Source organism: Oncorhynchus clarkii, chromosome 32 (assembly GCF_045791955.1).
Source record: "Oncorhynchus clarkii lewisi isolate Uvic-CL-2024 chromosome 32, UVic_Ocla_1.0, whole genome shotgun sequence".
NCBI lineage: Eukaryota > Metazoa > Chordata > Actinopteri > Salmoniformes > Salmonidae > Oncorhynchus > Oncorhynchus clarkii.
The window spans coordinates 16,210,519-16,478,060 of record NC_092178.1 but is presented as its reverse complement, the minus strand read 5'-3'; the positions used below and the strand labels follow the sequence as shown (position 1 = coordinate 16,478,060).

Genomic DNA, 267,542 nt, shown 5'->3' with positions numbered 1-267,542 from the left:
GCATAACATGTCAAGACTTGATGGCAGATTATCCTCGTGAAAGAACCATCACTGCCATTTTATAATGCCTTATTATCCTAATGTTATTTAAAGGCTTGGCTCAGATACAGTTCCAACAAACATTTCCTCAGAAAGATCTCTTGTGTACTGCTATCATTTTCATATAGTGTCTGCGAGAATTTAAGAATTTAGATTGTACTTTGATTTCAACTGAAAAAGTAAATCTGGGGTGGGGGGGGGCGGCTGTGTGTAGGTGGGTGGGGGGTCGGTGATGGGAGTCTGAAGTATGTATGGAAATATACCCCCCCGCCTAACCCAATCCAAGTCCACCCTAGCCAATCATCATTAGCATTACAAAGCACACAATGCAGACAATGTATTCTCAACCAATAACTGTAAATGTGGCATTTTAGCATCATCATTGTCTGCTTTAAATTAGCACTGAGAACCATCGCCCAGATTGAATACATTCGAATGCATACTCGTTATTGGACTGCAAAATAGCCAATTAAATTCCTCCGTTGTGTGGGGTCAGTAAGCACAGACACACACTTATGCAAACACATGCACACACGCAAGCACACACACACACCCATAACCCTGCTAGGAGCGATTGTAACTTTGAAACCTGGATAATTGTCACACAATACTGTCCAAAGTCAAAAGTAAAAATACTCTACAAAGATGAAGCGTAAGCACAGGGCATATACGCTTGGGCTTCTCCTATCTTTAAATCTATGAATGTTAATTTCATTATTCATCAGCATTCCTCTTTTCTACTTCCATACGTTTGCTGTTCTATTACTATAGATTCAGGCATAACACAGAGGTCAAGGTGTAATAACACAGAGGTAAAGCTGTTATAACACAGAGGAAAAAGTGTTATAACATGGAGGTAAAGGTGATATAACAGAGAGATAAATGTGTTATAACGCATAGGAAAAGGTGTTATAACACATTGGTAAAGGTGTTATAACAAAGAGGTAAATGTGTTATAACATAGAGATACATGTGTTATAACGTAGAGGTAAAGGTGTTATAACACAGAGATAATTTTGTTATGACACAGAGTTAAAGGTGTTATAACACAGAGATACATGTGTTATAACACAAAGGAAAATATTTTATAACAGAGGTAAAGGTGTTATAACACAGAGATACATGTGTTATAACACAGAGGTTAATGTTTTATGACACAGAGATAAATGTGTTATAACATAGAGGTAAAGGTGTTATAACACAGAGTTCAAGGTGTAATAACACAGAGGTAAAGCTGTTATAACATAGATGAAAATGTGTTACAATAGAGCTAAATGTGTTATAACACAGAGTTAAAAGTGTTATAACATGGAGGTAAAGGTGATATAACACTGAGATAAATGTGTTATAACTCATAGGAAAAGGTGTTATAACAAAGAGGTAAATGTGTTCTAACACAGGAAAAGGTGATATAACAGAGGAAAAGGTGTTATAACACACAGATAAATTTGTTATGACACAGAGTTAAAGGTGTTATAACACAGAGATGCATGTGTTATAACATAGAGGAAAATGTGTTATAACAGAGATGAATGTGTTATAATACAGCGGTCAATGTGTTAACACAGAGGTAAAGGTGTTATAACACAGACATAAATGTGTTATAACACAAAGGAAAATGTTTTATAACAGAGGTCAAGATGTAATAACACAGAGGTAAAGGTGTTATAACACAGAGGTAAAGGTGTTATAACACAGAGGTTAATGTTTTATGACGCAGAGATAAATGTGTTATAAGACAGAGTAAAAGGTTTCATAAGACAGAGATACATGTGTTATAACATAGAGGAAAATGTGATATAACACAGAAGGATAGGTGTTATAACACAGAGGTAAAGGTGTTATAACACAGAGGTAAAGGTTCTATAACACAGAGGTAAAGGTGTTATAACACAGAGGTAAAGGTGTTATAACACAGAGGTAAAGGTGTTATAACACAGAGGTAAAGGTTCTATAACACAGAGGTAAAGGTGTTATAACACAGAGGTAAAGGTGTTATAACACAGAGGTAAAGGTTCTATAACACAGAGGTAAAGGTGTTATAACACAGAGGTATAGAACAACAGTAATGGTGGAACATGAACCGATAAACAAAGCCAGTGGTTTATATGCTCCTTGAGTTTTGTCCCCCTCAACTTCTCTGTTCTCTCCTCAGGATGAAGAAGAATAAAAAAAAAAGCCTGTTTTGCAGCTTTACCGCCACGTTAATCATCCCTTGTTGAAACGTTTAAATACACCCACATTACAGTTGAAACACAACACCAGTCGAAGCGAATACCTTTGTACCAGTATACCACAGAATCTGTCATGACAGTTTCAAGCGCAATACGTGGAATGTAGTTTGTTAACCAAACCCACCCTTTTGGGAATTTACAAGTCTCTTGTTTTTCAGACGAGACCACTGTCATTGCCCTGAATGCCACCATATGACAACGTTTGGCAAGAGAATTTGACAGTTATGAATAAGACATGTAATTGGCAGCCTTTTAGCAGCCTGAAAGCTGTGGGGTTAAGACAGTTTGTCTCTTTAACCCGAGGCTTAGCATGGATAAAGTGATAACATAAGCCTGGCTGGAGAGATAAAGTAGAACAGTAGACCTCTTGGTTGGACACTTCCCAGTTGCTGATGTTTTGATCATGGCTCCTGCACTCTGTTGAGGTAAACTAGACATCTACTGTTGGGTCTCAGGTCAATGACCTTTAAGCATTGGTACTTTTCTGATTGTCTAATTCTACATGTACAGTGTATAACATCTTTAGATATGCTGTACCTCAAATTGGTTCATTTCAAAAAGAGAGTATGACGAATTTGAGAGGATCCGAGCATGGCTGGGGAGATTTGGACAGTCCAGTCTTTCTTAATCCACAGAGAAGATCACTGTTATAAACCCTGCATAAAATCAGGAGACAATGCTAGGTTGTTTTCTGTGTTGGCTTGATTTTCCCTTTTTTTCAAGTCAAACTGAAGACCAGAGAGCAGCCAGCTAGTAAAGCCTTCCCTTCCCCAGCCCAGGCCCCTCAAAACAAGCCTCTTTCTGTTGGGAATCTCCATGGAAACCAAGCAACTAACTTGAGGAGGGATATAAAACCTGCTCTTTGAGGGACTGAAGGAACACCTGCCACCTCTACAGATGGGGGTCAAAATAGACTGACACACTGCCACCTCATAATGAACAGAGGGTTGTGTAACATTTAAATGAGTCCCCGTCCCGAACATCTGCTCATCGTCAATTACTTATTCACTGATAACTCCTATTTTATCTGTTAAAACAGACCCAATCTTTACTGGAAATTACTTGATGCAATAGTGTAGTCATTTATGAGTATTGGTTCAGATTGCAGATCGGTTAAAATGACAGTAATAACTGATATGGACTGTTCATCATTCTAAGATTGAAGATGTTAGGTGCTTAATTGATTAGGGAATCTGCATCACATCTTGAAGTCCGAGAGCTCTGAAGATATTTGGTTGTGTGGCCGTTAGTTTGTACATAACATGGGTTCCATTGAAATCCAGCAACTGCATGTTTCTGGTAGCGACACCACACTATCCTCTGGCTGTTACTGTCAAAGCAAAAAGCTGCTGTTGGACATGCATAGCCTGAACAACCTTAATTAACACCTGCAGAATAGCCCCGCGGTTTTTATTTTACTGCTTTCATTGTTACTGTTTTTTCTTTTTTAAACTGCATTATTGGTTAAGGGCTTGTCAGTAAGCATTTCACTGTGAGGTCTACCTACACCTGTTGTATTCGGTGTAAGTGACAAATAACATCTGATTTGAGAACCACAACATAAATAAAATAAAAGTACTGTTAACCACACCAACATTACTGGGATTGTTAGCCACTCCGTCTTTTTGTAACCCTGCTTTTTAGGGCTAATTGCCCTGACTTTCCAGAGTTCAGGGGTCAAACAGTTTGCCAACAAGCATTAGGGCAGAAATTCAATCAACTGTTCAGCTTTTGCGATTCAAAGGAATCTCCTTCAAGTGTTACAATGACTATAAACAAATCTTGTCCACCACCACTATCACTATCAATACAGTGAGTCCCTCACATTTCACCTATTGTATTTCCGCTTACCCTCACCCATTCACACCCCAAACATCAAAGGCCCTATCAACAAGAACACGTGGCATGCAGGGGTCATCCATCCAGCCACCCAGCCTCATTTTAGCTTACACTGCCGGAGGCAATATGCTCTGGGATGCATCCCAAATGCTACTCTATTCCCTTTAAAGTGCACTATATTAATTTCACCAGGGGTCAAAGGGATCTATATAGAGCATAGGGTACCAGTCTTCCATGTTCCTCCCCAGGACTCCCCAGCCCTTCCCAATCCTCCCCAGCCCTCCCCACTTCTCACAACTCCATTCATGTGTGAAAGTGACGGCTGCTCCTCACATTCCTCTGAAAATTAACCAGCAGGCCAGAAAAAGGGACAAATAACAATTGAGAGATTTGTTAATATAAGGTGTGGAGTGTAGAGTAATCTCGGCACCAAGCACCAAATCAGCTACCTACACTCTTAGAAAAAATAAGTGTAGAAGAACCCTTTTTGGTACCGGGTAGAACCCATTTGAGTTCCATGTAGAACACTTTACACACAGTGTTCTACATGTTCTACATGGTACCCAAAATAATTATACCTGGAACCAAAAAAGGGTTCTACTTGGAACCAAAAAGGCTTGTCCTATGGGGATAGCCGAAGATGTCACACTCTGACCATGATTTGCATTGTTTGTTTCTATGTTTTGTTTGGTCAGGGTGTGATAGGAGTGGGCATTCTATGTTGTATGTCTAGTTTGTCTATTTCTATGTGTTTTGTCCTGATATGGTTCTCAATCAGTGGCAGGTGTTTGTCGTTGTCTCTGATTGGGAACCATATTTTGGTAGCCTGTGTTGTATTGTAGTTTGTGGGTTATTGTCTATGTGTAGTTGCCTGTGTCTGCACTTTGTTTAAGTGTTCTTCGTCATTCAATAAAAGATTGGATTCACACCACGCTGCGCTTTGGTCTAGTCCATACGACGATCGTGACAGAAGAACCCTTTTGGAACCCTTTTTTCTAAGAGTGTATGTTAAGGCAGTAAAGACAGTTGCTGTTTCTGTAAGGGTGATATGTTGGTATAGTAAGATGATTTATTTATTTAATTTAAAAGGTTATGCAACACCCAATTCCACTGTGTGAATTTCACCCGTGCACTCAATAACTGATTGTGCCACCTTCAGCTGCAATGACTTCTACCAAATGCTTCCTGAAGCTGTTGATCAGTCTCTCACATCGCTGTGGAGGAATTTCAGCCCACTCTTGCATGCAGAACTGCTTTAGCAACATTTATGGGGTTTCATTAATGAACTGCTCGTTTCAAGTCTTGCCATACCGTCTCAATTGGGATTAGGTCTGGACTTTGACTAGGCTATACCAAAACTTCAAATTTGTTGCTTTTTAGCCACTTTCATGTCGACTTGATTGTGTGTTTGGGATCATCTTGCTGCATGACCCAGCTGCACTTCAGCTTCAGCTCACAGATGGATGGCCTGAACTTCTCCTGTAGAATTCTCCAATACAGAGCATAATTAATGGTTCCTTCTATTAAGGCAAGTCGTGCATGTACTGGGGCAGCAAAGCATCCCCAAACCATCACACTATCACCAGCATGCTTGACTGTTGGTATGAGGTTCTTTCTGTGGAATGCAGTGTTTGATTTTTGCCAAGTGTAATGGGACCCATCTCATCTAAAAAGTTGACTCAAGTTTGCCAAAAAGCACCTGGATGATCATCAAGATTCTTGGAAGAATGTTCTATGGACAGGTGATTGAAAAGTATAACTTTGTTTATGAAGTAAATTAAATAAATATGTAATTGTTGTGTTATTTGTTCCCTCAGGTTCCCTTTATCTAATATTAGGTTTTGGTTGAAGATCTGATAACATTTTGTATCAAAAATATGCAAAAGTAGAGAAAATTAGGAAGGGGCAAATATTTTTTCACACTACTGTAGTTGATTTCACAACTAATTATTTGATTGGTGTCATTCACATAAAAATAGATAGGACAACAAGGAAGTTGTGTTGGGCACTCTTTTCAATTGAATGTTGGATCAATATGGATGTTATACGTTTCTGAGTCTAATCTGCTAGTTTGAATCCAGGGCTCAGTTTAAGAACAGTATAACAGGGACTTTTCTTCAACATTATCATTACAAGAAAAACAAGCAGCTTCTTTTTCTCAGAGCGCAACCCAACACATGAAAGTTATCAAGATGGGTTGCATGGCAACCCTTTGTTGTTCTGACATACTGTGAAAGTATTGGTAAGAAAAACATCACCTCGTCATTGTCAACTCACCCTAAAGTAAATGCTATGTCACTGTCTGTGGCAACCGTTTTAAAGTGAACGTGTTTCATATTAACAAACATTGTCCAATTGTAAAAGTCATCAATGAATGCTGGCATGTTACTTTATATTAGTGGTAAAGGTGTAAAAGGTCATATTGTCTTTCCGGAGAAAAGGGACTTTGATTGGTCTTGAAAGGCACCGCCATCATTGCTTGGAATCTCAGGCTCATTCATTTGCCATTCATTGAGGAGCTGGTATATTATTTTACCTGGGAATGATTATACAGCACCTGTAATCAGTCTACTGCTAGTCCTGTTTGACTAGCCTGTTCCCACATCTCTATGTGCTTTAGCCAACTCCTCAGATAATCAATGTCATACAATATATCCATGCTGTATATACTGTTTGGCATGGCAACAATTGTCGGAGGGGTTAGCTAAAGGTACATACTGAAATAGCACCAGGCCAGTGGTGTGAGACAGCTCAATCATAGACATTCTCTTCAGAAGCTTTCCCCTTGAGGTCTAAGGGCCCGGGCTGGATTTCTACTAAGCTAACATATGGAATTGTTTTAAGATAGTCATACCAAGGATCATTTAGCTATTTGACCCCTGTAGGTATACTTTTTAAAATAAAAACAATTTATTTGATGAAACATTGAAGTTGGCCTTACTGCTACACACATTGAATAACAGATTATTACATGGAAAAACAGATAGTAAAAAATACATTGAAAGGAAGATTGTTTTGAAGTGTCTGTCCTATAGCTGAGATATATAATAAAGCTCAGGAAATTAATAATAAAATGTTTACAGTGGAATTCCCAGTATACCTTTGAAGTGGAAATGCGCTAATCACTTCCATACATTTTTTCCAGCCTGGTATCAGGTTACCTTCAGATGAATCTCCTGACACTTGTGGGGGCCATAGAGCAAAAGGGGGGGGCCATAATAGTTTGTCTGACAAACACAGCTGTAGCTCTGCCACCTTCCACCGCAGATGCGGAAGACCAACATCGGTAGATGTGGTGGATTGAGACGCAGCCCATGCAAAGAAACAGATATCTCCAGCTTAAAGATAGAATCCTTAATTGAAACATTAACAAAGTGGCCACCCCACATCTGTATTGGTAAAAAGGTGAGGGATGAGCCTGGAGAAATGTAGCCACTCAAATTCATAGACAGAGCTATCCATGAAATTTACATTTTTGTCACACCCTGATCTGTTTCACCTGTCCTCGTTATTGTCTCCACCCCCTCCAGGTGTTGCTTGTTTTCCCCAGTGTATTTATCCCTGTGTTTCCTGTCTCTCTGTACCAGTGTATTTATCCCTGTGTTTTCTGTCTCTCTGTGCCAGTGTATTTATCCCTGTGTTTCCTGTCTCTCTGTGCCAGCTTGTCTTGTTTTCCCCAGTGTATTTATCCCTGTGTTTCCTGTCTCTCTGTGCCAGTGTATTTATCCCTGTGTTTTCTGTCTCTCTGTGCCAGTGTATTTATCCCTGTGTTTCCTGTCTCTCTGTGCCAGCTTGTCTTGTTTTCCCCAGTGTATTTATCCCTGTGTTTCCTGTCTCTCTGTGCCAGTGTATTTATCCCTGTGTTTCCTGTCTCTCTGTGCCAGTGTATTTATCCCTGTGTTTCCTGTCTCTCTGTGCCAGCTTGTCTTGTTTTCCCCAGTGTATTTATCCCTGTGTTTCCTGTCTCTCTGTACCAGTGTATTTATCCCTGTGTTTCCTGTCTCTCTGTGCCAGTTTGTCTTGTTTACCTCTGTGTATTTATCCCTGTGTTTCCTGTCTCTCTGTGCCAGTGTATTTATCCCTGTGTTTCCTGTCTCTCTGTGCCAGTGTATTTATCCCTGTGTTTCCTGTCTCTCTGTGCCAGCTTGTCTTGTTTTCCCCAGTGTATTTATCCCTGTGTTTCCTGTCTCTCTGTACCAGTGTATTTATCCCTGTGTTTCCTGTCTCTCTGTGCCAGTTTGTCGTGTTTTCCCCAGTGTATTTATCCCTGTGTTTCCTGTCTCTCTGTACCAGTGTATTTATCCCTATTTATCCCATATTCGTCTTGAATGTACAAGCCTACCAGCGGTTTTCCCGTTTTCCTGCCTTTTCTCCTTTTTCTAGTCCTCCTGGTTTTGACCCTTGCCTGTTTCTGGACTCTGTACCCGCTGCCTGACCATTCTGCCTGCCCTGACCTCGAACCTGCCTGCCTTGACCTCGAACCTGCCTGCCCTGACCTGAAACCTGCCTGCCACTCTGTACCTCCTGGACTATGTTCTGGTTATGACCTTTTGCCTGTCCATGACCATTCTCTTGCCTATTCCCTTTGGATTTATTAAACATCTTAAACTCCAACCATCTGCCTCCTGTGTCTGCATTTGTGTCTCATCTAGTGTCATGATAATTTTAACCATGTTTTCAGGTTATACAGTATTTGTTTACATTGGAGTAAAACACGCTTATATTTGAGGTTCTGATGGGCTACAACAGTGGAACTAAACTCATTAGGCATTTAAGTTATATTCTTCAAGAATCATTGGGTATACATTTATTTATCCAAAAATGGATGTAGCAAGTAAGGTTCTAGTTTTAAACAGACAGATTGGTGAATATTTGAATATGTAATTAGATCAGAGAGGAGTGGACATCAACTCCAGGTGGAAGAACTCTGTAAAGGCTAGATTTCAGTTAGCATGGTGGTTGTGTTGTGTGTACTGCGTAGGCCTACAGTGTGTGTGTGTTTGCATGTGTTCACGCACGTATATGCGTCTGTCAATCTGTCTGTGTGTCTCCAGTGTGTGTGTGTGTTGGTAGAGAGACCAAACCAATCCCATCTGTAACGGATCTCGTCCTCTTCTGAGGAGGAGTAGGTAGAAGGATCGGAGGACCAATGCACAGCGTGGTAAGTGTCCATAATGTTTAATCAAAACACAACAGAACACTGGAACAAAACAATAAACGTGAATAAACAAAACAGTCCCGTGTGGAAACAAGCACTGACACGGAAAACAAACACCCACAACTCAAAAGGGAAACCAGGCTACCTAAGTATGATTCTCAATCAGGAACAACGATTGACAGCTGCCTCTGATTGAGAACCATACTAGGCCGAACACAGAAATCTCAAATTATAGAAAAACGAACATAGACACCCACCCAACTCACGCCCTGACCATACTAAAGCAAAGACATAAAGGAACTAAGGTCAGAACGTGACAGTACCCCCCCCCCCCCCCCCCCAAAGGTGCGGACTCCGGCCACAAAACCTAAACCTATAGGGGAGGGTCTGGGTGGGTGTCTGTCTGCGGTGACGGCTCTGGCGCGGGACGTGGACCCCACTCCACCATAGTCTTTGTCCGCCTCATCCGCCTCCGTGGCCTCTTTCGAGCGGCGACCCTCAGACTGGGGACCCCAGTAATGGGTCCCGAATGGACGGGAGACTCCGGCAGCGCCGGACAGGCGGGAGACTCCGGCAGCGCCGGACAGGCGGGAGCACCTGTAGGGAGGAGACAGAGAGACAGCCTGGTGCGGGGGGCTGCCACCGCAGGGCTGGTGCGTGGAGGTGGCACCGGATAGACCGGACCGTGAAGGCGCACTGGAGCTCTTGAGCACCGAGCCTGCCCAACCTTACCTGGTTGAATGCTCCCCGTAGCCAGGCCAGTGCGGCGAGGTGGAATAGCCCGCAGTGGGCTGTGCAGGCGAACCGGGGACACCATGCGTAAGGCTGGTGCCATGTACACCGGCCCGAGGAGACGCACTGGAGATCAGATGCGCTGAGCCGGCTTCATGACACCTGGCTCGATGCCCACTCTAGCCCGGCCGATACGAGGTGCTGCAAAGTACCGCACCGGGCTATGCACACGCACCGGGGACACCGTGCGCCTCACGGCATAACACGGTGCCTGCCCAGTCCCTCTCGCTCTCCGGTAAGCGCGGGAAGTTGGCGCAGGTCTCCTACCTGACTTCGCCACACTCCCCGTGTGCCCCCACCCAATATTTCTGGGGCTGCCTCTCGGGCTTCCAGCCGCGCTGCCGTGCTGCCTCCTCATAACGCCGCCTCTCGACTTTCGCTGCCTCTAGCTCTGCCTTGGGGCAGTGATATTCTCCCGGCTGTGCCCATGGTCCCTTGCCATCCGGAATCTCCTCCCAAGTCCAGTTCTCCAAGTATCGCTGCCTCTCGTCACCACGCTGCTTGGTCCTTTGGTGGTGGGTGTTTCTGTAACGAATCTCGTCCTCCTCTTCTGAGGAGGAGTAGCGAGAAGGATCGGAGGACCAATGGCAGCGTGGTAAGTGTCAATAATGTTTAATCAAAACACAACAGAACACTGGAACAAAACAATAAACGTGAATAAACGAAACAGTCCCGTGTGGTAACAAGCACTGACACGGAAGACAAACACCCACAACTCAAAAGGGAAACCAGGCTACCTAAGTATGATTCTCAATCAGGGACAACGATTGACAGCTGCCTCTGATTGAGAACCATACTAGGCGAACACAGAAATCCCAAATTATAGGAAAACGAACATAGACAACCCACCCAACTCACGCCCTGACCATACTAAAACAAAGACATAACAAAGGAACTAAGGTCAGAACGTGACACCATCTGGCTTGTCTTGCTGAATAGTTTGGTGACAGAGCAGTTAGGCCTAAGCCAAATGACTTCTGGCTGTCTCAGGGTGCATCCAAAATGGCACCCTATTCGCTGTATAGTGCCCTGTGGGTCCTGGTCAAAAGTAGTGCACTATGTAAGGAATAGGGTGCAATTGAGGATGCAGCCTTCGGTCTGGCGGATGGCTAATGCTCAAATCTGTATGGGCCACTGTATAGCTGGAAAAACCTTCCTTTGTATTTCATCATCCCAGTGAAAACTTGGCCTGGACCCCCGGTGTGTTTCCCAACAACATGTTTCTTTCACTGTCGGGCCCTGTCCGCTGAGGAGACCAGGGGAGAGCCACGTGAGGGAGACCTGAGCTACAGTATGTGTCTGTGTCTGTGTGGGTGGATGGGTGTGTGTGTGGGTGGGTGGGTGGGTGGATGGATGTGTGTGTGGGTGGGTGGGTGGGTGGAAGTGTGGACATATGTTTGTAAACATCCTGTAAATATTTGTGGCTTTTTCTGTTGTTTTCTATTTTAATATGTGATTTTGTCAATGTAATTTTCCTGCTGCAAAATCAATTGCCTCTTGAGGACATTCAAGTTTTCTGAATCTGAATGCAATTTGTGTGTCTACATGTGTGTACGTGTGTGTGTAATTCTGTGTTTCTGTGTGTTTCTCTGAATGCATTTTAAACTGTATTCTGTAGGTGTATGTACATGTATACACTCCATCAGTAGGGCTGCACTAATGACTTGCTTGTAACAGCACATGTAGAGGACAACAAACAACACTGTTGACACGGCCTATTTTCCTCACACCCCACTGTTGACACGGCCTATTTTCCTCACACCCCACTGTTGACACAGCCTATTTTCCTCACACCCCACTGTTGACACGGCCTGTTTTCCTCACACCCCACTGTTGCTGTATGACATTACATCAGTGGGGGGGTGTGAGGGGTTGTGTGTGTGAGTCAACGTATGTGTGTATGTATGTGTGTGGGAGTGTGTTACAGAATCTGTAGTACGTAGTGGCCGCCCGATAGAGTGTGTCTCTCTAAGGAGATAGATGTGATCAAGGCTGGGGCCCACCACCTGTTGAACAGTAGAATGTCTTGTTTCTTTATCTCTGTCTTTAAACAGGAACTAGCTCATCCTTTCTGACTGCGTACATTGCCAGCGCAGGGACAACGCCAGATGTTCACCAAATCAGTGTGTGAGTGTTCACTATTACGTCAAGTGTTATGATAAGTGGAGGGGTCCTGTCTACATACAACCCAGCCACAGCTCCAGTTTCCAGGGAGTAAACATTAGGACCCTCCATGGTGTGCTGCATCAACAGACAGGAGGCCAAGCAGCTAGTGATGTTGCATAACAGGAAGTGGATCCACATCTAACATATTTCACAGGAGTAGAGAATATAGAATAGCATATGACAAGAAAGGAAACTGGGAGCATTTAAACATTATGTAAAGTGACTGGGTAATTTCTTGTCTTTTTAGGGAAGCAAAAGCTAGAGTGCTCCTCTCTGAACAGAGCTGTTGTAGCATTGGCCAAACCAGACAGAATTCACTCAGTAGCACATAGAGTTGGTTCTGTCCTCTTCACTCCTCTCAGAGCCCCTGTGAAGTTTAAGATGTTTACACACGTTTCACAGTCATTTCTGCCTTCACAGCCCTATAGTCAGGTCACGAGATAAAGTACTGCCTTCACAGCCTTATAGTCAGGTCACGAGATAAAGTACTGCCTTCACAGCCTTATAGTCAGGTCACGAGATAAAGTACTGCCTCCACAGCCTTATAGTCAGGTCACGAGATAAAGTACTGACTTCACAGCCTTATAGTCAGGTCACAAGATAAAGTTCTGCCTTCACAGCCTTATAGTCAGGTCACGAGATAAAGTACTGCCTTGTGAGAGATAGATTTTGAGAAACAGGTCAGCATATCTAGGATGACAATTTCTAAGTAATAGTGTAGGAAAAGTGATTATTCCTCCATGTGTGGGATGAAAACCATGACATTATGATTTGAAGGGTTTATTGGAATTAGAATATGATCATTGACTGTACATACTGTAAAAGGCCACTTCGCCAGACATCACGGTCCTGATAACATGCCGTAGTTATGCATATTTCTGACGGACATTGCTAGATGTGAGAAAACCAAGCTGAGACTCAGCAGTGTGATTCAGAACAGAAGAGGATCTGAGCTAGTTGGGAGCAGGATTTTACATCCTCTACTTCCTGTCATTGGCCCGGTCGTGGGTCACATGTTGAGTGCGTGGGCGAGATAGCTGAGTGAAAGTGGAATGCGTTAAAGAGGCGAGTGCAGACGCCACTGCTGCGGCACACTAACCCTGTATTAACACGGACATGCACACACCCACAAACACACTTACTCACACACACACGCACACACATGTAGTCACGAAGACATATGCATACATGAATGCACGCGCACACACACACACACACACACACACACACACACACCACACACACACACACATGCCATGTCTTGCATCGGGTGTCCAGCACTCAACTCTTGCACACTGTAATACATCACCACTTGATGAATGAAAGTATGCCCCCCAATCAAAGGCTAGCGTAGAAACAGTGTGCCGCCCAATTCCTCTAGCATAGAAACAGCCAAGTGCTCCCTCTCCCTCTCTGTTCCACTGCTTCTCTCTTAAAGTCTACTGTATCTCTCTATGTATACCTTGGGTTTAGCTTGCTCTAATGTGTTTGTGCCAGACCATGTGGAAAGCACCTAAACACTTTAAGGGTGTAATCGAAATCAAGACATCCTCTTACAGAAAGCCTCTAACATCCACTATATATACAATGTTTGTGGACACTCCTTCAAATGAGTGGATTTGGCTATGTCTGCCTCACCCGATGCTGACAGGTGTATAACATCGAGCACACAGTCATACATCCTCCATAGGCAAACAATAGCAGTAGAATGGCCCTACTGAAAAGCTCAGTGACTTACAATATGGCACCATCATTTAAAAAAACAAATGTATTTTTTTATTTAACTAAGCAAGTCAGTTAAGAACAAATTCTTATTTACAATGACAGCCTACACCGGCCGAACCCAGACGACACTGGGACAATTGTGTTCCGCCCTATGGGACTCCCAATCACAGCCAGACCACATGCATTAGACTACTGCGCCACTCGGGTCAGTACGCCAAATTTCTGCCCGGGCTAGAGCTGCCCCGGTCAACTGTAAGAGATGTTATTGTGTTATTAGTAGCACGTAAAAATCATCTGTCCTCGGCAACACTCACTACTGAGTTCCAAAGCGCATTTCAAAGCAACGTCAGCACAATAACTGTTTATCGGGAGCTTCAGGAAATGTGTTTCCAGCAGCCACACACAAGCCTAAGATCACCATGTCCAAGGCCAGTGAGTCAGCTAGTGTGGTCTAAAGTTAGCCGCCATTGAACTCTGGAGCAGTGGAAACGCGTTCTCTGGAGTGATGAATCACACTTCCCCAACTGGCAGTTCGACAGAATAATCAGGTATTGGGTCATGCCAGGAGAACGTTACCTGCCCGATTGCATAGCGTCAACTGTAAAGTTTGGTGGAGGAGGAATTATGGTCTAGGGCTGTTTTTCATGGTTCAGGCTAGGTCCCTTAGTTCCAGTGAAGGGAAATCTTAATGCAACAGCAGACAATGACATTCTAGACAATTCTGTGCTTCCAATTTTGTGGCAACAGTTTGGGGAAGGCCCTTTCCTTTTTCAGCATGACAATGCCCCCTTGCACCATGCGAGGTCCATACAGAAACGGTTTGTCGAGATCGGTGTGGAAGAACTTGACTGGCCTGCACAGAGCCCTGACCTCAACACCACTGAACACCTTTGGGATGAATTTGAACGCAGACTGCGAGCCAGGTCAAATCTCCCAACATCAGTGCCCAACCTCACTAATGCTCTTGTTGCTGAATGGAAGCAAGTCCCCGCAGCAATGTTCCAACATCTAGTGGAAAGCCTTCCCAAAAGAGTGGAAGCTGTTATAGCAGCAAAGGGGGAGACCAACTCCATATTAATGCCCATGATTTTGGAATGAGATGTTCGACGAGCAGGTGTCCACATAATTTTAGTCATGTAATGTATCTGTGAGAAACAACCTCTTCCCTTTTCTTCAGACAGTGAAAGAACCAGAGAGATCAAGTGTGTGTGTATGTGTGTGTGTGTGTGTGTGTGTGTGTGTGTGTGTGTGTGTGTGTGTGTGTGTGTGTGTGAGAGAAAGAGCTCTTCTCGTCTCATGACCACTTTTACACATGACAGAGAGGTGTCTGTCCACCTCTACCCCAGAACGGAGGGATAGGAGGCAGGACTATAAACTGTTTCCGCTCTGACACTTCATCTGACAAGGGCTCTACTATAACAGTCAACTCTTACAAGACTCCTGCTAGGATTTTTAGATGGAGAGAGAAAGGGAGAGTGTGCCTGTGTGTGCGTGTGAGTTTGTGTTAGTCTGTGTCCATGAGAATTTACCGTGAAATGCTTACTTATGAATCCTTTCCCAGCAATGCAGAGTTAAAAAGTAAGAACATTTTTTCAAATTAAAAAATAATATAGTAACACAATAAAATGACAATAACCATCCACTAAATACATTTAAACTACATTTTTCACAATTCCTGACATTTAATCCTAGTAAAAATTCCCTGTCTTAGGTCAGTTAGGATCACCACTTGTCACGTTCTGACCTTTATTTCCTTTGTTTTATATTTATTTAGTATGGTCAGGGCGTGAGTTGGGGTGGGCAGTCTATGTTTGTTTTTCTATGATTTGGGTATTTCTATGTTTCGGCCTAGTATGGTTCTCAATCAGAGGCAGGTGCCATTAGTTGTCTCTGATTGAGAATCATACTTAGGTAGCCTGGGTTTCACTGTGTGTGGGGGGGTGATTGTTCCTGTCTTTGTGGCACCAGATAGGACTGTTTCGGTTTTTTCACATTTCTTGTTTTGTAGATTGTTATATTTTCATCTTTATTAAAGATGTACAAAACTAACCACGCTGCATTTTGGTCCGCCTCTCTTTCACCAGAAGAAAACCGTTACAGAATCACCCACCCCAACAGGACCAAGCGGCGTGGTAACCGGGCAGCAGGAGAAGCAACAGAGGCAGCAGGAGCAGCAGCAGTGGGAGAGGCTGCACTATTTGGAGAAATGGACTTGGGAGGAGATCCTAGACGGGAATGGACCCTGGGCAGAGGCAGGGGAATATTGCCGCCCCAAAGCTGAGCTGGAGGCAGCGAAACCAGAGAGGCGGCATTATGAGGAGCTAGCACGGCAGAGCGGATGGAAGCCCGAGAGTCAGCCCCAAAGGGGGCACACAGGAAGTGTGGCGAAGCCAGGTAGGAGACCTGCGCCAACTTCCTGTGCTTACCGGGGGGAGAGAGAGACCGGGAAGGCACCGTGTTATGCTGTGGAGCGCACGGTGTCCCCAGTGCGGGTGCATAGCCCGGTGCGGTACATACCAGCTCCGCGTATCGGCCGGGCTAGAGTGGGCATCGAGCCAAGTGCCATGAAGCCGGCTCTACGCATCTGGTCTCCAGTGCGTCTCCTTGGGCCAGCTTACATGGCACCAGCCTTGCGCTTGGTGTCCCTGGTTCGCCTGCATAGCCCAGTGCGGGCTATTCCACCTCGCCGCACTGGCAGGGTGACCGGGAGCATTCAACCAGGTAAGGTTGGGCAGGCTCGGTGCTCAAGAGCTCCAGTGCGCCTGCACGGTCCGGTCTATCCGGTACCACCTCCACGCACCAGCCCTCCGGTGGCAGCCCCCCGCACCAGGCTGTCTCTCCGTCTCATCCCTACAGGTGCTCCCGCCTGTCCAGTGCTGCCGGAGTCTCCCGCCTGTCCAGCGCTGCTAGAGCCTTCTTCCTCTCCAGCGCAGCCGGAGTCTCCCGCCTGTTCGGCGCTGCCAGAGCTCCCGCCCCTCAGTCCAGAGGCGCTAGAGCCCCTTAGCCCAAAGGCGCCAGAGCTACTCAGTCCAGCGCTGCCAGAGCCTTCCTCTCCAGCGTTGCCGGAGCTTCCCGTCTGCCCAGCGCCATCAGAGTCGACAGTCTGCCCAGAGCCATCTGAGCTACCCGTCTGCCCAGCGCCGCCAGTGCCGCCAGTCTGCCCAGCGCCGCCAGTGCCGCCAGTCTGCCCAGCGCCGCCAGTGCCGCCAGTCTGCCCAGCGCCGCCTGAGCCACCCGTTGGCCCAGCGCCGGCAGTGCTGCCAGTCTGCCCAGCGCCATCTGAGTCGCCAGTCTGCCCAGCGCCATCTGAGCTACCCGTCTGCCCAGTGCCGTCAGTCTGCAAGGCGCCGCCAGTCTGCCCAGCGCCGCCAGTGCCGCCAGTCTGCCCAGCGCCGCCTGAGCCACCCGTTGGCCCAGCGCCGCCAGTGCTGCCAGTCTGCCCAGCGCCATCTGAGCTACCCGTCTGCCCAGCGCCATCAGAGTCGCCAGTCTGCCCAGCGCCATCTGAGCTACCCGTCTGCCCAGTGCCGCCAGTCTGCAAGGCACCGCCAGTCTGCCCAGCGCCGCCAGTGCCGCCAGTCTGCCCAGCGCCGCCAGTCTGCCCTGCGCCGCCAGTGCCGCCAGTCTGCCCTGCGCCGCCAGTGCCGCCAGTCTGCCAGGGGCCGCCAGTGCCGCCAGTCTGCCAGGGGCCGCCAGTGCCGCCAGTCTGCCAGTGCCGCCAGTCTGCCAGGGGCCGCCAGTCTGCCAGGGGCCGCCAGTCTGCCAGGTGCCGCCAGTCTGCCAGTCGCCGCCTGTGCCGCCAGTCTGCCAGGGGCCGCCAGTGCCGCCAGTCTGCCAGGGGCCGCCAGTCTGCCAGGGGCCGCCAGTCTGCCAGGGGCCGCCAGTGCCGCCAGTCTGCCAGGGGCCGCCAGTGCTGTCAGTCGTCGCCAGTCTGCCAGGGGCCGCCAGTGCCGCCAGTCTGCCAGGGGCCGGCAGTCTGCCAGGGGCCGCCAGTGCCGTCAGTCGCCGCCAGTCTGCCAGGGGCCGCCAGTGCCGCCAGTCTGCCAGGGGCCGGCAGTGCCCGCCAGGTGCCGCCAGTCAGCCAGGGGCCGTCGCCAGTGCCGCCAGTCAGCCAGGGGCCGCCCAGAGGCGCCCGAGCTGCCGCCCCTTTGTCCCGAGCTGCCGCCCCTCTGTCCAGTGGGGTCATTTAGAACGGTCGCCGTGGTTAGGAGGCCACGGAGGCGGACAATAAGGCGGACTAAGACTATGGTGAAGTGGGGTCCGCGTCCCGCGCCAGAGCCGCCACCGCGGACAGACGCCCACCCAGACCCTCCCCTATTAGGTTAAGGTTTTGCGGCCGGAATCCGCACCTTTGGGGGGGGGGGGGGGGGGGGGGGGGGGGGGGGGGGGGGGTGTAGTACTGTCACGTTCTGACACGTTCTGACCTTTATTTCCTTTGTTTTGTCATTATTTAGTATGGTCAGGGCGTGAGTTGGGGTGGGCAGTCTATGTTTGTTTTTCTATGATTTGGGTATTTCTATGTTTCGGCCTAGTATGGTTCTCAATCAGAGGCAGGTGTCATTAGTTGTCTCTGATTGAGAATCATACTTAGGTAGCCTGGGTTTCACTGTGTGTGGGGGGGGGTGATAGGACTGTTTTGTATTTTCACGTTTCTTGTTTTTGTTAGTTTGTTCATGTGAAGTGCTTTATTAAACATGAATCAAAATAACCACGCTGCGCTTTGGTCCGCCTCTCCTTCAAGTCAAGAAAACCGTTACACCACTTTATTTTAAGAATGTGAAATGCCAGAATAATATTTGGGTTATTTATTTCAGCTTTTATTTCTTTCATCAAATCCCAGTGGGTCAGACGTTTACATACACTCAATTAGTATTTGGTGGCACTGCCTTTAAATTGTTTAATTAACTTGCGTCAAACGTTTCGGGTAGCCTTCCACAAGCTTCCCACAATAAATTGGGTGAATTTTGGCCCAATCCACCTGACAGAGCTGGTGTAACTGAGTCAGGTTTGTAGGCCTCCTTGCTCGCACATGCTTTTTCAGTTCTGCCCACACATTTTCTATAGGATTGAGGTCAGGGCTTTGTGATGGCCACTCCAATACCTTGACTTTGTTGTCCTTTTTTGCCACAACTTTGGAAGTATGCTTGGGGTCATTGTCCATTTGGAAGACCCATTTGCCACCAAGTTTTAACTGCCTGACTGATGTCTTGAGATGTTGCTTCAATATATCCACATAATTTACCATCCTTGTGATGCCATCTATTTTGTGAAGTGCACCAGTCCTTCCTGCAGCAAAGTACCCCCACAACATGATGCTGCCACCCCCGTGCTTCACGGTTGGGATAGTGCTCTTCGGCTTGCAAGCCTCCCCCTTTTTCACCCAAACATAACGATGGTCATTATGGCCAAACAATTCTATTTTTGTTTCATTAGACCAGTGGACATTTCTCCAAAAAGTACAATCTTTGTCCCCATGTGCAGTTGCAAACCGTAGTCGGACTGTTTTAAGGCTGTTTTGGGGCAGTGGCTTCTTCCTTGCTGATTGGCCTTTCAGTTTATGTAGATATAGGACTCGTTTTACTGTGGATATGGATACTTTGTACCTGTTTCCTCCAACATCTTCACAAGGACCTTTGCTGTTGTTTTGGAATTGATTTGCACTTTTCACACCAAAGTACGTTCATCTCTAGGAGACAGAACGCATCTCCTTCCTGAGCGGTATGATGGCTGAATGGTCCCATGGTGTTTAGACTTGGTAACTATTGTTTGTACAGATGAATGTGATACCTTCAGGCATTTGGAAATTTCTCCCAAGGATGAACCTGCTATTTTTATTCTGTGGTCTTGGCTGATTTCTTTTGATTTTTCTATGATATCAAGCAAAGAGGCACTTGGTTTGTAGGTAGGGCTTGAAATACATCGGCAGGTACACCTCCAATTGACTCAAAAGATGTCAATTAGCCTGTCAGAAGCTTCTAAAGCCATGACATAATTTTCGGGAATTTTCCAAGCTGTTTAAAGGCACAGTCAATTTAGTGTTTGTAAACTTCTGACCCACTGGAATTGTGACACAGTGAATTATAAGTGAAATAAGCTGTCTGTAAGCAATTGTTGGACAAATGACTTGTGTCATGCACAAAGTAGATGTCCTAACTGACTTGCCAAAACTATAGTTTGTGAACAAGAAATTTGTGGAGTGGTTGAAAAACGAGTTTTAATGACTCCAATCTAAGTGTATGTAAACTTCAGACCTCAACTGTACGTTTGTCAGGAAACGACACGTGCGATGGGGCTTGGTTATCTCTAGAAACCATATTTAATTTGGCTGCTTTAGTTTACAGGAGGATCTGTGCAGAACACGACTGACGCCTGTCACACTGATGATGAGGCCTCACTGTAACGACTTCTCCAGAGGCGCAGAGTCTAACCCATGGAAATAGAAATACTAGAATGTGGTTTGAGGGCCTTTTTCCTGTTCTAGTAATTATATTTCTATCGCCTAGCCTTGCCTTCCTCCACACAAGGCTCAGGGGCCTCTAACTCTGTCTTCTCTCCTTCCAGAGTGACCTTGATGTGGGATTGTGTGCTGCCTGCGTCTGGACCTTGAGCTGAGTCGCTGCAGCTGGAGCTGTAGGCCAAGACTATCAGTCTGTCTGTTTCTGTAGCTCAGTTGGTAGAGCATGCTGCTTGCAAAGCTAGGATAGTGGGTTGGATTCTCGGGACCACCCATATGTAAAACAACTGTAAGTCACTTTGGATAAAAACATAATTTATTATACAATGTACAGTGCCTTGCGAAAGTATTCGGCCCCCTTGAACTTTGCAAACTTTTGCCACATTTCAGGCTTCAAACATAAAGATATAAAACTGTATTTTTTTGTGAAGAATCAACAACTTTAAACTTCTTCACAACAGCATCTCGGACCTGCCTGGTGTGTTCCTTGTTCTTCATGATGCTCTCTGCGCTTTTAACGGACCTCTGAGACTATCACAGTGCAGGTGCATTTATACGGAGACTTGATTACACACAGGTGGATTGTATTTATCATCATTAGTCATTTAGGTCAACATTGGATCATTCAGAGATCCTCACTGAACTTCTGGAGAGAGTTTGCTGCACTGAAAGTAAAGGGGCTGAATAATTTTGCACGCCCAATTTTTCAGTTTTTGATTTGTTAAAAAAGTTTGAAATATCCAATAAATGTCGTTCCACTTCATGATTGTGTCCCACTTGTTGTTGATTCTTCACAAAAAAATACAGTTTTATATCTTTATGTTTAAATTCTGAAATGTGGCAAAAGGTGGCAAAGTTCAAGGGGGCCGAATACTTTCGCAAGGCACTGTAAAACCAGGTAGCTATAGCTCCATCTTTACTCTCCATGTCCTCATTTAAAACCAGGTAGCTATAGCTCCATCTTTACTCTCCTTGTCCTTCATGCCTTCAGAAAGAATTCATACCCCTTGAGTTTTTCCACATTTTGTTGTGTTACAGCCTGAATTCAAAATGGATTGTCTTTCTGAGTAAGTCTCTAAGAGCTTGCACACCTGGATTGTACAATATTTACACATTATTCATTTTAAAATTCTTCAAGCTCAGTCAAGTTGGTTGTTGATCATTGCTAGACAGGCACTTTCAAGTCTTGCCATAGATTTTCAAGGCGATTTAAGTCAAAATTATAACTAGGCCTCTCAGGAACATTCGATGTTGTCTTGGTAAGCATCTCCATTGTATATTTGGCCTTGTGTTTTCGGTTATTTTCCAACTGAAAGGTGAATTTGTCTCCCAGTGTCTGTTGGAAAGCAGACTGAACCAGGTTATCTAACAGGATTTTACCTGTGCTTAGATCTATTCCATTTATTTTTATCCCCCAAAACTCTGTAGTCCTTGCCGATGACAAGCATGCCCATAACATGATGCGGCCACCACCATGCTTGAAAATATGAAGAGTGGTACTCGGTGATGTGTTGTGTTGGATTTGCCCCAAACATAATGCTTTGTATTCAGGATAAAGTTTTTTTTTTTTTACAAATTTCTTGCAGTTTTACTTACAGTTGAAGTTGGACATTTACGTACAGTTAGGTTGGAGTCATTAAAACTCTATTTTCAACCACTCCACAAATTTCTTGTTGACAAACTATAGTTTTGGCCGGTCGGTTAGGACATCTACTTTGTGCATGACACAAGTCATTTGTCCAACAATTGCTTATTTCACTTATAATTCACTGTGTCACAATTCCAATGGGTCAGAAGTTTACAAACACTAAGTTGACTGTGCCTTTAAACAGCTTGGAAAATTCCAGAAAACTATGTCATGGCTTTAGAAGCTTCTGAGAGGCTAATTGACATCATTTGAGTCAATTGGAGGTGTACCCGTGGATGTATTTCAAGGCCTACCTACAAACTCAGTGCCTCTTTACTTGACATCATGGGAAAATCAAAAGAAATCAGCCAAGTCCTCCGGAATAAGATTGTAGACCTCCACAAGTCTGGTTCAACCTTGGGAGCACATTTCAAATGCCTGAAGGTACCACGGTCATCTGTGCAAACAATAGTATGCAAGTCTAAACACCATGGGACCACGCAGCCATCATACTGCTCAGGAAGGAGATGCATTCTTTCTCCTAGAGATGAACGTACTTTGGTGTGAAAAGTGCAAAATCAATCCCAGAAGGTATTGGAGTGGCCATCACAAAGCCCTGACCTCAATCCTATAGAAAATGTGTGGGCAGAACTGAAAAAGCGTGTGTGAGCAAGGAGGCCTACAAACCTGACTCAGTTACACCAGCTCTGTCAGGTGGAATGGACCAAAATCCACACAACTTATTTTGGGAAGCTTTTGGAAGGCTACCCGAAACGTTTGACCCAAGTTAAACAATTTAAAGGCAATTCTACCAAATACTAATTGAGTGTTTGTAAACGCCTGACCCACTGGGAATGTGATGAAAGAAATAAAATGATTCTGACATTTCACATTCTTACAATAAAGTGGTGATCCTAACTGACCAAAGACAGGGAATTTTTACTAGGATTAAATGTCAGAAATTGTGAAAAAACAGTCTTTTAATGTATTTGGCTAAGGTGTATGTAAACTTCAGACTTCAACAGTAAGTGCTTTATTGCAACCAGGATGAATGTTTTCAAATATGTTTTATTCTGTACAAGCTTCCTTCTTTTCACTCTGTCATTTAGGTTAGTATTGTGGGGTAACTACAATGTGGTTGATCCATCCTAAGTTTTCTCCTATCACAGCTATTAAACTCTGTAACGGTTTAAAAAAAGTCACCATTGTTCTCATGGTGAAATCATGGTGAAATCCCTGAGCGATTTCCTTCCTCTCTGGCAACTGAGTTAGGAAGGAAGCCTGTATCTTTGTAGTGGGTGTTTTGATACACAATCCAAAGTGAGAGGCTAGGATGAGAGGCTGTGTCTGGGAGGCTGGGAGACTGTGGGTGGGTGGCTGGGGTTGAGAGTCTAGAGCTGGGATGCTGGGATGGGAGGCTGGGACTGGGAGGCTGGGTCTGGGAGGCTGAGGCTGGGAGGCTGGGATTGGAGGCTGGGGCTGGGAGGCTGGAGCTGGGAGGCTGAGGGTGGTAGGTTGGGGCTGGGAGGCTGGGGCTGGGAGGCTGAGGGTAGGAGGCTGGGGTGGGAGGCTGAGGGTGGGAGGATGGGACGGGAGGCTGGGGCTGGGAGGCTGGGGGTGGAAAAAGTGGCACAGGGAGAGCATGCAGAGTGCCCGTGTAACAGGGTTGGTTATGTTTCCACTTGCCTCTAAAGAAAGGTGTATTTATTGTTCAAACATTCTTATTGGTAGGTTCAACTCTGATGACAATAAGGTGTGTTGTGATTGGCCCCGCTTGCAGATAGGGGGAGATCGCGAACGTCAGATCTTCCCTGTATGAAAATGTGATGCAAGGGGTAGGTCAAGTTCTGAATACTGTTTTCTATTTTCTATTTTACAATGTGTACAAGTTTGCTGTACGTTACTGATTTATACATGTGTGGGTTTATGGTACCTGTTAGGGATTGAGGGGCTTTCTGGGATGTGTTTTGGCATATGATTGCTGTAAATAAGCGTGTTTGTTAGCATACACTGATGTAATGGTCACATAAGCCCACTGCTAACACAGTTGTCTTCATGCTACAGATTTAGCCATCGACAGCCATCAATATCATTAAGCCCTGCACAACTAACGTGCTGTTTCCTATTTAACAACAGGTATTTACACATGTTATATTTTGTATTGTATTTTTGTATTTTGTTCACACTGTATGAAAATGTGATGCAAGGGATTTTGCCATCGACAGCTATCAATGTCGTTAAGCCCTGCACAATAAGGTTCTGTTTCCTATTTAACAACAGCAACAGAAATAAATTATGCTCAACTGGGACCACTGGCTGATGTGATTTATTTGGACAAAACACAACGCAATGAGAGTACGATTTACATCTGTTACACCCGCATCAGTAGAACTGTGCGTGTGTGCATGTGTGTGTGTGTGTGTGTGTGTGTGTGTGTGTGTGTGTGTGTGTGTGTGCGTGTGTGTGTGTGTGTGTACTAGGAAGGCAACATAAGCACCGGGGGCATCCCAGCACTTCCCCCCAACTGTCTCAGCCCTCAGGCCTAGCTTAGCTTCCTGTGGTGAGACAGACCTACAGTAGCCAGACCAGATACCCCACACTGAAACACTGCTTATGAAACACTTAGGCTGAGTCACAAATGGCACCCTACAGTATTCCCTATATAGTAAACTACTTTTAACCAGGGCCCATAGGGATTTGGTTAAAATAAATAGACTATGTATGGAATAATGTGCCATTTGAGACTGTGTGATCATAGCCCAACCTCTGGGTAAAAACCCTCGCAGTAGAAGTCTACAAGTTTTCATAAAGAGTAGGAGTGCTGATTTAGGATCATTTTTGTCTTTTATATCACAATGAATAAGATTACATGGACAGGGGGGGGACTGATCCTAGATCAGCAGTCCTACTCTGAGATGCTTGATACATCCAGCAATTGTATCTATTCAGGTCTAATGGAAAAGGCAAAGAATGTATCAACGTAAACAATATACAGTTTCTTCTATATGAATTCAAAACTTGATTTACTTCTGTAAACATAGTGTCAGTCCTCAAGGACTTTAGCTGGAGAATAACGATACAATGTCTCCATCTAGAGGGTCATACAACACTTGCAGGCGCACTGGGGAAAGAGGCTGTTGTATTTGTAGAGGAAGGAGCATACCATTACAACATTCCTAGAATAGACCAATCAGCCCAACACATTATCAATGCTTGTTATTTTTATATTTACTGACGATTTTGAGAAACAAAGTTGGACAACTAGCATTACACTGGGATGATCTCTATGTATCTGTGGCTTCCAATTTGGGTCTTCATTAATTAGCTTCTATGAATGTAAAGAGATAGTATAGCTAATAAAATGAATGATTTGCTTGTTTGTCTTTCTGTTGCTCAACATTTTTATGAATGGGTCACAAATCACTAAGAACATTTCACTACATTCACTACACTACATTCAGTTGTCACAATAGCGCCTACACTTAGCAACTCCATGGTGTGACACAATGACACTGTCTGTAAAAAATGTCATTTTTTGGGACAATGTCATGTGGTCTCTCTCTCTCTCTCTCTCTCTCCTGCTCTCTCTCTCTCTCTCTCTCTCTCTCTCTCTCTCTCTCCCCCTGTGTGTGTGTGTGTGTGTGTGTGTGTGTGTGTGTGTGTGTGTGTATCACTCCTTTGATATTTCAGAGTGTATAAATGTCTGCCTATGAGTCTGCCTGTAACAGTATGTGTCTGTTGGCTATAAATACTTATTTTGAGCATCCTTCTGCATTGTCGTCCCCTGTCTATATTCACAACCTAAATGACATTCTCAACCATTACCACTGCAGCTCCCTCTCTCTCTGTGTCTCTAAGCCTGTATCTAAGCTAACAGCCACATGTGTCTTTTACTAGCACTGATTTAGCTGTTAGCCGGTTTTACTTGCAATGACTATGATATGTGGTTTTCTTACTTACTTTATTAAGTGCTAAGTGACTAAAATGTAATGCCTGTATTTCACTGAGCCTGAGGACCACAGTGGAGGGTGGAGGCCAAGTGTTTCCTGTGCCTGCCAGGTGTATGCTACCTCTCCACACTCAAGTCACGTGGGAGGGGCCTGGGCTGCTGGCTGGCTGGCTCCTCTTATTTCCCTGGCAAATGTTGTCACCACCAGTTCAGTTCCCCTCCCTCCCTCATACCTCCCTCCCTTACTGTCACAGTCTCTTTCCAGAGCAGACTACTAACTCATCAGAGGATATAAGATACACCAATGGAGGGCCTTGGAAGAAGGACCTTTATCGCTCTGTGCCTCTACACTGCACTACTTACTCTCTCAGGTAAGAGGAAGAAGAACCATACACGTCTAGTGTCACTGTGGTCACCTTGTTGGGGATACCAGTGCAGTGGAAAGCTGAAGAGCGGGGATCTTTAGTGGTGTGTCTGAGTATTGGTAATGTCGGATGAAACAGTTGTGGTTCATTTTGTTATCTGGGCATACCTGGTGATTGGTCCATTGCTGACATCTCAGCAATGTTAATTGAATGTCATTTCAAGAGAAATTCATTAAATGTTTTGAAAGTACAACTAAAAGTAAGGGCCCACATGAACATTGCCCATTATCTTTCATTGGTTTAATCATGATCGAGCCATTAGACTGTATTTGATTTGATCAGTTATTACACGCATAATAGAATGGTACTGTTTAACCCTTGTGTAGTCTTAACATTCTGTATACTCCCCTTGTGTAGTCTTAACATTCTGTATACTCCCCTTGTGTAGTCTTAACATTCTGTATATTCCCCTTGTGTAGTCTTAACATTCTGTATACTCCCCTTGTGTAGTCTTAACATTCTGTATACTCCCCTTGTGTAGTCTTAACATTCTGTGTACTCCCCTTGTGTAGTCTTAACATTCTGTGTACTCCCCTTGTGTAGTCTTAACATTCTGTATACTCCCCTTGTGTAGTCTTAACATTCTGTATACACTTTGTACCCTAGTGGTGTACAGCTGTCATGGAAATATGAACAAAGGCGATGTTTCACTTTTTGTAATATTGGGGTCTCTCTAGGAAAAGACACCAAAATTTAAGTTAAAAAAATATCATTTAGACATTTTCTCTGCTTTTAAACATAGTGGCGGGTCATTTTAACCCGTAAGACAACACAAGGATTAATCATAGTGTAAAAGCACAGGAATACTCTTATGCATGTGTGTTCATGCATGTCAGTATTGGTCCGTGTTGAGTCTATGGAAATCAGACATCTACGTAAACATATCTGACCAAATTACACGTGATTTCAGTTCTGGGTTAACTGAGATTAATTCTATGGTGGTTGACTAAGTTGTTGCTACGTTGTTATGTCACATTGCAGTAGCTACCAATATTTATGATCTGATTCCCATGTTTCATATACTTTATGCTGGCTTTTAATGGTTGTAACAAGGGTTTTTCAGTCAGACTTTAGACAGTCAGAAGATGGAGGAAAGACACCTGGAAAGAGATAATCAACCATGCCTCTGCTGACTCAGCTTGTCACGAGATGGGACCAGAAATAGGACCGGGCATTTCTATCACACTGATCCATTTCTTTCCTGAAGTCTCCCAAAATGGCATTTATTTTTCACTCTAGGCCCCCGTTATTTGCCAAATAATTATTATGATGGGTCAGTCCATCTTGCATTTGGCAGTATTGCCCTATGGCCAATCCTTCCCTGCTGATGATAATAGATGTCCAACAAATCTCACATGACTAGATAAGCTCACCACCGATGTCCTAACACAACAATGGAGCTCACTTCTAAGAATGTGTTTGTATTGGAGCTCACTTCTAAGAATGTGTTCGTATTGGAGCTCACTTCTAAGAATGTGTTCGTATTGGAGCTCACTTCTAAGAATGTGTTTGTATTGGAGCTCACTTCTAAGAATGTGTTCGTATTGGAGCTCACTTCTAAGAATGTGTTCGTATTGGAGCTCACTTCTAAGAATGTGTTCGTATTGGAGCTCACTTCTAAGAATGTGTTCGTATTGGAGCTCACTTCTAAGAATGTGTTCGTATTGGAGCTCACTTCTAAGAATGTGTTCGTATTGGAGCTCACTTCTAAGAATGTGTTCGTATTGGAGCTCACTTCTAAGAATGTGTTCGTATTGGAGCTCACTTCTAAGAATGTGTTCGTATTGGAGCTCACTTCTAAGAATGTGTTCGTATTGGAGCTCACTTCTAAGAATGTGTTCGTATTGGAGCTCACTTCTAAGAATGTGTTCCTATCGGAGCTCACTTCTAAGAATGTGTTCGTATCGGAGCTCACTTCTAAGAATGTGTTCGTATTGGAGCTCACTTCTAAGAATGTGTTTGTATTCACTTGAGGGGTCTTGTTTATGTAATCAAGGAAGCAGGAGGGGACACTTGAGGGTGGTGCATCAGTAGCATTCAGCTGGCCAATGGTGCTGGTGGCCTTTATTTGGGGTCAACAGGCGGAGTGTGTGTGTTAATAATTATGTGTTTATAAGTGTGTGTGTGTGTGTGTGTGTGTACGTGCGTGCGTGCATGTGTGTGTGACAGTGAAGACATCCCCTCACCTTCTCAGAGTCCATTGCCTCAGTTATCTCCACTGTCACTGTCTCTTATCACCACAACAATCCCAGGCTTGTTTAGTGACAACAGTGGCAGCAGTGGGTTCAGCACACTGTCCTGCTTATTTAATAGACCTTCCCTGGCCTTATGCTGGAATACACAGCCCTGCTGATGGCCTAGCTAGCAGGCCACTTGGAGTGTGACATGGATGGGGGTAGGCCGTTTGTATTATTTAGGACATAACACCAGGCACACGGTTCATCTATTGTGATGAACAACAGTGGCAGTCAGCAGGGCCTGGACGTCCCCCGGGGGAACTGGGCTGACTGGGGAGGATGGAGGGAGAGAGAGAGAGGGAGGAGGGATTGGAGGAGCGGGATGGAAGATGGAAGAGGAAGATGGAGGGAGGGAGGAAAGAGGGGGGATGCTTGGATAGAGAGAGAGGTAGGAGGAGGAGGGAGAGGGTGGGAAGATGGAAGGCGAGAGGGGAGAGGATGCAGGGAGAGAGAGAGGCAGAAGAAGGGAGAGGGGGAGGGAAATAGAACATAGAGGGCATTGAAAAAGAAAGGGAGAGAAAGTGATAGGGGAGCGGGGAGAGCGAGAGAGAAAGAGGTAGAAAGAGAAGGTGTGGGGGGTTTAACCTGTGGACAGCCAACCTGCCTGCTGTTGTTTAATCTGAGCTGGCAACACAACACACACATCACCTACTCCTTCTTAATTCTAATCCTAATTTAGCCGTTGAACATCAGTGTACAATTCTCAGCGGCTAAATCATACAGCTCAAAGATGTTTGCTTTAATACCTGTTAGTAGTAATATGATAGGCTTGTCAATGTCTCACAATTACTTATGAATTGGGTTTCAGGACAGAGGTCTGGATAAAGTAAACGGAATGAATGAATAAATAGCATGACACAGATGTGTCAATCATGTAACCATAAGATGATATCGCAGACTCTTTCTGCTTTACGAAGCTCAGCAGGAGGAGGAGTCTGCACGTGGTGTAAAAAAGACTGCTATGGCTTTCAATTTCATGTTCATGAAAAGCTCATGCATTTGTACGTGTGTTCAGGGACTGTATTTATAAAGCATCTCGGAGTGCTGTAAGAGTCCTGATCTAGGTAGTAGGAGTCCTGATCTAGGTAGTAGGAGTTCTGATCTAGGTAGTAGGAGTCCTGATCTAGGTAGTAGGAGTCCTGATCTAGGTCGTAGGAGTCCTGATCTAGGTAGTAGGAGTCCTGATCTAGGTAGTAGGAGTCCTGATCTAGGTCGTAGGAGTCCTGATCTAGGTAGTAGGAGTCCTGATCTAGGTCGTAGGAGTCCTGATCTAGGTAGTAGGAGTCCTGATCTAGGTAGCAGGAGTCCTGATCTAGGTAGTAGGAGTCCTGATCTAGGTAGTAGGAGTCCTGATCTAGGTCGTAGGAGTCCTGATCTAGGTAGTAGGAGTCCTGATCTAGGTTGTAGGAGTCCTGATCTAGGTCGTAGGAGTCCTGATCTAGGTAGCAGGAGTCCTGATCTAGGTCGTAGGAGTCCTGATCTAGGTAGTAGGAGTCCTGATCTAGGTAGTAGGAATGCTGATCTAGGTAGTAGGAGTGCTGATCTAGGTAGTAGGAGTCCTGATCTAGGTAGTAGGAGTCCTGATCTAGGTAGTAGGAGTTCTGATCTAGGTAGTAGGAGTCCTGATCTAGGTAGTAGGAGTGCTGATCTATGTAGCAGGAGTTCTGATCTAGGTAGTAGGAGTCCTGATCTAGGTAGTAGGAGTCCTGATCTAGATAGTAGGAGTGCTGATCTAGGTAGTAAGAGTCCTGATCTAGGTAGTAGGAGTGCTGATCTAGGTCGTAGGAGTCCTGATCTAGGTAGTAGGAGTCCTGATCTAGGTTGTAGGAGTCCTGATCTAGGTCGTAGGAGTCCTGATCTAGGTAGTAGGAGTCCTGATCTAGGTCGTAGGAGTCCTGATCTAGGTAGTAGGAGTCCTGATCTAGGTAGTAGGAGTCCTGATCTAGGTAGTAGGAGTCCTGATCTAGGTAGTAGGAGTCCTGATCTAGGTCGTAGGAGTCCTGATCTAGGTAGTAGGAGTCCTGATCTAGGTTGTAGGAGTCCTGATCTAGGTCGTAGGAGTCCTGATCTAGGTAGCAGGAGTCCTGATCTAGGTCGTAGGAGTCCTGATCTAGGTAGTAGGAGTCCTGATCTAGGTAGTAGGAATGCTGGTCTAGGTAGTAGGAGTGCTGATCTAGGTAGTAGGAGTCCTGATCTAGGTAGTAGGAGTCCTGATCTAGGTAGTAGGAGTTCTGATCTAGGTAGTAGGAGTCCTGATCTAGGTAGTAGGAGTGCTGATCTAGGTAGCAGGAGTCCTGATCTAGGTAGTAGGAGTCCTGATCTAGGTAGTAGGAGTCCTGATCTAGATAGTAGGAGTGCTGATCTAGGTAGTAAGAGTCCTGATCTAGGTAGTAGGAGTGCTGATCTAGGTAGTAGGAGTGCTGATCTAGGTAATGCTCTGTCTCACCCCTTCCTCCCCTCCTCTATAATGCTCGGTCTCATCCCTTCCTCCCCTACTCTATAATGCTCTCTCTCACCCCTTCCCTCCCTCCTCTAATCATGCTCTGTCTCATCCCTTCCCTCCTCTATAATGCTCTGTCTCATCCCTTCCTTCCCTCCTCTAATCATGCTCTATCTCATCCCTTCCCTCCTCTATAATGCTCTGTCTCATCCCTTCCCTCCTCTATAATGCTCTGTTTCATCCCTTCCCTCCTCTATACTGTTCTGTCTCACCCCTTCCCTCCTCTATAATGTTCTGTCTCATCCCTTCCCTCTTCTATAATGTTCTGTCTCATCCCTTCCCTCTTCTATAATGCTCTCTCACCCCTTCCTCCCCTCCTCTATAATGCTCTGTCTCACCCCTTCCTTCCCTCTTCTATAATGCTCTCTCTCACCACTTCCCTCCCTCCTCTAATCATGCTCTGTCTCATCCCTTCCCTCCTCTATAATGCTCTGTCTCATCCCTTCCTTCCCTCCTCTAATCATGCTCTGTCTCATCCCTTCCCTCCTCTATAATGTTCTGTCTCACCCCTTCCCTCCTCTATAATGTTCTGTCTCATCCCTTCCTCCCCTCCTCTATAATGTTCTGTCTCACCCCTTCCTTCCCTCTTCTATAATGCTCTCTCTCACCCCTTCCCTCCCTCCTCTAATCATGCTCTGTCTCATCCCTTCCCTCCTCTATAATGCTCTGTCTCATCCCTTCCTTCCCTCCTCTAATCATGCTCTGTCTCATCCCTTCCCTCCTCTATAATGTTCTGTCTCACCCCTTCCCTCCTCTATAATGTTCTGTCTCATCCCTTCCTCCCCTCCTCTATAATGTTCTGTCTCACCCCTTCCTTCCCTCCTCTATAATGTTCTGTCTCACCCCTTCCCCCCCTCCTCTATAATGCTCTGTCTCATCCCTTCCCTCCTCTATAATGCTCTGTTTCATCCCTTCCCTCCTCTATAATGCTCTGTCTCATCCATTCCCTCCTCTATAATGTTCTGTCTCATCCCTTCCCTCCTCTATAATGTTCTGTCTCATCCCTTCCTCCCCTCCTCTATAATGTTCTGTCTCACCCCTTCCTCCCATCCTCTATAATGCTCTGTCTCACCCCTTCCTTCCCTCCTCTATAATGTTCTGTCTCACCCCTTCCCCCCCTCCTCTATAATGCTCGGTCTCATCCCTTCCTCCCCTACTCTATAATGCTCTCTCACCCCTTCCCTCCCTCCTCTAATCATGCTCTGTCTCATCCCTTCTCTCCTCTATAATGCTCTGTCTCATCCCTTCCTTCCCTCCTTTAATCATGCTCTGTCTCATCCCTTCCCTCCTCTATAATGCTCTGTCTCATCCCTTCCCTCCTCTATAATGCTCTGTCTCATCCCTTCCTCCCCTCCTCTATAATGTTCTGTCTCATCCCTTCCCTCTTCTATAATGCTCTGCCTCACCCCTTCCTCCTCTCCTCTATAATGCTCTGTCTCACCCCTTCCTCCCCTCCTCTATAATGCTCTGTCTCACCCCTTCCTCCCCTCTTCTATAATGCTCTGGCTCACCCCTTCCTCCCCTCCTCTATAATGCTCTGTCTCATCCCTTCCTTCCCTCCATCCTCAGAAGTAAACTCAGAGATCGTCCATATTCCGTCCGTGCTCCATGGCGTCAAAGGGAAGTCCCTCCTCCTCTCCGTGGAGACTTACTTCCGATTGGAGGACGTTGAGATCCAGGGCAGCTGGTACCAGACCCGGCCGGGGGGCCCCAAAACCCTGCTGGTGACCTTCCACAACCACACAGCCATCATGCTGGCCTCCATGAGACACAGGAAGCGCTACTTTTTCCAGCCCCCCAACGCCTCTCTCCTGATCCCCAGGCTGGACGAGGCGGCGGAGGGGGACTATCATCTGGACCTGGACATTCACTTCCCCCAGAGACAGGAGCTCATCAGGGCCGAGAGGACCGTCCACGTCACCGTCGATGGTGAGTTAGTGGACACCAGAGAAACTTATCTGTCAGACTGTATTTATTACAGACAGATTTATTAAAGCAATATAAATACATACATATTAAGAGGGTAAGAAATATATTTATTTTAGCCTTTTAAAGTCACTTCAAATCAAATTGTATTCGTCACACGCGCTGAATACAACTGGTGTAACAAGGCTGTATACAGGGGGTACAGAGTCAACGTGTGTTAGTGGATTAGAGTGCGTTATGGCATTCATGATGTCATAATGTGTAGTGCTCTAATATACTGTATGTACTCATTCAGTAACTAGGTTCATTCAGTAACTAGGTTCATTCAGTAACTAGGTTCCTTCAAAAACTAGGTTCCTTCAGAAACTAGGTTCCTACAGTAACTAGGTTAATTAAGTAACTATGTTCCTACAGTAACTAGGTTAATTAAGTAACTAGGTTCCTACAGTAACTAGGTTAATTAAGTAACTAGGTTCCTACAGTAACTAGGTTCATTCAGTAACTAGGTTCATTCAGTAACTAGGTTCATTCAGTAACTAGGTTCCTACAGTAACTAGGTTAATTAAGTAACTAGGTTCCTTCAGTAACTAGGTTCCTACAGTAACTAGGTTCCTACAGTAACTAGGTTCCTTCAGTAACTAGGTTCCTACAGTAACTAGGTTCCTACAGTAACTAGGTTCCTTCAGTAACTAGCTTCCTACAGTAACTAGGTTAATTAAGTAACTTGAAAGATATGTACTTTTGTTGCTTGCTTGGCTGCGCTTAATATGTGCCTATCATCATCTTACTGTTTCGTCTCTCCCCTTCTCCAGTACCTGTGTCCACTCCAGTTATCCAGAAGACACCATCTTCTACAGTTGTTGAGGACAAGGAGAACGTGACATGGACCTGTAGGGTGGAAAACGGAACCAGGGTTCAGTACCAGTGGCTGAGGAACAACATACCCCTAGATGTTAGTGCTCGTCATCAGTTTTCCCAGGACAACTCTACTCTGGTGATAAATCCTGTGAGGAAGAAGGACATTGGACAGTACCGCTGCCTGGCCAGGAACCACATCAGCCAGAGACAGAGCCACACCCTGGACCTCAGTGTCTTCTGTAAGTTCTGTCTATAACAGCACATTACTGTAGTTCTGTCTATAACAGCACATTACTGTAGTTCTGTCTATAACAGCACATTACTGTAGTTCTGTCTATTACTGCACGTTACTGTAGTTCTGTCTATAACAGCACATTACTGTGGTTCTGTCTATAACAGAACATCGCTGTAGATCTGTCTATAACAGCACATTACTGTAGTTCTGTCTATAACAGAACATTACTGTAGTTCTGTCCATAACAGAACATTACTGTAGTTCTGTCTATAACAGAACATTACTGTAGTTCTGTCTATAACAGGACATCGCTGTAGGTCTGTCTATAAAACAGAACATTACTGTAGTTCTGTCTATAACAGCACATTACTGTAGTTCTGTCTATAACAGAACATTACTGTAGTTCTGTCTATAACAGCACATTACTGTAGTTCTTTGTATTACTGCACGTTATACATGACATTTTTGGTCATTTAGCAGATACTCTTATCCAGAGCGACTTACAGGAGCAATTAGGGTTCAGTGCCATGCTCAAGGGCACAGCAACAGATTTGTTTCACCTAGTCGGCTCTGGGATTCAAACTAGCAACCTTTCAATTACCTGCCCAACAGTCTTAACCACTAGGCTACTTGCCACCACTATAAAAATGTTGTACAAATGTCTCAGACATACAACTACTTCACAGACAACTACGTCTCATACAACTACGTCTCATAAAACTACTTCACAGACAACTACGTCTCATAAAACTACGTCTCATACAACATGGGTCACAATAGAACATCATGTTTGCTATTCATGAGCTAGTCAATGCAGAATACATGTCAAAATGAATAAACAAGAGCCTGGGGAAAGAACTTAATGACTCAACTTCCCGCACTGTATTTTCCACATTTTACAGAAGTATAAATACTTCCATCCTCCTGGCCTTCTATGAGTAATACCAGTATGGAAATTCAAACCATAAGAGAGCTCAGTGAGGTCTGAAAACAGAAGTGACTGAAATTTGCATGGGAGTCTGACAGAGGCCCACTGTTCTGTGGCAATACTATCATGTCAGTACTGCAGTATCGCTATCGGGCCTCCGTTAGGTTAAGGAAACCAGGTTGGTTGTGGCAGGTTTGGAGGTTAGCCGACGTGGAAGGATACTGTTGACATATGTTCAGACATTAACCCATTCTACAGTTGAAAACAAGACAACAAATGTTGTAATAGGACAATTTGCAGTCCAATTATGCTAAATGCATTTGCTAATGGTTGTATGTTGAGATGCAGTCAGAGGGAAGAGATTTAATAGATGGAACTTCTTTATCTTAACATCTTATCTTTTTTAGATAAATATATTTTATTTAGGATTTTAGACAATAGACCATAGACAAAGGATAACAGACAACTGAACATTTCACAGACAGGGATCCACTAAAGTGGTGCAGCTGTCTAAGGCACTGTATCTCAGTGCTTGAGGCATCATTGCAGACACCCTGGTTCAAATCCAGGCTGTATCATTGGGAATCCCATAGGGTGGTGTGCAATTGGCCCAGCGTCGTCTGGATTTGGCTGGTGTAGGCCGTCATTGTAAATAAGAACTCTTAACTGACTTGACTAGTTAAATATTGGTGGTGCTTCAGAGATGGTTGTCCTTCTGGTTCTCCCCCATCTCCACAAAGTAACTCTGGAGCTCTGTCAGAGTGACCATCGGGTTCTTCGTCAAGGCCCTTCTTCCCTGATTGCTCAGTTTGGCTGGGCGGGCAGCTCTAGGAAGAGTCTTGGTGGTTCCAAACTTCTTCAATTTAAGAATGATGGAGGCCACTGTTCTTGGTGACCTTCAATGCTGCAGAAATGGGTTGGTACCCTTTCCCAGATCTGCGCCTCGTCACAATCCTGTCTCAGAGCTCTACTGACAATTCCTTTGACCTCATGGCTTGGTTTTTGCTTTGACTTGCACTGTCAACTGTGGGACCTTATATAGACAGATGTGTGCCCTTCCAAATCATGTCCAATCAATTGAATTTACCACAGGTAGACTCCAATCAAGTTGTAGAAACATCTCAATGATGATCAATGGAAACAGGATGCACCTGAGCTCAATTTTCTAGTCTCATAGCAAAAAGTCTGAGTAATTATGTAAATAAGGTATTTCTGTTTTTATATTTTGAATACATTTGCAAAACTTGTTTTTGCTTTGTCGTTATGCGGTATAGTGTGTAGATTGCTGAGGATTTTCATTTATTTACTCCATTTTAGAATAAGGCTGTAGCGTAACAAAATGTGGAAAAGGTCAAGGGATCTGAATACTTTTTGAAGGCACTGTATGTCTTGTAACCTGATTTGTAGTGGTGAAGAGCCCAATGCTGCCTCACAATAGGATGACATGTTTGGTCATTTACTGACATTCTGAATATATATGTATCTTTTTAGAATTATAATTTTTTTACCCCTTTTTCTCCCCAATTTCGTGGTATCCTATTGGTAGTTACAGTCTTGTCCCATCGCGGCAACTCCCGTACGGAGGGGCGAAGGTCGAGAGCCATGTGTCCTCCGTAACATGACCCTGCCAAGCCGCACTGCTTCTTGAGACACTGTTCGCTCAATCCAGAAGCCAGCCGCACCATTGTGTCGGAGGAAACACTGTACAATTGGTGAAGGCGTCAGCGTGCATGCACCTGGCCCGCCACAGGAGTCGCTAGAGTGCGATGGGACAAGGACATCCTGGCTGGCCAATCTCTCCCCTAACCCGGATGCCACTGTGCCGATTGTGCGCCGCCTCATGGGTCTCCTGGTCGCGGCCAGATGCACACAGCCCGGGATCGAACCCGGGTCTGTGGTGACGCCTCAAGCACTGTAATGCAGTGCCTCAGACTGCTGCGTCATTTAGGAGGCCCTGACATTCTGAATTATTGCTAATAAAACAATTTATCCTAGCTGCCAAAGGATCCTAGCTTTCCACAGTCCCAATAGAGCTTGAAGTTGATCATAAAACTATGTTCCCAGAGGGCCGGTTTGTGACAATATGAACCACTCTAATATCTCCCAGATGGCCCCTACAACCTGGCTGTGAAGTCTGACCATGGTCTGCGAACTGGGGAGGTCTTCACAGTGAACCCTGGTGAGCTGGTGTTCTTCGACTGCCAGGCCGACTCCAACCCTCCCAACAGCTGTATGTGGATCTCTAAGACCAACAACGCCACTGAAGTCATCACTGTGGGACTGCGCCTGGAGGTCACCTCCTACAAGCTGGCCCAGGCCGAGGAGTTCCTGTGCAGGGCGTTTAACAATGTGACCCAGAAGCAGGACGAGACCCAGTTCACCCTGGTGGTGGCCAGCCTGGGGACAGGTGGGTAGAGCTGGCCTGGGGTGCTGGAGGGAGCGTAGGAGGGACTGGGAACACACACACACAGCCCTGGGGTGCTGGCATAGCGTAGGTGGAACTGGGAATCAGGTCTGAGTACACACTGTGCACATTATCATGCCATAAGGTACCAAGGTGAAGACCTATATTTGTAACCTACGTAGTTTATAAAGTATGACTTTTCGAAATATGAGCAGCAACCTTGCTTGCTGAGAGTCCAAAGTAAAGGTACATTTAGAAGAGAGTCAGTTAATCCACCCACACAAGGTGAATCATAAATATTGTGTTTCTCCTTAGTTGCCAAGTACCGGTCACTCTGGCCTGTGTAAAAGTCCACTGGCTCTATGGGAGAGTAAACAGAGAAAAATAACAGCTGGTCTCATTGTTGACCATGTTTTACTGCATGTGTGGAGTTTCTATGTGTAGGTGGTTTCAGTCTCCAAATTAAAAAAGATACACATAATCTTGGCTACTGTATAGCAAATAACGCTGTAAATATATATATCCTATTAAGAATGATCTAAAATGTCGATGGACAAACTAAACACACTAACTGTCCACCAGGTCTGGGTTGACAGGTTTCCTCTCACCTTGGACTTCTCAAATTTGTACAATTTAGTCACTAAACCACCAGGGCCGGTTTCCCAGTCCCAGATTATGCCTATTCCGTGACTAACAACCATTTTTAATAGATATTCTCCATTGAAAGAGCTTCTTAGTCCAGGACTGTGCTTAATCTGTGTCTGGGAAACCGGCTCTGATTAAAGTTTTGAAATTTGACTCTGACTGTAACAATACTAACTTTATTTATAGTGTGTTTTTCAATGGCAGGTCAACAAAGTGCTTCTCAAAATTAATAAAAGGACTACAGAAGATACAGAGACAGAAAAATTGAGAAGGAAAACAAAATAGCTATATAAAATCATACATTAGAAGATAGTTTTAGAAAAGTGGATTTTGAGGAGCAGTTTTAAAAGAGGCACTGATTCTGCAAGAGTTTATGGTTGTTCTCTTTCATCTGTAGGAAAGGAGAGATATGTCCAGGAGAGCAGATCATTCTCTCCTCTGGCTGCCATCACTCTGTCCTGTCTGTTCATTAGCTGTATGTTACTGGTCTACTTCAGAAGAAGCTGTCATCATCCCAAGAGAGGTAAATGTTATGGTTATCTTCATAATGACTTAGGGTGATAGCAGCAACTGTAAACACAGTAGAAACTAGACACTACTGTAGGCACTAGACACTACTGTAGGCACTAGACACTATTGTAGAAACTAGACACTACAGTAGACACTAGACACTACTGTGAAACCCAGCCTTAAACCCCAAACAGCAAGCAATGCAGGTGTAGAAGCACGGTGGCTAGGAAAAACTCCCTAGAAAGGCCAGAACCTAGGAAGAAACCTAGAGAGGAACCAGGCTATGAGGGGTGGCCAGTCCTCTTCTGGCTGTGCCGGGTGGAGATTATAACAGAACATGGCCAAGATGTTCAAATGTTCATAGATGACCAGCAGGGTCAAAAAACAATAATCACAGTGGTTGTAGAGGGTACAACAGGTCAGCACCTCGGGAGTAAATGTCAGTTGGCTTTTCATAGCCGATCATTCAGCGCATCTCTACCACTCTTGCTGTCTCTAGAGAGTTGAAAACAGCAGGTCTGGGACAGGTAGCACGTCCGGTGAACAGGTCAGGGTTCCATAGCTGCAGGCAGAACAGTTGAAACTGGAGCAGCAGCACGGCCAGGTGGACTGGGGACAGCAAGGTGTCATTAGGCCAGGTAGTCCTGAGACATGGTCCTAGGGCTATCCATCAGAAAGACGGATAGAAAGAAAGCAAGAAAGAAAGAAGAGAAAGAAAGAGAAATAGAGAGAAAAAGAGAGAGAGAATTAGAGAGAGCATACTTAAATAGACACTACCGTAGACACTAGACACTACCGTAGACACTATAGTAGACACTAGACACTACTGTAGACACTAGACATTACCGTAGACACTACAGTAGACACGAGACACTACCGTAGACACTAGACACTACCGTAGACACTAGACACTACCGTAGACACTAGACACTAAAGTAGACACTACAGTAGAACCTAGGCACCACTGTAGACACTAGACACTATTGTAAATACTAGACAATGTAGTAGACACAAGACATTACAATAGATACTAGACCTTACTGTAGACACTAGACATTACTGTAAACACTAGACACTATAGTAGACACTAGACACTACAGTAGACACTAGACACTACTGTAGACACTACAGACACTACAGTAGACACTTGACACTGCAGTAGACACTATGCACTACCTACTGTAGACACTATACACTACGGTAGACACTACAGTAGACACTAGACACTACAGTAGACACTGCTGTAGATACTAGACACTAGACACTACAGTAGACACTAGACACTACTGTAGACACTATACACTACAATAGACACTACAGTAGACAAGAGACACTACAGTAGACACTACTGTAGATACTAGACTCTAGACACTACAGTAGACACTAGACACTACTGTAGACACTATACACTACAATAGACACTACAGTAGACAAGAGACACTACAGTAGACACTACTCTAGATACTATACACTAGACACTACAGTAGACACTAGACAATATAGTAGACACTACAGTAGACACTAGACACTACAGTAGACACTAAACACTACTGTAGACACTAGACACTACATTAGACACTAGATTTGGAAGTTTGTTAACTGTACAGTACATGCCAATCATCTGCCAATGTTGCAGTATGTCAAACTCAAACAGCATCTGTGGAAAAAATGACATGTTTTTCTGAGGAAAGGCATTCAACTTAAAAAAGCCTGAAATCTTGCCTGTAGGGTAAAATACAAATAGTTGTTGTTATTATTAAAACCTCTACTATTCCTTTTACAGTTCTCATGAACATCTATAACAGGTAAGACCATTACTGATCAGTGCTTACACATGAATAAAGATAACCTTTGTCTAGGTAGCCTACCTACAGTAAATGGGTTTAATTAAAATGACTTTGCCTCTCCCATGCAGACCTTTGACAGAACAGAGACGCCCACACCGTTCGGGTCAGTTTCCCCTCTGCACCTGCAATGTTTACCTCATACCCTCTCGTTCCTGCCTGTTGTTAGGCAGTGTCGTGTACATAGCTCTAGACAAACAATACTCCTCATAAACCCTTCACTAACATAGAACAATACAGTCATCATACTTGTTTGTCTTATGCAGGCGTATTAGCCCATGAACTCGGTTGCTGATCTCTTCAAGTTTCAGTTGGATCTGTTTGTGCTTTAGTGAACTGAGTTCAATACATTTAACTATGGTGGGGCGGTATTCAGTTTCCCCCAAACCAAAAGTGACATGTCCTAAATAAAATAACCTACTAGGAAGGAACAAGAAACAGGAAGTAAATAGAGAGGACACTACATTGACACCAAAAAGTCTCTCAGGTGAACTACATTTTACTTGCAGGTCATGAGGATGCAACGGAAGACTTTGGCATCTATGAGTTTGTCTCTATACCTGGGAAAATGGAATCTACACAGGTATGTTGTATGTCTTGCAACAATGCAGCTTGGTACAGTAGGCCTAGTTTTCTGTAGGAACATCTCTTTGATATTGCAGTGAGCCTCATTAATTAATGAGCCCACACTAGGCTACCTAGCGTGTGACAGGGAACCTAGCGATTAAGAGCGTTGGGCTAGTAACCAAAAATTTGCTGGTTCGAAACCACGAGCTGACTAGGCAAGGCACTTAACCCTAACTACTCCTGTAAATCTCTAGGGATAAGAGTGTCTGCTAAATGATTCAAATGTGAATGTGCAACCTCCTCATAAGGTTAACTGTATTGGAGGAATGCTTAACGTGTTTCCCTTTCACACATGTGACCCGGGTTCTACTCCTACTCCCTCCATTTGCTATAACATATAGTGTCCCTGAATGTGTTGTTTGTTTTCCTTTCCCAGGCATCCAACAGATCTCTGGCACACCTAGAGTCTGTCCAGGATTTGCATACCACCATCTATGATGTCATCAGGCACATCCCTGAAACTCCCACGCTGGCTACCCAGAGTCTGCTGGGAAAGCAGTGTGAAGGTTAACCAGAGTATCCCAAATTGCATCCTAAATTGAACTCTATTTCCCTATATAAGAATATATACAGTATATATATATATATATATATATATATATATATTCAGAGTTTCGCAGCGGTCTAAGGCACTGCATCTCAGTGCTAGAGGCGACACTACAGACCCTGGTTCGATCCCGGGCTGTATCACAACCGGCTGTGATCGGGAGTCCCATTGGGGAGGGTTTGGCCGGGGTAGGCCGTCATTGTAAAATAATAATTTGTTCTTATCCTACTTGCCTAGTTAAATAAAGATAAAATAAAAATCCAAACATGTATGCACTACTAGGGGCAGCAAGTAGTACACTATTTAGTGACGCCTGTTAAGAGCATTGGGCCAATAACTGAAAGGTTGCTGGGTTGAATCCCCAAGCTAAATAATCTGCAATGTGCCATTGAGCAAGGCCTCTGGCACAGTTTCAACATCCTACTTAAAATGTTCTAATAATTATTTAAATTTAAAGAACAAGAGCTCAAAAATATTTTTGTTCTCTCTTCAAATTGTATATTTATTCAATGTGCTCTTTCAAGCTGCCTCTGGAAGTGGGCAAGAATATTTGGATGAAGGAATTATCACATTGCATGTGAGATACTGTCTGATGGAGGTGTTGTATAACATTATTTTTCAGCATGTAAATACAACATCTGCTCTACACTGTACTTAATTTATTGTTTTGTTTTGAAAGAAATTACATTTTATTTGAGTGAATATGTTATGAGTCCTATCCTCCTGTCTTTTTCTAAACGTAGCTATTTTGTTGATCTTGACATTGCCAAGTACACTCCACCGCAGTGTGAAATGTCAGATGTGTTGTTGCCTGTCTGCAGAGTATTGTACAGTTTCCACTTACAGATATGCACTTTTTGTATTTGAATAAAGATTTATAACAATTTGACTAGCTTGATTCAATAATGAACTATATGATAAATGTTTTCTGCCTCCCATAACGTCTTAAATGAATAACTTTAGTGATGTGAGATGTGTTGTGAACGGTTGTCCGTTATTCTGGTGGTGAATGCAGCGCTATTTAGTTGTGTCACTGGTCTGATCAGGTCTCGTCTGTTCTAGTTTGTTCTGGTCTGTTCTGGTTTGGTGAGAAAGAGGGAACGACAGAAGGAGAGTTCAGCGTGTGGTACTGTGCCTTCCACCTGCTCCTGCTGACTTCTAGTCACGAATAGTCTGTGTATGTGTGTGTGGGAGGGAGGTTGAGTGGCGAGTGAGTGAGTGAATCTTAATTTAGATGCGTGACTCGAGCAAAAACAGACCAACTGCAAGAATACCATCAGCTGTGTCAAATGTGTTAGTTTATACCCAAAATATGCTGGAGAGTTGGTCCTAGATAAAACTGATACTACTTTCCTTATTGTGGAAACACTGGGAGGATTTACATTTTGAGCCTGACCGTGGGCAAAATATTGACCAAATGCATTCAGCATTTAGAGTGTATTTTATGATGTCGGCTCCTGGAAGGGAGACCATCTGTCTCTCTCTATGTTTTACGGGAGGATCCACTCTATTCAGCTGCATGAGAAACAACACTGGTGCCTGGAGGCAGCACCTCTCCACGCCTTCATTTGACAGGGAAATAGCCAGTGGTGTCATTAAGCAGGAGCAGGAACTAGACTAGGTTACTCCCTGTGTTGTTTTAAACCAGGCTGTACTCCACCAGGTAGTAGGCCCAGTGTTTGGTGCTTGAGATGACACCATCTTTAGTATATGAAACAAAACCATTTGGGATGAAGTTAATTAAATAGCAATGTATGATGTGCTATAATACCCCCCTCAAGTAACCCCATGATTTTTTAAACATTAGGGTTCCTCGCTATGCACATAGCAATTCAATTACTATTCTATTTAATTCATTGTAGGAAGATGGGCTACATGATCAACAATTTTCTGCATTATGTGATAGGCCACACACACACACACACACACACACACACACACACACACACACACACACACACACACACACACACACACACACACACACACACACACCTATTTTTTGCCTTTTGACAAGTGCCTCTTTCCATAGGACGGGACCATATCACTTACAGTAGTAGAGTATCCCACTACTGCCATCTATTGTTCTCAGATGAAGTTGCAGGAGACACCTTGAACTAAAACCTATATACCTGCTTTACAATTTTGAAAAATAAAACCACAGGAAAGGGGAAGGGAGATACCTAGTCAGTTGTCCAACTGAACGTATTCAACTGAAATGTGTCTTCCGCATTTAACCCAATCCATCTGAATCAGAGAGGTGCGGGGGGCTGCCATAATCGACATCCACATCTTCGATGCCCGGGGAACAGGAATGGAGACATGATTGTATAAGTGGCTTTCATAAATTTAAATGGCCTGATTCCAATAAAGGGTTTATTACATTTATATTTTTTATGAATCTGTGGGTAGCATTAACTTTAACTCTGCTGGGACTACATTCAATAAACAACGCAATAGAAATGTTTTGGGGACAAACATTTCATCTGTAAAGGACAAGTGGAACATTTTTTAAAAAATGGACAAAACTACATATTTTACTGTTTTTGACAACATGAGGTAAAAACAGGAACATGCTGTTTTAAATTGCCACACGTCACGCTTTGTAGTTTTCACTAGTTACCACAGCAACAAAGTTAAAATGGGGTATATTATAAAAATTTATTAAAACAAAAATGTTCTTTTTGGTCTTAATTTAATGTTAGGGTTAGGCATAAGGTTAGCGGTGTGGTTAATGTTAGGGTTAAGGTTAGGTTTTAAATCCCATTTTAAGAAGATACATGCTAGAATTAGGCGGGATGTATGACTTTGTGGCTGTGGTAACTAGTGACGATCGCTTTGCAGTACCCATTGAACTACACTTCCCAAATATAACAAATAATCACATGATAGATAAATAACATGGCCTCTCTCTCAGAGAGCCGGAGCTGAATCGTTGACAGTAACTTTCTAAAATTAACCAATTATCTTTTGGACAAAACAATTATTTCACGATGCAAAAGATAAAGTCACTTATGGCCCGGCAGGTAAGTCCCCGAAGTTTCACCTGTCGATCGCATCGCACTGGCTGTAGGCAGCATGCTAGCCAGGTAACGTTAGTTAGCTACTAGTAGCTGACAGTTGACATCTGATCCGATAACAATGTGCATTATAACGATGATCTTGGTCAATGTAAAAAAACAGAACAAGATCTCAGTTTAGATGGATATTATATATTGCTTTCTCATCGAAAGAGGAAACGCGATAGCTGGCTCGCTACCAATCTGCATTCGTGCTCAGACGTTTCATTAGCCAGCAGCAATGAGAGGGCAAAACAACGGATAGGGAAGTGGGCAGATATGGAAGTTCTCACCTTGTAATGTTAGCGTGCTAGTACCCAGCATAACGTTACAAGGCCTATCGTTTACAGACATTCTTGAGATCTGTATCTTGTTACTCAATAGCTAGCTACAATGTATTCAGAAAGTATTCAGACACCTTGACTTTTTCCACATGTTGTTACGTTACAGCCTTATTCTAAAATGCAATGTACACGCAATAACCCACAATGTACACGCAATAACCCACAATAACAAAACGAAAACAGGTTTTTAGAAATGTATTGAGACCCTTTGCTATGAGACTCGAAATTGAGTTCAGGTACATCATGTTTCCATTGATCAACCTTGAAATGTTTCTACAAATAAAGGACTCTCAGACCATGAGAAACAAGATTTTCTGGTCTGATGAAACCAAGATTGAACTCTTTGGACTGAATGCCAAGTGTCATGTCTGGAGGAAACCTGGCACCATCCCTACGGTGAAGCATGGTGGCGGCAGCATTATGCTGTGGGGATGTTTTTCAGCAGCAGGGACTGGGAGACTAGTCAGGATCGTGGGAAAGATGAACAGGGCAAAGTACAGAGAGAACCTTGATGCAAACCTGCTCCAGAGCGCTCAGGACCTCAGACTGGGGCGAAGGTTCACCTTCCAACAGGACAATGACCCTAAGAACACAGACAAGACAGCACAGGAGTGGCTTCGGGACATGTATCTGAATGTCCTTGAGTGGCCCGGACTTGAACCCGATCAAACATCTCTGGAGAAACCTGAAAATAGCTGTGCAGCGATGCTCCCCATCCAACCTGACAGGACTTGAGAGGATCTGCCGAGAAGAATGAGAGAAACCTCCCAAATACAGATGTGCCAAGCTTGTAGCTTCATACCTAGACTCAATGCTGTAATCGCTGGCAAAGGTGCTTCAACAAAGTACTGAGTAAAGGGTCTGATACTTTAAATGTGATATTTCAGTAAGTTGTTTTGCAAATGTATTAAAAATATAAACTGTTTTTGCTTTGGCATTATGGGGTATTGTGTGTAGGTTGATGAGGAAAAAAACAATTTAATCAATTTTAGGATAAGATTCTAACGTAACACAATGTGGAGAAAGTCAAGGGGTCTGAATACTTTCCGAATGCACTGTATGTGCAGCGTCATATGCTGTAGCAATGTGTCAGTCTGGTATACACATCATAAACACCTACACCACACAGAGACTGTCTGTAGCAGCTCACCACTGACTTCAGCCAAGGGTCATTTTGTCCATTGATTACTGCACGTAGTATACAGTTAGCTAAAACCTGCCTGTTGTAAAATACCAACTTCATCCTTATTGTTGATGACAGGGCCTGAAAAGCCCACAGGAGAGCATTGCAGACCTCAGCCCAGTGGAGGACTTCAGGATCCCAAGCAAGGTAAGCTCTCTTCAGAGATGTAGTATAATACCATTTCTATGAAGTTTGATTTAGTGGTTGTCTCTGATGCTATTTAATTTCACTGCATTCAGACAGTTATTGTTAACCAATGAGCACTAAACCAGAGTTCTCCCACCCTGTTCTTGGAGCGCTACCATCATGTAGGTTTTCACTCCAACCTGAATCTAGCATGCCTGATTCCTAATAAGTAGTTGGCTGATGAGCTGAATCAGGTTAGTTGTTAGTTAGTACAATTGTGTAAAATATACAGCGTTCCTTCCGGTTACCCACAAGTGAAACAGTTTCAGATTATTCAGATACTGCCTAAACCAACTAGCTCCCCCCTGTGTGTTAACGAGGCCTATTTCCAATAGACTGTTTAATTTCCTGTACATTTCTACATTAAATCATAATTAGTTCCCCCAACTGTAATTATTAGCATTTTCATTCGTCTGTGTAGCCTAGCCCTGTATCTTGTTGATACCCCAGGACTGAATGACATACAGTATGAGTGTTGCTCTGTGTCATAGCACATCCTTTGAATGAACAGCTTAGGTTTTGAGACCACTGAAAAGAGGTAGGCTATTACATTTCTGTCTTCGATTTAGCCAGAGTCTCCTCCTGACTGAAGGCAATTTGGTAAGAAACACTTTAGTAGTCACATTCTTTATGTAGTCACTGTATTTCAGCCTGACGTTACATTCACATTGCCTTATCTAGTCTCTCTAGTCATTCAGGGGCTGTTAAAATCATTATTCTGCATCACACGACAAAGAAGCCAATTGTTGGAAAGATCGAAGTTGGTCATTCACCAAACGACACTCCTCACGTCAAGGATAACAATCCAGATAATGCCTAGCTGTACTGCAGAGACACTATTGCAGCAGTTTGGATGGGAGAGTGAGCCATTGCTTAGAAAAAGCAACCAGTCACAGTTAGCCATGAGGGGCTACATTTGTCATTAGCCACTAGTTCTGAGTGCAAATTCAATTTGTAAAGAGTGTTTCTCAGCGATTAAGAAAATGCCCTGTTTATAATGTTAGTCACTCTTTGGGAGACCTACAAGCCACTCTCCTTGACGTCTCTGTGTATTTTTGACCTTCTATGAGCGCCAGCTGAATAGAACTTGGAATGGGACCAACCCCATTATCCACCATGCAGGGTGATTCAAGAAGACGTTTCATTTCCTCTGTTCCAAGCCTGTTATTGACGGCCACAGCTTTTTTTTCTCCTACCTGTGTGGGCAGCAGACTCAAAGTCTGAAAGTTGACTGCTGACCTCTCCCATTTTGGCTGTCAAGGTTTAGGCCGAGCCGACGTGGAAGATGTCACACTGACGTGGAAGATGTCACACTGAACAAAGGCAATGACAGGGTGTGTCCAAAATGGCACCCTATTCCTTTTATAGTGCCACATTTTTAACCATATTTACAGAGTCATTTTTTATTATGTATTTATTTTTCCCGTTTGTTATTTTTTATTTAGCTTTTCGTGTCAAATATTCATTCCATTTTAAATAAATTAAAGTAACATTTTGTTTGTCACATGCTTTGTAGACAACAGGTGTAGACTAACAGTGAAATGCTTACTTATGGGTCCTTTTCAACAATGCAGAGTTAGATGGTCAAATAAATAAATAATTGAAATGGTGACACGAGGAAAGAATACACAGTGAATAACAAATAAAAATGAGTATAAATACCATGACTATATATAGGGAGTAGAAAATAACATGGTTATATATAGTAAGTACCAGTACCGAGTCTATTTGCAGGGGTAAGAGGTAATTGAGGCACAGTAGATATACTGTACATATAGGTAGGGATAAAGTGACTAGGCAACAGGATATATAATAGACAGTGTGTGTGTGTGTGTGTGTGTGTGTGTGTGTGTGTGTGTGTGTGTGTGTGTGTGTGTGTGTGTGTGTGTGTGTGTGTGTGTGTGTGTGTGTGTGTGTGTGTGTGTGTGTGTGTGTGTGTGTAATGCTGTAGATGTAGTGGAGAGGTTTTTTTCTCCACCTCCCATCATCCTAAACACACTTGCTCGTGATACGATTGCATAGAAAGAAAACTACACCTTATCACCTGCTTGAAGAAAGTGTTTTATCATCTTATTCTTGAGTTTTGTTGAAGGGTAGAGGATGACCGCACTGAAAGAGATTATAGCTGGGACAATACCAGTGTCGCGTTACTTGTTAGTGTCATGGTAAGAACCTAACGCAAAGCGGACTAATTTTGGAAACAAACATATTTTTAAAAGCAATTACAATACAGACAATGAGCATTGAGCACAATGTGACTAATACAATTTGATTTGATGTTTGTAAGTGTTTGTAATGGGCTGATTGGTTGGCTATTTGAGTCAGTAAAGGGGGCTTAGGTAGCGGAATGACCCTCCAAGCCTGGGGCCACACTTGAAAATATGGCAAATAGGAGTGGCAATATTGTACGCTGTTATCCTCAGTAATTTTCCATCCAAGTTGTCAGACCCCGGTGGCTTGTGATTGTTGATAGACAACAATCAATTTTCACCTCCTCCACACTCACTTTACGCAATTCAAAATTACAATGCTTGTCTTTCATAATTTGGTCAGATAAACTTGGATGTGTAGTGTCAGCGTTTTGTTGCTGTCATGCCTAAGTTTGCCATTTTCTATTTATTTTTTAAGTAGTTTCAGTTGGTTTTGTGATGAATGAGCCATCTGATTCTTTTAAGGATGGAGATGAGTTTGCCCTTTTCTCCTAAAATGTCATTTTTAGGTGCTCCAAAGCTTTTTACTGTCCTCCTTTGTCATTTATCGTTGTTTCATAGTGTAGTTTCTTCTTTTTTTTCAGTGTAGTCACATGATTTCTCAATATGTTCTCCAATGGGTTGTGCAGCTAGACTTATGCCTGAGTACTTTTTATTTTCTCTGGTTCTCATTCTATCTATCTTGACCTTTAATGAGTTTGGACAGATGTGATACAAGGAGCAGAGAGAGAAAAGCGGTTCCTATTTTTACTTTCTACCTCCTATCCACACACCATCAAACCAAGTGGGGTGGGGGGGTCAAACTAGAGTCATACAGGCTGTGGTTCAAACCATACTATTCACATAGCACAAACTGGTTTGGGTGTGGTTCAAACCATACTATTCATATATGGTACCTGTCAAAAGTTTGGACACCTACTAAATTCAAGGGTTTTTCTTTATTTGTACTATTTTTCTTCATTGTAGAATAATAGTGACGGCATCAACAAACACTATGCAATAACACATGGAATCATGTAGTAACCAAAAAGGTTTTAAACAAATCAAAAAATATTTTAGATTCTTCAAAGTAGCCACCCTTTGCCTTGATGACAGCTTTGCACACTCTTGGCATTCGCTCAACCAGCTTCACCTGGAATACTTTTCTGACAGTCTTGAAGGATTTCCCACGTATACTGTGTACTTGTTGGCTGCTTTTCCTTCACTCTGCGGTCCGACTCATCCCAAACCATCTCAATTGGGTTGAGGTTGGGTGATTGTGGAGGCCAGGTCATCTGATACAGCACTCCATCACTCTCCTTGGTCAAATAGCCCTTACACAGCCTGGAATTCCTGTTGAAAAACAAATGATAGTCCCGCTAAGCACAAACCAGATGGGATGGCGTATCGCTGCAGAATGATGTGGTTGTGTGCTGGTAACTGTAATGAACTTATCCTCTGCAGCAGAGGTAACTCTGGGTCTTCCATTCCTGTCTCGGTCCTCATTGAGAGCCAGTTTCATCATAGCGGTTTTTGCGACTGGACTTTAAGAAGCGTTCAAAGTTCTTTACATTTTCCACATTGATTGACCTTCATGTCTTAAACTAATGATGGACTGTTGTTTCTCTTTGCTTATTTGAGCTGTACTTGCCATAATATGGACATAGTCCTATTTGGTAAAAGACCATCTTCTGTATACCTCCCTTGTCATAACACAACTGATTGGCTCAAACGCATTAAGGAAAGACATTTCACATTAACTTTTAACAATGCACAACTGTTAATTGAAAGGCATTCCAGGTGACTTGCTCATGAAGCTGGTTGAGAGAATGCCAAGAGTGTGCAAAGCTGTCAAGGCAACGGGTGGCTACTTTGAAGAATTTCAAATATAAAACATGATTCAATTTTTTAAATATATAATTTTGATGTTAATTATTATTTTTTTTTTTTACAATTTATTTGGTTACTACATAATTCCATTTGGGTTATTTCATAGTTTTGTCTTCACTATTGTTTAACAATGTAGAAAATAGTGAAATTTAGGAAAAACCCTTGAATGACTAAGTGTGTCTAAACTTTTGACTGGTACTGTAGCTCAAAGTTGTTTGGCTGTGGTTCAAACCATTCATCCTCCAGATATCTTTTCTAGTTCTGCTGTGTTTGGTTGACGCATGCTGCCATCCGATGTACACCCAGATAAGTCAGAGAATGGTCGATGGGCGGGTCTTAATTCATTTATCCAGAAGACTGCCATCATAGGATTCATGTAACCTTGCAAGGCTGTACAAGGCTGTTTCTGCTCTTTTGACAACTCATTTGGAATACAGACATATACTCATTCCTTAAAAGGAGGCAAGCTCTTTGTCCCTGACAGATAAGTGTTGTTGTAGGTGCCTCTCTTTGTAGCCCTGAGATACTTTTCTCTCTTTCCTCTTTAGGGGCCCTTTATTTGTACAAACCACATTTCATTTAGTTCTCTGACTAATCAAATCAAATCAAATTTATTTATATAGCCCTTCGTACATCAGCTGATATCTCAAAGTGCTGTACAGAAACCCAGCCTAAAACCCCAAACAGCAAGCAATGCAGGTGTAGAAGCACGGTGGCTAGGAAAAACTCCCTAGAAAGGCCAAAACCTAGGAAGAAACCTAGAGAGGAACCAGGCTATGTGGGGTGGCCAGTCCTCTTCTGGCTGTGCCGGGTGGAGATTATAACAAAACATGGTCAAGATGTTCAAATGTTCATAAATGACCAGCATGGTCGAATAATAATAAGGCAGAATAAGGGGCGCCAACCCAGACAGGATGACCACATCAGTGACTCAACCCACTCAGGTGACACACCCCCTCCAGGGACGGCATGAGAGAGCCCCAGTAAGCCAGTGACTCAGCCCCTGTAATAGGGTTAGAGGCAGAGAATCCCAGTGGAAAGAGGGGAACCGGCCAGGCAGAGACAGCAAGGGCGGTTCGTTGCCTCTAACAGCAGATCACATATGCTAGAATTCCTTTGATATATATTTTTTTACAGTCAATCTTTTCTTCCCTAGTACATTTTAAGAGGCTTTTGTGGGCACTTAATAATTCAGACATTTAATCAAGTCTCCACAGTCCCTTGAAGCGACAGATGTTGCAATCATTACAATTCACTTCTTTCAAGCCCACTGTGTGTCCTAATAATCTCTCTTAAGTGTACACTCGTTCACTACTCAGTGTAAATGCATCAAATTGGTGATGGCATATTACCATACACCATTAATTTCCTTTCAAATTCATGAAGGGAAGTGAACAATTGCACACTTCAGGAGTAAGGAGAGATAATTAGGATGTACCCTCTAGTGGTGCGTGGGTCAGCTGTTTGTTCACCCCACCAGCCCGCAATTTCTAATACCCACCCGCAACCGCCGGACTAGACACTGCGTGTACAAAACATTAGGAACACCTTCGTAATATTGGCCTCAATTTGTGGGGGCATGGACTCTACAAGGTGTTAAGTGTTCCACAGGAATCCCGGCCCATGTTGACTCTAAATTGGCTGGATGTCCATTGGGTGGTAGACCATTCTTGATACACACAGGAAACTGTTGAGCATGAGAAACCCAGCAGCGTTGTATTTCTTGACACAAACAGGTCCACCTGGCACCTACTACCACACCACGTTCAAAGGCATTTATAGAATTTTCATTTCCCATTCACCCTGTGAATGGCACACATACACAATCCATGTCTTAAGGCTTAAAACTCCTTCTTTAACTCGTCGCTTCCCCTTCATCTACACTGATTGAAGTGGATTTCACAGGTGACATCAATAAGGGATAATAGCTTTCACCTGGATTCACCTGCTCAGTCTGTCATAATGTTTTGTACATTCAGTGTTCAGAACCCGTTACTGACCGGTGTATAAAATCAAACACCGGAGCAGAAGGCAGACGTTTTACGTGCCCCCAACCAATTGTTTTCTTTGTTCGTTTATCTGCATTTAACTTTTTTTACTCTTTTTGCACATAATGTTGCCGCTACCGTTTCTTATGACAAAAAATAACTTATAGACATCGGGACTGCGATTACTCACCACGGACTAGCAGAATCCTTTTTCTTCTTTCACGACTCTAACGAGCCCGAGGTGGAGGATATACAGCTCCCTCGGGAACAGGCCCCAAACCCAGTTATCTACGTGAAGAGGAGGCGAAGAAAGAGAGGCCGGAGGTCAGGCTGCCTTCTGAGGAGTCGGAGGCAATCAAATAAATCCCCACTCCCCTCAATTCTGCTAGCAAACATGCAATCTTTGGACAATAAAATGGACGAGTTACTGCGAAGATTAAACTACCAACAGGACATTAAAAATGGTAACATCTTATGCTTCACGGAGTCATGGCTGAACAATGACAATATCAACATACAGCTGGCTTGGTTATACATTGTACCGGCAGGATAGAACAGCAGCGTCTGGTAAGACAAGGGGCGGTGGTCTATGTATTTTTGTAAACAACAGCTGGTGCACGATATCTAAGGAAGTCTTGAGCTATTGCTCGCCTGAGGTAGAGTTTCTCATGATAAGCTGCAGACCACACTACCTACCAAGAGAGTTTTCATCTATATTCCTTGATGCTGTTTTACATACCACCACAGTCAGAGGCTGGCACTAAGATAGCATTGAATGAGCTGTATTCCGCCATAAGCAAACAAGAAAATGCTCACCCAGAGGCGGTGCTCCTAGTACCTGAGGACTTTAATGCAGGGAAACTTAAAACAGTTTTACCAAATTTCTATCAGCATGTTAAATGTGCAACCAGAGGGAAAAGAACTCTGGACCACCTATACCTCACACAGAGATGCATACAAAGCTCTCCCTCACCCTCCATTTGGCAAATCTGACCATAATTCCATCCTCCTGATTCCTGCTTGCAAGAAAAAATTAAAGCAGGAAGCACCAGTGACTAGATCAATAAAAAAGTGGTCAGATGAAGCAGATGCTAAACTACAGGACTGTTTTGCTAACACAGACTGGAACATGTTCTGGGATTCCTCCGATGGCATTGAGGAGTACACCACATCAGTCATTGGGTAGGTAACAACACATCCTCTTCTCTGATCCTCAACACAGGCGCCCCCCAGGGGTGCGTGATCAGCCCCCTCCTGTACTCCCTGTTCACTCATGACTGCACGGCCAGGCACTACTCCAACACCATCATTAAGTTTGCCGATGACACAAAAGTGGTAGGCCTGATCGCCGACAACAATGAGACAGCCTATAGGGAGGAAGTCAGAGACCTGGCCGGGTGGTGCAAGGACAACAACCTTTCCCTCAACGTGATCAAGACAAAGGAGATAATTGTGGACTACAGGAAAAAGAGGAATGAACACGCCCCCATTCTCATCGACGGGGCTGCAGTGGAGCAGGTTGAGCGCTTCAAGTTCCTTGGTGTCCACATCACCAACAAGCTAACATGGTCCAAGCACACCATGACCGCCGTGAAGCGGGCACGACAAAACCTATTCCCCCTCAAGAGACTGAAAAGCATGGCATGGGTCCTCAGATCCTCAAACGGTTATACAGCTGCACCATCGAGATCATCCTGACTGGTTGCATCACTGCCTGGTATGGCAACTGCTCGGCCTCCGACCACAAGGCACTACAGAGGGTAGTGCGAACGGCCCAGTACGTCACTTCCTGCCATTCAGGACTTCTGTACCAAGCGGTGTCAGAGGAAGGCCCTAAAATTTGTCAAGCACTCCAGCCACCCTAGTCATAGACTTATCTCTTCTACCATACCGCAAGCGATACCGGAGCGCCAAGTCTAGGTTCAAGATGCTTCTAAACATCTTCTACCCCCAAGCCATAAGACTCTTGAAAGGCTTGCAAAATGTCTACCAAGACTATTTGCATTGCCTCCCCCCTTCTCCACACCACTGCCACTCTTTGTGAGAGCTCAGTGACTTTCAACGTGGCACCGCCATAGGTTGCCACCTTTCCAACAAGTCAGTTCGTGAAATTTCCACACTGCTAGAGCTGCCCCTGTCAGCTGTAATTGCTGTTATTGTGAAGTGGAAACGTCTAGGAGCAACATTGGCTCAGCCGCAAAGTGGTAGGCCACACAAGCTCACAACGGGAACGCCGCGTACTGAAGCCGTCTGTCCTAGGTTGCCCTACTCAGTTCAAAAACTGCCTCTGGAAGCAACGTCAGCACAAGAACTGTTCTTCGGGAGATTCATGAAATTGGTTTCTGTGGCCGAGCAGCCGCACACAAGTCTAAGGTCACCATGTGCAATGCCAAGCATCGGCTGGAGTGGTGTAATACTCACTCCCATTGGACTCTGGAGCAGTGGAAACGCATTCTCTAGAGTGATGAATTACGCTTCACCATCTGGCAGTCCGACGGACAAATCTGGGTTTGGCGGATGCCAGGAGAACGTGACCTGCCCCAATGGATAGTGCAAACTGTAAAGTTTGGTGGAGGAGGGGAATAATGGTCTGGGCCTGTATTTTATGGTTTGGGCTAGTGCTACAGCATAAAATACCTACTGCAAATGCTACAGCATTAAATTACATTCTAGACAATTCTGTGCTTCCAACTTTGTGGCAACAGTTTGGGGAAGGCCTTTTCCTGTTTCAGCATGACAATGCCCCTGAGCACAAAGCAAGGAACATACAGAAATGGTTTGTCAGGATTGGTGTGGAAGAACTTGTCAGGGCTCTGTGCAGCCCAGTCATCAACACCATCAAACACTTTTGGGATGAATTGGAACACGGACTAATCGCCAAACAGCAGTGCCCGACCTCACAAATGCTCTTTTCGCTGAATGGAGTCCCCGCAGCAATGTTCCAACATCTAGTGGAAAGCCTTCCCAGAAGAGTGGAGGCTGTTATAGCAGCAAAGTGGGGACCAACTCTATATTAATGCCAATGATTTTGGAATGAGATGTTCGGTGAGCACGTGTCCACATACTTTTGGTCATGTATTGTACATCTCAACCTAGCAAAAAAAGAAACATCCTCTCACTGTCAACTGCGTTTATTTTCAGCAAACTTAACATGTGTAAATATTTGTTTGAACATGAGATTCAACAACTGAGAGCCAAACCGAACAAGTTCCACAGACATGTGACTAACAGTAATTAAATAATGTGTCCCTGAACAAAGGGGGGGTCAAAATCAAAAGTAACAGCCAGTATCTGGTGTGGCCACCAGCTGCATTAAGTACTGTAGTGCATCTCCTCCTCATGGACTGCACCAGATTTGCCAGTTCTTGCTGTGGGGTGTTACCCCATTCTTCTACCAAGGAACCTGCAAGTTCCTAGACATTTCTGGGGGGGAATGGCCCTTACCATCCGATCCAACAGACCCCAGACGTGCTCATTGAGATCTGGGCTCTTCGCTGGCCATGGCAGAACTCTGACATTCCTGTCTTTCAGGAAATCACACACAGAATGAGCAGTATTGTTGGTGGCATTATCATGCTAGAGGGTCATGTCAGGATGAGCCTGCAGGAACGGTACCACATGAGGGAGGAGGATGTCTTCCCTGTAACACACAGCATTGAAATTGCCTTCAATGTCAACAAGCTCAGTCGAATGATGCTGTGAGATACCACCCCAGACCATGACGGACCCTCCACCTCCAAATCGATCCTGCTCCAGAGTACAGGCCTCGTGTAATGCTCATTCATTCAACAATAAACGCGAATCCGACCATCATCCCTGCTGAGACAAAACCGCAACTCGTCAGTGAAGAGCACTTTTTGCCAGCCCTGTCTGGTCCAGCGACGGTGGGTTTGTGCCCATAGGCGACGTTGTTGCCGGTGATGTCTGGTGATGACCTGCCTTTACCACCGGCCTACAAGCCCTCAGTCCAGCCTCTCTCAGCCTATTACGGACAGTCTGAGTACTGATAGAGGATTCCTGGTGTAACTCGGGCAGTTGTTGTTGCCATCCTGTACCTGTCTCACAGGTGTGATGTTCGGATGTACTGATCCTGTGCAGGTGTTGTTACACGTGGTCTGCCACCACGAGGACGATCAGCTGCCCGTCCTGTCTCCCTGTAGCACTGTTTTAGGCGTCCCACAGTATGGACATTGCAATGTACAGTGGGGCAAAAAAGTATTTAGTCAGCCACCAATTGTGCAAGTTCTCCCACTTAAAAAGAGGAGAGAGGCCTGTAATGTTCATCATAGGTACACTTCAACTATGACAGACAATTAGAAAATCACATTGTAGGATTTTTTTATGAATTTATTTGCAAATTATGGTGGAAAATAAGTATTTGGTCAATAACAAAAGTGTATCTCAATACTTTGTTATATACCCTTTGTTGGCAATGACAGAGGTCAAACGTTTTCTGTAAGTCTTCACAAGGTTTTCACACACTGTTGCTGGTATTTTGGCCCATTCCTCCATGCAGATCTCCTCTAGAGCAGTGATGTTTTGGGGCTGTTGCTGGGCAACAGAGACTTTCAACTGCCTCCAAAGATTTTCTATGGGGTTGAGATCTGGAGATTGGCTAGGCCACTCCAGGACCTTGAAATGCTTCTTACGAAGCCACTCCTTCGTTGCCCGGGTGGTGTGTTTGGGATCATTGTCATGCTGAAAGACCCAGCCACGTTTCATTTTCAATGGCCTTGCTGATGGAAGGAGGTTTTCAATCAAAATATCACGATACATGGCCCCATTCATTCTTTCCTTTACACGGATCAGTCGTCCTGGTCCCTTTGCAGAAAAACAGCCCCAAAGCATGTTTCCACCCCCATGCTTCACAGTAAGTATGGTGTTCATTGGATGCAACTCAGCATTCTTTGTCCTCCAAACACAACGAGTTGAGTTTTTACCAAAAAGTTATATTTTGGTTTCATCTGACCATATGACATTTTCCCAATCTTCTTCTGGATCATCCAAATGCTCTCTAGCAAACTTCAGACGGGCCTGGACATGTACTGGCTTAAGCAGGGGGACACGTCTGGCACTGCAGGATTTGAGTCCCTGGCGGCATAGTGTGTTACTGATGGTAGGTTTTGTTACTTTGGTCCCAGCTCTCTGCAGGTCATTCACTAGGTCCCCCCGTGTGGTTCTGGGATTTTTGCTCACCGTTCTTGTGATCATTTTGACCCCACGGGGTGAGATCTTGCGTGGAGCCCCAGATCGAGGGAGATTATCAGTGGTCTTGTATGTCTTCCATTTCCTAATGATTGCTCCCACAGTTGATTTCTTCAAACCAAGCTGCTTACCAATTGCAGATTCAGTCTTCCCAGCCTGGTGCAGGTCTACAATTTTGTTTCTGGTGTCCTTTGACAGCTCTTTGGTCTTGGCCATAGTGTAGTTTGGAGTGTGACTGTTTGAGGTTGTGGACAGGTGTCTTTTATACTGATAACAAGTTCAAACAGGTGCCATTAATACAGGTAACGAGTGGAGGACAGAGGAGCCTCTTAAAGAAGAAGTTACAGGTCTGTGAGAGCCAGAAATCTTGCTTGTTTGTAGGTGACCAAATACTTATTTTCCACCATAATTTGCAAATAAATTCATAAAAAATCCTACAATGTGATTTTCTGGATTTTTTTTCTCATTTTGTCTGTCATAGTTGAAGTGTACCTATGATGAAAATGACAGGCCTCTCTCATCTTTTTAAGTGGGAGAACTTGCACAATTGGTGGCTGATTAAATACTTTTTTGCCCTGGCCACATCTGCAGTCCTCATGCCTCTTTGCAGCAGTTCTGATTTCAGTTCTGCTTGGATGCATATTTTATGTGGTTGAAATACTATGAGCTTTTATGATGCTGATAAAGACAGCACCTCTATAGACGGTATCTAACTGCACATTCACATTCTCTCAAGATGCTGAAAGAAAGAAATCATGTTTCTCCACTCTTGTTCCTGAGTAAGAATGTAGCCTACAATTGGTGTATCATTTTACTGTAATAGTTAGTATTAAGGTTGTGTGAGAGGTTATAGACCTCCAGTCAGTGTCCAGATTTCAGTTTCCGTTTAACCCATCTGAACAGTAGGCTACAGTTCCCTTCATGTGTCATAAGCCTGTTTTGAAGTCCCTGTCTTGTGACTGTCAAATGTATATAGCACCTTAATTATCACAAAACACAGCCGGCACTGCTATCATCCTCATTTTTCACTTTCACCTAATATTTTCAGAACGTTACTTTTCTGGCCCTCCCTTCTCTTTATTTTCAACTCTCCATTTGGCAGCTTTTCTATGATTTAATTCAATTTCGACATTGTCTGGATCATCATGAACTTTATCTACCGGTTCCCTAAAGCATTTGGCGATTGGCATGTAGGCTATTTGGTGCGTGTACAGTTATAAGCCCTGAAGCTTAGTAAGTAAACCTAATGCCAGAAATGTAGCCAATAGATATAAATTGCACAAGAATTTTATACATTTATGTATTTTTTAATGGTATTGTTTTCTCTTCATTCAACCTGCCCGCCACCCACCCGCCCTTCATCCACACTATTTAATGACCCTAAACCCACACGCCCTGCGTATTTAACCACCAGGACTGCGAGTCAATCCGTGAATCTATAGTACTGACTGTTCCATGTAGGTTAGTCCTCTGATCCACCACTAGGTGTCCCTCTGGCATCATGTACTGCAGAGCTGAACGTCTTCACCATTTACCTCACCATCAAACTGACCAGGTGTCCCTCTGCCATGGTGTACTGCAGAGCTGAACGTCTTCACCATTTACCTCACCATTAAACTGACCAGGTGTCCCTCTGCCATGGTGTACTGCAGAGCTGAACGTCTTCACCATTTACCTCACCATCAAACTGACCAGGTGTCCCTCTGCCATGGTGTACTGCAGAGCTGAACGTCTTCACCATTTACCTCACCATCAAACTGACCAGGTGTCCCTCTGCCATGGTGTACTGCAGAGCTGAACGTCTTCACCATTTACCTCACCATCAAACTGACCAGGTGTCCCTCTGCCATGGTGCACTGCAGACCTGAACGTCTTTACCATTTACCTCACCATCAAACTGACCAGGTGTCCCTCTGCCATGGTGTACTGCAGAGCTGAACGTCTTCACCATTTACCTCACCATCAAACTGACCAGGTGTCCCTCTGCCATGGTGTACTGCAGAGCTGAACGTCTTCACCATTTACCTCACCATCAAACTGACCAGGTGTCCCTCTACCATGGTGTACTGCAGAGCTGAACGTCTTCACCATTTACCTCACCATCAAACTGACCAGGTGTCCCTCTGGCATCGTGTTCACCTGGCTTCTGACACTCACCAAGAAGGAACCCCTTTGTCTTCTGTTGGATTTTCTCTCTGCATTCAATGACGACTTCAGCCGAACAGCCTTTGGTTCTTTGATAAGGCTCATTAAACAGCCTACTATTAGGTGCAAATGGCTTTTGAATTTTTGTTTTTGCCCATATTGAGAAGGAGGAACGGCACGATGATGAGACTTTTTAATTTGGACGGAGGAGGATCATTGTTTCATTTGAATCCATCAACGTGAACGTGATCAAAGCATGATGATAGTTGTTAGATGTCTCTGCTCTGCAGGGTTTAGGGATAGGCTAATGTTTAGGTTGTGTTTGTGCCTGTGAAGCAGAGTGGAGAGAAGAGATGCTTGGAACCCTGAAATGAGTCATTCACCTATTTTATTGTCTTGAATATATTTTTAAAGTCATGGTGAGAGAGTGGGACAAACAGAAAGAGGAAAAGGCAGAGTTCAAAGAAGGGCACTATCAATTTGGGCTACCTGAGAGATGAATCACTTCTGGTCTTTTTCTTATTTTCTCTTTACCAGTATCCCTCCCTCCGTAATTTCCCACCCACCATCTCACTAAGGATGCTGAGCTTCAACGCTCCGCTCACCCACACACCCGCTGTGGTCACCCTACCCGTTCTCAGATGTGTCAGACCTGCGCAGCACGCCTTCAAAACACGTACCAGGACGGGACGATACCAGGATCGCAATATTTTTTTTCAATGGCAAAAAATGAGAACACGAAGCAGACCTCCCTGTTTGGTCCTTTAAAAACCTGCTGTATGTAAAATATTGTGTGCTATAACTAAATAACTAAATGTGACTCGATGACAACATAATGATGTTTGTTTCCAACATGGCTGTTTTCCTAAAGAAATTAAAATCCGCTTCGTGAGTATGGAAACAATACACGAGTATGTGATACTGGTATAGTCCCGGCCGCGCGCGCACGCACGCATGCACGGGTAGTACTCATTCCTCTGTAATTTGCCTTTGATTTGTCTTTAATTTGTATTTATTATGGATCCCCAAAAGCAGTTATACAATTTTAAATACATTACAATACATTCACAAATTTCACCACGCCTCTGATTCCTCTCTAATTCGCCTCTCATTCCTCTCTATTTTGCCTCTTTCTTCTGCTTCCCATCTGCTTCTTCTGTGATTCGCCTCTGATCCTTATGGTATTCGCCTCTGATCCCTCTCTGATTCCTCTGTAATTCACCCCTGATTCCCTTGTAATTCACCTCTAATTCACTCTTGATTCCCTTGTAATTCACCTCTAATTCACCCCTGATTCCCTTGTAATTCACCTCTAATTCACCTCTGATTCCCTTGTAATTCACCTCTAATTCACTCTTGATTCCCTTGTAATTCACCTCTAATTCACTCTTGATTCCCTTGTAATTCACCTCTAATTCACCCCTGATTCCCTTGTAATTCACCTCTAATTCACCCCTGATTCCCTTGTAATTCACCTCTAATTCACTCTTGATTCCCTTGTAATTCACCTCTAATTCACCCCTGATTCCCTTGTAATTCACCTCTAATTCACCCCTGATTCCCTTGTAATTCACCTCTAATTCACTCTTGATTACCTTGTAATTCGGCTCTAATTTGCCTCTGGTTCCTCACGTTTACTGGAAAAATCTGGTTTTGTTGCTATTTTCTCAACTAGGCAGGTGTTTTGATATTCAGTGCCTGAGATATAGGCCCATCTGCCACACCCTATCTCTCTGGCATGGTCAAATGGATGCTGTGAAGGTTATTGAAGAATATCCTAGCATCTTTCTTCCTCCATCAGTCCTTTTGCCGGCAATTGGGATGATTTACCCCCATTCGTCCTGGATACGTTTCAGCCTATTTCATAGCTCAATTGCTTTACTATAATGCCTTATCCGTGTGTTGCACAGGCTTTGCCCTCTCAAGTTGGCCGGTGTATCAAAGAGAGGATTGACTGAGAGCGGTATCTATTGATAAGTGCCTATATTCAGGCTCATTAGGGGTCTGTGAAGAGTTCTCTCCGGGGAAACAGCCAGACAGGCTTAAATAATCTGTGGACTTCAGGAGCGATAAACCCAATGGACAGGCTCTGTTTCCTAGAGATATTCTGGAGAGCTGTGTTTTTTCTCAGAGCCTCTGTTTCCTCCCTTCCCACGAGGGTGTCCCAGCAACCGGGTGCTTTGTAGTCTTACTGACCTAACTGATGCAGTAATTTGTCTTTCTGACCTCTCTCTGGTATCTCAGGAGGAGATGAGGGAGATGAGGGAGCAGCCCATCGACCCCCAGGCGGAGCAGGAGATCATTAACAGCATCCAGGAGGTCTACTACTCCAACGACTCCTTTGACATGGTGCAGCACGAGCTGGAGGTGAGTCAGTTAGTTAGGCCCACTGTTCACTACAGACCCAGAGGACACAACAAGCTGGAGGTGAGTTAGTTAGTTAGGCCCACTGTTCACTAGAGACCCAGAGGACACAACAAGCTGGAGGTGAGTCAGTCAGTTAGTTAGGCCCACTGTTCACTAGAGACCCGGAGGACACAACAAGCTGGAGGTGAGTCAGTCAGTCAGTCAGTTAGTTAGTTAGTTAGGCCCAGAGGACACAACAAGCTGGAGGTGAGTCAGTTAGTTAGGCCCACTGTTCACTACAGACCCAGAGGACACAACCCGCTGGAGGTGAGTTAGTTAGTTAGGCCCACTGTTTACTACAGACCCAGAGGACACAACAAGCTGGAGGTGAGTCAGTCAGTTAGTTAGTTAGGCCCACTGTTCACCACAGACCCAGAGGACACAACAAGCTGGAGGTGTGTCAGTCAGTTAGTTAGTTAGTTAGGCCCACTGTTCACTACAGACCCAGAGGACACAACAAGCTGGAGGTGAGTCAGTTAGTTAGGCCCACTGTTCACTACAGACCCAGAGGACACAACAAGCTGAAGGTGAGTCAGTCAGTTAGTTAGTTAGGCCCACTGTTCACTACAGACCCAGAGGACACAACCCGCTGGAGGTGAGTTAGTTAGGCCCACTGTTTACTACAGACCCAGAGGACACAACAAGCTGGAGTAGAGTCAGTCAGTTAGTTAGGCCCACTGTTCACTAGAGACCCAGAGGACACAACAAGCTGGAGGTGAGTGAGTCAGTCAGTTAGTTAGTTAGGCCCACTGTTCACTACAGACACAGAGGACACAACACGCTGGAGGTGAGTTAGTTAGTTAGGCCCACTGTTTACTACAGACCCAGAGGACACAACAAGCTGGAGGTGAGTCAGTCAGTTAGTTAGTTAGGCCCACTGTTCACCACAGACCCAGAGGACACAACAAGCTGGAGGTGTGTCAGTCAGTTAGTTAGTTAGTTAGGCCCACTGTTCACTACAGACCCAGAGGACACAACAAGCTGGAGGTGAGTCAGTTAGTTAGGCCCACTGTTCACTACAGACCCAGAGGACACAACAAGCTGAAGGTGAGTCAGTCAGTTAGTTAGTTAGGCCCACTGTTCACTACAGACCCAGAGGACACAACCCGCTGGAGGTGAGTTAGTTAGGCCCACTGTTTACTACAGACCCAGAGGACACAACAAGCTGGAGTAGAGTCAGTCAGTTAGTTAGGCCCACTGTTCACTAGAGACCCAGAGGACACAACAAGCTGGAGGTGAGTGAGTCAGTCAGTTAGTTAGTTAGGCCCACTGTTCACTACAGACACAGAGGACACAACACGCTGGAGGTGAGTTAGTTAGTTAGGCCCACTCTTTACTACAGACCCAGAGGACACAACAAGCTGGAGGTGAGTTAGTTAGTTAGGCCCACTCTTTACTACAGACCCAGAGGACACAACAAGCTGGAGGTGAGTTAGTTAGTTAGGCCCACTCTTTACTACAGACCCAGAGGACACAACAAGCTGGAGGTGAGTGAGTCAGTCAGTTAGTTAGTTAGGCCCACTGTTCACTACAGACCCAGAGGACACAACAAGCTGGAGGTGAGTGAGTCAGTCAGTTAGTTAGTTAGGCCCACTGTTCACTACAGACACAGAGGACACAACACGCTGGAGGTGAGTTAGTTAGTTAGGCCCACTCTTTACTACAGACCCAGAGGACACAACAAGCTGGAGGTGAGTTAGTTAGTTAGGCCCACTCTTTACTACAGACCCAGAGGACACAACACGCTGGAGGTGAGTTAGTTAGTTAGTTAGGCCCACTCTTTACTACAGACCCAGAGGACACAACAAGCTGGAGGTGAGTTAGTTAGTTAGGTCTACAGTACAGTGTATGCTGCAGCCTTAACAAAACACTACATAAAGAGAGATCTAAGACCACAGCATGATAGCAACACAAGATGACAACAACATGGTAGCAACACATCATGGCAGCAGCACAACATGGTAGCAGCACAACACATGGTACAAACATTATTGGGCACAGACAACAGCACAAAGGGCCAGAAGATAGAGACAACAATACATCACGCGAAGCAGCCACAAGTCTCAGTAAGAGTGTAAATGATTGAGTCTTTGAATGAAGAGATTGAGATAAAACTGTCCAGTTTGAGTGTTTGTTGCAGCTCGTTCCAGTCGCTAGCTGCAGCGAACTGAAAAGACGATCGACCCAGGGATGTGTGGGGACCTTTAACAGAATGTGACTGACAGAACGGGTGATGTATGTGGAGGATTAGGGCTACAATAGATATCTCAGATAGGGGGGAGTGAGGCCTACGAGGGTTTTATAAATAAGCATCAACCAGTGGGTCTTGCGACGGGTATACAGTGCCTTGCGAAAGTATTCGGCCCCCTTGAACTTTGCGACCTTTTGCCACATTTCAGGCTTCAAACATAAAGATATAAAACTGTATTTTTTTGTGAAGAATCAACAACAAGTGGGACACAATCATGAAGTGGAACGACATTTATTGGATATTTCAAACTTTTTTAACAAATCAAAAACTTAAAAATTGGGCGTGCAAAATTATTCAGCCCCTTAAGTTAATACTTTGTAGCGCCACCTTTTGCTGCGATTACAGCTGTAAGTCGCTTGGGGTATGTCTATCAGTTTTGCACATCGAGAGACTGAATTTTTTTCCCATTCCTCCTTGCAAAACAGCTCGAGCTCAGTGAGGTTGGATGGAGAGCATTTGTGAACAGCAGTTTTCAGTTCTTTCCACAGATTCTCGATTGGATTCAGGTCTGGACTTTGACTTGGCCATTCTAACACCTGGATATGTTCATTTTTGAACCATTCCATTGTAGATTTTGCTTTATGTTTTGGATCATTGTCTTGTTGGAAGACAAATCTCCGTCCCAGTCTCAGGTCTTTTGCAGACTCCATCAGGGTTTCTTCCAGAATGGTCCTGTATTTGGCTCTATCCATCTTCCCATCAATTTGAACCATCTTCCCTGTCCCTGCTGAAGAAAAGCAGGCCCAAACCATGATGCTGCCACCACCATGTTTGACAGTGGGGATGGTGTGTTCAGTGTGATGAGCTGTGTTGCTTTTACGCCAAACATAACGTTTTGCATTGTTGCCAAAAAGTTCAATTTTGGTTTCATCTGACCAGAGCACCTTCTTCCACATGTTTGGTGTGTCTCCCAGGTGGCTTTTGGCAAACATTAAACAACACTTTTTATGGATATCTTTAAGAAATGTCTTTCTTCTTGCCACTCTTCCATAAAGGCCAGATTTGTGCAATATACGACTGATTGTTGTCCAATGGACAGAGTCTCCCACCTCAGCTGTAGATCTCTGCAGTTCATCCAGAGTGATCATGGGCCTCTTGGCTGCATCTCTGATCAGTCTTCTCCTTGTATGAGCTGAAAGTTTAGAGGGACGGCCAGGTCTTGGTAGATTTGCAGTGGTCTGATACTCCTTCCATTTCAATATTATCGCTTGCACAGTGCTCCTTGGGATGTTTAAAGCTTGGGAAATCTTTTTGTATCCAAATCCGGCTTTAAACTTCTTCACAACAGTATCTCGGACCTGCCTGGTGTGTTCCTTGTTCTTCATGATGCTCTCTGCGCTTTTAACGGACCTCTGAGACTATCACAGTGCAGGTGCATTTATACGGAGACTTGATTACACACAGGTGGATTGTATTTATCATCATTAGTCATTTAGGTCAACATTGGATCATTCAGAGATCCTCACTGAACTTCTGGAGAGAGTTTGCTGCACTGAAAGTAAAGGGGCTGAATAATTTTGCACGCCCAATTTTTCAGTTTTTGATTTGTTAAAAAAAGTTTGAAATATCCAATAAATGTCGTTCCACTTCATGATTGTGTCCCACTTGTTGTTGATTCTTCACAAAAAAATACAGTTTTATATCTTTATGTTTGAAGCCTCAAATGTGGCAAAAGATCCCAAAGTTCAAGGGGGCCGAATACTTTCGCAAGGCACTGTATAGAGATGACCAGTTTACAGAGGAGTATAGAGTGTAATGATGTTTCCTATAAGGAGCATTGGTGGCAAATCTGATGGCAGAATGGTAAAGAACATCTAGTCGCTCGAGAGCGCCCTTATCTGCCTATCTATAAATGGCTTCTCTGTAATCTAGCCTGGGTAGGATAGTCATCTGAATCAGGGTTAGTTTGGCAGCTGGGGTGAAAGAGGAGCGATTGCAATAGAGGAAACCAAGACTAGATTTAACTTTAGCCTGCGGCTTTGATATGTGTTGAGAGGAGGACAGTGTGCCATCTAGCCATACTCCCAAGTACTTGTATGATGTGACTACCTTTAGCTCTAAACCCTCAGCAACAAGGGATAAAAACAGCAACAAGGGAATTTCTACCCACTCTCCCCTTTGTTGCTGTTATTGTCACTGAGACAATATGTGAAGGACCTTCTTTCCACGCTCTTAAAAACTATAAGCTATTCTGTCTTTTATGATCTTATTATTTTACATGTTCCATTTAATTCTAAATCAACGCTTGTATCTGGAGCTATATTTGTCTGTGCAGTTCAATAAATCCTAGTTTTGTTTCGATGACTATCACCTCTTAGCCCATATACCAAGACACCCCACCAGCATACTAAAGCCTTAACCACCACAGGAAGAGTGAGGCATATGCCATATAACAGGCTTGGACCTCCCATAACAGTCCGATCATCATTTACACTATACATTGTACAATATAGTACCAAACAGTGCAATCAGCAGGGTCTACACTGACTAGTTAGTGACTTGGTCTACACTGACTAGTTACAGTGACTTGGGCCTCAGTGGGGTCTACACTGACTACTTACAGTGACTTTGTCTACACTGACTAGTTACAGTGACTTGGTCTACACTGACTAGTTACAGTGACTTGGTCTACACTGACTAGTTACAGTGACTTGGTCTACACTGACTAGTTACAGTGACTTGGTCTACACTGACTAGTTACAGTGACTTGGTCTACACTGACTAGTTACAGTGACTTGGTCTACACTGACTAGTTACAGTGACTTGGTCTACACTGACTAGTTACAGTGACTTGGTCTACACTGACTAGTTACAGTGACTTGGTCTACACTGACTAGTTACAGTGACTTGGTCTACACTGACTAGTTACAGTGACTTGGTCTACACTGACTAGTTACAGTGACTTGGTCTACACTGACTAGTTACAGTGACTAGTTACAGTGACTTGGTCTACACTGACTAGTTACACTGACTAGTTACAGTGACTTGGTCTACACTGACTAGTTACAGTGACTTGGTCTACACTGACTAGTTACAGTGACTTGGTCTACACCGACTAGTTACAGTGACTTGGTCTACACCGACTAGTTACAGTGACTTGGTCTACACTGACTAGTTACAGTGACTTGGTCTACACTGACTAGTTACAGTGACTTGGTCTACACTGACTAGTTACAGTGACTTGGTCTACACTGACTAGTTACACTGACTAGTTACAGTGACTTGGTCTACACTGACTAGTTACAGTGACTTGGTCTACACTGACTAGTTACAGTGACTTGGTCTACACTGACTAGTTACAGTGACTTGGTCTACACTGACTAGTTACAGTGACTTGGTCTACACTGACTAGTTACAGTGACTTGGTCTACACTGACTAGTTACAGTGACTTGGTCTACACTGACTAGTTACAGTGACTTGGTCTACACTGACTAGTTACAGTGACTTGGTCTACACTGACTAGTTACAGTGACTTGGTCTACACTGACTAGTTACAGTGACTTGGTCTACACTGACTAGTTACAGTGACTTGGGGTCTACACTGACTAGTTACAGTGACTTGGGGTCCACACTGACTAGTTACAGTGACTTGGGGTCCACACTGACTAGTTACAGTGACTTGGGGTCCACACTGACTAGTTACAGTGACTTGGGGTCCACACTGACTAGTTACAGTGACTTGGGGTCCACACTGACTAGTTACAGTGACTTGGGGTCCACAATGACTAGTTACAGTGACTTGGGGTCCACAATGACTAGTTACAGTGACTTGGGGCCTCCCTACCTACACCTCCCTCCCCCTGGTTCCCTTGTTATGTGGGACACCTCTCCCCCCTGGTTCCCTTGTTATGTGGGACACCTCTCCCCCCTGGTTCCCTTGTTATGTGGGACACCTCTCCCCCCTGGTTCTTTTGTTATGTGGGACACCTCTCCCCCCTGGTTCCTTTGTTATGTGGGACACCTCTCCCCCCTGGTTCCCTTGTTATGTGGGACACCTCTCCCCCCTGGTTCCCTTGTTATGTGGGACACCTCTCCCCCCTGGCTCCCTTGTTATGTGGGACACCTCTCCCCCCCTGGTTCCCTTGTTATGTGGGACACCTCTCCCCCCCTGGTTCCCTTGTTATGTGGGACACCTCTCCCCCCCCGGTTCCCTTGTTATGTGGGACATCTCTCCCCCCTGGTTCCCTTGTTGTGGGACACCTCTCCCCCCTTGACGGGTGTATCTACTCTAGCATCACTGTGGCGTCTTCTCCTGCTCGCACACCGATGACTTCTAGATTGATGGATTAAACACTCGTGGAGGAAGGGTGGGAAATCTCATTAGATTTAGCAGTGTCTCAAGAACAACAACCTTCCAGATTACAAAATGAGACTTTCAGCCAAGTGGAAAGCAATTACCCATCATCCTCAGTGCTTAGTTTTTTGCTGCCGTCTTTCCTCTTGTTCGTTCTTCACCAATTAAGTAGTGCTCCTCCATTTTAATTTACTATACGTCTAAGCATGTGTGCTATACAATTCTGCCACTTTTTCTTCTCTTTGTAAATGATGAAGACCGTGGAGGCTCTTTTGAAAAATGGTACTTAAGCAAGCTAGAGCTGATGCTGAAGAAACTCCAAAGAATTAAGATTAGCTTCTAAAAGAAACAAATGAAATGAAATCCTGCCCGGCTCTAAGCTGCTGGCATTTGGATTTCAGTTCGGTGTCCATGATAAGCAATCTTTTGATTTATTTTCTGGCAGGTGGTTCACTCCACACACCAAAGCGTTCCACAGAATGGCTTTATCTTCGAAGAAGTTATTGGTGTGGGCATTCTCATTGTATTGTAACAATGCTTTTATTGTGTGTTTTTATGATAGAAACTCCCACCTGAGCTGAACTTGCAGGAGCTGGAGGAGTACAGAGACAAGCTGAAGAGACAACAAGCAGCGGTAAGTGAAGGAAATGACATGAGCAGCACTGGGTCACTCACTCCCACAGATACTTCTCCCTGATTGGTAATAGCTATTCCATTTATACTGTATCCGTGCACTTCCAAGGCCAACATAACATTGTACGACAACGTCTTTAGTGTTCAAAACAAGGACTTAAATAGTTCAGTACAGTATATTGCTCTGCAACACCTGAATACAGAGAACATAGAACTGCAAAATCACCAATTTGATATCATTTCTGTTAACCCTGAGCTTATTGCTTCAGCCTGGGCATGCACACACCTGTATTGCACAGTGGAGAAGTGCAGTCCCAGGTGGATATTGGCATGTTATATTCAGCAAGACTGCTTTACACCGCTATAGATACACTGTGATTAATAGTTAGTCACTGGTAGGGTTTCTGCTGCAGGCCCAAAGTATTATTAGTAATTATAAACTGGGTGGGTCAAGACCTGAATGCTGATTGGCTTACAGCCGTGGTATATCAGACCGTATACCACGGGTATGACAAAACATTTATTTTTTACCTCTAATTACGTTGCTAACCAGTTTATAATAGCAATAAGGCATCTTGGGGGTTTGCCAATATACCACGACTAAGGTCTGTGTCCAGGAACTGCGATGCATGTGCATAATTTTAATTTTAATTTAACTGGTCACGTCAGTTAAGAACAAATTCTTATTTACAATGACATCGTAGGAACAATGCCTTGTTTGGGGGCAGAACGACAGATTTTTACCTTGTCAGCTCTGGGATTTGATCTAGCAACTTTTCGGTTACTGGCCCAACACTCTAACCACTAGGCTACCTGCCACTCCAAGAAGAACAGTGGTATATTGGCCGTATATTGCCTTATTGCTTAAAAAGAGCATCAGCACTATAGAGGTTCTCTGCAGGTCACCCAGGCCTGGAGGGCAGAGAGCTAGCCAGCAGAGGAACTATATCGGAATCCTTTTAGAAATATGCAACCCATATTCTCCCTCGATCCTCCTTCTCTTCCTGCATCCTCCTTTCCTCCCTGCCTCATCTTTCCCTCTGTACCTTCCTCGTCTCCATGAATGTGCTTACAATTGGCTCATTCATCCCCCTCCTCTCCCCTGTAACTATTCCCCAGGTCATTGCTGTAAATGAGAACGTGTTCTCAGTCAACTTACCTGGTAAAATAAATAATTCTCTACACTTCCCCCGAAGTGTGCACTTGCATACTCCCTGTCATAGATTTAACAATGTAGGAAACTCTCTCAATAAATGCTTACACCAATCCAATGCTTTTAAATTCATGATGTGGAGTGTGCAGCTGCACACTTTGGAAGAAGGGTAGAACATCTGGATCCTTCCCCTCTTCCTTCTTTCTCATCCTTCACTGTGACTCCCTCCCTAGCCTCCTTCTCCTGCTCTGCATTGTCTCACACAGCAGAGCTGTTTATTCAGGGAGCGGGGCAGGGCCAGAGCCATGATCCCTAGCGGTGGTAGGATGAAAGATGGAGGCCTCTGTGGACAGAACACTGACTGTCTGACAGAGCTCTTCAACAGAGCAGACAGCTGGCTGCCAGCCTTAGACCCCTAGGGGTCAATACCAGGACCAGAGGACCAGGGGCCTTATCAAGTCTTCTGCCTTACCCAGGCTGTGAATGACTAACCCGGCCTCAGATCACCTCGCCCCCACCCCTTAGGATGGAGATCATCGTATGCTGAATTCCAAGTCATCCCCTAGTTAAGCAAACGACCCCTAGACACTTCCTGTAGGTATGTACGGTAATAGCTCTATCTTGTCCTCTGATTGGTACGGTGGAATTTTCACTGTATTGCTTACACACCTATCCGATCCTTTCAAACAAATGAATAGGAGAAGGATGGTTTCTCCTCCATCACATATTCATAGCTTTGGATATACACTGTGCCACATTGTGTACATGCATAATGACCTTCCCTATAGGATCTGAACTCTCTCTCTCTCTCTGATAACTACCTATTGAGAGGGCCTCTCCATCCCTATGTGCTGATATGAAATTGAATATTTCCCTCGCTGAGGCAGAGGAGTAGATACTGTACTGTAGATAGGAGTGGTGCATCGATACATTCTATAGAACTTCTCCCTTAAATGAGTTCCATCCAAAACAAATGGGTGATTCCCCCCCCCCCCCCCCCCCCAGTCTGGCAGAAGCTGTTGTAGAGAATGGCTGCTATATAGGGAGGTGGTGGAGGTTAGCTGTGTAATTGGCAGCTTTGACACATCGTTGGCTGAGGCTCATCTCTCAGTTAATTACTTGTCTGCTGTATGATTGTCATCCACTTTAGAGATGCCAGGGGCTCTGCTCTGACTGTAAGAGTGGGAAGTCTCTATTTAACTTCTAGGATTCCTACTATGTTGTCACTATGTTTCACCATAGGGGTGGTGCCAGGTTTTCTCCAAATGTGGCGCTTGGCATTTAGGCCAAATAGTTACATTTTGGTTTCATCAGACCAGAGAAACTTGTTTCTCATGGTTCGAGTCCTTTAGGTGCCTTTTGGCAAACTCCAAGCGGGCTGTCGTGTCTTTTACTGAGCAGTGGCTTCCGTCTGGCCACTCTACCATAAAGTGCTGCAGAGATGGTTGTCCTTCTGGAAGGTTCTCCCATCTTCACAGAGGAGCTCTGTCAGTGACCATTGGTTTCTTGGTCACCTCCCTGACCAAAGCCCTTCTCCCCCGATTGCTCAGTTTGGCCGGGCAGACAGTTCTAGGAAGAGTCTTGGTGGTTCTTGGTGTGTATTGATCCAGGTGTATTAGGAGGAGGAAGGGGCCAGCGGTGTGTATTGATCCAGGTGTATTAGGAGGAGGGAGGGGCCGGCGGTGTGTATTGATCCAGGTGTATTAGGAGGAGGAAGGGGCCAGCGGTGTGTATTGATCCAGGTGTATTAGGAGGAGGGAGGGGCCGGCGGTGTGTATTGATCCAGGTGTATTAGGAGGAGGAAGGGGCCGGCGGTGTGTATTGATCCAGGTGTATTAGGAGGAGGAAGGGGCCGGCGGTATGTATTGATCCAGGTGTATTAGGAGGAGGAAGGGGCCAGCGGTGTGTATTGGTCCAGCTCACTCATTGATATTGACCAGGACTCTTCCTGGGTTTCATGCTCCGGGTGTGTCCTAAATGACATCCTATTCTCTGCACAGGACACTACTTTTGGGGAATAGGCTATGATATTATCCACCATATAGTCCAGGGGCACTCAACTCTTACATATGAGGTCACCTAGTGTCCCAGGTCTAAATCAGTCCCCGATTAGAGGGGAACAATAGCTGGCTTCCAGGTCCAGAGTTGAGTTTGAAGGATTTGGGTGATATTATTCTATTTGGGATGTAGACAGTCTAATTGGCCACCGTGTTTACTTAGCTGCTTGATATACAGTATATCACCATTGTCTGTCTCCCCTTAACAAACTATTGAATCCTAATTTGGTGCAGTACTGGTAAAGTAGGCTGGCTAAGAAATCACTAGGGCTGGTGTTGTGCCATTTAGGTAATAAGAGAAATAGGACTTATCCACTTCACTCTCTGCCTCTCTGACACACTTAGCATCACAGACCTCAGATGGAACTCTCAAATCCTCAAAGAATGGATTTAGTACATGAGACAAATCAACATTTAGTTTTATTCAGGCAGTAAGGAAATGAGATGGGGAGACAGGCAGGTAGGATAAATAATGGAAAGGGTGGACATTGAGTCCTGGTCTCCAATTGCGGTGGGTAGTTGTATGTGACAATTACCGCTGAGTGTTACCACTACGGCTCTGCATGAAATCAACATGTTCCTCAAATTAGTTGACATAGAAACGTCTCACTCAGTGTATGATTGAGAAATGTTAGGATGCTGCAGTGGTATAGGCTAACGGGTATAGGCTAACGGGTATAGGCTAACGGGTATAGGCTAACTTAACTCCCACTATTTCTGTCCAGCTTCATGGTCTCAACCTTTGGGCTACAAACCGTGGGTGATGACTGGTTGATTGTCTTTCTGAATTCGATGTGATTGGCTGTTGGCTTTTAGACCCCTAACTGCAGCTGGTGAAGAACACTTACAGTAGGCTGCGTCCAAAATGGCACCCTACGCCATATGTAGTGAACTACTTTTGATCAGGACCCATAGGGCTCTGGTCTAAAGTAGTGCACACTATATAGTGAATAGGGTGCCATTTATTACTGCTACCCAGTAGTCTTTGCTGATTGACAGCTCTAAGCTAAAATACATGGGGCGTGAGGCCAGAAAATTGGGCTATTAACTCCGCTCTGCATCCCAGTCAATTATATGTGAATTATACCTCGCTGTTGGGCTCTGTCAGATCACAGGTGATGGGCAGGCTAATCTGTGTGGTGGTGTGGGATCCTGCAGGTGATTGGGTCTTTTCCACACTGCTGCTTTTTGGTGATATGGACGTGTTTTTTGAATGAATTGTCTCTGTACCAGTGATGAGCCCTTTCTCTGGATCCTAAATGGGACTGGTGTTGTGCTATAAGTGAAGTGACCCCTCACACTGAACCACTGCTATGCGTCTAAATATTTTGCTGTGTCATCTGTTATTTTAATTTAGGAGCACCTAATTTAGGAGCTTGAGCTGATATATTGATGCTCAGTACACAGCTCCACAGTGAGGGGGAGCTAATATATTGATGTACGGAGGATAAACTCCTGACACAGAATGAATTTCCCAAGCATGTACACACGCATGTACGCATCTTACAAACAGTCATCTTTGCGTTAGGTGTGGTTTCTATTTTTATTTATTTATTTTTTAAATATGGTTGATTTCAGAGGCTATCCCCTCCAACTCTCCATCTCACATTCATTATTTCACTCGTTCACTCACCCTCTCGCTCTCTCTCGCACGGGCACACATACACACAGTTGAGCAAGTGAGCGTAGCAGCTGAACATCTGCTCACACATACACACAGTTAGGCAAGCGAGTGTAGCAGCTGAACAGTCCGACCATCTGTTCTGTTCAGGGCTCCAGTTAGCTCTGTTCAGGACTCCCTTACCCAACCCCCCCCTCCGTACATCAATATATTAGCTCCCCCTCACTGTGGAGCTGTGTACTGAGCATCAATATATCAGCTCCCCCTCACTGTGGAGCTGTGTACTGAGCATCAATATATCAGCTCCCCCTCACTGTCGAGCTGTGTACTGAGCGTCAATATATCAGCTCCCCCTCACTGTGGAGCTGTGTACTGAGCATCAATATATCAGCTCCCCCTCACTGTCGAGCTGTGTACTGAGCGTCAATATATCAGCTCCCCCTCACTGTGGAGCTGTGTACTGAGCATCAATATATTAGCTCCCCCTCACTGTGGAGCTGTGTACTGAGCATCAATATATCAGCTCCCCCTCACTGTGGAGCCGTGTACTGAGCATCAATATGGCTGGAACATTACGTTCCTAGCTCTGTGTGTGTGTTATCCCCACTACAGCCTTGCCCTAAATGTGTTATAAGTCAGATGCTATCCACAACGTACTAGGTTATGTGTAGCTAGGTGGCAAGTCAGTCCCTTGTGTATTTATTGTGAGTATGTCGTGTTGTGTAGGTGCACAAACATGGTTTCTTCTACTGAGTAAAATACCGCATGCTGTGTGAGAGGGTTGGCATGATTTAGTCCAGGGTTAAATTAACACAACCTGGTAGTTAACACAACCTGGTAGTTATTTCTACAACCTGGTAGTTAACCCAACCTGGTAGTTATTTCTACAACCTGGTAGTTAACCCAACCTGGTAGTTATTTCTACAACCTGGTAGTTATTTCTACAACCTGGTAGTTATTTCTACAACCTGGTAGTTATTTCTACAACCTGGTAGTTATTTCTACAACCTGGTAGTTATTTCTACAACCTGGTAGTTAACACAACCTGGTAGTTATTTCTACAACCTGGTAGTTATTTCTACAACCTGGTAGTTATTTCTACAACCTGGTAGTTATTTCTACAACCTGGTAGTTATTTCTACAACCTGGTAGTTATTTCTACAACCTGGTAGTTAACCCAACCTGGTAGTTATTTCTGCAACCTGGTAGTTATTTCTTATTCCATTTCATCAATGCAACATTGACCTTTTGCTTCTCAGAAAACACCAATGAAGACTATGATACACACACTATTTGAATAATGGCAATGTTACATTCAGTACAGCACATACTGTACCACACACAATAGGCTATTCTTAAGTAGCTAGTAGTAAAGTATAGATTTAATTCAGTCTTGTAGTAAAGTGAAGGCTAATTCAGTCTCGTAGTAAAGTGAAGGCTAATTCAATCTAGTAGTAAAGTGTAGGCTAATTCAATCTAGTAGTAAAGTGTAGGCTAATTCAGTCTTGTAGTAAAGTGTAGGCTAGTTCAATCTAGTAGTAAAGTGTAGGCTAGTTCAGTCTCGTAGTAAAGTGTAGGCTAATTCAATCTAGTAGTAAAGTGTAGGCTAGTTCAGTCTCGTAGTAAAGTGAAGGCTAATTCAGTCTCGTAGTAAAGTGAAGGCTAATTCAGTCTCGTAGTAAAGTGTAGGCTAATTCAATCTAGTAGTAAAGTGTAGGCTAATTCAATCTAGTAGTAAAGTGAAGGCTAATTCAGTCTCGTAGTAAAGTGTAGGCTAATTCAATCTAGTAGTAAAGTGTAGGCTAATTCAATCTAGTAGTAAAGTGTAGGCTAATTCAATCTAGTAGTAAAGTGTAGGCTAATTCAGTCTCGTAGTAAAGTGTAGGCTAATTCAGTCTCGTAGTAAAGTGAAGGCTAATTCATTCTCGTAGTAAAGTGTAGGCTAGTTCAGTCTCGTAGTAAAGTGTAGGCTAATTCAGTCTTGTAGTAAAGTGTAGCCTAATTCAGTCTCGTAGTAAAGTGTAGGCTAGTTCAGTCTCGTAGTAAAGTGTAGGCTAATTCAGTCTTGTAGTAAAGTGTAGCCTAATTCAATCTAGTAGTAAAGTGTAGGCTAATTCAGTCTCGGTTTGATCAATAATACAGATATTCCACATTGTGAGAATCCTCTTGGTTAAAGACTTATGTTATTGATAGACACCAAAGCCCTCTATTATTTCTCCCTGCTCTACCATAGTACGATAACCATGTCTCTCAAGTGGGGTGGCATTTACAAGCGTCTGACTGGGTTATTTTTTTTTGTGTCCTCGCTCTGTAGGTTTCCAAAAAAGTTGCCGATCTTATCCTGGAAAAACAGCCGTCCTACGTTAAGGTATGCTTTCTTCATTCTTTTTCCTTCCTCCTTTCCTTACACTGTATACATTTTCAAAGTCTCACTCAAACTCTTCCGCTGTTTATTTTTCGCTGATTGATATCAACTCACAATCAGTCATGCCAAAGGAGGTAATGTGGAATATACCGGCATTACCATTACTGGGCGGCAGGTAGCCTAGTGGTTAGAGCGTTGGGCCAGTAACCGAAAGGTTGCTGGTTAAATAAAAAAATATATACGACATACGATATACGACTGCATTTGCCTTTTAGACAGGTTGGTTGTTTAGCAACAAAAACATGCTCAACTATAGGGCAAAACTGACAGTTGGCTGACAACATGTAAACTATATTTCATCTCCAATTTTTATTGAAAACATAAAGTTGCACTTCTTCTCTCTCAAATACAATCAGTTGTTGGTTAGATAGTAAATTTGAGCCATAGACGTGACATCAGTCAAATCGCCTCAAAACAAGGCATGGTATCAAGAACAAGGTAAAACGAACTGAAACGAGCCACCTACGATTCCCAACAAGGCATCGTTTTCCTAACGTTCTCAGCCAGCCCATCTTAGTAAAACATGACTCAACGTAGAGGATGACTGTCAGTGACTGCTACTGAAGACCATCTCAAGCTATACATCTAATCAGGGCCGGTTGGCTGACATTGTTCGTCGTGACTTGTGGATGTGCGAGTGAGTAAGTGTGTATCCCCTCGCTAAAGCAATCAGTTCTTTTGTGTTTGGTTCAAAGCCTCAGCCAAGGACAGGAGGGAGGTGAGAGGGAGGGAGAAGTCTGAAAAAGCGTGTGTAGTTGGGCGTCTGTATCCCCATGCTCCTCTTAGTGGGAGCTCTTTCAGATGTGTACGAGGTGTTCACGGTCGGACAGGAAACAACTTTGATCAGGCCAACTGGGGATTCATACCTGTCAGGCCGTGCACCACAGCTGAATGGTTTAGTTAGTATTAGGGCTGACCCCATTTAGTTGATTGTTTGGTCAATAAGCTGTTGGTCGACCAAGATTTTTAGTCGAGCAGTAGCAAAAAAAAATACTAATAATTATGGTTTACAAGACACCGGTCTGATTGGCGCCTGTCTGAGTGGACTGATGCATTGTGGAGGCCTTGGCAATGGCACAGTCTATCAGTCTAAGACGTGCTACTGAAATTGTATATGGTTATATTACATAGGAACAATGGTGCAACACAATAAAAATAATATTATTTTATAACGGATGCGCTTTCTCCCGCGTCGGATAGTGGTTGCTGTCCGCGGTTCTGAAACAGATCAGTGCGCTGTTGAATTGAAGCCTTTTCCTAGACCATGTTGCTATGTGCATAATAGCAAAGTTAACCAGCATATTGGTGTTGAGAACAATATGGTAGAGGCAGCAGCAGAATGAGGAGATGAGAAAACAGCCCTTGTCTTATTGTCTAAGAAAATTGAGGAGAGAGGAAACCCCAACATAATTATGTCTATAATCAACAGCCTAACTGTTAAATGTGCCTGGCTTTAAATCATCAGTATATTTACAGAAATAAGATATCCTGCTTCTTTTGAGTGTTTAATAGCCTACTGATTCCATGAGCACCAAGCCTTGAGCTTAATCTTTGCTATGCTGCAATAAAGGCTTTATACTTTATTTATGTTAGACCAGCCTCACTGGTTTTATTTATATATTTTTTGTGTTTACATTGTTCCAAATTGTCAGAAAAAATTATATTTATAAAAATAACCCTCATTATTCCTTGATCTCCTTCTTGTTATTATTAAGATCATCTTTATAATAATAATAAGTCATGTCATTATCAGTAGGCTTAGTATAGCAGCCTTCTAAACTCAGCGAAACACCAGCAAAACACCAAATTCCACGTCAACAGTGAGGAGGCGACTCTGGGATGCTTGCCTTCTAGGCAGAGTTCCTCTGTCCAGTGTCTGTTCTTTTGCCCATCTTAATCTTTTATTTTTATTTGCCAGTCTGAGATATGTCTTGTTCGTTGCAACTCTACCTAGAAGGCCAGCATCCCAGAGTCGCCTCTTCACTGTTGATGTTGATAGTGGTGTATTGTGGGTCCTATTTAATGGAGCTGCCAGTTGAGGACTTGTGAGGCAGGTACTATTTAATGAAGCTGCCAGTTGAGGACTTGTGAGGCAGGTACTATTTAATGAAGCTGCCAGTTGAGGACTTGTGAGGCACTCTAATGTACTTGTCCTCTTGCTCAGTTGTGCACCGGGGCCTGCCAATCCTATTTTCTATTCTGGTTATAGCCAGTTTGCTCTGTTCTGTGAAGGGAATTGTACACAGCGTTGTACGAGATCTTCAATTTCTTGCCATTTTCTCGCATGGAATAGCCTTCATTTCTCAGAACAAGAATAGACTGACGAGTTTCAGAAGAAAGGTCTTTGTTTCTGGACATTTTGAGCCTGTAATAAAACCCACAAATGCTGATGCTCCAGATACTCAACTAGTTTACAGAAGGCCAGTTTTATTGCTTCTTTAATCAGGACAACAGTTTTCAGCTGTGTTAACATAATTGCTAAATAGTTTTCTAGTGATTAATTAGCCTTTTAAAATGATACACTTGGATTAGCTAACAAAACGTGCCGTTGGAACACAGGAGTGATGGTTGCTGATAATGGGCCTCTGTACGCCTAGGTAGATATTCCATAAAAAATCTGCCGTTTCCAGCTACAATCGTTATTTGGTTGGTTTCTCAAATGATTGCCTCGCCTTGTTCACCAACTACTTCTCTGATAGAGTTCAGTGTGTCAAATCGGAGGGTCTGCTGTCCGGACCTCTGGCAGTCTCTATGGGGGTGCCACAGGGTTCAATTCTTGGACCGACTCTCTTCTCTGTCTTGCTGCTGGTGAGTCTCTGATCCACCTCTACGCAGACGACACCATTCTGTATACTTCTGGCCCTTATTTGGACACTGTGTTAACAACCCTCCAGGCAAGCTTCAATGCCATACAACTCTCCTTCCGTGGCCTCCAATTGCTCTTAAATACAAGTAAAACTAAATGCATGCTCTTCAACCGATCGCTACTTGCACCTGCCCGCCTGTCCAACATCACTACTCTGGACGGCTCTGACTTAGAATACGTGGACAACTACAAATACCTAGGTGTCTGGTTACTGTAAACTCTCCCTCCAGACTCACATTAAGCATCGCCAATCATTAAATTAAATCTAGAATTGGCTTCCTATTTCACAACAAAGCATCCTTCACTCATGCTGCCAAACATACCCTTGTAAAACTGACCATCCTACCAATCCTCGACTTTGGCGATGTCATTTACAAAATAGGCTCCAATACCCTACTCAACAAATTGGATGCAGTCTATCACAGTGCAATCCGTTTTGTCACCAAAACCCCATATACTGCTCTCGTTGGCTGGCCCTCGCTTCATACTCGTCGCCAAACCCACTGGCTCCATGTCATCTACAAGACCCTGCTAGGTAAAGTCCCCCCTTATCTCAGCTCGCTGGTCACCATAGCATCTCCCACCTGTAGCACACGCTCCAGCAGGTATATCTCTCTAGTCACCCCCAAAACCAATTCTTTCTTTGGCCGCCTCTCCTTCCAGTTCTCTGCTGCCAATGACTGGAACAAACTACAAAAATCTCTGAAACTGGAAACACTTATCTCCCTCACTAGCTTTAAGCACCAACTGTCAGAGCAGCTCACAGTTTACTGCACCTGTACATAGCCCACCTTTAATTTAGCCCAAACAACTACCTCTTTCCCTGCTGTATTTAACTTATTTATTTATTTTGCTCCTTTGCACCCCATTATTTTTATTTCTAATTTGCACATTCTTCCATTGCAAATCTACCATTCCAGTGTTTTACTTGCTATATTGTATTTACTTTGCCACCATGGCCTTTTTTTCCTTTACCTCCCTTATCTCACCTCATTTGCTCACATCGCATATAGACTTGTTTATACTGTATTATTGACTGTATGTTTGTTTTACTCCATGTGTAACTCTGTGTCGTTGTATGTGTCGAAATGCTTTGCTTTATCTTGGCCAGGTCGCAATTGTAAATGAGAACTTGTTCTCAACTTGCCTACCTGGTTAAATAAAGGTGAAATAAATGCACAACATTAACAATGTCTACACTGTATTTCTGATAAAGTTATTTTAATGGACAAAAAATTCACTTTTCTTTCAAAAACCAGGACATTTCTAAGTGACCCCAAACTTTTGAACGGTAGTGGATATAGCCTAGCTATGCTATAAATAAGCAAAAAGGCCCGAGGGGTTTGAGGTATATGGCTAATATACCATGACTAAGGGCTGGTCTTATGCATGTCGCAGTGTGGAGTACCTGGATACAGCCCTTAGTTGTGGTATATTGGTCATATACCGCAAACCCCTAGGTGCCTTACTGCAATTAAACTGGTTACCAATGTACAGTAATTACAATGCATTCGGAACGTATTCAGACCCCTTCACTTTTTCCACATTTTCTAAAATGGATTAAATAGTTATTTTCCCCTCATCAATCTGCACACAATACCCCATAATGACAAAACCCTGAAACATCACATTTGTATAAGTATTGAGACCCTTTAGACCCTGCACCTTTGGTAGCGATTACAGCCTTCATGGGTATGATGCTTGGCACACCTGTATTTGGGGAGTTTCTCCCATTCTTCTCTGCAAATAATCTCGAGCTCTGTCAGGTTGGATGGGGAGTGTCGCTGCAAAGCTATTTTCGGGTCTCCAGAGATGTTCGACCGGGTTCATGTCCGGCCTCTGGCTGGGCCACTCAAGGACATTCAAAGACTTGTCCCGAAGCCACTCCTGCGTTGTTTTGGCTGTGTGCTTAGGGTCGTTGACCTGTTGGAAGGTGTTGCTTCACCCCAGAGGTCCTGAGCGCTCTGGAGCAGGTTTTCATCAACGATCTCTCTGTACTTTTCTCTGTTAATCTTTCCCTTGTTTCCTGACTAGTCTCCCAGTCCCTACCGCTGAAAAACATCCTCACAGCATGATGCTGCCACCATGCTTCACTGGTATTGGCCTGGTGAAGAGCGGTGCCTGGTTTTCTCCAGATGTGATGCTTGGCATTCAGGCCAAAGAGTTTAATCTTGGTTTCATCAGACCAGAGAATTCTGTTTCTCATGTTCAGTTTTTAGGTGCCTTTTGGCAAACTCCAAGCGGGCTGTCATGTGCCTTTTACTGAGTAGTGTTTTCCATCTGGCCACTCTACCATAAAGGCCTGATTGGTGGAGTGCTGCAGAGATGGTTGTCCTTCTGGAAGATTATCCCATCTCCACAGAGGAACTCTGGAGCTCTGTCAGTGGCCATCTTGGTCTCCTCCCTTGGTCTCCTCCCTGACCAAAGCCCTTCTCCCCCGTTTGCTCAGGTTGGCTGGTCGTCCAGCTCTAGGAAAGAGTCTTGGTGGTTCCAAACTTCTTCCATTTAAGAAGGATGGAGGTCACTGTGCTCTTGGGGACTTTCAATTCTGCAGAAATGTTTTGGTACCTTTCCCCAAATCTGTACCTATAAACAATCCTGTCTCGGAGCTCTACAGACAATTCCTTCGACCTCATGGCTTGGTTTTTGCTCTGACATGCACTGTCAACTGTGGGACAGGTGTGTGCATTTCCAAATCATGTCCAATCAATAGAATTTACCACAGCTGGACTCCAAGTTGTAGAAACATCTCAAGGATGATCAGTGGAAACAGGATGCACCTGAGCTCAATTTCGAGTCTCATAGTAAAGGGTCTGAGTACTTAGGTAAATACGGTATTTCAGTTTTTTTATTTTAATAATTATGCAAAAATGTCTAAACCAGTTTTCTTCTTTGTCATTATGTGGTATTGTATGTAGATTGCTGATGATTTTAAAAAGTATTTTAATCAATTTTAGAATAAGGCTGTAACGTATCAAAATGTGGAAAAAGTAATTTTGTCATTTTATCTGGTGAAGTGTATTACACAATTTCTAGATTGTTGAAAGTTTCCAAGAATACAGCGGTCTCCATCATTGGAAAATTGAAAACATAGGGAACTACCCAGACTGTGCAACCGGCCAAGAAAGACCTTGGTCAGGTAGGTAACCAAGAACCCAATGACCACTCTGACAGAACTACACAGTTCATTGGCTGAAATGGTTGAACCTGCCAGAAGGACAACAGTCTCTACAGCACTTCAGCAATTTGGGCTTCATGGGAGAGTAGCCAGACAGAACCCACTCCTGAGAAAAAGGCGCATGACGTGAAAGACTCAGAGAGCATAAGATAAAAAAGATGTGGTCTGATTTAAACTAATTTTACTCTGGTCTGAATGTGAAGCGCAATGCAAAGTGCAATGTCCTGGAGAAAGACAGGCACAGCTCATCATTGAATGGAGCCAAATCCTTGATGAGAACCTGCTTCAGAGTGCAAACGACCTTAGACTGGGGTTAAGATTTACATCCCCAACAAGACAATGATTCCAAGCATACAGCCAAAGCAACGCTTGAATGGCTTGAGAACTAATGGGGAAGTCCTTGACTGGCCCAGCCAAACCCCAGACTTGAATATCACTGTAAATCCGTGGGAAGACTTGAAGATTGCTGTTCACTGCCTCTCCCCATGTAACTTAACAGAGCTTGAGAAAATCTTCCAGGAATAATGGGAGAAAATCCCCAAATCCAGATGTGCAAAGCTGACACAGACATACCCAAGACGACTCAAAGCTGTAATCTCCGCCAAAGGTACTTCAATGTGAATACTTATGTAAATAAAGATATTTCTGACATTGATTTTCAAGAAATGTGCTAACATTTGTTCATTGGCCTAGCTATGCTATAATATATAGTTTGTATGGCTATATATAGCCTAGCTATCCTAAAATATTATATGGTTATTATATAGATTCTATGGCTATATATACTCTAGCTATGCTATTATATTATATACTTGTATGGCTGTTTATAGCCTAGCTATGCTATAATATTATATAGGTGTTATATAGTTTGTATAGCGATTATGTAGCCTAGCCTAGCTATGCTATAATATTATACAGGTATTATATATTGTTTGTATGGCGCTATACAGCCTACCTATGACATAATATTATATAGGTATTATATTGTTTGTGTGGCGATATGTAGTCTAGCTATAATATTTAGGTATATCGTTTGTATGGCGATATGTAGTATAGGTATTATATTATATAATTTGTATATTGATATGTAGTCTAGCTATAATATTATATAGGTATTATATTATATAATTTGTGTAGTGGTATGTAGTCTAGCTATAATATTAAGGTATTATGTCATGTGTATGGCGATAGGTAGTATAGGTATTATATAATTTATATGGCGATATGTAGTATAGGTATTATATTATGTAATTTGCATAGCGATATGTAGTCTAGCCATGTTATATTATGTAGGTATTATATATTGTTTGTATGGCGATATGTAGTCTAGCTATGCGTGATAGTAAGTAATGAGATATAGTCTAGATGTAGATGAATGGCATGTGGTGAGAGCTGTTTGACCCCCCCACTGTCCTGCTGCTGTAGCTTGTCCTGAGTGGATTCTGCTCTTCCCCCTGTGGGGATAGCCAGTCGCAAAGGTCAGGGTCGTGGTTAGGCCGACACACCGGACACCTGCAGTCACACTGAAGCAGCGGGTGCCACATTTATCATGACCGGTACTGCCAGCCCATTCACCCGTGGTGTGTTCTGTGTGTTTCAGCCTCTCCAGTCAATACTGAATCAACAGTGTGATGTTAGGGGATCCATGGTAACTGTCAGTTTTAAGTCTCAGGCTAAGGAAAGATTGCTTGACGTGTCATTTCTCCCTCCTAGTCACCCTTTGAGAGTGGCTAGGAGGTCTGTTAAAGCCGTGAGGTGTTGGCTGAACCTTATCCTCGGCTCCAGATGTGATGGAGCCATCACAGCTTGATATATAGTTGAAAGACCGGGATTGGTGATGTAAAATGGGAGCTGCCCTAACGCAATGCTTATCGGCCAACTTAAAACAGAAGCCCTATAATTGAGTGGCCAAACTAGCCAATGTCTGAGAGAGCGGGAGATTGTCAGGGAGAAAGAGATTGGTACCAGAGTCATAGCCTGTATCCTAATGAATTACCCCCCCCCCCCCCCCCCCCGATACGTTGTCAGGTAATACAATGCTGACAAAGGAATGAAATGGACTTGGACAGTTGTTTTTCATTATTTTTCGGTGCGAGCACTTACCCGCCATAGATGTTGCTATTAGTGCTTTGTCTTCCCTGTTGGTGCAGTGGCCCTCACCAACAGGCTATCGTGCTCATGGGGAGTAATAGACTTTGCATTGAGTCGGTCACTGCACCTTCCATCAATGACCTGTAATACTAATAACTGCCCTATACTGCATTAGCACTATGTACACCTCTGAACAGCACTATGTGCTCTATTCCTCCCTCTTCATCTATAGATACAGGTAACTGACAATAATGTTAACTGTTGAGTAGTTGAGGGATACAAAGTGTATTAAAAGCAGGTGCTTACACCGGTGTGGTCCGGAGTTGATTAAGCAATTAACATCCCATCATGCTTAGGGTCATAAATAAAATAAATGGTTTTATGTTTACTGTATTTATGTTGTGTGTGTTGACTGTGTCTGTATTCTGTCTGTAGATTGTCTACTGCTGGCAGCACCTGTGTAAATGTAATTGGCCAAAAAAGTGTGATTTTTGGTAAACTGAGCAGCTAGCTACTTGGAACTGTAATTAAACATGATCTCGCGCCCTTCTTGGAGGGTAGATTGGAGAACGGAGTGTGTATGTGTGTGCTGTTTTTGATTGCAGACACATTTTTGTGAGCAGTCACATTTCCCCCCACAACCATTTATTTGAATGGGACAGGATCCAGGGCAATGTGTAGTTAGTGTGTTGGGGGTGGTGGCATACACGAATATAGAACAGTTACTATGTCCAAACATCTCAGAGGATGACCTTCATGTCTCCTGAATGTCGCCAAAAATGTCTCAAACGGCCCACCCGGCGTGATAAATTCTATGAGAAACAGTGACCTACACTCTGAATGACCTAAAATGGTGAATCCCGTATTGGTCTTTCACAGTCAGTCCAACCCAAGCTGTACTGTGCAGTAGCCTAATAGTAGGCTTACTATTGAACCGTAAGTTAGGCTTTTAAGTGAGTATTTATTTTTTATCAAGTCTTCGCTCTGTCACAATTTTTATATAAAAACAACAAAAACGTTCTAACTCAACAACAATGGTTGAACCACATCAGGAGACCATTTTTGAGGTCTGGGAAAATCTAAGAAATTACTTTTTTACCCTTTTAATTCAAGTGTGCAGACACCTAGCTCTGTTGTTTGGTTAGCTGTTTCTGTCACATGAGTTGGAGATTTCAAAAGAAATGACCTCTGGATTGACGCATATATTCATGATATCATTCTGACAGGTTGGGCTACTTTGTAGCTAGTAAACATTTAATAGAGAAGGTTGTTGGGAAAGCCTTTCCATTTACCAGAAGACGGTTAGGTCTATCATTAGCATCACTATATTGTTCCTGTTCCTTAATTGTTTGAAACCTGGACGTTTTACTTCCTATTATGAAGCGTGTCTTAGCTTGCTTCAAAGCAGCCTATAGCCAAAATCCCACCATAGGCCAACTGCCGTGTGCACATTGCTGTGCCTAAAATGTGAAGAAATAATCAAATTGTAACCTGAACATTCTGACCTGTTCCATCTCTTAATTGATACGGCGTGTACTTCCACCACACTACTTTGATACATATCAGTGGGGATGCGGTGTGTACCTGGGTATATCCTCCACTACACCACTGGGATGCAGTTCACCACTTTAGAAGTACAGCCGAATGGTGAACAGCCCGTCGAGTGTCATTTTCTTCCCATCAAATCTCATTTTCCATTTCCACCCAGGTCCTGGGTCGCTTGAGAAATGTATTATTGCCCCAGTCATCCTTGGGGATGACTTCTACCTATATCATAGTATTCGGAGGGGTTGAATTGGCCTTTTGCACCACTGTGTTTTTAGAAGCTACAGTATCTGCTTGGGGCAGTTAGAGCGTTGGGCCAGTAACTGAAAGGTTGCTAGGTCAAATCCCAGAGCTGACAAGGTAAAAATCGGTCATTCTGCCCCTGAACAAGGCAGTTAACCCACTGTTCCTAGGCCGTCATTGTAAATTAGAATTTGTTCTTAACTGACTTGCCTAGTTAAACAAAGGTTTTATTTGATTTATTTAACATCTGCTGCTGTGGTTGTCAGCTCGCTAACAGACAGGTTTACTCCTGGGAGGATGGGAGATAGGGAAGAGGTCATGTGTTAATCCCCAGGCTGCTGTGTGTGTCTCTGTCTCTGTAACCCGATGGGGATGTTCTATCAGATCTGCTGGATCAGCTAGATAGATGTGTCTCCAAACAGAGGTATAAATGGTTAGAAAGATGTGTAAACTCTATAGTAGAGACCCCTTGCCGTGTGTCTCAGCCATTCTAGCGGAAAGGGCTGTGAACGGACCGGGTGTTGGGCTACAGCTTCCATTTGCTCAGTCAGGAAGTACATTTTAGGTGTGTGTGATAGGTTTCTGGTGTTTTTCTGTATTCAGCTTGCATTCCACACACACTGCTTCTTTCACAGACACAAATTATACCACTGAAAATCCAATTGTCATGCTAGGAAGTTTTCTGATGATTCATTGGACTTAAGGCCTTAACCTTGTCTGCCATTGGGGTACAGGCGAGACCCGAGAGCTGTAGCTAGCTTCAGGTTTTACAATGGGATTTCGGGCCACTGGCCTGGGTATTAGCGAGAAACTTGGCTTACTGGTCGGTCTCACTAATGATGCGACTGTGCCGCGGTGAGTCACTAGTTCTTCATTCTCAGTGACTCAGCAGAGCTGCCACTAGGCCACTCCGCCCTTTGGGCAAGGGCACGTCCAAGGACACTATTTGTTCAGCATTACTAATGCATGTTGTTTAACTTGCTCTGAAAATACTACATTCATACTGTTCAACTACAGCAACTATATTGCTCATCATGTAAGGCCTACTATACTGCATAAGGGTTATTTGACCTTGTACACATTTGCAGCTAAAAGCTGAATCACAGTACAAAAAGAAAAGGTTTAGACGGGTTGAAAATGAAGTGTCTAGTCAGCCTCAGAGGCTGATTCTGCTGGCAACACGGATCTGCATTATGTTTGATGGTGTATGGTCATTCAGTTGATATGGGAGAGGTTAGTTTGGGTACAGCCTGAGTCGTGACCACTTTGCATGTAGCAGTAGGCCTTATGTCCCTCACTTCATGAGGTTAACAGCATCCATGCCCTTAAACTAGGAGTTGTTTGTGACTTGTTTTATATCAACTGATCAAGCCAGCCAGGAGGCTATTCTCTATCCAGTTTGAATGGGATTGTTTGTTTAGACGTCTGTTCTGACGTAAGAGCCGTTTCTCTGTTTGCCCCTCTTTATCTACTGCGCTGAATCAATTTTCCACCTCGTATTCCCTCACCAAATAGTTGTTTTTAACATGACAGTATTCTTTGTACTTACATTGATGTACATTCTGTAAAACTTGAATAAAAATACATACACACAAAAAAAAACATGACAGTGTGTGTTGTCTTTCTCCGACGGCTGCCTCTTTGAGGCTTTGACCAGACCCAATAATGTTTGCCTAAGATAAGGTTAGTTAGCGTGCGCTCTCACCTCAAGGCGATGACAGCTGGCTCTTCAAAAAACAAGTCAGAATATCACTATTCTGTGAATCCACAGTAGCTGAGGGCATGTTTGTTCTTTGAGAGGTTGTTGTTGGGTTGGCCTTTTCCATGTAAAACCACTCATTTCCTCTTTCCATTACAGAACTCTTCCATTTCTCTCTGAATGTTTGTGTTTTTCATATTATGACACACTTATGCACAAACACACACTTTAGGGTTGATAAGCCTTTGCCAGTGAGGCACTGGTACTGAATAGAGACAATGGATGGAGGAGAATGCGGTGTGGTGTTTTCTCATGGGTCACAGTGGGGTGTGCAAGAGAAACAGAAGAACGTTTCGTACCCTGTGTGGGGGAATGATTCTCCCTGATTCACCCCATTAGTGCCAGATGGGGCTCACAGGAAACTGGAGCAGATGAGAGACAATTCAACTGACTTTAAAAGTTACAGTAACCCTTTATTATACACAGTCCTATTCCAGCTAGCGTTCAACTCAATTGTTATCTTCTGTACTGTACCGTAACATTTTACCATGTGCAGAGTGGACTGTTAAAGAAAGAGTAACTTTGGTCACTCAATGTGAATGGATCTCTTGTTTTCCGCAGGAGTTGGAGAGGGTGACGTCATTACAAACCAATCTACAGCTGGCTGCAGTGATTTGCACCAATGCTAGGAGGTAAGTACTCAGATGTGACCCACCCTCCCTCTCAAAGCTAGTTCTCTTCCATTGGGGATGCTTGGGGTTGAATATTCCTCTCAGCATTGAGCCTGCTAATTAATATCATTCCCACTGTGCACATGTACAACAAGTTTACCTGTACTTCAGTTCAGTCAGAGTTGCGAAGCATTTTGAGACTACTCCAACAGAACTGTGCCAGGATGGTAAATGTTTCATGATGTCACTTCCTGGTTCCAGGCAGCTGAGTATTTCAAAGGAGGACTTCACCGAGGCCAGCCTGGGGCTCCTAGCCAATCAGAGGAGGAGACACCTGCTCACAGGGCTGCTGAAGTCACTGAGGACCATCAAGACCCTGGTAACTGTCCAAGTCACCTTGTTGCTTTAAATCCTGATACAGACATATGGATATCTACATGCAACACAATTCAGTTGTGGGATGTTACTTATTTCCTAATTGAGGCTCAACATTTAGGTTGTGGTTCTTGATAATGATGATCATTCTTAAAGGGATACTTAGGGATTTTGTCAATGAGGCCCTTCATTAGACTCTGAGGAAGTAGATACATTTGTGTATACCATTTTTATGTCTCTGTCCAGTATGAAGGAAGTTAGGTAGTTGGTGAGCCAATGCTAACTAACGTTAGCATAATCTTAACAAGACCTCGTCATTTCGCTAACGCTAGTTAGCAGTTGTGCTAGTTAACAACTTACTTCAAACTGCACACAGAGACATAAAAATAGTATCCACGAGTTCATCTGACTCTGAGTAAGTAGATAAAGGGCCAATTGCCAAAATCCAGAAGTATTCCTTTAACTGTTTTGCTTGTTGTTTTACAGCAAAGGACTGATGTTCGACTCAGTGAGATGCTGGAGGTAAGAGACTCACGGACGGGTGCTCTATGAAGCTGAGTTTAGATGAAGCTTGGTTATTAAATCCAGATCGTCATGAATCCCTGAATCCCATTTGTAATGGCAGACCATCCTAGACTCATTCCTGCTGCTGTCACCATAGCCATAGATTTCAGTAGATTGTAAGGCTAGCGACAGATATACAAATGAGAAGTATTTAGTTGTAGCCCATAGGATCGAAAGAGCTGACGCTCTGAGTTATCCCACCAAGACCAAGCTACATACAGTAGTAACAGTAGTGGTTACCAAACTTTTTTTTCACTCTGGCCTACTTCAAAACAATATGTTTGTGTACTCTTGTATACACCAAAATATGTACTAATCAGGAAGTTAGCCCTAGTCTTTAACCAACCAAATTATGTTTGACAGAGTTTGTTTAATGCCTGATATTCTCGTTTTTAGTTTGTCTCTCTCTCTGTCCTGTAGGAGGAGGACTATCCTGGTGCCATCCAGTTGTGTCTGGAATGTCAGAAGGCTGCCAGCACATTCAAACACTACAGCTGCATAAGGTATGTTAAGATTCCAACTACTACAGCACATTCAAACACTACAGCTGCATAAGGTATGTTAAGATTCCAACTACTACAGCACATTCAAACACTACAGCTGCATAAGGTATGTTAAGATTCCAACTACTACAGCACATTCAAACACTACAGCTGCATAAGGTATGTTAAGATTCCAACTACTACAGCACATTCAAACACTACAGCTGCATAAGGTATGTTAAGATTCCAACTACTACAGCACATTCAAACACTACAGCTGCATAAGGTATGTTAAGATTCCAACTACTACAGCACATTCAAACACTATAGCTGCATAAGGTATGTTAAGATTCCAACTACTACAGCACATTCAAACACTACAGCTGCATAAGGTATGTTAAGATTCCAACTACTACAGCACATTCAAACACTATAGCTGCATAAGGTATGTTAAGATTCCAACTACTACAGCACATTCAAACACTATAGCTGCATAAGGTATGTTAAGATTCCAACTACTACAGCACATTCAAACACTACAGCTGCATAAGGTATGTTAAGATTCCAACTACTACAGCACATTCAAACACTACAGCTGCATAAGGTATGTTAAGATTCCAACTACTACAGCACATTCAAACACTACAGCTGCATAAGGTATGTTAAGATTCCAACTACTACAGCACATTCAAACACTACAGCTGCATAAGGTATGTTAAGATTCCAACTACTACAGCACATTCAAACACTACAGCTGCATAAGGTATGTTAAGATTCCAACTACTACAGCACATTCAAACACTACAGCTGCATAAGGTATGTTAAGATTCCAACTACTACAGCACATTCAAACACTACAGCTGCATAAGGTATGTTAAGATTCCAACTACTACAGCACATTCAAACACTACAGCTGCATAAGGTATGTTAAGATTCCAACTACTACAGCACATTCAAACACTATAGCTGCATAAGGTATGTTAAGATTCCAACTACTACAGCACATTCAAACACTACAGCTGCATAAGGTATGTTAAGATTCCAACTACTACAGCACATTCAAACACTACAGCTGCATAAGGTATGTTAAGATTCCAACTACTACAGCACATTCAAACACTACAGCTGCATAAGGTATGTTAAGATTCCAACTACTACAGCACATTCAAACACTACAGCTGCATAAGGTATGTTAAGATTCCAACTACTACAGCACATTCAAACACTATAGCTGCATAAGGTATGTTAAGATTCCAACTACTACAGCACATTCAAACACTACAGCTGCATAAGGTATGTTAAGATTCCAACTACTACAGCACATTCAAACACTATAGCTGCATAAGGTATGTTAAGATTCCAACTACTACAGCACATTCAAACACTACAGCTGCATAAGGTATGTTAAGATTCCAACTACTACAGCACATTCAAACACTACAGCTGCATAAGGTATGTTAAGATTCCAACTACTACAGCACATTCAAACACTATAGCTGCATAAGGTATGTTAAGATTCCAACTACTACAGCACATTCAAACACTACAGCTGCATAAGGTATGTTAAGATTCCAACTACTACAGCACATTCAAACACTATAGCTGCATAAGGTATGTTAAGATTCCAACTACTACAGCACATTCAAACACTACAGCTGCATAAGGTATGTTAAGATTCCAACTACTACAGCACATTCAAACACTACAGCTGCATAAGGTATGTTAAGATTCCAACTACTACAGCACATTCAAACACTACAGCTGCATAAGGTATGTTAAGATTCCAACTACTACAGCACATTCAAACACTACAGCTGCATAAGGTATGTTAAGATTCCAACTACTACAGCACATTCAAACACTACAGCTGCATAAGGTATGTTAAGATTCCAACTACTACAGCACATTCAAACACTATAGCTGCATAAGGTATGTTAAGATTCCAACTACTACAGCACATTCAAACACTATAGCTGCATAAGGTATGTTAAGATTCCAACTACTACAGCACATTCAAACACTACAGCTGCATAAGGTATGTTAAGATTCCAACTACTACAGCACATTCAAACACTACAGCTGCATAAGGTATGTTAAGATTCCAACTACTACAGCACATTCAAACACTACAGCTGCATAAGGTATGTTAAGATTCCAACTACTACAGCACATTCAAACACTATAGCTGCATAAGGTATGTTAAGATTCCAACTACTACAGCACATTCAAACACTACAGCTGCATAAGGTATGTTAAGATTCCAACTACTACAGCACATTCAAACACTACAGCTGCATAAGGTATGTTAAGATTCCAACTACTACAGCACATTCAAACACTACAGCTGCATAAGGTATGTTAAGATTCCAACTACTACAGCACATTCAAACACTACAGCTGCATAAGGTATGTTAAGATTCCAACTACTACAGCACATTCAAACACTACAGCTGCATAAGGTATGTTAAGATTCCAACTACTACAGCACATTCAAACACTACAGCTGCATAAGGTATGTTAAGATTCCAACTACTACAGCACATTCAAACACTACAGCTGCATAAGGTATGTTAAGATTCCAACTACTACAGCACATTCAAACACTACAGCTGCATAAGGTATGTTAAGATTCCAACTACTACAGCACATTCAAACACTACAGCTGCATAAGGTATGTTAAGATTCCAACTACTACAGCACATTCAAACACTACAGCTGCATAAGGTATGTTAAGATTCCAACTACTACAGCACATTCAAACACTACAGCTGCATAAGGTATGTTAAGATTCCAACTACTACAGCACATTCAAACACTACAGCTGCATAAGGTATGTTAAGATTCCAACTACTACAGCACATTCAAACACTACAGCTGCATAAGGTATGTTAAGATTCCAACTACTACAGCACATTCAAACACTACAGCTGCATAAGGTATGTTAAGATTCCAACTACTACAGCACATTCAAACACTACAGCTGCATAAGGTATGTTAAGATTCCAACTACTACAGCACATTCAAACACTACAGCTGCATAAGGTATGTTAAGATTCCAACTACTACAGCACATTCAAACACTACAGCTGCATAAGGTATGTTAAGATTCCAACTACTCAAATCAAATTCAATCTGTCACATGCGCTGAATACAGTGAAATGCTTACTTACAAACCTTTAACCAACAATGCAGAAAATACAAAAAAAAAGTAAGAGATAATAATTAAAGAGCAGCAGTAAAATAACAATAGTGGGGCTATATACAGAGGGTACCGGTACAGAGTCAATGTGGAGGCTATGTACAGGGGGTACCGGTACAGAGTCAATGTGGAGGCTATATACAGGGGGTACCGGTACAGAGTCAATGTGGAGGCTATATACAGGCGGTACCGGTACAGAGTCAATGTGGAGGCTATATACAGGGGGTACCGGTACAGCGTTAATGTGGAGGCTATATACAGGGGGTACCGGTACAGAGTCAATGTGGAGGCTATGTACAGGGGGTACCGGTACAGAGTCAATGTGGAGGCTATATACAGGGGGTACCGGTACAGAGTCAATGTGGAGGCTATATACAGGGGGTACCGGTACAGAGTCAATGTGGAGGCTGTATACAGGGGGTACCGGTACAGAGTCAATGTGGAGGCTATATACAGGGGGTACCGGTACAGAGTCAATGTGGAGGCTATATACAGGTGGTACCGGTACAGAGTCAATGTGGAGGCTATATACAGGCGGTACCGGTACAGAGTCAATCTGGAGGCTATATACAGGGGGTACCGGTACAGCGTTAATGTGGAGGCTATATACAGGGGGTACCGGTACAGAGTCAATGTGGAGGCTATATACAGGGGTGTCGAGGTAATATGTACATGTAGGTAGAGTTATTAAAGTGACTGCATTGCTAGTAACAGAGAGTAGAAGGGAGGGGGGGGTGGCAATGCATTGGACCTAGACTTGGCACTCCGGTACCGCTTGCCGTGCGGTAGCAGAGAGAACAGTCTATGTCTAGGGTGGCTGGAGTGTTTGACAATTAGGGCCTTCCTCTGACACCGCCTGAATTAGGCACTTTCCTGCATTTGACATTTGTGAGATGCAGGCTGGGTACTTCTATGTGTGTTCAGATGAGCACTCCGTCAACATTAACAGGACAGAGAAGCCAGGCATATGCTCATTGCTCACATGGAGCTCGTAAATGAGGGTAAGAAATAAACCTAAACTTGTTTCTCACAAGTGTAGCAGGTTGTGAACCCTGCAACAACGTTTCCACGCCGAGAATGAGAACGGTAAATTACTGTAATTAGTACATGCATTAACAGAAATTAATGTAACCAAATGACAGGGATTGACTGTTTTACAAACAGTCGGCTACCACGTGGGCATTCATAAAAGTGCATTGTGGGCCGACACTGTATAGCCTAGGCTACTATTCTACTTTGCAAGGCGGCATATCGGCCAGGACTGAGCATGATCAGTGTTGATTAGTCTGTAAATTAAGAAAATATTCAAATTATACCATGCCAGGTTGGCGAGGATTTGACACAACATTAGCGCATTATAGGCCTGAGAGTCAGAACAACCTTGTTGAATAATTGAGTCAGACACATCCAACTTTTTTTTTTAAAGAAAACCAATTAATTTATATACTACCAAGCAATGAAAACATGCATTGAATAAAAGAAAGTCCAAACATAAAAACATTTTTTTACTGACGTGCCACAGCCTATAGCGCTCATTGATGCTTTTAAAAGGTTTATGGTTGCTACTCAGAGAAAGTGCTGGAATTAAAGGAGCTTCCAACAGAATTTAACTGTACAGGCTTTTAACTGTGGATTATAAATTCCACCCCTTTTTCCATCCCAAAACCTTTGTGTTTTACGGACAGTAAATGGACATTTGCTAATGGGTTCAAACCGTCTCATATTGTGGGCTTTAAAACCATTAGTGTGATAATGTATGTTTTGTCATGTACTGAAGACCTACCAGACAGACGGACGGACAGGGTTCGTGTTCAGACTTGTGAAAAAGCATGGTTAGGGTACTTAATGACCGTTTTACCAGGGCCAGACTCATCTCCCCCTCTCTCCCCTCTCCCCCCTTTCTCCCCCTTTCCAGTGTGCGTTGGTGTGCAACAACAATAAAGCAGTGGTATTTGAATTAGCGACAGACTGCTGTGTGTGATCAGCAAGGTTGCACGTACCAGCAGATGAAACTGGTGGTACTACCATCAATCGATAAGCCACGGACATAGATAATGGCCTGTCATTATATAATTAGGCTATCCCCTGTGGGTTTGGGCATTAGCATGCATTCTCACTGTTTTTCGCTCTCTTTAATACCCTATCTGTCATTGTCTCTCACTCTCTCATCCTCTTTCTTTCTATCTCTCATTCCCTCATCTCTTTCTCTCTTTCTTATTCAGAAACTATCCTACCGATCCTTGACTTCGGCGATGTCATTTACAAAATAGGCCCCAGCACTCTACTCAGCAAACTGGATGTAGTCTATCACAGTGCCATCCGTTTTGTCACCAAAACCCCATATACTACCCACCACTGCGACCTGTATGCTCTCATTGGCTGGAACTCGCTTCATATTCGTCGCCAAACCCATTGTTTCCAGGTCATCTACAAGTCTTTGCTAGGTAAAGCACCGCCTTATCTCAGCTCACTGGTCACCATAGCAACACCCACCCGTAGCACGCCCTCCAGCAGGTACAGTGCCTTGCGAAAGTATTCGGCCCCCTTGAACTTTGCTACCTTTTGCCACATTTCAGGCTTCAAACATAAAGATATAAAACTGTATTTTTTTGTGAAGAATCAACAACAAGTGGGACACAATCATGAAGTGGAACGACATTTATTGGATATTTCAAACTTTTTTAACAAATCAAAAACTGAAAAATTGGGCGTGCAAAATTATTCAGCCCCCTTAAGTTAATACTTTGTAGCGCCACCTTTTTCTGCGATTACAGCTGTAAGTCGCTTGGGGTATGTCTCTATCAGTTTTGCACATCGAGAGACTGACATTTTTTCCCATTCCTCCTTGCAAAACAGCTCGAGCTCAGTGAGGTTGGATGGAGAGCATTTGTGAACAGCAGTGTTCAGTTCTTTCCACAGATTCTCGATTGGATTCAGGTCTGGACTTTGACTTGGCCATTCTAACACCTGGATATGTTTTTTTTTTTAACCATTCCATTGTAGATTTTGCTTTATGTTTTGGATCATTGTCTTGTTGGAAGACAAATCTCCGTCCCAGTCTCAGGTCTTTTGCAGACTCCATCAGGTTTTCTTCCAGAATGGTCCTGTATTTGGCTCCATCCATCTTCCCATCAATTTGAACCATCTTCCCTGTCCCTGCTGAAGAAAAGCAGGCCCAAACCATGATGCTGCCACCACCATGTTTGACAGTGTTCAGGATGGTGTGTTCAGGGTGATGAGCTGTGTTGCTTTTACGCCAAACATAACGTTTTGCATTGTTGCCAAAAAGTTCAATTTTGGTTTCATCTGACCAGAGCACCTTCTTCCACATGTTTGGTGTGTCTCCCAGGTGGCTTGTGGCAAACTTTAAACAACACTTTTTATGGATATCTTTAAGAAATGGCTTTCTTCTTGCCACTCTTCCATAGAGGCCAGATTTGTGCAATATACGACTGATTGTTGTCCTATGGACAGAGTCTCCCACCTCAGCTGTAGATCTCTGCAGTTCATCCAGAGTGATCATGGGCCTCTTGGCTGCATCTCTGATCAGTCTTCTCCTTGTATGAGCTGAAAGTTTAGAGGGACGGCCAGGTCTTGGTAGATTTGCAGTGGTCTGATACTCCTTCCATTTCAATATTATCGCTTGCACAGTGCTCCTTGGGATGTTTAAAGCTTGGGAAATCTTTTTGTATCCAAATCCAGCTTTAAACTTCTTCACAACAGTATCTCGGACCTGCCTGGTGTGTTCCTTGTTCTTCATGATGCTCTCTGCGCTTTTAACGGACCTCTGAGACTATCACAGTGCAGGTGCATTTATACGGAGACTTGATTACACACAGGTGGATTGTATTTATCATCATTAGTCATTTAGGTCAACATTGGATCATTCAGAGATCCTCACTGAACTTCTGGAGAGAGTTTGCTGCACTGAAAGTAAAGGGGCTGAATAATTTTGCACGCCCAATTTTTTTTTTTTGTTAAAAAAGTTTGAAATATCCAATAAATGTCGTTCCACTTCATGATTGTGTCCCAATCATCATGATTCTTCACAAAAAAATACAGTTTTATATCTATATATTTAAAGCTTGAAATGTGGCAAAAGGTCGCAAAGTTCAAGGGGGCCGAATACTTTCGCAAGGCACTGTATATTTCATTGGTCATCCCCAAAGCCAACACTTCCTTTAGCTGCCTTTCCTTCCAGTTCTCTGCTGCCAATGACTGGAACGAATTGCGAAAATCTCTGAAGATAGAGTCTTATCTCCTTCTCTAACTTTAAGCATCAGCTGTCGGAGCAGGTTACTGGTCATTGTACCTGTACACAGCCAATCTGTAATTAGCCCATCCAACTACCTCATCCCCATAGTATTACTTACCCTCTTGCTCTTTTGCACCCCAGTATCTCTACTTGCACATTATCATCTGCACATCAATCACTCCAGTATTAATGCAAATTGTAATTATTTTCACCTCTAGGGCCTACTTATTGCCTACCTCCCTACTCTTCTACATTTGCACACACTGTACATAGATTTTTCTATTTTTTTTATTCTATTTTTCTTTTCTGTTATTGACTGTGTTTGTTTATGTGTAACTCGGTGTTGTTTTTTTTCACACTGCTTTGCTTAATCTTGGCCATGTCGCAGTTGTAAATGAGAACTTGTTCTCAACTGGCTTACCTGGTTAAATAAAGTTGAAAAAAAATATCCCCCTCTTTATTATTCACCCTCTTATTCCCCCCCTCTCTCTTTCTTATTCCCCCCCTCTCTTTCTTATTCCCCCTCTCTCTCTTTCTTATTCCCCCCCTCTCTCTTTCTTATTCCCCCCTTTCTCTTTCTTATTCCCCCCTTTCTCTTTCTTATTCCCCTCTCTCTCTTTCTTATTCCCCCCCTCTCTCTTTCTTATTCCCCCCCTCTCTCTTTCTTATTCCCCCCTTTCTCTTTCTTATTCCCCCCTCTCTCTTTCTTATTCCCCCCTCTCTCTTTCTTATTCCCCCCCTCTCTCTTTCTTATTCCCCCCTCTCTCTTTCTTATTCCCCCCCTCTTTCTTTCTTATTCCCCCCCCCTTTCTTTCTTATTGTCCCCTCTCTCTCTCTTATTCTCATCTTTCTTATTGTCCCCCCTCTTTCTTATTCCACCTCCCTTTCTTATTCCCCCTCTTTCTTTCTTAATCCTCCTCTTTCTTAATCCCCCTTTCTTATTCCCCCCTCTCTCTTTCTTATTCCCCTTCTCTCTCTTTCTTATTCAACCTCCCTTTCTTATTTCCCCTCTTTCTTTCTTATTCCCTCTTTCTTTCTTATTCCCCGTCTTTCTTATTCCACTTCCCTTTCTCTTTCTTATTCCCCCTCTCTTTCTTTTTTATTCTCCCTTTCTTTGATGCTTGCCTCTATGCCAGTCAACGATTTACAGAGCTCTCTTCCTCCTCTTCTAGTTACTGACTGGCGTGGTCAGTCTCTCATTTTATCAGCCTTCAACTAGCCATATCTGTTCAGCCAGATATCTCCTTCTCTGTCCTGCTCTGTGTGAGGGATTCACTCTCTGCCAGCTCATGGAAGCCACCTTCCCCAGTCTGTTTATCATGCCCCCTCTCCCCCCTCCTCTCCCACTCATTAATTATCCTCCATTGTTGAGTTGTGTGTGGCAGTGCTTCCGCTAGGAAGATTTGGCACCAGACAAGTGACCTGGAAGATTGTAATTTATCGAACATTTGACCGGTCATCCATATGAATTGGGTGCGTCATCAATAATATTGCCATCAATAAACAATGGATAATGAGCCACATTTACATGTCCTTTAAAAACAGCCTATAACCAATTACATCGAAACACAAGGATAGTGTTTTGTATTGCATATGCAAAACTTTAGCCAATTCATTGGTTTTTACTTTCCTGAAACAATCCTTTTCCATGGTTCAACTGTTGCGGAATTGAGCACTAAATGCATCAGGGCGTTGAATGCATGGGCCTATAGGCTTAAGAGTCCACTGTATGATGTTATTTGAAAATATGTCTAAAGGAAAAAGCTAATGCCTAGAGAGCGATGCCGGCATCATGCTACAACACCGACATGCTTCTCTTTCAGACAGGCTACTGTGTCTGCTATATAGATATACAGGAGGGGAAATCATTCATTTTCGTGATCTTTTTTTATCTTCCGTTTAAAAAAATTAAGATAAGCATTATATTGTTAGATTATAGGGAGCACACAATTAAAAAGGCAGATTGAACTTAATTTAGACAATAAATTGTTATCAACAGAAGGAAACAAAACACGTGTTTGCATATTTAAAGAACTGGTTTGGATGAATAAATAGGTCTACAATAATAATGATATACAAGAATAATAATTATAAAACAAATTATTTATAAATCCCACCCGAATAACGAGTTGCAGAGTAGCCTACATTTGTGACCGACCGGCTCGATTCGGTCTTATGTAGCAAAATTTGAAACTGTTTTTTTTTTTTACATTGGATAAAAACAGAAAATTGTATATCATACACAAAAGTTGAGGAACAATGGGGAAAGTCATTCTGCTTTGAAATTTGATAAACTTGTAAACCCATTTTTTTTTTTTTAAATGTCCCTTGAATGTTTTGGTACACCTACTGGAGAGCTTTATCTACACTCATTCAGCATCGTTCACACCCTCTTAAGCCTTAACCCCACCCATCTCCTTAAGGATTCACATGTCTTTAAGAAAAAGTATAAACACAAAAACGACAGGTTGCATGACATCAGTAGCCTGGTGGTCCAAAATAGCAAAACTGGTGTATTTTAACACCAATAAACCCATCCGTTTAAACATGTATTTAGTATATGTCAATCTCGCAAACCAGGCAACTAAAAGCTACTTTCTCAACAATGTTTTGGTTAATTTTTTGCTCGTTAGCTGGCTAGCCAGTTCAAATAATGACCATGTCATATAGCTGACAACGTCTTTAGCTAATTTGTTTTCATTATTACAGGAAAATAAACTCACAACAAAATTATTATTTACAAGTTAATGCAAGCTAATTACATAAAGTAACTTATGGTTGTGAGTGTAACGAAATAAAAGCAGGGCATTCTGGAACTTGGACACTCTCGTTGGACTAACGTTATATCCTAATTTGACTTTGGTGCAGGTTCTTCACATTACCGTCTCTAGTAAACACACACTATATCAAATAAGATTAAAGTTTATTTGTCACATGAAAAGGATACAGAAGGTGTAAACTGTACAGTGAAATGGTTACTTGCATAGTGGATCTGCATATTTGCAATCAAACACCTGAATTTTCTCCTTCTCCTTAGCTATCATACTCTGCTTCCACCGGGCATTCCACAGATTTCAAAACTCGGTCCTCCAGAAAGTGGAGAGCATTAGCAATACTTTGTGATATCTTTAAAAAAAAAGAAAGGCATCTCTTGGCATGTCCAGTCCATCCATTATCTCAGCCAATCATGGCAAACAGGAAGGTTCCTGTCTTTTTCTGTGGAATAACCAACTAGGCTTGTAAATGGCATACATGTTTGTTATTAAGGCACATGAAAGTTCACATGTTCCCAAAGGCATTTCTGCCAAAAACCTAATTTTGATTGAAATGAATATGTTCAAATGCCTCTCCTGTGAAGTAGTGACGCATGACATACTCCTAGTATTATGAAACAAGTCATATTTGGCCTTGCCAACATTATCACCTTTGCCCAGTATAATATTAAAGCTTGTCCATTAGCAGGACATTCCTGTTGTAGGCTTTTCACCATAGGCATACTTTTACTTTAATTTACTTCAATGGAAAAAGGTCTCCATTTTTGCAATCAACAGTAGCCCAAGGCCTCTCTCTCCGCTGCAGCATTCACATAAGGCAGCGCGCAAGTAGTTAGGGGTTCTGAAGCACAAAATCAGGATGTGTGATAAGCAGCCCCGGAAAATTTGGCAGGCCACAATTTAATTTGTCAGCATTTAATTTATTTAATCTGCCAAAAGCTGGCAATTACCGGCTAACGGAAACCCTGGTGTGTGTGTGTGTGTGTGTGTGTTCGGGAGGTATTTATTTGAAATGCAGAGCCCCTTCAGTTCACACATTTGTCCTGATTGGTGGGCAGGCTGACTGGAGAGTTGCCTCCTCTTCTTAAGTAGTTAAGAGCAATTTCCTCCCTCTTTCCCCTCCTTCCTTTTCACCCCTCAGTGGAGGGATATGTTTGAGAGAAGCCCCTGGATGTGCGAGCAGGATTTATCCAGGCTAGAGCTGAGGGGATTTGAGTGTCAGAAAGTAAGGGGTCAGGGAACCAACCTTTCTCTTCCCTCTCTGACCCCTTCTAAGGCCGTCCATAGGAGAGTCTTCAACTCACTGACCGACCCCCACTGCCAATCTTCAAACACAACTGATATCCCGAAGGACAACAGAAAGAGAGCGAGAGGTTCAGACATCTACATACTCTGAGGGAGTGGCGGGGTCACTGTTGTCACTGCATGTATTTCTAAGATGCTATAGTTAGGGCATATGACATGGTATATAACAGAGTTCCTCATACTACCGTCTACTCTTAATAAAGGGGAATGACGATAAAACGGAATCTATGGCATTGGATGATGTAGGACTGAGAACATGTTGAAAGAGGATGGTGTGTGTAGCTGAGAAATGTTTCTGAGAGCCAATTATCCCACTTCCTTTGATATCCTAGACAGTTTTACTCTAACATGTTGTAGGGGTGAGAGGGGTAGCAGTACTCTAAAATGTGTTAGGGGTCAGAGGGTTAGCGGTACTCTAACATGTTGTAGGGTTCAGAGGGTTAGCGGTACTCTAACATGTTGTAGGGTTCAGAGGGTTAGTCGTACTCTAACATGTTGTAGGGTTCAGAGGGTTAGCGGTACTCTAACATGTTGTAGGGGTGAGAGGGTTGGCAGTACTCTAACATGTTGTAGGGTCAGAGGGTTAGCGGTACTCTAACATGTTGTAGGGTTCAGAGGGTTAGCGGTACTCTAACATGTTGTAGGGTTCAGAGGGTTAGCGGTACTCTAACATGTTGTAGGGGTCAGAGGGTTAGCGGTACTCTAACATGTTGTAGTGGTCAGAGGGTTAGCGGTACTCTAACATGTTGTAGGGGTGAGAGAGAGGGAGCAGCTCCCCTTTTTGTCTATTGATTATAGCCATCCACGTCAGATGGCATTTTCCCATCATCCCCTGACCTGCAGAAGACCACGAAATGGAAAGCCTGTGTGCGACCGCCTGGACAGTAAAGTCGTCTATCTGTGTCCCAAATGACACTCTGTTCCCTATATAGTGCACTACTTTTAACCTGGGCACTCTGAAGAGTTGTAATGTTATTTGCTATCAGCCCTGGTGAAACGTTGTGCACTATAAAGATAATGGGTGTCTATTTGGGATACATCCTATCAACTCTAATCCTGACCAGCTAGATCCCAGCTTTCCCTGGGGATGTATTTGTTTCTGGGGACACTTATTTTGGTGTACTACAGGTTAGGGCCTGGAGATCAGGAGTGCAGCAGGGATCAATAGAGATTAGAGATGCTCCAGAGCTCAGGGGAGCTGCTCTCCTCCACTCTGTCTTCCTGCCTGCGCCGCTGCCTAATGAGCGCAAATGTTTCTGGATTTGGATGGCTGCCAGCTCTAAACACCACAGCAGATTCTCCCTCCACCCCTCTCTTAGCCACAGCTCTCTGGAGAGAATCTAAGAGTTCCCATTTAAATGAGCTTCTGAAAAATGATACTGTTCATGAAAGTCTAATTTCACCTTTTTGCTGACTACCTCCCAAGGCTGGTACCAACTGATTTAAATGTTTAATTTTCCAGAGTTGAGGACGAGGCATTAGGGGGGATGGACGTTGATGAGCTGGCAATCTGCAGTGTCAACCACCTTACCCCTGTCCCCTTGCCCCGGTCGTTCAGTCCGTTCAACTGTAGAATCAATTTAATTAAAACAGGACATTCCAAGGCTTTGAGGTCACAGGGCCAGACTGTCTGACCTTTGATCCCGAGAGTCCTTCCTAAACCAACCCTGACCTCTCCTACTACACTATATATACAAAAGTATGTCGACACCCCTTCAAATTAGAGGATTTGGCTATTTCAGCCACACCCGTTGCTGACAGGTGTATACAATGGAGCACCCAGCAATGCAATCTCCATAGACAAACATTGGCAGTAGAATGGTCCGTAGTGAAGAGCACAGTGACTTTCAATGTGGCACCCCCATAGGATGCCATCTTTCCAACAAGTCAGTTCGTCAAATGTTTGCCCTGCTAGAGCAGCCCCGGTCAACTGTAAGTGCTGTTATTGTGAAGTGGAAACATCTAGGAGCAACAACAGCTCAGCCGCAATGGGTTAGGCCACACAAGCTCACAGAACGGGACCGCCAAGTGTCGAAACGAGTGGCACGTAAACATTGTCTGTCCTTGGTTGCAACACTCACTACCGAGTTCCAAAACGCCTCTGGAAGCAACGTCAGCACAATAACTGTTTGTCGGGAGCTTCATGAAATGGGTTTCTGTGGCTGAGCATCTGCACATAAGCCTAGGATCACCATGCGCAATGCCAAGCGTCGGCTGGAGTGGTGTAAAGCTCACCAACATTGGACTCTGGAGCAGTGGAACACGTTCTTTGGCGTGATGAATCACACTTCACCATGTCATATACAAAAAATGATCTACTTCCTCGACGGTGATCGGTCAACTTTACTCTTTTTGGCTTTGGCCTACCATTTAAACAAACTTTAATCTTTTGACCCTCGCTATTGCGGCCCAGTTGATTGGATGGGGTGATGCTCCCTCTTCTGTCTGCTGTAGTCTACGATCTGCTCCTTAGTTTTTGGGATATTGAGGGAGAGGTTATTTTCCTGGCACCACTCTGCCTGGGCTCTAACCTCCTCACCTGTAGGCTGTCTCATTGTTGGCCACCCGCTGTCGTGTCGTCAACAAACTTGATGATTGAGTTGACACATGACGTGTCCAAGCTGTTTCACACAAACACATCACGATGACCTTGTCATGTAATGGAACATAACATGTCACTTCTCCAGCAGACAGTCATCTGTGTTCTGACATTTGCAGCCGTGACACAGACATCTCCATTTGTCAGATTCAACGGACACATTTCAGAGCTAGAATATATTATTTCATTCCCTCAAACTCAACTCTGGACCTCGAAGCCAGTTCCACTGCTTTTTTTTTGTCATTGTTCCCCTCTAACCAGGGACTGATTTTAGACCTGGGACACCAGGTGGGTGCAAGTAGAACAGAATAGAATACCAGCAGGCTCCGGGTCAGAGTTGAATACACCTGCTTTAGTTCATATCCTAAGCAGCCTTCCAAGGAAGTTGACAGGAAGGCTGCAGACGCCAGAACACAGACAATGCCTCCATTTGAATGCTTGTCATCTTCTATGCTGTCCATAGTATAGCCGTCTGAACCACCACGCTTTCCCATGTCAAATAGTTCCTTGTTCTGAGAAAGGTCAGAGAATATAGAACCTACACATCCAGATATGTATATCTGGGTAATTGCTTTCTCTATTTTTCATCTTCTAATGTCAGATGGGGACTAAGCCCTCCAATCAGATTCTTACGATCCAGACACAATGGACTACTGAGGTGCTGGATACCCTAGTTTGGGTAGACAAACAAAAAAAGATGACAGTCACAGGTTTATGGTCTAGTTACATTCTAGTGGCTTAAGCCTGGACAGTTAAACTAGACAGACAAAAGGACTGCCAGTTCAGACTGTCTCACTCTGCTCTCCTAATAGCATTGTTGGACTGTTATTTGGGACGCGAGAGTTATGTGGTTGATGTGTTAGTGGCATTGGGGAACGGAGTCTCTCATCTTGTCAATGAGTTCATTATGCATATGAGGAGAATTAAAAACACCCCTGAGTCTCTCTCTCTCCCCCTCCCTGCCTGCCTGCCTGCCTCCCTTTTGCTTCGCGCTCCATGTTAAGATGCTCTTCAATTACAGTATTCCCACTGACATCCTTGCCTTCTGTGTGTCCTTCCAACCCACCATAGGCGCCAACAGCCTGCCTGTGTCCCCTTCTGTTACGCTTTTCCCACAGCTCCTCTCCAACATATTACCAATGTTAATTGAAAAGGGCCCCTCCCCCTTTCATGCCCACAGCGCCTGTCGAGGTAGAGGGATTTAGTTGAGTTTCTTTCTTCTCCTTTTTAATGCATTCCGTCTGATCATTAAAGTGGGGCAGCACACAGCAGGGGGTTGGTGCGTTCCTCCCTAGTCCCTACTCCCCCCTGTCAGTAGAGGTTTACTCAGAGAGAGAAGCAGTACACTTCATGTTAATTAGCCCTCAGTGAGAGAGATAAAATGTGAGAGACTGGATAAAACCATAGGAACAGAAATACTAGAATGGACTAAACATTGACTTGAATTGGAATGTCCATTCTAGTCATTTCTAATTCTATGATGAAAACAGCTGTACAGGGTCTCCTCTGCTTGCCCTGTCTCTGACACTACTGTGGCTGAAGTCTCTGCCTGCCCTGTCTCTGCCACTACCATGGCTTAAGTCTCTGCCTGCCCTGTCTCTGACACTACCATGGCTGAAGTCTCTGCCACTACCATGGCTGAAGTCTCTGCCTGCCCTGTCTCTGCCACTACCATGGCTGAAGTCTCTGCCACTACCATGGCTGAAGTCTCTGCCTGCCCTGTCTCTGACACTACCATGGCTGAAGTCTCTGCCTGCCCTGTCTCTGACACTACCATGGCTGAAGTCTCTGCCTGCCCTGTCTCTGACACTACCATGGCTGAAGTCTCTGCCTGCCCTGTCTCTGACACTACCGTGGCTGAAGTCTCTGCCTGCCCTGTCTCTGACACTACTGTGGCTGAAGTCTCTGCCAGGGTACAGTCGGGAAAGGCACTTAAATATTTTGTCTTGCACACATGCACAATCTGTGTCTCAAGGCTTGAAAATCCTTCTTTAACCCGTCTCCTCCCCTTCATCCACACGGAGCGCCAAGTCTGGGACCAAAAGGTTCCTGAACAGCTTCTACCGCGAAGCCATAAGACGCTGAACAGTTAATTAAATGGCTACCTGGACTTTCTGCTTTTCACCGCCTACCTACAGTTGAAGTCGGAAGTTTACATACACCTTAGCCAAATACATTTAAACTCAGTTTTTCACAATTCCTGACATTTAATCCAAGTAAAAATTCCCTGTCTTAGGTCAGTTAGGATCACCACTTTATTTTAACAATGTTAAATGTCATAATAATATTAGAGAGAATGATTTATTTCAGCTTTTATTTCTTTCATCACATTCCTAGTTGGTCACACGTTTACATACACTCAATTAGTATTTGGTAGCATTGCCTTTAAATTGTTTAACTTAGGTCAAACATTTCATGTAGCCTTCCACAAGCTTCCCACAATAAGTTGGGTGTATTTTGGCCCATTCCTCCTGAGGTTTGCAGGCCTCCTTGCTTGCACATGCTTTTTCAGTTCTGCCCACAAATGTTCTATGGGACTGAGGTCAGGCTTTGTGATGGCCACTGTGGCTTTGTGATGGCCAGTCCAATACCTTGACTTTGTTGTCCTTAAGCCATTTTGCCACAACTTTGGCAGTATGCTTGGGGTCATTGTCCATTTGGAAGACCCATTTGCGACCAAGCTTTAACTTCCTGACTGATGTCTTGAGATGTTGCTTCAATGTAGCCACATAATTTTCCTTCCTTGTGAAGCCATCTATTTTGTGAAGTGCACCAGTCCCTCCTGCAGCAATGCACCCCCACAACATGATGCTCCCACCCCCATGCTTCACGGTTGGGATGGTGTTATTCGGCTTGCAAGCATCTCTCTTTTTCTAAAACTATAGTTTAACATGAAATTTGTGGAGTGGTTGAAAAACAAGTTTTAATGACAACCTAAGTGTATGTAAACTTGCGACTTCAAATGTACTTGTACATACCTCAATCAATCACCCCAGTACACTGACTCGGTACTCGTAGTCCTACCTGTAGTCCTTGTATATAGCCTGTATATAGCCTTGATGTTTTATTGTGTTACTATTTTATTTGTATCTATTTGTTAATTTTCATACTTTTAACTGCATTGTTGGGAAAGTGCTCGTAAGTAAGCATTTCACTGTAAAGTCTGCACTTGTTGTATTCGGCGCGTGTGACAAATAACATTTTGATTGAAGTGGATTTAACAGGTTACGTCAATAAGGGACCATAGCTGTCACCCGGATTCACCTGGTCAGTCTTTGTCATGGAAAGAGCAGGTGTTCCTAATGTTTTGTACACTCAGTGTACAGTAGATTCAGTTTGTTCTTTGATGTTGCCAACACCGTCCTCTAATCAACTAAGACTTTGAAACAACTGCAAGACAGCAACCTATAAAGACTAGATCCAGCATTCAGCACAATGTTCTTTGTATCAGAAATGGCAAATCGAACTGAGAAAGTTCAGCACTTTGAGTACAGCCACACGCAGTTGTTCAAGGTGTTGCCTTTCACTAGGGAAATGATAATGGGTCAGGAAACACCATTTGTGAAATACCGTGTTGCTTTGTACAAAACGGACAATGGCTTTTTTTTCCCGTCTCTGTGTGTTAGAGTATGGTGACGACGTGTTTCTGCAGGTCAGGATGAGTGATACCTTAGAGTTCTAGGTCACTGATGGAGGCCAAGTGAAACCTTGTCTCGTGTCTAGGTGATCAGCAGGGAACTGACCTAACAATGTCCTTTCATTCACAGTGAGTTGAATTCCAAGCTACAAGACACTCTGGAGCAAATAGAGGTACGGAGGAGCTTTTTTCCCTTGTTTCTTCTTTTTCTTTTAAAAAGAGAGGAAATCCACTCTACCTTTTAGTGTTCCGCTTTCATTAAGACCGTTGAGAACCAGATGGAGATATGGAGACACAGGAGCATGGCTAGAGACGGGGATTGAACCATGGTCTCCGGTGCATGGTAGCCACACATAGGTTTACTAACTATTTCTATTGGTTAAGAACACTGCGATTTATCATACATCTCAAAGGTTGTTTGACACTGAACATATTAAATATGAACATCACCTTCCCTGTAATTGTTTAAATGCCTACAGTTAAACGAGAGACTTAGTGTTTTATCTTAACATTGACCGTTTTCTGTTTTTCCTGCTACATATTAACATATTTAAAAAGCCATTCCCACATCCACGCTTAGGGAGGTTCATTACCTGGATGCCATGTGAATGTGTGACACCACCACCAGCACAGAAAGCGGTGTCTTGGTCTCTAAACTGATCCGCTGTGTGGCTCTGGTGGTCGAATGGTGGATGGTGGGTGCTGCTGGAGAGATGTAATTGGGAGGTAGCCAGTCTGGCGTGAAGCCCTTCCTGCTAGCTTCGGTGAATCTGCAACACGTTTTCTCATCATGCTCTTTAATCCTGCTTTCTCTACCAAAAAGCGCAGGTGTCTATGGAAATGCAATGCAGAAATCTGAATGAAGCAATTTGTATGTTCATTTGCATACACATTTATAATTAAAGTATTTGGTAGGAAAGAAATGATAAAATCTACAGTATTTTCATATAAAATTCATAACATTTGTAGAATGTAATGTACTTTGCTTTCTCAAATAAAATTGCCATAGTATGATAACTTCGATGCACAATTTCTATGCTTTCCATTCTTAGCCAGAACTACAGTAACTCCATCTTCTGCTGTAAACAAAATGTTGTCTAATTCGACACCGTCCCTGCCACCCTGTTTAAAAAAATAAAAAATACACTTTTTTTTTTTCTCTCCCCAATTTCGTGGTATCCAATTGTCTCATCGCTGCAACTCCCATACGGACTCAGGAGAGGCGAAGGTACGAGAGCCGTGCGTCCTCTGAAACACAACCCAACCAAGCCGCACTGCTTCTTGACACAATACCCACTTAATCCGTAAACCAGCCGCACCAATGTGTCGGAGGAAACACCGTACACCTGGCGACCGTGTCAGCGTGCACTGCGCCCGGGCCCGCCACAGGAGTCGCTAGTGCGCAATAGGACAAGGACATCCCTGCCGGCCAAACCTTCCCCTAACCCGGACGACGCTGGGCCATTTGTGGACCGCTCCATTGGTCTCCTGGTTGCGACAGAGCCTGGACTCAAACCCAGAATCTCTAGTGGCACAGCTAGCACTGCGATGCAGTCCCTTAGGCTGCGTCACTCGGGAGGCCCCCTGCCACTGTATTTCTCTCACGCAGCAGCTCTGTTTAATGTTAATGGTGGCGCTCCTTTGACCTTGGGGAGGCTGAGTGTGTATCTCTCATCCCCTCCAGCAACATGGCTCTCCCTTGCTCTCTCTGACTGACATGTAGTCTATGTCCCAAATGGAACCCAATTCCCTACGGAGTGCACTACTTTTGGCCAGAGCCCTATATAGTAGTGCACTAAATAGTGAATAGTGTGCCATTTGGCACTCAGACTTTAAAGACAGCAGCCTCAGCCCTCCATTATGGAAGCTGTTTCTCTTGGCCCAAGGAGTTGATTCATGACCATATCCCTCCTCATATCCCCTCATTCCCCTCTACCCACCCAACAGGAGCAGCTGGATGTGGCCTTGTCTAAAACCTGCAAGCACTTTGATGTCTCCCACTACACCAGAGTTCAGCTGGCGTACACCCTCCTGGAAAAGACCCAGGTGAGAGACCTCTAGCAACAGATCTCTGCTCTGTCGGCTTCCTTCCTGATCCTTTTGTCATCTTTTCCCCCCTTTTCTCCCTCTTCCTTCTGTATATTGTTCTCGATCTCTCTTTCTCTGTCTTTCTCTCTACCTACCTCTCTGACCTTACGTCTCTCCCTCTGATGTGGTGAGAGGATTCATTCCTGGGTTGACGCCCGTTTTGGTATCCCCCTTTCCTCCCCCTTCCCTCTGTTGTGCTCCCTGTTTCTCCCTCCATCTCTCTCCTTCTCTCTCCCCACGGTGTTGATCAGAGGTGATGATTCATACCGGTCTTGTGTTTTTTTACACCGTCTTCTCCCCCCAATACTTCCTGCAAATCACAGATCTGTCACTGGTAAAGCTTTTCCACCACACACACGAGATGGGGAAACATCCCCCTTTTCCATGGGATTGATTTTGGGATGACGGAAGCACACAATCGCGTAGACAGTTTGCGACAAGCTGTCACCATCACAAATATTGATTGTATTGCTTTGTTCACGGGACTGTCAGGGGTAAGAACTGCCACCAAAAAACAACTCTGGCGATATGGCAGTGTATTGTGGTGTCAAATGATGTCTGTCGGCCTCCGTAGAGAGAGAGAGAGAGATTTTTTTTTGTGGATGCTTGTTTTTCTGTGTTGTGTGCACTTTCATTAAAGAGAGGGTGTCTGTATTTTTACACGTGTGTGTCAGTGTAACTCTGTACTGACATGGATGGTGTGTGAGGGCTCAGATGAGTCAGCTGTTATCAACTGTCAGTCTCTTGCACACACAGAAAAGCTTCCACCACTTCCTTCCAGGCAAATTCATCACTTTTATTCACTAAGGGTGAGGCTCACAGAGATGTGTCTGTGTGAGTGAAGACAAGCACTGCAGATCTCTCTGGGTATTCCTGCCTGAAACTCTGGCAAAGTATCCGGTTTTTCGAACAAATCTATGTCTAGGCAGGTAGCCTAGTGGTTGAGTGTTGGGCCAGTAACCTAAAGGTCGCTGGTTCAAATCCGCAAGCCGACTAGGTGAAACATCTTGAGCAAGACACTTAACCCCAATTGCTCCTGTAAGTCGCTCTGGGTAAGAGCATCTGCTAAATTACTAAAATGTTATGCAAATGTCTCAACTTTTCAGCACAGTGCACTTTTAGTGTAGTGGTAAATGATTGGTGTTAGAGAAGACATAAGCTTTGTTCGAATACCCTTACTAACATACTGTATACCACATACTTGATGAGTATGTACTATTAGTTCATTTTAGTATACTGTAAACGAACAGTGTCCTTTCAGTTGAGTGTACTAGCACGTACCGGAAGTTGATGCTGTTGTTATGCAACTTCTTGCTAGCTTGTTAGCATAACAAATGACAAGTTTAGACATCTTACAACTTCCTTCCATGTCCCCTGAGAACGCACAACGATTCTACCACTTAGCTAAGCTAAGAATGACATAAATGATCAAGTCATTAAATGTTGGGTAGTTAGATAAAATTTAGCTAGTTAATATACTGGCAATACTGACAATGTTAGATAGCTAGCTAACATACCGGTACATACAAGCAACTGCTGTAATGATATTCTATGCGGTGTGTAAGGATAGCGTAGCTAATATATTGTCAGCCAACATAATGTGTAACATACCTTATTGGAAAAGTCATTACTTTTTTATTACAGTGCTTAACATGTTCTTAAATGTGTCATAGTTAGTACAAATAATTGTACTACCATTTTGTATCCACGTTCCTCAGACTCCGCTGCATATTTTCTGCCATTTTCTTCAAATCTGAAAATGTTATGAAGCCACGCCCATTTTTGGAATATATGCATTATGGGCCTTAAAAGCACAGAAATATTGTCCACTGCTTGTATACTTCGTAGTTTGACGAATGTAGTACAACATCTGGGAACTTTTAGCATACTAACTATATCCATACTATGACCAATAAGCATACTACATACTCAATTTACGTCACAAATAGTATAGTTCGGATGAGTATTCTAACACAGCTATAGAGCTTGTCTTGTAACAAGTCGTTTGTTTACCTGGTAGACAAACAGGCAAATAACTCTTATGCCTATAACATGACCTGTAAATTTCTCCTATTGCAAAGCTACTCATGTAGGAAACAAAAACATGCTGACGTGATGATTAGCGTATCTATTTGATTGACATCATCAGCCATGAGACGAGAGTGGCCCTTGGCTCCGGAGATTGCGTCATCAGCAGATCAGGAGCTTTTTGGAGTAGGCTATCCACAATCGCAATGGTTGTGTTCTCCACAATGATAAAAGCCAGCAGGGGAGTAGTGAGTGTAGTGCATGCTCTCAAACTCAAATACCTATTGTTGACTGGCTCAGGGCCCTTTCGCTCTTTGTTGGGGCGCGTGACACACACACACACTACACTCACTATGTTCACTGTATCCATGTACAAAGCAGATTGCTGACCTTCAGGCCCTGGTCTAAAGTATCGGGCTCTGGTCAAGAGTAGTGCACTACAAATCAAATCCTATCAAATTTGATTTGTCACGTACACATGGTTAGTAGATTTTAATGCGAGTGTAGTGAAATGCTTGTGCTTCTAGTTCGACTGTGCAGTAATATCTAACAAGTAATCTAACAATTCCCCAACAACTACCTAATGCAAACAAATCTAAAGGGGTGAATGAGAATATGTACATATAAATATATGGATGAGTGATGGCCGAGCGGCATAGGCAAGGTGCAATAGATGGTATATAATACAGTGTGATATGAGTAATTTAAGATTTGTAAACATTATTAAAGTGGCATAATTTAGAGTGGCATTGTATTAAGTGACTAATGATCCATTTATTAAAGTGGCCAGTGATTGGGTCTCAATGTAGGCAGCAGCCTCTCTGAGTTAGTAATTGCTGTTTAACAGTCTGTTGGCCTTGAGATAGATTCTGTTTTTCAGTCTCTCGGTCCCAGCTTTGATGCACCTGTGCTGACCTCGCCTTCTGGATGGTAGCAGTGTGAACAGGCAGTGGCTTGGGTGGTTGTTGTCCTTGATGATCTTTTTGGCCTTCCTGTGACATCGGCTGCTGTATGTGTCATGGAGGGCAGGTAGTTTGCCCCAGGTGATGCGTTGTGCAGACCGCACCACCCTCTGGAGAGCCTTGGGGTTGAGGGCTGTGCAGTTGACGTGCCAGGCTGATACAGCCCGACAGGATGCTCTCGATTGTGCATCTGTAAAGGTTTGTCAAGGTTTTGGGTGACAAGCCACATTTTTTTCAGCCTCCTGAGGTTGAAGAGGCGCTGTTGCGCCGCCTTCACCACACTGTCTGTGTGGGTGGACCAATTCAGTTTGTCTGTGATGTGTACGCCGAGGAATTTAAAACCTTCCACCTTCTCCACTGCTGTCCCTTCGATGTGGATAAGGGGGTGCTCCCTCTGCTGTTTCCTGAAGTCCACGATAATCTCCTTTGTTTTGTTGACGTTGAGTGAGAGGTTGTTTTCCTGACACCACACTCCGAGTGCCCTCACCTCCTCACTGTAGGCTGTCTAGTCGCTGTTGGTAATCCATGCCCACTACTGTAGTGTTGTCTGCAAACTTGATGATTGAGTTGGAGGCGTGCATGGCCACGCAGCCGTGGGTGAACAGGGAGTACAGGAGGGGGCTGAGCATGCACCCTTGTGGGGCCCCAGTGCTGAGGGTCAGCGAAGTGATGTTGTTTCCTACCTTCACCACCTGGGGGCGGCCCGTCGCAAAGTCCAGGACCCAATTGCACAGGGCGGGGTTGAGACCCAGGGCCTCCAGCTTGATGATGAGCTTGGATGGCACTATGGTGTTGAATGCTGAGCTGTAGTCAATGAACAGCATTCTTACATAGCGGCGGTATTCAAACTGAAATTGGTCTAAGGTGTCCGGTAAGTTGGAGGTGATATGATCCTTGACTAGTCCCTCAAAGCACTTCATGATGACAGACGTGAGTGCTACGGAGCGGTAGTAATTTCTATCAGTTATCTTTGCCTTTGTTACAGGAACAATGGTAGCCATCTTGAAGCATGTGGGGACAGCAGACTGGGATAGGGAGAGATTGAATATGTCTGTAAACACACCATCCAGCTGGTCTGTGCATGCTCTGAGTGATACCATCTGGGCCAGCTGCCTTGTGAGGGTTAACGCATTTAAATGATTTACTCACGTTAGCCATAGAGAGGGGGTGGGGGGGCGTGGTTCTTGTTAGCGGGATGCGACGGTGGCACTGTATTATCCTCAAAGCAGGCAAAGAAGGTGTTTTAGTTTGTCTGGAAGCATGATGTGGCTGGTTTTCTTTTTGTAGTCCGTGATTTCCTGTAGACGCTGCCACATATGTCTCATGTCTGAGCCGTTGAATTGCGACCCCACCTTGTCCCGGTACTGGCATTTCGCTTGTCTGATTGCTTTGCGAAGGGAATAACGACACTATTTATATTCAGTCTTATTCCCAGACCTCTTTCCATGGTTAAATCTGTTGGATCGCACTTTCATTTTTGCGCAAATGCTGCCATCCATCCACGGTTTCTGGTTAGGGTAGGTTTTAATAGTCACAGTGGGTACAACATCTCCAATGCAATTCTTTATAAACGCACTCACCGAGTCAGTGTATACGTTGATGTTGTTCTGAGGCTGACCGGAACATATTAAGTCTGCGTGATCAAAACAATCTTGAAGCGTGGCTTCCGATTGGTCGGACCAGCGTTGAATGGTTATCGTCACTTGTACATCCTGTTTGAGTTTCTGCCTATAAGACGGAAGGAGCAAGATGGCGTCGTGGTCGGATTTGCTGAAGGGAGGGCGGGGAGGAATTTGTATGCATCGCGGAAGTTAGAGTAGCAGTGGTCAAGGGTATTGTGCATAGCGCAATCAATATGCTGATAGAATTTAGGTAACCTTGTTCTCAAATTTGCTTTGTTAAAATCCCCAGCTACAGTAAATGCAGCCTCAGGATATATTGTTTCCAGTTTGCATATAGTCCAGTGACGTTCCTTGGTGGTCGTCTTGGTGTCTGCTTGAGGGGGAATGTACACAGCTGTGACTATAACGAGAATTCTCTTGGTAGGTAAAATGGCCTGCATTTGATTGTAAGGAATTCTAGGTTGGGTGGACATGAGTTACTGTCTGTTGTTATGATTACACCATAAGTCGTTAATCATGAAGCTTACACCTCCGCCCTTCCTCTTCCCAGCGAGGTATTTATCTCTGTCGGTGCGATGCATGGAGAAGCCCGGTGGCTGAACCAATTCCGACAATTTATCTCGAGAGAGCCATGTTTCTGTGAAATAGAGAATGTTACAATCTATGATGTCTCACTGGAAGGCAACCCTTGCTCGAATTTCGTCAAAATCTGTTCTCTCTGCTAACGCACAGCAAGCGGTAGCATGTACATATTACCTCAATTACCTCGACACCGGTGCCCCATGTATTTTGCCTCGCTATTGTTATTTACTGCTGCTCTTTAATTATTTGTTATTCTTATCTCTTATTTTTTGGGGGTATTTTCTGAACTGCATTGTTGGTTAAGGGCTTGTAAGTAAGCATTTCACTGTAAGGTCTACCTACACCTGTTGTATTTGGCGCATGTGACATTTCATTTGAAAGACCTGTTATTAGTAGCGCAAGTTGCAGCTCAAATGGCTCTTGTAGCACTTCATTTAGAAATGACCTTGCAACTCAAGTAGGCCATTGGCAATGGCTGCATATCAACTGCAATTTCTGTAATCAGAGATTTTTCCCCCAACTGTTAATGTTGATGTCGTGCGGCACGGCACGCTTTATATCCATCGCAAATCATTTGAAAGATGCATATTCCCACTTACTAACGTAACAGCATTTAAGCAGTTAAGTAGGTCTATTTGTAAAAAATTATCTGTTTATGATGATTATTGGAACCTGTTAGTGGTAGTTTTGTGGTAACTGCACTGTGGTTTGAATTGTGTAGAGGGATCTTTTCTTAACGTTAATGATTGAATTTTGTTAGGCCATGGACCAGCTCCACATGCACTACACCTAGACCATCCGTAACATCGCCATGTCATGACGCTATCCGCCCAACATAATAATGTTTTGCTGTGTCTCCTTTCTCTATAGACGGCCAATGACATCTCCAACTGCACTTCAAACAGGTCTTACGACGTTATCCGTCCCGTGTAATAATTTGGGCCCCTGTGTCTCCTCTCTCTATAGACGGCCATGGACCAGCTCCACATGCACTTCACCCAGGCCATCCACAACACTGTGTTCCAGGTGGTTCTGGGATACGTGGAGCTCTGTGCCGGCAACGCCGACACCAAGTTTCAGAAGATGCAGTACAAGGACCTCTGCACGGTAAGGATGCTAGCGAGCTACCTTCTGTGTCTGCTTAGCAAGGCCAACCGTGACCTTACCTAGGGTTTGTGTCTTCTTAGCAAGGCCAACCGTGACCTTACCTAGGGTTTGTGTCTTCTTAGCATGGCCATAAAGGAGAGCCGCACACTCTAGGAGCTCATATGCAAAAATGTAATGTCCAACGTTTCGACAGCCAAGCTGTCTTCATCAGGATATAATCAAACACTGCGGGATGACTCATTTATATAGTGTCAAATGACACAGGTCACAAGATTATTGTGACTTTGCCATTGTAATTGTTTGTAAGCTTGTGTAGTCTGAAAGGAATGTATGATCATATGCTATCCATTTGTTGTTTGTATGCTGTTCTTTGTATGCCATTTTAATATTTGATTATTAACCAATGATATTAGGCCACACTTGGCCATGATTACAGACACCCTGTGTCATTTGACACTATATAAACGAGGCATCCCGCAGTGTTTGATTACACCCTGATGAAGACAGCTTGGCTGTCGAAACGTTGGACATTACAATTTTGCATCTGAGCTCCTAGAGTGTGCGGCTCTCCTTTTATTTTCAAGTGTTCCACTCCGCTAGCCAGCACCTCGCCTAATAGGTGTGCGTTTATTTTTCTTCTCGATTCTTAGCATGGCCAACCTAGGGTTTAGGTGTTATGTTTTGTGTAGGGCCAGGAGTTTTTGATCACCATGTGTCTACCTGGCCAGGCTATGATTGGGGCCAGCGTTTGTCCTGGTCTTGTCCCATTAACACAAAGAAAGGATATCCTCGTTTGACGTTCAGGGGATCAGGAATAAAACGTGTGTTTCTATTATGTAGGTGACCATTAATACTGTATCTTTAATGAGCCATCTGTCTGGTACAATGTCTGGTAAAGTTAAAAAAGATGGCTTTAATCTGTGGTAGAGTACAGACTTGGAGAATATCTTATAAGCTTGGCTCGATGCCCACTGAGGAATGACTATATATTTAGTTGTTTATTAAAGAGCTTAAAGGATTAGGCCACACCGGTAGAAATCCCTGCTACTCCGTTAATTTGATAAACACTCAGACAGACACACGACTCCCTGAACGCTCATATTGTTCTCTCGCCAAGCAGAAAATGCCCTTCTGTCTTCATGAGAGATGGCACTTATCACTCTATCGTCCTGAATGAGATGGAGAGAGAGATGAAGAGAATGAGACTTTCATTTTCTCAATCCGGGAAGAGGCATTTTCAATCGTAGACCTTTTTTCTATGAGATAATTCATCTTATTTAAGTGGACGACGAATGGGCTCTTTTGAAAAGTAGCTCCTGAGTGGCGGTGGTGCTTTTATTGGGCCAAACGCTCCCTCGCTCTCTCTGCCCAGACCCAGAGCCTCGGTCGTATCCAGACCCCGCAAATCACATTTGCATGCTAATATAAAGCGCATGCAATCAGCACGGCCATGCATCACAATCCTACAGAGTGAGTTGTCTTCTCTTTCTGAGCCTTTTATGACCTGGCTGCTGACACATTTGCGTGGGGGAATCAAACATAAGAGAATATGTGCTCAATGGAAGCTAATGTTGTCACTCCCCTCAATGGAAGCTGATGTTGTCACTCCCCTCAATGGAAGCTGATGATGTCACTCCCCTCAATGGAAGCTGATGTTGTCACTCCCCTCAATGGAAGCTGATGATGTCACTCCCCTCAATGGAAGCTAATGATGTCACTCCCCTCAATGGAAGCTGATGATGTCACTCCCCTCAATGGAAGCTGATGATGTCACTCCCCTCAATGGAAGCTAATGATGTCACTCCCCTCAATGGAAGCTGATGTTGTCACTCCCCTCAAGGGAAGCTGATGATGTCACTCCCTTCAATGGAAGCTGATGCTGTCACTCCCCTCAATGGAAGCTGATGCTGTCACTCCCCTCAATGGAAGCTAATGCTGGACTCCCCTCAATGGAAGCTAATGCTGTCACTCCCCTCAATGGAAGCTAATGCGGTCACTCCCCTCAATGGAAGCTGATGCTGTCACTCCCCTCAATGGAAGCTGATGCTGTCACTCCCCTCAATGGAAGCTGATGCTGTCACTCCCCTCAATGGAAGCTGATGCTGTCACTCCAGTCAATGGAAGCTGATGCTGTCACTCCCCTCAATGGAAGCTGATGCTGTCACTCCCCTCAATGGAAGCTGATGCTGTCACTCCCCTCAATGGAAGCTGATGCTGTCACTCCCCTCAATGGAAGCTGATGCTGTCACTCCCCTCAATGGAAGCTGATGCTGTCACTCCCCTCAATGGAAGCGGACGCTGGTACTCCCCACTGTCGTTTTTTTAATACCATGGCCACTAGATGGCATAGAAGCAGCTGTGGTTTGTATGAGAACTGGGACTCCTATGGGGAGAAGCACCATAAATGTGGGTTGGAGGCAAAGTCAAGGCAGGTTGAAAGCCTAGGGCATTTATTAATGGTGTTTCTGAGGAAAAAAATATCTAAATATCATTCCCTCCCGTGCCAGAAACCTCCTTCTGGTTCAATGTTCTTTAAAACTATCTTTTATCTTCTAATCTACAAGGAGTACAAGTTACACTGCATAGTTTAAGTTTGTCTCACTAAGACAAGTATGGAAACAAATCTTCTAGATGAGTCTCCTAGGTAGAAATAACTTTTCCTCCTCCTGGGTTCTTAATGACTTAGCAGAATAATTTGGTAAACTGTTAGGCCCTGTGGGATCTGTAATGTTTTGCAGTTCGGGCTAGGAAGGGAGAGAAGGATTCTGGGTAGGAAGGGAGAGAAGGATTCTGGGTAGGAAGGGAGAGAAGGATTCTGGGTAGGAAGGGATAGAGAAGGATTCCGGGTAGGAAGGGAGAGAGAAGGATTCCGGGTAGGAAGGGAGAAAGAAGGATTCCGGGTAGGAAGGGAGAGAGAAGGATTCCGGGTAGGAAGGGAGAGAGAAGGATTCCGGGTAGGAAGGGAGAGAGAAGGATTCCGGGTAGGAAGGGAGAGAGAAGGATTCCGGGTAGGAAGGGAGAGAGAAGGATTCCGGGTAGGAGGGGAGAGAGAAGGATTCCGGGTAGGAGGGGAGAGAGAAGGATTCCGGGTAGGAGGGGAGAGAGAAGGATTCCGGGTAGGAGGGGAGAGAGAAGGATTCTGGGTAGGAAGGGAGAGAGAAGGATTCCGGGTAGGAGGGGAGAGAGAAGGATTCCGGGTAGGAGGGGAGAGAGAAGGATTCCGGGTAGGAGGGGAGAGAGAAGGATTCCGGGTAGGAGGGGAGAGAGAAGGATTCCGGGTAGGAGGGGAGAGAGAAGGATTCCGGGTAGGAGGGGAGAGAGAAGGATTCCGGGTAGGAGGGGAGAGAGAAGGATTCCGGGTAGGAGGGGAGAGAGAAGGATTCCGGGTAGGAGGGGAGAGAGAAGGATTCCGGGTAGGAGGGGAGAGAGAAGGATTCCGGGTAGGAGGGGAGAGAGAAGGATTCCGGGTAGGAGGGGAGAGAGAAGGATTCCGGGTAGGAGGGGAGAGAGAAGGATTCCGGGTAGGAGGGGAGAGGGGGAGTCGGGGTAGGAAGGGAGAGGGGGAGTCGGGGTAGGAAGGGAGAGGGGGAGTCGGGGAAGGGAGAGGGGGAGTCGGGGAAGGAAGGGGGGAGTCGGGGAAGGAAGGGGGGAGTCGGGGAAGGAAGGGGGGAGTCGGGGAAGTTAGGGGGAGTCGGGAAGGAAGGGGGGAGTCGGGAAGGAAGGGGGGGTCGGGGAAGGAAGGGAGAGGGGGAAGGAAGGGAGAGGGGGAAGGAAGGGAGAGGGGGAGCCGGGGAAGGAAGGGAGAGGGGGAGCCGGGGTAGGAAGGGAGAGGGGGAGCCGGGGTAGGAAGGGAGAGGGGGAGCCGGGGTAGGAAGGGAGAGGGGGAGCCGGGGTAGGAAGGGAGAGAGGGAGCCGTGGAAGGAAGGGAGAGGGGGAGCCGTGGAAGGAAGGGAGAGGGGGAGCCGTGGAAGGAAGGGAGAGGGGGAGCCGTGGAAGGAAGGGAGAGGGGGAGCCGTGGAAGGAAGGGAGAGGGGGAGCCGGGGAAGGGAGAGGAGGAGCCGGGGTAGGAAGGGAGAGGGGGTGCCTGTGAAGGAAGGGATAGGAGGAGTCGGGGTAGGAAGGGAGAGGGGGTGCTTATGAAGGAAGGGAGGGGAGCCGGGGTAGGAAGGGAGAGGATGAGTCGGGGTAGGAAGGGAGAGGGGGTGCCTATGGAGGAAGGGAGAGGAGCCGGTGAAGGAAGGGAGAGGGGGAGCCGGTGAAGGAAGGGAGAGGAGGAGTCGGGGTAGGGAGGGAATAGGGATTCATTAACGGAGTCCAAGTCACAACCTTGGAACAGGCTGCTGAGGCATTGAGCTTAGGTGTTTTGACAGCAAGACGTGTATGTTTCACATAGTGGTCATTGGCATTGTCATGTCTCCAAGGATCTTATGAACCATAAGATACGAAAGAACCAGAAAGGGCCATGCCTCTCACCTATAAATGTCATTCTATGTCCCCAATTTGCCTGTCTAGCAGTGACTCGCCAGTTTAGTCTGAAGTTGGATGCACAGAGTAGCACAGTATGCTGATTATGGGCGATTTCTCAGACGCGCCGACTCGTCCTCCCCAACTTTGGATTGATGGGATGTGTCATGTAGGCATTTGGCTGTGTGATGGATTGGATGGAGAGGAACAGTGTGCGCAAGCTAGCCTCGCGTATGTTTATCACTGAATCTCGAACCTGATGAAGATGAAGCTCGCAGACAGGCTGTGCCTCTGACACATGAAGCCAGATAGGGTGTTTTCACTCTCTCCATCGCTCCACATTCAGTGACTGGAAACAGGTTTTAAGGAAGATATAATCTTTGTTTAACTTTGGCAGCAGTTCCACTGCTTTAAAAGAAAATGGAAAAAGACTGTCCGTGTTCCTTTAAGAACAGGGGAGGACGGAGGAAAGCTGCTTTGTGAGATATGTTTTGGTGCTTTCATCTTCTGAGTGTTTCGCACTCATTCAAGAATACATAGGTCAACCCTTATCTAAACAAGTGTGAGGGTATGAGATAAATGTGTAGTACCTACGCCGATCTGGGAGAGAAAGGACTAATCAACAAAGCATCGAGTCTGCTGAAAATCAACACGGAGAAGAAGTAGTAGATACCGTTGAAGTCTGAAGTTTACATACACTTAGGTTGGAGTCATTAACTTGCTTTTCAACCACTCCACAATTTCTTGTTAACAAACTATATTTTTGGCAAGTCTGTTAGGACATCTACTTTGTGCATGACACAAGTAATTTTTCCAACAATTGTTTACAGACAGATTATTTAAACTATAATTCACTGTATCACAATTCCAGTGGGCCAGAAGTTTACATACACAAAGCTGACTGCCTTTAAACAGCTTGGAAAATTCCCGAAGATTATGTTGTGGCTTTAGAAGCTTCTGATAGGCTAATTGACATCATTTGAGTCAATTGGAGGTGTACCTGTGGATTTATTTCAAGGCCTTGACATCATGGGGAAAAACAATTGTAGACCTCCACAAGTCTGGTTCATCCTTGGGAGAAATTTCCAAATGCCTGAAGGTGAATGAAGGTACCACGTTCATCTGTACAAACAATTGTACGCAAGTATAAACACCATGGGACCACGTAGCCGTCATACCGCTCAGGAAGGAGACGCGTTCTGTCTCCTAGAGATGAACGTACTTTGGTGCAAAAAGTGCAAATCAATCTCAGAACAACAGCAAAGGACTTTGTGATGATGCTGGAGTAAACGGGTACAATAGTATCTATATCCACAGTAAAACAAGTCCTATATCGACATAACCTGAAAGGCCGCTCAGCAAGGAGAAGCCACTGCTCCAAAACCACCATTAAAAAAAGCCAGAAATGTCCTCTGGTCATTATGTTTGGCCATAATGACCATTATTTATGTTTGAAGGAAAAAGGGGGAGGCTTGCATGCCGAAGAACACCATCCCAACCATGAAGCACGGGGGTGGCAGCATCATGTTGTGGGGGTGCTTTGCTGTAGGAGGGACTTGTGCACTTCACAAAATAGATGGCGTCATGAGGGAGGAAAATTATGTGTATATATTGAAGCAACATCTCAAGACATCAGTCAATTAAGTTAAAGCTTGGTCGCAAATGGGTCTTCCAAATGGACAATGACCCCAAGCATACTTCCAAAGTTGCTTAAAACCTCTTAGAGCTCCCCCCCTACTTTGTGCAATTTCCGCCTGAAGACATACCCAAATCTAACAGCCTGTAGCTCAGGCACAGAACCAAGGATATGCATATTCCTGGTACCATTTGAAAGAAAATACTCTAAAGTTTGTGTAAATGTGAATTGAATGTTGGATAATATAACACAATAGATCTGGTTTAGATAAAACAATGAAAAAAAACATACGTTTATTTGTATTTTTGTATCATCTTTAAAATGAACAAGATAAAACAAACATTCAGATAGGATGTTGGGGAGAATTTCAGTGAAAAACATAAGCGGGCAACAGTTTCAGAATGATAACTTCCAAAATGAGTGTGCTACATTACATTTATCATGAAGTCACCCAGGTGTCCCACACAAGTAGCCCAAATGTACCCAAGTGGCCTAATTGGTGAAGGTATACATTTTGAAACAAATAACTATATACAAAATACCAAAATGGTATTAACACACCCCCCAAAAAAATTTATTTGAGAAAAATAAATGAAAAAAAAAAAATAGGGAAAAAAAATAATTATTGATAAACAAAATATATATAGATATACACATTTACAAAATAACATGGGTAACTATTTACACACTTTCAATATTTGGAAGACCCTCAGTCCTCTATCAAATCAAATCAATTTATATAGCCCCAGCCTAAAACCCCAAACAGCAAGCAATGCAGGTGTAGAAGCACGGTGGCTAGGAAAAACTCCCTAGAAAGGAAAAAACCTAGGAAGAAACCTAGAGAGGAACCAGGCTATGAGGGGTGGCCAGTCCTCTTCTGGCTGTGCCGGGTGGAGATCACAGTGGTTGTAGAGGGTGCAACAGGACAGCACCTCAAGAGTAAAAATTAACAGTTTAGGGTTCCATAGCCACAGGCAGAACAGTTGAAACTGCAGAACAGTTGAAACTGGAACAGCAGCAAGGCCGGGTGGACTGGGGACAGCAAGGAGTCATCATGGCAGGTAGTCCTGAAGTATGGTCCAAGGGCTCAGGTCCTCCGAGAGAAAGGAGAGAAAGAGAGAGCAGACTTTAAATTACATCAGTACTACAACTACCATCATCATCACTACAACTACCATCATCACTACTACTACTACTACCACCATCATTACTACAACTACCATCATCATTTCTACTACTACTACTACCATCATTACATCAGTACTACAACTACCATCATCATCATTATTACTACTACCATAATTACATCATTACTACAACTACCATCCTTACCACTACTACCATCATTACCACTACTACTACAATTACATCAGTACTACAACTACCGTCATCATTACTACTACTACTACTACTACTACCATCATCACATCATTACTACAACTACCATCATCATTACCACTACTTCTACTACTACTACTACTACCACCATCATCATTACTACTACTACCACCACTACTACCATCATTACATCATTACTACAACTACCATCATCATTACCACTACTACTACCACCATTACATTAGTACTACAACTACCATCATCATTACCACTACTACTACTACCATTACATCAGTACTACAACTACCATCATCATTACTACTACTACTACTACTACTACAACTATCATCATTACATCATTACTACAACTACCATCATCATTACCACTACTACTACCACTACTACCACCATTACATTAGTACTACAACTACCATCATCATTACCACTACTACTACTACCATTACATCAGTACTACAACTACCATCATCATTACTACTACTACTACTACCATCATTACATCATAACTACAACTACCATCATCGTTACTACTACTACTACTACTACCATCATTACATCATTACTACAACTAACATCATCATTACTACTTCTACTACTACTACCATCATTACATCAGTACTACAACTACCATCATCATTACCACTACTACTACTACCAGCATTACATCAGTACCTCAACTACCATCATCATTACCACTACTACTAATACTACCATTACCTCAGTACTACAACTACCATCATCATTACCACTACTACTACTACCATTACATCAGTACTACAACTACCATCATCATTACCACTACTACTACTACCATTACATCAGTACTACAACTACCATCATCATTACCACTACTACTACTACCATTACATCAGTACTACAACTACCATCATCATTACCACTACTACTACCTCCACCATCATTAAACTGCTATTATTACCATCACCCTATTACCCATACCACTACTATTTGGAATGATAAACAACAATAATAATAGTAATATCAATAATACTAAGTTACTATTTACTTTGCAGATGTTATTATTCAGTGTCCCTCAGGCTGCACCTCAGCCACGCTCAGCCACGCTCAAGGTACTAAACGATATCATAACCGCCATTGATAAAAGACAGTACTGTGCAGCCGTCTTCATCAACTTGGCCAAGGCTTTCGACTCTGTCAATCACCATATTCTTATCGGCAGACTCAGTAGCCTCGGTTTTTCGAATGACTGCCTTGCCTGGTTCACCAACTACTTTGCAGACAGAGTTCAGTGTGTCAAATCGGAGGGCATGTTGCCGGTCCTCTGGCAGTCTCTATGGGGGTACCACAGGGTTCAATTCTCGGGCCGACTCTTTTCTCTGTATATATCAATGATGTTGCTCTTGCTGTGGGCGATTCCCTGATCCACCTCTACGCAGACGACACCATTCTGTATACTTCTGGCCCTTCCTTGGACACTGTGCTATCTAACTTCCAAACAAGCTTCAATGCCATACAACACTCCTTCCGTGGCCTCCAACTGCTCTTAAACACTAGTAAAACCAAATGCATGCTTTTCAACCGTTCGCTGCCTGCACCCGCACGCCCGACTAGCATCACCACCCTGGATGGTTCCGACCTAGAATATGTGGACATCTATAAGTACCTAGGTGTCTGGCTAGACTGCAAACTCTCCTTCCAGACTCATATCAAACATCTCCAATCCAAAATCAAATCTAGAGTCGGCTTTCTATTTCGCAACAAAGCCTCCTTCACTCACGCCTCAAAACTTACCCTAGTAAAACTGACTATCCTACCGATCCTCGACTTCGGCGATGTCATCTACAAAATAGCTTCCAATACTCTACTCAGCAAACTGGATGCAGTTTATCACAGTGCCATCCGTTTTGTTACTAAAGCACCTTATACCACCCACCACTGCGACCTGTATGCTCTAGTCGGCTAGCCCTCGCTACATATTCGTCGCCAGACCCACTGGCTCCAGGTCATCAAGTCTATGCTAGGTAAAGCTCCGCCTTATCTCAGTTCACTGGTCACGATGGCAACACCCACCCGTAGCACGCGCTCCAGCAGGTGTATCTCACTGATCATCCCTAAAGCCAAAACCTCATTTGGCCACCTCTCCTTCCAGTTCTCTGGTGCCTGCGACTGGAACGAATTGCAAAAATCTCTGAAGTTGGAGACTTTTGTCTCCCTCACCAACTTTAAACATCTGCTATCTGAGCAGCTAACCGGTCGCTGCAGCTGTACATAGTCCATCGGTATATAGCCCACCCAATTTACCTACCTCATCCCCATACTGTTTTTATTTTATTTACTTTTCTGCTCTTTGCACACCAGTATCTCTACCTGCACATGTTCATCTGATCATTTATCACTTCAGTGTTAATCTGCTAAATTGTAATTATTCCCTCCTATGGCCTATTTATTGCCTGCCTACCTCATGCCTTTTGCACACAATGTATATAGATTATTTTTTTCTACTATGTTATTGACTTGTTTATTGTTTATTCCATGTGTAACTCTGTTGTCTGTTCACTCTGCTATGCTTTATCTTGGCCAGGTCGCAGTTGCAAATGAGAACTTGTTCTCAACCAGCCTACCTGGTTAAATAAAGGTGAAATAAATAAATAATTAAACAAAAAGGCTATGGCAGGCAAATACATATTTGGCTGCAAGAGGAGCTCTTTCGCCCATGAGTATTTTTTATTTTTTCCCTCAGGGTTTAATAAGTTAAAATTTGGAATAAATGCAGTCATTTCTGTGAATAAAGAATCTCTTGGTGAGGAATATTTATCACAGTAAAGGAGAAAGTGCATCTCTGTTTCTACCTGTCGTGCAGTGAAAAAAACAAATATTTTGTGTATTAAAACATGTACGTTGTTTGGGTAGCCATGTCTTTTTATGTCTGCCGGTTTCTATTGCCAATCGGTGGTCACTCAGCCTGTACTTGGTAAGAATCTGTTTCTGCTTCGTATCTCTGACAGAGTAGAGATAATCAGCCAATTCATATTCTCTGTTTAGGGTCAGATAGCAATTTAGTCGGCTTTGGGATTTTGTTTTTCCAATGTTGTAAATATGAGTCCTTTTGATTTGTTCATGATTTTGTTTATTGTAATTCTTTCTTTTGAAGCAGTGCTGGTGTCTGCTTGGTTGGTTAGGTCCAACATCAGCTGACTGAGAGGGCTCGTTCCTGGGCTCTTGGGTTTGAAGTGCTTTAAATTGCAGACTTGAATATAGATGGAGCCAAAAGTTGTATGACTTTTTCTGTATTTTCATTACGTCTGGAAAGCTGCCCAATTCTGCCCTACATGCATTAGTTGGTGTATTTCTCTCTCCGACAGAATTCTGCAGGTAGGGCTTCAATTGGATGTTTGTCCCACATTTTAAAGTCCAGTTTATTGAGTGGCCCCCAAACCTCACTTCCGTGAAGAGCTATTGGTAGTATTACACTGTCAAATATTTTGGTCCACATTTTAATTGGATGTTGATTTTGAATCATTTAATTTTTATTACATACGATGCTCTGCGGGCTTTTTCTTTGAGTCCATTCACTGCCATATTAAAGTTTCCCGATGCAGATATGGTCAGACCAAGGTAGGTTTTTAGTGTGTACAACTATGGTGTTGTTCAGGGTGAATTTATATTTGTGCTTCTGACATCTGTTTTTGGGGGGGTAAATCATGATTTTTCTTTTTTGGAAAAGTTCTCTCTGTCTCTCTCTCGCTCTGCCTCTCTCGCTCTCTTCCTCTCTCTCTTGGTCTGTCTGTCGCTGTCTCTCTCGCTCTCTGTCTCTCTCGCTCTCTGTCTCTCTCGCTCTCTGTCTCTCTCGCTCGGTCTGTCTGTCGCTGTCTCTGTCTCTCTCGGTCTGTCTGTCGCTGTCTCTGTCTCTCTCGCTCTCTGTCTCTCTCGCTCTCTGTCTCTCTCGCTCTCTGTCTCTCTCGCTCTCTGTCTCTCTCGCTCTCTGTCTCTCTCGCTCGGTCTGTCTGTCGCTGTCTCTGTCTCTCTCGGTCTGTCTGTCGCTGTCTCTGTCTCTCTCGCTCTCTGTCTCTCTCGCTCTCTGTCTCTCTCGCTCTCTGTCTCTCTCGCTCTCTGTCTCTCTCGCTCTCTGTCTCTCTCTGACCTGGACTCCATGGCTGAGTCCCAAATTGCACCACATGAACAACTTTTTTTTAGCTCTATGGGCCTTGATCAAAAGTAGGGCACTATAAAGGGAATAGGGTGTCCATTGGGGATGCAAACCCTGTCCCTGACTCACTGTTATGACTCTAATAGATGAAGATTACAGCACTAACACACTCTAAAACAACACCATTCTATCAAATGACCATCAGTACCACAGCAACCTTCAGAGCCACAGCAGAGCTGAAAGGTACTCACTCTAGGTTGAATGATTTTTCTTGGACAGATAGTGAGAGGGGATGACAGTGGGGAAAGACAGAGGTTGTATGAAAGGGCAGTATGCCGGATTCAAACCTATACCTTCATTACCTCTAAACCAGTTAGGCCACATAAGGATAATCTCTTGTTTATTACATCATCAAGTACATCACCATTTTATCTCCCCAGGATTCACTCACTGATAACAATCAGTATCTTGATTGTGTAATATGATCTTTTTGACTGGACACTGTGAGTTATTTACATGGTCCATTGTTCATGTGAAGTACTGGCTCTTTAGTGAGACCCATAGTGGAGGTGAACCTTTCATGGCCTTTCAGCGTTCATATCAGCTTTCATATGAGGCACCAATGAAGTATAAGAACTATGCTGACTCTCTCTCTCCCTCCTGCGTTTTGTGTTTTCTTCATTATTTAGTGAAACTGATCCTTTCTGAGAACACACAGAACCCCTCGTCTCCCTCCAGCTGTGATAGATAACGTCTATCTTCTTGTGTAACAGCATCAATAAACAGCTCTGTTTGTTGTGACGTCTGCTTTCATTTGCATCAATGATCCCAGATTTCCAGGCTTGGACGCTCAAAGTCGAGATGTATTTCTTGCTTCCTCTAGTCACTTCTGGAAGTTTCATATACTTCCTTTCATTTATAGAGTTTCTATAGAACTCTGAGTATATATTTATGTGTGCTAAAACTGAATCAAAGGTAGATTTTCCCTCTGAATTAAAATAAAGACATTCAAATAATTTCTTTGCGGTTAATAGTAATGAATGAATCTCAGATGAAACCGACTGTACTGTGTGTCTCCCAAACCGTCCTTGGCATTAAGTTAATATGATGATGATTTCTTCTGGCATGGTATGTTAGCTCACCCATTCCAGCTCATAACTTACACATTTCAACCTCTGTTTGCCAAATAGGTCTCGCCACAATAGTGTTAGCCAGGCTTTCAATAGTTAATCTATTTTTTAAATGTGCCAGATACAGTAGGTCTGCACTACACTCATCACCGTGGTCACACCAGATGAGTTGATATTGTGCTCTGATAGGTAGGCTATGAAGTCTGAGGAACATTTCCCTATATGTCACTGGAGGGAACTTTTAATTCCTCATGATAGAGGAAGAGAGATGTGGGACAAAGAGTGGCAATGCTCATTAACATTTACTGTAGTGTGAAGGAGAGCAATGAAAAGACAGTTGCTCACTCTGCATGTAGGCGTCTATGAGAGGCATGGTGGCTGACAGTGATAAAGGGGCTGGGATGACATGCTTGTGTCCCTGCTGGACATGCTTGGTACACTGAACATTACTGCTGTGCCACGCTGCCACATATGGTCACCCACTCTGTGCATAATATAAGGTCTCCCTATAATGTTCAATAGTGTACCCTCCTTGACAGTCTCAGGACAGCTTGGGAAGGACACATTTAGCTAATGGTTTGGGGTGTTTGAGAATGAAGTACCATCAATTTTTGTATCCAGATGAGTTGTTTTGGTAAATGATGCAGCAAGTATTTCTGTCTTATTTTATGAATTCATTCATTTTATTTCACCTTTTATTTAACCAGGTAGGCTAGTTGAGAACAAGTTCTCATTTACAACTGCGACCTGGTCAAGATAAAGCGTAGCTATTCGACACATACAACAACAACAGAGTTAAACATGGAATAAACAAAACATGCAGTCAATAATACAGTAGAACAAAAGAAAACAAAAAGTCTATATACAGTGAGTGCAATTGAGGTAAGTTAAGGAAATAAATAGGCCATGGTGGCGAAGTAATTACAATATAGCAATTAAACACTGGAATGGTAGATCGGCAGAAGATTAATGTGCAGGTAGAGATACTGGGGTGCAAAGGAGCAAAATAAATAAATAAATACCAGTATGGGGATGAGGTAGGTAGATAGATGGGCTGTTTACAGATGGGCTATGTACAGGTGCAGTGATCTGTAAGTTGCTCTGACAGCTGGTGCTTAAAGCTAGTAAGGGAGATGTGAGTCTCCAGCTTCAGAGATTTTTGCAATTCGTTCCAGTCATTGGCAGCAGAGAACTGGAAGGAAAGACGACCAAAGGAGGAATTGGCTTTGGGGGTGACCAGTGAGATATACCTGCTGGAGCGCGTGCTACGAGTGGGTGCTGCTATGGTGACTAGTGAGCTGAGATAAGGCGGGGCTTTACCTAGCAGAGACTTGTAGATAACCTGTAGCCAGTGGGTTTGGCGACGAGTATGAACCGAGGGCCAACAAACGAGAGCATACAGGTCGCAATGGTGGGTAGTGTATGGGGCTTTGGTGACAAAACGGATGGCACTGTGATAGACTGCATCCAGTTTGTTGAGTGTTGGAGGCTATTTTATAGATGACATCACCGAAGTCGAGGATCGGTAGGATGGTCAGTTTTACGAGGGTATGTTTGGCAGCATGAGTGAAGGATGCTTTGTTGCGATATATGAAGCCGATTCTAGATTTACTTTTGGATTGGAGATGCTTACTGTGAGTCTGGAAGGAGAGTTTACAGTCTAACCAGACACCCAGGTATTAGTAGTTGTCCACATATTCTAAGTCAGACCCGTCCAGAGTAGTGATGCTGGACGGGCGAGCAGGTGCGGGCAGTGATCGATTGAATAGCATGCACTTAGTTTTACTTGCGTTTAAGAGCAACATCGCGTTCTCAACAACCTATCCTGGTATTTATTGCAGTGCATTAGCCTGGTTTGGGGGCTCCCCACCTCAGGGCTTATTCCAGAATATATGGTTTAGTTTTTTAGCATTCTGCCAGACAACCGTGCGTTCACAATTTGATCTGACTGCCGCCTGAGAAACCCAGTCAAGTGTAACGTGTTGCTCCAGTCCTAACTTTACTCTGCTGCTCCAAAGGCAAATAGGAGTACACATTTCATCATGCCTATAGGGGAGGTGTTGCAGTATATGTTCAGCACCATATTCCTGCAAAATCTTAGAGAGGGTCTCATGTCAAATATTGTTGCTGTGTTGTGGTTGCAAGTTCACCTGCCTCATCTGAAGGCCTCTTCTTTTGGGGTGCTGCTAACTGTCAGCATTTGGATAATGTGTGCAATGCTTGATCGTGTGTGTGATGTTAAGAGTTTTATTTTACTGGGTGACCTGAACATGGACTGGTTAGCAACTAGCTGTCCTCTCAAGAGGAAGCTTCTTACTGTGACTAATGCCTGTAATATGTCCCAGGTTATCACTAAACCAACTAGTGTTGTCCAATCGTGTTGGATCTGTGCCATCCACTGATATTGATCATATCTTCACTAATGCTGCAGAGCTTTGCTACAAAGTAATATCAGTTCCCATTGGCTGTAGTGACCATAACATTGTGGCAATAACAAGGAAAACCAAAGTGCCAAAGGTTGGACCTAAAGTTGTTTCCAAGAGATAATACAACATGTTTTCTTAGGACACTTGTACATTTTTTTAATGCTGGTCTAATGTGTATGAGGTGAAACTAGACGCAGCACTTGAAGTATTTGTAAAAGTATTCATGTCAGTTGTTGACAAGCCTGTTAAGAAACTAACTGGGAGAACTGAGGCCTCTGGATTGATGATTCATTGAAAAATGTTATGTTTCAAAAAAAATGATGCGAAAGAGGTGGTTAACAAGTCAGGCTCAGCTGATTGGTTGACATATTGTCAATGGAGAAATGTTGTGACCTAAACTTAACATAAAAAACTAGAAATGTAATTACCAAACTATGATAAATGACATAAAACACAATGGGAAAAGACTTCCAGTTCATCTCCATCATTTATTGAAGTTGATGGGTGATTTATAACAACAGTTAGCCATCATATTTCAGTATAAAAGATCCAATATTGAAAGTGAAAGATTGCCAATAATTTGACAACATTGAACATTGAGACATATTTTAGTATAAAAAATGTAATATTGAAAGTGAATGATCGTTGTTTTGAGTTTGGTCAAGTTAGTGTGGGAGTGGTGGAAAAACTATTGTTATCCATTCATAATGATGAGCCAGCTGGTATAGAAAACCTTGTTGGGAAACTACTGAGAATGGTAGCAGACTGTATTACCACCAGGTTTAGACAACCTTGATGGGAAACTACTGAGAATGGTAGCAGACTGTATTACCACCAGGTATAGACAACCTTGTTGGGAAACTACTGAGAATGGTAGCAGACTGTATTACCACCAGGTATAGACAACCTTGTTGGGAAACTACTGAGAATGGTAGCAGACTGTATTACCACCAGGTATAGACAACCTTGTTGGGAAACTACTGAGAATGGTAGCAGGCTGTATTACCACCAGGTATAGAAAACCTTGTTGGGAAACTACTGAGAATGGTAGCAGACTGTATTACCACCAGGTATAGACAACCTTGTTGGGAAACTACTGAGAATGGTAGCAGACTGTATTACCACCAGGTATAGACAACCTTGTTGGGAAACTACTGAGAATGGTAGCAGGCTGTATTACCACCAGGTATAGACAACCTTGTCTGGAAACTACTGAGAATGGTAGCAGACTGTATTACCACCAGGTATAGACAACCTTGATGGGAAACTACTGAGAATGGTAGCAGACTGTATTACCACCAGGTATAGACAACCTTGATGGGAAACTACTGAGAATGGTAGCAGACTGTATTACCACCAGGTATAGACAACCTTGTCTGGAAACTACTGAGAATGGTAGCAGACTGTATTACCACCAGGTATAGACAACCTTGTTGGGAAACTACTGAGAATGGTAGCAGACTGTATTACCACCAGGTATAGACAACCTTGTCTGGAAACTACTGAGAATGGTAGCAGACTGTATTACCACCAGGTATAGACAACCTTGTTGGGAAACTACTGAGAATGGTAGCAGACTGTATTACCACCAGGTATAGACAACCTTGTTGGGAAACTACTGAGAATGGTAGCAGGCTGTATTACCACCAGGTATAGACAACCTTGTCTGGAAACTACTGAGAATGGTAGCAGACTGTATTACCACCAGGTATAGACAACCTTGTTGGGAAACTACTGAGAATGGTAGCAGACTGTATTACCACCAGGTATAGACAACCTTGTTGGGAAACTACTGAGAATGGTAGCAGACTGTATTACCACCAGGTTTAGACAACCTTGTTGGGAAACTACTGAGAATGGTAGCAGGCTGTATTACCACCAGGTATAGACAACCTTGATGGGAAACTACTGAGAATGGTAGCAGACTGTATTACCACCAGGTATAGACAACCTTGTTGGGAAACTACTGAGAATGGTAGCAGGCTGTATTACCACCAGGTACAGACAACCTTGATGGGAAACTACTGAGAATGGTAGCAGGCTGTATTACCACCAGGTATAGACAACCTTGTCTGGAAACTACTGAGAATGGTAGCAGACTGTATTACCACCAGGTTTAGACAACCTTGTTGGGAAACTACTGAGAATGATAGCAGACTGTATTACCAGACCTATTTGCTGTATCTTTAACCAAATCCTAAAGGAGTGTGTTAGGGCTGACCCCATTTCGTCAACTGGTTGATTGTTTGGTCGATAGGCTGTTGGTCGAGCCGTCTCAAATATGTATATTCTTGTCTGATTCACGCGCGTCTCAGTGGGCTTATCCATTTAGGAGGCGGTTGGGACGTCACGGTCCTACAAAAAGGAGCGTGGCTAAAATGCACAAGGCACGTCTCTCTACAGAATATGCGCTCTCTCTTGAAATTTTGTGCACATTCATAGTTTTATATGTGTGAATTGTTTGCCTTTTGATTGTTAGTCTATCAATTCCCCACTACATACAGTAGTAACCTATATTTACCATTAATTCCCATAATTTGTAATCTACAGTGTTTGTTTGGTTACGGTAATTTCTGTTAATGCATTCAATTTATTATTATTGTTATTTAGTGTTCTTATTGTCGTTGTTTGCAGAGCTCACAATTTATGCTACACTTGTAAGAAATACATTTTAGTTTATTTCTTTCCATTTTTGAGTTTTGGGAATTTGTACATTTTGTTTGGAGTGCTCCTGTCAATGTTGAGTAAGGACATGCATCTGATTCGGCCTACTCATATAGAAGTTGACCTAGGCTACCTGGCCTTTGTGCAAATGTAGGTCTGTCCATTTGGAAATGTCTGGTAGTATTTCTGATAGTCTTAACTCACCACCATTTAATGAGCTGTGGAGTTTCTCAAAGTATTTGTTTCTTCACTTCAAACAGCAAGTAAACAAAGTGTGTTTTTAGAATCCGTTAAGAATGACAATAGTTCCTCAATATATTTCCAGCTCTATCCCTTTTGGTAACCACTAGAAAAATGTAATGCTCTGATCCAGTGGAAACATCATAAAATCCCTGATTACTTCCTAACCCTTGCACCTATAGCTGTGTCTGTCCCGAGCTCACTGGCACAGGAAACTCTGAAGGCCCATACTATTTTATACAATGTTGCAAGTTTTCTAGTGCTAGCTTCAGTCCCGACATAGTTTATAGTTGATACAATGTTTCAAGTTCATTGGCTACGCATAGCCGGCCTGTCTTCGATGTGATTAATAGGGTATTTACAGTATTTTTCTCAGTATATTTTCTACCTGTAGGCTGCCATATTTTTATTTGTTGGCTTTAGGTAGGCTATTTTTACACAGTTTGCAGTATAAGTTACTTTTAGATTTCTATAATTTTCTTTTAGATTAACCTCATGACACTGATTTGGAGATACGACTATAATCAGTTAAATGAAACTGTTCCATGAAAATCATAACTGACACTCAGATCGGTGTAAATGGTAACAAATTTGCACTCCAAATGAAAAAATGTGCCGACCCTGGGGTATCCTATTACTAGCAACTTGAGGAGCGTAATGACAGAATCTGTGAAGACAGCAGAAGCAGCAGCGGGGTCGGGAACAGTATTTTTCCCTTCTAGTTAGGTTATCTGGATTTCTGGCTCCCTCTTGAGTCATTTGTCTTAATTTTTTTTTATCAAACAGCATGCTTAAAGCATCAGACAAGCTCAGTACATACAGTTGAAGTCGGAAGTTTACATACATCTTAGCTAAATACATTTAAACTCAGTTTTTCTCAATTCCTGACATTTAATCCTAGTAAAGATTCCCTGTCTTAGGTCAGTTAGGATCACCACTTTATTTTAAGAATGTGAAATGTCAGAATAATAGTAGAGTGATCTATTTCAGGTTTTATTTATTTCATCACATTCCCAGTGGGTCAGAAGTTTACATACACTCAATTAGTATTTGGTAGCATTGCCTTTAAATTTTTTAACTTGGGTCAAACGTTTCGGGTAGCCTTCCACAAGCTTCCCACAATAAGTTGGGTGAATGTTGGCCCGTTCCTCCTGACAGAGCTGGTGTAACTGAGTCAGGTTTGTAGGCCTCCTTGCTCACACAGGTTTTTTCAGTTCTGCCCACAAATGTTCTATAGGATTGAAGTCAGGGCTTTGTGATGGCCACTCCAATACCTTGACTTTGTTGTCCTTAAGCCATTTTGCCACAACTTTGGAAGTATGCTTGGGGTCATTGTCCATTTGGGAAGACCCATTTGTGACCAAGCTTTAACTACCTGACTGATGTCTTGAGATGTTGCTTCAATATATCCACAATTTTCCATCCTCATGATGCCATCTATTTTGTGAAGTGCACCAGTCCCTCCTGCAGCAAAACACCCCCACAACATGACGCTGCCACCCCCGTGCTTCACGGTTGGGATGGTGTTCTTCAGCTTGCAACCGTCTCTTTTTCCTCCAAACATAAAGATTGTCATTATGGCCAAACAGTTCTATTTTGTTTCATCAGAGGAGAGGACATTTCTCTGAGAAGTACGATCTTTGTCCCCATGTGCAGTTGTAAACCGTAGTCTGGCTTTGTTATGGAGACTTTGGGGCAGTGGCTTCTTCCGTGCTGAGCGGCCTTTCAGGTTATGTCAGTATAGGACTCATTTTACTGTGGATATTGATACTTTTGTACCTGTTTCCTCCAGCATCTTCACAAGGTCGTTTGCTGTTGTTCTGGGATTGATTTGCACTTTTCGCACCAAACTACGTTCATCTCTAGGAGACACGTCTCCTTCCTGAGCGGTATGACGACTGCGTGGTCCCATGGTGTTTGTACTTGCGTACTATTGTTTGTACAGATGAACGTAGTACCTTCAGGCGTTTGGAAATTGCTCCCAAGGATGAACCAGAATTGTGGAGGTCTACAATTGTTTTTCTGAGGTCTTGGCTGATTTATTTTGATTTTCCCATGATGTCAAGCAAAGAGGCACAGAGTTTGAAGGTATCAGAGCAGAGCAGCACGCCTTGCCCTTATATGCACATACAGAACTAACATCAACATGCATGCGGGTCTTTCCTGGTTGAGGTTTGACAACCTATTCGTTTTGTAGTTTTTATCAGAAGCAATACTTCAGAATTCCAGATTGTCTGCATAATCAAATAACATTCAGCTCAGACACTTATACTGTGCATTCAGAAAGTATTCAGACCACTTAACTTTTTCCACATTTTGTTACATTACAGCCTTATTCTAAAATTGAATAAATAGTTTTTCCCCCTCATCAATCTACATACAATACCCCATAATGACAAAGAAAAAACTGGTTTTTAGAAATGTTTAAAAATGTATTAAAAATAAGAAACTGATATCACATTTACATAGGTATTCAGACCCTTTACTCAGTACTTTGTTGAAGCCCCTTTGACAGTGATCGATCACAGTCTTCTTGGGTATGATGCTACAAGCTTGGCACACCTGTATTTGGGGAGTTTCTCCCAGTCTTCTCTTCAGATCTTCTTAAGCTCTGTCAGGTTGGATGGGGAGCGTCGCTGCACAGCTATTTTCAGATCTCTCCATAGATGTTCGATCGGGTTCATGTCCTGGCTCTGGCTGGGCCACTTAAGGACGTTGAGACTTGTCCTGAAGCCACGCACAGTATTGGGACGTGAAATCATCTCAACATTAGTCCACAGTCCAGGTCTGAAAACTTCTGACAAAGTTTGATTTCGGAGTGAACCAACATGGTACCTTGCCCAAGGTGTGGGAAGTTGTAGTGGCTTGCCAGTGTCACCACTGCTTGAGGAGTCTAGCTGCACTTTGATGGAGGAGGACACATGTTGTGCTTTTCTGGCTCGGCAGATCTGCAGATTTCTGACTAGCAGGCAGGGCGCTGCTTTTTTTAATCCCCTGCAGTTTTGGGAAAAGCACTAGGATTACATCTGAAAATGGAAGTGTATTGGCTAAAAACCATGCCCCCCCCCCAACCCTACGCAGTTCTCTGTCAGAAGAGTCCCTATGCTGCTGAGCGTAGGCATACACTGCATCCATCCTCTTAAAATAGATCCACTATGTATCATATGGAGTGATCTGGGATGTCTCTCCATACATCAAACCCTCTGAAGTCTGCGATCCAACCTGCCCTATGGAGGTGTTGAGGAGCCACTTTGATCAGAGAGAAAACACCCAGCTGTGACCTTACCCTGAGCAGGGGTAGAGTCTGTGTGTTTCCCTGTCTGTGTGTCCCCCTGAGGGGGGGCTTGGAAGGGGTCAGGCAGTGCCCCCTGAAGAAGCCAAGGAGGTGATTTCTTCTTATCAGACCTACTATAGATCACAGAGCCCCAGCGGCCCCCTTCTCCTGACAATTAGTCCCAGTTGCCTGGCAACGTGGTGTGATATTTCCTACCGTAGCAGGAGAGCATCACCATCAAATGGCAGGGCTGGACCATTGATTGTCCGCTTGGATGTGGATCACTAATTTAACACTGTTCACAGGTAGCCACTGGGTTTGGATGGGAAAGGGAGGCAATTTACACTGGAATATTGCATTGTCCTTGCATTTACCCATGATACTCCCCAATAATAGCAACATTCTCATAACATCCCACAGTAAGGGAATGCTTGATGCATCAGTGACTTGTTACGGTGGTATTGGAAAGACGTGGGAGGGGCTGTGATGAAATGGATCTTGCAATCAGCAGTGTGTGTGTGTGTGAGTGAGAAGAAAGGCATGACGGTTTCAGGATCCTGATCCTGTTCCTCCATTAGACTCCTGAGGGGACAGACAGCGATAACACTGACTGGTTGCATCCTATGATGCCATACTGGGCTTGTAAACGGAAACGGTTTGGAGCTAACTTAATTAAACCAGTCCAATAAAAAAAATGCTTGTTTTCAATGAAAAACTTTTTCCTACAGTTTGCGCAAATTAGTACACCATGGGTTATATGGGTAGAGGAAACCAGGCCAGGGGTTGTTTTATACTGTACAGGTGACTTTTAAAGTCAATGTGTGAGACATAGTTATGTGACCGTTTTTCCCATGAAACCAGTGTCTGTCAAGCCGAAAATCATTTTCCAATCTGAAGAATTTCAGGTGGTATTTGAGGAGATTCAGGGCAAAATATTTCTAGGTGTGTTTATTGTACACGTCAGGAGGACTACAGTTAAGCACATTGTTGTTGAATGTTAATGTGAGGTGTTTTACCAACCGAGTATGTCATGGCTGATGAGTATCCTGACGTTAGGGAAGTACTGTAGGAGTGCATCCTAAATGCCACCCTATTATCTATGGCTGTGGAAAAGCTACAATACATATTTTTGTTGTGGCCCCGGACAAGCACACCTGATTCTACTTGTCATCTAATCATCAAGCCCTTGACAAGTTGAATCAGGTGAGTCTGTCCAGGGGTATAACACAAATGTGTGCTGTTGGGAGGACTGGAGTTGGGAACCTCTGCTCTATAGAGTACTTTTGACTCGCTAAGTGCTAGTGTTCTCGCTCCAGACTGAGCTTGATGATTCATTTCTACCACACCCAACAAACGGTACTAAAACAATAGAAGGTTCTATTATTATTCTGGAATGTTCCTATAACGTTCCCCTCAGGCTCTCTGTAAATGTTTGACATTTAACCAACCTCTTTCCTGTAAGTATTTTATGTTGGTTGCCGTGGGCTCTATGGCATGGCAACGTTTCATTTGTGGATATTGCAAAATAAAGAACACCACATGGGAAAGAAATTTGCTCCTTTATTGTGATGTTTGTGTAATACAAACATAAACAGTCATACACATGAACTGGCCAATGTTAATCAAAACCACTACAACTCTAACTCTTGTTTGGGCAATAGCGATCCTTGTTACCCATTAGCATTGGAGCTATGCAACACTAGTGATGCAATGTCATGCTATTTTAGAGACGGGAGGTCACTGAATGATATCAGTCACTCGACTCACTATTTGTGATCATGAATTTTCTCCTCAAAGGTCTCACCCAGGCGCGCTTGGAGAAAATATTTGGCAGCCGAGGGGGTCTGGCAGCCTGAACCCTGGTGTCGTCTAATTTGCAGGCTAGCGGTTAACTCTGAGAGGGGAAAGATAGACGGCTGTGATGCATAAATTGCTCTGGAACCCTTCGCTCCTGTTAGCTTTTCCACAGCCGGGGTCTGTGTTGCTATGCACCGTTTCCCCCGTAGAAACCCCGATGTGCGTGGCTCACTGTCGGTAATTTACACCTGCTTGGTAGAGGGAACAGTTCTCTCACACACACACACACATGGGCACTTACACACACACACACGTGCTATGTTTAAAACAAATGGCATCGGGGCTTCCGGTGAGAACAAGCTCTGCGGTCTCCAGAACCTTTTTAGAATCGCAATGATGAATCGTTAGTCTCTGATGGTGTTGAAAACCACGTCTGTGTCAGGCCGTGAGGTATGTAGCCGCAGAGTCCTGTGCACCACTGGGTTTGACAGGGCATGCCTCTAACGCCAGAGAGTTAAACGATGCTAGAGTCTATGTGGAGGTTGGCCAAATCCTAACTCCACTCATTTGCCCTTTCCAGAGAGTGCTGTTTTTAATTTTGACCTGTTTTGAATGAAGTTGAGAAACCCCAAAAATGCTCCAACTGTCATCATGACGTCTGTATAATATATACAGTACCAGTCAACAGTTTGGACACACCTACTCATTCAGGGGTTTTTCTTTATCTTTACTATTTGGACTCAGACCATTGCTCGTGTTTCTTGGCCCAAGCAAGTCTCTTCTTCTTATTGGTGTCCTTTAGTAGTGGTTTCTTTGCAGCAGTTCGACCATGAAGGCCTGATTCACACAGTCTCTGAACAGTTGATGTTGAGGTGTGTCTGTTGCTTGAACTCTGTGAAGCATTTATTTGGGCTGCAATTTCTGAGGCTGGTAACTCTCTAATGAACTTTTCCTCTGCAGCAGAGGTAACTCTGGGTCTTCCTTTCCTGTGGCGGTCCTCATGAGAGCCAGTTTCATCATAGTGCTTGATGGTTTTTGCGACTGCACTTGAAGAAACTTTCAAAGTTCTTGACATTTTCTGGATATACTGACCTTCATGTCTTAAAGTAATGATGGACTGTCGTTTCTCTTTGCTTATTTGAACTGTTCTTGCAATAATATGGACTTGGTCTTTTACCAAATAGGGTTATCTTCTGTATACCACCCCTACCTTGTCACAACACAACTGATTGGCGGGGTGGCAGGCAGCCTAGTGGTTAGAGTGTTGGGCCAGTAATCAAAAGGTTGCTAGATCGAATCCCTGAGCTGACAAGGTAAAAATCTGTCGTTCTGCCCCTGAACAAGGTAGTTTACCACTGTTCCTAGGCTGTCATTGTAAATAAGAATTTATTCTTAACTGACTTGCCTAGTTGAAAAATATATATATTTTTGGGGGGCTCAAACGCATGAAGAAGGAAAGAAATTCCTCAAATGTACTTTTAACAAGACACACCTGTTAACATTCCAGGTGACTACCTCATGAAGCTGGTTGACAGAATGCCAAGAGTGTGCAAAGCTGTCATCAAGGCAAAGGGTGGCTACTGTGAAGAATCTCAAATATAAAATATATTTAGTTTATCACTTTTTTGGTTACTAGATGGTTCCTTATGTGTTATTTCATAGTTTTGATGTCTTCACTATTGTTCTACAATAAAGAAAAACCCTTGAATGAGTAGGTGTGTCCAAACTTTTGACTGGTACTGTATATAATCAACAATATTTTGATATGCGTCCTTAGAACTGCAGTCTCTTCATCCCTCCATCATTTACATAGGCCAATGTGTAAAGTATTACTACATTGCGTTGTGCCTGAAAATGTCCCACAAGAGGCGGGTAGTGTTTTGAAGGGCCTAATAAAGGTCTGTGTGCAATAGACATACATTAATGGAAATGTCGTTTTTGTTTACGTTCAGTCAGTCAGCCACAGGGAATTCATTGGTGTTAGACATTGTGGTCGTTGGAATGGTTTCAGGCTCATTACTGAACTGTTGGTGTCTGTGGGTCAGTCGCGCACACACACTGTTCTGTCTCTCTGGCTGCAAGACCGTTTGAAGATCAGCGTCTGTCTTGCTTGCATCAGCCGTACCCCTGTCTGTCCCTCTGTGCGTCTGTCTGTCCCCGTCTGTCCCCCTCTCCCTCGCTGTCTGTCCCTCTGTCTGTCCCTCTGTCTGTCCCTCTCTGTCCCTCTGTCCCTCTGTCTGTCTGTCTGTCTGTCCACCTGGCAAGCTGTCTGTGTGTCTGCCAGCCAGTCTGTCTCTCTATCTTGCTGTCTCGCTCTCTGTCTCTCTATCTTGCTGTCTCGCTCTCTGTCTCACTATCTTGCTGTCTCGCTCTCTTTTTTAAAATTTCTGTGTCTCCCGTCTGGTCCACAGCACATCACTCAAGACAGCTACGTCCCCTGCCTGAGCGACCTGTGCAAGGCATTGTGGGAGGTGATGCTCAGCTACCACCGGACCATGCAGTGGCATGAGGAGCAAGACAAGGAGGAGCCCCCACCCACCACAGGTATGCCTGTCACACCAATATCTGTCCCCTCAATATGTCCTGCCTCAGTGGTGGAAAAAGTTCCCAGTTGTCATACTTCAGTAAAGATGCCTTGATAGCAAATACTCAAGTGAAAGTCACCTAGTAAAATCCTACTTGAGTAAAAGTCTGAAAGTATTTGGTCTTAAATATACTTAAGAATCAAAAGTAAATGAAATTGCTCAAATATACTTAAGAATCAAAAGTAAAAGTATAAATCATTTCAAATTCCTTATTTTAAGCAAACCAGATGGCACCATTTTCTTTCTTTCTTTATAGATAGCAAGGGGCACTCTAACACATCATTTAGAAACAAAGCATGTGTTTAGTGAGTCCAACAGATCAGAGGCAGTAGGGATGACCAGGGAGGGATGTTCTCTTTAGAAGTGTGTGAATTAGACCATTTTACTGTCCTGCTAAGCATTCAAAATGTAACGAGTACTTTTGGGTGTCAGGGAAAATGTATGGAATGGAAAGTACGTTATTTTCTTTAGGAATGTATAAATAATAAAGTATAGATACCTCCAAAAACGGCTTAAGTAGTACTTTCAAGTATTTTTACTTAAGTACTTTACACCACTGCTCTTCCCTTTAATTCAGCACCCCAAAGCACTGTCCCCTCCCCTTTAATAAAGGCAAGTGACCACTCTAAAGCCCTTATTCATCATCGGTCCTCCAAGGTAACCTCTGTTATTTCTAAAGCCCTGATTCCTATACCCTACACCTAAAGAAGAAGTGGAGGAGGCTGCTACAGGTACTGTAAGCATGCCGCACCAATACTCTCCCCCCTTCAATGCAGCATAGCCCTGTCCCCTCCCCTTTCATTCAGGCAAGCAACCATTAAAACCCTTATTTACCACCCTCTACCTGCTCTAACTTTTATAGCCCTGATTCCCTTATGTGTAATACACCTAAAGCCCCTTGAACATCCCGTATGGTAATAAACCCTTATTCAGCTGCCCTCAGGTCAGTTCACCTTGTATTTCTCCAGGCGTTTACTCCCCCTCGTCCTCTAGAAGTTCTTAGAAACCAGCGGTTGAGCTGCAGTAGTGTTCCCTCCATGCTCCTGGCTCTTTTAATCAGCTGCCCCTAAATCAATTTAAGCTGATTCAGCAAAAACAAAGGGGGGGGGGGTTGACTTTCATTGAGGCCCCACAGACTTAAACCCAGAGATTGATGGATTTCTAAGTATTGCATTTGCACTTAATAGAGGTGAGCTACTGCCCCGTTGTCTACCCCGCCCATATAACAGAAGTGGTTGTGAATGCGCAGCCCCACATTTGCACAGCCCACATTGGCTTGATAGTATGGGTAATTGAGGTAGATCGCCACTGTGTTGATAGTCAAGTGGAATTTATTTTCTAGTGTTACTTCAGTGGCTCTCCCTCTCTCAGGCTGTCCATGTGGAATGTCATTGAGCCGACCAGGCCTGAAAGCACGTCGCTGGCCAAGTCACTGAGTCTTCTCCAAAGACTTCCTGTCCAAACATTAGAATCTAATGATTCATTCTAATGATTAGTTGAGTCAATTAAAATAATCCACACGGTAAGCGATGGAGACAAACTGATATTTAACACTGAGTATTCATTTCCATTCCATGATCATGTTCATTTCCGTATAAGCACCATTTTGATTGACGTTTATTGATTGTCCTTCAATAGGAAATGACTGATTCCTTTTTCCTAATTACATGTAGACACCCTCATGTCCCTCAGTGCCCCACCTCTCTGTCAGGACTTATTTCTTGTATTTAGGATGTTTCAGTACAGCCAAGAGGGATGACCAATTGCTTACGTGATAATCAGATTGTATCAAATGTAGTGTTGATCTGCTTTCCTGGGAACCTCTTATTTCCCCCGTCACAATTTAAACAAGGTTACCAAGTGCAACAAGCTACTGGTTGATCTGCTGGAGCAACAGTACTATTCTATACAGGGCCCAAAGTACTGTCACCGCTGTTTGGTGGCTGGTAGGATGTTGTGGATGAATGTGCATGGGTAGCCTCGTAATGGGTAGCCGCGTAATGGGTAGCCGCGTAATGGGTAGCCGCGTAATGGGTAGCCGCGTAATGGAGCCTGTTTGACAATCAGACTGGTTCAAACATCATGACTGGTTGTGTTTTTGCCGCAATAAAAGTTAAAACATTTTTGCAGTTCAATGACAATTCTTTATGACCATGCTCACAGAGATGGTATTGAATTAATAGGGATTCTATATGTAAAAACAAATTCAATCTACTTTCAGCCCTGACTCTATATACAGTTGAAGTCGGAAGTTTGTATACACTTAGGTTGGAGTCATTAAAACTCATTTTTCAACCACTCTACACATTTCTTGTTAACAAACTATAGTTTTGGCAAGTCGGTTAGGACATCTACTTTGTGCATGACGCAAGTAATTTTCCCAACAATTGTTTACAGACAGATTAATTCACTGTGTCACAATTCCAGTGGGTCAGAAGTTTACATACACGAAGTTGACTGTATCTTAAAATAGCTTGGAATATTACAGAAAATGTCATGGTTTTAGAAGCTTCTGTTAGGCTAATTGACATCATTTGAGTCAATTGCAGGTGTACCTGTGGATGTATTTCAAGGCCTACCTTCAAACTCAGTGCCTCTTTGCTTGACATCATGGGAAAATCTAAAGAAATCAGCCAAGACTTCAGAAAAAATTGTAGAGGTCCACAAGTCTGGTTCAACCTTGGGAGCAATTTCCAAATGCCTGAAGGTACCACGGTCATCTGTACAAACAAAAGTATGCAAGTATAAACACCATGGGACCACGCAGCCGCCATACCACTCAGGAAGGAGATGTGTTCTGTCTCCTAGAGATTAACATACTTTGGTGTGAAAAGTGCAAATTAATCCCAGAACAACAGCAAAGGACCTTGTCACCATGTTGGAGGAAACGGGTACAAAATTGTCTATATCCACAGTAAAACGAGTCCTATATCGACATAACCTGAAAGACCGCTCAGCAAGGAAGAAGCCACTGCTCCAAACCGCCCCAAAAAAGCTACGGTTTGCAACTGCTGCAGGAATGAGGGAATGGTGCACTTCACAAAATAGATGGCATCACGAGGATGGTAAATTATGTGGATATATTGAAGCAACATCTCAAGACATCAGTCAGGAAGTTAAAGCTTGGTCGCAAATGGGTCTTCCAAATGGACAATGACCCCAAGCATACTTCCAAAGTTGTGGCAAAATGGCTTAAGGACAACAAAGTCAAGGTATTGGAGTGGCCATCACAAAGCCCTGACCTCAATCCTATATAAAATGTGTTGGCGGAACTGAAAAAGCGTGTGCGAGCAAGGAGGCCTACAAACCTGACTTAGTTACACCAGCTCTGTTAGGAGGAATGGGCCAAAATTCACCCAAATTATTGTGGGAAGCTTGTGGAAGGCTACCCGAGACGTTTGACCAAAGTTAAACAATTTAAAGGCAATGCTACTGAATACTAATTGAGTGTATGTAAACTTCTGACCCACTGGGAATGTGATGAAATAAATAAAAGCTGAAATAAATAATTCTCTCTACTATTATTCTGACATTTCACATTCTTAAAAGAAAGTGGTAATGCTATCTGACCTAAGACAGGGGATTTTTACTATGATTAAATGTCAGGAATTGTGAAATGCTGAGTTTAAATGTATTTGACTAAGGTGTATGTAAACTTCCGACTTCAACTGTAACTATAAGCCAAAGAGAGCATGTAGCTAGATCATTTGAAACCACAGAGGCAGTCCAAGACGGGTTTATGTTGGGATTAACAAGACAACTCCAGCTTGTGTCATCACTAATGTCACATTCCTTAGGTATCCAAGCTTAGTAAACACAACTGGTGGCTCTGTTTCCATAGCGATAAAGTTTCAGGTTTCACGTAGAGTTAATCTCTTCCAAGGGAGTGTTGGTTTCAAGGTAGCTCACTGGAGTCGTTTTCATTTGGTGAATTGTATTTGTTCAACTTTTCAAAGACTAAACAGTAGCATTGGATCAAATCCAGAATTTGTTCTTTCTCAGTGGCAAGGGGGTTCAATTTCCCCCTTCAGTACATTAGCTTGATTAACGAAATGGACGATGACGAGTAGGACCACAGTGATGCCCTTATCCCCTAAATCGTTGACGACAGTCACAAATGACACGCTATTCCCTGTATAGTGCACTATGTGGTCAAAAGTAGTGCAATATATTGGGAATATGGTACCATTAGAGACGTACCCTTCCAGCTTCCAAACCGAAGATTAGCATATCCCGCTGTTCTGCGAGGTGAAAGGACATATTCCATTTAGTTGTAAGGGGGGCAGGGCCATCACATCGAGAGTGGGTGGGATTGGCTTTCATCTACTGTACTGCCCTCTAAGTGAAGGTGACCTCACTCTGCACCAGCTTTACCTTTTTATATGATGTAAAGGGTGTGCGTGTTTAGTGTGCATGTTTAGTCTGTGTGCTTGGTGAGTGCGAGCGAGAGAGAGCGTGTGTGCGTGTTCGGTGTGCTTATAGGTGGGTGTGCATCTCTGTTTGTGTGTGCGTATACCAAAGCCTTAAAAGGAGAGATTTACATGCTGATCTTCACTTGTCAGACTGGCGTTGTGTCCTGGGACCCCACACGTTCTACACGGTGCCCCGCATGACCGCCAGGCTCCTCTCTGTCGTTGGAAAAATAACAAAACGGTCCATGGCTGGCTGCTGCAACACTGCAGATGCATCCCAAATGGCACCCTATCCCCTATATAGTGTGCACTACCAGGACCCTGGTCAAAGCAAAGTACTGCACTATATAGGGAATAGGGTGCTATTTGGGATGCAGAGTGAAACACCTACTGAGGGCCACCACAGCTGACGTAGTGAACCTGTCACCATGATGTATCAGTAATTAATGTCACCACTCAATAAAGGGAAGTTGTTTCTGGAATGAATACGGGCGAAGGGTTCCCTCCCACCTTTCCAAATTGAATTATCAGCCATACATGTAGCTCACCCACTGTGATGTTCAATCAGCTGGGACAGGTCCTCGGTGGTGAGAGGATAAATGGCCGTGGTCGGTGGATCGGTTACAAGCTCACAGCATGGACTGGAGCCCCTCGTATTGACTGTTAGCTTTGGAACTGCCACATTAAACATACAACCAATCCAGGACGGAGGGGGGAAGATGTTGGCCTTGATATTTGCCTTCCCACATGTACAGCTTCGCCTCAAGATGAATTAAGTAGTAACGTTCGTTTGATGTTTGTGAACAAGTTGAGTTTTTTTCACAATCGTTTTGATTGACTTATGATCTCATAGGAGCATGACATTTCTCTTAACATCTCCTGTTATTCAGTGTAATGTCTTGGGTGTGCCAAATTGATATACTACAGTCTAACTTGGACTACTGTCTTTCTTGATTCAGTCCAAGAGAAATGGACACTCCATAGTTAGCTTAACATGACATCATATGTAGCCACACCAGTTCCTTCTGATCATTTAGGCATTTTCATCTACAGTTGAAGTCGGAAGTTTACATACACCTTAGCCAAATACAGTTTTTCACAATTCCCGACATTTAATCCTAGTAAAAATTACCTGTCTTAGGTCAGTTAGGATCACCACTTTATTTTAAGAATGTGAAATGTCAGAATAATAGTAGAGAGAATGATTTATTTCAGCATTTTTTTTCTTTCATCACATTCCCAGAGGACTTTGTTGTCCTTAAGCCATTTTGCCACAACTTTGGAAGTTTGCTTGGGGTTATTGTCCATTTGGAAGACCCATTTGCGACCAAGCTTTAACTCCCTGACTGATGTCTTGAGATGTTGCTTCAATATATCCACATAATTTTCCTGCCTCATGATGCTATCTATTTTGTGAAGTGCACCAGTCCCTCCTGCTGCAAAGCACCCCCACAACATGATGCTGCCACCCCCGTGCTTCACGGTTGGGATGGTGTTCTTCAGCATGCAAGCCTCCCCCTTTTTCCTCCAAACGTAACGATTGTAATTATGGCCAAACTGTTCTATTTTTCTCCAAAAAGTACCATCTAGTTGCAAAACGTAGTCTGCAGTTGCAAAACGTAGTCTGGCTTTTTTATGGCTTCTTCCGTGCTGAGCGGCCTTTCAGGTCATGTCAATATAGGACTCGTTTTACTGTGGATATAGATACTTTTGTACCTGTTTCCTCCAGCATCTTCACAAGGTCCTTTGTTGTTCTGGGATTGATTTGCACTTTCCGCAAAGAATGCGTCTCCTTCCTGAGCGCTATGACGGCTGCGTGGTCCCATGGTGTTTAGACTTGCATACTATTGTTTGTACAGATGAACGTGGTACCTTCAGGCGTTTTGAAATTGCTCCCAAGGATGAACCAGACTTGTGGAGGTCTACAATTGTTTTTCTGAGGTCTTGGTTGAGTTCTTTTGATTTTCACATGATGTCAAGCAAAGAGGCACTGAGTTTGAAGATAGGCCTTGAAATACATCCACATGTACACCTCCAATTGACTCAAAAGATGTCAATTAGCCCATCAGAAGCTTCTAAAGCCAGTAGTGGTTGAAAAACAAGTTTTAATGACTCCAAGTGTATGTAAACTTCCGACTTCAACTGTACATTGTTGCTTGGCCAATTATGTGTGTCTGGGACATTGAATAACGCTGCAATCCCCATGTGGAAATTGACAATTACTCCTCCCATTGCCTTCCATTGCCTCTGCTACTTACCTCCATCTTTGTTAAGGCAGCTTCTCTCTCCTTCATTTGCCAGGCCTGTCAGCAGGTAAATTGCTTTCCCTGGCCTGTGACCAGCTTGGATTTGTGTTTTCACACTCCAACATCATCTTCACTCGCAAAGATGGTGCAGAAATGCGATTGCCAGGTCAAAAGAGGAAATTACGGAAATTCATTACTTTCACATTGGTGTTTAGATAACTGTTTGGCCGGCTAGGATTTGAATGGAGACCGTCCGAGTTTCTCAAGGCTCCTTGTCAAAATCTCGTCTCTTTCTATTGCTTTGAGAAACTTCGTCTTGGAGCTATGTGATGTAGTTTTTGAGGCGTTGGCCGGCTGTTTTCTGGCATCCTTCCTTTTCGTCGTCAGAGGAAGGATATCTGTTAACACAATGAAAGCCCTCTGGGTGCTGTTTCATCACACCTCACTCCGCAGATTTATTTCCTGTCTGTGGCTTGCCTTGTTCAAGCTAAACTGCTTTCTGGTATTTTCGGAAGAACATTAGAATGAGTTCAATTACTAGTTCAATTCACATTTTGCTGGTGTCAAACTCAGACCCAGTCTTGATACAAAGTAACCTAGAAATACTCTATTGCACCATTTAAGTCTTTGTCCTTTTATATCATCCTCCTCCTCGGGCTCCTCTTTCCTCCCTCCCTTGTTCCCATTAGTAGCATTAACAGTCCGTGTTCAGCTCCCTCTTTCTTTAGCAGACTGACCTCTCCTCCCCTCCCCTCTAATCTCTTCTCCAAGCCAGTCAGATGAGCTAATCTCCCTTCTCACTCCTTTGTTAAAGAACACTTTCCTCCTCTATTTCCTCTGTGATGTCACAGTGGGCCTGGGCTTTCCTATTCTTTCTTTCCTTCCATTTTTCCCCTCTTAAATATAATGTAAATTGGGGACCCAATTTTTGTTTTTATTCAATTCAGTCTGGTATAAGAACGGTAGCCCTTATCTGCAAAAGCAGGGTGTCTGCGGAAAGCTTACTATCTTGGCTGTTGATTGGTGCCTTAAAATCTTTGGTGTAATTTACTACCATATGGGTATACGAACCTATAAGGGCAGGCCAGATGACCTCATTTCAAGATGGATGCTTCCTACATTCCGGTTAGCGTTGTGAAGCATAAACAAAATAAACATGGAATACATTGATAGACACCGAAAGCCGGAACTCCACAGATCATAAGGATGTCTTATTTGTCTGCATGTGACCTACCGTTATTGATCACAAGCCCCGAGAGTCAAAATGTTTCTTTTACACAACGTTTTCACCAAACAGCAAACACCTTACGAGGTAAGGTTTGATTTGGTCTGTTTGAGCTATAGCAACATGAGGGGTGTCAACTTAACACTTAGGTTGGATGGAACATAACACTGGCAAAAGGCTAGATATCTGATGATGTATGACCTAATGGCAACATTGAATGTCTATCTTTGCGCATCTAAAATATGACGTTGCCGGGTTACGCGCTCTAGGCATCCATTACAGATGGGATTGGCTACTATGGCACCTTGATAGTCTTGTAACCAATGAGATAAGCTTTCCAGGGATATTCAGTTGACCTGGGTGGTACATAGCAAGGCCTAGAACCTTTTATGCGTAATGTGCACTATTTCTGCCTGGTGAGAGAGGAGATGCACCGAGCACACTACATTACATCGCTTTAATTGAATCTCTTTTAATAAATGGATCGCTGGTCACTTTAATAATGTTTCCATATCTTGCATAACTTATCTCATATGTATATACTGTATTTTATACCATATATTGCATCTTGCCTATGCTGCGCTGTCATTGCTCGTCCATCTATTTATATGTATATATTCTTATTCCTTTACTTAGATTTGTGTGTATTAGGTAGTTGTTGTGGAATTGTTAGATTACATGTTAGATATTGCTGCATTGTCGGAACTAGAAGCACAAGCATTTCGCCACACTTAGCAATAACATCTGCTAACCATGTGTATGTGACCAATACAATTTGATTTGATAAAAGATGGCTTCTCATGGTGGGGGGGCATGGTCCCATTAAGAGGCTAATCTCCCTTCTCACTCCTTTGTTAAATAACACTTTCCTCTATTTCCTCTGTGATGTCAGAGTGGGCCTGGGATTTCCTATTCTTTCTTTTCTTCCATTCTTTCTCTCAGGCAGTGACTCATGCAGTCGTTCTTGGCCCAGTCAGGAGAAATGACATGGTTAGGATGCACCGACAGGTCATTCTTAGCCTGCCAGGTGTTTTACATCACAGGAACTTGTAAAACCATTACTAGAGGGACTCAATGAATACAACAAAGAGCTTCTGTTTTTATGTGTAAGTTCATGTTTAAGTTGTTATTCAGCACTGTCAACACTTCGGTAAACACTTTTATAAGCCATGAAATGCACTGATAAGCCGCTCATAATAACAACTCAAGCTTATCTTTTTTTTTAATATTGAGGAATATTAACTTAACTTTATCTGGTCGTTGGATTAACAACATGAATTGTTGCATGAGGGAGAAATAATGCAGTGTGACTTGAGTTAGTGGTGCCTCTAACACTGCGATGCAGTGCCTTAGACTGCCGCGCCACTCAGGAGGCCCCATATTGTATATCCCTAGCAGCTAACATGCAGTTGTCGGGGAGGGGTGGGGGGTGTAATGGATTTAGAACACTGTCGGGCCATTCAATGTGACAATTCCAATCAGGCAAACCAAGATGTGACAAATTATGAGATTCACCTTACAAATCAGGAAATGCATTATTTAAAATGAGTAGCAATGATGAGCTGTCATATGTCTGACATCACATGCTCTTTACACTGATTGTGTCTATCTGTATTCATGATCAGTTAGAGAATTGCCTACTTTCATCACCCAGTGCTGGAAATGCATTATGATAATAACAATAGCAAAATACACTCTCAGCAGAGCTGTGACAAATCTCACCCTCCAAGTGTGTCTCGGGAGTTGGGATATGCCGAAACACGTTTCTAATTCACACATGCGTATCAATACACACTTGTACATGTCTGAATTAGGACAAACATAAGTACCCCCCCAAATGTTAGTATTCTAATTGAGAGGGCTCTCCAGGGATGGTGCGGTCTGCCCAACGCATCACCTGGGGCAAACTACCTGCCCTCCAGGACAACAACCACCAGAGCCACTGCCTGTTCACCCCGCTATCATCCAGAAGGCGAGGTCAGCACAGGTGGGACCAAGAGACTGAAAAACAGCTTCTATCTCAAGGCCATCAGACTGTTAAACAGCCATCACTAGCTCATGAGGCTGCTGCCCTATATACATAGACTTTAATGTTTACATATTTTGCACTACTCATCTCATATGTTTTGTATTCTATTCTATTGTATTCTATTTTACTGTATCTTAGTCTCTGCCGCTCTGACATTGCTCGTCCAAATATTTATATATTCTTAATTCCATTCCTTTACTTAGATTTGTGTGTTTTGTTGTGAAATTAATAACATCTGCTAAACACTCGTATGTGACCAATACATTTTGATTTGAGATAAATATGGTCATTAGTATATCTGTAAAATCTAAAGAACAGCTCGAACATCTCATCTGAATTATGAACACTGTCTAAAGAAACGTTCCTGTGTCTGTCTGGCTCTGTTCTGCTCTGTTCTCTTTTCTGCTTAGCTCTGCTTCTGTTATTTTCTGCTCTGTTCTCTTTTCTGCTTAGCTCTGCTTCTGTTATTTTCTGCTCTGTTCTGCTCTGTTCTCTTTTCTGCTTAGCTCTGCTTCTGTTATTTTCTGCTCTGTTCTGCTCTGTTCTCTTTTCTGCTTAGCTCTGCTTCTGTTATTTTCTGCTCTGTTCTGCTCTGTTCTCTGTTCTGCTTAGCTCTGCTTCTGTTATTTTCTGCTCTGTTCTGCTCTGTTCTCTTTTCTGCTTAGCTCTGCTTCTGTTATTTTCTGCTCTGTTCTAATTACTTTCTCCATGCTTCTCTAATTTTGTCAGAGCTTTGGACACCATTTTGGTTGACCTGAACGGGTGGGTGGGTGGAATGTGGGTGGGTGTAAAATGTTAACTACATCTTGGGAGATAGTATCTGTATAGTCTTTTGTGTCATTTGGCTGTCTGACTCACTGTCACCTCTGAGTTTGACACTTCCAGAACTTCTGTCAGTATGCCTGCAGTGTTGATGCTGCACAGTTTTCCATTAACAATCAGTCAATAGGATATGTGGAGAGTAGGTTTGATATAAACATCCAGTTCACCTAGAAATTTGGAGGCCTCTCACTTTTCAGTGTTGTGACTGCAAAATATTAGTTAAATGTATATCGTATTAAACAGGTCTACAATATAGTTAATATTGTGTATTTGATTGAAATAATTAAAGTATTACTATTTATATAATATATATCAAGGGGATTAAAAGGAGAGTTTCAAATGAATTATTTTCAAATGAAGTCTCCCTTTTTTAAACTTCCCAGTTGGAATGGGTCAGTGCAGATGTCATCTTCTGTCCACACTCTGACAGCAGTTCATGTCAAAAGACTAGTAGTCCAAGTCCTCTGGATGAAGCTCCAGTCTGCACAAAGATGGATAAAAATAGCAATGTTTTGTGGGAAAATGTCAAGTGGAGCCAAAAGCCCTCACAAGGTGAAACTAGCCACGAATGGGCACCCGTTTATAGTACCTGAGTTCTCCAGTAGCTTGTTTATTTTTTCTGTGATGTCATATATTGTTCTCTATCATAATCCCTGGATTATATTCCGTAACTGTAACATCCCTGAATATTTACCACTTTTTATAACTAGAGGTTTCAATAGGTAGGGATGTCACTCCAAAAGACAGAGCCTATATGTTTAGTATATTTTCAACTGCTGTCTTCATCAGTGGAGGCTCCACAGAGGAGGAAGGGGAGGACCGTCCTCCTCAGTAAATTTCTTGTAAAAAAAATAAAAATAAATGTAACATTAATAAAGGTACAATTTTTAGATGAAACTATACTAAACATATTCGTCACCAAATAATTTATTTAAACACACTGTTTTGCAATGGTCTACAGTAGCCTCAACAGCCGTCTCAGCTAGTTTCTGTCCTCCTCTGGTTACATTGACTTCAATACAAAACCTAGGAGGCTCATGGTTGTTACCTGCTTCCATAGATGTACACAGTAATTATGACAACTTCCAGAGGATGTCCTCCAACCTGTCAGAGCTCTTGCAGCATGAACTGACATGTTGTCCACCCAATCAAAAGATCAGAGAATGAATATCATACCGAAAGCTACAGCTAGTGCAGTGCATGAAATGTGGTGAGTAGTTGATTCAAAGACAGAAAGCCAATAGTTGAACAGTTTTGAACAAATTAAATTATTCCAAAACTAAGGAGAAGGAAGAGTGAGAGCTATATTCAGTGAGAGCTATATATATATTTATATTATTATTTTTTTTACTTTCGAAAATGCAGCCAGACAGTTTTGCCTACTCAACACCCAGCTCAAACAGAGAGGGATGCTATGTTTGATAGAGTTCAGTGTGTCAAATCGGAGGGTCTGCTGTCCGTACCTCTGGCAGTCTCTATGGGGGTGCCACAGGGTTCAATTCTTGGACCGATTCTCTTCTCTGTATACATCAATGAGGTCGCTCTTGCTGCTGGTGAGTCTCTGATCCACCTCTACGCAGACGACACCATTCTGTATACTTCTGGCCCTTCTTTGGACACTGTGTCAACCCTCCAGGCAAGCTTCAATGCCATACAACTCTCCTTCCGTGGCCTCCAATTGCTCTTAAATACAAGTAAAACTAAATGCATGCTCTTCAACCGATCGCTACCTGTACCTACCCGCCTGTCCAACATTACTACTCTGGACGGCTCTGACTTAGAATACGTGGACAACTACAAATACCTAGGTGTCTGGTTAGACTGTAAACTCTCCTTCCAGACCCATATCAAACATCTCCAATCCAAAGTTAAATCTAGAATTGGCTTCCTATTTCGCAACAAAGCATCCTTCACTCATGCTGCCAAACATACCCTTGTAAAACTGACCATCCTACCAATCCTCGACTTTGGCGATGTCATTTACAAAATAGCCTCCAATACCCTACTCAACAAATTGGATGCAGTCTATCACAGTGCAATCCGTTTTGTCACCAAAACCCCATATACTACCCACCATTGCGACCTGTACGCTCTCGTTGGCTGGCCCTCGCTTCATACTCGTCGCCAAACCCACTGGCTCCATGTCATCTACAAGACCCTCCTAGGTAAAGTCCCCCCTTATCTCAGCTCGCTGGTCACCATTGCATCTCCCACCTGTAGCACACGCTCCAGCAGGTATATCTCTCTAGTCACCCCCAAAACCAATTCTTTCTTTGGCCGCCTCTCCTTCCAGTTCTCTGCTGCCAATGACTGGAACGAACTACAAAAATCTCTGAAACTGGAAACACTTATCTCCCTCACTAGCTTTAAGCACCAACTGTCAGAGCAGCTCACAGATTACTGCACCTGTACATAGCCCACCTATAATTTAGCCCAAACAACTACCTCTTTCCCTACAGTATTTTATTTATTTATTTATTTTGCTCCTTTGCACCCCATTATTTTTTTTTCTACTTTGCACATTCTCTCATTGCAAATCTACCATTCCAGTGTTTTACTTGTGATATTGTATTTACTTTGCCACCATGGCCTTTTTGCCTTTACCTCCCTTATCTCACCTCATTTGCTCACATTGTATATAGACTTGTTTATACTGTATTATTGACTGTATGTTTGTTTTACTCCATGTGTAACTCTGTGTCGTTGTATGTGTCGAACTGCTTTGCTTTATCTTGGCCAGGTCGCAATTGTAAATGAGAACTTGTTCTCAACTTGCCTACCTGGTTAAATAAAGGTGAAATAAAAAAAAAATAAAAAAAAAATAAAAAAATGTCTGCTCAAAGCTGTTGCGCATGCAAAACGCTGCTGGCACCCAGATGGCACCCAGCCATCCACTGACGGAATGTGATCGATCTTGCTCATTTTTAAAAATAAAAGCCTGAAACTATGTCTAAAGACTGTTCACACCATGGGGAAGCCATAGGAAAATGAATCTGGTTGATATCCCTTGAAGGCAATGGAACAGAGAGCTTTCAGGAAAAACAGCACTTCCAGGTTGGATTTTCCTCAGGTTTTCGCCTGCAATATCAGTTCTGTTATACTCACAGACAATATTTTGACAGTTTTGGATACTTTAGAGTGTTTTCTATCCTAATCTGATAATTATATGCATATTCTAGCTTCTGGGCCTGAGAAATAGGCAGCAACCTCATGATTTGTACAGGGAAAATTCAAGTTTCATGCAGTAGCCTAAGCCTATTGATGTTACATTGAGCTGGGCGAATGGAATATTAATGACAGTCATCAAATATGCTGTCATAGAAATATAAGGCCACGCTGAATCAAAATAATCATCCTCCCTCATCTTAAATGGCACAAACCACCACTGGTCATCATCTAGGTCACATCTTGAGTTTTTCTTCTCTTTTTGATTGAGGTTAATGCAAGTGCTCTCAGAGGATGGTAGTGGTTGAGCGTTCACATCTTATGTGGCTGGTACAAAGAAAGACAAGTGTAGTTTAGCCACTTCAGAGTTACCTAGGCTCAGGTTGATATTAACTTCATGCCGGCAAGGTCTTTTTCTCCTTCGTTTGTCCCGGCTTGCTGTGTCTGATTTGATGTCTGTGTCTGATATGGTGTGTATTGATGTCTGTTATGGTGAGCTGTAGGGTTTAGGAATGACCTCTCTCAGGCCCCTCCAACGAAGTTTGAAGGTCACCTCAATCTCAACCGCTTTCTTTCAGTGGAATTCAATGTTTATTCTCCAAATCCCCCATGTTTTATGGTTCCTCTTGAGATGTACTGTAGCCAGCCAGAGATTTCTACAACCGGTTACCTTCATCCTTCACTGCTTAATGTGCACTCACATCAATACACACCATATTAAACATACAGACATCAATACACACCATATTACACACATACATCAATACACACCATATTAAACATACAGACATCAATACACGCCATATTACACACATACATCAATACACACCATATTAAACATACAGACATCAATACACACCATATGAAACATACAGACATCAATACACACCATATGAAACATACAGACATCAATACACGCCATATTAGACACAGACATCAATACACATCATATTAGACGCGCAGACATCAATACACATCATATTAGACGCGCAGACATCAATACGTTGTGTAAAATAGAGTAATGTGTTTCTTTTCCGTCTGTGTGAGGGATAGTCCTGAGACTGATCTTTGAGGAAACTCTGGATGAGAGAGCAATGTGTTGCTTCTTGTCTCAGAACTGTTGGGCTCTGTCATTTCATATGGAGGGAATGATGAAATGGAGAGAACTTCGCCCGGGTGTCACTGAGAAGAATTGTATTACTTCAATGGAATCTTCTCAATCGTATAAATTACAGCTATTTTTTATTGACTGCAGAGGGTAGGCAACATTCCCCTAAGCTCATATACAGGAAGTCAGGTCTAAGCCAGTATTCCTCCTCTCTCTTGCTCTTCTTCTCTCTCTGATGTGATGCCTGGCGAGGCTGGCTGGCTGGCAGAGAAGGTGCTGTGACCTCTTTAGTGTCTGTCTGAATTACATGACAATGGCTGTAACGTATGTCTCTTTCCTGCTGTTCTGTTCCTGTCATCACATCATCTACAGAGGAAACACTGAGCCAAATGAGGAGGGTATGGAAATGGGGCTCATCAGTAGCATGATGGCTAATGTGGACGGCTGCCAACATTACTATTGGCGTTGTAAATTACGGTTAGTATAATGGGGTGGAGAAGGAAAGATGACACTGTTACTGCTACGAGGATGGGGTGGGAGATGTTATTCAGTAACCCCAGGTGTAAAATAGTAAATAATGTCTACTTCTCAAAGTATTATACTGTTGGCATATCTATTTATTATGACCATTGAAATGTTAGCTATTAAAATCAGATCCAATACTCCTCAGTTTCATCTGATGTCCAGGTGGCTGGTCTCAGACCACCCCATAGGTGAAGCAGCTGGATGTGGAGTTCCTGGGCTGGCGTGGTTACATGTGGTCTGCGGTTTTGAAGCTGGTTGGATGTACTGACAAATTCTCTAGAACGACGTTGGAGGCAGTTTATGGTAGAGAAATTAACATTCAGTTCTCTGGTAACACCTCAGTTGGACATTCCTGCAGTCTGTATGCCAATTGCATGCTCTCTCCACTTGAGACATTTGTGGAACTGAGTTGTGTGACACAACTGCACATTTTAGAGTGGCCTTTAATTTCCCCAGCACAAGGTGCACCTGTGTGTAAGAAGAAGGGCGGGGGGTGTATGTTATGCCTTATGATTAACGAGAGGTGGTGTGATCATGACAACATACAGGAACTCAAATCCTTCTGTTCACCTGACTTGGAATTCCTCACAATCAAATGTCGGCCGCATTATCTACCAAGAGAATTTTCTTCCATTATAATCACAGCCGTATGCTGTTCATCAACTACAGCTCTGCATTTAACACCATAGTACCCTCCAAACTCGTCATTAAGCTCGAGACCCTGGGTTTTGACACCGCCCCGCTGATTCTAAACACTGGGGCCCCACAAGGGTGCGTTCTCAGCCCTCTCCTGTACTCCCTGTTCACCCATGACTGTGTGGCCATGCACGCCTCCAACTCAATCATCAAGTTTGCAGACGCAACTACAGTGGTGGGCTTGATTACCAACAACGACGAGCTGGTCTACAGGGAGGAGGTGAGGGCCCTCGGAGTATGGTGTCAGGAAAATAACCTCACACTCAACGTCAACAAAACTAAGGAGATGATTGTGGACTTCAGGAAACAGCAGAGGGAACACCCCCCTATCCACAACAACCACCCGAGCCACTGCCTGTTCACCCCGCTATCATCCAGAAGGCGAGATCAGTACAGGTGCATCAAAGTTGGGATCGAGAGACTGAATAACTCAAGACCATCAGACTGTTAATCGGCCATCACTAACATTGAGTGGCTGCTACCAACAATCTCAATCTCTAGCCACCTTAGTAATTACAAATTGGATGTAATAAATATATCACTAGCCACTTTAAACTATGCCACTTTAAACAATGCCACTTTATATAATGTTTACATACCCTACACTACTCTTCTCATATGTATATACTGTACTCTATACCATCTACTGTATCTTGCCTATGCCGTTTGGCCATCGCTCATATTCTTATTCATTCCTTTACACTTGTATGTATAAGGTAGTTGTGAAATTGTTTGATTACTTGTTAGATATTACTTCATGGTCGGAACTAGAAGCACAAGCATTTCGCTACACTCGCATTAACATCTGCTAACCATGTGTGTGTGACCAATACATTTTATTTGATTTGGTGCGCTATTTTGAAAAGTCATAGTCAATTGATCAATATTATAATAAGACTCTTAGTAAAATTGTTTATTTTACAATCTGTAGAAGCTATGAGAATAGAAATGTTCAGAAATTTTGTGAAACATTACATTGCAGTTGAAAAATATATGGCAATTTGAATAAATAATATTTGTTTAAATACATGGAGGATTGGTAATTATTCAGACAATTATATTGATAGGACCCACAATCTATTTGCAATATTAATGCTACTCTAACAAAACGTTGAAAAGCAAAGGTATTGCTTGTACTATTAAGATGGGGGTGAAACAGTAAACATTTGCCCCAATCTGTTAATTCAGTCCAATCTGTTCCAAAGTTAGTTCTAGATACATCTGAATGAGCAACTGACATCATGAGCACCTACTAACAAAACAACAGCAGATGATAGAATAAGGCCTGGTACTTCAGTGTGATGTAATTATGAATCAATGTGTGATTTGTGTCCCCAGATGAAGCGGGTGCTGCAGACACCGAGGAGGCGGTTGTTGACCACAGCTATGTAAAGAAGAAACTGGAGCATGGACTCACTCGAATCTGGCAGGTCAGAACACAAGCTTTCTTCTCTCTGGCTCTCGCTCTCTCTCTCCCTCTCTCCTCTCTCTCTCCCTCTCTCCTCTCTCTCTCCCTCTCTCTCCCCCTCTCTCTCCCTCTCTCCTCTCTCTCTCTCTCTCCCCCTCTCTCTCTCCTCTCTCTCTCCTCTCTCTCTCTCTCTCTCTCCCTCTCTCTCCCCCTCTCTCGCTCTCCTCTCTCTCCCGCTCTCCTCTCTCTCCCGCTCTCCTCTCTCTCCCGCTCTCCTCTTGCTCCCTCTCTCCTCTCTCGCCCCACATCTCGCTCCCTCTCGCCCCCCCACATCTCGCTCCCTCTCGCCCCCCCACATCTTGCTCTCTCTCCCCCCCACATCTCGCTCTCTCTCCCCCCCCCACATCTCGCTCTCTCTCCCCCCCACATCTCGCTCTCTCTCGCCCCCCACATCTTGCTCTCTCTCCCCCCCACATCTTGCTCTCTCTCCCCCCCACATCTCGCTCTCTCTCGCCCCCCCCCCACATCTCGCTCTCTCTCGCCCCCCCCCACATCTCGCTCTCTCTCGCCCCCCCCCACATCTCGCTCTCTCTCGCCCCCCCCCCACATCTCGCTCTCTCTCGCCCCCCCCCCACATCTCGCTCTCTTTCGCGCCCCCCCCCCCCCCCCCACATCTCGCTCTCTTTCGCGCCCCCCCCCCCCCCCCCCCCCCCCCCCCCCCATCTCGCTCTCTTTCGCCCCCCCACATCTCGCTCTCTCTCGCCCCCCCCCACATCTCGCTCTCTCTCGCCCCCCACATCTCGCTCTCTCTCGTCCCCCCACATCTCGCTCTCTCTCGCCCCCCCACATCTCGCTCTCTCGCCCCCCCACATCTCGCTCGCTCTCGCCCCTCCACATCTCGCTCTCTCTCGCCCCCCCCCCACATCTCGCTCTCTCGCCCCCCCACATCTCGCTCTCTCTCGCCCCCCCCCCACATCTCGCTCTCTCTCGCCCCCCCCCCCCACATCTCGCTCTCTTTCGCGCCCCCCCCCCCCCCCCCCACATCTCGCTCTCTTTCGCGCCCCCCCCCCCCCCCCCCCCACATCTCGCTCTCTTTCGCGCCCCCCCCCCCCCCCCCACATCTCGCTCTCTTTCGCCCCCCCACATCTCGCTCTCTCTCGCCCCCCACATCTCGCTCTCTCTCGTCCCCCCACATCTCGCTCTCTCTCGCCCCCCCACATCTCGCTCTCTCGCCCCCCCACATCTCGCTCGCTCTCGCCCCTCCACATCTCGCTCTCTCTCGCCCCTCCACATCTCTCTAACAAGTATTCTCTTCACCCACAATAAAGTCTCTGGAGATGAGTTTAATCTTTAATATTGTCAAATCTTCCTCCCCTTCTCTTCCTACAGGAAGTCCAGCTAAAAGTGAAAGCCTATCTGCTTGGTACAGACATGTCTAACTTCAAATATGACGACTTCATCGTGGTCTTGGATGTTATCAGCAGGTAATGACGCCTACATAGAAATATAATTAATAGAATTGAATGGGGATACCCGTTCTAGTAATTATATTTCTACGACCACATCCTCATTAGTAGTAATTGGTTTGAACGACAGGGGACCAAAACCTCAAGCTCTCCCTCTGTCCCCCAGTCCATGTGAAACCCCTTGTTTTAAATGAACAACCACCAAAGCGAAGAGGGAGTTATGTGGGCATCAATGAATCTGCTTGTTCTGCCAACAGAACAGGGCCGTAATCAGGCTCTTTACAAGCTTGTCAATTAAGGAATCGGGTTTCTGGGTCAGCTATGTCCTTACAGGTCAGTGGGGAGAGAGAATAGGGGTTCCTCAGGGATCAGTCTCAGGGCCACATGGCTGTGAAGTAACTCTATGGGGTTAATTAGGGAACTTGAACTACTGGCGAATAAATAAAAAAATCCCTCGCATTTGTGTTCTTTCGATCTCATTTGGCATTGTTCCTCCTTTCTCTCCCCATCCTTTCTGTTTCTGTGTCTCTGTAAATCATACACACACAAACAGGCTGATGCAAGTGGGGGAGGAGTTCTGTGGCAGTAAGTCAGAGTTGCTGCAGGAATCCATCAAACGTCAGAGCGTAAACTACTTCAAGAACTACCACAGGTGAGGTCCCTGCCTAGCCCTAGCTAGCGAATGTTTACCCAAGTTATAAGATTTTTTTCCTGGTTGGATACATGTGTTTGCACCATCTGCACAGGAAAACAATGGTCTGTTTACTTCATTATTGTTCTACCCAACCTGAATATAAGTGGATATAATTATAAATGAATGCATTATATCAGAAGATGTCTGCACTGATCAGTTGTGTGTTTACCTGTCAGGTGTTATAGATGATAAGTAGCAGTATACTGACAGAAATAGTGATCAGAGAGAAAATAACATGTAAGTAGGGGGTAGGTGGAGAGAGAATACGAGTGTGAGACAGAGGTTGAGAGACTGACAAGAGACAAAGAGAGACAAAGAGAGACAGAGGAATGAGGGAGCAACACAGGAGAAGGGACACATTGGCAGAGACAGTGGCCAACTCTGCTTTGATCCCATTTTCCCTGTTAGCAACACTAAGACACTCTACCACCAAGCCCCTGCTCGCCCTCCGCTCCCTAAACTCCATTTTCACATTCTGTCTGAATACTCAACAACTTAGGATGCAGCCACGAAGCCATTACTCGTCAGCAAACTGTGTGGGCCTTCATTATGTCGTACTGGCTGCATTAACACATTTTGACATTAACATTTATATTGTGCCCCCTGGGCTTAGAGGTGCAACTTACATTGTAGCTAGTTTTTATCTCCCCTGAATTGACCACAGAACTGTTATAATGATTCAACTGAAACTATGTCCAGATATCTGCTCTGTCACATGCACCAACTGCACTCCTCCTCCTCTGTGTGTGCTTGAATACCAAATCACTTATTTCGCTCGTTGGATGTGGCATGGCTTGCAAACCATTATAGAAGCATAGCCAAGAGCTGCCCAGTGACACGAGCCTACCAGACAAGCTAAACTACAGGCAAATAACACTGAAACATGCATGAGAGCACCAGCTGTTCAGGGCGACTGTGTGATCACGCTCTCCACAGCCAATTTAAGACCTTTAAACAGGTCAACATTCACAAGGCCGCAGGGCCAGACGGATTACCAGGATGTGTACTGTGAGCATGCGCTAGCCAACTGGCAAGTGTCTTCACTGACATTTTCAACCTCTCCCTGTCCGAGTCTGTAATAGCAACAAGTTTTAAGCAGACCACCATAGTCCCTGTGCCCAAGAACACTAAGTTAACCTTCCTAAATTACTATCGACCCGTAGCACTCAAGTCTGTAGCCATGAAGTGCTTTGAAAGGCTGGTCATGCCTCACATCAACACCATTATCACAGAAACCCTAGACCCACTCCAATTTGCATACCGCCCTAACAGATCCACAGATGATGCAATCTCTATTGCACTCCACACTGGCCTTTCCCACCTGGACAAAAGGAACCATTATGTGAGAATGCTATTCATTGACTACAGCTCAGCGTTCAACACCCTAGTGCCCTCAAAGCTCATCAATAAGCTAAGGACCTGGGACTAAACACCTCACTTTACATCTGGATACTGGACTTCCTGACGTGCCGTCCCCAGGTGGTAAGGGTAGGTAACAACACATCCGCCATGCTGATCGTCAACACATGGGCCACTCAGGGGTGCGTGCTCAGTCCCCTCCTGTACTCCCTGTTCACTCATAACTGCACGGCCAGGCACTACTCCAACACCATCATTAAGTTTGCAGACGACACAATAGTGATAGGCCTATTCACCGACATCGATGAGACAGCCTATAGGGAGGAGGTCAGAGAGTGTGGTACCAGGACAACAACCTCTCCCTCAACATGATCAAGACAAAGGAGATGATTGTGGACTACAGGAAAAGGAGGACCGAGCACACCCTCATTCTCATTGACAGTGTAGCAGGTTGAGAGGTTCAAGTGTCCACATCACTAACAAACTAACATGGCCCAAGCACACCATTACAGTTGTGAAGAGGACACGGCAAAAACCTATTCCCCCTCAGGAGACTGAAAAGATTTGGCATGGGTCCTCAGATCCTCAAAAGGTTTTACAGCCGCACCATCGAGAGCATCCTGACTGGTTGCATCACTGCCTTGTATGGCAACTGCTCGGCCTCCGACCGCAAGGCGCTACAGAGGGTAGTGCGTACGGCCCAGTACATCACTGGGGCCAAGCTTCCTGCCATCCAAGATCTCTATACCAGGCAGTGTCAGAGGAAGGCCCTAAAAATTGCCAGACTCCAGCCACCCTAGTCATAGACTGTTCTCTCTGCTACCACACGGCAACGGGTACCGGAGCGCCAAGTCTAGGTCCAAGAGGCTTCTAAACAGCTTTTACCCCCAAGCCATAAGACTCCTGAACATCTAATCAAACTAATCAGACTATTTGCATTGACCTCCTCTTTTACGCCACTGCTACTTTCTGTTATTATCTATTTATAGTCACTTTAACTCATGTACATATTACCTCGACTAACCGGTGCCCCTCCACATTGACTCTGTACCGGTACCCCCTGTATATAGCCTCCACATTGACTCTGTACCGGTACCCCCTGTATATAGCCTCCACATTGACTCTGTACCGGTACCCCCTGTATATAGCTTCCACATTGACTCTGTACCGGTACCCCGTGTATATAGCCTCCACATTAACTCTGAACCGGTACCCCGTGTATATAGCCTCCACATTGACTCTGTACCGGTACCCCCTGTATATAGCCTCCACATTGACTCTGTACCGGTACCCCATGTATATAGCCTCCACATTGACTCTGTACCGGTACCCCTTGTATATAGCCTCCACTTTGACTCTGTACCGGTACCCCGTGTATATAGTCTCCACATTGACTCTGTACCGGTACCCCCTGTATATCTCCTCCACATTGACTCTGTACCAGTACCCCCTGTATATAGCCTCCACATTGACTCTGTACCAGTACCCCCTGTATATAGCCTCCACATTGACTCTGTACCGGTACCCCCTGTATATAGCCTCCACATTGACTCTGAACCGGTACCCCGTGTATATAGCCTCCACATTAACTCTGTACCGGTACCCCGTGTATATAGTCTCCACATTGACTCTGTACCGGTACCCCCTGTATATCTCCTCCACATTGACTCTGTACCAGTACCCCCTGTATATAGCCTCCACATTGACTCTGTACCGGTACCCCCTGTATATAGCCTCCACATTGACTCTGTACCGGTACCCCCTGTATATAGCCTCCACATTGACTCTGTACCGGTACCCCCTGTATATAGCCTCCACATTGACTCTGTACCGGTACCCCGTGTATATAGCCTCCGCATTGACTCTGTACCGGTACCCCGTGTATATAGCCTCCACATTGACTCTGTACCGGTACCCTGTGTATATAGTCTCGCTATTGTTATTTTACTGCTGCTCCTTAACTACTTCTTATTGGTATTTTTTAAACTGCTGTGTTGGTTAAGGGCTTGTAAGTAAGCGTTTCACTTTAATACCTGTTGTGTTCAGCACGTGACATATTATGACTATCTCTAGTTCATCACCTTCTTATAACAGCGATATGACTGACCGGTGTTGTGACATACTGTCTGTGGTGACATTTATTTAAACACCTGTAAGCTGAGGGACCGGGACTCTGTAATGTTTGATGTTTAGACTGACATTTCCTGTGGATGAATTGATATTGACCCCCAAAAGAGAGGCGGCGAGTGTGGTGGTTCGCAAGCGGGGGGTGATGATCATAGCAGTGTATGGACGGTCCTTTTTCTCCCTCAACAAACAGCCCTCCATACCTACCATGACATATCTCTGTTTGTATCCACACATTTCATCTGGGACTCTGGGAGAACAAGAGCTCTTGTGCTTGAAAGTAAATGGCAACGGTCGTTATTCGGCAAACGCTGACTTCTCTTCGTCTTGTTTCTTTTCTTTTCCTCCATCCCTTTCTTTCTCTATGCCCCCAGGACACGCCTGGAGGAGTTGCGGATGTTTCTGGAAAATGAGACGTGGGAACTGTGTCCTGTCAAGTCCAACTTCAACATCGCTCAGCTCCATGTGAGTAAGACAGTTAGGAGCCAGGGAACCTCAGAGAAGTGATGTGCTGTAGACTCATCGTAGGCATGGCATTTACATATGGATATAAATCATAGTGGTCCTAGCTGTCAGCAGGGGGGGGGGGAAGACAGAGGTGTAACAAAAAGTTAAAGCTGTATGTACAATGTCCCTGGACATGTCAAACATGACATCAATATGAAAACCTTGAATAAAGAATTGCAAAACGGGAATGTCTATTAAATAGAGTGGAGAGATGACGTGAAACTCTTACATTTCTTGATTGCCAACAGACATCATTTAAGAAACAACCTCTGATGTTGTGATATCGCCATCTCTCCCGGGCTAGCACCCTGTGGTGGAAGCAGATTCCCTCACAACCATCCTCCCAATGTACCCTCCAGCATTAGCATATTTGACTTCCCTCTCCATTATCTTATGAAGAATAGGCATCTTAATGGCCTTCCCATGCTAAACTGTCATTTGAGAGTAATTGAGGCTAAGCCTTTGTTTCGCTGTTGAAAAGGAGAGGAGAGATTTGTTAAAGGAACTCCAGCCAGAGGGAATGGTATTGTGACAGGATCCTCTAAACCATGGCTGAGACCCAAATGGCATCCTATTCCCTATGTAGTGCACTACATTTGACCAGAGCATTAAGTGCCCTGCTTAAAAGTAGTCCACTATATAGAGATGAGTGTGCCATTTGGGATGCAAGCCAATGTGATTGTGCTGTCTTGTGGGATATGAATCCAAGAAGTGGTATTAGCTCACGTATAGCCTAACCACCTTTCCCTAGAGATGTTATTACCAAGTGTTTTCAACTGGAGAGGTTGAACTTATAAATGGGGAACTTCTGTCAAGCCTGTATCTAAATCTCAGGTTAGGTGAATGTTTGAATATGTAGCCTAACCAATGCTTGTCTACTATATTCATGATTCTTTCAATCCTTGATACGGGAGTTTATTAATGTTGTAATCAATGCAGTTTAGGGTTTTTATGTACAGAGGAAAGTTGTACAGAAAACGTGTTCTATAATGTAATCTACATGTTTAAACATGCAGCGTCAGCAGGCGTATGGGATTGTTTCTTTGTCTATGCCGCTCCTATTCGCTCACAAGCAGTTTAGGATGTAATCCTTCTGTCAGCAACATCACAGGACTACCATGGAATGAATAATCTAGCCAGCCTCCTACCAGGTTCCCCTCACGGCAGCCAGGGTCCCGCTAGCATCTCATGAAAGATTCATGGCTTGGGTATCTAACAAACACAATACGGAAGTGGTAGGTATAATTCTGGCTGGGGAGTCTCTGTTGTGTGACTTATGTAGAGGCAGGCAGTAAACTGGTTCAAGCTTCTGTTCTGCCGCTGGCAAAGATGATGCTCGGGTTTCCGTCTTTTCCTATATCCCAGTCTTTTATTTGTTCTCTTCGACAGTATCCAAGATCTTTTGTTATAGCAACGCGAGCAGTAACTCCATTATACCTGTACAATATAAAAAATATGCTCGATAGTCATTTCTTGGTGTATATTTTTTTCTCCATCGACTCCTTCTTTGTGATCAATGGTAACTCATTGTAGCTAAGCCTCACCCTGTATTCACTCTTTGCATGTCTCTCTATTCACTGTAAGCGTATCTCTCCCTCTGCTCTCTCTCTCTGCAGGAGTTTAAGTTCATGGGTCAGAGCCGGTCCCCTTCAGTGTCTCCCAGTAGACAGGTGTTGTCCAGTCAGGACCAGGTGTTGTCCAGCAAGGACCAGGAAGTCCTGTCTCTGTTTCAGCACTTCAGTCAGGAGGGGAACCCCTTTGAGAGGCACATCGACAACAAAGATGAGGAGACTGAGGACGTACTGGCCTCCAACGGGGTAGGCAGTGCCTTGCGTTATATTACATGGTTGTTACAGATGTATTACAGGTTTATTGATACCAGTCCTGTAGTCTGTATTCAGATCATGAGATGCACGTGATCGGCCTCCAACGGGGTATGGAGTGCCTTTGGATTACACACTTACCCACGTGCACTTTTTACATGCTTATAACAGAGGTGTTATATTGTACATATGTTATATTATAAGTAGTGCTGAGCAATTTACCAAAGTAGTGCTGAGCAATTTTCCGTTATTTTTAGTTTTTTAAACAACTAATTGACCTATATCAGTTCAATACTTTTTTCTTTCTGTGCGCAGTTTCTCAATAGATAAATTAGATCAAGCCCGACCTGTGCGATCTAGTAGGGAGTTGTAGTTTCCAACAGGCCAATATTCTACGTAGTTTATCGTAGAAAATGTGGTAATTAACTACAATGACCTTATTCCACTGCGCGCCTACCTTGTCTGGTCTGTTTCTCTTACGCCTGCTATGTAAAAGAGACTGAATAATGTGCTATTGAGGGATAGAACGCATAGAGCATTTTAATATTTTTTTTAATTATGAAAATGTAAACCCCTTTTTTAAATAATCAAACCAGACCAACCTCAAAATGCATGAATACGAGACTTATATAGTTATAAGTCTCGTGGTTGTTACCTATTACAAAATACAGGAGAAGCACTGGACCTATATTCTGTATACTTTTTGTCATGTGGAATATAATAGCACCAGCTGTTGTGTTGATAGGGGTAAGTTAAGGCTATTTCTATCAAAGGTGTCATACTCCATAACTCTCTCTCTGCCACAATCATTTGTTAGTGTCTGTTGTCCATTATACTCAGTATGGCTAGTCCAGTATGTACTTTAGAGTTCTGCTGCGTCTCTCCAGTTCTATCACCATCCACTGATCCTTCTCCATAACGCCTGCTGTCGTTCCATCAGATCTCACCAGGCATTATAGCAGTGATTTAAGTCGCACGTAATCATTTGGGGACGTTAAGTGGTTTATAGTCACCTTAACTGTCACGCCTGAATTAACACCCACCGCAGTGGTGCTTAATGCTTTTGTGCGTCTGACATTTAATGATATTTAATATGAGCTGAGGATGTAATGAAAAATAAAGGGTATATTTATATGGGTGTTGGGTGTTTGGAGAACTCTGTTATCTTGAGTGGTAGCACACTGATATTAATGAACTAATGGGCTAGCTTTTATGAAGAGAAGCTTTTATGGTAATGTTCTTGTGTACAAGTGGACTGGAGTTGTTCCATTTCAACGCCTCTGTATAAAGCTATTATCTGTTGGGTTTCCGTTACCAGTTAGTTTTGTTCTGCCATTACAATCAACCCTTTGTTTGTTTTTGTCTTAATTCTAATACCAATGTACCTTGAGGAGAAAAAACATCTTATCAAAAGGGATTAGTCAAATCCAAAATGGTTATTTTCTTGTTAATACGTATTCATAGCCTGAAACTTGTTTTCAATATGAACTGATAGAGCTCAATCGGAAGCATTATTTCCCGCTAGATTGGGATAGTGAGTTTACACAAGCTGCTATCTGCCTCACCACCTATTCTACTTGTTCTCTTTCTACTTCAGGAGAACAGCAATATTGTGCCAACATGTTATTCCCACCATATAGAGAGAGAGCTGTATACCTTATAGGATTCACTCTCAGCTTTATATTTTCACAATGGCATTTCGATTACCTGACATTATTCAAGCTCAGGTAAAGTGTGTTACTGTTACTATCACTTTGGATAAAAGCATCTAAACTGATAAACTTTTCATCATTTATACCTCTTTTCTGAAAGACCATATTGTTACTGTTATTTCCCCTCTACGTTGTGAGTCTGATGAGTTGGAGAAGTATACCAGGACTACCACAGTGATAAAAGCATCTGAATGACCATATTGTTACTGTTATTTCCCCTCTACGTTGTAAGTCTGATGAGTTGGAGAAGTATACCAGGACTACCACAGTGATAAAAGTATCTGAAAGACCATATTGTTACTGTTATTTCCCCTCTACGTTGTGAGTCTGATGAGTTGGAGAAGTATACCAGGACTACCACAGTGATAAAAGCATCTGAATGACCATATTGTTACTGTTATTTCCCTCTACGTTGTGAGTCTGATGAGTTGGAGAAGTATACCAGGACTACCACAGTGATAAAAGCATCTGAATGACCATATTGTTACTGTTATTTCCCCTCTACGTTGTGAGTCTGATGAGTTGGAGAAGTATACCAGGACTACCACAGTGATAAAAGCATCTGAATGACCATATTGTTACTGTTATTTCCCCTCTACGTTGTGAGTCTGATGAGTTGGAGAAGTATACCAGGACTACCACAGTGATAAAAGTATCTGAAAGACCATATTGTTACTGTTATTTCCCCTCTACGTTGTGAGTCTGATGAGTTGGAGAAGTATACCAGGACTACCACAGTGATAAAAGCATCTGAATGACCATATTGTTACTGTTATTTCCCCTCTACGTTGTAAGTCTGATGAGTTGGAGAAGTATACCAGGACTACCACAGTGATAAAAGCATCTAAATGATCATATTTTTATTATATATAAACCTTTTTCTAAATGGCCATATTTGAAGGATATTGTTACTATTCTTCCCCTCTGCAGTATGAGTCCGATGAGCTGGAGAAGTGTGTGTACCAGGACTATGACAGCGACAGTGACGTCCCTGATGAACTCAAGCAGGACTACGTGGACGAGCAGACCGGAGACGTCCCTCTCAAGAGGTCAGTTCAAAAGTCACGACGTGATGATGTCATACCCCGTGACCTCACTGGTCAAGTTCTCAAGTACTATGCCAGTAGTTAATGTATGATGAACAACTATAATTGGAAAGATGCGTACACTATTTACATAATGTAGGAGTGAGCAGCTACACATATCTCTGAGGTGGTTATTCCAAATATGTAGCCAATACATTCATTTTAATTGCAGCCATTTCAACACTACACTGAGGAAAAAAACAATTCTCATAGTTTTTTTCTGTGTATTGTTGAAACAGCTGCGATTAAAATGAATGTATTGGCCACATATTTAGAATAACCGCCTCAGAGATGTGTAGCTGCTCATTCCTACATAACCCATCAATGTTGGCAAGTCCCTTTTCTACATAATGAACAATTGTTTTACCCTCCCCTCACTGATTAACACTCGAATCCCATGATAAACACACAGGCAATCATTATCCCTCTTTGGTGGAGAAATGAGGATGAATTAACACACTGAAGGAGGCAGTTTCTACCCATGTGAATGTGTTCTTAAATCTTCATCTTCTATAGTATTGGAAGTGTTTGAATGAAGCCGTTTTGTAACAGATCATTAAAATACATTACTGTGCCTTCCACTGGAAGAGCTACTTGTGGGCGCTTTAGTTTTATGTTATGCAAATTGTCACCATTTTAGTAGCGGCATTTTTGCGGTTATTATTTAAGGCCTCTTCCTAAACTGGTGTAATGTGTGTCGTAAATCACAATCACAATTAGCAAGGCTCATCATGGTTTCATGGAGTTATGAATGTATAATGCCGCTCTTTCATTGTTCATGCACGCACACACACACACACACACATTGTTCTCTTGCTAACGAAGTAGAGGGGAGATTCTTTCTGCAGTAAATCAGTGTGTAGACTGTGTATGTGGACTACGTGCTACGATACGGCAGCTAATTGTGTGATATCGCCAGATGTGCAGCAGAGTGCAAAAATCACATTGTTTACTTATTCAACAGCTCTTCATTAGGAACGGATGTTGGATGTAGGAAGTAATGAATTGATAATGTACATAGACATGACACACTTATTGATTTCCATGTATGTTGTACAGATGTAGGATCTTCATTTGAGCCAGTTTGCTACAGCGGAGCAGGAGAATAATCCTGCAGCTACAGGAAATGTGAATTATGTGGATAATAATTAATATACATTTTTGTGGGGGTTGATAGATTTTTTGTAAGGGAAAATCAAGTCTGTAATTTCAAAGTGGAAATCACAAACTTCAAAAGCCTTTTTAAACCTCAAATCCAAAGTTCTCCTGCAACAGGGTGTTCAAATTAAGATCCTACATCTGTATGGTGAGAGCCTTGGGTTAACTTCATGCTGCACAAGCTTATGGGGATCCTTAATAAATACAATACTGTACATGGTGCCTGCAGAGTCTGCATTCACCCTGATGTGTTGTACTGAGCTAAGCCTCTAACATGCTCATTTCCCAATCTTTCAGATGGAATCACTGGCTAATTGATGCGCTGCAGGAAGTTGACATCTAGGTCCAGGAATTAGAGATGTACTAATGAATGGTGGTAGATGATGTTTAATCGTTAGTCGGAGGGCAGGTTTTGTAAGATTAGCTGTTTACCACCCCCCCCAACCCTGGTGTCGTTTTAGCTGTGTCTTTGGCCCCGCTCTTGTGTCACGCCACTTAATTGATAAATTAAAAATATTTTATGAATGAATGTCTGGGCTCAAGCAACGAGCTTTAGGGTTATGAACCTGAACAGCTGTCTGTGTCTGGGCTCAACCACTGAACCACAGGGTTATGAACCTGTACAACTGTCTGTGTTTGGGCTCAAGCACCGAGCCATGGTTATCACCAAGCCTCGGTTATGAAACTGAACCGCTGTCTTGAACATCACCATGTCATCATTTAGTTTCTTGTCTGGCCCGCCTGACCTGCAAGCATTGGCCTTGTTGTCCCGCCCACACGCCTCTCGTCTCTCCCTAATCAGTGCGTCAAGGGAGACCCTGCGCAGCAGGAAGAAGTCTGACTACAGCCTAAACAAAGGCTCCAACGCTCCCATCCTGACCAACACAACCCTCAACGTGATCCGACTGGTCGGTGAGTAATCTTTTCCTTCTGTTCCTCTCCTCTGTTCCTCTCCTTTCACCTCCCAGAAGCTTCCAATACACTAAGTGATGACGGTGGTGACCCCTTTCTCGCCGCAGAGACCTTTTATAATGGCACCAATTAACAAGCTAAATGCACATTAAGAATGTGAGGATCCAGGACCCTGTTCCCAAGGCTACCTGCCATGATTAGCCTGTTGTATCCCCTTCGAACCCCTGTGACATTTACTTTCTTAAGTGCAATTTAAACATCTAAACATTTAAACGTCAGTTGTGATGTGTCTGGGCCCGAGCCGTCAAATTGGCTTCCTTCGCAAATTGAAACCCCTCCTTTTGATTTATTTTAATCGGAGAAGAAGAAATGTAATTATGATAAGCAAGGTAGTTAAGGATCCTAGTTAAAGAAATCTCAAATTTGTCAAAGGTATTAAAACGACTTTCTGAATGACCAGCGCAGTACACTTACAATGTGGTACATTTTATTCAACCAACAGCATTTCAGATGCATAATAGTACATGTATACATAGTAAGTAAAATAAAATAAATCCTCATCTGGGTTGTACTGTAGCATTCACTGAAAGATAAAGTGAGAAAGTGCCGGTCTAAGCTCAAAGTGGCTGTTTCATCAGTTCTGATTCAATGGTAACCTTGTTACAGCCCAGTGCTTTGTAGCTGTTAGTTTTTATGAACATTTTCTCAAATTAAATTCCATCCCCTCAGAGTACATGTAAATGCTCCATTGGCAAGGCAGATTATTATTATAACCCCCCCTCTCTCAAGGATACTATTCCATTATGATTGACTTCAAACATCAGAGATTACATTACTATGGGAGTCCGTGGGACCTAATGTTACCCCAGCTCCAATGTTGCCTGCTTTAGTTGGATATGATGAGCGGTTGATACCCTTTACGTTCCAGGAGATATAGAGGTCGGAATATAAAATAGATTAAGTCAGTCGTTTCATCACATTCTAATTGTGTTTTCATTTGGTGCAGTGCTGATGTGAAACATCCTGTCAAATGTTTGATCACAAGTTTAACGCCAATATTAAAAACCAATGTCATAGCTACCGTGCACACTTATATAACGTAGGTACAGGACGTAATGACGCCACGTAAAATGTTGCAACACAGCATTCCTGACTTAGCCCACAATGTCTGCTGTGTGGATCGAGCAGTCAACAAGTCGAGCAGTCATTTGAAAGAGTAAGAACATTTCAGCGAGACAACTCAATGGTGAAATCCATTAAAGCCAAGATAATGGAATTCATTGCCTTTGACAATCAACCGTTCTCTGTCGTGGGTGATGTTGGCTTTAGCTGACGGGTCGAGCACCGGTACTATCTTGGAAATATTCAGTCAATCATATTTCTCAAATACCGGAGTCCAAATAGACTTTTATTACAACATAATAAAAGCCGAGCTCGTTCATGAAAACTACTTTCCAGTCTCGGCACATACTTCTTATACATTTTTCCTCCTTATGTCACACCCATAGTAACTCCTCTTAATGACTCATCCCCTCTGGCATTTAGCCACCGTTATCTTATTGCCTTGCACTGAGTTTAGTTTGGTTTCATATTAGGGAATGTAAACTGTAGAGCCTCACCGATAGTTTAAAAATACAGACAGGTACTCTCCTTAAGACAGGTGCATGAATGTGGGACCAAAGCAACAGCAACTTTACAGAAATAACCAGACTTGTCATCCTGCTAACTCCTCTGAAAGGGACACCCATGTTCTGGTAAAGTCCCAAAATGTGTAATCATAGCAACAGTACATATTAGGCCATAACATGTGGGGAATTATTAGGCCAATTGTTAGGAAAATTACTTTATAAACTATAGTTTGTTAACAAGAATTTTGTGAATTGGTTGAAAAACAAGTTTTAATGACTCCAACCTAAGTGTATATAAACTTCCAACTTCAACTGTACATACTATGGAACGCTGTTTGGGTGTCAAAAAAGATACAGTGGAACTGTCAAAGCTGTAAAAAAAAAAAAAAGTCTGCAAACAAGCAAACCGGTCACGAATGATGTGTTTACAATATCGCGCTGGTAATAAAGCATATTTTGTTCGACCGCAACTTCTGGGGTAGCTAGCTTTAGCTTGGTACCTAGCTAGCACCAATACAACCAGCCTGAAAACAATGACTAGTGGAAATAAAGTCATTTTCATTATTCTTAGCAATGATTTAGGAATCCTTGTAAGTAAGTATTAGCTAGGTTGCCACTTGTTGTTCTCCTATTGGAATTGAACTTCAGTTCATGAAGATAAATAGCTAGCCAGCTACTTAACCCTGTTGCCCAAAGCTAACATTATAAGCAGCCAGCTAGCTTAATCTGGCTTGTGAGGATCGACCGGACCAGGTTATGTGTTGTGAAGCTAGCCACAATAATTAGGCACAATAGTGGAATTTGCGGTTTGCCTTCAAAATAAAAGTATGTCATTGACATTGATGCAAATTAATACAAATAGTTATGCCATACTTTTATTTTGAAGGCTAACTGCAAAGTCCACTATTTTGGCTAATCCTTATTGTGGCTAGTTTCACATAGATAGGTCCGACCACCAAATCAAATTGTATTTGTCACATACACATGGTTAGCAGATGTTAATGCGAGTGTAGTGAAATGCTTGTGGTTCTAGTTCCGACCATGCAGTAATATCTAACAAGTAATCTAACCTAACAATTTCACATCTACCTTCTACACACAAGTGTAAAGGTAAGAATATGTACATAAAAATATATGAATGAGTGATGGCCGAACGGCATACGCAAGATGCAGTAGATGGTATAGAGTACAGTATATAGATGAGTAATGTAGGGTATGTAAACATTATATAAAGTGGCATTGTTTAAAGTGTCTAGTGATACATTTATTACATACATTTTTTCATTATTAAAGTGGCTAGAGATGAGTCAGTATGTTGGCAGCAGCCACTCAATGTTAGTGATGGCTGTTTAACAGTCTGATGGCCTTGAGACTGAAAAACAGCTTCTGTCTCTTGGTCCCTGCTTTGATGCACCTGTACTGACCTCGCCTTCTGGATGATAGCGGGGTGAACAGGCAGTGGCTCGGGTGGTTGTTGTCCTTGAGGATCTTTTTGGCCTTCCTGTGACATCGGGTGGTGTAGGTGTCCTGGAGGGCAGGTAGTTTGCCCCCGGTGATGCATTGTGCAGACCTCACTACCCTCTGGAGAGCCTTTACGGTTGTGGGCAGAGCAGTTGCCGTACCAGGCGGTGATACAGCCCGACAGGATGCTCTCGATTGTGCATCTGTAAAAGTTTGTGAGTGTTTTTGGTAGAGGTCGACTGATTATGATTTTTCACGACCGATACCGATTATTGAAGGGCCAAAAAAAGCCGATACCGATTAATCTGACCATTTTTTTTCTTTATTTGTAATAATGACAATTACAACAATACTGAATTAACACTTATTTTAACTTAATAAAATACATCAATAAAATCAATGTAGCCTCAAATAAATAATGAAACATGTTCAATTTGGTTTAAATAATGCAAAAACAAGGTGTTGGAGAAGAAAGTAAAAGTGCAATATGTGCTATGTAAGAAAGCTAACGTTTAAGTTCCTTGCTCAGAACATGAGAACATATGAAAGTTGGTGATTCCTTTTAACATGAGTCTTCAATATTCCCAGGTAAGAAGTTTTAGGTTGTAGTTATTATAGGACTATTTCTCTCTATACCATTTCATAGACCTTTGACTATTGGATGTTCTTATATGCACTCTTGTGTTGTCAGTGTAACAGTATAGCTTCCGTTCCTCTCCTCGCTCCTACCTGGGCTCGAACCAGGAACACATCGACAACCGCCACCCTCGAAGCATCGTTACCCATTGCTCCACAAAAGCTGCGGCCCTTGCTATACAAGGGGAATAACTACTCCAAGTCTCAGAGCGAGTGACGTTTGAAACGCTATTAGCGCACACCCTGCTAACTAGCTAGCCATTTCACATCGGTTACACCAGCCTAATCCCGGGAGTTGATAGGCTTGAAGTCATAAACAGCGCAATGCTTGAAGCACAACGAAGAGCTGCTGGCAAAATGCACGAAAGTGCTATTTGATTGAATGCTTACGAGCCTGCTGCTGCCTACCATCGCTCAGTCAGACTGCTCTTTCATATCATAGACTTAGTTATAACATAATAACACACAGAAATACCTTCGCTTTATTGGGAAGCGGAACAATGGTGGCCCTCTTGAAGTATGTGGGAACAGCAGACTGGGATAAGGATTGATTGAATATGTCTGTAAATTAATCAAATAAGAATTGTTTTATAAATTAGGGTTATTTTAGATGATGACACCCAGCTATATAGTTAGATAGCTAACTATAGCTACTGAAACATATGATGTTGTTTTGCTATGTTTTTGGGGAAGACATTGTTTGCATCCATCAGCTAACTATCTTTTTTTATGACCAGGACATTTGGTGCGCGAGACAACTTTAACAGCGTCATAGCATACGTATCGATGAATCGTGGAATATGACTGATAGTGTAATCAATGCGTAATAACTACGTAAAACATGTATGAACGCGTTAAATTATTATGTGACGTGCAGTCAAATAGTGTTATTTGACGTGTATCTTTTTTGACACGGAAAGACCCAAACGGCGTTCTGTAGAGATCCTGGTTGAGAATGAAACGACTGAACAAATGAACCAAACAGCATAGTGTGTGTGTGTGTAACCTTTATTTAACTAAGCAAGTCAGTTAGAACACATTTGTATTTACAAAGACGGCACGGATGATGCTGGGCCAATTGCGTGCCGCCCTATGGGACTCCCAATCACTGCCGGATGTGATACAGCCTGGATTCGAACCAGGGACTGTAGCGACACCTCTTGCACTGAGATGCAGTGCTTTAGACCTCTGCGTCCGTGTGTGTGTTAACTATGTAACTGTACTAAAATGCTTAAAAGGCCACAGAAATGTTTAATATCGGTTATCGGTATCAGGTTTTTTGGCAAGGAAAATATTGGATATCGGTATCGGCCAAAAATTTCATATCGGTGCCTCACTAATCTGAACATGTGCTGTTAATTGGCCAGAGGATATTCAATGAAATGTTCGATTCAAACATTTAGATTTGTCCTATTCACATCCTAAAAAAAAAAGATGGAATTATTGAATGTGTGGCTTTTGTAACTTTGTCCGATCAGGAATATGAAAGATAAACCATGAATTTCCAAGTATCTAATATTCCATCCCCAGTACTTTTTGACTTTTGATCTTTTTTTGTTTTGCATTTCTGTTGGTAATTGATATTAACTGATATAAACTATATTGTCATTTAACATATAATAAGGTGTAATAATATAAATGCCATTTGTAATCTCTCTCATACAGGGAAGTACATACAGATGATGAACATTCTGAAACCAATAGCCTTTGACGTCATCCACTGTGTTTCCCAGCTGTTTGATTACTACCTGTATGCTGTCTACACCTTCTTCGGCCGCAATGATATGGTACGGAAAATGACCTAATGGCGCACAGATTAAGCCTTGACTACAAAGCTATTTCAATGGAGATTATTCATTGACCATGCTTTTTAGTCCAGGATGAGGCTTAATCTGTGTCCAGGAAACCGGTCCTGGGGGGAGACATATTACTGTACTTGACAGGCTTACGTTATGTTCATTAGTGTCCACTATGTGTTTTATCATTTTCTATATTATTTACCACGAGATTATCTGTATGTGTGCACTGCTTCTATGTTCCACCTTTCGTACACACATCACTCATGGGAAATGGTCATGGGGCTGTTGCTGAAATGACCTGAGATTGTTTTTCCCTTCTGTTGATCCAATGTCTGAGAGCTGTTTTAGTGCTTGTAATGGTGTTGTAATGGTGTTGTAATGGTGTTGGTTTTCATCACGTCACCCTCCTTGAAAACATTGCGTTGTTACAGATGTTTCCCAACTGTTCACTAAGATAAGGGCACACAGAGTGACAGGGCACACAGAGTGACAGGGCACACGGAGTGACGGGGCACACGGAGTGACGGGGCACACGGAGTGACGGGGCACACGGAGTGACGGGGCACACGGAGTGACGGGGCACACGGAGTGACGGGGCACACGGAGTGACGGGGCACACGGAGTGACGGGGCACACGGAGTGACGGGGCACACGGAGTGACGGGGCACACGGAGTGACGGGGCACACGGAGTGACGGGGCACACGGAGTGACGGGGCACACGGAGTGACGGGGCACACGGAGTGACGGGGCACACGGAGTGACGGGGCACACGGCGTGACGGGGCACACGGCGTGACGGGGCACACGGAGTGACGGGGCACACGGCGTGACAGGGGCACACGGAGTGACAGGGGCACACGGAGTGACAGGGGCACACGGAGTGACAGGGCACACGGAGTGACAGGGCACACGGAGTGACAGGGGCACACGGAGTGACAGGGGCACACGGCGTGACAGGGGCACACGGCGTGACAGGGGCACACGGCGTGGGATGAAACCAGTATTGCGATACCGGTTAGTGTAGGGGCAAAGAAACAAAACACGAAGCAGATTTAATTTCTTTAGGAAAACAGCCCTAATGTTGGAAACATTATGTTGTCATCCAGAGTCACGTGTTTATTTTCCAAGCTATAGAACACAGTATTTTTACATACACCATGTTTTTAAAGGACCAAAGAATTTGGTCTGCTTTTTTTTGCCATGGAAAAAATATTGTGATACTGGTATCATTACAGGCCTACAAAACAACATTGTTTCGTTGTCACGTTAAAACTCCTCTGAGGCTATTTTAGTGGCTAAAGAAAGAGCTTGGTGTGCTTGCAACTGTGCGACTGGTAAACCCCGGGGGAGCTGCTAATGATGTCAACAAAATGGCTGTCACATGCCAGAGTGGATGAGGCCCTGCTGCTGATCTGCTGCCTTTTTTACCTTCTATTTGCCTGTCTGTCTTTCTCTTCTCCGGTCTCTCTTCTCTCTATCGCGCCCTCTTTCTCTGTCTCTCTCTTCTCTCTATCACGCCCTCTTTCTCTGTCTCTCTTCTCTCTATCGCGCCCTCTTTCTCTGTCTCTCTTCTCTCTATCGCGCCCTCTCTCTCTCTCTTTTCTCTCTATCGCGCCCTCTTTCTCCTGTCTCTCTTTTCTCTCTATCGCGCCCTCTTTCTCCTGTCTCTTTTCTCTCTATTGCGCCCTCTTTCTCCTGTCTCTTTTCTCTCTATTGCGCCCTCTTTCTCCTGTCTCTTTTCTCTCTATCGCACCCTCTTTCTGTCTCTTTTCTCTCTATCGCACCCTCTTTCTGTCTCTCTTTTCTCTCTATCGCGCCCTCTTTCTCGCTCTCTTTTCTCTCTATCGCGCCCTCTTTCTCGCTCTCTTTTCTCTCTATCCCGCCCTCTTTCTCTATCACGCCCTCTTTCTCTCTCTATTTTCTCTCTATCGCGCCCTCTTTCTCTGTCTCTCTTTTCTCTCTATCGTGCCTTCTTTCTCTCTCTTTTCTCTCTATCGCGCCCTCTTTCCCTGTCTCTGTTTTCTCTCTATCGCGCCCTCTTTCTCTGTCTCTCTTTTCTCTCTATTGCGCCCTCTTTCTCCTCTCTTTTCTCTCTATCGCGCGCTCTTTCTCTGTCTCTTTTCTCTCTATCGCGTCCTCTTTCTGTCTCCTCTCTATCGCGCCCTCTTTCTCTGTCTCTCTTTTCTCTCTATCGTGCCTTCTTTCTCTCTCTTTTCTCTCTATCGCGCCCTCTTTCTCCTGTCTCTCTTTTCTCTCTATTGCGCCCTCTTTCTCTGTCTCTTTTCTCTCTATCGCGCCCTCTTTCTCTGTCTCTGTTTTCTCTCTATCGCGCCCTCTTTCTCCTGTCTCTTTTCTCTCTATCGCACCCTCTTTCTGTCTCTTTTCTCTCTATCGCACCCTCTTTCTCGCTCTCTTTTCTCTCTATCGCGCCCTCTTTCTCGCTCTCTTTTCTCTCTATCCCGCCCTCTTTCTCTATCACGCCCTCTTTCTCTCTCTGTTTTCTCTCTATCGCGCCCTCTTTCTCTGTCTCTGTTTTCTCTCTATCGCGCCCTCTTTCTCTGTCTCTCTTTTCTCTCTATTGCGCCCTCTTTCTCCTCTCTTTTCTCTCTATCGCGCGCTCTTTCTCTGTCTCTTTTCTCTCTATCGCGCCCTCTTTCTGTCTCTTTTCTCTCTATTGCGCCCTCTTTCTCTGTCTCCTCTCTATCGCGCCCTCTTTCTCTGTCTCTCTTTTCTCTCTATCGTGCCTTCTTTCTCTGTCTCTTTTCTCTCTATCGCGCCCTCTTTCTCTGTCTCTGTTTTCTCTCTATCGCGCCCTCTTTCTCCTGTCTCTCTTTTCTCTCTATCGCGCCCTCTTTCTCCTGTCTCTCTTTTCTCTCTATCGCGCCCTCTTTCTCTGTCTCTTTTCTCTCTATCGCGCCCTCTTTCTCTGTCTCTGTTTTCTCTCTATCGCGCCCTCTTTCTCCTGTCTCTCTTTTCTCTCTATTGCGCCCTCATTCTCTCTCTCTTTTCTATCTTTCGCGCCCTCTTTCTCTGTCTCTCTTTTCTCTCTATCGCGCCCTCTTTCTGTCTCTTTTCTCTCTATCGCGCCCTCTTTCTCCTGTCTCTTTTCTCTCTATCGCGCCATCTTTCTCTGTCTCTTTTCTCTCTATTGCGCCCTCTTTCTCTGTCTCTCTTTTCTCTCTATCGCGCCCTCTTTCTCCTGTCTCTCTTTTCTCTCTATCGTGCCCTCTTTCTCCTGTCTCTCTTTTCTCTCTATCGCGCCCTCTTTCTGTCTCTCTTTTCTCTCTATCGCGCCCTCTTTCTCCTGTCTCTTTTCTCTCTATCGCGCCCTCTTTCTCCTGTCTCTTTTCTCTCTATCGCGCCCTCTTTCTGTCTCTTTTCTCTCTATCGCGCCCTCTTTCTCTGTCTCTGTTTTCTCTCTATCGCGCCCTCTTTCTCTGTCTCTATTTTCTCTCTATCGCGCCCTCTTTCTCCTGTCTCTCTTTTTTCTCTATCGCGCGCTCTTTCTCCTGTCTCTTTTCTCTCTATCGCGCCCTCTTTCTCTGTCTCTCTTTTCTCTCTATCGCGCCCTCTTTCTCTCTCTCTCTTTTCTCTCTTTCGCGCCCTCTTTCTCTGTCTCTCTTTTCTCTCTATCGCGCCCTCTTTCTCCTGTCTCTTTTCTCTCTATCGCGCCCTCTTTCTCTGTCTCTCTTTTCTCTCTATCGCGCCCTCTTTCTCTCTCTCTCTTTTCTCTCTTTCGCGCCCTCTTTCTCTGTCTCTCTTTTCTCTCTATCGCGCCCTCTTTCTCGCTCTCTTTTCTCTCTATCGCGCCCTCTTTCTCGCTCTCTTTTCTCTCTATCGCTCCCTCTTTCTCTATCGCGCCCTCTTTCTCTCTCTGTTTTCTCTCTATCGCGCCCTCTTTCTCCTGTCTCTCTTTTCTCTCTATTGCGCCCTCTTTCTCTGTCTCTTTTCTCTCTATCGCGCCCTCTTTCTCTGTCTCTGTTTTCTCTCTATCGCGCCCTCTTTCTCCTGTCTCTTTTCTCTCTATCGCACCCTCTTTCTGTCTCTTTTCTCTCTATCGCACCCTCTTTCTCGCTCTCTTTTCTCTCTATCGCGCCCTCTTTCTCGCTCTCTTTTCTCTCTATCCCGCCCTCTTTCTCTATCACGCCCTCTTTCTCTCTCTGTTTTCTCTCTATCGCGCCCTCTTTCTCTGTCTCTCTTTTCTCTCTATTGCGCCCTCTTTCTCCTCTCTTTTCTCTCTATCGCGCCCTCTTTCTGTCTCTTTTCTCTCTATCGCGCCCTCTTTCTCTGTCTCTCTTCTCTCTATCGCGCCCTCTTTCTCTGTCTCTCTTTTCTCTCTATCGTGCCCTCTTTCTCTCTCTTTTCTCTCTATCGCGCCCTCTTTCTCCTGTCTCTCTTTTCTCTCTATCGCGCCCTCTTTCTCTGTCTCTTTTCTCTCTATCGCACCCTCTTTCTCTCTCTCTTTTCTCTCTATTGCGCCCTCATTCTCTCTCTCTTTTCTATCTTTCGCGCCCTCTTTCTGTCTCTCTTTTCTCTCTATCGCGCCTTCTTTCTCCTGTCTCTCTTTTCTCTCTATCGCGCCCTCTTTCTCCTGTCTCTTTTCTCTCTATCGCGCCCTCTTTCTCCTGTCTCTTTTCTCTCTATCGCGCCCTCTTTCTCTGTCTCTCTTTTCTCTCTATCGCTCCCTCTTTCTCTGTCTCTCTTTTCTCTCTATCGCGCCCTCTTTCTCTGTCTCTCTTTTCTCTCTATCGCGCCCTCTTTCTCCTGTCTCTCTTTTCTCTCTATCGCGCCCTCTTTCTCCTGTCTCTCTTTTCTCTCTATCGCGCCCTCTTTCTCTGTCTCTTTTCTCTCTATCGCGCCCTCTTTCTCCTGTCTCTCTTTTCTCTCTATCGCGCCCTCTTTCTCTGTCTCTCTTTTCTCTCTATCGCGCCCTCTTTCTCCTGTCTCTCTTTTCTCTCTATCGCGTCCTCTTTCTCCTGTCTCTTTTCTCTCTATCGCGCCCTCTTTCTGTCTCTTTTCTCTCTTTCGCGCCCTCTTTCTCTGTCTCTGTTTTCTCTCTATCGCGCCCTCTTTCTCTGTCTCTTTTCTCTCTATCGCGCCCTCTTTCTCCTGTCTCTCTTTTCTCTCTATCGCGTCCTCTTTCTCCTGTCTCTTTTCTCTCTATCGCGCCCTCTTTCTGTCTCTTTTCTCTCTTTCGCGCCCTCTTTCTCTGTCTCTGTTTTCTCTCTATTGCACCCTCTTTCTCCTGTCTCTCTTTATCGCGCCCTCTTTCTCCTGTCTCTTTTCTCTCTATCGCGCCCTCTTTCTGCTGTCTCTCTTTTCTCTCTATCGCACCCTCTTTCTGTCACTCTTTTCTCTCTATCGCGCCCTCTTTCTCGCTCTCTTTTCTCTCTATCGCGCCCTCTTTCTCTCTCTGTTTTCTCTCTATCGCGCCCTCTTTCTCTGTCTCTGTTTTCTCTCTATCGCGCCCTCTTTCTCTGTCTCTCTTTTCTCTCTATCGCGCCCTCTTTCTCTCTCTCTTTTCTCTCTATCGTGCCATCTTTCTCTCTCTTTTCTCTCTATCGCGCCCTCTTTCTCTGTCTCTCTTTTCTCTCTATCGTGCCCTCTTTCTCCTGTCTCTCTTTTCTCTCTATTGCGCCCTCATTCTCTCTCTCTTTTCTATCTTTCGCGCCCTCTTTCTCTGTCTCTTTTCTCTCTATTGTGCCCTCTTTCTCTCTCTCGCGCCCTCTTTCTCTGTTTCTGTTTTCTCTCTATCGCGCCCTCTTTCTCCTGTCTCTCTTTTCTCTCTATCGCGCCCTCTTTCTCCTGTCTCTTTTCTCTCTATCGTGCCCTCTTTCTCCTGTCTCTTTTCTCTCTATCGCGCCCTCTTTCTCTGTCTCTCTTTTCTCTCTATCGCGCCCTCTTTCTCCTGTCTCTTTTCTCTCTATCGCGCCCTCTTTCTCCTGTCTCTTTTCTCTCTATCGCGCCCTCTCTCTCTGTCTCTCTTTTCTCTCTATCGCGCCCTCTTTCTCCTGTCTCTCTTTTCTCTCTATCGCGCCCTCTTTCTCCTGTCTCTCTTTTCTCTCTATCGCGCCCTCTTTCTCCTGTCTCTCTTTTCTCTCTATCGCGCCCTCTTTCTCCTGTCTCTCTTTTCTCTCTATCGCGCCCTCTTTCTCCTGTCTCTTTTCTCTCTATCGCGCCCTCTTTCTCTCTCTCTTTTCTCTCTATCGCACCCTCTTTCTCTGTCTCTCTTTTCTCTCTACCGCGCCCTCTTTCTCTGTCTCTTTTCTCTCTATCGCGCCCTCTTTCTTTGTCTCTCTTTTCTCTCTATCGCGCCCTCTTTCTCTGTCTCTTTTCTCTCTATCGCGCCCTCTTTCTCTGCCTCTTTTCTCTCTATCGCGCCCTCTTTCTCTGTCTCTTTTCTCTCTATCGCACCCTCTTTCTCTCTCTTCTCTCTATCGCTCCCTCTTTCTCTGTCTCTTTTCTCTCTATCGCGCCCTCTTTCTCTCTCTGTTTCTTTCTGTCTCCCCGTCTTTCTGCCCTGCCTCGTTAGTTTCCAGTTCAATATGGCTCTCATTCAGAGACACCCACACTCATATGCTAATGCTTCATGAATATTTACAACCCCCCTTGAAAATTGATATGCACGTATAGGCTGTTATTTTGACCTATGGATGGCTTATACCATAAGTTTATATAGCCCTCCATTCCCTGAGTAATGAGCGACCATTAGTATTCAAAGGGGTAAAAGTGCCGTTATATACTGCTGCGATATTGACTCTGTCACACACTTATGCTAAGATTCATTAGCTGCAGAGATTCACGGTTTCTTGTCCAGAGTTCATAACTCACCTTTCAGGCACTGGGGTGCAACTGGGGAAGAAGGGGAAATACCTTATCCAGATGAAATGCTTTCCCTGCCCTCCTCCCTCCTCCTGCACTCATCCCAGAGAGAGAGATAATAGATTGGCTCTCTGGGCAATTAGCAGAAATCTTAACAATAGTTGAAAATAGTGTTTTTATTTTCCCCTCTACGGCCATCTGTCTACAGGGCTCAAAGAGACTGATGTTGTTTACACAATATGCAAACCTACTCTGCCACTGTCTGTCTTTCTCTCTGGGCTCACTCACTCACTCACTCACACACGCGTCATTCCCTTAAAATAAGTGGAGGAAGGACACTCAAACAGCTCTCTCAACCCTTTTTCCAGCACTCAATCATCTGGTCCTCCAAATACAAAAACCCAACAATTTCATTATTGCTTTTGTTTGCTTTATGTTGCTCTTCCAGTTCATTGTTTAATTTGCACCATTGGTTTTTGCTTTGTTTGTTTTCTGTTGTCCTTGCTGCTCCCAAGCCTGCCCCTAGCCTGGGTGTGCCCGGCAGCCAGGGGGGCAGGGAGGCTGGTCCGGCCAGGCCTGTTGCCCCTTTCTGCTGGGTAAGACTGGTGCTCCGGTCCCATCACTAGTAGAGTAGTGGACAGACTCATCCTTCATCAACTGCAGTGTGCTGCATAGATAAATCTTAGAATATCATCATGCTCGTCCTCACCCTCTGTTAGCCCCGCCTAGCTCTGTGTCTCTCTTTCTCGCTCTCTTTCTCGCTCTCTCTCTCTTTCTCGCTCTCTTTCTCGCTCTCTCGCTCTCTCTCTCTCTCTCGCTCTCTCTCTCGCTCTCTCTCTCGCTCTCTCGCTCTCTCATGTGTGTCCTCTGCTCAGGCCTGGGTTCAGTAGTATTTCCTGACTACCTGTCCTGACCTGGAGAAACTTCTGGCCTTCGTCACAATGCCACCAGTGTCAGAACTCAAATTAGAAATTTGACCTTAAGCTTTCGATTCCAAAACCATGATCTTCCTTTGAATTGACTGTGAGTGCCTGGTGGAAAAACCAAGATCATTGCTGAGCCCAGGCTTCAATCATGAAGTGTGACGTGTCAACTGTTCTGTCTACAGACTGGGTTACTGTAAGTGAACCGCTTTTGAGAGTTTTTTTCTTTCTCCCTTGCCCTGGACTTTTTTTTGGGTTGGTGCAACCAATTTCCTTCTCTATTGTTACTTTCGCCTCAGTTCATCAAAACAACACCTTTTCTGGTAATGTGGTTAGCTACCGGCCCCTACTCTGTCATGGTAATGTGGTTAGCTACCGGCCCCTACTCTGTCATGGTAATGTGTTTAGCTACATGCCCCTACTCTGTCATGGTAATGTGGTTAGCTACCGGCCCTACTCTGTCATGGTACTGTGGTTAGCTACCGGCCCCTACTCTGTCATGGTAATGTGGTTAGCTACAGGCCCCAACTCTGTCATGGTAATGTGGTTAGCTACAGGCCCCTACTCTGTCATGGTAATGTGGTTAGCTACATGCCCCTACTCTGTCATGGTAATGTGGTTAGCTACAGGCCCTACTCTGTCATGGTAATGTGGTTAGCTACAGGGCCCTACTCTGTCATGGTAATGTGTTTAGCTACAGACCCCTACTCTGTCATGGTAATGTGGTTAGCTACCGGCCCCTACTCTGTCATGGTAATGTGTTTAGCTACAGGCCCTACTCTGTCATGGTAATGTGGTGAGAGTAGCAGCAGGCCCCTACTCTGTCATGATAATGTGGTTAGCTACAGGCCCCTACTCTGTCATGGTAATGTGGTTAGCTACAGGCCCCTACTCTGTCATGGTAATGTGGTTAGCTACAGGCCCCTACTCTGTCATGGTAATGTGGTTAGCTACAGGCCAATACTCTGTCATGATAATGTGGTTAGCTACAGGCCCCTACTCTGTCATGGTAATGTGGTTAGCTACAGGCCAATACTCTGTCATGGTAATGTGGTTAGCTACAGGCCCCTACTCTGTCATGGTAATGTGGTTAGCTACAGGCCAATACTCTGTCATGGTAATGTGGTTAGCTACAGGCCAATACTCTGTCATGGTAATGTGGTTAGCTACAGGCCAATACTCTGTCATGGTAATGTGGTTAGCTACATGCCCCAACTCTGTCATGGTAATGTGGTTAGCTACCGGCCCCTACTCTGTCATGGTAATGTGGTTAGCTACAGGCCCTACTCTGTCATGGTAATGTGGTTAGCTACAGGCCCCTACTCTGTCATGGTAATGTGGTTAGCTACAGGCCCCTACTCTGTCATGGTAATGTGGTTAGCTACCGGCCCCTACTCTGTCATGGTAATGTGGTTAGCTACCGGCCCCTACTCTGTCATGGTAATGTGGTTAGCTACCGGCCCCTACTCTGTCATGGTAATGTGGTTAGCTACAGGCCCCTACTCTGTCATGGTAATGTGGTTAGCTACAGGCCCTACTCTGTCATGGTAATGGGGTTAGCTACAGGCCCTACTCTGTCATGGTAATGTGGTTAGCTACCGGCCCCTACTCTGTCATGGTAATGTGGTTAGCTACAGGCCCTACTCTGTCATGGTAATGTGGTTAGCTACCAGCCCCTACTCTGTCATGGTAATGTGGTTAGCTACAGGCCCCAACTCTGTTATGGTAATGTGGTTAGCTACAGGCCCCTACTCTGTCATGGTAATGTGTTTAGCTACAGGCCCTACTCTGTCATGGTAATGTGGTGAGAGTAGCAGCAGGCCCCTACTCTGTCATGGTAATGTGGTTAGCTACAGGCCCCTACTCTGTCATGGTAATGTGGTTAGCTACAGGCCCCTACTCTGTCATGGTAATGTGGTTAGCTACAGGCCAATACTCTTTCATGGTAATGTGGTTAGCTACAGGCCCCTACTCTGTCATGGTAATGTGGTTAGCTACAGGCCCCTACTCTGTCATGGTAATGTGGTTAGCTCCTGGCCCCTACTCTGTCATGGTAATGTGGTTAGCTACAGGCCCTACTCTGTCATGGTAATGTGGTTAGCTACATGCCCCAACTCTGTCATGGTAATGTGGTTAGCTACAGGCCCCTACTCTGTCATGGTAATGTGGTTAGCTACAGGCCCCTACTCTGTCATGGTAATGTGTTTAGCTACAGGCCCTACTCTGTCATGGTAATGTGGTGAGAGTAGCAGCAGGCCCCTACTCTGTCATGGTAATGTGGTTAGCTACAGGCCCCTACTCTGTCATGGTAATGTGGTTAGCTACATGCCCCAACTCTGTCATGGTAATGTGGTTAGCTACAGGCTCCTACTCTGTCATGGTAATGTGATTAGCTACAGGCCCCTACTCTGTCATGGTAATGTGGTTAGCTACAGGCCCCTACTCTGTCATGGTAATGTGGTTAGCTACAGCCCCTACTCTGTCATGGTAATGTGGTTAGCTACAGGTCCCTACTCTGTCATGGTAATGTGGTTAGCTACAGGCCCCTACTCTGTCATGGTAATGTGGTTAGCTACCGGCCCCTACTCTGTCATGGTAATGTGGTTAGCTACAGGCCCTACTCTGTCATGGTAATGTGAGATGGCGGAGTAATCCACAACTCTCCCAAACTGACAAGAACCATATCTCTTTCTCTCTCTTTTTCTCACTCTTTCTCTTTCAGACCTCTTGCCTAAATGTAGCTTCAGTGAAAAATTATACAATCTATGTCCAATAATGAGACTCCCAATGCTGTACTCATAGTACCCAATACTCATAGTTCCCAATGCAGTGTAGATCCCCTGGTAGATCCCCTGGTGGGCCCCCTCCTGTGATTCGATCCCTATGATTAGTTTGTGGTTAGATTGCAGTGTAGACAGGACGGTGCGTGTGTATTAACCGTGTGTGTGTGTGTGTGTGTGTGTGTGTGTGTCTGTTCTGCAGTATGAATCATCAGGTCCGGGTCTGATCAGCAGCCGACTGAGAACAACACTGAACAGAATCCAGGAGAGCCTCATCCAAATGGTAGGATAATAACTATTTCTCTCTCTATCTCTCTCTCTCCCTCTCTACCTCGCCCCCCTCCTTTCTCTTTCTCTCTCTGTTCCCTCTACCTCCACCCTCTGTTCCCTCTACCTCGCCCCCTCCTCTCTCTTTCTCTCTCTGTTCCCTCTGCCTCGCCCCTCTGTTCCCTCTACCTCGCCCCCCTCCTCTCTCTTTCTCTCTCTCTACCTCGCCCCCTTCCTCTCTCTCTACCTCGCCCTGCCTCACCCAGTATGGCCTTGGCCCTCATTAAGCCCCCCCACCACACACACACACACACACACACACACACACACACACAGACACAGACACAGACACACGTATTCTCCCTATCACGGCTTCCACGCCATGGGAGTGTGCTGTTTAGGTAAGTGATCTGATGAGTCTCCTGCTACAGGCCTCCCTTCTCTGTCTGTGCCTCCATATCGGCCTCAATTTCACATAAAGTACAATGTAATCCAGGCTTCAATTCAACCTTTAACTGAACCATTTGTGTTGACAGCTTCCTCAGAAAAAATGAATTATGCTTTTCTCTTTATGCTGCTCATTGTATGTGATTAAAGGCATCTGAAAAAGAGGAAGTGACCAGAATATTATCAACATAAACCAGACGCTTTTCACACATTGCTTCTAACGACGAATGGAACTCAGTGGAGGCCATTTTTGTCTTTTATGTTGTGGATCTGTGTGTTTCTATCTTTCCATATCTTCTTCTTCTCCCGTAGGAACACATCTTTGAAGCAGCTCTCACGGCTCTAAAGTAGCTCAGAGTTGTTCACTCAGTGTTTCTCTCTCACTTTAAATAGATCCTCTGGTACTTTTGTATCCTTTAGCCAGTAGTTCTTCAAGTAGCGCTCATTAGCCAAAAGTGGTACCCGAAAATGGCGTTCTATGTCACATATGTGCACCACGTATTGCTCTCTCTCTTTGTCGCGCTACTGTGTGTGCATCTTGCTAGCTGTCACTCAAATGGTGAAGGGCTGAAGCTTGTTGGCTAGAAATCAAGTTGCTTGGAGGCTGACCCACGTGGGGGAAAATGTTGGGGAAAGAGCGCCACACATTTACATTTGTACATTTTAGTCATTTAGCAGACGCTCTTATCCAGAACTACTTACAGAAGCTATCAGGGTTAAGTGTCTTGCTCGAAGGTACATCGACAGATTTTTCACCTAGTCGGCTCAGGGATTCGAACCATCGACCTTTCGGCCCGATGCTCTTTTAACCACTAGGCTACCTGCCGCACAGCTTCCAGAAAACAGTCTCTTTCAAACTAGGGATTCCATGGGTAATTAAGGTAAGACAGTATTTCTGCTCATAGATTATGCATGTATGAAATACACATTGACACTTCCATGCCCAAAGCAGGAGGTTTAAGAAAGACTTACTAGTCTCCAAAGTTCCGGAACATGTCTTATAAGAAGTCGGAGTTGAACCACTATGTCCTGAGGGGGGGACATTCTGAAAGGGACAGTCACTTTGTGACAGGTTGTCAATGGTCACCAAAGTGTTATGGTGGAAGTTCGGTCTGTATATCAATCAGGCGATGGCTGTGAGAGGTCATGAAAGGTCACGGGTGAGTTCTCAGTCTTCATTCGGTGCGAGTAAGGTACACCGTATATTTAAAAAAAAAATCTCGACAGCTGTGATGGAAACGGTACAATTTTATAAATGCTGACAGATAATTTGTTCGCTCGACCTGGTGGGATGTTTTTGTGTAAAATGAATTATGCGGGAAATGGCGGTGGCCTTTTTTGCACAAATATTGATATAATAACCAATGATATCAAAGTTAACTTGGAGTCATGCGATGTCATGTGTGGTCCCTCCCACTACGACTCGTCAGGAAAGCATGCAGTTTATTAGGCTGCAGATGAAATAAGTTATGATGAACTTCACATGGTGGTGAAAGTGCACAGTGATGAGCTTGATGCTCCTTTCCAGTAATGTCGATATTATTCTGGTGACATGATGATCAATGTTTGGCTGCCATTTGACAAATGAAAAGTATCCCACTGTTATCCGTAATAATCTAGTAAAATAGTCTACCTGTAGTAAAATAGTCTACCTGTAGTAAAATAGTCTACCTGTAGTAAAATAGTCTACCTGTAGTGAAATAGTCTACCTGTAGTGAAATAGTCTACCTGTAGTAAAATCAGTAGCAAAATAATCTACCTGTAGTGAAATAGTCTACCAGTAGTGAAATAGTCTACCAGTAGTGAAATAGTCTACCAGTAGTGAAATAGTCTACCTGTAGTGAAATAGTCTACCTGTAGTGAAATAGTCTACCTGTAGTGAAATAGTCTACCTGTAGTGAAATAGTCTACCTGTAGTGAAATAGTCTACCTGTAGTGAAATAGTCTACCTGTAGTGAAATCAGTAGTAAAATAGTCTACCTGTAGTAAAATAGTCTACCTGTAGTAAAATAGTCTACCTGTAGTGAAATAGTCTACCTGTAGTGAAATAGTCTACCTGTAGTGAAATAGTCTACCTGTAGTAAAATCAGTAGCAAAATAATCTACCTGTAGTGAAATAGTCTACCAGTAGTGAAATAGTCTACCAGTAGTGAAATAGTCTACCAGTAGTGAAATAGTCTACCAGTAGTGAAATAGTCTACCTGTAGTGAAATGGTTTACCTGTAGTGAAATGGTCTACCTGTAGTGAAATAGTCTACCTGTAGTTGAAATCAGTAGTGAAATAGTCTCCCTGTAGTGAAACTGTCTCCATGTAGTGAAACTGTCTCCCTGTAGTGAAACTGTCTCCCTATAGTGAAATAGTCTACCTGTAGTGAAATAGTCTACCTGTAGTGAAATAGTCTACCTGTAGTGAAATAGTCTACCTGTAGTGAAATAGTCTACCTGTAGTGAAATAGTCTACCTGTAGTGAAATAGTCTACCTGTAGTGAAATAGTCTACCTGTAGTGAAATGGTCTACCTGTAGTTAAAATCAGTAGTAAAATAGTCTCCCTGTAGTGAAACTGTCTCCCTGTAGTGAAACTGTCTCCCTGTAGTGAAATAGTCTCCCTGTAGTGAAATAGTCTACCAGTAGTGAAATAGTCTACCAGTAGTGAAATAGTCTACCAGTAGTGAAATAGTCTACCAGTAGTGAAATGGTTTACCTGTAGTGAAATGGTCTACCTGTAGTGAAATGGTTTACCTGTAGTGAAATGGTCTACCTGTAGTGAAATGGTCTACCTGTAGTGAAATAGTCTACCTGTAGTGAAATGGTCTACCTGAAGTGAAATGGTCTACCTGTAGTGAAATGGTCTACCTGTAGTTAAAATCAGTAGTAAAATAGTCTCCCTGTAGTGAAACTGTCTCCCTGTAGTGAAATAGTCTCCCTGTAGTGAAACTGTCTCCCTGTAGTGAAACTGTCTCCCTGTAGTGAAATAGTCTCCCTGTAGTGAAATAGTCTACCCGTAGTGAAATAGTCTACCAGTAGTGAAATGGTTTACCTGTAGTGAAATGGTCTACCTGTAGTGAAATGGTTTACCTGTAGTGAAATGGTTTACCTGTAGTAAAATAGTCTCCCTATAGTGAAATAGTCTACCTGTAGTGAAATAGTCTACCTGTAGTGAAATAGTCTACCAGTAGTGAAATAGTCTACCAGTAGTGAAATGGTTTACCTGTAGTGAAATGGTCTACCTGTAGTGAAATGGTTTACCTGTAGTGAAATGGTCTACCTGTAGTGAAATGGTCTACCTGTAGTGAAATAGTCTACCTGTAGTTGAAATCAGTAGTGAAATAGTCTCCCTGTAGTGAAACTGTCTCCATGTAGTGAAACTGTCTCCCTGTAGTGAAACTGTCTCCCTGTAGTGAAACTGTCTCCCTGTAGTGAAACTGTCTACCTGTAGTGAAATAGTCTACCTGTAGTGAAATAGTCTACCTGTAGTGAAATAGTCTACCTGTAGTAAAATAGTCTACCTGTAGTGAAATAGTCTACCTGTAGTTGAAATCAGTAGTGAAATAGTCTACTCGTAGTGAAATAGTCTACCCGTAGTGAAATAGTCTACCCGTAGTGAAATAGTCTACCCGTAGTGAAATAGTCTACCCGTAGTGAAATAGTCTACCCGTAGTGAAATAGTCTACCCGTAGTGAAATAGTCTACCCATAGTGAAATAGTCTGCCAGTAGTGAAACAGTCTACCTGTATTGAAATCAGTAGTGAAATAGTCTACCAGTAGTGAAATAGTCTGCAAGTAGTGAAATAGTCTGCAAGTAGTGAAATAGTCTACCCATAGTGAAATAGTCTACCCGTAGTGAAATAGTCTACCCGTAGTGAAATAGTCTACCCGTAGTGAAATAGTCTACCCGTAGTGAAATAGTCTGCCAGTAGTGAAACAGTCTACCTGTATTGAAATCAGTAGTTAAATAGTCTACCTGTCGTAAAATAGTCTACCTGTCGTGAAATAGTCTACCAGTAGTAAATTCAGTAGTGAAATAGTCTACCCGTAGTGAAATAGTCTACCCGTAGTGAAATAGTCTACCCGTAGTGAAACAGTCTACCTGTATTGAAATCAGTAGTGAAATGGTCTACCAGTAGTGAAATAGTCTGCCAGTAGTGAAATAGTCTACCCGTAGTGAAATAGTCTACCCGTAGTGAAATAGTCTGCCAGTAGTGAAACAGTCTACCTGTATTGAAATCAGTAGTTAAATAGTCTACCTGTCGTGAAACAGTCTACCAGTAGTAAATTCAGTAGTGAAATAGTCTACCCGTAGTGAAATAGTCTACCTGTATTGAAATCAGTAGTTAAATAGTCTACCAGTAGTGAAACAGTCTACCTGTATTGAAATCAGTAGTTAAATAGTCTACCTGTCGTAAAATAGTCTACCTGTCGTGAAATAGTCTACCAGTAGTAAATTCAGTAGTGAAATAGTCTACCCGTAGTGAAATAGTCTACCCGTAGTGAAATAGTCTACCTGTAGTGAAATAGTCTACCAGCAGTAAATTCAGTAGTGAAATAGTCTACCCGTAGTGAAATAGTCTGCCAGTAGTGAAACAATCTACCTGTATTGAAATCAGTAGTGAAATGGTCTACCAGTAGTGAAATAGTCTGCCAGTAGTGAAATAGTCTACCCGTAGTGAAATAGTCTACCCGTAGTGAAATAGTCTACCCTTAGTGAAATAGTCTACCCGTAGTGAAACAGTCTACCTGTATTGAAATCAGTAGTTAAATAGTCTACCTGTCGTAAAATAGTCTACCTGTCGTGAAATAGTCTACCAGTAGTAAATTCAGTAGTGAAATAGTCTACCCGTAGTGAAATAGTCTACCCGTAGTGAAATAGTCTACCAGCAGTAAATTCAGTAGTGAAATAGTCTACCCGTAGTGAAATAGTCTACCCGTAGTGAAATAGTCTACCCGTATTAAAATAGTCTACCAGTAGTGAAATAGTCTACCAGTAGTGAAATAGTCTACCTGTAGTAAAATAGTCTACCTGTAGTGAAACAGTCTACCTGTAGTGAAACAGTCTACCTGTAGTGAAACAGTCTACCTGTAGTGAAACAGTCTACCTGTAGTGAAACAGTCTACCCGTAGTGAAATAGTCTGCCAGTAGTGAAACAGTCTACCTGTATTGAAATCAGTAGTTAAATAGTCTACCTGTCGTAAAATAGTCTACCTGTTGTGAAATAGTCTACCAGTAGTAAATTCAGTAGTGAAATAGTCTACCCGTAGTGAAATAGTCTACCCGTAGTGAAATAGTCTACCCGTAGTGAAATAGTCTACCCATAGTGAAATAGTCTGCCAGTAGTGAAACATTCTACCTGTATTGAAATCAGTAGTTAAATAGTCTACCTGTCGTGAAATAGTCTACCAGTAGTAAATTCAGTAGTGAAATAGTCTACCCGTAGTGAAATAGTCTACCCGTAGTGAAATAGTCTACCCGTAGTGAAATAGTCTACCCGTAGTGAAATAGTCTACCAGCAGTAAATTCAGTAGTGAAATAGTCTACCCGTAGTGAAATAGTCTGCCAGTAGTGAAATAGTCTACCCGTATTAAAATAGTCTACCAGTAGTGAAATAGTCTACCAGTAGTGAAATAGTCTACCAGTAGTGAAATAGTCTACCTGTCGTAAAATAGTCTACCTGTCGTGAAATAGTCTACCAGTAGTAAATTCAGTAGTGAAATAGTCTACCCGTAGTGAAATAGTCTACCCGTAGTGAAATAGTCTACCAGCAGTAAATTCAGTAGTGAAATAGTCTACCCGTAGTGAAATAGTCTACCCGTATTAAAATAGTCTACCAGTAGTGAAATAGTCTACCAGTAGTGAAATAGTCTACCTGTAGTAAAATAGTCTACCTGTAGTGAAACAGTCTACCTGTAGTGAAACAGTCTACCTGTAGTGAAATAGTCTACCCGTAGTGAAACAGTCTACCCGTAGTGAAACAGTCTACCCGTAGTGAAACAGTCTACCCGTAGTGAAACAGTCTACCCGTAGTAAAATCTGTAGTGAAATAGTCTACCCGTAGTAAAATCTGTAGTGAAATAGTCTACCCGTAGTGAAGCAGTCTACCCGTAGTGAAGCAGTCTACCCGTAGTGAAGCAGTCTACCCGTATTGAAGCAGTCTACCCGTAGTGAAGCAGTCTACCAGTAGTGAAGCTGTCTACCCGTAGTGAAGCAGTCTACCCGTAGTGAAGCAGTCTACCCGTAGTGAAGCAGTCTACCCGTAGTGAAATAGTCTACCCACACTGTATCAGCGAGCTTTTGGCTATAGAGCGCAGGTGCCAAAACCAGAGGAGGCACATTTGCTATTTAACGCAACAGTTTTTGTGACCAAAATATCAGTAGAGTTGAAAATGCGATGGAAACATATTGAACTTGACATTTCTTTGGTACATGAAAACTTGAGATGAAAGTACTTGTTGTGTGCACTACGTCATCACGCACAGATTTTTATCCGCAACAAGTCCGTTGGTGGAAACTTACCACTGGTGGGAAAATTCAAATGTTTTCATTATTTGGATATTATAATATTTACTTAAACCTTGTCACCACTTGGATGGAAACCTAGCTATAGACACTATGGGTGAGAGAAGGTGATCAGAAAGGAAAGTTAAGTAAATGCAATTGAATTGTCATTATATTAATCTGTTGTAGCTGATTCGTTTACCAGCCCTGAAGCTAGTCTTGTTGTTGTTAGCAGATGAAAACTGTCAGCCCTGAAAAACGTCTGTGAGAACACATGTTTTGGCACACACAGACATGGTCCAGTACATCCCAGTTGTCTGTTTACAGTGGAGAGGAGGGATCTCTCTGTCAGGGCTGCTGATCACATGACCGTGGACATGGAGCGCCAAGAGGAACAGACAGATGGGTGATAGGGGCTGTGAAAACCGCATCAGGGCACAAACACATGTCAGATCAGGGGAGGGGGGAGAGAGACCGGGTGGGAGATCCGCTCTTCTCGGGAGACCAAAGTGGTGTGAGGCCTTTTACACAGATAGAGCATAATTATATCACTTTGTGTCCAACCAGAGAGACTGGATATAATGACGAGATGCTTGAGTCTCAGCCCTAACAATGGGATTCATTGTCCACAGAGCAGAACGGCGGGCTGCCAAGCTCCCACCTATTCTTCTCTTTTGGGTTGGTGGATACATTGCGTTATTTGAATAATAAATGTAAAAAATATTCAATGAATGGGTGTTGACGTCCAACCGCCTGTATTCAATGGAGAATGAGATGCTATGTCTAGCCTCATGAATATGCATAGACCGTCTCGAATTTCTTAACTTCAATTAGATCAAATAAGCCTCACGTATCAAAATAGAAAATAATTTTTATCTTGACTAAATTTGACACTGTACTTGCCCCCCACCCATACAAAAACTCTCCACTTGCTTAATAATGAATGATCTGCTTAGCGTGGGCAGATTTTGGGCTGTGTAAACCCTCTCGCTTCGCCTCTTCCTCTGGTTGATGCTTGACTGCCGTTTGACAACCCAGTCCACTTGATTAAGAGCTATTTAAAACATCCTCGCTTCAGCGGGCGACAGAAACACAGAGTTCTCTGGTCTCTCTATCGACTCATTCTATTTCCATTCTCTCCAATACAACTCCTTTTTTCTTACTTTCAAAAATATTGGAAAAGGCTTTTAGTCTTTCGCCGGAAATCTAACGTTATTTTTAGTTTAGGTCAATTAATCATTCATTGCTTTAGATATGCCCTGCTTTATTTCCCCAAAAGTTCTCTCTCTCTCCCCCCCTGTCTCTCTCTCTCTCTCTCTCTCTCTCCCCCTGTCTCTCTCTCTCTCTCTCTCTCTCTCTCTCTCTCTCCCCCTGTCTCTCTCTCTCTCTCTCTCTCCCCCTGTCTCTCTCTCTCCCCCTGTCTCTCTCTCTCCCCCTGTCTCTCTCTCTCCCCCTGTCTCTCTCTCTCCCCCTGTCTCTCTCTCTCCCCCTGTCTCTCTCTCTCCCCCTGTCTCTCTCTCTCTCTCTCTCTCTCTCTCTCTCTCTCTCTCTCTCTCTCTCTCCCCCTGTCTCTCTCTCTCTCTCCCTGTCTCCCCCTGTCTCTCTCGCTCTCTCCCTCGGTCTCTCTCTCTCTCTCTCCCCCTCTCTACTTTAATCCTTTTATTAAATTACTAATAACGTTTGCATGTGTACTGTGTACCAACTTTGTGATAATTAAGAATCAAGGTCAGGGTTTGCATAAGCAGTGTGCATTCATTTACAGTGATAGTATTTAGACTTTATTACCGTTCATTTACAATCTCCCCTGGCATAATTACAAAAAGGGACATTGAGATTTATAAACACACACACACACACACACACACACACACACACACACACACACACACACACACACACGTGTGCACACACCTAGAGGGGGAGACCTCATTTGTAAACGCATTATAAAGTTAATTATGCGTCATATTTCAATTTGCAGAGAAATCCTTGTGGTTTAGCTCTCATTTGCTGCCTTGACATGATTTTATTTAAAAATCCCTTCTCTCATAATGACTTTGATGCCAATATGAATGGCAGTCAGCCCGTTGGGATCCATCTCAATCTCCATGTTTAAAACACCAGACTGGCTGCTCTCCCACCAGCCTCCCAGGAGAACTAAGTCTGCCCCCTCTGTTTCTCTCCTTCTCTCCATTTCATCACTTCTTTTTAAACCACCTTTTGCAAAACTCTTAATGTTCTGTACATACACTAGGCTCTAGAGAAGTTTTTCCCCAGACTCAAGACTATGCCTGTTCCTCGACTGAAAAGCACTCCATTGCGCATGCTTTTTAGTACGGGAGTCGGCTTAATCTGGATCCAGAAACCTGGCCCTAGGCCTTGCTACCATACCATCCCCTCTATCCCTCCACCCCTCCTCCTTGTTCTACACAGCGTTTCCAAAGCCATGACTCCCTGGTAAAACGATGGTCAAATTTCCAAACTGCCAGTCTGAGCACCAGGCCACAAATTCAACCATGCTGTTCCACTGACACTTTATGGAGCTCAATTTGATTGACCCCAGTCCCCAGCCACCCATTACGCCTTCCAGCAAGGCTTGGATGCGGCTAACACCCCCCCCCTGTCTGTCTCTCTCTCTCTCTTGTGTCTCTCTCTCGTGTCTCTCGAGTCTGTCTCACAGCGATTATCCCTCTGTGATGATGCTGTCCAGCTCCTTAACCAACCTACTGAGCTGACTTTGGACACACTTTATATGTGCTGCCGACAGAGTAAACCGCAGCTGTGTGTGTTGTGCCGAAAATTGTGAAAGGTTTGTTAACCACCATATCAGGTGATTGAATCAGCCTCTTCAAACATACACCTTTTTATGTCTTTACCAGGGTTAGATTTTTGGGGGGCGTTTTCTCAGACACAGATTAGTCCTGGATTAGGTTTATTTTTTGTGTCCAGCAAACCAGCACATAAAGGTTTGAAGGTTAGACTGTTACCTGTCATCTCAGCACCAGGGTTGAATCAACAGGGAGGGGGGTGGTATTGATATTCAGTGTTGGTGAATGGGGGCTCTGGGGCTGGTTGGAGGTTGTGGCGGTGACCGGAATCAGGTCTATCCAAGGTTATTTATCCTCCTTAGAGACCTGGAGAGACATCCCTATGGGCCCCAGGAATGTGGCAGCCAATGGCGTGCTGAGCTCTCCAAATCCCAGCTCGCTCACGAGTGTACGAGCACGCACAAACACACAGACCACAGAACATGCATAAACTCGAAGACACATGCGCACACACAGACACACACACACACACACGCATTTTTCGATTCTCATCTCACTCACACATCTCTTTCCTTCGTCTGACAGCTCGGTGGTTAACTTAAGCATGTGGTGGGGTTGCGCTTCGCCACGCTGAGTCTTGGCACCGCCAGCTTCACGGCCTGGCACGGCCCCTCTCGGGGGGCACAGATTAACTGTCTCACCACGCCTCCTCAGTGCTGAGTTACTGCATTAGAGACTACATTTGCCTTCCGCCTGCTGTCCCCTCGCTTTCGGTTTGAATATGGTCGCCCAGGGGGTAGTCTCAGTTTGAATATGGTCGCCCAGGGGGTAGTCTCAGTGTATGGTGATTATATAGCTGCCGTCACGCTGACAATGGACCCCAGGTCAGAGGGGCTAACTGTAGGAGCGCTGGGAAGGAGGATTTGAATTCTAGTGCTGTCGTCGTAACAGTCATTTATGGAGGAGAAGGGTTTTGTTATGGTGGAAGTAAGTAGAATTGTTGGTGGTTGTAGAAATAGTAAGGATATAACAGGTTGCATTGAAATAGATGAGCCAGTCTGCAGTGTACACACACACACACTGTCCGTCTAAATGATGAGTTGAGAGTTTTGCTAGTTTGTCATACATATTGATAGCCATTCACTAGGTCATAGAGTACAGACAGCCCTGATACAGGGCAGCTAGTCCTCTAGGACCCGTGACTCAACACCTCTGAGAGACTGTTGTCCTAAAGTTAACCCAGAGTTCTGTTGAATGACTCACTGCTACAGTTGTGGTGAGAAGCTGATTTGCATTTCAGTGATTTAAATGCTTTGTTCTTTCTCCCTATCCTCCTCATTAAAATAACAGCGTATTCCGTTCTCTTTTTTAAAATCCAGCTGATTTAAATTCTCCCTCTCCAACAGAGCAGCAAATAGGCTCTGGCTCTGTGGGATTCCTGGAAGGTTCATCAGGCAGAATGGAATCTGGGTATTTGGTAATAAACAGTGAGATAATATCACCCTAAAGGGTAAGCAGATCCATCCTCTGCTTTCAGAGGAGGAACTGCCAGTGATGATGGTGGGCTGTGTCTCACAGAGCAAATGATAGCTCTAATTCCTTATGACATTCATCTAGTGATAAGTGAATTTATGATATTACCAGCGGATGAAGGAACTGGTGGCGAGATACACTTGACATTAATTGCCAAGCTACCGGGCGTCCCCACACATTTTTTAATTCCCCACGGGCGGAATACGGAGGAGAATAGTTTCAGGGCCTCTAAGAGGGTTTCAGAGACGCTAAAAGATCACATTTCTTCCTCATACTAAACTTCCTTTGTCAAAAGGGTGATTAGGTAATTATGAAGCCCTAAATGTTGTTTAGTTTTTGTTGTGGAGTGAAAGAGTCTACTTCTTACACTCCAAGGCTTTCTTGGAAACCTTTTTTTACCAAGGCCTGAGACTGGTTCCTCGAAAGTAGTTTCAACCAACAAATTGAGGAGTTTGTTTTTTTCCTCCTCAGTCCTCAGTTGCCTTTAGTGTTCGTACTGTAGCCCCATAGCCGGTGGTGAAACTGAGACTCCATTTTTCTTTCTGGTTTGGCGTTCCACCTGGCTCAGTGATGGGTCCACTGCAGCGTGAGTAGTGAGGAGAGTAGTGCAGACGTCCCTCCCCTATCCCCAGGTGTGGGCCAAGGTCCGTGGCATGAGCCAGGGATGGACAGCCGCTCCAATGCTCCAGCCGTTCCAGCAACAAGCATGACAGATGGCTTTCAAACGGCTCGCCCCAATAATTCTTCAGGCAGCATCTCAAAGTCAACTGTTCACACAACAAATCATGACGCCTCCACTCAGACGGAGCCCAAAAATAATAGTAGTTTTCTTCAGCAGGGTTGGCCAGCCTGATTCAGCAAGCACTTCAAAAGTACTCCGCCCAGCACCGAGCCAAGGCCAAAACTCCGGGCCTGTTCTGCAGACCGTCGGTTGAATTACGGCGGTGTAAATATAGATGATTAAATGATGCCACATGAGCCGTCCCAAGGCCAATTATCATTGTCAGTGGGTGGGTCTGAGTCAGTGTGTGTTTCCACACGTGCTGCGGTCGGATTTCCAAAACAAAATGAGGCGGAATGTTAGCTTTATACAAGCTACACCACAGGTATGTGTTGTCAAAGTCTGGGTAGTGCCTATAGCAATACCAACCTAAATGGATTGTCAGAATGAAAGCCAACATAGATAAGCAGTGAACAGACTGTGGAGACCTCCTGGTACTGTAGATCTGGAATGATGTTTGAGACTTGAAACCAAGCAAAGCCCTGCTAGTCCATCTGAAGTAGGCAGTATACCGTAGAGAAGGTTCACAGAGGTTCCAAAACTGTGGGCCTCTGCGGGGGTCCCCCCCTTCCAAAAAAATAAAAAATACACACTACTGGCCAAAAGTAATGATGGACTGTCATTTCTCTTTGCTTATTTCTCTTGCCATAATATGGACTTGGTCTTTTACCAAATAGGGCTGTCTTCTGTATACAACCCTACCTTGTCACAACACAACTGATTGGCTCAAATGCATTAAGAAGGAAAGAAATTCCACAAATGAACTTTTAACAAGGCACACCTGTTAATTGAAATGCATTCCAGGTGACTACCTCATGAAGCTGGTGGAGAGAATGCCAAGAGTGTGCAAAGCTGTCATCAAGGCAAAGGTTTGCTATATGAAGAATCTCAAATATAAAATATATTTTGATTTATTTAACACTTTGTTTTGGTTACTACATGATTCCATAGTTTTGATGTCTTCACTATTATTCAACAATGTATAGAATAGGAAGTATGTGTGTTTGTGTGTAATTATTATTGTAATAATAAATTGAGGAACTCAGTCTGGCTTTTAACTTACTCTTGAACATTGTAGTAGTAGGATGCAAAAGGTGTGATTTTTGAAATTCTGAAATTCGTCATCAGTTCCTCTTCGTCGTGTCAGTTATTGCATACCTTAGAACAGGGTTTCCCAAACTCTGTCCTGTCCCCATTCTAAGGGTCTGTGTACTGTAGAGAAGGATCATTCTAAAGGTCTGTGTACTGTAGAGAAGGATCATTCTAAAGGTCTGTGTACCGTAGAGAAGGATCATTCTAAAGGTCTGTGTACTGTAGAGAAGGATCATTCTAAAGGTCTGTGTACTGTAGAGAAGGATCATTCTAAAGGTCTGTGTACTGTAGAGAAGGATCATTCTAAAGGTCTGTGTACTGTAGAGAAGGATTCATTCGTTTTCTCTCGCACGCTCTCTCTCGCACGTTTTCTCTCGCACGCTCTCTCTCGCACGTTTTCTCTCTCACGCTCTCTCTCGCACGTTTTCTCTCTCGCGCTCTCTCTCGCATGTTTTCTCCCACGCGCTCTCTCTCGCACGTTTTTCTCTCTCACGCTCTCTCTCGCACGTTTTCTCTCACACGCTCTCTCTCGCACGCTCTCTCTCACACGCTCTCTCTCGCAAGTTTTCTCTCTCACGCTCTCTCACGTTTTCTCTTTCACGCTCGCTCTCTCTTTACGCTCGCTCTCTCTTTACGCTCGCGCTCTCTTCACGCTCGCTCTCTCTTTCACGCTCGCTCTCTCTTTCACGCTCGCTCTCTCTTTCACGCTCGCTCTCTCTTTCACGCTCGCTCTCTTTCACGCTCGCTCTCTCTTTCACGCTCGCTCTCTCTTTCACGCTCGCTCTCTCTCTTTCACGCTCGCTCTCTCTCTTTCACGCTCTCTTACGTTCTCTCTCGCACGTTTTCTCTCGCACGTTTTCTCTCGCACACTCTCTCACACACTCTTTCACACTCGCTCTCTCTCTTTCACGCCCTCTCTCGCACGTTTTATGTTTCCCGCTCGCACTCTCTTTCACGCTCTCTCTCGCACGTTTTCTCTCTCACGCTCTCTCTCGCACGTTTTCTCTCTCACGCTCTCTCTCGCACGTTTTCTCTCTCACGCTCTCTCTCGCACGTTTTCTCTCTCACGCTCTCTCTCGCATGTTTTCTCTCTCACGCTCTCTCTCGCATGTTTTCTCTCTCACGCTCTCTCTCGCACATTTTCTCTCACACGCTCACTCGCATGTTTTTCTCTCTCACGCTCTCTCTCGCATGTTATTCTCTCTCGCTCTCTCTCGCACGTTTTCTCTCACGCGCTCTCTCTCGCACGTTTTTCTCTCTCACACTCTCTCTCGCACGTTTTCTCTCACACGCTCACTCGCATGTTTTTCTCTCTCACGCTCTCTCTCGCATGTTATTCTCTCTCGCTCTCTCTCGCACGTTTTCTCTCACGCGCTCTCTCTCGCACGTTTTTCTCTCTCACACTCTCTCTCGCACGTTTTCTCTCACACGCTCTCTCTCGCACGTTTTCTCTCTCACGCTCTCTCTCGCACGTTTTCTCTCTCACGCTCTCTCTCGCACGTTCTCTCTTTCACGCTCGCTCTCTTCACGCTCGCTCTCTCTCTTTCACGCTCGCTCTCTCTCTTTCACGCTCGCTCTCTCTCTTTCACGCTCGCTCTCTCTTTCACGCTCGCTCTCTCTTTCACGCTCGCTCTCTCTTTCACGCTCGCTCTCTCTTTCACGCTCGCGCTCTCTTTCACGCTCGCTCTCTCTTTCACGCTCGCTCTCTCTTTCACGCTCGCTCTCTCCACGCTCGCTCTCTCTCTTTCACGCTCGCTCTCTCTCTTACGTTCTCTCTCGCACGTTTTCTCTCGCACGTTTTCTCTCGCACACTCTCTCACGCACTCTTTCACACTCGCTCTCTCTCTTTCACGCTCGCTCTCTCTTTCACGCTCGCTCTCTCTTTCACGCTCGCTCTCTCTTTCACGCTCGCTCTCTCTTTCACGCTCGCTCTCTCTTTCACGCTCGCTCTCTCCACGCTCGCTCTCTCTCTTTCACGCTCGCTCTCTCTCTTACGTTCTCTCTCGCACGTTTTCTCTCGCACACTCTCTCACGCACTCTTTCACACTCGCTCTCTCTCTTTCACGCTCTCTCTCGCACGTTTTATGTTTCGCTCTCACGCACTCGCTCTCTCAAACATACACTCTCTCTCTCTCCATTAATGACACTCAAAGAAGCAGATTGAAAAACAAGATGTACTGATTGTCAGGCTTTGATCTTACCATCAACAGCTACATTGGTGAGCTCAGCGGATCCAGATACATAGATAATCAGACTTGTTTTTTTACCTCCATTTATCTGAACAAGTCAGTGCTATGACAGCTAGATGTCTGTTCTGATCCTAACCAGGGGAGTCCGTCGTCTTATTAGTTGTGTTTTCATTGGGAAGTTCATAGCGTAATTATCAAGTGCAGCTTGATAAGCTCCCCGGACTTTGATGCTGATGCCTGGATACAGAACAATACCCTGTGTATGTCTCATCCACTTGGGAGAGCAGTTTGTGTCATAAAGCCTTCATGATACTACATCGCTTGTGGTTTAAAAGCATGAAGAAGAATCTGTGGGCTATGGGAGACCATATGACAATTCCTGTTTCGTAGTTACATTGACATTTCAGCTTGGCCTTCGATGATTAAAATGGAAACACGGACATCAAACTAGCTCCTTCTCCAAAGATAATGGCCAGATCCATTGCTATTTTCAGCCTTACTCTGTTAATTGTCTATGATTATGAAGATAAATATTAGGATCGCAGGGTTAAGTACTTGCATCATTTTAACTTATGGCTTGGCCTCGTCTGAAATATGTTGGGAATTACTGTCAGCCTGACTCACCACAAAGTACTGGAGGCTTAAGTCTTGATTCATTCCACTGTCCTTACTGATATCGGTTTGTGTCAACTCTGATCAGCAAGTTGTCTATGTTAGTGCTGTAGAATACTGTAGGCTCAGTAAGGACATGATGAACCCTTTAACCCTCTGTGGCCACAAATTCATGTTCATAATCCACTCCTACTCATAATGGCCGTGTCTGAAATCTGGCTAGCATTCTACTTTCTAAAAACTGCATACTGTGTACTACATACTATTTAGAATGTACTGTTTAGTATAAATGAATGCAGTAGGCAACAAATAACAGCAATACTACTCATTCATACTGAGAAGCCAACATCTAATTGCGATGATTTCCACCATCCATACATTTTGGTACAGCGTGTCCTTTCAGCTGATTATCAGCTCTTGTCAGACACACATGGGTCTCGAAATATGATTCTCTACTTCAATAGTGTGCAGCAAATTTTACTAGATGAAAAGCCAAATGAATCCAGGCATTTGAAGCAGATTTAGGTAGGGTACTTTCTAAATGTAATCCATTACAGTTACTAGTTACCTGTCCAAATTTGTAATCAGTAACATAACTTTTGGATTACCCAAACTCAGTAACTTAATCTGATAACATTGTTACTTTTAGATTACTTTCCCCTTAAGAGGCATTAGAAGAATACAAAAATGTATGTTACCAATTGAACGACATCTATTGCAGGATAAATCAATGTTAAAGTTTACGTATCTGGCCACATATGGATGTTTAATTTTACTTTATGGTTGGTTGTGTAGGCTTCTTCTAACCCATATACTTTCTACTACATATATGGTTAAATTATATCTTTACATTAAAAACCGAAGTCTATCAGAATTCCAGTCATTCCAATTAATGTTATACCCCTTGATCTTCAAGAACAGGATTTGGAATATGGAAGTATAGATTAGCCAAATTGTTTTACCTGAGCATGACCCCAAAACTAAGGACTTATTTACTCTGTTGTTTATTTTGCTGTCATGGTAGACTTATTGGGCTCATTGATTCGAGTTGAAAAATAAATTATGTTTTGAGAACTACTGAAAAGTGCTATTTACATGTGAAAAATGAATGCCATTTGCTATAGGCCTATTGTTTTCCTTTTTGTTGGTGATATCTTCATAATATGCAACTGTTTAACAATAACAAAATGGTCGCCCCACCTCTGTTTAGGTAAAAAGCTGAGGGATGGACCTGGAGAAATGTAACCATTCTCAGATTAATAGACCAAGCTATGGATGCAAGAATATCAAAAGTATTGTTTTAACCATGCTATGGAGGATATACAGTGTTACAATGTTTACAAACATCGGAGAAAAAAAGCTTATATTTTGGGTTCTCATGGAGAGTAACAGTTGATTTTTCATGGAATATCTAGGTGTACAGAGGCCCATTATCGGCAACCATTATTCCTGTGTTCCAATGGCACGTTGTGTTTGCTAATCCAAGTTTATCATTTTAAAAGGCTAATTGATCATTAGAATACTTTTTTGCAATTATGTTAGCACAGCTGAAATCTGTTGTCCTGATTAAAGAAGCAATAAAACGGTCTTTCTTTAGACAAGTTAAGTATCTGGAGCATCAGCATTTGTGGGTTCGATTACAGGCTCAAAATGTCCAGAAATGAAGTACTTTCTTCTGAAACTTCTTGTTCTGAGAAATGAAGGCTATTCCATGCGAGAAATGTCCAAGAAACTGAAGATCTCGTACGATGCTGTGTACTACTCCCTTCACAGAACAGGTGCATATTGAAGATGTTGGAAGAACTGTCCACATTTAGCCTACTTTTTGTCAGCCAACAAGATGAGTAGGCCTAACGACCAGCAAAAGCACTAGCCTATGTCAATCTACTATCCCCCATGGTACAAAAGTTGACCTATTCTATTTGTCAACTTGTCCTTCTGTGAAATAAATAAATATTCCAAACATAGTCTGGGACAGTTGTGGGATGCGATAGATCCCAAATGAATACAACCAGTCGCATCAAACAAACGTTTCAAGGCAATGAGGCGGATGCAACAGATCAGAACGTTTAGCTTAAAATGTGGATAAACTGTTAGGCTATTTATTCACATGATCAGCACAGCAATGTGCACACGGCAGTAGGCTATTAATTCACATGATCAGCACAGCAATGTGCACACGGCAGTAGGCTATTTATTCACATGATCAGCACAGCAATGTGCACACGGCAGTAGGCTATTTATTCACATGATCAGCACAGCAATGTGCACACGGCAGTAGGCTATTTATTCACATGATCAGCACAGCAATGTGCACACGGCAGTAGGCTATTAATTCACATGATCAGCACAGCAATGTGCACACGGCAGTAGGCTATTTATTCACATGATCAGCACAGCAATGTGCACACGGCAGTAGGCTATTAATTCACATGATCAGCACAGCAATGTGCACACGGCAGTAGGCTATTTATTCACATGATCAGCACAGCAATGTGCACACGGCAGTAGGCTATTAATTCACATGATCAGCACAGCAATGTGCACACGGCAGTAGGCTATTTATTCACATGATCAGCACAGCAATGTGCACACGGCAGTAGGCTATTTATTCACATGATCAGCACAGCAATGTGCACACGGCAGTAGGCTATTTATTCACATGATCAGCACAGCAATGTGCACACGGCAGTAGGCTATTTATTCACATGATCAGCACAGCAATGTGCACACGGCAGTAGGCTATTTATTCACATGATCAGCACAGCAATGTGCACACGGCAGTAGGCTATTTATTCACATGATCAGCACAGCAATGTGCACACGGCAGTAGGCTATTAATTCACATGATCAGCACAGCAATGTGCACACGGCAGTAGGCTATTTATTCACATGATCAGCACAGCAATGTGCACACGGCAGTAGGCTATTAATTCACATGATCAGCACAGCAATGTGCACACGGCAGTAGGCTATTTATTCACATGATCAGCACCGCAATGTGTACACGGCAGTAGGCTATTTATTCACATGATCAGCACAGCAATGTGCACACGGCAGTAGGCTATTTATTCACATGATCAGCACAGCAATGTGCACACGGCAGTAGGCTATTTATTCACATGATCAGCACAGCAATGTGCACACGGCAGTAGGCTATTTATTCACATGATCAGCACAGCAATGTGCACACGGCAGTAGGCTATTTATTCACATGATCAGCACAGCAATGTGCACACGGCAGTAGGCTATTTATTCACATGATCAGCACAGCAATGTGCACACGGCAGTAGGCTATTTATTCACATGATCAGCACAGCAATGTGCACACGGCAGTAGGCTATTTATTCACATGATCAGCACAGCAATGTGCACACGGCAGTAGGCTATTAATTCACATGATCAGCACAGCAATGTGCACACGGCAGTAGGCTATTAATTCACATGATCAGCACAGCAATGTGCACACGGCAGTAGGCTATTTATTCACATGATCAGCACAGCAATGTGCACACGGCAGTAGGCTATTTATTCACATGATCAGCACAGCAATGTGCACACGGCAGTAGGCTATTTATTCACATGATCAGCACAGCAATGTGCACACGGCAGTAGGCTATTTATTCACATGATCAGCACAGCAATGTGCACACGGCAGTAGGCTATTTATTCACATGATCAGCACAGCAATGTGCACACGGCAGTAGGCTATTTATTCACATGATCAGCACAGCAATGTGCACACGGCAGTAGGCTATTTATTCACATGATCAGCACAGCAATGTGCACACGGCAGTAGGCTATTAATTCACATGATCAGCACAGCAATGTGCACACGGCAGTAGGCTATTTATTCACATGATCAGCACAGCAATGTGCACACGGCAGTAGGCTATTTATTCACATGATCAGCACAGCAATGTGCACACGGCAGTAGGCTATTAATTCACATGATCAGCACAGCAATGTGCACACGGCAGTAGGCTATTTATTCACATGATCAGCACAGCAATGTGCACACGGCAGTAGGCTATTTATTCACATGATCAGCACAGCAATGTGCACACGGCAGTAGGCTATTAATTCACATGATCAGCACAGCAATGTGCACACGGCAGTAGGCTATTTATTCACATGATCAGCACAGCAATGTGCACACGGCAGTAGGCTATTAATTCACATGATCAGCACAGCAATGTGCACACGGCAGTAGGCTATTTATTCACATGATCAGCACAGCAATGTGCACACGGCAGTAGGCTATTTATTCACATGATCAGCACAGCAATGTGCACACGGCAGTAGGCTATTTATTCACATGATCAGCACAGCAATGTGCACACGGCAGTAGGCTATTAATTCACATGATCAGCACAGCAATGTGCACACGGCAGTAGGCTATTTATTCACATGATCAGCACAGCAATGTGCACACGGCAGTAGGCTATTAATTCACATGATCAGCACAGCAATGTGCACACGGCAGTAGGCTATTTATTCACATGATCAGCACAGCAATGTGCACACGGCAGTAGGCTATTAATTCACATGATCAGCACAGCAATGTGCACACGGCAGTAGGCTATTTATTCACATGATCAGCACCGCAATGTGCACACGGCAGTAGGCTATTTATTCACATGATCAGCACAGCAATGTGCACACGGCAGTAGGCTATTTATTCACATGATCAGCACAGCAATGTGCACACGGCAGTAGGCTATTTATTCACATGATCAGCACAGCAATGTGCACACGGCAGTAGGCTATTTATTCACATGATCAGCACAGCAATGTGCACACGGCAGTAGGCTATTTATTCACATGATCAGCACAGCAATGTGCACACGGCAGTAGGCTATTTATTCACATGATCAGCACAGCAATGTGCACACGGCAGTAGGCTATTTATTCACATGATCAGCACAGCAATGTGCACACGGCAGTAGGCTATTTATTCACATGATCAGCACAGCAATGTGCACACGGCAGTAGGCTATTAATTCACATGATCAGCACAGCAATGTGCACACGGCAGTAGGCTATTAATTCACATGATCAGCACAGCAATGTGCACACGGCAGTAGGCTATTTATTCACATGATCAGCACAGCAATGTGCACACGGCAGTAGGCTATTTATTCACATGATCAGCACAGCAATGTGCACACGGCAGTAGGCTATTTATTCACATGATCAGCACAGCAATGTGCACACGGCAGTAGGCTATTTATTCACATGATCAGCACAGCAATGTGCACACGGCAGTAGGCTATTTATTCACATGATCAGCACAGCAATGTGCACACGGCAGTAGGCTATTTATTCACATGATCAGCACAGCAATGTGCACACGGCAGTAGGCTATTTATTCACATGATCAGCACAGCAATGTGCACACGGCAGTAGGCTATTAATTCACATGATCAGCACAGCAATGTGCACACGGCAGTAGGCTATTTATTCACATGATCAGCACAGCAATGTGCACACGGCAGTAGGCTATTTATTCACATGATCAGCACAGCAATGTGCACACGGCAGTAGGCTATTTATTCACATGATCAGCACAGCAATGTGCACACGGCAGTAGGCTATTAGCGCGAATGTTCCAAAATGCAATCAATTAGCGGAAAAACACCATTCTCAAGTGACCCTAAATGCGATTATGCATGTGATGCTTTATTATACTTGTGCATTTGTATGGTGGAAATGATCTTCCCCAAACCTGAAACTCACGCTGCCTACGTATGCCAGGCTGTACACCAGTTGGAAATGAATGTGCTTAACTTGAAGTCATTAGTTGGCCACTTTAGTTGTGATATGGGCTAGGCTACATGAGGTGTGCGACTATGATTTGAGAAAGTAAAAAAATAAAGGTATGCACTTTTTCCTGCCTAATGCACACAAACTGGGCGGCATTCACACGTGAAAATGCATCCTTCACAAGTGATAGGCTAATATTGTCACCCATTCTTAATTTAATGTTGTCTTTACATATATTAAATAATATACGTGTGAAATTAGTTTTGATTTAGAATGGACCATTATCATGCCCCTGTTTCACAACAGGAGCATAGGAAAAGAATACTGGTCGCCTATGCATTTAAAAAACGAATGGAGGATGCTTTTCCTGTGGTTTATAGTGGTTAGAGCATTGGACTAGTAACCGAAAGGTTGCAAGATCGAATCCCCGAGCTGACAAGGTAAAAATCTGTCGTTCTGCCCCTGAACAAGGCAGTTAACACACTGTTCCTAGGTCGTCATTGAAAATAGGAATTTATTCTTAACTGACCTGCCTAGTTAAATAAAGGTTTTTTTTAAAATAGGGAAAGTTGATAAATATAGTAGATCTAGCCTATAGAAAGCTGATGGGATCCTCTTTTTAACAGAGGCCATCAAACTCTGTTTTCTCACGCAATTGCATTAGCCTATAGAAATGTTGCGCATCATGAGCTCATCGGCTCTCATGAAGTGTTTGATTAGATTTTTGGAAACATTTGCATTGGATGTTAGAGTGATTAGAGGGACAATAGAATGCTGGCTACCAAGCAGTTAGCAATTTTGGTAGTCTACTAATGAACGTCAGAGCTTGGAGAAGCCTAGTTACCATGATGTCATGTGGAAGTTGACTGCGGTGTGGTGGTTATACGGTCACCGTAACAACCCTGATCAGAACAGCGTTAGTGGTGCTGTGATTACTCAGTTCTCAGTAAGGGGAAATCAGGTTAACCAGTGAATTAGTGTGGAGATGTTGTCAGCATTAGTAATTTATCCATGGATGGTGTGAAAAGCCCCCCCGTCACCACTTCAGTGTCTCATTACAGTTGAGTTGAATGGGTTTTCAAAAAAAGGCTGTTATAAGGTTGCTCAAAATATCAGTCAGAAGTGGTTATTTGTCTGGAACTTTGTCAAAAACTGCTCAGACACTTTCAAATGTGGTGTCTTCCTTACTTTGTGTTATTGATATGGACTTGAATGTTCTGCTGCTATGAAATCGGTATAATTCAAAACAGGTTCTACCCCTTGAAGTGTATTCTCCCAGTGAAAGACCTATGGGCCTCCTCATGAGATTCAGTCTGTCTTGAAATGATTCATTACCTCGAGCACCACTTTGATTCGACAACCAACATATAATTAAAGTGTGGTGCGTTCACAATGAAATTCATTATCATTTTTCTCTCTTCCATCCTCCCTCTTTCCCTTTTATTACTTCTGCTCAGATAAAACTGAACATTCAATAGACAGAATAGGATTTTTTCCCCCCACTGATGTGCATTTTTTTATTTTTTAAATAAAGTGCTCTGGAGAACTTTCAGTTTATTCAGTGACATACAATTGAGTCAGTACATGAGTGTTTCTGTAGTGGAAGTGAAGCAGTATTGGATTAGGTATTGATTTAATTGGTCTGGCCTGAAAAAACAGGAACCCTGAGTGACTCAGCTTGCATTTGAAATAACTTACCCTCATAGCTTTCACTATTTTTGGATTTTGTTATGGTTAAAAAATGAAGAAAGCTTTATGCAATCTTTTTGAGTGTGGACCATCACACCTTTTGTCCACAGGTTTTACGCATCAGCCAAGCTTCTAGGAGAGCCGGTGGTCCCCTTCTAATTTGTTGGTCAAATTCAGTCATGTTTGTAAGGTGCATTAAGTGCAATCTCAAAGTAATTTATTTTACACCAATACTTTTATATAATGTATTTGAGCGTTTAACATACAGTAAGCTACTTCCGGTGGCAGGTAGCCTGGCGGGGAGGAGCGCTGCGCCTGTAAAGATTTGTCATTCTTAGCCAGGCAATTACCTAACTGTTCCCCAGTCGCCAAAGACATGGATATAGATTAAGGCAGCCATCCGCACCTCTCTGATTCAGAGGGGTTGGGTTAAATGCAGAAGTCACATTTCAGTTGAAAGCATTCAGTTGTACAACTGACTAGGCATCCCCTTTTTTTTGTTAATATATACTGTACCTGAACAATGACTAAGGCTCGTATGGTATACATAATACATCGCATTTGATCCATTTAATATAGTAACTGTTCTAGATCTCTTGAAATGTAAGACATGTAAGTGACTGTTCAAAGATGGTCTCTGAACCCCCTTCTGATGGCAGTCTGCGTCAATAACACTCTCCTGTGTACTATTTTGTAGCTACTGTTTAAAAGCAGATTGCTTTTGATGCCACTGTCTGTCTTAAGGCACCCTTTATCAGTGGCTGCGTACTAGAAGAGACAGTATCACTGTGACATTAAAGTTATCCCTTAGGGTTGTCTGGTTCCTCTCTCCCTAATGCCCTTGTTTTCTCTCTGCATAATGTTTACAATCATTATCATTAAACCAGAAAATGTCAAGAACTTTGAACATTTCTTCATGTGCAGTTGCAAAAAACATCCAGCGCTATGATGAAACTGGCGCTCATGAGGACTGCCACAGGAAAGGAATAAGACCCAGAGTTACCTCTGTTGCAGTTCATTAGAATTACCAGCCTCATAAATTGCAGCCCAAATAAATGCTTCACAGAGTTAAAGTAACAGACACATCTCAACATCAACAGTTCAGAGGAGACTGTGTGAATCAGGCCTTCATGATCGAATGTCTGCAAAGAAACCACTACTAAAGGACACCAATAAGAAGAAGAGACTTGCTCGGGCCAAGAAACACAAGCAATGGGCATTAGACTGGTGGAAATATGTCCTTTGAGTTCAAATTTGCGATTTTTGGTTCCAACCGCCGTGTCTTTGTGAGATGCAGAGTAGGTGAACAGATTATCTCCGCAGCATTCTGCAGAGATACGCCATCTCATCTGGTTTACGCTTAGTGGGTCTATAATTTATTTTTCAACAGGACAATGACCCAACACACCTCCAGGCTGTGTAAGGGCTATGTGACGAAGGAGAGTGATGGAGTGCTGCATCAGATCACCTGGCCTCCACAATCACCCGACCTCAACCCAATTGAGATCGTCTGGGATGAGTTGGACCGCAGATTGAAATAAAAGCAGCCAACAAGTGCGCAGCATATGTGGGAACTGTTGGAAAGCATTCCAGGTGAAGCTGGTTGAGAGAATGTCAAGTGTGTGCAAATGCCAGAGTTTTGGCGACTGTACAGCTGACTAGCGCTAGCTAACGCTACCTACCTAGCTAATGCTATGTATTGATATATTATTGCCCAAAATAATATTGTGATATGTAACGATCTATTTTTTGTCCATCACTAATGAGTGATTTTGTCTCTTTAAGCATCTGTTGAACTTAAGCGATTCATTCTTCAGAGGCTATGCTTTTAGATATTGAACTCTTCTTGCTGTGAGCGCCTCTGTTTTTAGCTACCGTTATAGGATTCCGACACCGGGCTCTTCAACTGGTTTGTCACTTTATTGAATCTTCATTTCCCTCCTCTTGGATGCTCTGCTCCGTTTTGATGGAAGCTATAAATCGCATGTCTGTGTCATAATGGAATGGATGCAAAGCGTTCCCAAGCACTGACACATTGGTTCAGCCTATATATTTATTCAACAATCACCAAACTTATATTCTGTCTTTTCTTCCTCAGCTCAGGTTGTCTTTTGTGGATTCACCCTGACTTTAGAAACGTTTCAGATGACCCTTTTTAATCACCCAAACAATATCTCAACCATTGTGCATCTTGCGTAATTGCACAGGCTTATGCAAGTTGAATGAACGCCTTCTGAGGGAACAGCAAGTGGAATTGCAACACAGTGTTGTGTTAGCATGTGTCTGGATAAACAGATTAGCAACTATAATTAATATGTAGCAGACTTAGTGACGCTACAGTATAACTGCTCTGGCAAATTACTTTAACATTTAGGCTACTCCAATCTCCGCAAGAGTGCACTCTCATGGATAACGCACATTAAGTTGACTTGGTACCTCAAGAGAAATAAACAGAAATATCCATAATAATATGGTCTGTAAACTTCCTTATGGCCAATAACATAGTAGATCAAGCCGAGACCAATAGTTGCCAAAAGAGGTAATGTAATGTACATAAGGCCCTACAGTAGATGTACAGCCTCATCCAGGCAAAATAGACATTTTTGGATGTTTCTCAAACAGTAGAGTAGTTGTGTAGCTGTATTAAGAAAGATGTATGTTCTGGCGCCAAGCAGGTATTAACCCTGCCGAAAGGAAGAGAGTAGGATAGATGGAGTACTGCTACCAGATACACATCAGCAGAGGAGACGGCCGAGAGTTCCTTTGAACACAAACCAGTCTGGCAGGGCAATAATAGTCCAGCGACACAAAACATCAAAGGGTGCGCAGTGCAAAAAAAGAGAAAGTCTGCTGCAGTGTGTAAAGCAATGGAGAGGGAAATGAGTGCGAGAGAGGAGGGGGTCTTAGCTGTTGACTTCAGGCTCGTTTGTCTGTGCAATTCAACTGTTGGTTTGATTGTCAAAGTATTTCAACTCTGTTGCTACTAATCCATGCAATCAATGACAGGAGCGGTCCCATTAGATTCCAAACTGGACCTAGAGCGTTAACACCGGCGATCGATTTAAAAACTTTACAAACTAAGCACGCTGAAAATAAACAAGACTTCTGCAAAGAGTAGCACACACTGTCAAAACTGCCGCGCCAACCGAGACCTTTCACAAAGAGCCAGAATGGCCATCTTCATTTCCTCCTTCCTGACTGCCAACGTGGCTGCGCAGGTGAAGGGTCTGTGTAGGATTTCGCCACAATGGAAACTACTACTCTGGATAAGTATATTTTTTTATTTAACCTTTATTTAACGAGGCAAGTCAGTTAAGAAAAATTATTATTTACAATGACGGCCTACACCGGCCAAACCCGGACGACGCTGGGCCAATTATGCGCCGCCCTATGGGACTCCCAATCACGCCCGGTTGTGATACAGCCTGGATGCGAACCAAGGTGTCTGTAGTGACGCCTCAAGCATTGAGATGCAGTGTCTTAGACCACTGTGTCACTCGGGAGCCAAAATATCAGAAGCCAACTCTACTAAGGTCTGTTTCCCCCCCCAGTTTTCTGGTAAGAGACAGCCTGATACACTAACAGAATAAAACTATGTGGAGAATGTCTCAGGGATGGGGAGAAGTGGAGGATCCCTAAAAACTTAAGGCCATATATTTGTTCTGTGGGACCATGTAGAACCTAGCCATTTCACAGCGGTGGACCAGTAACCGAAGGTCGCTGGTTCAAATCCCTGAGCCGGCAAGGTGGAAAATCTTGAGCAAGGCAGTTAACCTGAGAGTATGACATTTTTGCCGCCCGGAGCATTGAATTCAATATCAAGGGAAGCTAGCTAGTATTTTGCCTCTTGATCAATAAATGATGAAAGAATAATCAATCAGCGTGGAGCTAAAATGAGTGAGCTCAACTGTGAATGGTCCTGGTGTGCCAAAACAAAGTGTCAAGGGAAGCCAGTTGGGATTTGGCTTCACACCAATCACATCAAAAGCAAAACATCATTGACAGAAAAAACATGAATTGTTGCATCTTGTTGTGTCGTTGTGCTGCAGTAGCTACCTAAAATCTTCCCTTTTATTAGCCATGGAGGAAGATAGGGATTTGGACTTGGTTGTAATGGTGATTCTGAGCCAACCATGAATTCATACATTGTGACCCTGGCCTGAGTTCGAAATCTAGCTAGAAGTAGTAGGTTAACTCGCTAGTTAGCTGGCTCATCGTTGCCTATGAAAGTAATTTAGGCTAGTTAGCAGGCCTTTTAGTCAGGTAGCCTAGTCTAGGACAACAAAAAAACGTGTAGACTACTGTATGACAGTCATAGACCGTTTTGTCAACATCAAAGACAGGAGAGTGGTATTGGCGTTCCTCTACAAGAAGGGAAAGGGGATACCTTGTCAGTTTTACAACTGAATGCATTCAACTGAATCAGAGAGCTGCGGGGGACTGCCTTAATCGACATCCACTCCATCGGCGCTTGGGGAGCAGTTGTTGTTGGGGGTTAACTGCCTTGCTCAGGGGCAGACTGACAGATTTTTACCTTGTCGGCTCTGGATTCGTTCCTACCCGCCAGGCTACATTTTTCTTCTTCTTTCCCACACACACACACACACACACACACACACACACACAGACACAGCCAGACAGACGGCAATCAGTACCATGGACAGCCACATGATATTTGGCTTACATTGATTAGACTAAATCCTTTTTGGAATTCTGTTGTCACTATTAGTCTCAGCAGAGGTGATTTGATGATGTTGAGATGGTGCTGCAATGACGTTAGTTGTCACTATTAGTCTCAGCAGAGGTGATTTGATGATGCTGGAATGATGCTGCAATGACGTTAGTTGTCACTATTAGTCTCAGCAGAGGTGATTTGATGATGCTGGAATGATGCTGCAATGACGTTAGTTGTCACTATTAGTCTCAGCAGAGGTGATTTGATGATGCTGGAATGATGCTGCAATGACGTTAGTTGTCACTATTAGTCTCAGCAGAGGTGATTTGATGATGCTGGAATGATGCTGCAATGACGTTAGTTGTCACTATTAGTCTCAGCAGAGGTGATTTGATGATGTTGAAATGATGCTGCAATGACGTTAGTTGTCACTATTAGTCTCAGCAGAGGTGATTTGATGATGCTGGAATGATGCTGCAATGACGTTAGTTGTCACTATTAGTCTCAGCAGAGGTGATTTGATGATGCTGGAATGATGCTAGCAGAGGCGGCTCTGGGTTTCTTCGACTTCCGGTAACTCTGTAGTTCCTAATCAATACCAGACAGATGTTGCGCTCAGGTTTTGTGATGAAAGAAACGTGTTTGTGGTTGAATTTATTCTGCTGTGTTGCTTTAGTCTTCCCGTTGTGTCGGCCTTATATATCACAGCGGCGTATGAACTAACGGGCGTTTTGTCTTCCCGTTGTGTCGGCCTTATATATCACAGCGGTGTATGAACTAACGGGCGTTTTGTCTTCCCGTTGTGTCGGCCTTATATATCACAGCTGGGTATGAAATAACGGGCGTTTTGTCTTCCCGTTGTGTCGGCCTTATATATCACAGCGGCGTATGAACTAACGGGCGTTTTGTCTTCCCGTTGTGTCGGCCTTATATATCACAGCGGCGTATGAACTAACGGGCGTTTTGTCTTCCCGTTGTGTCGGCCTTATATATCACAGCGGCGTATGAACTAACGGGCGTTTTGTCTTCCCGTTGTGTCGGCCTTATATATCACAGCGGCGTATGAAATAACGGGCGTTTTGTCTTCCCGTTGTGTCGGCCTTATATATCACAGCGGCGTATGAACTAACGGGCGTTTTGTCTTCCCGTTGTGTCGGCCTTATATATCACAGCGGTGTATGAACTAACGGGCGTTTTGTCTTCCCGTTGTGTCGGCCTTATATATCACAGCGGCGTATGAACTAACGGGCGTTTTGTCTTCCCGTTGTGTCGGCCTTATATATCACAGCGGTGTATGAACTAACGGGCGTTTTGTCTTCCCGTTGTGTCGGCCTTATATATCACAGCGGTGTATGAACTAACGGGCGTTTTGTCTTCCCGTTGTGTCGGCCTTATATATCACAGCGGTGTATGAACTCACGGGCGTTTTGTCTTCCCGTTGTGTCGGCCTTATATATCACAGCGGCGTATGAACTAACGGGCGTTTTGTCTTCCCGTTGTGTCGGCCTTATATATCACAGCGGCGTATGAACTAACGGGCGTTTTGTCTTCCCGTTGTGTCGGCCTTATATATCACAGCGGCGTATGAACTAACGGGCGTTTTGTCTTCCCGTTGTGTCGGCCTTATATATCACAGCGGCGTATGAACTAACGGGCGTTTTGTCTTCCCGTTGTGTCGGCCTTATATATCACAGCGGCGTATGAACTAACGGGCGTTTTGTCTTCCCGTTGTGTCGGCCTTATATATCACAGCGGTGTATGAACTAACGGGCGTTTTGTCTTCCCGTTGTGTCGGCCTTATATATCACAGCGGTGTATGAACTCACGGGCGTTTTGTCTTCCCGTTGTGTCGGCCTTATATATCACAGCGGCGTATGAACTAACGGGCGTTTTGTCTTCCCGTTGTGTCGGCCTTATATATCACAGCGGCGTATGAACTAACGGGCGTTTTGTCTTCCCGTTGTGTCGGCCTTATATATCACAGCGGTGTATGAACTAACGGGCGTTTTGTCTTCCCGTTGTGTCGGCCTTATATATCACAGCGGCGTATGAACTAACGGGCGTTTTGTCTTCCCGTTGTGTCGGCCTTATATATCACAGCGGCGTATGAACTAACGGGCGTTTTGTCTTCCCGTTGTGTCGGCCTTATATATCACAGCGGCGTATGAAATAACGGGCGTTTTGTCTTCCCGTTGTGTCGGCCTTATATATCACAGCGGCGTATGAACTAACGGGCGTTTTGTCTTCCCGTTGTGTCGGCCTTATATATCACAGCGGCGTATGAACTAACGGGCGTTTTGTCTTCCCGTTGTGTCGGCCTTATATATCACAGCGGCGTATGAACTAACGGGCGTTTTGTCTTCCCGTTGTGTCGGCCTTATATATCACAGCGGCGTATGAACTAACGGGCGTTTTGTCTTCCCGTTGTGTCGGCCTTATATATCACAGCGGTGTATGAACTAACGGGCGTTTTGTCTTCCCGTTGTGTCGGCCTTATATATCACAGCGGCGTATGAACTAACGGGCGTTTTGTCTTCCCGTTGTGTCGGCCTTATATATCACAGCGGCGTATGAACTAACGGGCGTTTTGTCTTCCCGTTGTGTCGGCCTTATATATCACAGCGGCGTATGAACTAACGGGCGTTTTGTCTTCCCGTTGTGTCGGCCTTATATATCACAGCGGCGTATGAACTCACGGGCGTTTTGTCTTCCCGTTGTGTCGGCCTTATATATCACAGCGGCGTATGAACTAACGGGCGTTTTGTCTTCCCGTTGTGTCGGCCTTATATATCACAGCGGTGTATGAACTAACGGGCGTTTTGTCTTCCCGTTGTGTCGGCCTTATATATCACAGCGGTGTATGAACTCACGGGCGTTTTGTCTTCCCGTTGTGTCGGCCTTATATATCACAGCGGCGTATGAACTAACGGGCGTTTTGTCTTCCCGTTGTGTCGGCCTTATATATCACAGCGGCGTATGAACTAACGGGCGTTTTGTCTTCCCGTTGTGTCGGCCTTATATATCACAGCGGTGTATGAACTAACGGGCGTTTTGTCTTCCCGTTGTGTCGGCCTTATATATCACAGCGGCGTATGAACTAACGGGCGTTTTGTCTTCCCGTTGTGTCGGCCTTATATATCACAGCGGCGTATGAACTAACGGGCGTTTTGTCTTCCCGTTGTGTCGGCCTTATATATCACAGCGGCGTATGAAATAACGGGCGTTTTGTCTTCCCGTTGTGTCGGCCTTATATATCACAGCGGCGTATGAACTAACGGGCGTTTTGTCTTCCCGTTGTGTCGGCCTTATATATCACAGCGGCGTATGAACTAACGGGCGTTTTGTCTTCCCGTTGTGTCGGCCTTATATATCACAGCGGCGTATGAACTAACGGGCGTTTTGTCTTCCCGTTGTGTCGGCCTTATATATCACAGCGGCGTATGAACTAACGGGCGTTTTGTCTTCCCGTTGTGTCGGCCTTATATATCACAGCGGTGTATGAACTAACGGGCGTTTTGTCTTCCCGTTGTGTCGGCCTTATATATCACAGCGGCGTATGAACTAACGGGCGTTTTGTCTTCCCGTTGTGTCGGCCTTATATATCACAGCGGCGTATGAACTAACGGGCGTTTTGTCTTCCCGTTGTGTCGGCCTTATATATCACAGCGGCGTATGAACTAACGGGCGTTTTGTCTTCCCGTTGTGTCGGCCTTATATATCACAGCGGCGTATGAACTCACGGGCGTTTTGTCTTCCCGTTGTGTCGGCCTTATATATCACAGCGGCGTATGAACTAACGGGCGTTTTGTCTTCCCGTTGTGTCGGCCTTATATATCACAGCGGTGTATGAACTAACGGGCGTTTTGTCTTCCCGTTGTGTCGGCCTTATATATCACAGCGGCGTATGAACTAACGGGCGTTTTGTCTTCCCGTTGTGTCGGCCTTATATATCACAGCGGTGTATGAACTAACGGGCGTTTTGTCTTCCCGTTGTGTCGGCCTTATATATCACAGCGGTGTATGAACTAACGGGCGTTTTGTCTTCCCGTTGTGTCGGCCTTATATATCACAGCGGCGTATGAACTCACGGGTTATAGAGCGGCAAACAAAGCAATTATCACACACAGGTTGTAAAATGTATTTTCCCCCCTGGCTTGGCTTCCCCGGGGGTGTTACCCACGCACCACTGCTGTACAGTATGTGGCCTTTTGTCTCAGACTTGGCTGATCAGAACATTGAAAGGCGTTTGTTCTCTTCCATGGGACACCGCCATTCTGTGCCTGGGTTTCCCTGATAAAACTCTGAATTCCAGAAACTGGAGTGTTTTGTCTACTGAGGGGCCAGGAACCTATGATGATGTTAATGTGAATCATTACTTACTGCTGTGGGTTTAGGAACAACGCAATCAAGTGGGGAAGTTTGAAATCCTTCATTTATTAAAACAAATAACTAAAAGACTAAACCTTTTAATCCAATTATCTTTTGTTTTTGTTGTGTAAATAGAACTAAATAAGATTTCAGTCTGCGTATACCTGATTAGTGTGTATCCAGATGTGAATTCCTTTAATACAAGCTGTTTTCTCAACAAGTGTCTTCTTGATTTGATAGATTGTTTTCTGTCGTGTTATCCGTGTAGGCCCTACGGTTACTGTAAATATTCAAGATGCCCAAAGGGCACAGGAAGACGGTTTATGTTAATGTGGTTGAATCTATTCAACAGCTAATGCATGTCTTTTTGAGCATGTAATAGTAATTTATTACTAATACATATTTAATGGATTGACAACAGCATGTATTATACTGTAGCAAAGATTGGGATATCAAAATGAAAAAAACGATTTACTTAAGAGTCACTTACTCACCTCAAGTCTTTACGATTGCAGGTCGTTTTTTTAATTCTTGGGCTACAGTGTGAATCCCAAAACTGCCCACCATTAGGAAAAATATTCTGTATCTTTCCCATCAAAAACTGTAATTAAAACAAGGTAAGAGTTACGAACTGTTCTCTGTTTTTATGGAGATCGTCAGGATGTTCATACCGTGTTAAATCCACAGGAGGAAACCATGTGGATTTATGAGCAATGTGAAGAGAAACAGATTTTCTTTGTAGTCTTCAGGGGGAACATTTTTATTTTCCTCTTTGATTAAAGTGATGGTTTATGCCTGTGAAGCATGGTTAATAAAAGGACACAGTGTGCTCTTTTTGTTGATGTAAATAGGAAACCTTGTATATGCACCGTAAATACATTTGATCTTGAAGACGTCGTTGTTTTTTAAATACAATGCCTTCAGAAAGTATTCCTGCCTCTTGACTTATTCCATATTTAGTTGTAATTTTCTCATTCACCTACACACAATACCCCATAATGACAAAGTGAAATCATGTTTTTATTAAATGAAATACATAAATATCTCATTTACGTAAGTATTCACACCCGAGTCAATACTTTGCAGAAACACCTTGGGCAGCGATTGCAGCTGTGAGTCTTTCTGGGTAAGTTTCTCAGAAATGTCCACACCTGGATTGTGCAACAGTTGCCCATTATTCTTTTCAAAACCATTTTCAGGTCTTGCCGTAGATTTTCAAGTATATTTAAGTGAAAACTTTGACTGCAACTCAGGAACATTCACTGTCTTCTTGGTAAGCAACTCCAGTGTAGATTTGACATTGTGTTTTAGGTTAATGTCCTGCTAAACTTAATCTCGCAGTGTCAGGTGGAAAGCAGACTGAACCAGGTTTTCCTCTAGGATTTTGCCTTTGCTTAGCTCCATTCCGTTTATTTTTCTATCCTGAAAAACTCCCCAGTCCTTAAAGATTACAAGCATATCCATAGCAACATGCAGGCACCACCATGCTTGGAGATATGGAGAGTGGTACTCCGTGATGTGTTGTATTAGATTTGCTCCAAACATAATACTTTGTATTCAGAACTAAAAGTGAATTGCTCTGCCACATTCTTTGCAGTATTACTTCAGTGACTTATTACAAACAGGAAGCATGTTTTGGAATATTTTTTTCTATACAGGCTTCTTTCTTTTCAATCATATTGTGGAGTAACTACAATGTTGTTGATCCATCCTCAGTTTTCTCCTATCACAGCCTTTAGACTCTGTAACTGTGTTAAAGTCACCATTGGCCTCATGGTGAAATCCCTGAGTGGTTTCCTTCCTCTCTGGAAAATGAGTTAGGAAGGATGCCTGTATCTTTGTAGTGACTGGGTGCATTGATACACCATCCAAAGTGGTAATTAATAACTTCACCATGCTCAAAGGGATATTCAATGTCTGCTTTTTTATTTCTACCAATATGTGCCCTCATTTGAAAGGCATTGGAAAACCTCCCCGCTGTGTTTGAAATTCAATGCCTGACTGAGGGACCTTACAGATAATTGTATGTGGGGGGTACAATGATGAGGCAGTCATTCAAAAATCATGTTAAACACTATTATTGCGCACAGAGTGAGTCCATGCAACTTATTATGTGACTTTTTAAGCACAGTTTTACTTCTGAACTTATTTATGCTTGTCATAAGAGGGGTTAAATACATATTGAGTCACAACATTTCAGCTTTTCATTTTTAATAAAATATTTCCACTTTGACATCATGGGGTATTGTGTATAGGCCAGTTACCAAAAAAAAGCTTAATTTAATACCTTTTAAATTCAGGCTGTAACACAACAAAATGTAGAAAAGTCAAGTGGTGTGAATACTTTCTGAAGGCCCTGAACTTTTACCTAATGGCTTTAATCGGTCTGTTGGGATGGACTGATAGATTACTTTGCTTCCAGAGCAAGACAGCTTTGAAAAGCTTGACAAGATTTTAAAAATCAAATGCCAAAAAGTCTCAGTTGAGACCAAATCGATATTTCTTGTTAGCGTTCCGCAAAGAGAGGGTAAACGGTTGGGGCCTAGGTTTGGGCTAGTTGTCGGTTTCTTAATTACTTTTACTTTAGGGCTTATTTCATCATGAGTCATGTTCAGACTCAGAATAGAGTGTGGGGCTAATTGGTTTTCTAGATAAACTCCACCAGTGCAGGACATTTATCATGTTTATGCTGCAGAAAGGACCCATAATGCAGTTTACTGAACATCATTTCGTGGTTTTACTCCTTGAAGGTATTGCTCACCCAAATGAATAACTTGCATCATCTAATGGTTCCCTAGACAGGAGTAGGTGAGATTTGGAAAGTTAGCATCCAAAGACATTATCAAACTGGTATTTCACTCACAACCCTGGGAAGATTGCAAGTGACAGAGCATTCTACCATTCTCATTACAAAGCATCAGTTTAATGTTTTTGACATCTCGTTTTGTCGAGAGGTGGCTGCCACGAGGAGCTACACACTGTGGTTACAGATCTAAGATCAGATTCCCCTCCCCCAGTTTGACCTTAATTTAGTGGGAAAAATGCAAAACCTAAGATTACCGTCGAGGGGCAACTTCACCGAACCCCGAACTTCATCTGAATGGTCATATTCCCTCTGCAGTGATATGAACATCCTAGTCTGTTTTAATGCTGCATGTTGAATGCCCAAACATTCTCTGATTCTTTGATCTGATTCTTTGACATCCTTTAGACCTGCCCCTCTTATCATTGATTAATGGTTTCTAAAGTTACTCACAGAACTCTTTATTGGTAATTAATTAGTCTCTAGTAGGCCCCAAAGTGGCTATTTCCTACCAATTAAAAGCCCTTGCATGATTCATAATTTCTAATTAGCTACTTAACCAATGAATTAACTTACATTTAGCCATTTATGAGAAATGAATGTGGTTTAATTTCACATTTTACATAATTCTTGAATGTTTCAATGTTTAGACTGGTTCATATAGAGCTTGCCTTGCTACTTGATAGCAGTTCCTTATAATTAGAATTGCAAAATTCCAGTAAATTCCCAGGTTTTTGCAATATCCCGGTTGGAATATTCTCTGAATCAGGAAGGAATACGCAGAATATCCAGGATCCTGCAGTCAGGATTGCTGGAAAACATGGCACTTTTGGGGAAAGTTACTGGACTGTTGCTATTTAGTATTAGGTAACCTGAGATAACAGGGTTGTTCTCCCCAGGAGAGACAGTGAGACGAGTGAGTGAGTCAGGTTTAATGGCTTTCCACTTGGTCATTACCTACTGCATGTGATTGCTATTGATTTGGCCCTGCTGCTCTGCTTCTGTTGTTTTTGGGATATATATACACACACACACACAACTTGACAAGCTGCATGATCCATTGTCAGGCCCAGATGGACCTTTTATGAAAGATATTGTGATTTTTCTGCCTTCTGTAGAGAATTCTAATGACTTCTACTGTTTGGATTATATTGCGTTGTGATTTAATGGATGTGGCCCGTGGGACCGGCTGAACTTCTTCTGTATTTCGCAAATAAAGAAAAGCCAGATAAGTGTGTGTGAGAGTGAAATGTGCTGGAACATGTCAAACGGTAGCAGAATCAATACAGACTATTCTAGAATACCGCTGAGAGCTTACTTTCTTTCTACTGTTAAAAATAGGCCGAGTGATTTCCATAAGACTACATAATATTGCATACATCAGAGATTGAGTGAGAGCGGTAGTTTCTGTCCCAGTGGATCAAAAGGAGAAAGGTGAGAAGGATGTTTCTTGACCTTTCTTGCCTATATCTGTTTATTAATGCAATATGACCATGGGGTCAGAAAGAACTCTAGTATATAATCAAACTTTATTTGTCACATACGCCGAATACAACAGACCTTACCGTGAAATGACTACTTACAAGCCCTTAACCAACAATACAGTTCAAGAAATGGAAATAAGAAAATATTTACTAAATAAACTAAAGCAAAAATATCTAAGTAACACAATAAAATAACAGTAACATGCTATATTCAGGGGGTACCGGTACGAGTCAATGTGTAGGGGTACAGGTTAGTCGACGTAATTTGTACATGTATGTAGGGGTAAAATGACTATGCATAGATAGTAAACAGCGAGTAGCAGAAGTGTGTCGATGTAAATAGTCCGGGTGGCCATTTTGATTAATTGTTCAGCAGTTTTATAGCTTGGGGGTAGAAGCTGTTAAGGAGCCTTTTGGACCTAGACTTGGCGCTCTGGTACCACTTGCCGTGCGATAGCACAGAGAGTAGTCTATGACTTGGGTGACTGGAGTCTTTGACAATTATTTGGGCCTTCCTCTGACACCGCCTAGTATATAGGTCCTGGATGGCAGGAAGCTTGGCCCCAGTGATGTACTGGGTTGTACGCACTACCCTCTGTAGTGCCATAAGGCAGAATGCCGAGCAGTTGCCATACCAGGCGGTGATGCAACCGGTCACGATGCTTTCGATGGTGCAGCTGTAGAACTTTCTGAGGATCTGGGGACCCATACCAAATATTTTCAGTCTTGAGAGGGGAAAGGCAATGTCGTGTCCTCCTCACGACTTTCTTGGTGTGTTTGGACCATGACAGTTTGTTGATGTGGACACCAAGGAAATTGAAGTTCTCAATCTGCTCCACTACAGCCTCGTCAATGATAATGGGGGCCTGTTCGACCCTCCTTTTCCTGTAGTCCACGATCATCTCCTTTGTCTTGCTCACGTGGAGGGAGAGGTTGTTGTCGTGGCACCACACTGCCAGGTCTCTGACCTCCCTATAAGCTGTCTCATCTTTGTCTGCGATCAGGCCTTGCACTGTTGTGTCGTCAGCAAACTTGGAGTTTGAGTCATGCTTGGCCACGCATTCGTGGATGAACAGGGAGTACAGTCAGGGACCGTGTTGAGGATCAGCATGACGGATGTGTTGTTACCTACCCTTACCACCTGGAGGCTGTAAGGGAAATCTGCCCTATGTTTATACAAGAGACCACGGGAAACTTCTTTGATCAGAGGTTAGTTTGTTTAATAAGGATCGCAAGCCGAATTGCAACCCGGAGTATACACTTACAGTAATTTGAAAGTAACACACTCAGTACAAAAGATGGTGTTTTCCCTTTTTATCCCCTACTGAGGATCACTCCGCCCAGGGTGATGTTTCTTAACTTTAATAGCATATAAGCTCATAATTAATAGTTGCTCTGCTAGGCGGAGTTCAGTTTATTGTTATTTTCAGTTAGTTTCCCAATCCTTCTTCCTCCTATTGCTATCATGTGCTAGCAGAAGTAAGACTGGAACATCGTATCAACAGGAACTGAACGTATAGTTTCAACACACAGACATCTGACTTTTGTACAGTTGACCTCTTCATGCACTTACAAGTGTCTACCACCGATTCTTAATCCCAAGCTAAAACATAACATGAATCATTGTACTTTTGTAATTACCGGTAGAATTGCGATGTACAGATATTATACATTTCCTTTCAGGGAGGTGTTTAGTCTGAGGGTCCTTAGCTTAGTGATGAGCTTTGTGGGCACTATGGTGTTGAACGCTGAGCTGTAGTCTTGATCAGGGAGAAGTTGAAAATGTCATTGAAGAAACTTGCCAGTTGGTTAGCGCATGCTCTGAGTACACGTCCTAGTAATCCGTCTGGCCTTGTGAATGTTGACCTGTTTAAAGGTCTTCCTCCCATCAACTACGGAGAGCGTGATCACACAGTTGTATAGAACAGCTGGTGCTCTCATGCACGCCTCAGTGTTGCTTTCCTCTGAGCGAGCATAAACGGCATTTAGCTCATCTGGTATGCTCACGTCACAGGGCAGCTCATGGCTGGGTTTCACTTAGTTTGCAAGCCCTGCCACATCCGACGAATGTCAGTCGGTCTAATAGGATTCAATTTTTGCCCTGTTTTGACGCTTTGCCTGTTTTATGGTTCATCTGAGGGGAAAGCTTGATTTCTTATAAGCGTCCGGATTAGTGTCCTGCTCCTTGAAAGTGGCAGCTCTAGCCTTTAGCTCGTGAGGATGGTGCCTGTAATCCATGGTTTCTGGTTGGGAAATGTACGTTCGGTCACTGTGGGGACGATGTCGTCGATGCACTCTTTTATGAAGCCTGTGACTGAGGTGGTATACTCCTCAATGCTATTGGATGAATCCCGGAACATATAGTCTGTGCTAACAAAACTGTAGCGTACTTTCCTCGTTACTTCCGTATTGATCGAGTCACTGGTACTTCCTGCTTTAGTTTTTGCTTGTAAGCTGGAATCGGGAGGATAGAGTTATGGTCAGATTTTCCAAATGGAGGGAGAGCTTTGTATCCGTCTTTCTGTGTGGAGTAAAGGTGATCTAGAGTTTATTTATTTTTCTCTGGTTGCAAATGACATGCTGGTGGTAAAACTGATTTAAGTTTTCCTGCATTAAAGTCCCCGGCCACTAGGAGCACCGCTTCTGGATGTGCATTTTCTTGTTTGCTTTATGGCCTTATACAGCTCATTGAGTGCAGTCTTAGTGCCAGTATCGGTTGTGGTAAATAGACTGCCACGAAAAATACAGATGAAAACTCTCTTGGGAGATAGTGTAGTCCACAGCTTATCCTGAGGTATCATGAGCAATACCTCGAGACTTCGTTAATATTAGACATTGCACACAAGCTGTTGTTTACAAATAGACACACACTACACCACCCCTCGTCTTCCCGGACGTAGCTGTTCTGTCCTGCCGATGTATGGAAAACCCAGCAAACTGTATATTATCCGTGTCGTCGTCCAGCCACGACTCAGTGAAACCCAAGATATTGCCGTTTTTAATGTCCCGTTGGTAGGACAATTCCTTCGACCTCATGGCTTGGTTTTTGCTCTGTCAACTGTGGGACCTTATATAGACAGGTGTGTGCCTTTCCAAATCATGTCCAATCAATTGAATTTACCACAGGTGGACTCCAATCAAGTTGTAGAAACATCTCAAGGATGATCAATGGAAACAGGATGCACCTGAGCTCAATTTCGAGTCTCATATTAAAGGGTCTGAATACTTATGTAAATAAGGTCTTTCTGTTTTATTTTTAATACATTTGAAAAAATGTCTAAACCCTGTTTTCGATCTGTTATTGTGGGGTAGTGTGTGTAGATTGATATTATTTAATCCATTTTAGAATAAGACTGTAACGTAAAAGTCAGAGTATTTTCTGAATGCAATGTACATCCAAAATACGCTAGACTCTGGTAAGCATGCAGTTTATTAGGCTGCAGATGAAGTAAGTTATGATGAATTTCACAGGGAGGTGAAAGTGCAATGTGATTGATGCTCCTTTCCAGTAACATCGCGTCTTATTCTGGTGACATGATGATTGAAGCTTGGCTGCCATTTAACAAATAAAAATAATTTAGCTCTTTTGTCCATAATAATCTCATAATGTAGGTAGCCTACCCACACTGTATCTGCGAGAGGTTGGCTAGAGCGCAAATACCACGACCAGAGTGGGCACATTCTCTATAGAACACAAGTTTGTGACAAAACCATCAGTAGAGTTGAAAATGCGATGGAAACTCATTTTTATTCGGTACATGGGAATTTAACCGCAAAAGTCATTTTTATGTGCATTATGTCATCACACAGCCTTTTATGTGCATTATGTCATCACACAGCCTTTTATGTGCATTATGTCATCACACACAGCCTTTTATGTGCATTATTTCATCACACAGCCTTATGTGCATTATGTCATCACACAGCCTTATGTGCATTATGTCATCACACAGCCTTATGTGCATTATGTCATCACACAGCCTTATGTGCATTATGTCATCACACAGCCTTTTATGTGCGACAAGTCTATTTGACGGAAACACATCTCTGATGGGAAAATGGTTTTTATTCTTATTTTAGAATATTTGCATGAAAATCTTTCGCAAAGTTGGATGGAAACCTAGCTACTGTGTCTCCCTGGTCTGTCAGCCAGATCATCTATCCTTCTGTCTCTATCGCTGCCCTTTCACAGCTAACTGGTCCCTGTCTCTGTCGGTCTGACTCTCTCGCTCCCTCTCTGTCCCCCTGTTATAGGATTCTCTTGGGGAAGGCAGCTCCAGCGTCCACGGTGGTCCGGGGGAGGACAGAAAGGAGAAGGTGCCCAGCCCCCACCTCAGCCAGCTTGTGGTCCTGACAGCCAGCGAGACCCTCTACGGCCTGGCCCAGAGGGTGGTCGCCACAGAGTCATTGTAAGAGAATCCTCCTTCAGTAACTCATTCATACCTCTCTATGGTCCTTTAGAAGTCCCCTCTTTATACTTGATACCTCTGTGTACCTGTAACGGGTGGCTGACACTGAGTCACAATACTCCTGAGAGTATTCATCATGTCTTGCAACGGAAACCGTTTATCATGCAAGAACCAAACGGGAGCAAACAGAACGAAACTGTGAGGGACCTCCCTGAATTTATCCAATAGAAATTCCAGTTTTTGTTGCACAATGTTTTCCTTTTGGAGTAAATGATTTCTGTTGCGAAACGTTTTGCAACAGAATCGGCATAATGAATACATCCCTGTTTATTCCTCTGTATGGTCCTTTAGAAGTCCCTAGAGGGTGGTGGCCAGAGATACTTTAGGGTCAGGGTGACCGCTTTGCTCTTTGGAGACACTTTTATTGGATGTGATTACTAATACATTTAAAGTTGGTAACGTTAAACATGTTTGTTAGTTAATTAAAGTTTGATTCAGTGCAGCTCTGTTGGTGAAACAGTAGGTAGTGTGCTGTCTGCCACAGAACTGTGTGTGTGTCCCTGCCCTCCCTTTGCCTCTCCTTCTCTCTGCAGCCATGAGATCTGAAGACGACTGCTGTGGTAAGACGAGCAGTTTTCCTGATGAGTCAATAGAGGCTGTCTCACGACTGCATGCCCGAGGGGTATTCATTGAATTAAGTGGTATGATGCAGGAGTCTCGGGAAGCTTGACGTGTCTCTGTCTGCATTCCAAATGGCACCCTGTTCCCCAAGGGCTCTGGTCAAAAGTAGTGCACTATATAATGAATATGGCGCCATTTGGAACTAACTCTCTTCCTTTTCTCTATTCTTCAGGATGCTGGCGCTGCAGGGAAACGGGCTGTTAGATCACTTTTTATTCCTAAATTGAGTTAGTGGATATTTCTCTCCCCAGTTTGCATTCTGCTGTTGTTTACAGTTCAGTACCAGTCTCTTTCTCCCTTCTCTCTCGTTATCCTCTCTTTCCCGGTCTCCCTCACTCAGCGTCTCTCTGGCCCCCGTCTCTCTCCCGGTCTCTCCGTCTCTCTCCCGGTCTCTGTCTCTCTCTCCCGGTCTTTGTCTCTCTCTCCCGGTCTTTGTCTCTCTCTCCCGGTCTTTGTCTCTCTCTCCCGGTCTTTGTCTCTCTCTCCCGGTCTTTGTCTCTCTCTCCCGGTCTCTGTCTCTCTCTCCCGGTCTCTGTCTCTCTCTCCCGAAAGAGCGAGAAAGAGCGAGCGAGACCGAGAAAGAGCGGGGTCTGTCTGCCTCTCCCGGTCTCTGTCTGCCTCTCCCGGTCTCTGTCTGCCTCTCCCAGTCTCTGTCTGCCTCTCCCAGTCTCTGTCTGCCTCTCCCAGTCTCTGTCTGCCTCTCCCAGTCTCTGTCTGCCTCTCCCAGTCTCTGTCTGCCTCTCCCAGTCTCTGTCTGCCTCTCCCAGTCTCTGTCTGCCTCTCCCGGTCTCTGTCTGCCTCTCCCGGTCTCTGTCTGTCTCTGTCTGCCTCTCCCGGTCTCTGTCTGTCTCTCCTGGTCTCTGTCTGTCTCTCCCGGTCTCTGTCGGTCTCTGTCTGTCTCTCCCGGTCTCTGTCTGTCTCTCCCAGTCTCTGTCGGTCTCTGTCTGTCTCTCCCGGTCTCTGTCTGCCTCTCCCGGTCTCTGTCTGCCTCTCCCGGTCTCTGTCTGCCTCTCCCGGTCTCTGTCTGCCTCTCCCGGTCTCTGTCTGCCTCACCCGGTCTCTGTCTGCCTCTCCCGGTCTCTGTCTGCCTCTCCCGGTCTCTGTCTGCCTCTCCCGGTCTCTGTCTGCCTCTCCCGGTCTCTGTCTGCCTCTCCCGGTTTCTGTCTGCCTCTCCCGGTCTCTGTCTGCCTCTCCCGGTCTCTGTCTGCCTCTCCCGGTCTCTGTCGCTCTCTGTGTCTCTCTCCGTGTCTCTCCCTCTGTCGTCCTCTCTCTGTCGCGCTCTCTCTCTCCCGCTCTCGGTCTCGCTCTCTCTCTCTGTCTCGGTCTCGCTCTCTCTCTCGCTCTCTCGGTCTCGCTCTCTCGGTCTCGCTCTCTCGGTCTCGCTCTCTCGGTCTCGGTCTCGCTCTCTCGGTCTCGGTCTCGCTCTCTCGGTCTCGGTCTCGCTCTCTCGGTCTCGCTCGCTCTCTCGGTCTCGGTCTCGCTCTCTCGGTCTCGCTCGCTCTCTCGGTCTCGGTCTCGCTCGCTCTCTCGGTCTCGCTCGCTCTCTCGGTCTCGCTCGCTCTCTCGGTCTCGCTCGCTCTCTCGGTCTCGCTCGCTCTCTCTCGCTCTCGCTCGCTCTCTATCGCTCTCTCTCGGTCTCGCTCTCTCTCGCTCTCTCTCGGTCTCGCTCTCTCTCGCTCGCTCTCTCTCGCTCGCTCTCTCTCGCTCTCTCTCGCTCGCTCGCTCTCGCTCTCGCTCGCTCTCTCGGTCTCGCTCTCGCTCGCTCTCTCGGTCTCGCTCTCTCGGTCTCGCTCTCTCGGTCTCGCTCTCTCGGTCTCGGTCTCTCGGTCTCGCTCTCTCGGTCTCGGTCTCGCTCTCTCGGTCTCGCTCGCTCTCGGTCTCGGTCTCGCTCTCTCGGTCTCGGTCTCGCTCTCTCGGTCTCGGTCTCGCTCGCTCTCTTGGTCTCGCTCGCTCTCTCTCGCTCTCTCTCGCTCTCTCTCGCTCTCTCTCGCTCTCGCTCGCTCTCGCTCGTTCTCGCTCGCTCTCGCTCTCTCTCGCTCTCTCTCGCTCTCTCTCGCTCTCTCTCGGTCTCGCTCGCTCTTTCTCGCTCGGTCTCTCTCGCTCTCTCTCGGTCTCGCTCGCTCTCTCCCGGTCTCTGTCTGCCTCTCCCGGTCTCTGTCTGCCTCACCCGGTCTCTGTCTGCCTCTCCCGGTCTCTGTCTGCCTCTCCCGGTCTCTGTCTGCCTCTCCCGGTCTCTGTCTGCCTCTCCCGGTTTCTGTCTGCCTCTCCCGGTCTCTGTCTGCCTCTCCCGGTCTCTGTCTGCCTCTCCCGGTCTCTGTCTGCCTCTCCCGGTCTCTGTCGCTCTCTGTGTCTCTCTCCGTGTCTCTCCCTCTGCCGTCCTCTCTCTGTCGCGCTCTCTCTCTCCCGCTCTCGGTCTCGGTCTCGCTCTCTCTCTCTGTCTCGGTCTCGCTCTCTCTCTCTCGCTCTCTCTCTCTCGGTCTCGCTCGGTCTCGGTCTCGCTCTCTCGGTCTCGCTCTCTCGGTCTCGCTCTCTCGGTCTCGCTCTCTCGGTCTCGGTCTCGCTCTCTCGGTCTCGCTCGCTCTCTCGGTCTCGGTCTCGCTCGCTCTCTCGGTCTCGCTCGCTCTCTCGGTCTCGCTCGCTCTCTCGGTCTCGCTCGCTCTCTCGGTCTCGCTCGCTCTCTCGGTCTCGCTCGCTCTCTCGGTCTCGCTCGCTCTCTCTCGCTCTCGCTCGCTCTCTCTCGCTCTCGCTCGCTCTCTATCGCTCTCTCTCGGTCTCGCTCTCTCTCGCTCTCGCTCGCTCGCTCTCGCTCTCGCTCGCTCTCTCGGTCTCGCTCTCTCGGTCTCGCTCTCTCGGTCTCGCTCTCTCGGTCTCGCTCTCTCGGTCTCGCTCTCTCGGTCTCGCTCGCTCTCGGTCTCGGTCTCGCTCTCTCGGTCTCGGTCTCGCTCGCTCTCTCGGTCTCGCTCGCTCTCTCGGTCTCGCTCGCTCTCTCTCGCTCTCGCTCGCTCTCTCTCGCTCTCTCTCGCTCTCTCTCTCTCTCGCTCTCTCTCGCTCTCGCTCGCTCTCGCTCTCTCGCTCGCTCTCTCTCTCGCTCTCTCTCGCTCTCTCTCGGTCTCGCTCGCTCTTTCTCGCTCGGGCTCTCTCTCGGTCTCGCTCGGGCTCTCTCTCGGTCTCGCTCGCTCTCTCTCGGTCTCGCTCGCTCTCTCTCGGTCTCGCTCGCTCTCTCTCGGTCTCGCTCGCTCTCTCTCGGTCTCGCTCGGTCTCGCTCGCTCTCTCTCGGTCTCGCTCGCTCTCTCTCTGTCTCGCTCGCTCTCTCTCTGTCTCGCTCGCTCTCTCTCTGTCTCGCTCGCTCTCTCTCGGTCTCGCTCGCTCTCTTTCGGTCGCTCTCTTTCGGTCTCGCTCGCTCTCTTTCGGTCTCGCTCGCTCTCTTTCGGTCTCGCTCGCTCTCTTTCGGTCTCGCTCGCTCTCTTTCGGTCTCGCTCGCTCTCTTTCGGTCTCTCTCTCTCTCTCTCGGTCTCGCTCGGTCTCGCTCTCTGTCGGTCTCGCTCGGTCTCGCTCTCGCTCTCTGTCGGGCTCGGTCTCGCTCTCTGTCGGGCTCGGTCTCGCTCTCTGTCGGGCTCGGTCTCGCTCTTTCGCTCGGTCTCGCGCTCGCTCTCTCTCGGTGTCGCTCGCTCTCTCTCGGTGTCGCTCGCTCTTTCTCGGTCTCGCTCGCTCTCTTTCGGTCTCGCTCGCTCTGTTTCGGTCTCGCTCGCTCTGTTTCGGTCTCGCTCGCTCTCTTTCGGTCTCGCTCGCTCTCTTTCGGTCTCGCTCGCTCTCTTTCGGTCTCGCTCGCTCTCTTTCGGTCTCGCTCGCTCTCTTTCGGTCTCGCTCGCTCTCTTTCGGTCTCGCTCGCTCTCTTTCGGTCTCGCTCGCTCTCTTTCGGTCTCGCTCGCTCTCTTTCGGTCTCGCTCGCTCTCTTTCGGTCTCGCTCGGTCTCGCTCTCGCTCTCTGTCGGGCTCGATCTCGCTCTCGCTCTCTGTCGGGCTCGATCTCGCTCTCTGTCGGGCTCGGTCTCGCTCTCTCGCTCGGTCTCACTTGGTCTCGCGCTCGCTCTCTCTCGGTCTCGCTCGCTCTCTCTCGGTCTCGCTCGCTCTCTCTCGGTCTCGCTCGCTCTTTCTCGGTCTCGCTCGCTTTCTTTCGGTCTCGCTCGCTCTTTCTCGGTCTCGCTCTCTCTTTCTCGGTCTCTCTCGGTCTTGCTCGGTCTCTCTCGCTCTCTCTCGGTCTCTCGCTCTCTCTCGGTTTCGCTCTCTCTCGGTTTCGCTCTCTTTCGGTCTCGCTCTCTTTCGGTCTCGCTCTCTTTCGGTCTCGCTCTCTTTCGGTCTCGCTCTCTTTCGGTCTCGGTCTCGCTCGCTCTCGGTCTCTCTCTCTCTCTCTCTCTCTCTCGCTCTCTGTCGGTCTCGCTCTCTGTCGGTCTCGCTCTCTGTCGGTCTCGCTCTCTGTCGGTCTCGCTCTCTCTGTCGGTCTCGCTCTCTCTGTCGGTCTCGCTCTCTCTGTCGGTCTCGCTCTCTCTGTCGGTCTCGCTCTCTCTGTCGGTCTCGCTCTCTCTGTCGGTCTCGCTCTCTCTGTCGGTCTCGCTCTCTCTGTCGGTCTCGCTCTCTCTGTCGGTCGCGCTCTCTCTGTCGGTCTCGCTCTCTCGCTCGGTCTCGCTCTCTCGCTCGGTCTCGCTCTCTCGCTCGGTCTCGCTCTCTCGCTCGCTCTCGCTCGCTCTCGCTCGGTCTCCCTCTCTCGCTCGGTCTCGCTCGCTCTCTCTCGTTTTCGCTCGCTCGCTCTCTCGCTCTCTCTCGTTTTCGCTCTCTCGCTCGGTCTCGCTCTCTCGCTCGGTCTCGCTCTCTCGCTCGCTCTCTTTCGGTCTCGCTGTCTCTCGGTCTCGCTCTCTCGCTCGCTCTCTTTCGGTCTCGCTCTCTCTCGGTCTCGCTCTCTCGCTCTCGCTCTCTCGCTCTCTCTCTCTCGGTCTCGCTCTCTGTCGGTCTCGCTCTCTGTCGGTCTCGCTCTCTGTCGGTCTCGCTCTCTGTCGGTCTCGCTCTCTGTCGGTCTCGCTCTCTGTCGGCCTCGCTCTCTGTCGGGCTCGGTCTCGCTCGCTCTCGCTCGGTCTCGCGCTCTCGCTCGCTCTCTCTCGGTCTCGCTCGCTCTCTCTCGGTCTCGCTCGCTCTCTCTCGGTCTCGCTCGCTCTTTCTCGGTCTCGCTCGCTCTTTCTCGCTCTCTCTCGTTCTCGCTCGGTCTCGCTCTCTGTCGGTCTCGCTCGGTCTCGCTCTCTGTCGGTCTCGCTCGGTCTCTTTCGGTCTCGCTCGCTCTCTTTCAGTCTCGCTCGCTCTCTTTCGGTCTCTCTCTCTCTCTCTCTCTTGGTCTCGCTCGGTCTCGCTCTCTGTCGGTCTCGCTCGGTCTCGCTTTCTGTCGGTCTCGCTCAGTCTCGCTCTCGCTCTCTGTCTGGCTCAGTCTCACTCTCTCGCTCGGTCTCGCGCTCGCTCTCTCTCGGTCTCGCTCGCTCTCTCTCGGTCTCGCTCGCTCTCTCTCGGTCTCGCTCGCTCTTTCTCGGTCTCACTCGCTCTCTCTCGGTCTCGCTCGCTCTCTTTCGGTCTCGCTCGCTCTTTCTCGGTCTCGCTCTCTCTTTCTCGGTCTCGCTCGGTCTCTCTCGCTCTCTCTCGGTCTCGCTCGCTCTCTCTCGCTCTCTCTCGCTCTCTCTCGGTTTCGCTCGCTCTCTTTCGGTCTCGCTCTCTTTCGGTCTCGCTCTCTTTCGGTCTCGCTCTCTTTCGGTCTCGCTCTCTTTCGGTCTCGCTCTCGCTCGCTCTCGGTCTCGCTCGCTCTCGGTCTCGCTCGCTCTCGGTCTCGCTCTCTGTCGGCCTCGCTCTCTTTCGGTCTCGCTCTCTTTCGGTCTCGGTCTCGCTCGCTCTCGGTCTCGCTCGCTCTCGGTCTCGCTCGCTCTCGCTCTCGGTCTCGCTCGGTCTCGCTCGGTCTCGCTCGCTCTCGGTCTCGCTCTCTCTCTCTCTCTCTCGCTCTCTGTCGGTCTCGCTCTCTGTCGGTCTCGCTCTCTGTCGGTCTCGCTCTCTGTCGGTCTCGCTCTCTGTCGGTCTCGCTCTCTGTCGGTCTCGCTCTCTGTCGGTCTCGCTCTCTGTCGGTCTCGCTCTCTCTGTCGGTCTCGCTCTCTCTGTCGGTCTCGCTCTCTCTGTCGGTCTCGCTCTCTCTGTCGGTCTCGCTCTCTCGCTCGGTCTCGCTCTCTCGCTCGGTCTCGCGCTCGGTCTCGGGCTCGCTCGGTCTCGCTCGCTCTCTCTCGTTTTCGCTCGCTCTCTCTCTCGTTCGCTCTCGTTTTCGCTCTCTTGCTCGGTCTCGTTCTCTCGCTCGCTCTCTTTTGGTCTCGCTGTCTCTCGGTCTCGCTCTCTCGCTCGCTCTCTCTCGGTCTCGCTCTCTCTCTCTCGGTCTCGCTCTCTGTCGGTCTCGCTCTCTGTCGGTCTCGCTCTCTGTCGGCCTCGCTCTCTGTCGGGCTCGGTCTCGCTCGCTCTCGCTCGCTCTCTCTCGGTCTCGCTCGCTCTCTCTCGGTCTCGCTCGCTCTCTCTCGGTCTCGCTCGCTCTCTCTCGGTCTCGCTCGCTCTTTCTCGGTCTCGCTCGCTCTTTCTCGCTCTCTCTCGGTCTCTCTCTCTCTCTCTCTCTTGGTCTCGCTCGGTCTCGCTCTCTGTCGGTCTCGCTCGGTCTCGCTTTCTGTCGGTCTCGCTCGGTCTCGCTCTCGCTCTCTGTCTGGCTCAGTCTCACTCTCTCGCTCGGTCTCGCGCTCGCTCTCTCTCGGTCTCGCTCGCTCTCTCTCGGTCTCGCTCTCTCTCGGTCTCGCTCGCTCTTTCTCGGTCTCACTCGCTCTCTCTCGGTCTCGCTCGCTCTCTTTCGGTCTCGCTCGCTCTTTCTCGGTCTCGCTCTCTCTTTCTCGGTCTCGCTCGGTCTCTCTCGCTCTCTCTCGGTCTCGCTCGCTCTCTCTCGCTCTCTCTCGGTTTCGCTCGCTCTCTTTCGGTCTCGCTCTCTTTCGGTCTCGCTCTCTTTCGGTCTCGCTCTCTTTCGGTCTCGCTCTCGCTCGCTCTCGCTCTCGCTCGCTCTCGGTCTCGCTCGCTCTCGGTCTCGCTCGCTCTCGGTCTCGCTCTCTGTCGGCCTCGCTCTCTTTCGGTCTCGGTCTCGCTCGCTCTCGGTCTCGCTCGCTCTCGGTCTCGCTCGCTCTCGGTCTCGCTCGCTCTCGGTCTCGCTCGCTCTCGCTCGCTCTCGGTCTCGCTCGCTCTCGCTCGCTCTCGGTCTCGCTCGCTCTCGCTCGGTCTCGCTCGCTCTCGGTCTCGCTCTCTCTCTCTCTCTCTCGCTCTCTGTCGGTCTCGCTCTCTGTCGGTCTCGCTCTCTGTCGGTCTCGCTCTCTGTCGGTCTCGCTCTCTGTCGGTCTCGCTCTCTGTCGGTCTCGCTCTCTGTCGGTCTCGCTCTCTGTCGGTCTCGCTCTCTGTCGGTCTCGCTCTCTGTCGGTCTCGCTCTCTCTGTCGGTCTCGCTCTCTCTGTCGGTCTCGCTCTCTCTGTCGGTCTCGCTCTCTTGCTCGGTCTCGCTCTCTCGCTCGGTCTCGCTCTCTCGCTCGGTCTCGCTCTCTCGCTCGGTCTCGCTCTCTCGCTCGGTCTCGCGCTCGGTCTCGGGCTCGCTCGGTCTCGCTCGCTCTCTCTCGTTTTCGCTCGCTCTCTCTCTCGTTCGCTCTCGTTTTCGCTCTCTCGCTCGGTCTCGTTCTCTCGCTCGCTCTCTTTTGGTCTCGCTGTCTCTCGGTCTCGCTCTCTCGCTCGCTCTCTTTCGGTCTCGCTCTCTCTCTCTCGGTCTCGCTCTCTGTCGGTCTCGCTCTCTGTCGGTCTCGCTCTCTGTCGGTCTCGCTCTCTGTCGGTCTCGCTCTCTGTCGGGCTCGGTCTCGCGCTCTCGCTCGCTCTCTCTCGGTCTCGCTCGCTCTCTCTCGGTCTCGCTCGCTCTCTCTCGGTCTCGCTCGCTCTCTCGGTCTCGCTCGCTCTCTCGGTCTCGCTCGCTCTCTCGGTCTCGCTCGCTCTCTCAGTCTCGCTCGCTCTCTCGGTCTCGCTCGCTCTCTCGGTCTCGCTCGCTCTCTCGGTCTCGCTCGCTCTCTCGGTCTCGCTCGCTCTTTCTCGGTCTCGCTCTCTCTCTCTCTCTCTCTCTCGGTCTCGCTCGGTCTCGCTCTCTGTCGGTCTCGCTCGCTCTCGCTCTCTGTCGGGCTCAGTCTCGCTCTCTGTCGGTCTCGCTCTCTGTCGGTCTCGCTCTCTGTCGGTCTCGCTCTCTGTCGGTCTCGCTCTCTGTCGGTCTCGCTCTCTGTCGGTCTCGCTCTCTCTGTCGGTCTCGCTCTCTCTGTCGGTCTCGCTCTCTCTGTCGGTCTCGCTCTCTCTGTCGGTCTCGCTCTCTCTGTCGGTCTCGCTCTCTCTGTCGGTCTCGCTCTCTCTGTCGGTCTCGCTCTCTCGCTCGGTCTCGCTCTCTCGCTCGGTCTCGCTCGCTCGCTCTCTCGTTCTCTCTCGTTTTCGCTCTCTCGCTCGGTCTCGCTCTCTTGCTCGCTCTCTTTTGGTCTCGCTGTCTCTCGGTCTCGCTCTCTCGCTCGCTCTCTCTCGGTCTCGCTCGCTCTCTCTCGGTCTCGCTCGCTCTCTCGGTCTCGCTCGCTCTTTCTCGCTCGGTCTCGCTCGCTCTTTCTCGCTCGGTCTCGCTCGCTCTCTCTCGTTCTCGCTCGGTCTCGCTCGCTCTCTCTCGGTCTCGCTCGGTCTCGCTCTCTGTCGGTCTCGCTCGGTCTCGCTCTCTGTCGGTCTCGCTCGGTCTCGCTCTCTGTCGGTCTCGCTCGGTCTCGCTCTCTGTCGGTCTCGCTCGGTCTCGCTCGCTCTCTTTCGGTCTCGCTCGCTCTCTTTCGTTCTCTCTCTCTCTCTCTCGGTCTCGCTCGGTCTCGCTCTCTGTCGGTCTCGCTCGGTCTCGCTTTCTGTCGGTCTCGCTCGCTCTCGCTCTCTGTCTGGCTTGGTCTCACTCTCTCGCTCGGTCTCGCTCGGTCTCGCGCTCGCTCTCTCTCGGTCTCGCGCTCGCTCTCTCTCGGTCTCGCGCTCTCTCTCTCTCGGTCTCGCTCGCTCTTTCTCGGTCTCGCTCGCTCTTTCTCGGTCTCGCTCGCTCTTTCTCGGTCTCGCTCGCTCTCTTTCGGTCTCGCTCGCTCTTTCTCGGTCTCGCTCGGTCTCGCTCGGTCTCTCTCGCTCTCTCTCGGTCTCGCTCGCTCTCTCTCGCTCTCTCTCGGTTTCTCTCTCTCGGTTTCGCTCACTCTCTTTCGGTCTCGCTCTCTTTCGGTCTCGCTCTCTTTCGGTCTCGCTCTCGCTTGCTCTCGCTCGCTCTCGGTCTCGCTCTCTGTCGGTCTCGCTCTCTGTCGGTCTCGCTCTCTGTCGGTCTCGCTCTCTGTCGGTCTCGCTCTCTGTCGGTCTCGCTCTCTGTCGGGCTCGGTCTCGCTCGGTCTCGCTCGGTCTCGCGCTCTCGCTCGCTCTCTCTCGGTCTCGCTCGCTCTTTCTCGGTCTCGCTCGCTCGGTCTCGCTCGCTCTCTCTCGGTCTCGCTCGCTCTCTCTCGGTCTCGCTCGCTCTCTTTCGGTCTCGCTCGCTCTTTCTCGGTCTCGCTCTCTCTTTCTCGGTCTCTCTCGGTCTCGCTCGCTCTCTCTCGCTCTCTCTCGCTCGCTCTCTTTCTGTCTCGGTCTCGCTCGCTCTCGGTCTCGCTCGCTCTCGGTCTCGCTCGCTCTCGGTCTCGGTCGCTCTCTCGCTCTCTCTCGTTTTCGCTCGCTCTCGCTCGCTCTCTCGCTCGCTCTCTTTCGGTCTCGCTCTCTCTCGGTCTCGCTCTCTCGCTCGCTCTCTTTCGGTCTCGCTCTCTCTCGGTCTCGCGCTCTCTCTCTCTCGGTCTCGCTCTCTGTCGGTCTCGCTCTCTGTCGGGCTCGGTCTCGCGCTCTCGCTCGCTCTCTCTCGGTCTCGCTCGCTCTCTCTCGGTCTCGCTCGCTCTTTCTCGGTCTCGCTCGCTCTTTCTCGGTCTCGCTCGCTCTTTCTCGGTCTCGCTCGCTCTTTCTCGCTCGGTCTCGCTCGCTCTCTCTCGGTCTCGCTCTCTCGGTCTCGCTCGGTCTCGCTCTCTGTCGGTCTCGCTCTCTGTCGGTCTCGCTCTCTGTCGGTCTCGCTCTCTGTCGGTCTCGCTCGGTCTCTTTCGGTCTCGCTCGCTCTCTTTCGGTCTCTCTCTCTCTCTCTCGGTCTCGCTCGGTCTCGATCTCTGTCGGTCTCGCTCGGTCTCGCTTTCTGTCGGTCTCGCTCGGTCTCGCTCTCGCTCTCTGTCTGGCTCGGTCTCACTCTCTCGCTCGGTCTCGCTCGGTCTCGCGCTCACTCTCTCGGTCTCGCTCGCTCTCTGTCGGTCTCGCTCTCTGTCGGTCTCGCTCTCTGTCGGTCTCGCTCTCTGTCGGTCTCGCTCTCTGTCGGTCTCGCTCTCTGTCGGTCTCGCTCTCTGTCGGTCTCGCTCTCTGTCGGGCTCGGTCTCGCTCGGTCTCGCGGTCTCGCTCGCTGTCTCTCGGTCTCGCTCGCTGTATCTCGGTCTCGCTCGCTCTCTCTCGGTCTCGCTCGCTCTCTCTCGGTCTCGCTCGCTCTCTCTCGGTCTCGCTCGCTCTCTCTCGGTCTCGCTCGCTCTCTCTCGGTCTCGCTCGCTCTTTCTCGGTCTCGCTCGCTCTTTCTCGGTCTCGCTCGCTCTTTCTCGCTCGGTCTCGCTCGCTCTCTCTCGGTCTCGCTCGCTCTCTCTCGGTCTCGCTCGCTCTCTCGGTCTCGCTCTCTCTCTTTCTCGGTCTCGCTCGGTCTCGCTCTCTGTCGGTCTCGCTCTCTGTCGGTCTCGCTCGCTCTCGCTCTCTGTCGGGCTCGGTCTCGCTCTCTGTCGGGCTCGGTCTCGCTCGGTCTCGCGCTCGCTCTCTCTCTGTCTCGCTCGCTCTTTCTCGCTCTCTCTCGGTCTCGCTCGCTCTTTCGGTCTCGCTCGCTCTTTCTCGGTCTTGCTCGCTCTTTCTCGGTCTCGCTCTCTCTTTCTCGGTCTCGCTCTCTGTCGGTCTCGCTCTCTGTCGGTCTCGCTCTCTGTCGGTCTCGCTCTTGGTCGGTCTGTCGGTCTCGCTCTCTGTCGGTCTCGCTCTCTGTCGGTCTCGCTCTCTGTCGGTCTCGCTCTCTGTCGGTCTCGCTCTCTGTCGGTCTCGCTCTCTGTCGGTCTCGCTCTCTGTCGGTCTCGCTCTCTATCGGTCTCGCTCTCTTGCTCGGTCTCGCTCTCTCACTCGGTCTCGCGCTCTCGCTCAGTCTCGCTCGCTCTCTTTCGGTCTCGCTCGCTCTCTCGGTCTCGCTCTCTCTCTCTCTCTCTCTCTCTCTCTCTCGGTCTCTCTCGGTCTCGCTCTCTGTCGGTCTCGCTCGCTCTCGCTCTCTGTCGGGCTCGGTCTCGCTCTCTGTCGGGCTCGGTCTCGCTCGGTCTCGCTCTCTCTCGGTCTCGCTCGCTCTTTCTCGCTCTCTCTCGGTCTCGCTCGCTCTTTCGGTCTCGCTCTCTGTCGGTCTCGCTCTCTGTCGGTCTCGCTCCCTGTCGGTCTCGCTCTCTGTCGGTCTCGCTCTGTCGGTCTCGCTCTGTCGGTCTCGCTCTCTGTCGGTCTCGCTCTCTGTCGGTCTCGCTCTCTGTCGGTCTCGCTCTCTGTCGGTCTCGCTCTCTTGCTCGGTCTCGCTCGGTCTCGGTCTCACTCGGTCTCGCGCTCTCGCTCGGGCTCACTCGCTCTCTCGCTCGGTCTCTCTCTGTCTCTCTTTTTTTCGCTCGCTCGCTCTCTCGCTCTCTCTCTTTTTCGCTCTCTCGCTCGGTCTCGCTCTCTCGCTCGCTCTCTTTCGGTCTCGCTCTCTTTCGGTCTCGCTCTCTTTCGGTCTCGCTCTCTCTGTCTCGCTCGGTCTCGCTCTCTGTCGGTCTCGCTCTCTGTCGGTCTCGCTCTCTGTCGGTCTCGCTCTCTGTCGGTCTCGCTCTCTGTCGGTCTCGCTCTCTGTCGGTCTCGCTCTCTCTCGGTCTCGCTCTCTCTCGTTTTCACTCGCTCGGTCTCGCTCTCTCGTTCGGGCTCGCTCTCGCTCGGTCTCGCTTGCTCTCGCTCGGGCTCGCTCGCTCTCTCGCTCGGTCTCGCTCGCTCTCTCTCGTTTTCGCTCGGTCTCGCTCTCTCGCTCGGTCGGTCTCGCTTGCTCGGGCTCGCTCGCTCTCTCGCTCGGTCTCGCTCGCTCTCTCTCGTTTTCGCTCTCTCGCTCGCTCTCTCTCGTTTTCGCTCTCTCGCTCGGTCTCGCTCTCTCGCTCGGTCTCGCTCGCTCTCTCGCTCTCTCTCGTTTTCGCTCTCTCGCTGGGTCTCGCTCGCGCTTTCTCTCGGTCTCGCTCAGTCTCGCTCTCTCGCTCGGTCTCGCTCGGTCTCGCTCTCTCGCTCGGTCTCGCTCGCTCTCTCTCGTTTTCGCTATCTCGCTGGGTCTCTCTCGCTCGGTCTTGCTCGCTCTCTCGCTCTCTCTCGTTTTCGCTCTCTCGCTGGGTCTCGCTCGCTCTTTCTCTCGGTCTCTCGGTCTCGGTCGCTGTCTCTCGGTCTCGGTCGCTGTCTCTCGGTCTCGCTCGCTCTCTCGGTCTCGCTCGCTCGCTCTCGCTCTCTCTCGGTCTCGCTTTCTCTCTCTCTCTCGGTCTCTCTCTATCTCGGTCTCTCTCTCTTTCGGTCTCTCTCGGTCTCGGTCTCTCTCTTTCACTTCATTTCTCACTCCCTTTTCACTCCCTCATCTACACACCACACACACACACACATACACTTAGGCATTCACTATTCATACATAACAGTCTAACAATAGCCGATCCCCGACTTGGAGTGGTTTATGTGAAACTACTTATGAATGCCCATATGCCAGCCAGGGACCCCGACTCCGATGCACCAGCCACCACACCCGCTGCCAGATGGCCCCAATAGAAAACTAGACTGAAAAGGTTTTGATGAAACGTTATCTTTTTAAACCTTTGAGAGCAGGTAGCAGAAAGGGACACCGCTTAATTAAAGGGCCAATCAACAAATCAAACAATAAAAAAGCGTTCTCCCTGCCACTATTTCGGTAGAAAGCTGACGGATGGGACTGGAGAAATTGGATTCAAAGACTGACCATCCATGATATCAAAATTATAGTTTTAACCATGTTTTGAGGCTTTACATTGTTTGTTTACTTTTACTTGTTTACTTTTACTTTGTTTACATTGGAGTAAAACAAGCTTCTAACCCCTCTGCCGCAGCACCGAGACATGCTCAGCATATAATACACCATTTTTAATATAGCTATTACTGGCTGTTGGAGCCTCTAAAGGCCTTCGCTACCTATAACACCTCATTTAGCATTTGCTTTAATGGAATAATCAATGAGGGCCGCCCCGGGGCCCTGGGCAAAGATCAAGATTATAGGTGCAAGAGATGAGGGCCGGGGAAAATGCCTTTAGCCATTGTCTATTTATATAAGCATAACCCAATAAATGGCAGGGCTTAGCTCGTTTGGCCCCCGCGGCTTAGCGGCATATCTCTCCCCACGGTAAACATAAGCTTTGTGTTCACGGTGGCGGCTGGTGCATAATGAACATTTTCAGAGTCCAGAAAAACAAATGTATTTGCCAAGGCTCGTTTGTGGGGCTGTTGGTGTATTAAACAGTGGCAGGTGCTAGCTGTGTGTGTGTCTCGTGGCGTCTTGGACACTACTTGTGCTTGTTAATGTTGGATGGTTGAGTGTAATGCACTCTTTCTGGTCTTTGGTGACGTTCTACTTGCTTCCCACTCATCCGCTTGACCCAACATTTGCAGTTTATATCCGTCCCCGACACACAGATTTTCACAAAGTTTAAATGTGTTTTTGTTTGTCATTGGTCAGCTAGCTGCTACTGTAACAAGCACTTGTTAATAAAGAATTTGTCCTCTCAATGTCTTTATGTAACGCGCATCTTGGAAACGACACATTATAGACATACACGTTTAATATCTTTCTCTGGTCTCTATCCTCAGTAATGACATTGGAATGGTTCGTGTTGCATCACCAAAAAAAACAAGCTTCAAGTGCAACTCCTATTCAATGGCTAAACTATTTATATTGCCATGGCCTTGCTACGTGGTCAGTCATTAAAAACAAATCTCCTGTTCAGCATTCTCTGTTGCCCTTCATAAATCTGTGGTTATTGTATGACACTCCAGGGTTCTATGCTACTCTAGTTCCCTGACTGGCTGGCTGACTGGCTGACTCGCCTGAACTCCAACCCAGTTAGCTGAACTTATTTTCTTGAATTGTGTTTATGTAAGCAAAATGTAAACAAACTGAAAATAATGGCATCGATCACGCTGACACATTTAGAAAAATGTGCCACAGGTTTTAGACTGGATAAGCTTTTGTTTTTGTTTCTATTGATTTTAGTTTTCCTCCCCCAAACTGTTCTGCTCAGTGTTTGCTATTATATAGCAGTGTTGATGAAAACCCAGTGAATGTAAAAACTCCTGAGTTTTAGGCTTGCAGGCCTGATATGGTGTTCATTTCTACCAACAAAGAAGGTGCAGTATGACCTGGCCAAAACTACCTCTCTAGCTACGTCCCACCCCATTCCACCTCCATCTGAAGTTAAGACTGAAATGACCTCGGTAACAAGCACAGAGGAATCAAGAGAAGTTTCTAAAGCTCAGGGGAGAGAGGTGGATAACGGCAAACCTTTCTGTCTGTAATATCCCAATCCATCCAGCCAAAGCCCCTGCTTCCCTGTCCCCTCCTATCCCTTTCCATACTCCTTTAACCCTGCCTCCATCTCTGATCCACCTAGCTAAAAGCCTGTACTGGTTTCTCTCCAGGGTGTTTCTGGCCGAGCAGTTTGAGTTCCTTCAGTCTCACCTAGACACCATGATGCCTGCAGCCAAGAAGCCGTTCCTCCAGCAGTTCTACTCACAGGTCAGTCAGTCCACAACTTCATGGATGTATCTGAAATAGCACCTTATTCCCTGTAAAGTTCAGTGGGGCGTTGCACAGACCATCATTTGCATGGCAAAGAGGGACTTTGAAATTAATTGCAATTCATCTGATCACTCTTCATAACATTCTGGAGTATATGCAAATTGTCATCATACAAACTGAGGTAGCAGACTTTGTGAAAATTAATTATTGTGTCATTCTCAAAACTTTTGGCCATGACTGTACACATGGCTTCATCAGTGAGGGTGTAAACGGCTGTTGACCACACATGGCCTTATCAGTGAGGGTGTAAATGGCTGTTGACCACACATGGCCTTATCAGTGAGGGTGTAAACGGCTGTTGACCACACATGGCCTTATCAGTGAGGGTGTAAATGGCTGTTGACCACACATGGCCTTATCAGTGAGGGTGTAAATGGCTGTTGACCACACATGGCCTTATCAGTGAGGGTGTAAACGGCTGTTGACCACACATGGCCTTATCAGTGAGGGTGTAAATGGCTGTTGACCACACATGGCCTTATCAGTGAGGGTGTAAATGGCTGTTGACCACACATGGCCTTATCAGTGAGGGTGTAAATGGCTGTTGACCACACATGGCCTTATCAGTGAGGGTGTAAATGGCTGTTGACCACACATGGCCTTATCAGTGAGGGTGTAAATGGCTGTTGACCACACATGGCCTTATCAGTGAGGGTGTAAATGGCTGTTGACCACACATGGCCTTATCAGTGAGGATGTAAATGGCTGTTCATCACACATGGCCTTATCAGTGAGGGTGTAAATGGCTGTTCATCACACATGGCCTTATCAGTGAGGATGTAAATGGCTGTTCATCACACATGGCCTTATCAGTGAGGATGTAAATGGCTGTTCATCACACATGGCCTTATCAGTGAGGATGTAAATGGCTGTTCATCACACATGGCCTTATCAGTGAGGATGTAAATGGCTGTTCATCACACATGGCCTTATCAGTGAGGGTGTAAATGGCTGTTGACCACACATGGCCTTATCAGTGAGGGTGTAAATGGCTGTTCATCACACATGGCCTTATCAGTGAGGGTGTAAATGGCTGTTGAGCACAAACGCTTCGGTGTTAGCTTGTTTTTTCAATGTGTGTACCATTACAAAGTCGTGAAGGTTTCACATTTTCTAAAGAACCTCCAAATGAATATCTGTCTTTGTTTATTCCATTATCCTTGTCATTCTCTTATAGACTGTCTCCACGGCCAGTGAGCTACGTAAACCCATATACTGGGTGGTGGCGGCCAAGGCTTTAGACTACGAACAGATGCTGCTGCTGATGGCTGGAGTTAAGTGGGATATTAGGGAGATAATGTCGCAGCACAACGTGTACGTTGACGTCCTGTTAAAGGTAATGTGGCATGTGTGACTTCTGACTGTGTTTTGAATATGTGTGGGTGTAATGAATTAAATTATCAAGGGAATTGTTAGCCTGCAGAGGTGTGTGTGTGTGTGTGTGTGTGTGTGTGGAGGGTCTGTGTATTCCTGTAATTGATTATTTTGTAAGGTTATGTCCGTTAATCATGTCATTGCTGATTTCTCTCTGTATATATTTTCTGTAATAGCCCTAAGGAGCTATAAACTCTACATATAGAATGCTGGAACATAGTGGTGGTGCCACACAGTCATGTCTAATCAGTCTATGTGGAGACCTGACTTAGGGCTTGACCTGAAAAAGAGGCCTGTCCCTGTACCAAGATAGATAAATATTATTATTTCTGAAACATTTATTTATTTATATATATATATATATATATATATATATATATATATATATATAAATAAATGTTTCAGAAATAATAATATTTATCTATATATACATACACACTGCTCAAAAAAATTAAGGGAACACTTAAACAACACAATGTAATTCCAAGTCAATCACACTTCTGTGAAATCAAACTGTCCACTTAGGAAGCAACACTGATTGACAATAAATTTCACATGCTGTTGTGCAAATGGAATAGACAACAGGTGGAAATTATAGGCAATTAGCAAGACACCCCCAATAAAGGAGTGGTTCTGCAGGTGGTGACCACAGACCACTTCTCAGTTCCTATGCTTCCTGGCTGATGTTTTGGTCACTTTTGAATGCTGGCGGTGCTTTCACTCTAGTGGTAGCATGAGACGGAGTCTACAACCCACACAAGTTGCTCAGGTAGTGCAGCTCATCCAGGATGGAACATCAATGCGAGCTGTGGCAAGAAGGTTTGCTGTGTCTGTCAACGTAGTGTCCAGTGCATGGAGGCGCTACCAGAAGACAGCCCAGTACATCAGGAGACGTGGAGGAGGCCGCAGGAGGGCAACAACCCAGCAGCAGGACCGCTACCTCCGTGTGCATGGAGGAGCAGGAGGAGCACTGCCAGAGCCCTGCAAAATGACCTCCAGCAGGCCACAAATGTGCATGTGTCTGCTCAAACGGTCAGAAACAGACTCCATGAGGGTGGTATGAGGGCCCGACGTCCACAGGTGGGGGTTGTGCTTACAGCCCAACACCGTGCAGGGCGTTTGGCATTTGCCAGAGAACACCAAGATTGGCAAATTCGCCACTGGCGCCCTGTGCTCTTCACAGATGAAAGCAGGTTCACACTGAGCACATGTGACAGACGTGACAGAGTCTGGAGACGCCGTGGAGAACGTTCTGCTGCCTGCAACACCCTCCAGCATGACCGGTTTGGCGGTGGGTCAGTCATGGTATGGGGTGGCATTTGTTTGAGGGGCCGCACAGCCCTCCATGTGCTTGCCAGAGGTAGCCTGACTGCCATTAGGTACCAAGATGAGATCCTCAGACCCCTATGAGACCATATGCTGGTGCTGTTGGCCCTGGGTTCCTCCTAATGCAAGACAATGCTAGACCTCATGTGGCTGGAGTGTGTCAGCAGTTCCTGCAAGAGGAAGGCATTGATGCTATGGACTGGCCCGCTCGTTCCCCAGACCTGAATCCAATTGAGCACATCTGGGACATCATGTCTCGCTCCATCCACCAACGCCACGTTGCACCACAGAATGTCCAGGGGTTGGCGGATGCTTTAGTCCAGGTCTGGGAGGAGATCCCTCAGGAGACCATCCGCCACCTCATCAGGAGCATGCCCAGGCGTTGTAGGGAGGTCTTACAGGCACGTGGAGGCCACACACACTACTGAGCCTCATTGTGACTTGTTTTAAGGACATTACATCAAAGTTGGATCAGCCTGTAGTGTGGTTTTCCACTTTAATTTTGAGTGTGACTATTTAATAAGAATATTTCATTCATTCAGATCTAGGATGTGTTATTTTAGTGTTCCCTTTATTTTTTTGAGCAGTGTATGTGTATATTTATATATATATATATATATATATATATTTATATATATATATATATTTATATATATATATTTATATATTTATATATATATTTATATATATATATATATTTATATATATATATATATATATATATATTTATATATATATATTTATATATATATATATATTTATATATTTATATATTTCTAAATATATATTTATATATATATATATATATATATATATATATATATATATATATATATATATATACATACATACAGTAGGTTTGGACACACCTACTCATTCAAGGGTTTTCTATAATTTTACTATTTTCTGCATTGTAGAATAATAGTGAAGACATCAAAATGATGAAATAACATATATTGAATCATGAAGTAACCAAAAAAGTGTTAAACAAATCAAAATATATTTTAGATTCTTCAAAGTAGCCACCCTTTGTCTTGATGACATCTTTGCACACTCTTGGCATTCTCTCAACCAGCTTTGCCTGGAATGCTTTTGCAACAGTCTTGAAGGAGTTCCCACATATACTGAGCACTTGTTGGCTGCTTTTCTTTCACTCTGCTGTCCAACTCATCTCAAACCATCTCAATTGGGTTGAGGACGGGTGATTGTGGAAGCCAAGTCATCTGATGCAGCACTCCATCACTCTCCTTCTTGGTCAAATAGCCCTTACACAGCCTGTAGGTGTGTTGGGTCATTGTGCTGTTGAAAAATACATTATAGCCCCACTAAGGGCAAACCAGATGGCATGGCGTATCACTGCAGAATGGTGTTGTAGCCATGCTGGTTAAGTGTGCCTTAAATTCTAAATAATTCACAGACAGTGTCACTAGCAAAGCACCCCTACACTATCACACCTACTCTGTGTCTTACAAAGACAGCGGTTGGGTCCAAAAATCGAACATTTGGACTCATCAGACCAAAGAACAGATTTCTTCTGGTCTAATGTCTATTGCATGTGTTTCTTAGGCCCAAGCAAGTCTCTTCTTCTTATTGTTGTCCATTTAGTAATGGTTTCTTTCACAGAACAGCGCAAACTGTCTCTAACCAGAATAGAAAGAGAAGTGGGAAGCCCCGGTGCACAACTGAGCAAGAGGACAAGTACATTAGTGTCTAGTTTGAGAAACAGATGCCTCAACTGGCAGCTTCATTAAATAGTGCCCACAAATCACCAGTCTCAACGTCAATAGTGAAGAGGCGACTCCAGGATGCTGGCCTTCTAGGCAGAGTTGCAAAGAAAAAGCCATATCTCAGACTGGCCAGTAAAGATAAAAGATTAATATGGGCAAAAGAACACAGATACTAAACAGAGGAACTCATATATATATATATATATATATATATATATATATATATCACACACACACTCTCTCACAAGTTTTAGAGCACCTACTCATTAATTTTCTTTATTTCTACTATTTTCTATAGTGAAGACATCAAAACTATGAAATAACACACATTGAGTCATATAGTTACCCCCAGAAATCTAAATATATTTTATATTTGAGATTCTTCAAATAGCCACCCTTTGCCTTGATGACAGCTTTATACACTCTTGGCATTCTCTCGGCAAGCTTCATGAGGTAGTCACCTGGAATGCATTTCAATTAACAGCTGTGCCTAATTAAAGTTAATTTGTGCAATTTCTTTCCTTAATAATGCATTTGAGCCAATACGTTGTGTTGTGACAAGGTAGGGGGGTATACAGAAGACAGCCCTATTTGGTAAAAGACCAAGTCCATATTATGGCAAGAGAAATAAGCAAAGAGAAGTGTCTCGCACCCACTGTGAAATTTGGTGGAGGATCGGTTATGATCTGGGGGGTGTTTTAACAAGGCTGGAATCGGGCAGATTTGTCTTTGTGAAGGACGCATGAATCAAGCCACGTACAAGGTTGTCCTGGAAGAAAACTTGCTTCCTTCTGCTCTGACAATGTTCCCCAACTCTGTTCCCCAATATATAATTTTGTGTGTGTATATATATATATATATATATCAGTGGGCAAAAAAGTATTTAGTCAGCCACCAATTGTGCAAGTTCTCCCACTTAAAAAGATGAGAAAGGCCTGTAATTTTCATCATAGGTACACTTCAACTATGACAGACAAAATGAAAAAAAAATCCAGAAAATCACATTGTAGGATTTTTAATGAATTTATTTGCAAATTATGGTGGAAAATAAGTATTTGGTCAATAACAAAAGTGTATCTCAATACTTTGTTATATACAAGGGTAGCCTTCCACAAGCTTCCCACAATAAGTTGGGTGAATTTTCCCATTCCTCAGTTACACCAGCTAACTGGAAAGACCCATTTGCGACCAAGCTTTAACTTCCTGACTGATATCTTGAGATATTGCTTCAAATATCCACATAATTTTCCTTCCTCATGATGCCATCTATTTTGTGAAGTGCACCAGTCCCTCGTGCAGCAAAGCACCCCCACAACATGATGCTGCCACCCTCGTGTTTCACAGTTGGAATGGTGTTCTTCGGCTTGCAAGCCCCCCCTTTTTCCTCCAAACATAACACTGGTCGTTTTGGCCAAACAATTCTATTTTTGTTTCATTAGACCAGAGGACATTTCTCCAAAAAGTACAATCTTTGCCCCCATGTGCAGTTACAAACCATAGTCTGGCTTTTTATGGCTGTTTTGGAGCAGTGGCTTCTTCCATGCTGAGCGGCCTTTCAGGTTATGTCGATATAGGACTCGTTTCACTGTGGATATAGTTTCCTCCAGCATCTTCACAAGGTCCTTTGCTGTTGTTTTGGGATTGATTTGCTCTTTTCGCACCAAAGTACGTTCATCTCTAGGAGGCAGAACACGTCTCCTTCCTGAGCGGTATGACGGCTGCGTGGTCCCATGGTGTTTATACTTGCGTACTATTGTTTGTACAGATGAACGTGGTATCTTCAGGTGTTTGGAAATTGCTCCCAATGATGAACCAGACTTGTGGAGGTCTACATTTTTTTTTTCTGATGTCTTGGCTGATTTCTTTTGATTTTCCCATGATGTCAAGCAAAGAGGCACTGAGTTTAAAGGTAGGCCTTGAAATACATCTACAGTTACACCTCCAATTGACTCAAATTATGTCAATTAGCCTATCAGAAGCTTCTAAAGCCATGACATCATTTTCTGGAATTTTCCAAGCTGTTTAAAAGCACAGTCAACTTAGTGTATGTAAACTTCTGACCCGCTGTGACCCAGTGCATTATAAGTGAAATAATCTGTCTGTTAACAATTGTTGGAAAAATGACTTGTGTCATGCACAAAGTAGATATCCTAACCGACTTGCCAAAACTATAGTTTGTTAACAAGAAATTTGTGGAGTGGTTGAAAAACAAGTTTTAATGACTCCAACCTAAGTGTATCTAAACTTCAGACTTCAACTGTTGCAAGCAGTATATGGGCAGGTTGCCCGGTTGGACAGCTGTATATCTGTACCAGAGTATTTCATATTTAGTTATGTTCTCCTGGGTCCCACAGTAGAGTACACATATAGTACCTTATGGGAAGTCAGCTAGTCACCAAACGACCCACACAGCTATCTCTCTCCTTCTCCCTGTGAACATTTTAAATACACTGCAGGAAGAAAAATACCCAAAATACTTTAGGAGTGTGTTTGGCGATTTATTCTGCAAGAAGGTTAGGACCAAGATGCTATGTGTCTTTTCAGATTGCCTATTGGAAATGTATTTGACGTGCGGGGAGGTCATTTTTTTAAACACATTTTTCCTGTGACTCTGGGAAGCACAACGTCCTCCACAACTTTCCATCTCTTTCAACATGTCTCTTTGTCTTAGGTTTCCTCCTCTTTTTCTCCGAGTCACTTTGAGAGGTCTTTCGATATCAATTATTTGCAAGCTAGTGTTTGAAAAATTCAAACAACGAAAAAGATTTGGGGAATTTAATGCAGATTGGGGAAGCTAAGTTTGAGGTTTGTTAAGGAAAGGTGAGCCTCTTCATCCCTTACTGTATAAATCTTCAGGCTTAAAAGGTTTCTCTCAAATGAGTATCAATTGAGTATTCATGCATTACGCTTATCCCATCATGCAATTTGCATGGAGACGCGTCCCATTGCGTGGCAGGATTAGCATGGAGCCGGAGCATATGGAGAGAAAGGGATCTATTGTTGAGGAACAGATGGGTGTTTTACAGTGGAATTGTGATCGTGGCCCTTATTTGTGAGCCTGAAGCCAAGAAAATCCCTCAAATATGCATGAGCATGTCTGCCTGAGCAGCCATAGCTTTAAATCCTGAACCGTTCCGAGCAAACCACCTCACCGCCGCCAATTCTTGGGAGTTTTCACTCAGGCTCACCTTTCTGGATCCGTGGGTCGGCTGTCTGGAAGACGGATCTTTGGAAGCATTATTAAGCCGCTCTAAGCCAATCTCATTTTGTTTAAGCCAAATAGTGAGACAAAATAGTCTGCCTCATTGGCTTGATTTAAATGTGTTCGCCATGTCAAAGATCGCAGTAGACCTGAGTAAAAATAAAGGTGTGTGTGACATATATTTCAACAAGATATTAGGTAGGAAAGCGTTAATATTTTTATTTCAAGAGAATAAGTGTCAGGTTCAAACGTCTGCTGGTCATCCAATATATTTCTGAGATAGACGTTGTTCAGTATGGGTTATGATTGACAGGTTATTGATACAGGGTTGTATTGTATAGGAGATGATGTTGTATCGTGTAGAATGTTGTGTTCATGAGTTTCTGTTGAATATTAGCGTCCAAAATTGGCTTATATTTGCATTCTATTGGCAATTGTTGCACAGGCACTGACATTGTCTCATTTACCAACCAGGTTATTCAAATGTGATGGCACAACATTTTTGTTTGAGAAGACATTTGACAATCATTCATTACTTTCAAGCTGTCAACATAATGAGGGAGAAAACGTATTTTTAGGTTTATGACATGTAATTTTATTTATTCTTGGAAATTATGCCACTCAGATGCAATACCTTAGTGTGCACAACTTCTCTCCTTTGCTCTGCATTTTGCTGGGTTTGGTTCAGGTGCACAGCGAATCAGTCACCCAAATTGAGAAGGCATCTGGCACTGTGAAGTGAATGAGGAAAATGTTTTGAAAGATTGCTGGCCTTTTTCTGACTTCCTAGTCTGTACGTTTGACTCGACAACAAACAAGGTGTAAGAACACAGTGATGTATGTAGGTTTTGGCGTGGGGAGAACATCGGAGCGATCCATCTTTGTCTAAAAATCATCTTGTCTCTTTTTGGGGTGAAATGAAAGAAAAGAGAAAAGGGCCTGACCAGCTGAATCAACAAGTCCTGATGTCTCCGCTGCTCATGTTGGAATGGAGCGTGGCCGGCAGCCATCTTGTATGGCAAGAGTTGCTGGGACATCTGTGGGGCAGGGGGAGAATGTGAGGGCTGAAAGGTTACATGAATGTCTGCTCTGCTGTGTTAATGAGAACGCATGTCGACCAACGTTATTCACCAGCTCTGCAGTAGAATCTGTTGAACTGGACCTTAGCTCATCCACACACAAAATACATTTCAGCCACACCCCACACCCATTGCTGACAGGTGTATAAAATCGAGCACACAGCCATGCAATCTCCATAGACAAACATTGGCAGTAGAATGGACTTACTGAAGAGCTCTGGGACTTTCAACATGGCACCGTCATAGGATTCCAACAAGTCAGTTCAAATGTTTGCCTTCTAGAGCTGCCCTGGTCAAGTGCCGTTATTGTGAAGTGGAAACGTCTAGGAGCAACAACGGCTCAGCTGCGAAGTGGTAGGCCACACAAGCTCACAGAACGAGAGTGCTGAAGTGCGTAAGAATCGTCTGTCCTCGGTTGCAACAGTCACTTCCGAGTTCCAAAACTGCCTCTGGAAACAACGTCAGCACAAGAACTGTTCGTTGGGAGCTTCATGAAATGGGTTTCCATGGCCGAGCAGCCGCACATAAGCATAAGATCACCAGGCGCAATGCCAAGCATTGGCTGGAGTGATGTAAAGCTCGCACATTTTGGAATCTGGAGCAGTGGAAACGCGTTCTCTGGTGTGATGAATCACTCTTCAACATCTGGCAGTCTGACGGACAAATCTGGGTTTGGCGGATTACCGGAGAACGCTACCTGCCTGAAAGCACAGTGCCAACTGTAAAGTTTGGTGGAGGAGGAATAATAGTCTGAGGCTTTTTTTCATGGTTCGGGCTAGGCCCCTTAGTTCCAGTGAAGCGAGATCTTATCACTACAGCATACAATGACATTCTAGACGATTCTGTGCTTCCAACTTTGTGGCAACAGTTTGGGGAAGGCCCTTTCCTGTTTCAACATGACAATGCCCCCGTGCACAAAGTGAGGTCCATACAGAAATGGTTTGTTGAGACCGGTGTGGAAGAACTTGATTGGCCTGCAGAGTCCTGACCTCAACCCCATTGAACACCTTTGGGATGAATTAGAACGCAGACTGCGAGCTAGGCCTAATCGCCCAACATCAGTGCCCAACCTAATTAATGCTCTTGTGGCTGAATGGAGTCCCCCACAGCAATGTTCCAACATCTAGTGGAAAACCTTCTCAGAAGAGTGGAGGCTGTTATAGCACCAAAGGAGGGACCAACTCGATATTAATTCCCAGGATTTTGGAATGAGATGTAGTGTACCTCTGCTGAAATAATTTGTAGAGCTAACATGACCCTTTGGGGATTTTGAAACCCCCAATAATTTATTTGTAAACTATGTATCACTGGACTAAAAACATGAATAAAAAAACTAACCAATGTTATGTTTTTTTGTTCCTCAGGAGTTTGAAGAGTTTAACAAGAGGCTGGGTGATGTGTCCAGACACGTCCGGGTCCCTCTGCCTGTGTCTAATGTCCTGTGGGAACACTGCATCCGTCTGGCCAACAGGACGCTGGTGGAAGGGTGAATTGTTTACTTGCATATACAAAATACCTGGGCTGATTTTGTTGTTAAAAATATGAATGTTTCAACGGATACCATTGGAAAAGTGAGTAGGCTTCAGAAGATAGAGAAACAACTTCTACCTGCTTACTTTGATTTACAAAATACTTTTATTGGTTTCTATAAGTTTTTCAGCAAATATATTGCATCATTCATTGAGGGGCTGAGTGGTGCCTTATCATTCATTGAGGGGCTGAGTGGTGCCTTATCATTCATTGAGGGGCTGAGTGGTGCCTTTTCGTTCATTGAGGGGCTGAGTGGGTGCCTTTTCGTTCATTGAGGGACTGAGTGGGTGCCTTTTCGTTCATTGAGGGACTGAGTGGGTGCCTTTTCGTTCATTGAGGGGCTGAGTGGTGCCTTTTCGTTCATTGAGGGGCTGAGTGGGTGCCTTTTCGTTCATTGAGGGACTGAGTGGGTGCCTTTTCGTTCATTGAGGGGCTGAGTGGTTGCCTTATCGTTCATTAAGGGGCTGAGTGGTGCCTTTTCGTTCATTGAGGGGCTGAGTGGTGCCTTTTCGTTCATTGAGGGGCTGAGTGGTGCCTTTTCTGTTCATTGAGGGGCTGAGTGGGTGCCTTTTCGTTCATTGAGGGGCTGAGTGGGTGCCTTATCGTTCATTGAGGGGCTGAGTGGTGCCTTATCGTTCATTGAGGGGCTGGGTGGTGCCTTATCGTTCATTGAGGGGCTGAGTGGTGCCTTATCGTTCATTGAGGGGCTGAGTGGTGCCTTTTCGTTCATTGAGGGGCTGAGTGGTGCCTTTTCGTTCAATGAGGGGCTGAGCGGGTGCCTTTTCGTTCATTGAGGGGCTGAGCGGGTGCCTTTTCGTTCATTGAGGGGCTGGGTGGGTGCCTTATCGTTCATTGAGGGGCTGAGTGGTGCCTTATCATTCATATTATTCCCGTAAAGTTGTCAATATGGCTCTCTGTATCCATATATAGTTTACATGATAGTGTATTTTAAAAGTAAGAATTTTATTAGAATGTTTTATTTTATTGTAATTTTTTATGAGCAGCAAAAAGCTGCTGACTAGTTGTAATGCCAGCAAATATCTTATGATAACACGGCAGGAAAAATAAAATGTGTGAACACAAACCTACTGCTCATTCAATGATGGTTTATAGTGATAGTTCATCACTCAGGGACATGCTAATATGCACTTGTGGATTTACTGCGGGTGGATTGGAGAGGTGTGGAAATTTTTGCTGCCTCGTTCATCTCTTATTTTGACATATTTTGCGTTTTTGGTTGATGGCCCTGTTCTCTCCTCCTGGGGTACACTCGTAAATATGAGCCCTGTTCGCGTGTCATATGCCAAATACCTCAGGTGAGTTATTAAATAAGGCAGGCTTGGAGCCCCTGTCCTCTCCTGCAGTAAGGCACGACCACGAGCTGCTTTTCTCTTCTTTACTTCCCCTCTTTTTCTTCTCGGGCGTTGAACATCCTCTTGTTGGAACATCTGCTTGTCATAAATAAACACAAAACTAAATGTTTGAGTGCCGCAAAGAAACACGCAGATTGCCTACTGGATAAGCACGGGAGACTTGAGCTTTCCTTGCTTTTCTCCAGCTTTTTCTCATTCTCCTGAGACAACTCCTCTTCAGTCCTGTCATCCCTTTCATATGGTAGCAACAAGCTAACTCTTTGTGCCTCCTTCTCCCCAACACTCCATCCCAGGACTGTTATATGTTCTGTTATAGAGACCCCACAGGGAACATGTCTGACACAAGGCTGGCCTGAGTCCCCTCTAAACTCTTGACACATTCTAAATGGCTCCCATAACAACCATCTCCCTTGCAAGTCAGTCAAAGTTTTGGGGCCTGAAAGGGACTAATGCATTTTTTCCTGAAATCAGCACTTGTACCCTCTTTCTCTGTCCAATGCATTATTCATGGTGTGTATGCATGACCATGCGTGTGTGCAAGCATGTGTGAAGTAGATGTACTGGTAGGCCGGGTTTTATACGGCCAGGTGAGACATCCTCTTTAGGCCAGAGAGACATGGCATTAATGGGGGCGATGTGGGGAAATACAAAAGATGTCATAACGTCTCTGACCATCTTGTGATGAAGTGGGAAAAAGGCTAGGGACAAGCACAACCTCCTATGAGAGTGTTACATAGTGGAGGACTGGTAGGGAACTGGGTAGTGTGTTTTTTGCATCCAGGTTGATTGTGCTGAGCTGGACTGTAAGGCAGCCCAATTCTGATCTTTTTGACAGTAGTTGTTTTTTTTACCAATCACATCAGATCTTTTCACATCAGAACTTTTTCAGTGCACATCTGATTAGACTAAAGACCAATTAGTGAAAAAAAAAGATTAGAATTGGGCTGCATGTGTAAACACAGCCTACGCTTGGAAGTTTAGTTGAGAAGGCCAGGGCTAGGGTTAGTTAGGGTTTTAACTAAATATAGGGCTAGGGTTAGTTATGGTTTTAAGTTCTAAACCCAGGGCTAGGGTTAGTTATGGTTTTAAGTTCTAAACCCAGGGCTAGGGTTAGTTATGGTTTTACGTTTTAAATCCAGGACTAGGGTTAGTTATGGTTTTAACTAAACCCAGGGCTAAGGTTAGTTATGGTTTTAAGTTCTAAATCCAGGGCTAGGGTTAGTTAGGGTTTTAAGTTCTAAATCCAGGGCTAGGGTTAGTTAGGGTTTAATGTTCTAAGGATAGGGTTAGTTAGGGTTTTAAGTTCTAAATCCAGGGCTAGGGTTAGTTAGGGTTTAATGTTGTAAGGCTAGGGTTAGTTAGGGTTTAATGTTGTAAGGCTAGGGTTAGTTAGGGTTTAATGTTTTAAGGCTAAGGTTAGTTAGGGTTTTACGTTTTATGTCCAGGGCTAGTGTTAGTTAGGTTTTGAAAAGGAATCACAGTACAGGAAAGCCAGCCTTTTGGGAAAAGATGCCCAATGGTGTACAACTAACATGTAATTAACTGTACAGGGCTCTCTTCATTCTCTGCTTGACACATCATCATAGACATGGCCTGTGTATCAGTATTAGACCTGTGGAGTTCCTTGACACATCATCATAGACATGGCCTGTGTATCAGTATTAGACCTGTGGAGTTCCTTCACACATCATCATAGACATGGCCTGTGTATCAGTATAAGACCTGTGGAGTTCCTTCACACATCATCATAGACATGGCCTGTGTATCAGTATTAGACCTGTGGAGTTCCTTCACACATCATCATAGACATGGCCTGTGTATCAGTATTAGACCTGTGGAGTTCCTTCACACATCATCATAGACATGGCCTGTGTATCAGTATAAGACCTGTGGAGTTCCTTCACACATCATCATAGACATGGCGAGAGAGAAAGAGAGAGAGAGAGAGAGGTATAGATGTAAGGAGAGCGAGAGAGAAATGTGAAGAGAGAGGGAGGAGCCATAGAGAGTTAGAAGAACAGAGATAGGAAGGGGGAGAAGGATGGAGAGAGGGAAAGAAAGACGGTGAGAAAGAGAGGGAGGGAGGAAGGTAGGGAGAGAGGGAGACATGAGAAGAGGTCTCTCTGGTAGTATGTCTCTTTCCCAGAAAGCATGTACGCCTCTGTCAAGACCAGAGCAAACATGGATGTCAGCAGCCACTGCCAGGTGGACTTGGTTCTGCTACACACAGTTCCACTCTCAAATCCAGACCCCCACACACTGCGAAGATAACGTTTGTAAGGTATATGAATATAAAAATGTTACTTGTTGACCTTTTTTTGGACTAAAACTGAGAACCCTTGAACTGTCTGTGACAAAATATGCTTTGAAGAAAACTGTCTGAGCAGAATTAAGATTGAACCATTTTGGCTTATCTGTCAATATCAGATTTTCTGTTTGACATTTTAGTTCTTTGTTCATGTGCCTTGGGCACTAAGAATACAAATCCCATGTTTTTAGATCGTTGCTCTGGATTCTGAACTGTCAACAAAAACTTTACGAATTCTGAACTACTATCCGACAGAAATAATACAGGAGTCATCAAAGTCAACTTCTCTCCTGTTCTGTCCTCTAGCTATGGTAACGTGAAGAAGTGCAGTAACGAAGGGCGGGCCCTGATGCAGCTGGACTTCCAGCAGTTCCTGATGAAGCTTGAGAAGCTGACGGACATGAGGCCCATCCCTGACAAGGACTTTGTGGAGACCTACATCAAAGCCTACTACCTGACTGAGAATGACATGGAGCAGTTCATCAAGAACCACAGGGTGAGGAACAGTATAATGATAATTATTCACTCAGTCTGTTCATGTGCTAATGAGATTTCTACTGGGGTAGCTCAACCTGTTTACCACCAATGTGTAGCACAAATGTTATGATGTGCTTGCCTATGGCATCGCTGGTATCCAAAACGTGTGCAGTGAAAACTTAATAGTTAACCACAGTTAAATTAGCCAGTTGTTACAATAGGCAGACACTTTCTCCTCAGTCATGAGAAGCAAGCTGTGAGGTAAAACTAAATGCTGTCTGGGACTAAATGCTGTCTGGGACTAAATGCTGTCTGGGACTAAATGCTGTCTGGGACTAAATGCCGTCTGAGAATAAATGCTGTCTGGCCATAATGTGTGTCCGTCTGTCTGTCCCACCAGGAGTACTCCATGAAGCAGCTGGCCAACCTGGTGAACGTGTGTCTGGGCTCTCACATCAACAAGAAGGCCCGGCAGAAACTCCTGGCGGCTATCGACGACATCGACAGACCAAAGAGATAGACAGACAGACGTGGTTATTGTATTTAAGGTGGCTCCTAAACCTGTGGCGGTTTTAGAATGCCCTAGGGTTGTGCAATCCCAGTAACTTTCCCAAAATACCCAGGGTTTTCAGAAATCCTCTTTGGACGATTGCCGACATATCTTTATTAGTCCTGATTTTAGGAATCTTCCTAATGGATTTCTGGAAAACCTGGGAATTTTTAAAACGTTACTAGAATTTTGCAACCCTAGAATGCTCAAAAACCCACCCGGAACAGAAAAGAAGCAATGAAACAAGACCTTCTGCTAACAAACACACTCATACAGGAATGTTACAGTTATTTGACACTTAGTCAGAACATATATGCTACTCCTGTGTATGTCCCTCATTTTGATGTCCTATATGCTTACAGTTCCGCTGCGTTTTCTAGGTTTCCACGGAGATGCTCCGTTTTCCTGTTTATCGTGAATACAGTATACATGTGTATGAGGAAGGAATCTTGTTTTTACGATAAATGACTTGAAATGCTGAATGATACTCCATGACGTCTGAATCGACTGGCAGACAGTTATCTTTTTCTTCTACTGTATGTCTTTAGCATAATGTAGTTCTTTCTACCCGTCTGTAAACCGCTCAGGAGCAACGCCGGCCCTGGAGAAAAACTGAATAATTTAATATTTTCTTTTTGACTTGTATGACTATTAAGCGACTGAAACAGCGCTGAGTTGAGAAAACGTTCCATTGAAATCCAGGAAAAGTTCATTTTTCCTGGTATCACATGTATGCAGAAACACGGTTTGTGAAAAAGCATGGGATGTTTGATGAAATAGTTTCCTTTAGGGGTACGCCTATGGAGACATCCAGTCTCTAGTGCCCTTCAAGTATCCATTAATGAGGATGACGGCACTATGTTTGTTCTGTTGTTCCAGTAGTGTAGGGTGAACGCGCCACAGACGCTGATCTAGGGTCAGTTTTGCATTTCCACCACTAATGGTAAAGGTTAGGATTGGGGGGAGGGGAAGCTGATCCTAGAGCTGTACCTAAGGGAACCTCGGAGCTTGTTTGTCCAGGACTATAACTACCTGTGCTTTGTTACGTCCATAAATGATTTATCCTGATCTAATGTTGATTCTGAACATATTGAATGGTTAGTTATAGATGATGCACTAGGTCTAATGTGGGTTTAGATGATATCTTGCATGTCCTTCACTCGTTTCTTTCCAAGTCATATATGTAAAAGGGTTTTTATTGTCCAAACAAACAGCGTCCATCAATGTCACTGTATCTGTAAAAATATACGTTTTTGATATCGCAACTGATTTCATTATGTTTTCATGCATAACTATCCCAAAATAATGCTGTAAATGTTAATGTGTAAAATGTCGTTTTTATTTATTGTCAATTTGGATTCAGGATGATTTCTATATGATAAGTACTGGAAGTGTTCTATCATCCGTTTGCTGGCGGTACCCTGTATCTTGTTGTCAACTGTAAAAGAATGTTTAAAAAGACACAATTAGACTACATATTATAAAACTCCAGTGCACTATTGTGAAAATAAATTGTTAATTGTTGGCGCTGTAGACTAAAGTAAGATGATTATACAGTAACACAATAAATACACTAACATTTAAACCCAGCCTTGCTCACTTTGTCTGACTTCTCCTTGTTCTGCAGACGGATGGATGGATGGATACAGTGCTGTGAAAATAAGTATTTGCTCCCTTTCTGATGTGATCTGTTTTTGCATATGTTTGACCCTGAATGTTATCAGATCTTAAACCTAATATTAGATAAAGGAAATCTGAGTGAACAAATAAACCATAAAATATATACTTATTTTATTTATTTAATAAACCACGTTATGCAACACCCAATGCCCCTGTGTGAAAAAGTAATTGCCCCCTTACATGCAATAGCTGGTTGTGCCACCTTTAGCTGCAATGACCATTGGGCTCCTGAGTGGCACAGCGGTCTAAGGCACTGCATCCAGAACTTTACATTTGTTGCTTTTCAGCCATTCTGCTGTAGACTTCCTTGTGTGTTTTAGATCATTGTCTTGCTGCATGACACAGCTGTTCTGCAGCTCGCGGATGGATGGCCTGACATTCTCCTGTAGAATGTCCTGATGCAGCAAAGCACCCCCAAAACGTCACACTATCATCACCATTGTTAACTGTTTGTATGAGGTTCTTGCTGTGGAATCCAGTGTTTGGTTTTTGCCAGACATAACGGGACCCATGTTGTCCAAAAAGTTGACTCAAAAGCAACTGGAAGGACCTGGATGATTGCAGAGACTCCTGGAATACGCTTCTATGGACAGACAAGTCAAAATGTTTACAACTGCATTCCACAGTAAGAACCTCATACAAACAGTCAAGCATGGTGGTAGTAGTGTGACAGTTTGTGGAGGCTTTGCTGCCTCAAGACCTGGATGACTTGCCATCATTGAAGAAGCCATGAATTATGCACTATATCAGAGAATTCTGGCCATCCAGCCATGAGCTGAGCTTCAAACGCCTGGCTATGTGGTGTAGCTGGCTGGCTGGTCATCTGACTAACCTGGCTCCACTTCACACACAGAGACCCTCTGGTCTGGCCCAGGCCTTCAGTGTGGGTGTTAATGATGGACTAACACTGGCCCTGGTCTTGTCCTTCACAGTGTGGGTGTTAGAGCCGGACTAACACTGGCCCTGGTCTGGTCCAGGACTTCAGTATGGGTGTTAGAGCTAGACTAACACTGGCCCTGGTCTGGTCCAGGACTTCAGTATGGGTGTTAGAGCTGGACTAACACTGCCCCTGGTCTGGTCCAGGACTTCAGTATGGGTGTTAGAGCTGGACTAACACTGCCCCTGGTCTGGTCCAGGACTTCAGTATGGGTGTTAGAGCTAGACTAACACTGGCCCTGGTCTGGTCCAGGACTTCAGTATGGGTGTTAGAGCTAGACTAACACTGGCCCTGGTCTGGTCCAGGACTTCAGTATGGGTGTTAGAGCTAGACTAACACTGGCCCTGGTCTGGTCCAGGACTTCAGTATGGGTGTTAGAGCTGGACTAACACTGCCCCTGGTCTGGTCCAGGACTTCAGTATGGGTGTTAGAGCTGGACTAACACTGGCCCTGGGGTCCTATCACAATGCTAGGAAATTACAGAGGTGGGGGAAAATCCTTGAGAAAATGTGAAAGAGTAGGGTAGAGAGAAAGTTGGCCATGAAGATTACATTTTGTAAAGATCTCTTATATAAAACACTTTCAATGACACTTTCTGTGTATATGTGGTCTCTTTAACCCTCCTTATGAGGTCAAATATGGGGTCTAGTTCAATATTAGCCTTCATTTATGCATGTATCTCTTTTACAGTGTCTACAATACTTTACTGGGTGGCACCAGGGGACATTGTAGCTTCATTAATGAGCCTTTCCTCCTGCTGTCCTAGGCCCTTAACCTCCCTGTTTGAGATGTACAGGACTATCTGTATGAGATGTACAGGACTATCTGTATGAGATGAGTCATAAGTGGGTTGGGACCCATGACCTTTTATTGACTTGGGGGGGGTGCTCGTGCACATCGCTGTGTGTACCTCCATGTTTGCATGAGGTCATGCGTGTGTGTGAACATGCTTGCACCTTTGTGTGTTTGTGTACCTCAGAGTATGTGACAGAGCACATTAAGTTCTCCATGTTTCTGCAGCACTGATCAACGGCATTAAACCCTGATTTGGTGTCAAAGACTGGTGACTCACCACCAGGGCCGGCTCAAACTCAGTCGGGGTCTCAGCTTACTTTTGAGAGGTAGAATAGTAGAACACACAAGTTGCAAGTTTGAAACTGCATCAGCTGTTTTTCTTGTTATGTCAGTCACTGACAGTCACTCAATTAGCCATGTCAGCTAACAATTTTTAGATTGGCATGTTAATCTAGCCAGGGGGCCCACATTGATTTTGTTAGTCCCTCTCACTCACATATTAACATGGCATAAGTGTAGAATTTTAAGAAATTAAGTTTAAAACTGCAAAAATGTCTCACACCAAATCTTGATTAGGGCCCCCAACCAAATCACTCTTAGGGCACCCAAAAGGCTAGAGCCAGCCCTGCTCACCACAGCTACAGTGGCCTCAAAAAAATACACATTCTATTGTGTTGTGTGCACACGATCACTTACACCTTGTAAACAACCTGTACAAACACCGATAGAAACAGATGTGCCTGCACACCCAAGCATGACGTGGAACAACTCCAATTCAAACATAAGTAGCCAGACGCAGCATGAATCCACAAACATTGTCAGAGACTGAAATATTGTTTCAGCTCCATCAACATGGTCATTCTGGTCCATTAGATAACTGTCATGATCTCTGTCCCAAATGGCACCCTATTCCCTTGATAGTGCACTACTTTTGACCATGGCCCGTAAGGTCAAAAGTAGTGCACTCTCTATGGTACAGCTCTGTTCAGTGTGAAAACACCCAGGAGGCTGGGGCTCTGATGAGGGTGAAAACACCCAGGAGGCTGGGGCTCTGTTGAGGATGAAAACACCCAGGAGGCTGGGGCTCTGATGAGGATGAAAACACACAGGAGGCTGGGACTTTGATGAGGATGAAAACACCCAGGAGGCTGGGGCTGTGATGAGGGTGAAAACACCCAGGAGGCTGGGGCTGTGATGAGGGTGAAAACGCGCAGGAGGCTGGGGCTTTGATGAGGGTGAAAACACCCAGGAGGCTGGGGCTTTGATGAGGGTGAAAACACCCAGGATGCTGGGGCTTTAATGAGGGTGAAAACACCCAGGAGGCTGGGGCTTTGATGAGGGTTTCTCTACTGATGTGTACTGGCTTAGAGAGCTACGAAGGCAATTCCATTTTGGGTGAATTCCATGGAAGCTTTGGGGCTTCATTCCTTTGTAACTCCCCAGCATAATCCAGACTATGGATTTCTATGTGGTCGACACAATGCTATATCATGGCTCTGAATGTGCTCTCCCATTGGCACAAAGTCAGAGGAAGTCTGTACTTAAGTCATTTGTAGCATGATAAGAGTGTTTGCCGTCAGTGACCTGTCAGGCTGTATGTCTGTATGTGTGGTACTCTTCTGACAACAGGAAGGACTATGACTGGAAATTGTAATGCAACAGACAGAGGAGCTCCCCTGGTCAATCAGAAATGATATAATGCCTCAGTGGTCATAAATCATAGAGGTTCCCTCAAATGACCTGGGGGTAATGGATACTCTTAGCTCCTAGTTCTCTAGCTTGTATAACAGACCAGACAGAGAGTAGAGAGGGGTGAGAGCTGTATATCCTAAGGTGAACCCAGCTCACTGCCACCCCCATCTCATCCCCGTCACTCACACTCACAGTGAGCTTGTCAAGAGTCTGGCAGACAGATAGGCAGGGTGGAGACTAAGGGTTGAGGAGGGTCTTCAGAGGGAGTCTGGCAGACAGATAGGCAGGGTGGAGACTAAGGGTTGAGGAGGGTCTTCAGAGGGAGTCTGGCAGACAGGCAGGGTGGAGACTAAGGGTTGAGGAGGGTCTTCAGAGGGAGTCTGGCAGACAGATAGGCAGGGTGGAGACTAAGGGTTGAGGAGGGTCTTCAGAGGGAGTCTGGCAGACAGGCAGGGTGGAGACTAAGCATTGAGAAGGGACCTCAGAGGGAGTCTGACAGACAGTCAGGGTGGAGACTAAGGGTTGAGGAGGGTCTTCAGAGGGAGTCTGGCAGACAGGCAGGTTGGAGACTAAGCATTGAGAAGGGACCTCAGAGGGAGTCTGACAGACAGACAGGGTGGAGACTAAGCATTGAGAAGGGACTTCAGAGGGAGTCTGACAGACAGGCAGGGTGGAGACTAAGCATTGAGAAGGGACCTCAGAGGGAGTCTGACAGACAGGCAGGGTGGAGACTAAGGGTTGAGGAGGGCCTTCAGAGGGAGTCTGACAGACAGGCAGGGTGGAGACTAAGCATTGAGAAGGAACTTCAGAGGGAGTCTGACAGACAGGCAGGGTGGAGACTAAGGATTGAGAAGGGACCTCAGAGGGAGTTTGACAGGCAGACAGATAGGCAGGGTGGAGACTAAGGATTGAGAAGGGACTTCAGAGGGAGTCTGACAGACAGGCAGGGTGGAGACTAAGCATTGAGAAGGAACTTCAGAGGGAGTCTGACAGACAGGCAGGCTGGAGACTAAGCATTGCGAAGGAACTTCAGAGGGAGTTTGACAGACAGACAGACAGACAGACAGACAGACAGGCAGACAGACAGACAGACAGGCAGGCAGGGTGGAGACTAAGGTTTGAGAAGGGACTTCAGAGGGAGTCTGACTGACTGACAGACAGACAGACAGGATGGAGACTAAGGTTTGAGGAGGGCAATCAGAGCCTTTTGGGAAGGAACACATCAGTCAATTGATCGGTCAAACACACACACATACGCACACACACTCAAACCATTACCCTTGAGAAAGTGCATTGGTAGCCTTCAGACCAATCTATTTACCCTCTGGTCATTGGAGAGTGACATATTGCATGTGTATTTCATTGAAAAGCTTTTATTGATCTTAGGCTTTCACAAATCAGACTTTCAAGAAAATGATGTCAATGCTTTCTCAAGCCCAGGACCAGAGATGGGTTTAATAGTCCATGGCTTTCAGAGTTCTGTGAGATTATGGAAATCAAAACTTGCAACTTCAGGAAGTCATTCAGGAAATTATATCCAATGACCTCGGACTCCAAGATTAAAATTCCATGTGTTCCTTTTCTTAAATGG

The 267,542-nt window shown here is 44.6% G+C and overlaps 2 protein-coding genes across 2 annotated transcripts; both read left to right on the top strand.

The window, feature by feature from the left end:
• Positions 1 to 26,217: 26,217 nt before the first annotated feature.
• On the top strand, positions 26,218 to 41,685 carry LOC139392155 (HEPACAM family member 2-like). The gene is made up of 9 exons (XM_071139924.1): positions 26,218 to 26,354; positions 32,715 to 33,074; positions 33,884 to 34,168; positions 37,200 to 37,499; positions 38,539 to 38,664; positions 40,435 to 40,456; positions 40,567 to 40,601; positions 41,005 to 41,078; positions 41,499 to 41,685. Exons 1-9 carry the CDS (start codon positions 26,288 to 26,290, stop codon positions 41,631 to 41,633), a joined length of 1,404 nt encoding a protein of 467 aa, XP_070996025.1. The 5' UTR covers positions 26,218 to 26,287; the 3' UTR covers positions 41,634 to 41,685.
• A 2,863-nt stretch (positions 41,686 to 44,548) lies between these two features.
• LOC139392223 (syndetin-like) lies at positions 44,549 to 262,432 on the top strand. Its single transcript, XM_071140055.1, has 28 exons — positions 44,549 to 44,695; positions 46,334 to 46,402; positions 62,103 to 62,225; positions 69,373 to 69,444; positions 76,589 to 76,642; positions 88,943 to 89,013; positions 89,254 to 89,371; positions 89,854 to 89,889; positions 90,352 to 90,434; positions 108,313 to 108,355; positions 110,130 to 110,228; positions 116,431 to 116,571; positions 142,096 to 142,228; positions 159,836 to 159,927; positions 161,295 to 161,389; positions 161,925 to 162,023; positions 165,926 to 166,016; positions 167,675 to 167,875; positions 170,524 to 170,642; positions 172,639 to 172,748; positions 178,139 to 178,260; positions 189,000 to 189,080; positions 230,014 to 230,168; positions 245,742 to 245,838; positions 247,079 to 247,237; positions 255,974 to 256,095; positions 260,127 to 260,316; positions 260,698 to 262,432. Exons 1-28 carry the CDS (start codon positions 44,663 to 44,665, stop codon positions 260,815 to 260,817), a joined length of 2,928 nt encoding a protein of 975 aa, XP_070996156.1. The 5' UTR covers positions 44,549 to 44,662; the 3' UTR covers positions 260,818 to 262,432.
• The last annotated feature ends 5,110 nt before the right edge of the window (positions 262,433 to 267,542 follow it).

Coding starts and splice junctions, on each gene's coding strand:
- LOC139392155 (XM_071139924.1), top strand. CDS start 26,288: ATGGAGGGCCTTGGAAGAAGGACCTTTATCGCTCTGTGCCTCTACACT. Junction 34,169..37,199: donor CCTGGACCTCAGTGTCTTCT/GTAAGTTCTGTC, acceptor AATATCTCCCAG/ATGGCCCCTACAACCTGGCT. Junction 37,500..38,538: donor GGTGGCCAGCCTGGGGACAG/GTGGGTAGAGCT, acceptor TTTCATCTGTAG/GAAAGGAGAGATATGTCCAG.
- LOC139392223 (XM_071140055.1), top strand. CDS start 44,663: ATGCAAAAGATAAAGTCACTTATGGCCCGGCAG. Junction 110,229..116,430: donor CCCTCCTGGAAAAGACCCAG/GTGAGAGACCTC, acceptor CTCTCTCTATAG/ACGGCCATGGACCAGCTCCA. Junction 166,017..167,674: donor TCAACATCGCTCAGCTCCAT/GTGAGTAAGACA, acceptor CTCTCTCTGCAG/GAGTTTAAGTTCATGGGTCA.